This window comes from Mustela lutreola, chromosome 3, assembly GCF_030435805.1.
Source record: "Mustela lutreola isolate mMusLut2 chromosome 3, mMusLut2.pri, whole genome shotgun sequence".
In the NCBI taxonomy this organism is placed as follows: Eukaryota; Metazoa; Chordata; class Mammalia; order Carnivora; family Mustelidae; genus Mustela; species Mustela lutreola.
The window spans coordinates 41,864,829-42,153,186 of NC_081292.1; the positions used below are offsets into that span (position 1 = coordinate 41,864,829).

A 288,358-nucleotide genomic window follows, 5' to 3' on the forward strand; every position below is an offset into this window, starting at 1 on the left:
TTTTTTTTTTATTTTAATTTTTTAAAGATTTTATTTATTTCTTTGTCAGAGAGAGAGAGTGTGCACAAGCAGGCAGAGTGGCAGTCAGAGGCAGAGAGAGAAGCAGGCTCCCCACTGAGCAAGGAGCTTGATGCAGGACTTGATCCCAGGACCCTAGGATCAGGACCTGAGCTGAAAGCCGTAGCTTAACCCACTGAACCACTCAGGCATCCCTGATGGAGCTTCTTTTTTTTTTTTTTTTTTTAAAGATTTGTTTATTTATTTGACAGAGAGAGATCATAAGTAGGCAGAGAGGCAGACAGAGAGAGAGGAGGAAGCAGGCTCCCTGCTGAGCAGAGAGCCCGATGTGGGGCTCGATCCCAGGACCCTGGAATCATGACCCGAGCCGAAAGCAGAGGCTTTAACCCACTGAGCCACCCAGGCGCCCCCCTGATGGAGCTTCTTAAAAAAATACAGATTCCATTGTCAATTATACTTCAATAAAAAAACAGTTTTTATAAAATACATAGATTCCATTAGTAAAAACTAAATTCAAAACTAACGACAATCAAAAATAATTTACATACATGTATTCCAATTCCCATGCCTACAAGTTCAGTAAATCTGGGAGGGGACCAGAAACTTGTTCTATTTTTTAAGTTCCTAGGTGATTCTGACATTCAGCCAGGTTGCGAACCTCTTCTATTTCTAGTGCCCCTGATGGACTTTATCTGACATTTCTGGGTATTCCTCTCTTTCCTGGAAGATCTGTCCTCACAAGTTTTCCTTTTTGTCAAAAGCTCGTTTCTGGTGGGTTTTCAACCTCACTTCCCGGAACTACATTTATCAAGGTCATTATCACTTCTCTCTTACTCAACAACTCAGCAGCTTTAGACTTGGCGGCACACCCTCTTGGCTTGAAATACTTTCGCCTCTTGATTTAGGCAACGTTGGGCTGTCCGACCTCTCAGATTCTTCTAACTCAGCTCCTTTGCAGGCTCCACCTCCCATGCCTCACTCCTCAAGTTCCCTTTGCTGGAGCCCCCACTGGGCTTCCTTCTCTGTCTGGGCTACATTCTGTCTCTCCATGATCCTATTGAGGCAGATGGCTTTCAATACCATTCATATGGTGTGTTCCCCTTACAGCACAAATACTAATAGCTAATGGCATCTGCAGCTTCACATCTGACCTTCTTCCAGAACTGCCTGCTCCACACCTCCACTGGATATCTACTAGGCATCTGAACCCTAACATGTCCAAAATAGAACTCTAGACCACCCCCATGCCATCAGCTCGTTCTGCAGCCTTCCTTGTTTCATGTTCCAGCCCCTCCACCCATGCGGTTGCTCAAGCGAATCATCTGGCAGTCATCTGTGCTTCTGCTCACCTCATCCACCTATAAAACACCTTTGGAACAAGATGGAATCGTGAGGGAGACAAACCATTAGAGACTCTTAATCTCACAAAACAAACTGAGGGTTGCTGGGGGAGGCGGGTAGGGAGAGGGTGGTGGGGTTATGGACATTGGGGAGGGTATGTGCTATGGTGAGTGCTGTGAAGTGTGTAAATCTGGCGATTCACAGACTTGTACCCCTGGGGCTAATAATACATTATATGTTAATAAAATATTTTTTTAAAAAAACCACCTTTGGAGCCTCTCCACTTCTTACTGTCTGTCAGCTGCTTCTCTGACCATGTCGCCATAATCTCTCTCATCAGAAATTATTGCAGTGACTCCCCAATTGGTCTCTCTGCTTCCATTCTTGCCTCCTTAGAGCTGACATTCCACTGAATACTATTACAAATGTAAATGAGGGGACACCTGGGTGGCTCAGTCAGTTAAGTGTGTCTGCCTTTCAGGTCATGATCCCAGGGACCTGGGATGGAGTCTTTGGGGCTCTTTGCTCAGTGGGGATCCTGCTTCTCCCTCTGCCTGCTGCTCCCGCTGCTTGTGCTCTCTTTCTCTCTCATTCTTTCTCTCTGACAAATAAAATCTTTTAAAAAAGATAAATGAGCTCAGACCACTCTCTTGTTTATTTTTTATTTTTTAAAGATTTTATGTTTATTTATCAGAGAGGGAGCACAAGCAAGGGGAGTGGCAGGCAGAGGGAGAAGCAGACTCCCTGTTGAGCAAGGAGCCCAATGTGGGACTTGATCCCAGGGCCCCGGGATCATGACCTGGATTGAAGGCAGATGACTGAGCCACCCAGGCACCCGCCCCTCCCAGACTCTCCTGTTTAAAACTCTCTAAAGACTTTTCACTGCAAATAGAATAAAATCCAGTTCCTTATTTTGGAACTTACAAAGTCTAAATGACACAATCCTGAACCCTCCTTATACTGCTGTCCTCTCTGCTTGGAAGGTTCTTCCCACAGATCTTTGCGTTGGGGACTCCTCAGCATTTAGGTCTTGGTTTGAATATCGCCTTTAGAGACAGTTTTCTGAGGATTTTCAACCTGCCTGGTCTTTCTCTTTGTTGTTACCTGACATCTTTTCTCCCATTGCCTTTTCACTATCTGAAATTTTATCTATGTGTTTACTTGTTTACTGCTGGTCCAGCTCCATTGGGATGCAAGCTCTAGCACCACAAAGTAGATGTTCAACTAACATTTGCCTAATAAATCACTTATTCATACCACAATATAAATGATTGACAGGTATTCCAAGTATTTCATTTTTCTTGGGCATTACATTTTAATTGGGATCAAAGCTTTAGGATCAGGAAAAAGCAAACTGGAAAGATTTTAATCATCAATTTACTGACCGAGGAGAATTTCTTCACCACTCCCCTGAAAAATCATCCCTCTCTTTTTATAGGCCACCCCCATTTTCTGTCTGTACTTGCTTCTGGATCCCCTCCAACCTTCCTGGGAGGTTCCCTCAGAAATCTGTTCTTCCCTAGTTGAATCCACCCCCTTCCCCCAACCTTAATAAATGTTTGAACACTTGGGCTGACAGATTCTTGTTTGCAGAAACTACACCTTGGCAACTCTTGTCAGAGGCAACGTCAGGTTCTGGGGGTCGAGGAAGCCCTACTCAGCCTGCCTCTCAGCGGTTTTCAGAAGCCTACTGCCACCTCAGCGTTACGCTCCTGGCCTGTCCACACCCTCATTCTTGCCTACCAGCTCTGCTGAGCCCATATTTCCTGTGCCTTTCCTGGCCTGTACCTTTGCTTGTCTTTCTGCTGGCTGGATGCCTAATTTTGGCTCCTGCTTCTCCGTTTCTGGAAACACTCCACCGTTACCGCTGCTGCAATTCTGCCCCCTAGTAGCTGAAACTGGAAACACATCTCTGATTGGACCCACAGCACTCGGATTTCTACTGCCGCTAGCTTCCATCATTCCCAGAAGGACACAGGTGCTGGAGAATCTCTCCACTCATACGGGCTTCAGGAGAACTGGCTGTCTCTGTGGCATGGTGACAAAGTGACAGTCAAGATATTTCTGTGAAAAATCAAAGATATTTCTGTATTCAAGTCACACTATCCCCATCATCCCATCAATGGTATGTTCTCCCTTTTTTCCTCCCTGTCCCTTGTTCACGACAAGGATGGCAGTTTCTCTCAGGGCTGGCATGAGAATTTGGTAACTCTTCAAATTAATGGATATTCTGTAAGTGTCCAACGTTTACTAAGTGAGGGTGGAAAGAAACTAGTTTTCTCTTAATAAAAATTACTCAAACTAAGGGATTTATAACATGTAATTTCCTAAACCAGAAAACGTCCTGGGAAGGATAATTTTCTTAATGCTCCAGCAATAACCACATATTTATTTTATATAAATTATATAAATATATATTATATAAATAAATTTATATTTACTTTTATATTATTTAATTTATACAATATGTATGGGGGTGGGGTCTGGCTTCTTTCATCAGCATTTTTCTTCTTCTTCTTCTTTTTTTTTTTTTTTTGTAACCTCTACACCCAATGTGGGGCTTGAACCTACAACCCAGAGATCAGGCATCACACACTCTACCAACTGAGCCGGTTAAGTGCCCCTCATTCTGCATATTTTTTGCTGTTGTTTAAGAGAGGTAAGTGGGGGAGGGGAAGAGGGAGAAAGAGAGAGAGAGAATCTTTTTTTTTTTTTTTTAAAGGTTTTATTTATTTATTTGACAGAGAGACATCACAAGTAGGCAGAGAGGCAGGCAGAGAGAGAGAGAGGAGGAAGCAGGCTCCCTGCTGAGCAGAGAGCCCGATGCGGGACTTGATCCCAGGACCCTGAGATCATGACCTGAGCCGAAGGCAGTGGCTTAACCCACTGAGCCACCCAGGCGCCCGAGAGAGAGAATCTTAAGCAGGCTCCACACCCAGCATGGAGTCCCATGTGGGGTTCAATCTCACATCCCTGAGATCATGACCTGAGCCAAAATCAAGAGTCAGACACTTTACAGACTGAGCCACCCAGGATCCCTCATTCAGCATGTTTTCGACATTTATCCATGTTATTGCATATAATTGTTCTTTTTCGTGCTGAATAGAATTCCATCGTATAGATGTAGCATAATTTGTTTATCCATTCTCCTATTGTTCATACTGTTCCCAGATCTTTCCAGGCTGTTGTGAATGAAGCCACTCTTTGTGTACAACTTTTCATGGATGTATGTTTTAATTTTTCTAGGGAAATTACTTAGAATTCGCTGAGTCACAGGTATATATTTGAGTTTACTAAAAACTGCCCGTTTTCCAAGGTGGTTGTGTCACTTTACTTTTTTTTTTTTTTAGATTTTTATTTATTTATTTGAGAGAGAGATGGTGAGTGAGGAGGTCAGAGGGAGAAGCGGACTCCCCATGGAGCTGGGAGCCCAATGTGGGACTCGATCCTGGGACTCCGGGATCATGACCTGGGCTAAAGGCAGTCGTCCAACCAATTGAGCCGCCCAGGCATCCCGTCACTTTACATTTTAGGAGATGTATAGACCTATAAAATGCAGGTAACAAAATAACTTACCCTCACTATCTTTTTCTCAGTAGGAGAAGTTCATCAGCTGGGGCATCGAACTCCAGGAAACTGTCAGCTGGAAGGTCTTGGAGCTGGAGGCTCATCTTTTAGTTGTTAAGCACAAGTTGCACAATCAGGTCACAAAATTAGTCACTCCAGATTGGTCAGTTCTAGCAAGGCATGACTTTATTTTTCAAAAAAACAAAAACAAAAACAAAAACAAAAACAAAAAAAAACCTGTGCTTTTCATCAGTTCAATAAAGGTGAGATCCCAAGTTAAGTGGTAACAATATTTCAGATTTATTCCAGTGATGTTTTCAGTGTCCTCTCTAGATCACTGCTGGGAACATTCAGATCACATGGGTGTGTTTCTCATGTTGTTCTTCTTGTTCTAGGAGATGGGGATGCAGACACCTTTACTGCATCACCTGAAATATATAATACTTTTTAGTTATAACAATTTTTAAAAAGCATAAAACTAATACACAGTTTAATACATGATTGTAAGGCAAACACTGCAGTAATCACCCTCCATGAAAAAAGTCGGTACCTCACCGTCACTCCAGAAGCCATTCTTCGGCCCTTCTTTTTTTTTTTTTTCTTTTTTTTTTAAAATATTTTATTTATTTGACAGAGAGCACGTGTTCACACAAGCGGGGGGAATGGAACGCAGAGGAAGAGGGAGAAGCAGGCTCCCCTAAGAGCAGGGAGCCCGATGCGGGACTCAAACCCAAGACCTCAGAATCATGAGCTGACCCAAAGGCAGATGCCCAACCAACTGAGCCACCCAGGCGCCCCTCTTCGGCCCTTCTTAAACACAAATCGTCTCCCTCACTACAAAGTGTAACCACTCCTGACTTTTACATTCATTGTTACCTTTTTTTTTTTTTTTTTAAGATTTTATTTATTTATTTGACAGTGAGAGAGGGAACACAACCAGGGGGAACGGCAGAGGGAGAAGCAGGGCCCTATGCTAAGTAGGGAGCCTGACAAGGGGCTCAATCCCAGAATCCTGGGATCATGACCTGAGGAGCCAAAGGCAGAAGCTTAACCAACTGAGTCAACCAGGTGCCCAATTATTACCTTTCTTTTATTTGCAGTTTTATTGTCCAACTATGCATCCTTAAACACAATAGGGTTTATTGTTTTGTAAAATATGTCTTCAGTTCTTTAAATATTAAAGTTTCCCTTCACCTCTTTTCTCCCCTTGCAATTTATGTATTAAAAAAACTGGATTGGGGTGCCCGGGTGGTGCAGTCAGTTAAACACCTAACTCTCGGTTTCGGCTCAGGTTGTGATCTCAGGGTTGTGAGATCGAGCCTGGAGTAGGGCTCCATGCTGACTGTGGAGCCTGCTTGCCCTCTCCCTTGCTCTTTCTCTCTCAAATAAATAAATAAATAAATCTTAAAACCAAAACAGAACTAGATCACTTATCTGTAGAATTTCCTGGAATCAGGCTCTTGTTGACTATAACTTCAAAATGTATCTATTTATCATTAACCTCTGCCCTCTATACTTCCTGCAAACTGATAGTTGGGTCTAGATATTAAAGTTTGATTTCTTGGGGAGGAAGAGTCCTTCGTCGTTGGTGATGTCTTCTTCATAAGGAAACCCATACTGTCCAGGTAGCTCTCTCTTTGTGTTGCCAACAGCCACTGCAGCCTGATTCATCAAGGGTTGTGAAATGATGATATTCCAATTCTATCATCTCTTCTTAATTTTATTGTTGAGATGCATCTAGATGTGTTTATACTTTCTATCATTATTTATTTGCTATCTAGTGACATAGCTATGGGAAAGGCAAGATCCACTTTTTTCTTTTTTTTAAGTGAGCTTAATGTGGGGCTTAGAACTCACAACCCTGAGATCAAGACCTGAGCTAAGATCAAGAGTCAAGCACTTGGGTACCTGGTTGCCTGGGTGGATCAGTCATTAAGCATCTGCCTTTGGCTCAGTTCATGATCCCAGGGTAATGGGATAGAGTCCCCCATCAGACTCCCCACTCAGCAGGAAGCCTGCTTCTCCTTCTCCCACTCTGCCTGCTTGTGTTCCCTTTCTTGCTATATCTCTCTCTGTCAAAGAAATAAAAATCTTAAAAAAAAAAAAAAAAAAAGAGTCAGGCACTTAACCTACTGAGCCACCCAGGCACCTCAGGCAAGATCAATTCTTGAGTCTTTTTATTTACCAGTTTTCAAGGTAAAGAGTTGGTGCTCAAGCATCCTTCCAAGATGACCAAATGTTTCTTTAACACTATTATGAAACACATGGATTTAAATATATTTTTATCTGTATTGATACTTAAAATGACCCATCTTTGGTCAACAGGAATGTCTTCAAATTAGATTCCAAATCCTTTTAACATGACTTTATCAATCTTTTTTTATTCTATCAATTTTTGATAGATTTTTTCCCATATCCTCACCAACATTTTTTATTTATTGACTTTCAAAAATTTTTTTTAAGATTTTATTTACTTATTTGACAGAAAGAGATCATAAGTAGGCAGAGAGGCAGGCAGAGAGAGAGAGGAGGAAACAGGCTCCCTGCTGAGCAGAGAGCCCAATGCGGGGCTCAATCCCAGGATACTGAGATCATGACCTGAGCCAAGGCAGAGGCTTTAACCCACTGAGCCACCAAGGCACCCCCACTGACTTCTAATTTTTTTGATAGTTTTTTTTCTTTCTTTGGTATAATGTGATTTTCCAGACTCATCATATACATTTTTTTAGTCCTAGATCAGCCTTTTCCCCCAAAAGCTTTACTATTATTATTATTATTATAGTAATCTCTACACCAAACATGCAGCTTAAGCTCTTCGGACTGAGCCAGTCAGGAGCCCCTGTTCTTTTGGGGTTTTTTAGTGGGAAATGATATTTCAAGACCACATTTGGTTCTAGAGTTGTTCATTGCTATTGGATTGCTCATTGTTTCTTTTCTTCTGCTTTCTTTCTCTTTCTCTTCCCTTTCCTTTTTCCCTTTTATTCTTCCTTCCTCCTTCCTTCCTTTCTCCCTCCCTCCTCTCCTTCCTTCTTTCTTTCTTTTCTTCCTTTTCCTTCTTTCCCTCCAACCTTTAAAAAAATATTTTATTTGTTTGTTTATTTATTTGTCAGAGAGAGAGAGAGAGAGGGAGAGCGCACAAGGAGGCAGAGTGGCAGGCAGAAGTGGAGAGAGAAGCAGGCTCTCTGCTGAGCAAGGAGCCTGATGGGGGACTCGATCCCAGGACCCTGGGATCATGACCTGAGCCGAAGGCAGCAGCTTAACTGACTGAGCCACCCAGGCTTCCCATCCTCCTTCCTTTTTTGATAAAATATTTCCTGAGTCATACTGATACTTTCAATTCAAATTCAGAGCTATAAGATTTTTACATGACTTCTAATATATCTCTTCTACGTGATATATTCCTTTTGTACGACCTTCTAACTACATCTGTACCTTATTTTCCCCTCACTAAAATTCTGCTTCACAAGGACACTGGAGATAATAGAACTAGAATATCACATAGTTTCTCATTTGTTTTATTCCTCTTTTTAACTTTTTAAGTCAGGTTTATTGAAGTGTATTTAACATATAGTAAAATTTACCCTTTTTAGGTGTACTGTCTGATGAGTTTTGGCAAATGTATGGAGTTGTGTAGTTATCCTCACAATCAAGCGATAGAACACTACCCGCTCAGAGTCAGTGTGAGAAGGACTAGACAAGGGCTTGAAGAGTGGAAGGCGTGGTTCCTTGGGGTCATCTTTGAAGGCTTGCTACATATCACATCAAGCTTCCATCGAGGCCCTTTCCTCATTACACATACTCTCCCAGGCAATTTCATCTAATTCTTTTCCTTTAATTACTGGCTCATGAGAACTCCTACATCCATATCTCTTGAGCTCTAGGCCTAACATACAGTGATTACCTCCTGGAGGAGCCACATTATCTTTTCCCAAACCTGCCTCTTCCCTCCATGCCCTAGCTTGGTTATTACCAGTTACCACTGATTGGTTTTTCATCTCAGACCATCACCCTCACCCCTCTCTCAATTCCTACCGACAACAGATTTCAAGTCTATCAATTACCTTTTGAAATATGTCTGCCCTCTGTCCTTCCTGCTGCACTTTGCTGAATTTGTGCTTTTTGTTTCTCTAGCCTCTGCTTCCAGTCCAATGCTTCCCTCCTCCCCTTCGCTGCCCTCCGCCTCACACACTTTCACCTTCTCATCTCTTACCTTCTTCCACTCTATCCTCAATAGTCTGCAGAGTTATATTTCTTTTTTAAAAAAGATTTTATTTATTTGACAGAGATCACAAGTAGGCAGAGAGGCAGGCAGAGAGAGAGAGGGGTGGAAGCAGGCTCCCTGCTGAGCAGAGAGCCCGATGTGGGGCTCGATCCCAGGACCCTGGCATCATGACCTGAGCTGAAGGCAGAGGCTTTAACCCACTGAGCCACCCAAGCACCCCTGCAGAGTTATCTTTCTTTCTTTTTTTTTTTTTAAGATTTTATTTATTTATTTGCCAGAGAGAGAGAGAGTGAACACAGGCAGGCCGAGTGACAGCAGAGGCAGAAGGAGAAGCAGGCTCCCCGCTGAGCAAGGAGCCCCATGTGGGACTCCATCTGAGGACGCTGGGATCATGACCTGAGCCGAAGGCAACGGCTTAACCAACTGAGCCACCCAGGCGTCCCCAGAGTTATATTTCTAAATATAAATCAGGCCATATTATTCTGCTAGCTAAAATTCATGAATTACCTGTCACCATTTATAGGATAAATTCCAAACATATCTGAATCCTCTCTGGTCTTTTCCACATTCCAAAATATACTTGCCCTTCCCCCAAAGAAGCCATGATTTTTCCTTCTTGCATATGGTTCTTTTCTTGGTACGTCCTTCCACACTTCTCTATCCATAAATTTCTACTTCTTCAGGAGAAAGAGCAAGAGTTTCTCTTCTCTGAAGCCTGCCTTGATCTTCTCAGACTGACTTAGGATTGTTCTCCATCTGCTCTCATTTTATCTTTTATGTAACTCAGTTATATTGATTGATATAATCCTCACTACTCCCTGTACCTATTCTGGAAAAAATGCTTCCTTAGGAATAAGAACCACATTTTATTGATTGCTTGACTGATTTTAAGAACCACATCTTTTTGGGGCACCTGGGTGGCTCAGTGGGTTAAAGCCTCTGCCTTCGGCTCAGGTCATTTGATAGAGAGAGATCACAAGTAGATGGAGAGGCAGGCAGAGAGAGAGAGAGATGGAAGCAGGCTCCCTGCTGAGCAGAGAGCACAATGCGGGACTCGATCCCAGGACCCTGAGATCATGACCTGAGCGGAAGGCAGCGGCTTAACCCACTGAGCCACTCAGGTGCCCTAGTTGTGCATTTCATTGCTAAGAAGGAGACTGGCTATATTGGTTAGAGTCTTCTATCGATAGTGGAAGACTGACATCGATCAACTTAAACCAAAGGGGATTTAGAGAAGGGATATCAGTTCATAGAGCCAATGGGAAGAATGGTGAGACTAGAAGTAGGAAGGGCACAGGGCTATCCTTGAGAGACAGGAAACAGAAGTGGAGAGAAAATCTCAAAGCTGGAACAAATGGAATGAAGTTCAACTATTTTCTGTCTCTTTGGGCAGAGTTCAAGAAGGAATATCCAATTATAGCTATGCCCCTGCCTAGCCATGACAGCAAGGCCCCTGATAAGTCCCATATAACCAGCCAATGGAAGTGAGGTAATTTCTCTCTTTTTTTTTTTTTTTTAAAAGAATTACTTATTTTAGACAGAGATGGGGGGCATGAACAGAGAACAGGGTGGAGGGACAGAGGGAGAGAGACAGAATCTCAAGCAGACTCCCCTACTAAGCACAGAGCCTGACAGGGCTTGAGCCAAAACCGAGAGTTAGGTTCTTTTTTTTTTTTTTTTTTTTTAAAGATTTTATTTCTTTATCTAACAGACAGAGATCACAAGTAGGCAGAGAGGCAAGCAGAAAAAGAGGAGGAAGCAGGCTCGGAGCATAGAGCCCGATGCGGGGCTTGATTCCAGGACCCTGGGATCATGACCCCAGCTGAAGACAGAGGCTTTTTTTTTTTTTTTTTTAAAGATTTTATTTATTTGACAGACAGAGATCACAAGTAGGCAGAGAGGCAGGCAGAGAGAGAGAGAGGAGGAAGCGGACTCCCTGCTGAGCAGAGAGCCCGATGCGGGACTCGATCCCAGGACCCCGAGATCATGACCTGAGCCGAAGGCAGCGGCTTAACCCACTGAGCCACCCAGGCGCCCTGAAGACAGAGGCTTTAAACCCACTGAGCCACCCAGGCACCCTGGGTGAGGGTTAGGTTCTTAACCTACTGAGCCAGCCAGGTGCTCCTTAACCATGTTTTAAAATTAGTTTTTAAAATGTTGATTGTTTTTATTAACATATAATGTATTATTTGCTCTAGGGGTACAGGTCTACCAATCTTCGGACTTGTATACCTCACAGCACTCACCATATCACATACCTTCCCCAATGTTCATAACCCAACCACCCTCTCCATATCTCCTTCCCCTCAGCAACCCTGTTTGTTTTGTGAGAATACGAATCTCTTATGGTTTGTCTCCCTCCCGATCCCATCTTGTTTCATTTTTTTTCCTTCCCTACCCCCAACCCCCGACATTGCATCTCGACATCCTCATATCAGGGAGATCATATGATAATTGTCTTTCTCTGATTTACTTATTTCACTCAGCATAATATCCTCTAGCTCCATCCACGTTGTTGCAAATGGCAAGATTTCATTTCTTTTGATGGTTGTATAGTATTCCATTATATATATGTGTGTGTGTGTGTGTGTGTGTGTGTGTGTATATATATCACAGCTTCTTTATCCTATATATATATATATATATATCACAGCTTCTTTATCCATTTGTCTGTTGATAGATATCTAGGTTCTTTCCATAGTTTGACTTATTGTGGACATTGCTGCTATAAACATTTTGGTGCATGTGCCCCTTCGGAACACTACATTTGTATCTTTAGGGTAAATACCCAATAGTGCAATTGCTGGGTTGTAGGGTAGCTCTATTTTCACTTGCTGAGGAACCTCCATGCTGTTTTTCAGAGTGGCTGTACCAGCTTGCATTCCCACCAACAGTGTAGGAGGGTTCCCCTTTCTCTGCATCCTCTCCAACATCTGTCGTTTCCTGACTTGTTAATTTTAGCCATTCTGACTGTTGTGAGGTGGTATCTCATTGTGGTTTTGTTTTGTATTTCCCTGATGGAAGTGAGGTAATTTCTTGAAAGGAATACAATGATGTTAGGAAGGGAAAATGGATACCTGGTAGCTAAAAAGATATTCATTACACTAGCACATAGGAAATGTTCAATAAATATATTAATTTAAATTAATAACTTAATTTAAAACATTATTTAAAATATTAATTCAAATATTTATTAATGTAAGCTCTTGGTCTTAATATTAATCTAATATTAATTTAGAATATTAATAAATATTAATAAATAAAAATTAAAATATTCATTTAAACTTTTAAAAATATTAAACTATTAATTTAAACTATTAATTTAAAATATTTTAGGGGCACCTGGGTGGCTCAGTTGTTAGGTGTCTGCCTTCAGCTCAGGTCATGATCCTAGGGTCCTGGGATCCCTGCTCAGGGGGACGCCTGCTTCTCCCTCTCCCACTCCCACTGCTTGTGTTTCTACTCTCACTGTCTCTCTCTCTCTGTCAAATAAATAAATAAAAATTTTTTAAAAATAAAAAATAAAATATTTTAAATTAAAAATTAAAAAATAAAACAATTAATTAAAAAGAAATATAATTAATCAATAAATATTTTAAATCAATGAACGAATACTTGAACCTTTACTTCCTGCCATACTAAACTGCAGCCATTCACCAAATGTCTCAAGACAACCTCTTATTTCCCCACATTTACAAGGGCTGCCACCTCTTTTTGGATGGCTTCTCTCCTCTTGTCTGCCTACGAATGGGTTTGTTCTCTACGAGTCACCTTAAGTGAAACAGCCTCTTAGGAATGTTCCATGTCCTTTCTCCAACTTGTGCTCTTCTAGTATATTTTGTGTTCCTCTGTTTCACTGCTTCACTGATTGTATTCTGTTATATATCAGGCTCCCCCAGAGTTGGTTCCTGTTGTTTGTACCAAAAGTATCCTTATGGATACTTTTCCCCTCTCCTACACTTTACATTTTTTTTATTTAAGAATCCGATTATTTTAATTTAAGATTATACTTTTTTTTTTTTCCAATAAACACTATCCCCAATGTGGGCCTCAAACTCATGACCCCAAGATCAAGAGTCACACGCTGATCTGTACTCTCAGTACAAACTGAGCCAGCATTTGTATCTGGTGCATGTGCCCCTTTGGTTTTTTTCCTTAAGATTTATTTATTTATTTAAGAGAGACAGAGAACACGGGGAGGGGAAGAAGTAGAGGGAGAGAGAATCTGAAGCAGACTCCCCGCTGAGCACTGAGTGGGGAGCCCCACATGGGGTTTAATCCCAGACCCAGAGATCATGACCTGAGCAAAAATCAAGAGTCAATGCTTAACCACTGAGCCACCCAGGCATCATGGAAGAGTTCTATAGTCTTAAAATTCAATTTCCAGGGGCGCCTGGGTGGCTCAGAAGGTTGGGCCACTGCATTCGGCTTAGGGTCCTGGGATCAAGGCCCACATTGGGCTCTCTCCTTGGCGGGGAGCTTGCTTCCGCCTCTCCATCTGCTTGCCTGTCTGCCTACTTGTGATCTCTCTCTGTCAAATAAATAAATAAAATATTTAAAAAAAATTCAAATTCCAGTGCTGTGGGTTTGGCTACTCTACTACACTCCCATTTTTACCAGTTTGGTCATTGAACAACCAATTTTATTTATTTTATGTATTTTTTAAAGGATTTTATTTTTGAGTAATCTCTACACCCAACTTGGGGCTTGGACTCACAGTCCCAAAATCAAGAGTTGCATGCTCTCCTGACTGAGCCAGCCATGTGCCCATGAACTACCGATTGGAAATCTTGTGCTGAGTCCCTAAAACTAACTATTAAACGATAGAACCTCATGATATTGTAAGTTGTGGCTCATCTTTTTATACATATCCACAAGTATTTCTTGCACTAAGAGGGCTCCATGGAAGAATAAAACCAGCTTTCTGGATAATTTTTATTCCTATCTTCAGGAATTTACATGTAGATTCTATTTGGAGAGACAAGCATTTAAATAATTTAACAGAAGCCAAAACATGCATACACAAACAGGCTACATAGCTCTTGTGAAACATTGTTAAAAAGTCACTTCTCTAAGCACCAAAAATACGCTTTCTCTCATTTCCAATTCTCACGATGTCTGTCAGTGTGATGTTCATGAAAGGGGCTTGATTAACAGTGTTTAGTTGAGGGGCGCCTGGGTGGCTCAGTGGGTTAAGCCGCTGCCTTCGGCTCAGGTCATGATCTCAGGGTCCTGGGATCGAGTCCAGCATTGGGCTCTCTGCTCAGCAGGGAGCCTGCTTCCTCCTCTCTCTCTCCCTCTGCCTGCCTCTCTGCCTACTTGTGATCTCTCTCTGTCAAATAAATAAATACAAAATCTTAAAAAAAAAAAAAAAGACAGTGTTTAGTTGATACTCTGGTATAGAGAAATTGGTTGATGATATCAAAAAGGACCCTAGGAGAGATTAAGAAAGAGAAAATGAGTTGTAAATAAATATGTTGGAAAATGTCACATACTAATCGATGAGATAATGCTTACTTGACACCTTAAAATTTCAGCTTGAGATTATGCCTTATCTATGTTTTTAAGTATAAACAATATTGTCCCAGTGCTGACTCAGAGGGATTTTTGTCTTCCTAAATCACCTATATTATGTCCTTGAGCACACTAGGTTTTCCTGAATGTCTCCAAGGATGTCCAGTTTGTTATGCCTAGAAATTAAATTAGTTTGGGAATGTAGCATAAAGGATTAGGGTTCCATTTAGAATTTTTCTATTTCTTTATTTAGTTTTTTAAGATTTTGTTTATTTATTTAAGAGAGAGAGAGAGATCGAGTGGACCAGTGCGGGGAGGGTCAGAGGGCAAAGCAGACTCCCTGCTTAGCAGGGAGCCTGACCCAGGACCCTGGGATCATGATCTGAGCTGAAGGCAGATGCTAAACCAACTTAGCTACCCAGGCACGCCTTTATTTATTTATTTATTTATTTATTTATTTATTATTATTTTTTAATGACAAACATTTCGAGAGAATTAAACATATTTTTTCAGGAAGAATGTTTTTCATTAAGTGTTTTAAGATTTAAAAAATCTCTTTTGGGGCGCCTGGACGGCTTAGTTGTTAAGTGTCTGTCTTCAACTCAGGTCATGATTCCAGGGTCCTGGGATTGAGCCCTGCATCTGGCTCCCTGCTTGGCGGAAGACTGCTTCTCCCTCTCCCACTGCCGCTGCTTGTGTTCCCTCTCTTGCTGTCTCTCTTGCTCTGTCAAATAAATAAATAAAATCTTGAAAAAAAAAAAAAACTCTTTTAAACCCACCAAAGTCAGGTGTGAAATAGAGGAAATGAGTCATTAGGAAAAGGACGTAATTTTTGCAACAAAAAGTGTTACATATACTTCTAATTTATTTGAGGTTTAGAAATTAACTTTTTCTTCTTTTAAGTAACTCACTACACCCAACTTGGGGCTCAAACTCTTGACCCCAAGACCAAGAGTCTCATGCTATACAGACTGAGCCAGTCAGGTGCCCCAGAAGTTCCTTCTTTGTAGTTAAAATAGAAGGCTTCTATTAAAAATCTAACAATCTAGAAAAAAATAGGAAATGAAAAAAATGTTTAAATCTTTTAAAATGTAAGGTGTGTCATTGATGGACAAAATGCTTTTGTGGGATAGAATGGCATAGGAGACCTACAAGTCTGATAATTACCTGGCTGCACACACCCAGACATCTATTTTTGAAAACTGGTGGAAGCAGTTTCACTGCAGACGCCTGAATAATTTTGTGATTATGTAATGCCCTGGTTAATTTCAGAAATCACTCAAAGCAGTGTAAGGGATTAACAAAGTAACCAAAAAAGATCAAATTGTAAAAGGGTCATGCCCAGATATGTTTTTTAATGCTCCAATCTGAATCTTTGACTTTTATCCTCTCCTCTTTCTAAGCTGCCAAACTGGCTTTTCTGGAGGCAGGCCTGATCTGGGTGAGTGACAGTTAGTGATATTTCTGTTTGGGTAAAATCTCCTTTGAGTTTTGGTCTTCTTGCTCCCCCCCCTCCTTAATTCTTTATCTTTTCTTCCTTTTTTATCTTTTATCTTCATACTGTGTCCTTTTGGCTTTCTTGGTTCCTCTGGGCTCCATGTTTGCTCTCTTCCATGTTTCCCTCCAACTCTTTCTGTCCCCACTTGTCACTTTTCCCATGGCCGGCTAGTTCCACTCCTGTTTTCCTACATGAAGTGTTTAGGAGGTGTCCTGGTGTGGGAAAGTAAACAGCAAACTTGACTTTTCAACTTCCCTGGGCCAAATATTACTTAGTGTGACAAATCTTAAAAAATAAGCATAATTATTTATTGGTAGTGTGTCTTCTAAGGATACATAGGACATATAAAATGTGGGTGGCTCTCACACCCAGTGGGGTCACTATAATGAAAGGAAAAAGGCAGAGCAAAAATGGAAAACAACAAGTGTTGGCAAAGATGTGGAGAAATTGGAACCCTCGTGCCTTGCTGGTGGGAATATAAAATGGCACAGCTGCTATGGAAAACAGTTTGGCAGTTCCTTGAAAAGTTAAACAGAATTACCCCATTACTCAGCAATTTCACTCCTAGGTAAATACCCCAGAAAAATTAAAAGTAGAGACTTGTACAGATTCTTGTACACCAATGTTTGTAATAGTATTAGTCACAATGACCTAGCGGTGGAAACAACCCAAATTCATCAATTGATGAATGGATAAACAAAATGTGGTACATACATACAATGGGATATTACTTAGCCACAAAAAAGAAGGAAATTCTGTCACATGCTACCACATGGATGAGCCTTGAAAACATTATGCTAAGAGAAATAAGCCATACACAAAAGGACAAATATTGTATAATTCCATTTACACGAGTAATCAACTCTTGGAGAGAGAAAGTAGAAAAGTGGTTGCCAGGGGTGGGGGCAGCAGTATGCAGGTCCAGAAGGGGAATCAAGAGGTTAGTGTTTAATGGGAATAGAGTTTCTGTTGGGGATAATGGAAAAGTTCCAGAAACAGATAGTGGAGATGGTCGCACAACATTGTTAAGGTACTTAATGCCATTGAATTGCATACTTAAAAATTATTACAATGGTAGGGGCACGTAGGTGGCTCAGTCAGTTAGGCAACTGACTCTTGATTTTGGCTTAGGTCATGATGTCAGGGTTGTGAAGTCAGGCTCCACATGGGGCATGGACCCTGCTTAAGATTTTTTTCTCCATCTGCCCCTCCTCTCCTCTTAAAAAATGATTACAATGGCAAATTTCATGTTATGTCTATTTTACCACACATACACAAATGTAGGTGGTTTGTGGCCAGCCCAGAATGGGCTCCACTAAAGTACCTTTTCCTAATAAGGGCCAACTTAGGGCCCAGAACTGGCTATGTGTCTGCTTCAATTTCAAAGACCTGGAGGAGGTTGAATCTCTCTTCCCAAACCTCTGCCTGAAGCGGGAATTACTATCATCACTTAGTTATTTTCATAGAGCAGTCCCAAGAAAGTACTATTTAATAAGACTTAGGACTTTGGGAAAAACACAGAGTTGTGCATTGTAACTGGTTGTTATATGGGATTTCCATAGAGTTAATATATTGGAGAATTAAATTTTTATTTTTTTATTTTTTTTTAAAAGATTTTATTTATTCATTTGACACAGAGAGATCACAAGTAGGCAGAGAGGCAGGCAGAGAGAGAGAGAGGAGGAAGCAGGCTCCCCGAGGAGCAGAGAACCCGATGCAGGACTTGATCCCAGGACCCTGAGATCATGACCTGAGCCGAAGGCAGCAGTTTAACCCACTAAGCCACCCAGGCACCTGGAGAATTAAATTTTTAAAAACCCAAACTTTCACTTTTATTACCAAAACACCACCTGGTTGTTATAGAAAATTTAGAAAATAAAGGTAACGAGGAAATAAAAGTCACTTATAACCCCATCATCCAAAGAGAGATAACTGTAACATTTTGGTATATATCCTTTCAATAATTTACATTTCATCTATATTATATATATGTATGTATCTGTGTATAGTGTATAGATATGTATATGCACTTATGTTTGTGTACAAACTGTTTTGTGTGTGTATATATGTATACGTATATGTATATATATGAAATATATATATATAATGAAATTTTATAACCTCCTCTTTGAATTTAACAATGTCTTCATACAAGTAGTGGTTAAAATTTGGATCTGCAGGACGTTACTTTTGTTTAGAAGCTCACTTTGTCACACTCGTCCCTTAGCTGCTTTGGTGGAGCAGTAAATAAATAGAAAAGTCTCCCAGGCATTATATTATGTGAGGAAAACAGGACTGTGTTTGGCAATTTGGTTCCCTCATTCAGATACATGTTTAGGTTGGAGCAAGTCAAAGACATAGATGACTCCTTGAGAAAAAATGGTAGATGGAGCCTCAGTGGTTTGCCTCGGTCTGGTGGCCGTGTGTAGCTGGTAGAGTCATTTGCAGAATTACTAGTCAGCCTTCAGAGCCTTTTGTTCAAGTTCCTTAAAATAGACATCCCTATTGGGGGATTCTTCACACTAAGAAAATAGAGATTGTTTCAGGCTTTTGCTTTTCTTTTGGTAATTTTGTCTTACACGCGGGAATAATGTCTACAGCTCAATTTGAATTTTCCTCCATAGGAAAGCGGACTGTTGGAAGGCCCTGACCAAACTCAAGTGTGGAAGCATAGCAGCAGGGGCAGGGGAGGAATCAGAGCAAAGGTGATTTTCATGGCAGCTTTCTTTGTTTGATGTACCTAATCAGTGAGTGTGGCTGGACCTGTGCACACATTGGGACAGGAGCTGGTTCAAGGTGACTGACGTCTCACCACGGAAGTCCTCTGTGGGGAAATGAGTTGGCTTTCTTTGGAGACTGTGTACCTCCAGGAAGCAATCCGTGGCTGCCACAGATTGACCTCATGCTGTATGCATTCAGTTCAACCCTCCTACAGATTTGCCCCCTCTGTAACATTTTTTCCTCACCCTTCACAGCACTGGTTCCCTATCTTTCAAGGCTCAGCTTAAGGGCTACCTTCTTACTCAGGGTTTCCCTGACCATCATATCTGTTCTCCATCGTGGACCCTATTTGTTTCCTTCCTTGAACTCACAACCGCAAGTTTAAGAGTCATATGCTTCTCTAACTCAGCCAGCCAGGCGCCCCAGGGGAATTTTTTTTTCTAAATCTAGAAACTTTTTATTTTTTAATATGTAAATAAATAAATGAATTTATTTATGATAGGGAGAGAAAAGGAGAGAGGAAGGGGGGGGGAGAGAGAGAGAGAATCTCAAGCAGGCTCCACACCCAAAGCAGAGCCTGACATGGGGCTTGATCTCACATCCCTGAGATCATGACCTGAGCTGAAATAAAAAGTTGGACCCTTAACCGACTGAGCCACTCAGGCACTCCTATTTTATTTTATTTTATTATTTGTTATACGTAGGCTCCACACCCAGCATGGAGCCCAAGTTGGGGCTTGAACTCACGACCCTAAGATCAAGATCTGAGGAGACCAAGGGTCAGATGCTTAGCTGACTGAGCCACCAGGTGTCCCTAATCTAGAACTTTTTTTTTTTTTTTTAAATAAATGAATAATATAGGAGGTCAGGGGCCCCTCATTGCAACTTTCTTACTCTCAGTTGACTTTTTCTTGACCCAGCGTACTCTTCAGTCGCCCTCATGTTGCCGGTTGTTGTGCACGCAGGGAAGGCATGCTATTTAATTTGTGTTTCCTCCACCACTTCTTTTCATCTCCTTTACTCCTCTTCTTTTCTGGTCTATTACCTCCTCTGCTTGCTTCTATGGTTATTCTCTTTAATGCCTCCCCCTTCATTTTTCTTGGACTCACTGTATGATATATTTAAAATGTCTTGATTCCAAAGATATTAGAAAGCATAACAAAATATACACGAGTGCACATATGTGCAGCTGTACCTATAGACACAAATTGACTCATAAACTGGGGTGGAAGGAAAGCTGGCATGGAGGCACCCACTTCCTCATGGAGCCCATCTCACCAAGTCTATAGCCATCTCCAGTCGGGCATTCTAAGGCCCCAGATGTTCTTGCTTTACTTGTTATGGACTGAATATGCCCCATGATTAAAGCTAACTCTTCTATCAACTCCCGTTAAGGACAAAGGCAGAGTTCACTACAAGGGACAGTGTCCTAGTCTGCTAAGGCTGCCATACAAAATACCACAGGCTACGTGGTTTAAACAGCAGAAAATTATTCCCAGTAGTTCTGGAGGCTGGGGAGTCCAAGACCAAGTTGCCCACAAATTCAGTCCTGGTGAGAGTACTTTTCCTGCCTTGCAGACAGCTGCCTTCTTCCTATGTCCTTACACGGGCTTTCCTTGGTTTATGTGTGTGGAGAGACATCATCTCTCTCTTCTCCTCATCCAATCCTATGGATGAGGACTCCATCCTTATGACCTTATTTGACATTAATTACATCCTTATAGGCCTTGTCTCCAAATACAATTACCTTGGAGGTTAGGGCTTTGACATATGAATTTGCAGGGTTGGGGGAATACACAATTCAGCCCACAGTGGGCATGAACTGGATATGACTGTGTGCTGTGCACTTTAGGGATTTTGTAGATCATGTTCTCTGGTTGTGCATATTCTACTTGATTTCTCAATTGTCGCTTTTAAGTCTTTTTTAAAGATTATTTATTTATTTATTTATTTATATGACAGACAGAGATCCCAAGTAGGCAGAGAAGCAGGCAAAGAGAGAGGAGGAAGCAGGCTCCCTGCTGTGCAGAGAGCCCGATGCAGGGCTCGATCCCAGACCCCTGGGATCATGACCTGAGCCAAAGGCAGAGGCTTTAACCCACTGAGCTACCCAGGCGCCCTGCTTTTAAGTCTTTAGTGAAGACTTTATAGTGAATAGCAAATTTAACTGTACAACAAAGCAAACAAGTTGAAATTATATTATTAATATTTCTATTTGTAATAAAGGAGTGTGTAGTCTGCATTTTTAAATAAGTAAACCCTATGCCTAACATGGGGCTTGAGCTCATGATCCCAAGATCAAAGGTCACATACTCTACCGACTGGGCCAGCCACAGGTAGCCCTGTAGTCTTGTATTTTTTAAAGATTTTATTTATTTATTTGAAAAAAAGAGAGCACAAGCGGAGGGGAGGGGCAGAGGGAGAGGGAGAAGCAGACTCCCCACTGCGCAGGAAGCTCCATGTGAGTCTGTATCCCAGGACCCTGGAATCATGACCTAAGCTGAAGGCAGACACTTAACTGAGCCACTCAGGTGCCCCTGTAGTCTGCATTTTTAAAACGAAAATAAAATTGATTAAATGTGGCTTGATTTTCACTATCATTATGTGCCAGTAATTCTGAACAATGCAAGCAATAACCTACTCATCTAAAAAGTCTTTAGTTGCTCTTGGTTCTAAAGATTTGCTGTGGTTACTGGTGAAAGATTTTAATAGCCTCAAACTGACACATTTTTATTAGTTATCCTTTAATAAACCTGGTATTCTACATCGAGGTAAAGTGGTAGAATTCAGTGATGCCGCGGACTCCTAGAACACATGGTCTCAGCTATATGCATTTGTTTCAGGAGTAAGTTCATAGAGGCTCAGAATGATCTTAGCTCCCTTCTCGCTCAGTTCTTGTCTCCAACCTTTGTGTTATTACATATTCTGTGTTCAAACAGTAGATTTTAAATAAATAATGATAATACTTTATAGATAGTAATAATTATATAGACAAACAGAATTTGAATTACTTCATTTCTGCATTTGAATCACACTTCATTCTCTCTTTTGCAGGTAGTTCAATTATATTAAAATTTACTCAGTTACTGGACAATTATTTACACAAAATATTATTATGTTAAGGTATAATCAAGGGATCAAAGTTCAGGTTGGTAGGTATGTATAAAATCTTTCAAATAAACGGTTGTGCTTTTTCCTTTCCTTTCCTGTACTGTAATATTTATCTTATTTAATTTTTAATTTTTTATTTATAGGAATGCATATATAAAGTTCAGTAGAGAAAATTTGTTATTGTCTCTTTCTTTTCTGGTCATTATTGTCATTCAATTTCTTGATTGTAAAAAAATGATCCATTTGTGGTTTCAAAAATGCCCACCCCAACTCTTGTCTCCTAATCTTCTTCCCACTTCTCCCTGATCTTTTATCCCTAATTCACTCACTCCTGCCATTTTTTGGTTTACTTTTTCTTTTCTTTCTTTTTTTTTTTTTTTTTTTAGTAATCTCTACCCCTCTGTGTGAGGCTCAAACTCATGACCCTGAGATGAAGAGTCACATGTTTTGCCACCTAAGCCAGGCAGGTGTCCCAAATTCTTGAGCACAGAAATTTAGCTACCTTTGTGAATAAAAGAAAGGCATCTGTGAGTGTCACAGAGTTAAAAGGAAGGGAGGAGTACACCTGTGAAGGGGTCAGAATTTTCAAGGAGTGAATCCAAAGGCCAGCACTGAAGATATTCAAGGGACAATGACGTGGGGTAAACAAGACGAGGCTAGGAGACCCACCTGCCCTTTTCCTGTTGGTAGTTTCCATCCTTTGTCAAACGGAGGTTAGATTCTGTGAGGGAGATAGAAGCTTCCTTCTAATCCAGTTACCGCAAACCCCTTGGAGAGCTGTATGTGTATGTTTCGCTTTCTAGTGTCCTCAGGAACTCATCTCCTAGGGCATAGTTTTAGGCTGAAACTGGTTTTTTCAGGTCAAAAAAAGTCAAACAGTTGCAATTTCACGGTTTCAAGTGTTCCTAGTTACTGGTCATGATGATTATGATGAAGACCATCTTTCGATTCTCTAATATCAAGATATTCTTTTGGTAGGTCCAGCAGGTTTCTGGCCCTGGATACAGACTCAACAGAGGGCCTCACCCTTTGCAATGGGAAAGATCTCTATAGAGATACATGGTTACAAGGAAAAAGGAAGTTCATTGTGTAACTTTAAATTCCGTTCCTATTACCAGACCACGTAGTTACGGAATATTACAAATACTTCTTTTTTTTTTAAGATTTTATTTATTTATTTGACAGACAGAGATTACAAGTAGGCAGAGAGGCAGGCAGAGAGAGAGAGAGAGAGAGAGAGAGAAGCAGGCTTCCTGCGGAGCAGAGAGCCCGATGCGGGGCTCGATTCCAGGACCCTGAGATCATGACCCGAGCCGAAGGCAGCGGCTTAACCCACTGAGCCACCCAGGCGCCCCAAGATTTAATATTTTGTGATCCTTTCTGGCCCAAATAGCCTCTTTATCCTTTTTTAAAAAATGATTTTATTGGGGCGCCTGGGTGGCTCAGTGGGTTAAGCCGCTGCCTTCGGCTCGGGTCATGATCTCAGGGTCCTCGGATCGAGTCCCGCATCGGGCTCTCTGCTCAGCGGGGGGGGGGGGGGTGTCTGCTTCCCTTTCTCTCTCTCTGCCTGCCTCTCTGCCTACTTGTGATCTCTCTCTGTCAAATAAATAAATAAAATCTTTAAAAAAATGATTTTATTTTATTTTTTTTAAAGATTTTATTTATTTATTTGACAGAGAGAAATCACAAGTAGATGGAAAGGCAGGCAGAGAGAGAGAGAGGGAAGCAGGCTCCCTGCTGAGCAGAGAGCCCGACGCGGGACTCGATCCCAGGACCCTGAGATCACGACCGAGCCGAAAGCAGCGGCTTAACCCACTGAGCCACCCAGGCGCCCAAAAATGATTTTATTTTTTAAGTAATCTCTACACCCAGTGTGGGGCTCAAACTCACAACCCTGAGATGGAGAGTCACATGCTCTACCAACTAAGCCAGCCAGGCATTCCACAGAACAGCTTATTTATCCTAGTGGTGACACAGCCCATATAAACTTTTTAAAGATTTATGTATTTATTTGAAGAGAGAGAGAGGTAGGTGGTGCAGAAGGAGAGGGAGAGAGAGAGAATCTCAAACAGACTCCCACTGAGTACAGAGCCCAATGCAGTGCTCCATCCCATGACCCTGAGATCATGACATGAGCTGAAATCAAGACCCGGATGCTCAACTGACTGAGCCACCCAGGTTCCCCACAGCACCTTTAACCTTTTTTTTTTTTTTTTTTTTAAAGATTTTATTTATTTATTTGACAGACAGAGATCACAAGTAGGCAGAGAGGCAGGCAGAGAGAGAGAGAGAGAGAGAGAGAGGGAAGCAGGCCTCCTGCGGAGCAGAGAGCCCAATGCGGGGCTCGATCCCAGGACCCTGAGATCATGACCCGAGCCGAAGGCAGCAGCCCAAACCACTAAGCCACCCAGGCGCCCCAACCTTTAACCTTTTTTAAAAAGGTAAAAATTTAACTAAAAGGAAGTCTTTTCTGGTTTTACTTACAGCTCAAAGGAAAAAAGATTAAATCATATCATGCTTAATATGTATTTTGAAAGATCGAGTTTTGTAGTTTGATCAGTCACTTAAAAAATTCTTTAGATTTGTAGTTTTTTTTTTTTTTAAAGATTTTATTTATTTATTTGCCAGAGGCAGAGGAAGAGAGCTCAAGCGAGCACAGGCAGACAGAGAGGCAGGCAGAGGCAGAGGGAGAAGCAGGCTCCCCGTTAAGCAAGGAGCCGGATGTGGGACTTGATCCCAGGACCCTGGGATCATGACCCAAGCCAAAGGCAGCCGCTTAACCAACTGAGCCTACCCAGGCATCCCTAGATTTGTAATTTAATCTTTCTTTGAATTTCCTGGGGTTTTGGAACTAATGGTGGGTTGTTTTTTTTTTTTTTTTTAAGTAGATTTTATTTATTTACTTGTCAGAGAGAGAGAGAGAGTACCAGCAGTGGGAACAGCAGGCAGAGGGAGAAGCAATCTCCCTGCTGAGCAAGGAGCCCAATGCAGGCTCAATCCCAAAACCCTAGGATCATGACCTGAACCAAAGGCAGATGCTTAACAGACTGAGCCACCAGGCATCCCTCATGTGATTTTTTTTTTAAATTCCACAGTGCATTAGAGTTATTACATAAATTTATGCTTGTAACATAAAGGATAATGATTGATAAGTATGCTAAAAATACTAAATGCATTAAATAATTAGAATTTTAGTATCTAGGCAGAGGAGACACCGCCGCAGTTGCCGCCACCTCGGGGATTTCTGGCTCTTTCCTCTTCGCCTTAAATTCGGGTGTCTTTTATGAATAATCAAAAGCAGCAAAAGCCAACGCTATCAGGCCAGCGTTTTAAAACCAGAAAAAGAGATGAAAAAGAGAGGTTTGACCCTACTCAGTTTCAAGACTGTATTATTCAAGGCTTAACTGAAACTGGTACTGATTTGGAAGCAGTAGCAAAGTTTCTTGATGCTTCTGGAGCAAAGTTTGATTACTGCCGTTATGCAGAAACACTTTGACATTCTGGTGGCCGGCGGAATGCTGGCCCCAGGTGGTACGCTGGCAGATGACATGATGCGGACAGATGTCTGTGTGTTCGCGGCACAAGAAGAGCTAGAGACCATGCAAGCATTTGCTCAGGTTTTTAACAAGTTAATCAGGCGCTACAAATACCTGGAGAAAAGTTTTGAAGATGAAGTAAAAAAGCTGCTGCTGTTCTTAAAGGGTTTTTCAGAGTTGGAGAGAAACAAGCTGGCTATGTTGACTGGTGTTCTTCTGGCTAATGGAACACTTAATGCATCCATTCTTAATAGCCTTTATAATGAGAATTTGGTTAAAGAAGGGGTTTCAGCAGCTTTTGCTGTAAAGCTCTTTAAATCATGGATAAATGAAAAAGATATCAATGCCGTGGCTGCAAGTCTTCAGAAAGTGAGCATGGATAACAGACTGATGGAACTTCTTCCTGCCAATAAACAGAGCGTTGAACACTTCACGAAGTACTTTACAGAGGCAGGCTTGAAAGAACTTTCGGAATATGTTCGGAATCAGCAAACCATAGGAGCTCGAAAGGAACTCCAGAAAGACCTTCAAGAACAGATGTCCCGTGGTGACCCATTTAAGGATATAATTTTGTATGTCAAGGAGGAGATGAAAAAAAACAACATCCCAGAACTCGTTGTCACTGGGATAGTCTGGTCCAACGTCATGAGCACCGTGGAGTGGAACAAAAAGGAAGAGCTTGTAGCAGAGCAAGCCATCAAGCACTTGAAGCAATACAGCCCTCTACTTGCTGCCTTTACTACTCACGGTCAGTCTGAACTTCTGTTACTGAAGATTCAGGAGTATTGCTATGACAACATTCATTTCATGAAAGCCTTCCAGAAAATAGTGGTGCTTTTTTATAAAGCTGAAGTCCTGAGTGAGGAGCCCATTCTGAAGTGGTATAAGGATGCACATGTTGCAAAGGGGAAGAGCGTCTTCCTTGAGCAAATGAAAAAGTTTGTAGAGTGGCTCAAAAATGCTGAAGAAGAATCTGAGTCTGAAGCTGAAGAAGGTGACTGAATTGTGAAACTATACCCTCAGTAAAGTAAACAGGAGTTGTAGATAAAATGTCATTTCTCATGTGTCCTGGTTCTTACATCTTCCTACCTCCCTATATCAAGCATGATATAAGGGCTTTCATGGCAAATTTTATTTTAACTGTTTCTATGGAAACAGTTGGGTTTAGTTTCTAAAACCATGTTTTAAGTAGCTACAGGAGCTATAGATTTGAATCTAATGTTGCATTAGTCTTTTCAGTTATCTTCTACCTCCTGTATTTTCTACTGTAATAATGTAATTTAAGGCCTTCCACAATGAACAGTTCACTTTATTCCCTAGGTTTTCTATATAAACAGTTTTCAAGATATGATTTGGTTAAAAATAATTTGTTATAAATATTCTGTTTGCAAATTAAACTGTAAAAGTAAAAAAAAAAAAAAATTTAGTATCTAAAACTGTTCATCAGGGGACGCCTGGGTGGCTCAGTTGGTTAAAACTGTTCATCATGCATGTTGGGGTTCTAGACAATATTTTCAAAAATATGCAAAATACAGCAAGAATATGTATACTGCTAAATAAAAGAAACTGGAAAATCTGCCTAACATGATCATCTTTGCTCTTCCTTGATCACAGGGATGTGAATAAGAATACAGATTTTAAAGGATTGTTTCAATCAATAAAAAAACTAAAGCCAGATGGCCTATCAACTCAGCAATGTTTAGTGCAGGAAATAAGCAAATCAGCAGCTGTCATGTAAAAGGCTGTATACCTAGCTGGGGACTTGAGGATGGGCCTAATGTGATACGTTTTGAAGTCTCTGAAACCAGAGTTTAGTGTGAAATAGGGCATTTTATATGAATATACAACTGAAGATATGATGTTGGGGATCAAATGCAGAACGAATATAAATAACCCTATAATGCCGTAGAGCTGTTTAGGTTATGAACCACCATCACACTTGGGAAACTGACACCATTCAACTCTTCACTGGATATTCAAGGGGAATTTTGTCTGAGTCTACATTTCTTCTGCTTTTTGATGGAGAATCATAATTTTCACATTTCTTTTATACCTTACTTACTTTCGGATTTTTTTCTTTAATGCCCTCTAAATCAGTAAGATATTTTGGGAAGAAGTTTCCAAATAGTAATGGCATATGTTTAAAAAAAAAAAAATAGACAACAGGCTCAAAATGGAGTCACTTGTGTTAAGACCATGTCACCAAACTGAAACTCAATACCTAACCTAATTGCAGTTTCAATCTCCCCCAGGAATATAATCTTTAACTGGTCAGTCTGGAATTTACTGGTCAGCAGTAGTGAGGTAATTCACTTGAGAGACCCCTCCAACACCCCCCTCCCCGGAGAAAGATGAGGTAATCCATTTTTTCCTTGTCCCTGCCCCCTTCTGTCTGTAGAAGTCTCCTATTTTGTGTAATAATTTGGAGCTTCTTTCTATTTGCTGTATGGGATGCTGCCTGATTCATGCATAAAGCCAGTGTGATCCTTAAGTTTATTCAGCTGAATTTTGCTTCTTAACACACATTAAGCTTAATTTTACAGAGATATTCCCACAAGATCTCTTACAGAGACATGCATGAGACCTTTTCGTTTTGTGAAATAGGGATAGGGTAAAGTGAAGAGTTTTTAATAGGGAACACTTTTGGGGAATCTCAGGAAGTCTGGGTGTCATTTTCCTGTGATTTTGGAACTCTTTTACTTTTAGAGTCTAAAATTTACACTGACAGTGCCCTCAACAGTCTGCCATTCCCAGAGATAGCTATATATTTATTTATTTTTAAATTTAAATTCAATCACTTAACATATAGTGTATTATTAGTTTCAGAGGTAGAGTTCAGTGATTGATCAGTCTTATATAACACCCAGTCCTCAATACATCACGTGCCCTCCTAAATGTCCATCACCCAGTGACCCCATCCTCCCATCCCCCAGAGATAATGATTTAATGTTCATTCATTTCTTTCTAACCACAGTATCAAAACAAAACACAAAAAGATTTGGCACAGCAATCTCTGGCAGACAAAAGGCTAGTGAAATTATGAAACAATCATCTCATGTTGCTAAAATATTGTAAAACAGCATTTAATCTTATGGTTGTTAAATTCACTCCTGGCTCTATACTTGCTTTTTTTGTTTCTTGGTCTTTCCACATTTTTTTCTTAGAGTATATTTAACACACAATGACATGACATCATATGGCTCTGTAATTAACTTGGTAACTAAGTATACACCAATTGCAGCCACTGAAGACAGCCAAGTCTGAAGACATCAGCTGTTTGCCTTGACACAATCTTTTCCAAAATATGTTCCATGGCTGTTAAAGGTGTTCCTTGGAAGAAGGTTTCTTCAGTCAAAGAAGGTTGTGGAACACTTGATTAAACAAAATTCAACAGCCTTTTCGCTGAAGCATTTCTCAAAGCCTTCATTATATTTATGTGCAATGAGAACCTCTAAGAGTAGGTTACAATATATACTATTTGTCAAATATATTTGCTCATAGGACTTTTTAAAAAAAAGATTTATTTATGTATTTGACAGAGAAAGAGAGAGAGAGAGAGAGTGATTACAAGTAGGCAGAGAGGCAGGCAGAGAGAGAGGGAAGCAGGCCCCCGCTGAACAGGGAGCCCAACTCGGGGCTCGATCCCAGGACCCAGAGACCATGACCTGAGCAGAAAGCAGAGGCTTAACCCACTGAGCCAGCCAGGCGCCCCAGACTTTTTTTTTTTTTTTTTTTTTTTTTTTTTTGAGGAGCATCCCATAAGACTAATATTTAAACCACACACTCAAAAATGTAATTTTGAGGCAGTTTATGTGGACACTTTTGTCAGTTGCTTTCCCAGCAACATTTTCCTCTTCTCCTTTCTTCTAATCCTCAGTTTCCATTTTCAGAATTTATAAGGTTCTAGGGAGGCTGATTCTGACCCTCAACCCAGGGTTAAAACATATGACCTGGGCTAAGCCATTCGGTGTGTTCTATCCAACAGACTTTGGTGATTGGTTGGAGGGGGCAGATATCAGAGCCCAATCCAATCAGAGTTCTTCCTGGAAATGCATGTGGGAGAACTGTGCTGGCATCTTCCTGTTGGATATTGGAGAGCAAGCAAGCTATCCTAGGAACTTTAGGCTACCCTTCTGGAAATGCAAAGAGTGCCAGTTTTATCAGGAAGGCAGTAACAAAGAAGGCAGAAGATATGGTGAGAAACCGGTCCTCAGGGAGCTTGGAGCAAGCTCTCCCTATGGACATTTTATGTAATACCCCCCCCCCCCCAATTTTTTTTATTGTTAAGCCAGTTAAGTTGAGTTGAGTTTTCTTCTTAAAGGCTTTTATTTATTTATTTATTTGTTTGTTTATTTGAGAGACAGCGCATGCAGGTGTGTGGGAACTGGAGGAGGGTTAGAGGGAGAGACAGAACCTTGAGCAGAGGCCACTGACTGAAGGCCGAAGAGGGGCTCAATCCCACAACACTGAGATCATGACTTGAGCTGAAATCAAGATTCAGATGCCCAACTACGTGAGGCACCCAGGTGCCCCTTAAGTTTTTTTTTTCCCTTTTTTTTTTTTAAAGACTTTATTTATTTATTTGACAGAAAGAGAGATCACAAGAAGTAGGCAGAGAAGCAGGAGGAGAGAGAGGGGGACGCAGTCTCCCCGCCGAGCAGGAAGCCCAATGTGGGATCCCAGGGATCATGACCCAAGCTGAAGATAAAGGCTTAACCCACTGAGGGATCCCAGTGCCCCTTACGTTTGGTTTTCTATTATTAGATAGCTTGCTTCCACAGTGAGACACACACTGTAAAGGATTACCACCCCTTTTAAGAAAATAAATATCTATTTAATCCTAAAAGGAAGATTTATTCCTCTTTTTTCCTCTCTGCAGTCGATTTTCAGTTTTACTTTCCATTGGGATCTGTAATTGTTTATTGTTGCTATGACAACAATGTTCCAAAAGTGTGCTGTTCTCATTTTTACACTCCTGTACAAGTGTCATCAAAACACTCTGCTCCAGGGGCACCTGGGTGGCTCAGTGGGTTAAGCCTCTGCCTTCGGCTGAGGTCATGATCTCGGGCTCTCTGTGCAGTGGGGGAGCCTGCTTCCTTATCTCTCTCTCTCTTTCTCTCTCTCTCTCTGCCTGCTTGTGATCCCTCTCTGTCAAATAAATTAATAAAAAATCTTAAAACAACAACAACAAAAAAAAACCCCACCCTGCTCCAACTTCATCAAATCAGCAACAAATCTACCTACTCTGTACCAGGCAAGAAGGTTCCGAGTTAGGACAGTTCTTGATTCTGAAGAAGCTCATAGTCTAAGTTCCAAATTTTCCAAATAATTTTACTCAAAATTGTGGGAAATAGATATAGAAGTTGGAAACATTATAGATGCCTGTTTTACAAAGACATTTCCACAGTTAGCATGGCTAATCTGTCCTTATTCTCCCTGTCCTGTGGTATTCTCACTCTGGCTCCAAAGAGATGGCCCAAAGCAGCCTGTCTAGGTGCCTCACCTCCTGTCTGCTTCCTTTTCTCTCCATGGAAGAAGCTACCTTCATTCAATACCCAGAAGCAATTTCCTAGGCATTTTGGCTTTATTTATTTATTTAGACAAAATTCACATAATATAAAATTAATTACTTTAAAGTGAACAATTCAGTGGTTTTTAGTACATTTACAATGTTACACAACCACATTTTACTACCCTCAAAACATTTTCATCATCCCTCAAAAAACTTTGTCCGCGTGAAGCAGTCATTCGCCTTCTCCTGGCAATTACCTCAATCCCTGGCAGCTACCAGTCTGTTTTCTGATTTTTATGGATTTACCTATTCTGGATATTTCATACCAATGGCATCATTTAGTATATGGTTTTTCTGTCTGGCTTCTTTCACTTAGCATAATGTTTTCTTTTTTTTTTAATATAGCAATGAGTCAAGAGCATTCACATTTTCATAGTGCTTCCAAATTTCTAATAGATATCTTCATGATTCAGGAAAAAAAAAAATTCTCAAATCATAAGTAATTAGTATTTTTTCAAAAAGATTATTTATTTATTTGAAAGGAGAGAAAACATGAGTGGGTGTGTGGGGAGGGGCAGAAGGCGAGGGAGAACTGGACTCTCTGCTGAGCAAAGACCTTCCCAGGGGGCTCTGTCACAGGACTCTGAGATCATGATCTGAACAGAAGGCAGATGTTTAAACAACTGAGCCACCCAAGCACCCCCTTATAGCTAGTATTCTGACACAGATTCAGAAGGACATGGTCTTATTTGGAAATATCAAAGAGAAAAGATGAAAATATTCTGTAAATTAGTAAGAACAAAAACATAAAGCAATACACATACTCTCTCTCCACCTTCAGGAGTGCTTAGGTAGAAAAAAAAGGAATGAATGTTTATTGAATACGTGGTATTTGTTAGGGACTTTGTGGCATTTTATGAGACTGACAAACTGCCTAATACACTAAGGAGGCCAGTTAACACCATATGGGTTTTTAACACCATAAAGAAAGGTTGGTTAGAATATAGGAAAAAAACAAAATAAAATTATATTCATAGTCAAACAACCCTCACATTTGGTATATTTCTAAGTTTTCTTTAATATGTATGGATTGTTAACATTTTGTTTAGTTTTATATAGTTTTATATAGTTTATTATAGTTTTATATAGTTTTATATAGTTTATTATTCATTTACATGACTTTTTCCAAAATAAACACACTTTCCCATGTGATTCTAAGTTATTCATGATATCATTTTGATGGCTGTAAAATACTTCATTTTATGATCACAGCATCATTTATAATTACTATTTTATTGGACATTTAGATTATTTCCAATTTCTTGTTTTACCAATGATGTGATACATGTTTTGTAAATAGAGCTGTTTCACCATTTTTTGATTATTTCACTAAGAAAAACCTCCAAAATGAAAAGTATTGGGTCAAAGGGCATGAATAGATTAAGGATATGCCTCTAGATCCAATATTACCAATATTAACATATCAATGTTCACTTAAACGTAGGATCACTTCAGTATATTTTAAAACATATTACTACAACACAGCAAAAGTAAACACTTTATGGTACTGAATAAAAATTTTTTTAAAGATTTTACTTATTTATTTGACAGAGAGAGAAAGAGAGATAGAGCATGAGCAGGGGGGTGGGACAGAAGGAGAGGGAGAAGCAGGCTCTCCTCTGAGCAGGGAGACCGACATGGGCTTAATCCTAGGACCCAGGACCATGACCCTAGTTGAAAGCAGGCGCTTAACCAACTGACCCACCCAGGCTCCCTGAATCAAAATTTTTTAAAAATCAAATTGTTAGGGCGCCTGGGTGGTATGCACTTGGTTAAGCATCTGACTCTTCGTTTTGGCTCAGGTCATGATCTCAGGGTGGTGAGATCCAGCCCCGGGTTGGACTCTGGGCTCAACTCCATGTCTGCCTGAGTTTCTCTCTCCCTGTCCTTCTGCCCCCTCCCCACCCCCCACCCCTGGCACACACACACACACTCTGTCTCTCTCAAATAAATAAATAAATAAATCTTAAAAAAAAAATCAACTTGTAGAACAAAACGGATGTCTGGTACAAACAAAAGAAAAACATCCTTACTTTTCAACAAGTTTTTGTTCTCCATTATTTTTTACAATATTGTGAAAGTAAGTAGCAAACTTCCACTCTTTCAATCTTAGAAGTGAGGAAATCTAAGGAAATCCTGAAACTATTCACACAAATAGAATGAAAATGGGATAAGGCATCATGTCTGATCAACCAGTCACAAATCCATAGGGCTCCTTGAGCTGGGAGTGATATGATTGGGGTATATAATAAAGAATCTATTGCCATTCAGATGCTTGATACTTAGATGACTACATAATGTTAACGATAACATTTTTAGGTTTCACAATTATGAGACGATAGTCTTTCTTCTGTCAGCAGGTGGCAGTAGATACTACAACTAGGTCTTGGAGTCCAAAATGTAAAACCATCTGAGATTTTAATTTTCGGCATGACTTTTTATATTTAAATAATAACAGTAATACCCTGTAGGAAAACAGATGAATTCGTTATGTCACCATCTTGCTTCATCTTTATTTCTGTCATTGGTACCAATCAGAATTTCTGAATGTGAAGTAATCAGTAAACGTTAAGTAGCATGCACTTACATGCTAATCATTAGAGACCATCATTTTAACAAATTTTTATAACAACTTTCTTTTTTCTTTAAGATTTTTATTTATTTATTTGACAGACAGAAATCACAAGTAGGCAGACAGGCAGGCAGAGAGAGAAGGGGAAGCAGACTCTTTATTATTATTAATTTTATTATTAATATATAATTAATTCTATATATTAATTACATATAATTAATATATAATTTTATATTAAAAATTTAAAAAGTAATTTTATATAGATAAATATGAATATAATATATTTTTATATTTATTTTAAAATTTATTTATATATTTATTTGTATTTATTTTATTTATTTATATTATATATTATATATAATAGTTATTTATATTATTTATATATTTGTTATATAAATCTAATATATTTAATATAAATAAAAATATAAAGAAAGTAATTTTATATTAATAATAATATATAATTAATAATTATTATTATTAATATAGAATTACTTTCTTTTAATGTCTCTTTTCATTCTTTTCCGTTCCTTATCTCCTGCCAACAATCCAAGTCTTTAACCCCCTCAGATGATTTATTTTGGTAACTTTCTTAATGACTTTTTTGCCTTTACTCTCCTCTTATTTCAATTAACTAAACACCACAAGAAGACTAATCTTCCTAATACATCTTTTGTATAATTTAATTCTCTTTCAAAGAGGAGTAGTGTAAGAGCAGTCAGAGGGCTATTGTAGCTCAGTGGACAAATGTGGAGGAACTCAGAGCAGATAGGATATGGGTTGGAGAGGAGGAGCTCCATGTAAATGTCATTATGGCTGTGAGCCCATCAGGACTGACTGAATGGGATAGGAATAGAGAATAAAATATGATTGCCAAGGCTCTGCCTTAAGGAAGCAAATGGAGAGTGGTAGGAGAAGTGAATGGTGGCCTGGTGGTCCCCATTTCTTGTGGGGGTAAGCTGAACTAAGGTTTACTGAGCCTAAGTCACTCTCCAAAGACAGAGAGATCAGTGTGGAAGGAAAGAGACTGAGGAAAGCATGTTCCCCAGCATTTTCCATGCAGAGCTCAAGTTTTATCAGAGATTGAATTCCTTTAGACTGGTGTTTTTCAAACTATCAGTGGTGAATGATTTTTTTTTTAATTTTAAAAATTTTATTTATTTATTTGATGGGACAGAGATCACAAGTAGGTAGAGAGGCAGGCAGAGAGAGAGGGGCAAGCAGGCTCCCTGCTGAGCAGAGAGCCCAATGCAGGACTCGATTCCAGGCCCTGAGACCATGACCTGAACCGAAAGCAGAGGCTTTAACCCACTGAGCCACCCAGGCGCCTCTGAATGATCTTTAAATTACCATCCCACCACTGACCAATACTTTAAAAAAAAAATAACAAAATGAATTACTAGAAAAGTGAAATTAAAAAACCCAAAGACCGGGTGCCTGGGTGGCTCAGTGGGTTAAGCCGCTGCCTTCGGCTCAGGTCATGATCTCAGGGTCCTGGGATCGAGTCCCGCATCGGGCTCTCTGCTCAGCAGGGAGCCTGCTTCTCTCTCTCTCTGCCTGCCTCTCCATCTACTTGTGATTTCTCTCTGTCAAATAAATAAATAAAATCTTTAAAAAAAAAAAAAACAAAACCCAAAGACCTATAAAATGTACTCCCCAGGTTTTACATTGTTTGATTCAACAAACATTAGTCTTAAATAGGTATAGGAGTTTCTAAACACCCACTCTCAAATTCTGTTCTTATTTCTTCCTAGATGGTAATGAATAGTTTGTAGACTCCTGGCCCCAAATTTACGGCTATAGCTCAGATGATTTCCTATGAAATCTCCTCTCTGTACTCATTCAGCCCTAGGGTGATAATGGTGATTGCATGTCCATAGATGTTTTACTCTTGACTTTGCTCACACTTCAATAAACAGTTCCTTCATTAAATATCCTTTAAAAAAGATTTATTAATTTGTTTTGGGGGGCAGAGGGAGAGGAGGAGAGAAACTTAAGCAAACTCTGTACTTGTGACCCTGAGGTTATAACCTGAGCCAAGACCAAGAGTCAGATGCTTAACAGACTGTGCTACCCAGATGACCCAAGCATCCTTTTTTTTTTTTTTAAAAGTTTTATTGAAGCATAACTGGCATTCAATAAATTGCACCTATTTAAAGTGTATAGCTTGCTGAGTTCTGACAATTTACACTGTAAACCATCACGGTGATCAATAACCATCCTTACTACCTCAAAAGTCCCATTAAACATTCTTTGTTTCTTTTTAAAAATATCATTAAACATTCATTTTTTTTTTCTTTTTAGTAAGCTTATGCCCAACATGGTACGTGAAATCAGGACGCCCAGATCAAGGGTCATATGCTCTATCAATTGAGCCAGCCAGGTGCCCCATATCATTAAACATTTTTGAATTAAACATTTGAATGTGCCATCTCTTCCCTATCAAAACTCTGACAGAGTCCTGGGTCTCAAAAATTCAGTTTTTTTTTACTCTAAGTCCAGTGATCTCTTTATATTATAGTTTATAATTTTATGAATAGTGTTAGATGATCAGTTATCTTTCTAACATTTATTTCTGTAACTCTATTGTTAGTTCAACTAAGGTCATTGCCATATTTCTTTTTGTTGCATATGTTCCACTGATTGCAGAAGAACACTTGCTAAGTAGTTGTTTCAATGTAGAATTGTTTGCAAGAGCGATGCCTGGGCGGTTCATTCAGTTGAGTATCCAACTCTTGGTTTCCTCTCAGGTCATGATCTCAGGGTCATGAGATGTAGCCCAGTGTGAGTCTCCATGCTCAGTGGGGAGTCTGCTGGAGGATTCTCTCTCTCTTTTTGCCCCTCAAACTGCTCATGCTTGCTCTCTCTCAAATAAATAAATAAATCTTAAAAAAAAAAAAAAGAATAGTTTGCAAGAAATAGAGACCCACTCAAACTATTTAAATGGAATGGGATTACAGTAAGAAGCATTAATTTCAAACAAGAGCAGTGATATGGCTGAGCCTAGCTCCGCCCTGGGACCTCAGCACAGGTGACCATCAATGTTTGTTCCAGTTTAATCCTTTGTCAGTAAATTGGCTTAGCTCTGCTCCATGAATGTGCATCCTTCTGTCTCACTGCCAGCTGGTAATTTCACTCCAATCTCTTATCTTTTTGAGTCAGGCCACATAAATCAGAGAGATTGCTGTCAATCGATGACTCTCTACAACCTACCTTGTGCCAAGTGACCATCCTTGGTCAAATTAACTGGGAGATCAGATTATGGTTACTGCACAAACTGAGGAAGATTTAGATGGGGCGGAATCTCTGATGTGGGGGTGTAAGTGGTTCTAGAGAGAGAGAAAAGCAATATTTATTCATCAACTAATATAAAATTCTTATATAAAAGTAAGGTTTTTTTAAAAGATTTTTTTATTTATTAATTTGACAGAGAGAAATCACAAGTAGACGGAGAGGCAGCCAGAGAGAGAGAGAGATAGGGAAACAGGCTTCCTGCTGAGCAGAGAGCCCGATGCCAGACTCGATTCCAGGACCCTGAGATCATGACCTGAGCCGAAGGCAGCGGCTTAACCCACTGAGCCACCCAGGTGCCCCTAAAAGTAAGTTTTTAACCAATTCCTTTCATTCTACCAGCCATCTTCAAATCCTCCTAGCCTTCGTACTTAGGCTTTTATTAGAAAGTGCTGAAAGAAAGAATAATCCATAAGGCTGATGTCACTAGCTCTTAAGGGTATAGAATCCATTGATATTGTTAAGAGCAAGTTTAGACTAAGCTGCAAGTGCTAGTTGTTAAGTCCTAAAAGGTTAGAAAAGTTTCTTCTTTATGTACTTCTTAGAGCTTAAAATATGCATGATGAAATACTAAGAGGGAGACAGGGTATACAGAATTTCTCAAATTATTTTTGATCAAAGAAACCTTTTTTCCATAGGCTTCTTAAGGGAACACGCTTTGAGAGACTGTGGATCTGCTAAACATAGGAGAGCAATTAAAAAAAAAAAAAAAAGGAGAAGTACCTCATATATGGCTTATATTCTACATAGTGTAGACTCTATACCCAAGGGTAGAACTGAACCACAAACTTTTGGCTGCTTGCCAATCTTTAAAACAGGCAGGACCCAGAGTGTTATGCCTTTATAAAGCTGCAAAAAAAAGTTGGGAAAAAAAAATAAAAGCTGGGGTCATTAAATCATTCAGAACAATTGGCACTAATCGGTGTGCTTATTTCGGGATAGTCTGTGTACATAATAGTTTACAATCCATGTTTCTCAAATTCTTAGGTAGTCTCTGGACTACATTTTGAAGAATGATATGGAAGTTTCACAGCAAGCCCTTGGCTGTGGGGAATTATCATAATCAAGTCTCATGGAGAAAGGGTGGCAGCTGTTACTTTTAATCACTGTGCTCAGAGAGGGAGGACAATGAAGACTCTTTGTGTTCTTGCTGGTGGATGGCTGGCTGGCAGTTGGCAGTTTGCCAGATTACCCAATCACTTTTTCTTGATACACTTGGTCTCTGGAGAGGTTGAAATGCTTGGCAGCTCACAGCAGATCCTCAGCCTGCTCTGTATACTTGTGTGTATGTTAGTAAGCTCAGAAAGGAGCTCATCTGTTACTAAATAAATGCAACATTGAGTTGTCCTGGGCTGGTTAGCTTTCTCCCACCTCTTTGCCTTTTTGTCAAGTTCCTCCTGGAAAGCATTCAGACTCACATAAATTGCTTTTCACACTAAAGGCAATTTTTGCTTTTCTTCAAGTTGCTCTGTTTGCTGCAGGGTGGTGGAAATCAAAGAAGGAAAGACACTATGGATGGTCAAATAGCAGTAGCTACTACGATGGACTGTTTACAGAGCCATGCTGGGGGTGGGGGGAATTGATAATCTGATGAGCAAGACAGATAAAAATGAGAGTATGGAACGCCTGGGTGGCTCCGTAAGCTAAGCATCTGCCTTCAGCTCAGGTTATGATCCCAGGGTCCTGGGGTCAAGTCTCACACGGGGCTCCTTGTTCTGATGGCAGCCTGCTTCTCCCTCTGCCTGCTGTTCCCTCTGCTTGTGCTCTCTCTCACTCTGTGTTTGACAAATAAAATAAAATAAATCTTAAAAAAAAAGATTGAGAAAATACCTTTAAAAATGAAAGAGGAAGAATTGTACAACCTGAACACATGATATATTATGTGTTCAATATATAATTGTATAAGTGATTCAAAATAGCAAATAAGAAATCAATTCACTCAATAACTATTTTTGAGTGTTTAGATACTAAGATGTATTGGTGAACAATATCAGGTAATGAAGATTTACCCATGACTTCTTCTAAGAGTTTAATGGTTTTCGCTCTTGTATTTAAGTCCTCAACCCATTTTGAGGTGGGTTTGTTTGTTTATTTTTGTTTTGGTATATGGGATAAAGTAAGGGTCTAACTTCATTTTTTTGCATGTAGATACCCAATTATCTCAGCATCATTTATTGAAGAGATTATTCTTTTCCTGTAGAATGGCCTTGGCACCCTTGAAATATATATTAACTATATACATAAGGTTTATTTATGGTCCCTAATTCTATTCCATTGGTGTGTATGTTTGTCCTTATGCCATTACTACAGTTCTGATTGCTCTAATTTCATAGTAAGTTTTGAATTAGTAATTTGGAGGATTCATGTGTCCTCTAAATGTGTTCTTTTTCAAGATTGTTTTTGTTATGTGGGGTCCCTTGAAATTCAGTATGAATTTGAGGATCAGATTTTCCATTTCTGAAAAAAAGACCATCAAAATTTTGGTAGGGGTTGCATTGAACTTGTAGATCACTTTAGGTAACATTGTCATCTTAACATCTTCTGTCATCTTCTGATCCATGAACATGGAATGTCTTTCCATTTATTTGCCTTCTTTAATTTTCTTTAAAGCGATATTTTATAGTTTTCAGTGTGTAAGACTTTCATCATCTTGGTTAAATTTATTCTTTAAGTATTTTGTTCTTTTGGATGCTATGGTAACTGTATGTAGGGTTTTGTTTTTGTTTTGAGAGAGAATGTGAATGAGCAGGGCAGACTAGGGGCGGGGAAAGAGAGAGAGAGAGAGAGAAAGAGAGAGAATCTTAAGCAGGCTCCATGCCCAGTGCAAAGCCCAGATACAGCGCTGGATCTCACAACCTGATCATGACCTGAGCTGAACTCAAGAGTCAGATGCTTAACTGACTGAGACACCCAGGCGCCTCATGTAACTGTATGTAGGTTTTTGGAAGCCATATCAAGGGAGTCATATTCAAAGTAGACAAAACCATGTAAGCCGTAGGGCACAGTGTTGTGAAATACCTCTGTATTAAGGGAACCATATCTAGCGGGGAATGGCTGGGAATGGCTGGGAATGCCACATCAAATTGTATGGCAGGAACAAGATGAAAAAGTGAGGAAGGAGAAGTGAATCTGGGGCCCTACACACTATGTGAGGTTATAGACAACCAATTAGGAATTCTAGGCTCTCCTAGAAGTCTGGTTAATACTTTATCTCTTCTATACATCTGACTGTTCTCTCAATCATAGTGGATGATCTCACCGAGATAATAGAAAACCATCAAAAAGGAACTTCCTTGTTTCTACATACTAAATCTTTACTCCTATTTGCATGTATACCCATGGACTCCATCTTGCCCCTGGTCAACAGAGAGCAAGCATTTTTTTGAACAAAGGTCATTTTTTTCTTGGCTACAAGGTAACCTGCCCCCTATACCTACTCAATATTTTGCTGCCTCAGATATCCCCTTTCTCTTTATCATCACTGTTTCTCTCTCCATTGCTTCATTCCACCAGTCTACATGCTCTGTTATTTCCCATTTTAAAACACTTTTTCCTTACCCCAGCACCCCCTCTCACAAACACCTCATTTCTCTGTTCTATGTAACAAAATTTATTGAAAGAATTGTTTGTTCAAATTTTCTTTACTTCTCATCTTTCAAAATTTGCTAATAGGTAATACATGTACATGGAGATAGATTACCTCTATTTCTATACTTTAGCCATCAAGTTCCCCCTCCCTGGAGGCAACTATTACCAGTTTCTTATATTTCTTCCAGAGATAATCTTAAAATTAAAATACACATGTAGTATATATGTACAACACACAAAAAAAGGGCCCCTAATGTAAACTATGGACTTCAGCTAATAATAATGTACCAATACTCGTTCAACTGTAATAAATGTACTACAGTAAAGCAAGTTATTAATAATTAGGGAATCTTTGAACAGTGGGAAAGGGGAATATATGGCAACTCTGGTATTAGCTGCTCAATTTCCTGTAAAATTAAAACAACCCTAAGTCTGTAAAACAACCTATAGTCTATTAATGGGGTGACTGGGTGTCTCAGTCTGTTAAGCTTCCAAGTTTTTTGATTTTGGCTCAGGTCATAATCTTGGGGTTGTGAGATTGAGTCCCACCTTGAGCTCCAGCTTCGCTGGGTGTGGAGTCTTCCTCAGAGTCTTTCTCTCCTTCTGCCCCCCCCCCCAAAATAAATCTTAAAAAATGAAAATAGAAGAATGCTGAGAATAATAAATATGAAAGCAAGAACTAGTTCTTTGAGAAAGCGAATAGTAAAAGATATGAACCATTAGCTAATGAAGGAAACGTGCTGAGGAAGGGACGGATGAAGATTTGTTTTTAAAAATTTTTAAAAAATAATTTATTATTAAATATTTCAGGCTTACCAAAAGGCTCAAACAATAACATCAGGCATGCCTGTGAAACCATCACCAACCTAAAGAATGAAACATAATCAAACAGCATTTGAAGGCCCTGTACACGTCTTGATTTCATCTCACTCGTTTCCCACTATCTTTAAATTTTAGTGTTTATCATTCCAACGCATTTTGTAATTTTATATACACCCCCCCCCAAAGTCGTATTATTTTGCATGTTTTGAACTATATAAATGGTATTTTACACTACATATTCTTCAACCTGTTTGCTTAGCCCTGTTTTTCCCATGTTTATCCATATTATCCATGTTGGTAGGCATAGAGTACATTCTTTTCTACCTGCTATATTCTATTACATCGCATACATATACCACAATTTATTTATTCTTGTTAACGTCAATGAACAGATTTTTTGCAACTATTAAGTTTTATCATTAGCATTATTGTATGCGCAGGCACTTCTTGCGGTCCATATGGGAGACTTATCCTAAAAGCGGGGTAGGCACATGTAATTTTACTAAATAATTCTTAATCGCTCTCCCAAGCACTTGTGTCGGTTTAGACTACAAAATAGTTCCTGTTGCTCCAGTGCTCATCAACTCCGAGGCAGTGAGACTTTTCACTCTATATTTCTGTGTTCATGGCATTTCACGTTATACGAATTCTCCAATTTTATTTCAATTAGTTCTCACAATAAGTCAGTGGGTTAGGCATTATTATTCCCATTTGCAGATGAGAAAACAAAAAGAAAATCTCTCCGTTTTGAGACAACAGTTTCTTTTCTTTCTTTAAAAAAAAAAAATCTAACTTCAGCCTCGCGTATTGAACCTTCTTCCTGTCCGCTCTGGAAAGGCTGCTGGCTTGGAAAGTAGATTGCACTCGGCCGGCTGTCCAGAGTTGGCGGCGTTCCCCACCTCTCTTCCACCCTCCCCAAGACTGCTCGGTACCTCCCCGCCCCAAGGCCGTCGTGGCTCTGAAACGCGGTAGAACAGGGTTTGGGCCACTGGCGACGCCGTAGTCCCCTCCTTTTTTCTCCCCCGCCCCGCTCAGTGCTCCGAGGGCGCCCTCCGCCGCGCTGGAGAAGGCGGGGACGGAGACCCCCCAGCAGCACCGCTCTTCCGGATAGGCCCAGGCTTGCGGCGCCAGAGCTCCGGTCACCGGAAGTGCTGCGATCTCTCCCTCTCCTGAGCCGCTGTTGCCGAGGTTGGAGCGCTGCCCCGGAAGTCCTCCCCCTGTCCCCCGCCCGCGGCAAACATGGCGGTAGACTCGGCGATGGAGCTGCTATTTTTAGATACTTTTAAACACCCTAGCGCTGAGGTAAGGCTTCGCGACTTGATTCCGATCCTGCTTCTCGACTTGAGGACCCTCACAAAAGGTCATTAGGCGTGCCTCGATTTTTCCTCCTGCCGATTGCCGCTTTAACTCCTCACATGCCAGCCCCCTCCCCCCAGCTTGGGTGTGGGCAACCACGTCGGAGGGAGGGCGGCGGTAGCCCCCTGGTTTCCCTGCTCTCCGTTAGTTCCCCTTGTCTGTGGTCGAGTCGGCCGCTCAGTTTGCCTTGCTCCTTTGTTGTGCTGTTGTTCCTGTCAGCTTTGGGCGTTGAGAAGGGTCATGGTTCTTAGGTTTACCTCAGGTGCTGTTTGGGAGGGGTCTCGGACAGCCCGAGTTTGACAGTACAGGTGACAGAACAGGTCACGCAGGCTTTGTGGTTCCTAAATCCCTTCTCCTAGGTCTCCTTCCTTGCAGGAGTTGTGTTGCCCAGATGTGACACTCACTCGGTTTAGGATTGCGGCGTTCTCCAGTGGGCCCTGAAACTTTACGACTTAGCGCTGGGAAAGATTTCACACAGTAAGGCACGGATTACTTACATGGAACGTCCTTTGCGTGGAGAGAACTTGCGAAGAGAGAACTGAGAGAATTGTAGTCAAACTGTACAGCATAGTTGCGTTGTCGTTTGTGACGGCGAGGGTGGGTGGGGGTCTTGTGGAGTAATCGTTCCGTAATAACTTGAGCTCCCTTGAACGTATGACTGTTCCTGTGATTATGGAATTGAATATAGCTGGCTAACTAAACGTTCTCGAAAGCTGACAACAATGAACATTAACGAAGTCCACAGAGAGACTAAAACCACCCAGAACTCACTTTTCTCTTTCAGTGTAAACTGAGAGAACTCTTCTTTCCTCGGAGAGAATGATGATAGCGAGTAGTGGCTGTGTCTTCATGCTTTGTTTGGCAAAATAAAAAGTTGACAACTTTGGTCTTCTAATTGTTTCAGCGAATGGTTTATAGGTGTGTAAAAATCGAGACTTCGGAAACTTATAGCGAATGCATTTGTGGTCTCGTTTCTTGTGGTTCAGTTAGTTGTGCTTGTTCAATGACCATATATGTCTGACTGTGCTTCGAGCTAGGCTGTAGAAAACTCTTGGAGTTAGTAGTTGGATCAGAACAGACCTGTCATGTGTACAGTAAAAGAGAAGTATTAAAATGAAAGAAGCATATGATAAGTTAGTGGCATTCTTGTTTGGGAAAATCAGCATTTATTCACTTATAAAATTAAGAATCTAGTGTTTCATTCATTCTTAGACAAACATTGAGAATCAGGAGAAGATAGGACCAGTGTGGGCAGTGTTTGAGGGAGGCTTAGTAGAGATCCCATTTGAACTGAGTCTTGAAGGAAGGTTAAAGGTATGTGGGGGATATGGAACATTGAATTGTTTGTTCCCAGGGAGTTTATAACTAAGTATTGCAGGTTAGGTCCACAAAATTATGATGCAAGTTAGAATCCGTTAAGTACATAAAGAAACAGTGGAAATTCCTTGGGTTTTATCATCTTTCTCTCCCTCTCTCTTTCGTTTTAAAAGTAAGCTAGCTGTACACCCAATGTGAGGCTGAGATCAAGAGTTGTATTCTCTACTGGCTGAGCCAGCCAGGTGCCCTATTCCAAAAATGCCGATTTGTGTCTGACATATTAGGACCTGAGTCAATATTTCTTTAGCTTCCTTAGGTGCTACCAATAAAGGCTATGTGATTTCAGGGGCGGAAGAAATCACTCTTGATTTGAGATTATCAGGTAAGACTTCATCAAGGCTGTGAACTTGGTCCTTGATGGAAGAGGAAATGTTTCACAATTGTAGATAAGAAAGCAGGGCATTTATTCTCCTGGAGTAGTTGGCCCTCTTTAGAGAATGCCAAAAGTCCTAGTATGAAGTGATAGCTGAAGGGCAGTTTGAAGCCAGATCATGGCATTCCTTGAATGCTCAGCAAAGGAGTATGGACTTTATTTTGTAGGAAATAGGTAGTTTTTGAGCAGGCAAATTAATTGACTAGTAAATACATTAAATTGATTAATTGATCATTAATACCTAAAATGTTTCAGAAAAATTAGAGTAGCAGGTAGGCAGTAATCCTTGCCAGCATTTATTGAATGTTTATTTTGTTCAAGACGCAGTGCTTTGGTAATTTAGTTATATTTTCTCTAATTACCTTTCAACAATTTTGAGAGATTCTTATCCTCTATTTATAGATAAGAAGACTTCATGTGAGAGGTTAGGTGACTGTCCTAAAGTGGTGTAGCTGGATTAAGGCATTTCAGTGCATATTTCTTGGCTCTAAAGCAGTGCCATACTGTGTCTCAGTGGGACTAAGTAGGAGGGGATAGACCCAAGATAAATTTTGAATATAGAATTGACAGCATGGCAACTGATTGTGTGAGGGATAAAGAGTAGCTAAAAATGATAAGAGTCCTAGTTATAGAGACTGGAGAACTGGTGGGATCATTGCTAGAAATAGAAATGTCTGGAATTGGGTGTGGTGGGAACAAGATAATTTTAGTTTTTGGTGTGTTTAGTAGTATACCAGAGAGCTTTGCTCAATAGGAAGCTGGGAATCTGTTTTAACAATTTACTTACGAAAAATACTTTTGAAGGTGGAGTGGCAATACAAAGAAGAAAACAAAAAACTCCCAAAATCCATTGCCCTTGCTTCCAAAGGAGTTTGTAATCTGGCGAAAAAGATACTTATTTACTTTCCCAAGAGGAACACTAAAACAGGTTTTGGTAGTCCTAAATGAATTACAAATTGTGTTTGTGGTTTTTATGTCATTTAAAAAAAATTAAATAGCCTATTTTAGTAAATTTTAAATTCATTCTAGAAAAATGAGGAAGTACAGAAAAGCAAAGGCTTTCATAATCCCACCTTTCTTAGTCCGAGCTATGATTAACAGCTTTTTAAATTTTTTTCCAGATCCTCTAGTAGATACATATATACTTAAATGTATACACCATCACCCACATTAACATACCCATACTGTATTACTGTTCTTTTCTCACCTAACAATGTGTCATGCATCTTTATAGATCAAGAGTTATGCTTATATAACATTTTAAAAGTATACTTTATTTTAAAACATTATCTTTTTATTATGACAAGGTAACACATGTATGAGACACAGATTCAAAAGGTACAAAAGGTTATACAGTAAAAAGTATGTCTTTTTCTTATTATTGTCCTCTAGCAATCCTGTTTCTTTCCCTAGATATTCTATATAATACCACTTTTTGGCTGCATAATATTTCTTCAAGACTGTTATTTATATATTCTCATACATTTAGGTTTCTAACTTTTTACAGTGATGTCTTTATTTTTTTATTTCTATTTTTATTTTTTTTTTAAGTAGGCTGTATGCCCAGTGTGGAGCCCAGTGTGGGGCTGAACTCATGATCCTGAGATCAAGACCTGAGCTGAGGTCAAGAGTTGTACACTTCACTGATTGAGCCACCCCAGGCACTCCAATGCATCATTAATTATTACTTTCTAGAGTGGAATTGCTGGATTAAAATAATAGTCTTACAGGAGTGATTGATGCTAGAAAATCCCACTTTCTTTTATTTATTTTTTTTAGAGAAGGAATAGGCGGGTGGTGGAGGGCAGAGGGAAAAGGGTAAAGAGAGTGTTTATTTATTTATTTATTTTGAGACAGAGAGGGAGGAGAGACTCTCAAGCAGGCTCCAAAGTCAGTGCAGAGTCTGACATGACTCTGAGTTTATGACCTGAGCTGATACCAAGAGTCAGACACTTAACACACTGAGCCACCGAGTCACCCCAGTCCTACTTTTAGAGTTTCTTTAAGAAACCACTTTGGAACTCATCTGAATAAAAGTGATAATGGAAGTGATAGGATTGGATAAGATAGCCTTAGCTTACCTTTAAGGAGAATGTAAAAAGAAAATGGGAAATATTTTCAGGGATAGAAGAGTGAGGAGGGGAATATAGCTATACTGTGGCACAGGAACTCTCTCTGAGGGTAAATGTGGTTCAGAGTCCTGGAATTTGACTGATTTATTCTTCACAATTTCTGTTACCTCCATAATTGTAAATCTCTCATGATTTCCCATTGCCAACCTGTGTTCTTAGGTTTATGTACTCCTCTAGATATCTTTTTTTAAAGTTTTTATTTTATTTTTTTAAGATTTTATTTGTCAGAGAGAGAAAGAGAGAGCATAAACAGGGGGAGTGGCTGGCAGAGGGGAAGCACGCTCCCCACTGAGCAAGGAGCCTGATGTGGGACTCAATCCCAGGACCCTGGGATCCTGACCAGAGCTGAAGGCAGATGCTTAATTGACTGAGCCACCCAGGTGTCCCGATCTTTTTTCTTTTTTTTTTTTTTTTTCAAAGATTTTATTTATTTGAGACAGTGTGCACAGGAGCAGGGGGAGAGGCAATTAGGGACAAGCAGACTCCCTATGAGTGGGGAGCCTGCTGCGGGGCTTGACATGGCTCTCAGTCCCAGAACCCTGAGATCATGACCTGAGCTGAAGTCAGACACTTAACCGACTAAACCGCACAGGCGTCCTGTATGCCTCAAGATAACCTTAAGCCCTTACTTCATTGTAATATTTTTTGACTTTCTGAAAATACAATCAGCTTTTATTAAGCGCTTATTAAAAGTCATCCATTAGTAGGGGGGTGGGGTTATGGACATTGGGGAGGGTAAGTGCTTTGGTGCGTGCTGTGAACTGTGTAAACCTGGCGATTCACAGACCTGTACCCCCGGGGATAAAAATATATGTTTATAAAAAATAAAAAATTAAAAAAAAAAAGTCATGCATTAGGGGTGCCTGGGTGGCTAATGGGTTAAACCTCTGCGTTTGGCTCAGGTCATCATAACAGAGTCCTGGGATCAAGCCCCACATCAGGTTCTCTGCTCAGCTCTCTGCCCACTTGTGATCTCTGTCTGTCAAATAAAAAAAATTTTTTTTAAAGTTATGCATTAAATGAATATGCTAGGCACTATGAGTGCAACAGTAAACTGAGACTTCATTCTTGTCTTCTTGAAATACCACTCTATTGGGGGAGAGAAAAGAAGCAATTACAGTTTAGTTTGATAGGAGGCTTTGAGTCACAAGGAGAGGCACCTTTTTAGACTTGCTCAGGCACAGCTTTCAAGAGAAAGTTGATCTCTAAAAGGAGATGTGACAGAGGAGTGTGGGAGCAGAGATAATAGCAAGAGTGAGGCATGAAGGTGAGAAAGAGCATGGTATGTTGGAGCTATAAATTTGGAGTGATAAGAAGGAACTGTACTTTTTTTGTGCATGTGTGTGTATACATACATACATATGTGTATATATATATTTTAAAGATTTTTAAAAATTTATTTGAGAGCGAGAGAAAGAGAGCATGAGAGGGGAAGTCAGAGGGAGAAGCAGACTCCCCATGGAACTGGGAGCCCGTTGTGGGACTCAATCTGTGCGTCTGGGATCATGACGTGATCCGAAAGCAGTTGCCCAACCAACTGAGCCACCCAGGCGCCCCTGTACTTGTATATTAGACAAGGAATTTGGCTTGGGGACATTAAAGAACAGGGGAGTTATAAATTCACCTTCTAGAAGGACCATACTGCAAGAGGAGAATGGGTTGGAAAGGGGCAAGAAAGAAGCACAAAACTGGTTAGGATCCTATTGCTGTAATCAAGATTAATGTAAATAGTGTCTAGAACTTGAGAAGTGAGAACAGTAATGGAGAGAAATACACAGATTTTTTTAAAAAGATTTCATTTATTTGAGAGAGGATGAGTGGAGGAGGGTGCCTGCTGCTCCCCCCCCACCCCCACCTTGGCTTGTGCTCTCTCTCTTTGTCAGATAAATAAATAAAATCTTTTTTAAAAAAATTTATTTATTTGATAGACAGAGATCACAAGTAGGCAGACAGGCAGGCAGAGAGAGAGGAGGCAGGCTCCCCGCTGAACAGAGAGCCTGATGTGGGGCTCAATCCCAGGATCCTGGGATCACGACCTGAGCTGAAGGCAGAGGCTTTAACCCACTGAGCCACCCAGGTGCCCCTAAAATATATATATATTTTTAAAGATTTTATTTATTTATTTGACAGAGAGAGAGAGAGAGAGAGATCACAAGGAGGCAGAGAGTTAGGCAGGGAGTTGGGGGGGAAGCAGGCTCCCTGCTAAGCAGAGAGCCTGATGTGGGGCTCGATCCCTGGACCCTGAGACCACGACCTGAGCCGAAGGCAGAGACTTAACCCACTGAGCCACCCAGGTGCCCCTAAATAAATAACTTAAAAAAAATATTTCTTGTAATTTTATTGATTGTTTTAGCTACTCTGCCCCCCTTCTCTTTCCCCTCCATTTTGCCCTTTTAACATGGTGAACTTTACTTACAGTTTCTTAAACCTTCCAAGTTCTTTTTTGCATTCCTTACCTGCATGCATCTCCCCTTGCTTGGAAAGTTGTTCCCTCCTCCTTTTCCACTCATTCTTGTTCTCCTTTAAGACTTACTTAGCTCAGGTGCTACTTCTTTTGAGAAATCTTTCCTGATACTTTAGTTTTCCTCCTCACACATTTTTGCCCACAACTTGAGTTAGGTAAGTATCCCTTTGACTTTGCACAGTATCCTGTGTGAGTCTGTATCATAGCAATAATATGTCTGCCACAATAGATGATCTCTTCCTTAATGGCTCAAATTATGTCTTTATCTTGGTGTCCTTGAGACCTGGTATTCCTTGGAACATTGTAGATATACATTTATTTATGTATTTATGTATTTATTTATTTATTTGACAGAGAGAGATCACAAGTAGGCAAAGAGGCAGGCAGAGAGAGAGAGAGGAGGAAGCAGGCTCCCTGCTGAGCAGAGAGCCAGATGCAGGACTGGATCCTAGGACCCTGAGATCATGACCGGAGCTGACTGCAGAGGTCTAACCCACTGAGCCACCCAGGCACCCCAATAATAGACATTTAATAAATGTTTAGAAATAAATACTGAATAAAAGGAGTAGCAACTTATGCAGAAACTCTTCTACTTAAAAAGAAAATAGATTTTGAAAAGCTATTCATAAAACCTGAAGTTTGGGGGTGCCTGGGTGGCTCAGTGGGTTAAGCCGCTGCCTTCGGCTCAGGTCATGATCTCAGGGTCCTGGGATCGAGTACCGCATCGGGCTCTGTGCTCAGCAGGGAGCCTGCTTCCTCCTCTCTCTCTCTCTGCCTGCCTCTCTGCCTACTTGTGATCTCTCTCTGTCGAATAAATAAATAAAATCTTAAAAAAAAAAAAAAATCCTGAAGTGTTTTTTTTTTTTTTTTTTTTTAGGTCCACAGCAATTACACCTTAACTACTGATACCTTTAATTAATCAGTATAGGGCAGGGTAGAGGAGGATACAATTAATGAAATTTGTTCTAAGTTTCCTTTGTATGTATATATTTTTTTAAAGATTTTATTTATTTGTCAGAGAGAATGTGAGCAAGAGAGTGCTCAAGCAGGGGGAGCAGCAGGCTGAGGGAGAAGCAGGCTTTCTGCTGAGCAGAGTCTGATGTGGCACTCGATCCCAGGACCCTGAGATCATTACTGGAGTGTGGAAGGCAACGGTTTAACCAACTGAGCCATTCAGGCGCCCCTTCTTTGTACATATTAATGAGAATTTATAACATGTAAGCAAAGGAGCTTCTATATTGTACCATTTATAAGTAGAGAAGTTTCTTTCAGGGGTGCCTGGGTGTCTCAGTTGGTTAAGCATCCAACTCTTGGTTTCAGCTCAGGTCATGATCGCAGTGTCGTGAGATCGATCCCTTGCATAGCTCTGTGCTCAGCATGGAGTTTGAGATTCTCCCTCTCCTCTGCTCCTTCCCTCACTTGTGGACACGCCTCTCTCTCTCAAGCAAATAAAATCTTAAAAAAAAAATAGATGAAGCTGCTTATAGGAAGGAATCATAGCACCAAAGGTTGAGACAAAATGCCCATTTCTTTTTTTTTTAATGCCCATTTCTTTTATGTAAATCTATTGTAGTATCTGTGGAATATCTACAGTATACTTGTAATAATTAGGATACAAGTTCAGCTGCTGTCACAAATGTCAAAATAATAGTGGATTTGATAAAATGGGATTTTCTCTCAAGCTAGTTGTAAGTATTCTAGGGCTAATGTGACAGCTCCACAGGTTCCTCCTATACTGTTCCTCTGCCATCCTTAGAGTATTGCCTGTATTGTTTAAGGTAGCTTTTCCGTACCATCAGTGTTCTAGAAAGGCAGCAGAATTTTAGAACAAGAGGTAGGAGTTTTTGAAGTCTGAACCTTCCCTTTAAGGACATGATTCAGAATTGCCTGTATCATTTCCATTTCTGTCCCATCAGTCAGAATTTGTTTATTTGTTTCTCCATTTTCCATTTATCAGAATTTAGTGATCACAAATTCACAATGGCTTCTGGAATCTGTGAAATCCGGTCTTTAGTTAACTTGTGCCTAGTTTGGGCTTCAGTAGAAGAGGGAAGTGGGTATTGGAAGACAGCAGTCAGCTTCATTTTGCATTCATCCTGTTTGTTTTATATCTTTGAGAGTGTTTAAATACATTGAAGATTTCTATGCTTATGTATTTAATTATGATCCTGAGTTTAAAAATGCAAGATTGGGAAGTCATCTTCTTTCACATTTTAGGGAAAACTAACTTGGATAGTCTTTTGGTCTGTTGATATGCATGATATTCTGTGCAGCTTTAAGAGAGACTTAGGATTCAGTCTTGCTGGTTACAAATAACATGAACCATTCTTCTCATGAATTTTGATCTCTAAGTAATCATAGTCAGCTGAACTGCTAGGAAAAGTTAATGTAAGTCCAAAATCAGCATGACAAATTCCTTTTTAAATTATTGGTCACAGGGCACTTGGGTGGCTCAGTGGGTTAAGCCTCTGCCTTTGGCTCAGGTCATGATCTCAGCGTCCTGGGATCAAGCCCCACTTGGGCTCTCTGCTCGGCGGGAAGCCTGCTTCCCCCTCTCTCTATCGTCCGCCTCTCTGCCTACTTGTGATCTCTCTCTCTGTAAAATAAATAAATAAATAAAAATCTTTTAAAAAAATTAAAAAAAATATTGTTCACAAAAGCTATCTTTGTCTGATACTGTGTCAAATAATACATAGAAATAAATGTATGCTAAATACAATTTATGCTGTCCATTTCTTTATTGTGATAAACAGTTTGTGGATTCTTTTTCAAATTTCAGGAAGGGTTTAGCTCAGCTATTAAGAGCCTAAATTACTCCCTTTGATCTCTTGATATTAGGGGTATGTAAGTTTAAATTAAGCTAATTTAAGCATATATTCACAGTCTTTTCTCTATAATTCAGAAATTGAAAAGTGGCAGAAAAATCTACCCTGAATTCATTTGGCCATGGAATCAGATTTGAACTGACATAATAGTTATAGTCTGTAGTGTGAATGTTTATACATGCAGTTAAAGAAATATTAATGCTTTGATTATAAGGTGCTACCCCAGAAGCAGCAGGTGTTAAGTACTGTGCCATATTTGTATTATATTACATTTCTAAAAACCCAGTAAGTCAGGATTGTGAAAGGCATCTTTCACAGTGAGGGATTGTGGATCTGTATTGGCCCAAGCAGAACATCAGCTGAGGGGCAGATATGCTGCAGAAAATGTTAATACACACATGGAGGGATTTAACTATGTAAATTTTATCATCAGCTATTTTCAAAACAGTGATTTCTACAATATCATAAGTAATGTAATAGCACTGTTTTAATGATATGAAGTTTAAGAATATTTGTGACATTCTGAAAGAAACAAATTGAAGACGAATAAATTTTGAATAGACAAAAGTGTTTTGCTTACAGTATGTCCTTCTCCTTCCCTTTTTTTTTTTTTAAAGCAAAGTTCTCATATAGATGTAGTTCGTTTTCCATGTGTGGTTTATATCAATGAAGTCCGAGTCATACCCCCAGGAGTAAGAGCCCATAGCAGCCTGCCAGATAATAGAGCATACGGGTAAGTCAACTTTCTTTTTAAAAGTGTTTGTGACTAAAGATTGTCTTAGACATACTCTTAAATATAAAAATTTAAGGTAATCTTATGGAAGTAAGAAAAAACCCAAAAAACTCTAAAACCTTATTCAGTTATAGTTATGTTGCATTGTAATTGACTATAAGCTTTCTGTATAATCCATGTATCATAAATTTGAAAAGCAATTTTTTTGGTCTAAGTACTAGTGAAATTTTTTTCTTCATTTATTTTTTATCTTCATTTATTTTTTAATTGGTAAAATAAGTTTATATTTTCTAAAATATTCTAGGGTGACACAATCTGGTAGATGAAGGTTTTTTTTTTTTAAGATGAATTTTTTTTAACCTGCTTTTTTTTCCCTTGAAGATAAATAAGAATTAGTTTGAATATTTAGAAATATATCTTTTATATCATTTTATAATATCAGTTTTCAGGACTTAATGGTGATCTTCTTAGCCTGATACATGTGCCTTTCTATAAATTTTAGATTCACATTATCCTTTAGTTGTAATTAGCAAGTAGTCGTTTGATGCTTTCTCTTTCTTAGGCTCTGTGGGAATAAGCAAAATGTAAGGCATGGTCCCTGATGTGTTGTTGATAACTAACAGATGACCTAAAACAGGAATTTGATCTTTGTTGTAACATGAATAATCATTATCATATTTTAATTACATGAATTGGAAGTATAAGCCAAAATTTTGGTTGTGGAAGCATGAATATATATAATACATTTATTTATGTGAGTTTTTAGCTTATAGTCTCAATACCACATTTCATTATGTGCATGCTGTGATAGCTTTGTTTTTGCTAACTTGAAAGAGTTAAACCAGCTACTTAGTAGTCAGTGTTATGGTACAGATTCAAAGATAAGGGCTCATTTCTTCATAGTTATGAAATGTAGTTGGCCTTTTATAGAAATAGATACAGAATCTGCAGAGGTTTTCAGGTCATTCAAAAGTAAACAAACACAAAACAGTAAGAATATTTAATGTTTATAATGAGAAATCATCATTTACTTTAATATCTTTTTTCCATGGTTAAGGAAATTAAAACTTACGTTTTCCTATAATTCCTGTGTTTCCCTTTAAAGGAGATGTGTATAGAATGAGAAAGCTGGGAGAATGACAGTGTATCTAACAGTCTTCTCTGTACTGCCTCTGGTCAAGGAAATTCTGTTAGTTATCTATTGCTACATAACAGATTACAGCAAAATTAGCAGCATAAATAATAATAAACATTTATTATTTCACACTATTTCTGAGGGTCAGGAAACCAGAAGTGGATTAGTTGGCTCAGGTTCTGTGATGATGTTTTATAGTCAAGATAAAGCCCGGGCTGCAGTCTCAGAAGATTTGACTGGGGCTGGAGAATTTGCTCACTCGTGGCTATTGTCAAGAGACATCATTTCCTTGTCAGGAGATTTTCTCCTTGGGGCTGCTCATATCACAACGTGGATTCTTCCAGAGCCAGTGATCCTAGAGAGAGTGAGCATGTTTCTAACTTAGTATCAGAAATGGCATACTGTCATTTTTACCATATTCTGTTGATTATATATTCTGCTGGTACAGTGTGGGAGGGAACTACACAAAGGTGTGAATACCAGAAATGAGGGGTCTTTGGGGGCTATCTTGGACACTGACTAGCGCAGCAGGCAAAATGGATCTCTGTCACTGGCTGCAGTTGGTAAGAGTATTGTTACATATTCCATCCTCTTACCTCTCTTCTGTTTCTTAGCTGGGGGTGAATGGCAGTTCATGTTTTAATAATTCCAGATGTGAAATTATCAGGAACAACTTTATACATGATTAATGTGTTATAGAACAATATAATAAAGTACTAATAGAGTTATGCAAATGTAAGATATTAGGAAGTAATGTTAGAGATCAGGTGATATTTGGGCAGTATATTTTACAGTAGTCTTTTTTCTTACTATAAAACTCAGAGGGGCGCCTGGGTAGCTCAGTGGTTAAAGCCTCTGCCTTCGGCTCAGGTCACGATCCCAGCGTCCTGGGATTGAGCCTCACGTCGGGCTCTCTGCTCAGCAGGGAGCCTGCCTCCTCCTCTCTCTCTTTCTGCCTGCCTCTCTGCCTACTTGTGATCTGTCAGTCAAATAAATAAATAAATAAATAAACAACTCAGAAATGTGTGGGTAAAATTAAAATCCCTTTAATTCTTCCATCCTGAGAAAATCATTACATTTGATGCATTGTGTTAGTTAATGTATATGTGTGTGTTTGTTTATTTTGTTGTTATTTTTTGTAAATGTGGTATCTTACATGAGGTTAGGTTTTGGAGTCAATAAATTTTAAGATGAAAGTCTAGTGCAGTCAAATTACCATTGACTGTTTTCTTTTCTTTTATTTTTGTTTTTAAAAACGATTTTTATTTATTTATTTGTTAGAGGGAGAGAGAGTGCAAGCACATGCACAGAAGCAGGGAGAGAGGCAGGCAGAGGGAGAAGCAAGCTCCTTGATGTGGAGCTCAATCCCAAGATCCTAGATCATGTCCTGAGCCAAAGGCAGACAGTTAACTGACTGAGCCACTCAGGTGTCCCACCATTGATTCTTTAAATCACCTTTTAGTCACTAGCACCTGAGTCTTTGGGGATTCAGAAGTAAAGAATTTGCATTCGAGCCTGTTTTCCTGTCCTTGAGGTATTGAAGGCCAGGGTCTAGTTTGAAGAAGGATATGATGGAAAGGCTAGAGATGTTGAACACATATATGGTTGAATTTGGGTAAGGTAAAATTATGCTACTCTGACCCAACTGTACATTATTTTGTGTATTTCTTTATTTTACTTAACAATTACATCAGGACTACTTCACATCATTAAATATTATTTGAAAATATGGTTTCTAATGATTGCATAATCTAATGAATGACTGTACAGTAGTCCCCCCTTATCCACCATTTCACTTTCCGGGTTTCAGTTACCTGCGGTCAACCGCAGTCCAGAAGCAGATGATCCTCCTTCTGACACATGTCGGAAGGTCAGTAGTAGACTAATGCTAAGTCACAATGCCAATGTCACTCATCTCACTTCATCTTATCACATAGACATTTTGTCATCTCATATCATTAGAAGAGTGAGTTCAGTACGATAAGATACTTCAAGAGAGACCACAGTCATGTAACTTATTACAGTATATTATTGTAATTGTTCTATTTTATTATTAGTTGTTAATCTGTTACTGTGCCTAATTATAAATTGTGTATATATATAGTATATATATAATATATATATATTTTAAAAACATAGTATATATAGGGTTCAGTACTATCCATGGTTTCAGGCATCCAGTGGGTCTTGGAACATATTCCCTGTGGATAATGGGGTACTACTGTAATGTATTTGGCTAGTTTCCTTTGTGGGGATCATTAGGTGTTTTTTACTTTTCAGATTACAAGTAAGAGTGTTATGAGCCTCCTCTTGAAAAAAATCTTTGTATATCAGTTTCCATAGAAACACTTCCTAGAAAAAAGTATTTCTGGATCAGATGGTGTGAACATTTTCTCATTCTCCTGAATTTTATTGCCATATTGCCTTTCAGAACGATTGTACCTGTTTTTACTTCTATCAATGCATGAGGGAACCTGTTTGATATACTCTGGGCACTATGCTTTTTACCATTTGGATTTCTTGTAAATAAACAACAAAGTATGTGGGATTTAAAAATTAAGGTTTTCAGTTAAGTCTAAGGAATTTCAGCCAAGGGTGGAATATATCTTAAGTAAGATTTCATTCTAACACAAATTAAATAGGGTTTACTCTTAACTATATAAATCTACAAAAGAATAAAAAAATTATGTAAATTGTTGCTATACGAATAGGAATTTATGCTTTATTTATTTTTTTTTTTAAGATTTTATTTATTAATTTGACAGAGAGAAATCACAAGTAGACAGAGAGGCAGCCAGAGAGAGAGAGAGGGAAGCAGGCTCTCTGCCGAGCAGAGAGCCCGATGCGGGACTCGATCCCAGGACTCTGAGATCATGACCTGAGCCGAAGGCAGCGGCTTAACCCACTGAGCCACCCAGGCGCCCCGGAATTTATGCTTTAAATCACAATTTAGGGCTCTGATGCTAAAATTATTATAATCTTGTATTAATGTTGGTTAAGTTGAAATCAAATTGTAATTATATAACTTGAAGTTAGTTAACTCCTGATTCTTTTTGCTAATGGAAGGGAGTCATGCTATAAAGAATTATAAAATAATTAGATGTGACAATTAATTAGCATTTACCTTTATAATACATTAAAATTAAAAATATTTACATGTATTAGAATGGTCCAAGTAGCAGGCTAAAGATACTTAATTATTAAAATTTCACTTTCAGTAATACGCAAAGTGAAGTTGTCTACTTGAGAATTGGATATGAATAAAATTATGGAAAATATTATAATTAACTATTTTTATATAAATCGTAAGATACAATTTTAGAATTGCTTTCAAATTTGTACTTACTTTGTCTTTTGTTTTAATGTAGGAACTGATTATTGGCAAAGACTGATGTTTCAACTTTGTTTCATTCACAGGGAGACCTCTCCGCACACATTTCAATTAGACTTATTCTTTAACAATGTAAGCAAACCAAGTGCCCCAGTTTTCGATAGGTTGGGAAGGTATGTACCTACCAGGTAATCTCACCAGAAACGCAGGAGTTAGTAGGCAAACCTTTGTATTCTTTAGATAAAAGAGAAGGATTTATTTGACATTCTTAAAGAAATGTCAACCTCCTAGGAAGGTGCTGAGTTTCTTTACAAAATAAAAATTTAAATGTGAAACATTAGCCATCTTTTGTTTGCTTTTTGTTGGTATATACATTTCTTATACATACCAAATGATTTGATAATAACCTTCTAACTTGGAAAAGAATTGCTTTTAAATTTCTTTAGAAGAATTGTGTAAACACATTGAGAGCTAATAATTTGTGTCTTTCACATCACACGGCTACATAATTTAAAATTCTAGTCATATTTTGTAAAGTGGGAGAATTTTGTTAACAGAAACCCCCATGTTGGATTATCTGATACATGCTTGGTATTATTAAAACCAGTTGTCTTAATATCTGCAAAATAATTGATCATTAAATGAGTTTACTTAGAACTCATTTATAAAATAAAAAATTTAAAAGTGGCTTAAAAATGGAAAAATTTCTATCCCTTTCCAGGAATTAACAGTTTTTTTAGATATTACTTGTTATTTAATTGATCTTTCACTCAGTTATTATTAACTTATATTGGTAATTTAACTTTTTAAAGGAAAAAAAAAGGGAACCTAGATAATCTGAAGCAGCTAATTTTTAATATTATAGAATGTTTTTCTTATGTCAGTACCTACTTGGTAAAAATAAGTACTTTTCTTTATTTGGTCCCATTATACAATTTTGGAAGGCTATAAGGCTACTTTGGCTAAATACTGGAATTACCTGGGATACATTTTTTTTTTTTCTTTTAAACCTGGGATGCTTTTTTTTTTTTTTTTTTTTTTTTTGAGTTTTTAATTTTTTATTTTTTATAAACCCTGGGATGCTTTTTTAAAAAAAGTATTCACACCTATGCCTGTCCCAAACCAGTTAAATTGGAATCTCTGGGGAGTTTGTTTTATACTTGATTAAGTTTTGGGGGGGCATAATTTAAACCTAAAACAATAATCTAGCATTTGGTTTTATTAAAATATAAAGGTTTAGAAAGACTTCTTCATGAACTGTGGTATTCAGTGTTTGAGCCTATATATTTATTCCTACTCTTTTGGCAGCCTGGAATATGATGAGAATACTTCTATCATCTTTAGACCCAACTCAAAGGTAATTGCAGAAGTCAATTTTCATCTTGTTCCTACTGTTTGTTTTCACTTTGATTGAAAGTTTTGATCTAAATGAACCAGTGATGCAGAATATTGGCCTATTTGGTTCTAGTGCTATAGGATAACATCACTTCTTGTCTGATTCCTCTTGTGTCTAGAAGCTATTTTAAAATGGAGCAAAGACAATGTAATGTTATTGTCTACCCATAAAGCTCTTTCTTCCTCTAATTCTAACGTGAGTCAGGAAGAGGCCAGCATTTGCGCTTTCCCTTCTTTCCTTTAGGTGAGCAAGTTAGGAAGATAACAGGAAGGTAAATTGTTATTAGACACCATTGTGCCTTAGGTTTCTTAACAAATACATATTTTATATCTCTTCCTTTCATATCAGAAGTATGCCTTGTTTCTTGATATACAAAATGCCATTCTGGAAGCATCTAGAAGAGCTAGATCATGGGCAATCAGATATGTAAAAATAATTGTGATCTTATATGGGGACTACTCAGCCTTTTTTTTTTTTTTTTTGGTGGGGAGGTGTTATTTAATCCTGTGCAGTCTGTTTAGACTAAAAATTATCTTCCTTATCTCTTTATTTGTCTTCCAGTGGGGCTTCTGTTTAGAATCTGTTGATCCCTGGGCATTGTCTTTGAGCCTTTCTTCTGGCCCCGAGCTTTCCTTTACCTGGAGTTTGCTAGAGTTAGCAAGGAAAATAATCATTTCTTTCTTCCTTATTATGCCTTTAGAAGGGGCCCCAGTACTACTTATTACTTCATCTTTACTTTACATGGTTGAATGGAAAGAACTCAGAACAGGGACTCTGGTTTCTAGTTCAGTTTCTTCTACTGACATTCTGATTCGCTTACCTGTGGATAATACTCACTATGGCTACCTGTCATAGTCATTGTGAGAATATGGCAATTACTGTAGATAAGTATTGAAAAACAAAAGAAAATACTGAGGATTGATGGCATTGATAAAGTCTTTGATCTTTTTAGGAGAAAGTTTCTTTGCAAAAACACTTTGTTTAATACTTCTGGTTACCCAGAAGTAGTTTTTAAGTAGTTTAAGTTGGGCATGTGAAAAGAATGCTATAGAATTTTATGGATTTTATAATTCTTCAGACTGGGCACAATTTGTGCTTCTGTGCACTTCCATGACTTCTTTAACTATTGGGGCTTAATTTATTAATTGGCAGTAACTCCCACTTAATTTTGTTCTCATTTCTATTCTCATGATTGAGAATCTGGTTATACTTTGTAAACAGAGTTGACATATGGTATCAGGGGAGATTGTAGTCTTGAGACAGGTTTATGTATAGCAAGTCTGGAGGGCCATATCAAAGCTATGCCTCTGGGTAAATTTCCACCAGTATTGATCTTTGCATTTCAGCATACTTTTATTTTATAATTCTTCAGACTGGGCACAATTTGTGCTTCTGTGCACTTCCATGACTTCTTTAACTATTGGGGTTTAATTTATTAATTGGCAGTAACTCCCACTTAATTTTGTTCTCATTTCTATTCTCATGATTGAGAATCTGGTTATGCTTTGTAAACAGAGTTGACATATGGTATCAGGGGAGATTGTAGTCTTGAGACAGGTTTATGTATAGCAAGTCTGGAGGGCCATATCAAAGCTATGCCTCTGGGTAAATTTCCACCAGTATTGATCTTTGCAGTTTCAGCATACTTTTAAAGACTTCAGTTTAACCACAAAGTAGTTTGAGATCAGTTTACTTTTGGCATATTAAAACATTAACTTGAAAGATACTTTCCTCCCAACAAATTAGGTGAATACCGATGGTTTGGTGTTAAGAGGCTGGTATAATTGTCTTACACTGGCAATATATGGATCAGTGGATAGAGTGATAAGTCATGACAGAGATTCTCCACCTCCACCACCACCACCTCCGCCTCCTCCCCAGCCACAGCCAAGTTTGAAAAGGAATCCAAAACATGGTGAGAATTTTAAATTTGTCTTTGTCAGTGACACTTAGGTTTTTTATAGTAGGAAAAGGTAATTCAACTAGCTCTTTTACCCTTTGAACCTTCCTTAAAACTTGAGAAAATAGAAAATAGGAAAAAAGCTTGAGAAAAACTTGTCAGTCTCCCAGTTCTTTCCTATAGGAGTTTCTTTTTATGTTGAAGTGGTTACATTTTATTTTCTTCCTCTAGCTTCCTAGAATGCTTTTTTTTTTTTTTTTTTTAAGATTTTATTTATTTATTTGACAGAGAGAAATCACAAGTAGATGGAGAGGCAGGCAGAGAGAGAGAGGGAGGGAAGCAGGCTCCCCGCCGAGCAGAGAGCCCGATGCGGGACTCGATCCCAGGACCCTGAGATCATGACCTGAGCCGAAGGCAGCGGCTTAACCCACTGAGCCACCCAGGCGCCCCCCTAGAATGCTTTTTGAATTAACCTGAGGTTTTTAAAATTTAAGACACGTAAATGTAACCCAGTGGTTACTTGTGGTTTAATATTGAAATTATCACCAAAGGAATTAAGGAATAGGGAGTAAGTTTGGTATATATTCTTAGAATACTCGTCTTGATTTTTTTTTTCTAGGTGTGCATTTTAGGTTTGGTTAGATGTCTAAATACAGATTTTTCCCCATTTTTGAGAACTTTTGCTCATTAACTGGAGACAAGAAAAATATCTCTATTAAATTTCAGTGGCTTTCCTTCTATAAAGCAGGCAGCTGGACTCCTGCATCTTTTCTCCTTATTCCAGTATTATTCACCGTACACTGTTGAAATAAGGAGATTCAGGAATACATTTTGAAATTATAACTGAGGTCACTAGGGGGGAGTCTTTTGCTTTACAATGAACATTTTATGAGCCAATAAAATGACCTCCTCTTAAGCATGTTTTAATAGTGTGATATGCGCTCTTTGTCTCTGATAGTCACACGCTGTATTTTCTTCTCCTTGCTTTTCTTTCTTAAAGATATATTTATTTCAGAGAGGGGAGAGGGCAGAGAGGGAGAAAGAATTTTTTTTAATTTAAATTTAGTTAATTAACATATATTATTGGTATCTGAGGTAGAGGTCAGTGATTCATTAGTACTTAGATAATACCCAGTGTTCATTACATTACGTGCCCTCCTTAATGCCTGTCACTTAGTTACCCCATCCTCCCACCTTCCTGCCCTCTAGCAACCCTCATTTTGTTTCCTATGATTAAGAGTCTCTTATGGTTTGTCTCAGAGGGAGAAAGAATCTTAAGCAGCCTGTCTCAAGCACAGAATCCCATGAGGCCTCCATTCTATGACTCTGAGATCAGGACCTGAGCCAAAACTAAGAGTTGGTTGCTCAGCTGACTTCACCACCCAGGTGTCCCTTTCATCTCTTCTTAAATCTTACCTATTCAGTGAAGTTAATCTTTATCTTTTCTTTTTTAAAGACTTAGCATTTTAGAGAGAAAGAGAGTAAGAGCATGGGGCAGAGGGTGGGGTAGAGAGAAGGGCAGAGGGAGAGGGAGAGAGAGAATACCAAGCAAACTCCTGCTGAGAGCATGGAGCCTTCCTTACGACATGGGGCTTGTTCTCATGACCCATAAGATCATGACATGAGTGGAAACCAAGAGTCAGATGCTCAATTGACTGAGCCACCCAGACGCCCCATCACTTTTTCTTTTAAGACTTCAGTTTTCTGTGTTCCTTTGTCTTTTTTTTTTTTTTTTTTTTAAACCAGACTTTGAGCTCCTTGTGGACTGAGAGTATGTTTTACTTGCGGTCGTGTTTCTAGTCTTATCACATCCTTCTTAATCATAGTGCCTAACATATATAGTGGCTACTTAGAATTTTTGTTTAATTTACTGACTTGTTTTAAAATTGACACTTGTGGGGCACCTGGGTGGCTCATTGGGTTAATTTAAGCCTCTGCCTTCGGCTCAGGTCATGATCCCAGGGTCTTGGGATTGAGCCCCACATTGGGCTCTCTGCTCAGGAGGGAGCCTGCTTCTCTTCCTCTCTCTCTGCCTACTTCTCTGCCTGCTTGTGATTTCTGCCTGTCAAATAAATAAATAAAATCTTTAAAAAAAATAAAATTGATACTTGTTCTCATATATTTTCTGTATATGAATGTAAGTATGTTTTTAGGTTTTTATTTTGAAATAATTATAGATTCATAGGAGGTTGCAAAGAACTGCATGAGGAGGTCCTATGCAGTCTTTTCCCAGGTTCCCCCACAGATAACATCTTTTACAAGTGTAGAACAATATCAAAACAAATTTCTCTATAGAGCTCATTCAGATTTCACCAATTGTGTGTGTGTGTGTGTGTGTGTGTGTGTGTGTGTAGCTATATACAGCTTTATGTTTTGTATAGCTTTTCATAACCACCATTACAATCAAGATACTTGATTGTACTATCAAATTATTCTGGTGTTATTCTTTAATAGCTATCTGCATGCCACCCATCCCTAACTTTTGGCACTAATCTATTCTCCAACTCTGTAATTTTATTATTTCATGAATATTACATTAATGGAGTCATGCAGTAGGTATCTTTTTGAGATTGGCTTTTTCCAATCTGCATAATTTCTTTGAAGTTTATCCACTTTTTTATGTGTGTCAATAGTTCATTCTTTTTTGTTGCTGAATAGTATTACATTAGTATGGATATATCAAAGTTTAACCACTGAAGGACACTTAAGTAGTGACTTTTGACTTTTGCAAATAAAGCTGTTATGAACAGCTTTTTGTGTACATCTTCCTGAGGAAAATAAGTCTTCATTTCTCTGGGATAATGCCCAAGAGTATATTTTAGTATGTGGGCAGTCAGAAATTCTAACTTTTGTAATATAAATTAATTAGTAAAATTTGTTAGATGTTGGGAAGGAAAAGTTTATCAATAAATTCTGAAGATGAAAAATTCAAATAATTTTAAAGTTGTTTTTCTGTCTCTACTAAAAACTAGCTGATGGGGAGAAAGAAGATCAATTTAATGGAAGCCCCCCAAGACCACAGCCAAGGGGACCAAGAACTCCTCCAGGACCACCTCCACCTGATGATGATGAAGATGATCCCATACCTTTGCCAGGTATGAATAAAATCAGCGCCCCCCCCAGCCTTGATTAGTGTTATAGTGCTTTTTGATTAAAGGAAAAAAGTAGATATAGGTAATCAAATTGTAATGAATGCCCCCAACCCTTTTCCTACGCAGTATTTCCTTATGTTTCTCTGTTGGCAGGTGAACTTATTTTAAAAATTGGTTCATTTATTTGAACCTGTACCAACATTGCTTTGAAAATAAAGTGCTGTAGTAATATGTACAGAAGAGTACCAGTTAAAAATAAGCAGTGTGTATTGGAAGAGTTAATAACCTGTATAATTAATGGCTGAAAAGAAAAAGATTAGTTTCTAGTGTTAGAACATAAAATAGTGTACTTTATTAATTCTCACTGTATAAAATTAAGCAATACATACTCCTAATATTTTTAGAAGGAGGTAATTCTGTCACTTTTTAATAAAGGGTATTTTTTTTTAAATCATCCAAAAGGTCATTAAGTGGCTGCAGTATCCAGTCTGCTACCTCATGTTATTTAAACCATTAAAATAATCTGTCTCTTAAATCTCATTTTTTCAGTGTCTGGTGATAAGGAAGAGGATGCTTCTCATAGAGAAGATTACTTTGAACCCATTTCTCCAGATCGGAATTCTGTTCCCCAGGAAGGGCAGTATTCTGATGAAGGAGAGGTAGAAGAAGAACAGCAAGAAGAAGGAGAAGATGATGAAGATGATGTGGATGTAGAGGAAGAAGAGGATGACGATGAGGATGATCGCCATACGGTAGACAGTATCCCTGAGGAAGAAGAAGATGATGAAGAGGAAGATGGTGAAGAGGATGAAGAAGGTGAAGGTGGGTTATATTTATTAGGACTTTTTGGTTTTAGGTACAAGGAATTAACTTGATGTAGCTTTGAGCAATGCAAGAGAATTTAGAGCAAAGGTAAATGGCTTTCAAGAAACTCAAAGGATAGACTGTAGCTGGGCCTCAAGACTTGACTATTTATGTTTTATGTTTCACTTTTTTCTGTCAGCTGTCATTTCCCTGTTCACCCCACAGGTTTAATCTCCTCTTTTTAACCAACTAGCCTGAACTTTCTGGTTGTAGCTCAGTCTTATTTGCATTTTCCTGGAAGAAAGATTGTTTGACTTGCTAAAATATCGGTTGCCCCTTGGTACCATAAGTTTTGGCCAGGGAAGCAAGATCACATTGCAAATACCTGATAATTAGAGATTTGGTGGGCTATTTTCAGAGTAAGGCGTGGTGTTGTAAGCTGGATGGAATTCCTAAAGATATCTGCCACCTAGATATTTTAGCAAAATGCTACATTTTTAGAAGTTCAGGGGGAAAGAATGTGAACTATACAGGTTGTATGACAGCATGATGTAGTCCTTTGACTAGGCTTAATTTTTCCTTTTAAAACAAGAAGTGAGAGATATTCAAGCCAATTGACTCTTACTTTGTCTAAGAAATAGCATGTAATATTAAAGCATTTATGTAAAATGACATACCCCATATAGCAATAGGGTGCTGGCCCATTGAAAAGCTTAATAGAAATTGCCTTGTTTTTTTCTAAAATAGTGAAGGTGAGGGTGATTCTGCATGAAATTGAAATTAGATTTTGGTATCACAGGGGCCCTTTATAGAATAGGAATAGTTAGGTTAGTGATAATTTTTTAGCTTCTCCTATTCCCAGATTAGCAAATAATATTTTTTATATTTATTGTATTTGACTGGCAAATAGTAGCTAGATTTCAGGCAGGCTGTTTTCTTTAACCCACTGAACCACCCAGGTGCTCCGGGCAGGCTGTTTTCTTAATCATTTTGTAGAAAGGTGAGACAAAGAGACTAGTTAATTTAGTTTTTAGTAGAAGATATTTGGCCTATACCAGAGTTAGGCCTCTGTAAGCCCATATCTTTTCAGATATGATGAGTATATGGCTAAGGCTAACTTGTTTTGAGCAAAAGAAGTCAAAAGATGGCTGATGCTGGAGGAATACTCTAGAAACATTTCCTTTTTTTACATAGACTGTTATTACTCATGCCAGCTTCCCCACAGCCAGGCAATAGCAATGTTAAAAAGTAAAACCAGGTTTTCTCTCTAATCTAATTTTTGTTTTTAATTAGAGAAAAAGGTTGCACCTGTATAATGATAAGAAAGCTTTGTTTTGGCCCAGCCAAGCATTTTTTTTTTTTTTTTTTTTTTAGATTTTTATTTATTTATTTGACAGAGAGAAATCACAAGTAGGCAGAGAGGCAGGCAGAGAGAGAGAGAGAGAGAGAGAGAGAGGAGGAAGCAGGCTCCCTGCTGAGCAGAGAGCCCGATGCGGGACTCGATCCCAGGACCCTGAGATCATGACCTGAGCCGAAGGCAGTGGCTTAACCACTGAGCCACCCAGGCGCCCAACCAGCCAAGCATCTTAAGTGAACAACTTTTCCATAAAAATAAAATACAGACCTAGGAAACTGTGTGATAGGTAAATGAAGAGAATTAAAAATTCAGGAATATGAAATTAATGTTAAAAAAAACTTAAAATGTTTTCATTGAAAATATTTGGTTTGGTTTTGGCATTATTAGTTAAATTTAATAGTCTTTCCCATCAATTTTTTTTCCATGTTAAAAATGCTTAAAAATACTCTCATGAGGGCAAGGTTAATTTCTTCCCTTTTGAAGATGTATTTTTGTTACTTTATGACATTTCTAATTTTATTTCTGTGAGGAAAAGGTATCTGCAGTAGAGTTAGTTGTAAAGTTGAACAGATAGAAGACTTTGCTTATGAAGTTTCTCATTAATTATTTTATTAGAAATTACAGGATGTTGATAATTGTTGATAAGGTATTGGGGCAGAAATTAATTTTGTTAAAAAATCATTAATTTTTATATTTTTGCCATATTACTAAATAAAATATTTTTTTATTAGATTTTTGGTATTATACAACAGTGATGTAATATTTAAATATCATTTGAACTGATTTTCAGGGGATGATGGTTATGAACAAATTTCCAGTGATGAAGATGGAATTGCTGACTTGGAACGTGAAACCTTTAAGTATCCGAATTTTGATGTTGAATACACTCCTGAAGACTTAGCTTCAGTTCCTCCTATGACATATGATCCATATGACAGGGAGCTTGTACCACTCTTATACTTCAGCTGTCCCTACAAGACTTCTTTTGAAATTGAAATCAGTAGAATGAAAGATCAAGGTCCAGATAAAGAAAATTCAGGGGCAGTGGAAGCTTCAGTGAAGTTAACTGAACTATTAGATTTGTATCAGGAAGATAGAGGTGCAAAATGGGTAACAGCTTTAGAAGAAATTCCAAGTTTAATAATAAAAGGATTAAGTTATTTGCAGTTGAAAAACACAAAACAGGACTCTCTTGGTCAGTTGGTCGACTGGACCATGCAAGCTTTAAATTTACAGGTAGCTCTTCGCCAGCCCATTGCCTTAAATGTCCGACAACTCAAAGCTGGGACCAAATTAGTGTCCTCACTAGCAGAATGTGGGTCTCAAGGAGTCGTGGGATTGCTACAAGCAGGAGTAATCAATGGATTATTTGAGCTTCTGTTTGCTGATCATGTCTCATCTTCCCTTAAGTTAAATGCTTTTAAAGCTTTGGACAGTGTCATTAGTATGACGGAAGGAATGGAAGCTTTTTTAAGAGGTAGGCAGAATGAAAAAAGTGGCTATCAAAAACTCCTGGAGCTCATACTTTTAGATCAGACTGTGAGAGTTGTCACTGCTGGTTCGGCTATTCTTCAGAAGTGCCATTTCTATGAAATCTTGTCAGAGATTAAAAGACTTGGTGACCATTTAGCAGAGAAGACTTCATCTGTTCCGAACCACAGTGAACCTGATCATGATACAGATACTGGACTTGAGAGAACAAACCCAGAATATGAAAATGAGGTAGAGGCTTCAATGGATTTGGATCTTTTGGAATCCTCAAATATAAGTGAAGGGGAAATAGAAAAGCTTATTAATCTCCTAGAAGAAATTTTCCATTTAATGGAAACTGCACCTCACACAATGATCCAGCCACCTGTTAAGTCTTTCCCAACAATGGCACGTATTACTGGACCTCCAGAAAGGGATGATCCATACCCTGTTCTCTTCAGGTAAGACATTTTTGGTTTGGGAAAACACACTTCACAGATCACTGCAGGCAGTTTTATGTGGTTGATTTTTTTTTTTTTTTTTTTTTAATTTGTAAGCAGTGCATATCTGTGTAAGGATATTCTGTATTTCAAAGTAGGTTGTAGTGCAATGAGAAGTATACTACTGTGGGAGAGCTATATTTTATTAGCACTTAAAGTAGTAAAAGCATTTTAAGCTAAAGATAGTGATCATCAAAGTCAAGAACACTGCTTGGATAAGCTTGTCTATGAGCAAGAATAAATGAGGAACTGTAGAGTTGTTTCTGGGAAGGTGGTGTGGTACAAGAGGATGGCCCAGGAAAGAGAGAGCTTTTCTGTGTGAACCTGTTTGTATTTTATCTCTCTTAACATTGCAAGTTAAACTTATATTTTACTAATTTAATTTTACAGACCTGGTTAAATATCTTTAAGTTTCAGTTACCACTTATTTATGATCTCTAACTCTGTTGTTGTTGTTTTAAGTGGGCCTTGTGCTCATTGTGGGGCTTGAACTCACATCTGTGAGATCAAGAGTTGTATGCTCTACCAACTGAGCCAGCCAAATGCCCCTATTTAACTCTATTTGTTGATAGAGTTTTGCCATTATTAAGATCAGTGCCCACAGTAGATTTTTAAATTTTGTTTTAATTTTTGATACTTTTTTTTGCGTTTTGCCTGTTAATAATTTTCTAGCTAATGGGAAAAATGACATTTTTAATATGTTATTCCTTATTTCTGTGATTGATTATTGCCTTGATTTGGAGCATACTGCATTAACAGAAAATAGAGTGCTTGTTCATAAAATCTGTATCTATTCATTCCTGTTTTTAACTGAACTGTTAGATCTTGCCTTAGTTTGAGTTCTTTTAAGAACAAAAGATGATAATGCTAGAGCATGGACTGGTTGGAGATGACATCAAGAGTATAAGTGTGGGGGTTTGGTTTTGAACAGAAGAAAAGAAATCTTTTGTGTGTACAAATATAGATACATTTGTAATATGGAGACCGTAAAGGAGCCAAGGCACTTTGCACTGATCACTTCATTTAAGTAAGAGGTGAGGTTAGACACTGAGGATAAATTAGGGTAGTGACTCTAAGGAGTGGAGTAATGCTTTCAGCCTCTGAAGGGTAACTGGTAATTAAAGGCTTATTAAATATTATTTTCTCCTCTGTAACTGGAGAAGGTACATTCAGTTATCAGACTTGAGGAAGTAAAGGGCCTTGAATGCTATGCTAAGGAATTTGGATTTTGTTTTTATTTATTTATTTTTATTTTATTTTTTATCTTTTTAAAAAACATTTTATTTATTTATTTGCCAGAAAAAGAGAAGGAGAGAACACAAGCAGGATGAGTGGCAGGCAGAGGAAGAGGGAGACACGAGCTTCCTGCTGAGCAGGGAGCCCGATGTGGGGCTCGATCCCAGGACACTGGGATCATAACCTGAGACGAAGGCACTCAACCAACTGAGTCACTCAGGCACCCCTATTTTATTTTTTTTAAAGATTTTACTTATTTTCGTAGAGAGAGAGAGAGAGTGAGCACAAGCAGGAGGAATGGCAGGCAGAGGGAGAAAAGCAGACTCCCTGCTAGGCAAGGAACCTGATTGGGGACTTGATCCCAGGACCTTGAGATCATGACCTGAGCTGAAGGCAGACACTTAACTGATTGAGCCATCCAGGCATCCCTGGATTTTGTTTTTAGAATATGGGAAGATCTTGACTATTTCAGCGTAGTAGATCTGATAGTATCAAAGTAGTATTCTAAGGTTACATGTTGTAAGATGTATTGCAGTGGAAAAGAAGTTGAGTTATTAAGTCGATGAGCCAGCCTAGATTGTACTGTGTTAAGTACTTACCTAATATAGTAGCATTTATAGGCAATGGTGCTAATAGTGAGAGTTTGTGAAAGAGCAGTTACTAGGACTTGGCAACTGGACCTAATAGCTAAGAGAAAGTGAGAAGGAACTAAAAATGTTTTGAGGTTTCTAGCTAGGGTAACTATTAGAACTGGGGTTTTATTGACAGAAACTGGTAAATTAGAAGGGGCAGTGAATTTTGAAAGGAGAAATAATTTTGGATTTTGGAAGGATTAGTTTGAAGTGATGATAAGGCTCTAATGCCCTCTGTGTAAGTCTCCAAGATTACTCTTAGGATTTGCCAGTGGGACTCAAAGGACTCAATACTGTACTCATAACTGTGGTTTTTTACAGCAAAAGGATACAAGGCACAATCAGCAAAGGAAAAGGGTCCATGGGGAGAAACCTGAGGAAACCAGTCAGAGACTCCAGAGTCCTTTTCCAATGGAGTCACATAGGACCTGCTTAATTCCCCCAGCAAAGAATATGTGTGAAATGTTGCCTATAGAATCTCAAACCTGAGTTTATTATTGGAAGATAGCCACATAGGCCCCCAATATCTACTGTGTAACAGAATCCCAGCCTCCCAGAAGGAAAGCAGGTGTTCGTATAAACCATATTGTTTGCATAAATAGTTGAGGCATAGTCAGTATTTTTATCTGTTGGGTGATGGGAACCCTCCCTCAAATCCAAGTTCTCAGACATTAACCACGGGCCTGTCTTGTAAGAAGGCGTTCTTAAGAATATAAGTAGTCTGAGGTCTGCAGTGTTAATTATTTTCTGAACACTCCACAAGGTGGTTAAAGATACTCTTTGAGCATAGTAGTCATGGGTTTTTGTCTTCTAGAGGGTTCTGTTTGCCTTAATAGGCAAGAAGTTACTGGGGGATGTTTATTATTCTTAAATAGAAGCCTTGAGTTTAAGGAGTAATATAAGAGGCAGTTATGTACTCTGTGATCCCCAATATAGGACATTCTGAAAAAGGCAAAATAGGAAGACAGTAAAAAGATCAGTGATTGCCATGGTTAGGGGGAGGGAGAGGAACAAATGGGTGGAGCATGATATTTTTAGGACAGTGAAAATACTCTATATCATTAGCATTTGTGTCTGTTTTGGGGTCTTGAGTAAGCTCACACTTTTTCTGCTAAGACTATATATGCTAAAAAATGGTTCTTGGGTCTGATAAAAGTGCTGTGTATGGGAGTGTTAACTCTTCAAATTCTAAAAATTGATAATTTGAATTTGTTTTCTCTAGAGGTACCAATTCAGATATACTGCCTATAGTAAATATGAATAAACTTTTTATAGTGTATGTACTATATTTTTCCTAGGTGCACTAATTCAGATATACTGGTGTAACATGTGTAGAGTAGGACCATAGTGAAAAAGGAACATTTGGTAAGTCGTCTGGAAAGAAGACCCAGAATTTGAAGTCATGGTTGCTTCTAGAAAGAGAAGACTTGTTAACGGTTATATGTCAAATATCTGTTGAATGTTAGCTAGAAAAAAGCCTCACATAACTTTTACTTTTACTTGACCCAGTGGAAAGAAGACTTGCTGCCACATTATGTTTTTAGTTAAAGTAGTATATTGCTAAGGGTAAGGATTATGGTCAATAAAATTTTTACACCTCTGCTGTCTAATGAATACTGAGTAAATGAAGAATGTTTTGCACTGATGTCTCACATATTAATTAATTTTTCTACAGGTATCTTCATAGTCATCACTTCTTGGAGTTGGTTACCTTGCTTCTGTCAATTCCAGTAACAAGTGCCCACCCTGGTGTGCTGCAGGCCACAAAAGATGTTTTAAAGTTTCTTGCACAGTCACAGAAGGGTCTTCTTTTTTTTATGTCAGAATATGAAGCCACAAATTTGTTGATCCGAGCTTTGTGTCACCTTTATGATCAAGATGAAGAGGAGGGTCTTCAATCTGATGGTGTTATTGACGATGCATTTGCCTTGTGGCTACAGGACTCAACACAGACATTACAGTGTATTACAGAACTCTTCAGCCATTTTCAGCGTTGCACAGCCAGTGAAGAAACTGACCATTCAGATCTCCTGGGAACCCTTCACAATCTTTATTTGATTACTTTTAATCCTGTGGGAAGATCAGCTGTTGGCCATGTTTTCAGTCTTGAGAAAAATCTCCAAAGTCTTATTACTCTGATGGAGTACTATTCCAAAGAAGCCTTAGGGTAATTTTCTTTTTACTCCTTATTTCTTTCATACTGGAAAACTACATCAGTAAAGGGCTAGTTTCTTAAAAGATGTTGCTTTGAAAGTAAAAATTATTACATTTATTTTTTGACATAATACATAATTTGTTAATTAAGGATTAGAATGATAGAAATTTCTAAAATACAAGATATGTCTGTAAAGCAACAAAATGGATCTTTTAGCAGCTTCTTCCAGTTTCCCCTGGATGTTGACTAGATTACAGCTGTAGAACCCTTGCTAATTTGTGTGTAGGGGAATCCTAAGACACCATAATGTATATTTGCAGAGTAATGAGGACTATCTAGCTATCTTGAATTTTCCCTCATGTTTAAACTATGTTGCTGTTGGTTTCAGAAGTACTGTGACTAAATGGGGGCAGGGGATTTAGAATGCCTAGTTTTTAATAGCTGCCCGGTAGGGCAGAGGATTGATGTTTAGTGTCTTAGGAGATAAACATGCTCTTCCTAGCTCATGTCATACAAAACAGTGACATCCAGGTAACTGGCCTTACAATAGGGTCTTGATATGACTCCTTGGGGGAACAAAGGAGGTCTTTTGGGGGAACCATGAAAGGCAGTGGCTTCCATACATAGCTCTACCTCAGCAGTTTTAAGGTAGAAGACAGTGATGATGGCAGTAGTTTGATTCATGACACTTACTCCTACTTATCAAGAGTTAACAAACATTTTAAAGGAGACCATTGAAGTATACTTCCGAATTTTTCATTGCTAATGAAGTATACTTGTTAATATTTCATTTTTCTTCTGAGCTTAAAAGAATTTCACTTTGCATTGTGATGCCTATGCTTCATTTATATACTATTAAGTAGTGTTTCCAACTGAATTGGAGGTGTTTCTTGTCTTCAAGGAGTTAGTCACGTTTCATTGTAAAATTCCTTGGTTTTTTTCTTTAAAGCCAAATAGAAAAAAATGTTTAAACTGTTCCTGGAAAAATTGTTTTCATACCAAAAACTTTAAAACCTTATTTTGTTTCAGTGATTCCAAGTCTAAGAAGTCAGTAGCTTATAATTATGCATGCATACTTATTTTGGTGGTGGTTCAGTCTTCCAGTGATGTCCAAATGCTAGAACAGCATGCAGCATCTCTCTTGAAGCTTTGTAAAGCAGATGAAAATAATGCTAAATTACAAGGTATGGTACTTGAAGTTATTTACGCATTTATGATATATGAAGGGAAAAAAGCCTTTGAACATAAAAATTCTGAATACAATTTAGAAATCCATTTGCCATTGGTTAACATATATATGCTATCGTCAAAAGTGAAGGATAATGAATATGAACACTATTTTCTAAAGTATATAAATATAAATATGTTGAATGAAGTTTATGGCAAACCTTATATTAGTAGTCATGAAGAATTGAAGGTATCTAATCACAGTTTTTAAAATTTTGTTTTGGTTTTTTTCTAACCTTACTAAGTAAAAAATTTGATAACATTGAGTGAATATTGTAAATATTCTTTTCTTTTTCTTTTTTTCTTTTTTTTATTTTTCTGGGAGAGCCTGTAAGTGGGGAGGGGTGGTGGGGGAGAGACAGAAGAAGAGGGAGAGAATCTTTTTATTTTTTTATTATTTATTTATCTGACAGAGATCACAAGTAGGCAGAGAGGCAGGCAGAGAGAGAAGAAGGGTAGCAGGCTTCCTGCTGAGCAGAGAGCCTGATGTGAGGCTCAATCCCAGGACCCTGAGATCATGACCTGAGCCAAAGGCAGAGGCTTTAACCTACTGAGCCACCCAGGCGCCCCGAGGGAAAGAATCTTGAGCAGAGTCCCACTAAGTGCAGAGCTGGAGGGAGAGGCTCGATTTCATAACGCTGATATCCTGACTGAGCCAAAATCAAGAATTGAATGCTTGACTGACTGAGCCACTCAGGTGCCCCTGACTTTTTTCTTTTTAATCTTAAAATTTTATGTGCGATACCATCAGTAAAAGTATGAGTTAAACTCAACCTCTCATGAAGGAAATAGTGTGCTTTTATAAAAGGAGGACACACAGCATCTTCAAAGATATCAATTCTTTACTACTTATTCTGGGTGATGGGTACACATAATTGTTTTATTATTTTTCTTGTATCTTTCAGTGGGGCAATATATGCTGTATATATGAAAGAGTTAACTTAAAAACACACTTGAAAAATACTCAGACATACATAGTTGTAATAATCCTCATGGAGAACTGTAGAACCGAGGAGAGACATGACTATATTTCAGTTTCCTTTAGTTATTCCTGAAAAGTGTCAGGAACTGGCATATCACTTTTTTTTTTTAAGATTTTATTTATTTGACAGAGACACAGCGAGAGAGGGAACACAAGCAGGGGGAGTGGGAGAGGGAGAAGCAGGCTTCCCGACCAGCAGGAACCCTGATGCAGGCCTCTATCCCAGGACCCTGGGATCATGACCTGAGCTGAAGGCACCCAGGCACCCGAGGCATATCACTTTTTCTTTTTTTAATTTTAAGACTTTATTTATTTATTTATTTGAGAGAGAGAGCATGAGAGAGGAGAAGGTCAGAGGGAGAAGCAGATTCCCCGCAGAGCTGGGAGCCTGATGTGGGATTCGATCCTGGGACTCCAAGATCATGACCTGAGCCGAAGGCAGTGGCTTAACCAACTGAGCCACCCAGGCGCCCAGCATATCACTTTTTTACATTAGAATGCTTTTCTTAAAATAGTTTTGGTAATAAAGTATGGGTGTTATAGCATAGCTTCTAGTTGATTTTTTTTTCCACTCCGTTTTCTTTTTTTAAAATATCGTTGACACACAATGTACATTAGTTTCAGTCGTACAGCATAGGGATTCCACAATTATATACAGTAGAGCTAAGTAGAGCTACCATGTCACCATACAGTACTGTTATACCATTGACTATATTCCCTATGCTGTACCTTTCATCCCCATGACTTACTCATTCTGTAAGTGGAAACCTTTACCTCCTACTCCCCTTCACCCATTTTGCTCATTTTTCCATACCCCTCCCCTCTGGCAACCACCAGTTCTCTATATATTTATGAGTCTGTTTCTACTTTTTTTGATTGTTCGTTTTTTTCTAGTAGAGTTTTGAATTCAGTTGTGGTAAATGGTATATTTCATTTGTGATTGTTTTCTAAGCAAAGTTTGTTATTTTGGGATGATAGTGATTACTTTTAATTTTATAAAGGTAAATTAGGAAATTGGCAAAATTTAAAATTCCTGCTAAGAGAAATATCACTCAGCCAACCTCCCTCTCATGGGACTGATCCTGTTAGAAGTTAATAAATTTTGTGCATGGTTTTTTGGGGGTGTGGGAAGTGGCGGCAGCATTAGGTAAATAAACACTTTTATTATGTTAGTTTATAAGTAGTCAGTTTTATACACTTTTTTTAATGTTGTAAGTTGATGGTCCTGTTTAAGCGTGAAAACACTTAAGTGTTTAGAAACCAAGTGACTAAGAATGGTCACTTCTTATTTCTAAGCCTGTAATGAAAGGTAGCCCATTTACATTTCACTTTAAGGCTTGTTTAGAGAATTAGACATAAGTTTATCCCTGTATGAAGTTTAGGTTATTGAGATCAATATGAATCTGATAATATTCTTTGGAAAAGAATACCTTTACTTCCTTTGTTATAAAGACTTTTTATTTTAAAATATTATATTATGAATGACGTTTTTGTTTTTAAGAACTTGGCAAGTGGCTTGAACCTCTGAAAAACCTTAGATTTGAAATTAACTGCATCCCAAACCTAATTGAATATGTTAAACAGGTAAGTAAAACCTAAAAGTGCCTTGATTTTTTTTTTTTAAAGACTGTTTTATTTTAGAGAGCCTACACACATGAGCAAGAGGAGAGGAGAGAGAGAGAAGCATACTCCCCACTGCATGGGGAGCGTGGTGTAGGGCTCCATATCATGACCTAAGCTGAAACGAAGTCAGATACTTCAACAGATGAGCCACCCAGGCACCCCTAAAAGTGCCTTCATTTTATGGAACTGTGTGGCTCCAAATATAGTAATATTGCATTAAATCATTTATGTAGATAATGCAGTAATTTTTAAGTGTACTTGATTGATTTGCTAGACATTGTGGTACAGATTGGTATGTGTGGTGGAGTGTATGTGTGAATACACTTGCGTACAACCCTGTGTGCTCTACTGCTTCCACTACCAGATCTGTCCTATTTTTTTTTCTCAAATTGGAGTAATAACACCTACCATTTTGATGATCTTTACAACAGCCTTATTTTTTTTTTTTTAAAGATTTTATTTATTCATTTGTCAGAAAGAGAGAGAGAGAAAGCACACAAACAGGCAGAGAGGCAGGCAGAGGCGGAGAGAGAGGCAGGCTCCCTGCTGAGCAAGGAGCCCGATGCGGGACTCGATCCCAGAACTCTGGGATCATGACCTGAGCCGAAGGCAGTGGCTTAACCCACTGAGCCACCCAGGCATCCCTACAATATCCTTTTAAAGTTAAATGCTTTGATAATTTGACGTATAATTGTATCAGTTAAACCCTAGTGAAAAAGAACTTCCTTCAGAATTTAGGTGAAAATCTACAAGAATCAATTTTAGATAATTACAGTGGGAGCTAGTTCTAATTTTTTTTGTTGTTTTTTTAAAAGATTTTATTTATTTAACAGAGAGCATAAGCCGGGGGAGTGGCAGGCAGAGGGAGAAGGAGAAGCAGGCTCCCCTGCAGAACAGGGAGCCCGATGTGGGGCTCGATCCCAGGACCTGGGATCATGACCTGAACTGAAGGCAGTCTCTTAACCAGCTGAGCCACCCAGATGCCCCCTAGTTCTAAATTTGTTAATTTGGGATAGTCACATCTACAAATAGTCATAAAAGTTGAAAATCCTGTATCATAATAGTACATTTGAAAAATTCATGTACAATTCAAGTAATTAGTAATTTAAAAATTCATCAAAACTGTTGCATTGTTAATTAGTTTTAAAAGTTAGTGTAGCATAGGAAGAAGGACTAAAGGTGGTCATAGGTGCATACAAAATTTTAAGCTAGAGAGAATTGGACCTTGAATTATTTCCTCTTTCATTTAACAGATGAGCTGTGTGTATTTGTTTGTGTGTGTGTGTAACACATCTTGGTTTTGGAGTTGAAATGTATATTATTAAAATAGCGACCAAGTACTCTTTGGGTTTATGTGCTTTAGATTTTTCTTTACTGACTTGTTGGCCCTTATCTTCTCTTTTTACTCCATCTTTCCTAAGAGTACTTTTACCTCCTGTGGTGCCATTATATTCTTATGTGTTGCTTACTCTGTGCCTCAGATGTCATCTAGAGCTTCTCATATATTCATCTTTTATTTGGCAGAAGTACACTAGATCCTATAAATTTAGATGGTCATATGTTCAGGGTACTTGTGCATGGTCAGAAGAATGTATAAGGTGTCCAATAAAGATTATGTGCTTGGGTAAAAGTTTTTAACCAATAAAAAGTTTAGCTCCCCAAATTTAAATTACATGCTGTAATTTAAGAGTTTTGATTTTTATATAAATGATTATCTATTAATTATAGTTAATAATAAGTGATTCTCATTCTAAGATATACCAAAAATAGTTGATCTGAGATTGAAACTTCTCACTGTGCTCCATGCTGCTTTATGTAACTTGTGGAATTGTGGAAAGACAGCAAGGAAGAAATTAGAAAAAATGTATAGGGGAAAGGAATTTTCTTATTTTTCTTTTTAAGTTTCTCCTCTGGGGGTTAGGAGCTGTAATAGTAACATTTAAAAATATTCTTTCTTTCTTTTTTTTTTTTTCCTAAATATTTTATTTATTTGAGAGAGAGAGAGAGTGGGGGAGAGCATAGAGGAAGAGTGAGAAGGAGAAGCAGACTCCCCACTGAGCAGAGAGCCTGATGTGGGACTTGATCTCAGGACCCTGACCTGAGCCCAAGGCAGATGCTTAACCAACTGGCCACCCAGGCACCCCTAAAATGTTACTCCTTCAGAATTTTTTCAAAACCGTCTGTGCCGCTCTGTGGAAACTACAAAAACAAAGAAACTTAAACAACTATTTGTTGTCGGGAAACATAGCATAGGCAGGTGCTAAGGACTTAGACAACTCTATTTCTTTTTCCTTTAACCATGCCTTAACTGGTCATCACAACTAGATTCCTGTTGTGGCGGTACTTGTGTATCTGCATTCGAGTGCATGTTATGTAGTGCTAAAACATTCCCTTTTGCCTCCTCAGTTTTTTTTTTTTTTGTTGTTGTTGTTTTAAAGATTTTATTTACTTATTTGACAGACAGAGATCACAAGTAGACAGGCAGGGAGATAGAGAGGAAGGGAAGCAGGCTCCCTGCCGAGCAGAGAGCCCGATGTGGGACTCGATCCCAGGACCCTGAGATCATGACCTGAGCCGAAGGCAGCGGCTTAACCCGCTGAGCCACCCAGGCGCCCCATGCCTCCTCAGTTATCCACAGGGCTTTGTAAAATCAGTCATTGCTTCATTTTTTGGGGGGAGGGTATATAGAAAGTATATGAAAAAGAACGATTTTAAATTCTTTTATTTTTATTTTTATTTTTAAATTTTTAGACATCTATTTTAAATTCTTAATACAGGGTGTCTCATTCATTTTTGTATTCATTCATTTTGTACTCATTCATTTGCTACTTTCATTTTAATCTGTACTTTTTAATACACTTGAACTTTGCAGTTAATTGATTTTATAAAATAACTTTTATAAAAACTTCATTAGCTTTATTCATGTTTTAAATTTATTTGGGAAACTTAAAATGGTGTAAGTGCTTAACATGAAGCTCATATTTTTAGTTAATGCCTTCTTGGGAATTTTTTTCTTGATTCATATCCAAACATCAAGAAATTAAACTTTTCTGTTCATTTTTATTTTTCAAGAATATTGATAATTTGATGACCCCGGAAGGAGTTGGCCTTACCACTGCCTTGCGTGTTCTCTGTAATGTGGCATGTCCACCACCTCCTGTTGAAGGTAATATGCCTATTATACTTTAAAAACTATTTTTAAAGTTTAGTATAACTGCTGTTTGTTAAATAAAATATTCAAAAATCTTAACTGATTATTAACATGTAAGTAATTAGTTTTTTCTCCCCTTATCCTATATAAAGGTCAACAGAAAGACCTGAAATGGAACCTTGCCGTTATTCAGCTTTTTTCTGCTGAAGGAATGGACACCTTTATTCGGGTTCTACAAAAATTGAACAGTATTCTGACTCAGCCTTGGAGGCTCCATGTCAACATGGGGACTACCCTTCACAGAGTTACTACTATTTCAATGGCTCGCTGCACGCTCACTCTTCTTAAAACTATGTTAACGGAGCTCCTGAGAGGTGGATCCTTTGAGTTTAAGGACATGCGTGTTCCTTCAGCACTTGTGACTTTACACATGCTCCTGTGCTCTATCCCTCTCTCAGGTCGTTTGGATAGTGATGAACAGAAAATTCAAAATGATATCATTGATATCTTACTGACTTTTACACAAGGAGTTAATGAAAAACTCACAATCTCAGAAGAGACTCTGGCCAATAATACTTGGTCTTTAATGTTAAAAGAAGTTCTTTCTTCAATCTTGAAGGTTCCTGAAGGATTTTTTTCTGGACTCATACTACTTTCAGAGCTGCTGCCTCTACCATTGCCCATGCAAACAACTCAGGTATCACTTCCATATAACATGCATCTTATAAATGACTGCAGTAACACTTTTAAAAAAGCCGATGATTTTGTTATTAAAAAAAAAAAACAAAAACCCACAACCCTCATCCCCTTCCCCCAAAAAAGACATAAAATAACTGGATGAGGGTGAGATAAAACTGAAGCAAGTTGGTCATTAAAGAAATATGGGGGCAACATTTTGAATAAATTTTTGTTAATGTGAATTTTATTATGCTGTTCTGTATACCTGTACTTTTGTTATTTTTAAATCCTTTTTTTCCCTTTATCATGTGTTAGAATTTGCCATTAACTAAGTTGGTTCACCAATGGACTCTGCACTACTGACTGCTAACCTGAGAACAATAAGATTTTCTAGATGCATTGAATTCAAGCAAATGTTTAATTGTATAATAGAAGAATGTTTTAAGCATGTAGTAAAGATGTTCTTTTCATAACAGTTCTTCCTGAACAGTTTTTGTGACTATAAATAAATATTAAAAAAATCTACGTACACACACAATATACTTTTTTAACAGGTTATTGAGCCACATGATATATCAGTGGCACTCAACACCCGAAAATTGTGGAGCATGCACCTTCATGTTCAAGCAAAGTTGCTCCAAGAAATAGTTCGCTCTTTCTCTGGCACAACCTGCCAGCCCATTCAACATATGTTACGGCGTATTTGTGTTCAATTGTGTGACCTTGCCTCACCAACTGCACTTCTGATTATGAGAACTGTGTTGGATTTGATTGTAGAAGACTTGCAAAGGTATTTTCATTTTGCATTAAAAATTTTTTCCTCAAGTTATTCTTGACACAGATACATCTTTTTCACTTAGAATTTGGAAACCAGGGTTTAGAATGCTCAGATAATATATATTACATATAAATATATACATATACATGTATATTTATGTGTGTATGTATATTAATATATGTAGATTAATTAGAAAACTATTTCATGTGCAAGATACCTTGAAAGTCTTGATTTTGGGTGTTTGAAAGGTGATCTATAAAATACTCTGATTTAAAAAAAGATACTGAAATCTGAATATATAAAACTTTACAGTAATTGTGAAATTCCAGAGAAGTCATTATATCCAAGGAATGAAATGTTTTATACAAGACTTTATACAAGATTTGTATCATGATATGTGTTGAAAAATAAATATTAGTTAAATAATGTGCTAAAAGTAAGAATTTTGTTTACTAAATGTATTGATTTTATTTCAGCACTTCAGAAGATAAAGAAAAACAGTATACTAGCCAAACCACCAGGTTGCTTGCTCTTCTTGATGCTCTGGCTTCACACAAAGCTTGTAAATTAGCTATTTTGCATCTAATTAATGGAACTATTAAAGGTGACGAAAGATATGCAGAGATATTCCAGGATCTGTTAGCTTTGGTGCGGTCTCCTGGAGACAGTGTTATTCGCCAACAGTGTGTTGAATATATCACATCCATTTTGCAGTCTCTCTGTGATCAGGTATTTATGGTTATCTTATAAATTCTGTGTGTTTGTGTGTGGTTTAAAAGCTTCTCTTGATAATAAGTCTTGGCTGTGAATACAGAGATCTCATCTATTTTACTAACCCTGTTGTTTAGGGAGATCAGTTTGACTAGTGAACCAACCATAAAATAGTTTGGTGCTTCATAGCTTTCTTTGGGTTTGTACTTCTCAGGTTTCTCTGAGGTCTCTTTTTCTTCATGAGATTGCATCCTTATTGGCTACTGAATTCTTTGGGGTTGGTTATGTCTGGTATTTGCATTTTCCTTTCACTTACACAGTTTCATTCTTGAATTCTATAGCTTTGTGATTGGTTGAATTAATAATACCATGTTCTCTTGTTTGGACAACTTTTGAAGGTATCAGAGATGACTACAATTTTGGTATGTTTTAGACTACTCTGCATAGAGATGTTCCCTAAAAGGAGTAGTATCTCTGCCTGTCTATGTTACTGATTTCCAGTTTATAATTCCATGAGTTAATGATAATTGTTTTAACTTTTAAAAAGTCCATTGTGATTGAGATCTTTGAAGATTTCTTTCTTTCTTTTTTTTTTTTTTTAAGATTTTATTTATTTTAGAAAGCTTACCCACAAGTAGGGAGGGGGCAAAGGGAAGGGAGAGGGAAAGGGAGAGAATCTCAAGCCGACTCTGGGCCCCAAGCGTGGAGCCCAATATGGGGCTCAGCGTGAGGCTTGATCCGAAAACTCCAGGATCACCACCTGAACCGAAACCCAAGAGTCAGTTGCTTAACTGACTGAGACACCCAGGTGCCCAAGATCAAGATTTCTGTACATGTTGGTACTTTCGCTTATCATAATGCTCCTGCTGTCTAATCATCAGATGTCATTTTTTTCAGACAGAATATTTTTAAAAAAATATTTTATTTATTTGACAAAGAGATCACAAGTGGGCAGAGAGGTAGACAGAGTGGGGGGGAAGCAAGCTCCCTGCTGAGCAGAGAGCCCAATGCGGGACTCGATCCCATGACCCTGAGGTCATGACCTGAGCCGAAGGCAGAGGCTTAACGCCCTGAGCCACCCGAGACAGAATATTTTTAATAGGATCCCATGCTGGAAGATTACCTTTTTTCAGCTGACAAAAATCCAGTTTGGTTACATTTAACACTTACGTCAAGAAGGATCTTTTTTGGTGTGACTTGTTTTCACAAAAAGAAAATCTGGTTAAAAATAGTTTGGGACCTGGTAGACAGGATATTTGAAGTCCTTATACATTAAAATGTCCATTTGACTGGTGTTTGTTATATAATCCATCTCAGATTTTGTGACTAATCTTAATGACACTGTAGCTCCCTAGCTACCCTGTTCACATAAACCTCATTCTTGGCCTCATCTTATATATTTTCCTTCTGATTCAAACTTTGTTTTATAGTTTTAGCCCATGTTGAATCTTAGGGGGTAGTATGTTGAAGTGATTAAAGGTAATGAGACATACCCTAAAATATTTCTGTAAAATCTACTGCCTTTGGCTCTTCTATAAAAGAGTGGTGGGAATTTTTATTGTTGGTTAAACTTTCTTGAGCATTAAAAAAATTGAATTTTGGGGGCACTTGGGTAGTTCAGGGGGTTAAGCCTCTGCCTTCGGCTCAGGTCATGATCTCAGGGTCCTGGGGTTGAGCCCCGCATCAGGTTCTCTGCTCAGCGGGGAACCTCTTTCCCCCTTTCTCTCTGCCTGCCTTTCTGCCTACTTGTGATGTCTCTCTCAAATAAATAAATAAATAAAGTATTTTTTAAAAATTGAATTTTGAGGGGCGCCTGGGTGGCTCAGTGGGTTAAAGCCTCTACCTTTGGCTCAGGTCATGATCCCAGGGTCCTGGGATCAAGTCCCGCATCGGGCTCTCTGCTCAGCGGGGAGCCTGCTCCCTCTCTCTCCCTCTGCCTGCCTCTCTGCCTACTTGCAATCTCTGTCTTTCAAATAAATAAATAAAATCTTAAAAAAAAATTTAAAAAATTGAATTTTGAAAGTATATAAAAACTAGAGGGAAATACTTAGTTGGAAAACTGTGTCTAAATGTTTATTTGCTCCATTTCTTTCTGGGATGTTTTAAATTGCAGTATGGGTATGTTTACTTATTTATTTATTTTTAAGGTTTTATTTATTTATTTGAGAGAGAGAGAGAGAGCACAAGTAAGGGAAGCAGCAGGCAGAGGGAGAAGGAGAAGTAGGCTCCTTTCTGAGCTTGGAACCGACGTGGTGCTTGATTCCAGGACTCCGTGATTGTGACCTGAACCAAAAGCAGACACTGAAGTGACTGACCGACCCAGGCACCCCAATATGGATATGCTTATTAAAATTTATTTCACTGTGGGGTACCTGCGTGGCTCAGTGGGTTAAGCATCCAACTCTTGGTTTCGGGTCAGGTCATGAGATCAACTCCCCCCACCCATCCAGCTCTGTGCTCAGCAGGGAGATTGTTTGGGATTCTTTTCCTCTTCATCTCCTTCTGCACACCCCCTCATGTGCATTTGCTCACTCTCTCTTTCAAATAATAAAATTTTATTTCACTGAATAATTTCTTTATAAATTAAAAAATACTCAAATGAATCAATAATACAATGATTTAAAATATTTTAGTACCAAAAGTAGTTCACTTAATCATTTGAAGATAGGAACTACATTCAGTATGATGCAAAAAGAAAAACTTTCAGGAGCACCTGGCTGACTCAGTTGGTAGAAGATGCAGCTCTTGATCTTGTCATGAGTTCAGGCCCCACATTTGAGCCATGAATGAATGAGATGTTCTTTTAAAGTAAAAATATTGTAAAGTAAAATATTTGCTTTTATTTCTTTAGGTGTATATCTTTGTATTACCTTTTATAGAAGAGCAAAATGAGTCCTTTGTGTTTGAGTTTCTATTTAGGATAGTAAGGTAACAGTATTTTGATGAGGCAGTTCCTAATGTTTAATTGGTATGTTTTTCTAATATAAAAATGTTAATTGATAACAAAGTAAATTTTTTCCTCTACTCCTCTCCTCCCTCACAGGACATTGCTCTTATTTTGCCAAACTCTTCTGAAGGTTCTATTTCTGAACTGGAGCAGCTCTCCAATTCTCTACCAAACAAAGAACTGATGGCCTCAATTTGTGACTGTTTACTAGCTGTGCTAGCTAACTCTGAGAGCAGTTACAACTGTTTACTGACATGTGTCAGAACAATGATGTTTCTTGCAGAGCATGATTATGGATTGTTTCATTTAAAAAGGTATGCTTAATTTAATACATTCTTGGGTTTAATTTTTTACTCTGTCACCCCTCCCCAAATTGATTAACTCATAGATAATTATAGAAAGTTGAAGATGTGATTTCTTTCATATGGAAAAATTTATATCTATGGAATAGATTTGTTATCAGTGAAGTGTGCTAGTAATAAAATCTTTAAGATTAAAATTATAAACTGAGTAGATGGACAAATTAATGTGGGCAACTTAACAGTATTTAAGAAGGGAATCTTACTGTTCCAGGGATGTTAATTCATACTCTATTTGCTTTGTTGATACATTTACCTTTCGTCCTTCAGAAGTGATGGTGGTATGATATTATGGACCCTAAGGCTAAATACTTTTTTATGTTTTTTATTCTGTAGAGGAATGGCTGAGATAAAATTAATTTGAGATAATGTAAACTTCAAGTATAATTTCTGCTCCAGTCTCTCAGTCCATGCCCTCATCTTTTTCTTCTCTAGGATGGTAGCTGGGTATTATGGAGATTTCCTTGGGAATTTGTAGAATTATGTAGGATTATGAGATAGAAGGGAGGAAGAGACATATGTTTGTGCCTCTCATTCATTCTTATAACATTGGCTGAAAACTTATGTTCCAAATACTATGTGGTGCTGGGTCCTACCTCTCTCCTCATTTATATTCTCTCTCAGTGGGTAGCACCTGCTGAAAATCCAAATTTTCCTTCTCCTCCTGCCCTGTCCCCAGTCTCTCATTATAGTCTTTACATTTTACTTCTGGAATGACCTTTTTCCTTTTGCCTGGATATTTACTGTATATCCTTTAAAACTCATATTCTTCACCTCCAAGAAAGCAAAAAAAAAAAAAAAAAAAGTTTTCCTTGATTCCTCTATTCCTGGCTCTTACAAGTACCCTTTGCATACATTTGCCATAGCATTTTATGTGATGTTTTTGGCTTTGTTGGATTCATGTTTCTGGTCTTTTTCCTGTTGGTAATCTTTTCCTAAATTGTCTTAATCTATTCCCTTTTCTCCCTCTGGCTCTAATTTTTCTGCTAAGCTCCAAATAACCCATCCATCTTTTGCCATCTCTGCTTGGTTGTTTAATGGACAGTTCAGACTAAATAGACCTAAAGCAGAGCCCTTGATATTCTTGCTTCAAGCATGTTTCTGTCTTGCTCATCCCAGTAAATGTTATCACCATCCACTCAAGTATTTCTTGGTGATATTCACCTTGATCTCTTGACTGAGGTGCTGTCAGGATTCTGCTCTGTAAACCTAATAATTATCTACTTTTAATTACTAAATATTTTAGAGAATGTATTTTGAGACTATGCAAATATCTTATTTCTGCTTAAACCTTTTGTCCACTAAGTTTAGTACTCATCAGTGAATCTTGGCATGTGGCAGTTTTTACTGTGGTATCCTAATGCAAATTTCCTATTTCTCTTATTCCTTTTTAATTTATTACCTTTTTGTAAGGAAGAATTATCACTTTTCCCTCATTTGTTTACTTATTTAGGGATTTATATCAATATAGACTTATGGACATTAATTTTTTCTTCATATGATCTAATGCTATTGTTATTCATTTTGTTGTTCAACTTGTATCACTGATTTAGGTTCTTTTCATTGGATAGAGTGAAGAAATATATGCATGTGTCCTAACTTATTCATATACACATCAACATTTATTTTTGTATGTATTTATTTATGTGTATGTTATTTTTTAAAATTAGTGTATACTGACATTTTGACTTCAATATCAGATGTTGTTTCTAGTTTTCTCCCTTTCCTTGTAACCTCATTCATGTTTCATGTTGTACAGGTCTATGGATTTTGACAAATGCATAGAGTCATGTGTTTATCACCACAACTGCATACAGAGCACTTCCCTCACCTTAAAATTTCAGTGCATTACTTTTTTATAGACAACTTCTTTACAAGTTGAGCAACAAAAATAGTAGATTTTGGTATTATTAGTTCTTTAAATTTTAGACATTCTAATAGGTAATGTAGTGAGCTCCAGTTTTTGATAGATCCTATAAGTAAGGCTCATTTGCTTAAAGTTGTATGTAGAAGCTAGTAATTGTTGTAGTCTAATTTTAAACCCATGCTTTATTCATTAATCATATTAGCTGTCTTTGTATTTAATATCATTCCTATTTGTTGTGCCTTATCCATTTCATTATTTTATAAAGTTTTCAAGAACAGGAGTCTTTATCTTTCTCTCTCTTTTTTCTTTTAATTAATTAATTAATTAGTTTTCAGCATAACAGTATTCATTGTTTTTGCATATCTTTCTCTCTTTTATATTACTTTACCAAAGTCTTCTATGATGGCATCTCAGAATCCAACCGCATTTTTCAAATACAAACACTGTATGTTTAGTGTTAATATAGTCTTATTTTCATTTTGACTAATTATGAAGTATTACAACTTAAAGGACACAATTGAATATTAGAATACTTTGCCATTGAAATTCTCTGTTGATCAACAAAGAGCTGTGTAAGTATGTAGAATAATTTTATTAGGACTGTATGTTGTCATGATTGATTGCTATGCTTAAATCTCGCAGTATCAGGAGTTAGGCCACAGGCCAGATCCAGCCTACCACCAGTGTTTGTAAATACAGTTTTATTAGAACATAGTCAGCATTTATGTATTGTTTATGATTGCTTTCCACTACACAAGCAGTTGAATAGTTGTAACTGAGACTGCTTTTGTGTATAGAGAGAAACAGACTGCGTTGTTTCATAGCCTGCAAAGCATAAAATATGTACCATTGGGTTCTTTACATAAAAACTTTGTAGATCCCTAGTCTATACCCTTGATTTCCTTCTGTCAGATTATAGTGCCATAAAGATACTTATTTTTTTGTAGTTATTATGTAAATCAGTCTTTCTGGTCAGGTTTCTGAGACCACTATAACCTTATATTAGAGAAATCCTCAGGCTATAAAAAGTGTAAAAATAAGGAACCTTGAATTTTCTTGTGCTAAGTGTTATATCTCTATATTTGGGCTAAATATTTTCTTTTGGTGGGGGGGAGTGTTTTCTTTAAGAACTTGGAGCTTAATTTTAAAAGGCTGCATCTCTAGGTACTGCCTTGTTAAATGGTTTATGTACATAGCCACACCAAAACATTTTTTGAACAGTGGACCAAATGGAGATAATTTATTTCTTATGCGAGATTTATACATTAAAATTTCAAGCATATCCTCTCTATTTATTTACAGTTCTTTAAGGAAAAACAGTAATGCTTTGCATAGTTTACTGAAACGAGTGGTCAGCACATTTAGTAAGGACACAGGTGAACTTGCATCTTCATTTTTGGAATTTATGAGACAAATTCTTAACTCTGAGACAATGGTAAGTGTACCTATGTGTATATGTGTATTTTTTAAATTTATAAAGTTCATTGTAAATTAAAAAAATCACTTGTGTTCAAAAGTATCTTAGGATGTGTTTTGAAAGTTTGAACTTAGTGTTTTTCTGTGCCCTTATCTCACTATAAATGCAAGTTTCTGATATATAAAAAAGGTGTTTAAGAGCAGAAATTACTAAACTCTTTTTAAATGTATTAAGCATCATTAATTTTTGTATATTCTGATGTGGCAGCTTAAATAGAGAGCTACTACCCATAGTGTCTTCATTTTTTTTTTTTAAAGATTTCTTTATTTGGGGGCGCCTGGGTGGCTCAGTGGGTTAAAGCCTCTGCCTTCGGGTCAGGTCATGATCTCAGGGTCCTGAGATCGAGGCCCGTATCTGCCTCTCTGCTCAGCAGGGAGCCTGCTTCCTCCTATCTCTCTCTGCCTGCTTCTCTTCCTACTTGTGATCTCTGTCAAATAAATAAATAAAAATCTTAAAAAAAAAAGATTTCTTTTTTTTTTTTTTAAAGATTTTATTTATTTATTTGTCAGAGAGAGAGAGCACAGGCAGAGTGGCAGGCAGAGTCAGAGGGAGAGGCAGGCTCCCCGCGGGGCAAGGAGCCTCCCCAGGACGCCAGGATCATGACCTGAGCCAAAGGCAGCTGTTTAACCAACTGAGCCACCCAGGCGTCCCGAGATTTCTTTATTTTTTAGAGAGTGTGAATGCATGAGTAGGGGGAGGTGCAGAGTGAGAGAGAGAATCCTAAAACACAGTTCCCTCTGAGCTTGGAGCCTGATTCGGGGCTTGATCCCAGGATGCTAAGATCATGACCTGAGCTGAAATTAAGAGTTGGATGCTTAACTGACTAAGCCACCCAGGTGCCCCTTCTTTGATTTTTTTCTATTATTTTTCTGTTCTCTATTTGGTTATTTCTGCTTTTATCCTTACTGGTTTTTTTCCCTTCTACTTGATTGAGGTCAGTTTACTCTTCAGTTTCTAATTTCTTCAGGTGGAAGTTTAGGTTATACTAATTTGAGATTTTCTTTTTATTTATGTGTTTTTCTTCTTTTTAAATGTAGGCATTTATAGCTACAAATTTTCCTCTGTACATTGTGGCATGTCATGTTTTTGGTTTTGTTTATCTCTAAGGATTTTCTAATCCCTCTTGTAATTTTTTCTTTGGTTCATTGATTATTTAGATGTGTGTCTAATTTGCATATAGGTGTGACTTTTCCACATTTCCTTCTGTAATTGATTTCTAACTTCATTCCTTTGTGGTCATAGATCATACTTTGTTGAGGCTTGTTTTACAGTATAGGGTATGTGCTTTCCTGGAACATATGTTCCATGTGCCCTTAAGAAGAAATGTGTCTTCTGCCACTCTTTGGTGGCACCTACTGTACATGCCTGTTAGTTTATTGTTGTTCAAGCCTTCTGTTTCGTTGTTGATTTTCTGCCTAGTTGTTCTACCCACTACTGAAAGTAGGGGAGTGAAGTCTCCAACTGTTACTGTTGAAGTGTCTATTTCTCCTTTTACTTCTGTCAGGTTTTTGCTTCCAGCATCTTGAGCTCTATTTGTCAGGTGCATATATGTCCATGTTTGTCTTCCTGATGGATTGATGCTTTTGCTATTATAAAGTGTCTTTCTTCATCTCTAGTAATAACTTATGTTATTACACTTATGTGTAGTAATAACTTATGTCTAAAGTATGTCTTCTTTCTAAATTTTGGCTTCCACTGATTTCTTTCTTTCTTTCTTTCTTATTTTGAATTACTGGTACAGCCACTTTAGCTATGTTTTATTTATTGTTTGTGTGGTATATATTTTTTCTACTTTCAGTCTGTTTGTATCTTTCAATCTTAAGTGTGTCTCTTGGGCACCTGGCTTTTTTAGTTGGTGGTGCATGCAACTATTTATCTCAGGATTGTGAGTTCTGCCCCATGTTAGGTGTGGAGCCTACACACATACATACATAAAAATGTGTCCCTTGTAGATACCATATAGTTGGGTTGTGTTTGTTTTACATTCTGCTAATTTCTTTTGATTGTTATAATCAATTTATTTATGTCTAATTACTGATAGGATTTATGTCTGTGTTTTGTTATTTACTTCCTATATAACCTTTTTTCCTCTTTATTGTATCTTATGTTAAATAGATATTTACAACTTTGCCATTTTAACTTTTTTTTTTTAAGATTGATTTATTTGTCAGAGAGAGTGTGTGCACACACAAGTGGGGGGAAGTGGCAGGCAAAGGTAGAAGCGGGCTTGAGCCCAATGTGGGACTTAATTTCAGGACCCTGGGATCATGTCCTGAGCCGAAAGCAGACATTTATTCAACTGTGCCACCTGGGCATCCCCATTTTAATTTTTTTTGTTATTTCTTTTGCTTTTTTTTTTTTTTTTTTTAGTTATTAGTGGTTTCCTGAATATTACATTTAACACCTTAATTGAATACGGTCTACTTCACATTAATATAACATAATTTTAGTAGTATATAAAAAATGCTACAGTATACCTTTATTCCCTTCCTTTATGCTATAATCATGCAAATTACATTTTTATACATTATGAACCCCTCAACACAGTTTTAGCATCATTGCTTTACTTTGTTGTCTTTTAGTTCAATAGGAAAAGAGAAGAGTTACAAATAAAAATGCTTTAGTATCAGGTGCCTGGATGGCTCAGTGGGTTAAGCCTCTGACTTCAGCTCAGGTCATGAACTTGGGGTACTGGGATCGAGTCCCGAATCAGGCTCTCTGCTCAGTAGGGAGCCTGCTTCCCCCCGCCCGCCTACGTGTGCATGCTCTCTCTGTCAAATAAGTAAATAAATATTTAAAAAGAATATATGATAGTATTGCCTTTTACCTATATATACTTTACTGACATTCTTTATTTTTTCATATGGATTTAAGTTGCTGTTTAATATTCCTTCATGTCATTTGTTTGAAGGACTCCCTTAAGTATTTTTTGTGGAATAAGTTTGCTAGTGGTGAATTCTCTCTTTAAAAAAAAAAAAAATCGGGCGCCTGGGTGGCTCAGTGGGTTAAGCTGCTGCCTTTGGCTCGGGTTATGATCTCAGGATCCTGGGATCGAGTCCCATATCGGGCTCTCTGCTCGGCGGGGAGCCTGCTTCCCTCTCTCTCTCTCTGCCTGCCTCTCTGCCTACTGTGATCTCGCTCTGTCAAATAAATAAAATAAAAAAAATCTAGGAATGTCTTATTTCTCCTTCTTTTTGAAGGATAGTTTTGTCAATTATAGAACTCTTGGTTGATAACGTTTCTCTTTCTGCATTTCAAGTATGTCTTCTTTCTAAATTTTGGCTTCCACTGATTTCTTTCTTTCTTTCTTTCTTTTTCTTTTCTTTTTTTTTTTTTTTTTTTAAAGATTTTATTTACTTATTTGGCAGAGAGAGAGATCACAAGTAGGCAGAGAGGCAGGCAGAGAGAGATGGAGAAGCAGGCTCCCTGCTGAGCAGAGAGCCCTGTGCGGGGCTTGATTCCAGGACCCTGAGATCATGACCTGAGCTGAAGGCAGAGGCTTAACCCACTGAGCCACCCAGGTGCCCCTCCATTGGTTTCTGATGACAAATAGTTAATCTTATTGAGGATCCCTTTGATTAGCTGAGTCACTTCTCTTTTGTTGCTTTCAAGATTCTCTGTCTTTGGGGCACCTGGGTGGCTCAGTGGGTTAAAGCCTCTGCCTTCGGCTCAGGTTGTGGTCCTGGGATTGAGCCCCGAGTCAGACTCTATGCTCGGTGGGGAGCCTGCTTCCTCCTCTTTCTCTCTGCCTGCCTCTCTGCCTACTTGTGATCTCTGTCTGTCAAATAAATAAAATCTTTAAGAAAAAAAAAAGATTCTCTGTCTGGTTCTTAATAGTTTAATCATGATGTGTCTGAGTATGAATTTCTTTGGGTTTATTCTCAGAGTTTGTTGATCCTTTTGGAAGTATAGATTAGTGTTTTTCATTAAATTTGGGGTGTTTTCAGCTATTAATTCTTCATATATTCTTTGTGACTCTTTCTCTGGATTCTTATTATATGTATGATGATGCTCTTGATGGTACCTGGAAGGTTTCTGAGGTTTTGTTTGTGGTTCTTCATTTTTTTCTGTCTGTTCCTTAAAGTGGATCATCTCAGCTGACCCATCTTTAATGTTGAGCCCCTCTACTCAGTTTTTTATTTCAGTTACTGTACTTTTCCACTCTAGAATTTATATATAGGTTTTTAAAAATTAATTCTTATACCTTTACTGATATTTTCTTGCAGAGTATTGCATCAGCCTTCTTTCCAGTTTCCTTCCAAACATTTACTTCTCTCATATTTTCTGAAGAGCTCTGTGTGAGTTCATATCTTTGTAAATCAGACCTCAGATCATGTCCCTTCATCTTAAAATAACTTTTGGTATCTGTTAAATAAATTCCAAACTTTTTAGCATGGCATTCAAGACTATTTACTCTATGGCCAAAAAGCTACCTTTGCTACAACTTCTTACTTAGAAAACATTTTATACTATGCCATCATCCTTAAATTTCATACATATACACATCTTTCCTTGTGATGCTTTTCTTTTTTCTTTTTCTTTTTTTTTTTTAAGATTATTTATTTATTTATTTGACAGAGAGAGATCACAAAGTAGGCAGAGAGGCAGGCAGAGAGAGAGGAGGAAGCAGGCTCTCTGCTGAGCAGAGAGCCTGATGCGGGACTCGATCCCAGGACCCCGTTGTGATGCTTTTCTTAACTTTTGGTCTCTCTCTCTCTTTCTCTCTCTCTCGATAAAAGTAATCTGTTCGGGCGCCTGGGTGGCTCAGTGGGTTAAGCCGCTGCCTTCGGCTCAGGTCATGATCCCAGAGTCCTGGGATCGAGTCCCACATCGGGCTCTCTGCTCAGCGGGGAGCCTGCTTCCCTCTCTCTCTGCCTGCCTCTCCATCTACTTGTGATTTCTCTCTGTCAAATAAATAAATAAAATCTTAAAAAAAAAAAAAAAAAAAAAAAAAAAAAAAAAAAAAGTAATCTGTTCATAATTCCTGTTTAATTCATCCCTCTTTGTGAAGCCTTTGAGATCACTTTCTTTCTCTACACTTTAAAACATGTTATTATATTTCTTTTTCATAGATCATTTACAGGCCTTTTTACCATTTCCCACCCCTCTTTCTGAATAGGTCAGAAAGCATGTCTTTCCATCTTTTTCCCAGAGTATTGATACAATGTCCTGTATGATTTAATACAAGCCTTATATTTAATATTTATTTATAATTATACTATATAAAATATTTATAATTAACATTATACTTAATATACAAGCAGTATATTTAATATGAAGCATGTGTTTAATACAAATAGCTGTGCTTGACAAATGAATAGAATTTGATTTGAAACTATGTCACAAATTTGATAGAATTTTCATTTTCATTTTCCTGAAATAATTTTATACAGGGGGCGCCTGGGTGGCTCAGTGGGTTAAGCCGCTGCCTTCGGCTCAGGTCATGATCTCAGCGTCCTGGGATCGAGTCCCGCATCGGGCTCTCTGCTCAGCGGGGAGCCTGCTTCCTCCTCTCTCTCTCTGCCTGCCTCTCTGCCTACTTGTGATCTCTGTCTGTCAAATAAATAAATAAAATCTTAAAAAATAATAATAATAATAATTTTATAGGGGCGCCTGGGTGGCTCAGTGGGTTAAGCCGCTGCCTTCGGCTCAGGTCATGATCTCAGGGTCCTGGGATCGAGTCCCGCATCGGGCTCTCTGCTCAGCGGAGAGCCTGCTTCCTCCTCTCTCTCTCTGCCCGCCTCTCTGCCTACTTGTGATCTCTGTCTGTCAAATAAATAAATAAAATCTTTTAAAAAAAAAATAATAATAATAATTTTATATAGTATTTTTTTTTAATCTTCTTAAAAATTCTTTATTACTATTTCTGTTAGTATTGTATATACAGAATACTTCAAATTGTGCTAAATTTGACCCTAGATTTTGTGAGACGGCTTTCTTTGTATGGTGACAGATGGTAACTAGACTTATTGTAGTAATTAGTTCTCAATGTATACAAATATTGATTCACTGTTGTATACTGAAACTAATATAATACTGTGTGTTAATTAGACCTAAATAAAAATAATAAAATAAGATTGTGTTGTAAAGATTTGGAACTACTTAAGTGTTCTAGCATATGTGACAATGTGGATAGATTTATTTTCATGAATCAGGACTTGGTTAGCTGGATGAATTTTCTAATATTAAATTATTGTCATGCCAAAACTCATTATATTATATTGTTTACTTTTTAAAGCAAGAAATAATAACTTTTTTCATGACAGCATATAGCCATAAATATGGTAGTTACTGTTTTCTCTAGTTGTTTGCCTTAACTCCAGAAAGATAAATTTAGGTTCCATCAGTTCTTTATTATAGTAGGCATTTTATTGAGTATCAGTCAGTATATTACATGTCCTGCAAGTGCCATTGTATTTGCATTGGATGTTTTTGTTGAGAAATCTGCTGCTAGTCAATTGAGTATGTGTGTTTACCTGTTTATTTTTTGAGTCTTACTCAAAGAGACGTATTTCAGTCTTGAGCTGACTTTCTTAAAACTAGCCATTTATATTAATGTAAAAACCAAAATATTGAGGGGAAGATTGCAGCAAATGGCTTAAATATCTGAATAAGTTTGGAAGCATCTTTGCAAATTTCTCTGCTCTCAAATTTAACTTGTATGTGACATTTACAGGGATGTTGTGGAGATGATAGTGGTCTCATGGAAGTAGAGGGAGCTCATCCATCACGGACAATGAGTATTAATGCTGCAGAGTTAAAACAGCTTCTACAAAGCAAAGAAGAAAGTCCAGAAAATTTGTTCCTTGAACTAGAGAAGCTTGTTTTGGTAAAAAAAAAAAAAAAAAAAAAGGAAAAAAATAGAAACAAGATAAAAACAGTTCAATCCCAAGATAAATTTATCTTCTCTTTTTGACTATACAAGTTTTTCATAGTGGCCTTTTTAGATAGTGAACCCTCAGTTGGTACTTAAAAAGTTTGAAATACTCTTTAAATTAATAATTGGGGTGAAATTCTCCATACTAATATGAACTAATATGAATCTTAAGGAAGAGGGCAATAGTTTTTGAATTATCTATTGTTTGAATGCAGGGTACCCCCTGCTACCCTTCTTCAGAAATAAAAGGACAAATGTTTTTCATGTTTGTTTTATTTGAACATGTTTAATATTAAGTTGATAAGTTTTTGATGGTATTCCAAATTTCTTAGTAATCAAAAAATACAACATTTTCTACTAAAGAATCAGTAGATTATGGGCATAAATGTTCCAAGTTTTACCTGCATCATCTTACTCTGGTTTTGTCTGTTTCTAGGAACATTCAAAAGATGATGACAATCTGGATTCTTTGTTGGACAATGTAGTTGGACTTAAGCAGATGCTGGAATCATCTGGCGATCCTTTACCCCTTGGTGACCAGGATGTAGAACCAGTACTTTCAGCTCCAGAGTCTCTCCAGAATCTGTTTAACAATAGGTAAAATAAACAGTTTTCTGGTTAAGTAGATAATGTCTATTTAATGACTGGGGTCTAAAGAGGGCCAGCGAACTGTTTTTCTGTAAAGGACCAGATAGTAAAAATTCTAGGCTTTGTAGGTGATGTTTGGCCTCTGTTGCATATTCTTCTGTAGCATCTTGTTTGTTTCTTATGGCTTTTTTAAAAACTTAAAAACTTTAAAAAATAGAGCATTTCTAGCTTATTGGCTATATACAAGCAGGTTTGCAGAATGGGGGCCATAGTTTACTGATCCCTGTTCTAGAGGTTATATGCCTCTTGATCTTTGAAGCACTGTACTTTTGAAGCATAATGACTATTCAGTTTGTTGGAATTATTTGGAAAAATTAAATACAGTTTTGTATGTGTTGGTACAATATAATAAACTTGGTTTTTAAGTACTTATTTTGCTAATGGTTTTGAGGGTAGCATTTTTAATTGTACCTTCCACAGATTTTGCTTAGAAGGTATTTGATTTTGGAATATTTGATTTTGGAATTAAGTGTTTTACCAAATACCTCTCTTGTTCTAGGACTGCATATGTGCTAGCTGATGTCATGGATGATCAGTTGAAATCCATGTGGTTCACTCCATTTCAGGCTGAAGAGATTGATACAGATCTGGATTTGGTATAAATAATTTTATTATTAAATATTAGAAAAAAGTTATTGTTGACTTTTTTCATTTTTTATGTGTATTGTTAGCACTAAAACAAATTAGATAGTGTATGGCTGTTAAAAGCCCATGTGAGGACAAGCACTGCATTATTTTTGTATCAATTACCCACTAATGGTATCCAGAACACTCAGTTCTTTCTAGTTAGATTGTATATTTAAGAATGAGATTTTTTTAACGCACAAAGTATGTTTTTGCTAAAGTACTCTGAAGCATTTTTCTTGTATTTTTAGGGTATAAAATAGAGAAAAGTATCCCCCAAAATTACAGTTCATTTGGGGTTTAAGGAGAGGAATAGTATTTTGGCAGTTGGCTCTTAATTTGGGGGAAATGTAAAGAACTTGCTTGTTAGTATAGGTACAAATGCTCTTGAACATAATGCTGCGAACAGGTAAGAGTATAAATAAACATTTAAAATTTAAAGCACTCTGATTTATGCTTCTCAGACTGTATTAGGGAGGATGATTTATTACATATTACTGTACCATGTATTTTTTTTTCTTGATCAAAAAAATAAATATATTTGGATATTCTGTGGTCCAAAGAGTATTAGTATTTATCATATCTCATTGCATATGAGACTAAAAGAATTATTTACTTTACGTTTAAGGTATATTTAATATATTGAAGGCTCCTTTCCCTTTTTAAAAAATATTGCACAAGATTTTATTTAAATTGCGTTAAAGGGGCGCCTGGGTGGCTCAGTGGGTTAAGCCGCTGCCTTCGGCTCAGGTCATGATCTCAGGGTCCTGGGATCGAGTCCCGCATCGGGCTCTCTACTCAGCAGGGAGCCTGCTTCCTCCTCTCTCTCTCTGCCTGCCTCTCTGCCTACTTGTAATCTCTCTGTCAAATAAGTAAATAAAATCTTTAAAAAAATAAATAAAAAATAAATTGCGTTAAAGAATTAATTCCTCTTGGGGTGCCTGTATGGCTTAGTCAGTAGAACCTAATGACTCTTTTTTTTCTTTTTTAAAAAATTTTATTTATTTTTTTGAGAGAGGGTGAACAAGAGAAACAAGCAGGGGGAGTGGCAGAGGGAAAAGCAGAGTCCCCACTGAGCAGGGAAGCCTGACACAGGGCTCAATCCCAGGACTCTGAGACCATAATCTGAGCTAAAATCAAGAGTCAGACTTAACCAACTGAGCCACCCAGGCAGCTCCAGCATGTGGCTCTTGATCTTGGGGTCATGAGTTCATACCCCATGTTGGGAGTAGAGCTTACTTAAAAATTTAAAAACAAGACTTAATTTCTCTTTTAGTGTAAATTGTTCAATGATTTTTTTAGAACTGCTCTGTCCAATAGAACTTTATGCAGTAACAGAAATATTCAATAACCTGCGCTGTCCAGTATAGTAGCCATTAATCTTAAGTGACTGTTGAGTAATGAAATGTTGCTGATATAACTAAGAAACTGAATATTATTTTTTATTTAATTTTAATTAATTTAAATAGGCATGTGTGGTTAGTGGCTACCATATTTAGTATCACAGATCGAAAATATTTGTGTTAGAAGTTGTTGTTTCATAACTTTTATGTCGAAACACAACTATCTTGCGATGAAGATTAGAACTTTACATGGTTTGGAAAATTTGGGGTCTTGGGTTTGCTAAATTTAAATAAGACTTAAGTAAACATAATTTTTTATTTCTTTGGAAGTAAACTTAGATTAGACCATCACTTAATGCAGGGAACTTTGAGAACTGTGGCACAGAATCCTTTTATTACAGATATTGTGACTATACAAGGCTTACAAAGTATGTTATTTTCAGATTGTTTTGGAAGAGTTTTGGAGATGCTACTTTGTTAATTTATATAGATAAATCCTGAGTTCCTGTCAGACAGCAGACAGCCCTTCTTTGGGGAGAAATGCCACTCTACCCCACCCCAAAATTCATCTGAATTCCTAAGATTTTTTTCTTTAACTACCAATGATGTTGCTTTTTGAAAAGACGAAGGAAAGGGATGCCTGACTGGCTTAGCTGGCAGAGCATGCATGTTGGGTGTAACGATTACTTAAAATCTTAAAAAAAAAAAAAGAAAGGATGAGGGAAAGGAGCAGACCTATAATTTATTTATTATGAGAGTTAAATATGATCTATAGGAAATACAAATTCCTGTAATAGAATGTTACATTAGTAATTAATGTAAGATGTATTTCTCATTTTGTTTAATTTTTATGACTACAGGTGAAGGTTGACTTAATTGAGCTCTCTGAAAAATGCTGTAGTGACTTTGACTTGCATTCAGAATTAGAGCGCTCATTCTTGTCAGAGCCATCATCTCCAGGGAGAACTAAGACCACTAAAGGATTCAAACTTGGGAAGCACAAGCATGAGACCTTTATAACTTCAAGGTAAAATTTATTATACGGAAGATCTTGATTGTGGTCATGGAAGCTTACTTATTGTTATGTACTTTAAGATAGCCACATAACTATAGAGAAAAAAGGAAGGTGATGTAATACATGAGTCATGAATATTGTTTGGATTTTTTTTTTAAAGATAATATTTTGACCAGGATATACCCAGTACATTTGTCACCTTGTTCTACTTTATGAGACTTTGGAAGGTTTGAACAAGTGGTGAGCTGTATTATTTTAAATAATGGTTAATCATAGCTATAGAATGTGAGTACCATTCTTAGCTAGTTTTGTTGTGTATCCCTGGAGAGTAACAGATATTTGCACCATTAACACAACTGAATGAAGAAGTAATTGAAATGGATTTTTCAGTATTGCAAACTTTAACTTACATATTCACTGGAAATTTGAAAAAAAAAAAAAGTTTTCATGGAGTGTTTTTGTTTTAATAGTGGGAAATCTGAATACATTGAACCTGCCAAACGAGCCCATGTTGTGCCGCCACCAAGAGGAAGGGGCAGGGGAGGATTTGGACAGGGTATACGACCCCATGATATTTTTCGTCAGAGAAAACAGAACACAAGCAGACCACCATCTATGCACGTGGATGACTTTGTTGCGGCTGAGAGTAAAGAAGTGGTCCCTCAAGATGGAATACCCCCACCCAAACGGCCACTCAAAGTATCACAGAAGATTTCTTCTCGTGGTGGATTTTCAGGCAATCGAGGAGGACGGGGTGCTTTTCACAGTCAGAATAGGTTTTTCACACCACCTGCTTCAAAAGGTGACTTTTTAGCATTTCTTTTTAGAGTATTGGCATATTAGAGTATTGAATAGAAGTGATTTAGATGTAAATGATTCCAATGAAGTATTTTTCAGTTATTACAATTAAGCTACTACCTCATACCAGTGGTTAACTATTTGCAGAGTACTTTATTGGATAGAAAAAATCTTTAAGTTAATGTTTAATTAATTGCCTGTTTAGTGATAAGTTTAAAAGAAGTCACTTGGCTAATTATGTTCTCTTTCACATTGGGAATTGTATTTATCCTTTTTGAGAAGTATCTATACATTCTGAATAGTATCTGTAAGTTCCACTTACCAACAATTTTTTTAGGATTTTTTAAGAGTTTCTTTATTCACTTGAGAGAGAGAGAGAGAGAGAGAGCAGGAGCAGAAGCATGAGCAGTGGGGAAAGGGAGAAGCAGGCTCCCTGCTGAACAGGGGGCCCAACATGGGCTCAATCCCAGGATCCTGGGATTATGACCTGAGCTGAAGGCTGCTGCTTAACCAACTGAGCCACTCAGGCAACCCCTCTTAGGATTCTTTTGTGTAGTTCACCATTGGGTCCCTTATCTACTTGCTTCTTGATGTTGTATTTAATCCTTTTTTCCCCATAATTTTATTTTTTATTTATTTTTAAAAGATTTTATTTATTTATTTGAAAGAGATCACAAGTAGGCAGAGAGGCAGGGCACCTGAGCTGAAGGCAGCGGTTTAACCCACTGGGCCACCCAGGCACCCCCTTAATTTTATTTTTAAGTACTCTCTATAGCCAACATGGGGTTCAAACCTATTACTTCAAGATCAAGAGTTACACGCTTTACTAACTGAGCCAGCCAGGCACCCCCATTTAATCTCCTTTAAATTGCGTCAAGATTTTATCTGTTACTGAATTCCATTTCCAACGTTGTACACCTGTGTCATACTTATTTCAAAATGCCATCCTCCATATGGGACCTAGGGCGACCACTGCACAGCAGAGCTTTAAACACAAATCTTACCTCTTTTTAAAGCTACAGTTATGGAATTAACAAAAAACCCCACAAAACTTGTTTTATGGATTGTTAAAGGTGGCTGCTTTTAGTTATTGCATGATGTTTTTTGCTTCTGTGATTTATTAAACATTTTTTTTTAAGATTGTATTTATTTATTTGACAGAGAGAGACACAGTGAGAAAGGGAACACAAGCAGGGGTGGTGGGAGAGGGAGAGGCAGGCTTCCCACTGAGCAGGGAGCCCGACACATGGCTAGATTCCAGGACCCTGGGATCATGACCTGAGCCGAAGGCAGACGATTAACAACTGAGTCACTCAGGTGCCCCTGTTAAACATTATTCTTGTTTAAAAATGCTTCAAACTTTTAGAAACTATCTGAGTATACTTGTAGAAGTTATACTTTAGGTTATACGTGGAACTCCATCCCAGGACCCCAGGATCATGACCTGAACCAAAACACATGCTTAACCAGCTAAGTCACCCAGGTGCCCCAAGTGTTGAGTTTTTTGTAATACAACTGAAGTAGTAGATCTTGATTGTGTTATCTGTGTTTAGGAAACTACAGTCGTCGGGAGGGAACAAGAGGCTCCAGTTGGAGTGCTCAGAATACTCCTCGAGGAACTTACAATGAAAGTCGAGGTGGCCAGAGCAACTTTAACAGGGGCCCTCTTCCACCATTACGGCCACTTAGTTCTACAGGTATACATCCTTCCTAGTTGATACTGCTGAGAGAGAGAAGTGAATCCTTCTTTTCAAATTGTTGGATGTCATATACTCTCATTCTGGGAGAAAATATTTTCGAATATAGATTTAGTATTCTAAAGGGAGTTTAATTTTGTATCTGCAAATGAATGCTCAATGTGTATTTCCTTTAGGAATAATCAACATTGGATTCTGAATATATATATATAATCTGGGCAGTTTCATAGTTATGTGCTCTATTCTTTGTAATCTAAAAGATTTTATTTATTTATTTATTTATTTGAGAGAGAGCATGAGCAGGAGGGGCGGAGGGAAAGGGAGAGAGAATCTCAAGCTGACTCTGTACTGAACCCGGAGCCCAACACAGGGGTTCAATCTCACAACTGCGAGATCATGACCTGAGCTGAATTAAGAGTTGGACACTTAACTGACTGAACCATCCAGGCATCCCATGCTTTATTTTATATTTCAATAGTGAAAGCCAATCCTTAAGGTACTTTTTTGACCGACGTATTTTAATAATAGAGATACCTTCATATAGTATATTCTGTTTTTATTTACAATATTGTCTTGTGTGTGTAAGCATGTAACCTGTTTTTCCTAAAACACTACTATATCAAGTTCGGAACTCTTCTGATCAGAAGTAGCTTTTGGCTCCAAAGCACTTTCTTTTTTATAACAGCTTTATTTGAGATACAGTTCTCACATATCATACAATTTAATTTAATTTAAAGTGGACAGTTCAGCAATCTTCACCATATTCACAGAACCAGCACACGGATTTTCAAGGGGCAATGAGTAATTTCTGTCTTAATTTGAGTTCAGTTTTATAGATTACATTTCTATAGTGGGAAAGGAAAGGATGTTATGACTAAAAATTATATTTTTTCTTTTATAGGCTACCGTCCAAGTCCTCGTGACCGTGCTTCCAGAGGTCGTGGGGGTCTTGGACCTTCCTGGGCAAGTGCAAATAGCGGCAGTGGAGGCTCAAGAGGAAAGTTTGTTAGTGGAGGCAGTGGTAGAGGTCGTCATGTACGATCCTTTACACGATAAAATTTCTTTTGGGAACATCCTGAGTGTATATGAACATTTCATGAGGACAATAAAAGTAAAATAAGACATTAAAGGACCAACTTAGACTAAGCAGTTATCTGGAGACATCTGAGAGAATATTTTTATCTGAAGAAAGCAGATTTTGTTTGATACCTAACACAAGATTTCAATAAAAATGCAAACTTTGTATGTATGTTTGTATATATTTTTTTCCCTTTCATATATAACTGTTTACAGAATTTTTTAGGTAGAAAATGAACAATGAAGTGACTTTGGTTTTAGTGTATTTTTGCCTATGCCACATATGCCCCCAATAACTTTCTCAGCTCATGGTGCCCTTTAGTGTTTCAGTAACTTTTTCACAGCACACCTAAGCCAAGTTTATTAACAGTTGGGGTCAGACAACTTAATAACAATTTCTGTCATAACCATGAGTAACTGTGAACACTGCCATCTTCTCAAACCTTGGAATAAGCTTGGACACCATCAGTATCATTTTCTCTTCCACTATGCTGTTCGCATAGTACTTTTTATCACAACTATTAAAAACCTGGTCTTGCAAAGATATACTGTCATGGAAAAATATTGAAAATATAAAGTATCTTGAGATAGTAGTTTGTGTTATGTCTAACAGATACGTTTCTCTTAAAAACTTAAAATATCGTGTGGCATCTATATTAATTTACAGGGGTGCCCTGGTATACAGTTTTAGAAATCTTTTGGCTGTACGGAAAGAAGCATGACACTCGTCTTGACATTTGAAAGAATTATGTATGGGGGGGAGAAGAAAGATGTATGTTCTTTGTGTTTCAGCTTTATACCTACTTATGCTATTTTATTATGCTATTTTATAAAGCCTAAGTGAAACATAGTCTAATAATGGTCTTTTGAGAATCAGAAACATCTAATAAAATCTGGACTTAATGTACATAAATGAAGTTTATAACTTTGAGAAAATAGCCATATTTTCCCCAAGAGCTATCTTAACACACTTAGCCTATATAAGTGGCAAAAAATGGAGTTCTGAAACAATAAAGGAGTGTATGAATCTCATTCCATCCCTTTATCACTGTTTGCCAACTATTTGTGAGAGTACAAAGTATGTTTGGAAAATAAAAGCTCAGGAAAAAAAGGAAAGCTCAGCTCTAAAGATTTAAGCGAAAGGTAATGGAAATCTTTTCATAACTAATGGCCTCAAAAAATCTAAGATAACCTAAAACTCTTTCAGTCCTGAAATGTAACGAGTTCATTCTCTCTGAAGATGCATTTTCCACATTAGATAAAATTCAAAGTTTGTTCCTAATGTCTGACATAAATACATGGAAAAATAATTGTTTTTAAAAGCAATTGCACTTTTTAAATAAAGTAACTGCATTAAATAATAACATGGATATATAAATATAGATGCATAATTAACTTGGTTTTTTTAGCTTTAAGTTGAATATAATCTTAGAGTTGTTTCTACTGTTTTTTTGTTGTTGTTTTAAAATTTTATTTATTTTTTTGAGATTGAGAGAAAGTACAAGGTGGGGGAAGCAGTAGAGGGAGAGGGAGAAGCAGGCTCCTTGCTCAGCAGGAAGCCTGATGCGGGACTTGATCCCAGAACCCTGAGATCATGACCTGAGCCCAAGGCAAATGTTTAATGACTGAGCCAACCAGGTGACCCTCTACTGTTTTTTGTTTTTTGGTTTTTTAAGATTTTATTTATTTATTTGAGAAAGAGCACACAAACAGGGGGAGGGGCAGAGGGAGAAGCAGATTTCCCACAGAGCAGGTAGTGCTATGCCGGGCTTGATCCCAGGATCCCAGGATCATGACCTGAATTGAAGGCAGACACCTTTTTTTTTAGACACTTAACGACTGAGCCACCCAAGTGCCCTGTTTCCACTCTTTGCCTTAGTTAATGCCCAATAATTCAGGCTAGCCAAAGTAATAATTTATTAACAAATGCAAATTAATACAGGAAGTTTAAAATGTTCTGAGTAATTAAGTATTTTTTTTTCCCAAAGATTTTATTTATCTGAGAGAGAGAGTATAAGTGGGAGCCAGAGATGAAATGGGGGAACAGAAGGAGAGAGAGAAGCAGATTTTCCGCTGAGCAGGGAGCGCTATGCCGGCTCCATACCAGGACCCTGAGATCATAACCCAAGCTGAGAATAGACGCTCAAACGACTGAGCTACCAAGGTGCCCCATAATTAAGAGTCTTAGATAAACATGTTGACTATCCCTTTCATGCATATATAACATAGTCTTTATAACAATCTAACAAAGGAGGTATACTATAATTTTATAGATGGGAGAAAGCTGAGAGCTTGACTCAAAAGTGATAGAAACAGAATTTAAAACCAGGATGACTAGCTCCCAATTCTTGACCTCTTTTTTATGTCTTGGAGAGGAATGAAGCTACTTTTTAAGTTGAATGAAATTAAAGATCGAAATTAATTTACCATATAGAAATGGAATTCCAAAGGCTTAACACTCTTTCTTCATTTCAGAAGTGAGCCAGATGGGTAACTTGGGGATGGTTGCTGTCATACATATTTAGATCTATATGAATACCACTTACCTTCAAAAATAAATATTAGAAAATCAATTTAGATGTACTTTGATAGAATGGATATATGTGTTATTTGCAAAACTACTTTGTTTTACATAAGATACTCAGGAACTAAGTTTTGAGTGGTATTTAGAAATTAATGAAAATGGAGAATACCTTTGGGAATAAAAACTTACTCTATTTAATATATAATACAAGAAGTTATTGAGTTAATGAGTTAAATCATTGATAGAATGATTCATATTTCTTAAAAATAAGTGTCTGCTTTTGGCTCAGGTCATGATCTCAGGGTCCTGGGATCAAGGCTTGCTTTGGTCTTCCTGTTCAGCAGAGACTCTACTTCTCCCTCTCCCTCTGCCCCTCACCCCACTTGTGCGCTCGCTTGCTCTCTCTCTCAAATAAATAAATAAAAATCTTTTAAAAAGAATAAGAAAAAAGAGGGGTGCCTGGCCAGTTCAGTCAGTAGAGCATATGGCTTTTGATCATGGGTTTGTGAGTTTGAGTCCCATGTTGCGTGTAGAGATTGCTTAAAATATATTTAAAAAATAAGAAAAAAGGGAAGGCATGTGGCTGGCTTAGAAGAGCATATGATTATTGATCTTGGGGTCATGTGTTTGAGCCCCATGTGGGTATAGAGATTACTAACAAAAAGAAAAGAAAAAAAAAAGAAATGCTCTTTAATGTGGCCGTACTTCTTAAAAATACTATTTGTGGTAGTAATCCATATGTAAAAGGTAAGTAGCAAGTCCCATTAGTTTAGTCTTACTGCTTTATATAAAAATAACAAAAACCCAGGATATCTGGGTGGCTTAGTCAGTTAAGCATCTGCCTTCGGCTTAGGTCATGATCCCAGGGTCCTGGGATCGAGTCCCACATCAGGGGACTGGTGTATTTTTGGTTCCAGTTGTTTGGGGTTCAAACCTACTACTTCAAGAGTGCATGCTTTACTAACTGAGCCAGCCAGGCACCCCCATTTAATTGCTCAGCTGGAAGCCTGCTTCTTCCTCTACCTCTGCCTGCCTGTGCTCTTTCTTTCTCTCTCTCTGACAAATAAATAAAATCTTAAAAACAAAAACAAAAACTTGCAGATTGAGAATGTAGGAATGAGGGTGTCTCCTGAGTATCTGTTGTGTTCCATACACCCTAGGACAGCCTAGGGAATATAAGGATGAATAAAATCTATTTTCTGCCTTCCAGAAGATCACAATATAATGGAGGAAGCACACATATAAACAAAATTTTTTTAAAGTAAAGTTAATAGGTGAGTTTATAAACATAGAACAACTCAAGAGTTTTTGAATAATCCAATCAGTGCATTTAAACCTGGAGGTTTTTAAAGTAACTATTTTTATTTATTTATTTATTTATCTATTTATTTATTTATTTAAAGATTTTATTTATTTGACAAATCACAAGTAGACGGAGAGGCAGGCAGAGAGAGAGAGGGAAGCAGGCTCCCTGCTGAGCAGAGTGCCCGATTCGGGACTTGATCCCAGGACCCTGAGATCATGACCTGAGCCGAAGGCAGCGGCTGAGCCACCCAGGCGCCCCTAAAGTAACTATTTTTAAAATAGCTAAATAAAAAAAGAAAGACTTGACATTAGAATTGTATGTTAGACTATAAATAACATCTTTGGAATTGTTTTTGTATAAAGACTAGTTAAGGTGAAAAAATGTGATTATTTTTAAATTCATAGGATAGATTAGGAATTAACAAGATTTTATAAGGGTCCTGTAGATTCATAAGCTAGAGAAAAGGATGCAAACTCAACTACTAGCAGTGGCTGGGCTGTAACAGAAATGTGAGAACCAGCTGAAGAACTGACAGTGAAAACTGGAGGAGTTGTCAGTTGGCATTTTGGCCTCAGTACCATGGAGAAAATTGGGAGAGTTGAACCAGGTGGCCCTGGAGGCTGCTTGCAGTGTTAAAGTAGGTCCAATGTTGATGCATTTTCTGACTTCTTTTTTAAAAATGTTTTAAATTTTATGTTATAATTTAAAAATATTATTTGTGGTCAAACACAATTTACCATCTTAACTGGGTTTTAGTATACAGTTCAGTAGTGTTAAGTATATTTATGTTGTATAACCAATATCCAGGACTTTTGCAGCTTGCAAATCTGAAACTATATATACCATTTAACTCAGTCCACTCTTCCTCCAGCCCCTGGAAACCACCATTCTACTTTCTGTCTCTATGAATTTGACTAGATAATCTCAGTGGTATTTGTCTTTTGTCACTGGCTTATTTCACTTAATATAATACCCTCAAGTTTTATCCATCTTGTAGTATGTCAAAATTTTCTTCCTTTTAGAGGCTGAATGATATTCTGTTGTATGTATATACTTTTTTTGTTCATCTGTCAATGGATACTTGAGTTGCTTCTACTTTTTGACTTATAAATAATGCTGCTAAGAGCATGGATATACAAATATCTGCTTACGACCCTACTTTCAATTTGTTTGGGTATATCCATGGAAGTAGGATTGCTGGATGATATGATAATTCCCTTTTAAGTTTTCTTAGGAACTGCGATACTGTTTTTCATGGTACCTGCACAGTTTTCCATTTCTATCAATAAGCATTCCAGTTCCTCCACAATCCCCATCAACTCTTGTTATTTTCTGTGTTTTTTAAAAATTATTTTTGATAGTAGCTATGCTAATGGATGTACTTCTGATTATTTTAAAGAGAAGCTAGAAATCTGGATTATTGTGTAAACAGTTTTCACATGTGGCAATTAATAACATTATCTGAGCCAAATGCAAGATCAGGGCAAAATATGGCCAGAGGGTTCTATCCTGAAGAGTTTGATAATGCTATTTTAGAAATTGGAACTGGTTTACTATAAAAACTTACTTTGATTTGAGATGGTAAATTTACCAAGTAAATCTATAATAGGACATGATGCTAAATGCTAGATTTCTTAGGCACCAGAAAGCCTGGATTTGAGAACCAGCTTTATTAGCTGTGCAACTTTAATAAACTTTAACCTCTAGTCCTAAATCTATCTGCCTTTATCTACCTCACTAGGTTTTGAAGATTAAATAAATTATGTATTTGATTTTTTTTTTCTTTTTCAATGTGTAAGCAATATCATTTTAAATGAGAACCTCTACTGCCTGGAAAAAAATATGCTAAATATGACATACTTGTTATTTCTGAAGTCCTAGAAATTAATGCCTGCTTGAGAAATAATGAGGAAGTTATGGGAATAGAGTTATACCAATTTGTAGCTCTACTAAAGCATTTTTACTATTTTTTTAAATTAAAAAAAAATTTATAAACATATAATGTATTATTAGCCCCAGGGGTACAGGTCTTGAATCACCAGGTTTACACACTTCACAGCACTCACCATAGCACATATCCACCTCAACGTCCATAACCCTACCACCTCTCCCTATCCTCTTCCCCCAGACCCCCCTCAGTTTGTTTTGTGACATTAAGAGTCTCTTATGGTTTGTCTCCCTCCCGATCCCATCTTGCTTCATTTATTCTTTTTCTACCCCCAAAACGCCCCATGTTGCATCTCCACTTCCTCATATCAGGGAGATCATATGATAGTTGTCTTTCTCCAATTGACTTATTTCGCTAAGTATAATACCCTCTAATTCTATCCACGTTGTCACAAATGGCAAGATTTCATTTCTTTTGGTGGCTGCATAGTATTCCATTGTATACATATACCACATCTTCTTTATCCATTCATCTGTTGATGGACATCTAGGTTCTTTCCATAGTTTGGCTATTGTGGACCTTGCTGCTATAACATTCAGGTGCACATGCCCCTTCAGATCACTACATTTGTTATCTTTAGGGTAAATTCCCAGTTCTACTAAAGGATTTTGATATAGATTTTAAATAGATTTTATGTTTGGGGACACTTTTATAATGGTCTTATAACATAGATTAAGTGAAGATGGTTCAGTTTCTAATAATTCCTGGGATACTTATGGGGATGTTGTAATAATTTTTACATATAAGGAGGTGGTAGATGATATGAATATGAGGGAATGGTGTGAGTAGTTTACTTTGGCCAATGTAGGATGCAGGGATGGGGGTAGAGGAAGTGGAGGGAAGGTATATTTGGAGATTGGGGCTAAATTACAGAAGGACTTATTATTTGCTATGCTCAGCCATAAGAATAAAATATTTTTGTTGTTAATATGAACGGCATTTTCAAATTTGGCACACCTTTAATAAGCATCTACAATTGACCAGTGACTGTGAGAGGTGTTTTCCATAAATTAATCATAATCAAGGACAGCTCCTCTGGTGCAGCAAGGATGGATTAGAGAGGGAAGAGCCTGAGCAGAAAGAGCAAAGAGCAAATAAGCAATTACAGCAAAGATCTAAATCAGTGGTTTTCAGAGTGGTCCTCAGACCAGCAGCTCAGCATCGCCTGGGAATTTGTTAGAAATGTGTATTCTCGGGCACCATCCCAGACCTAAGACATTGAAACCAGGGCCCAGAAATGTGTGCTTTAGCAAGCCCTGTATATGATTCTGCTAAAATTTGATGCACCTTACAGTTTGAGACCCACTGATGTGTATCAGTGCTTTCCTAAAAAGCACTGATACACATCAGTGGGTCTCAAACTGTAAGGTGCATCAAATTTTAGCAGAATCATATACAGGGCTTGCTAAAGCACACATTTCTGGGCCCTGGTTAGTGCTTTTTAAATTTAGAAGTCATTTGGGAAGGTCATTAAAAGTGCAAATTCGAGGGACCTACTAATTTTGTTAAATAAGATTTTATTTATTTATTAGAAGGAGCGCAGGGATCTACTAATCTGTTTTATTTATTTATTTATGTAAAAGATTTTATTTATTTGACACAGAGAGAGAGATCACAAGTAAGCAGAGAGGCAATCAGAGAGAGAGGGAAGCAGGCTCCCTGCTAAGCAGAGCGCCTGATGTGGGGCTCGATCCCAGGATCCTGAGATCATGACCTGAGCTGAAGGCAGAGGCTTTAACCCACTGAGCCACCCAGACACCCTAATCTGTTCTTTTTTTAAAAGATTGTATTACTTTTAAAAGATTTTTAAGATTTTATTTATTTACAAGAAGGAGGAGGGGAGGGGCAGATGGAGAGGGAGAGGCAGGTTCCCTGCTGAGCATGTAGCTGGACCGAGGGCTCCACCCCAGGACCCTGAGATCATGATGTGAGCTGAAAGCAGAGGCTTAACCAACTGAGCCACCCAGGTGCCCCCAATCTGTTTTTAAAAAGCTTTTCAGGAGATTCTGATAACCAGGTTTGGATCCAGTGACCCAAATGAAAAGTAATGTCCTCAGCTAAGATACTGGTAATGGAAATGGAAGGATCAAATACAAGAGATATTTCTCAGATACTGTAATAACTCTAGAATTCTATTAAGCCATTAGGTGGCATAAGTTGGTACAAAGCAGTTACTGCTCTGAAAGAATTTTCTGGTGGGAGAAGGGAGAGACAGCTGTTTGGGAGCAGAATGAGAAAAAAGCATTTCGGAAAAGATTGAAGCACCCGAAGACACCTGAAGTTTGGTGGTGGTAAGTAGTGCCAAATGTTTCAAAAGGATCTCAAAAGGTGAAGATGAAAAGATTTGACAATTGGAAAGATTCTCTAACTTCTGCGATGGCAGTTTTTTTGGGGAGTGTGAATTTGGAGGAAGGTAAACAAAATCCGTAATTCTGTTCTTTGCATGATTGAGAAGTGAGAAATAGGCAATGAGTATTTTTTCAGTTTGGTGGGGAACAGAAGAGAAATTGCTTAAAAGCTATGTATAACAGAGACATCCCCTCCCCAATATATTATAAATAAAATTTGCCTTTACTTTTGTGGTACTAGATGAGATGTGTAGAATCTAGTTACATTTTTTGTGCTTCCATACTTGACTACAGATTGCTTTGAAAATTGCATTTCTGAATAATATATTCTAAGTTCTTCTGTCTACTTCTTTAGTATTTAAGATGTATGTTCTTGGGGTGCCTGATGGTTCAGTTGCTTAAGCAACTGAAACCCTTGGTTTCAGCTCAGCTTATGATCTCAGGGGTTGTGGAATTGAGTCCTGAGCCCCAGGTTTGGTTCTGCGCTCATGGGAGTCCTGCTGAGGGTTTCTCTCACTTGTGCTCACTTGTGCACGCTCTCTCTCCAATTAATTAATTTAAAACATAAAGATGTTCTTAACTATGCTGCATTGCTTCATGCTGCCCAAGTATCCTTGAAGTGTAATTTTTAAAAAGATTTTATTTATTTATCTGTCAGAGAGAGAGAGAGAGCAAGAGTGAGTGCAGGCACAAGCAGGCAGAATGGCCGTAGAGGCAGAGAGAGAAGCAGGCTCCCTGCCAAGCAAGGAGCCCAATGCAGGACTTGATCCTAGGACCCTGGGATCATGACCTGAGCCGAAGGCAGCAGCTTAGCTGATTGAGCCACCCAGGCATCCCGAGGTGTAATTTTTTAATGAGCCTCCTCTGGCTAGTATATTTATCATATATTCATAGGTTTTAAATGGAATAAAGTTTTGAGGTATTAATTTCGAAAAAAATAATGCTGAGTTGCTTGGCTTTCATTTTTTTAAAAAAAGATTTTATTTATTTATTTGACAGAGATCACAAGTAGGCAGAGAGAGGGAGAAGCAGGCTCCCTGCTGAACAGAGAGCCCAATGCAGGGCTCAATCCCAGGACCCTGAGATCATGACCTGAACTGAAGGCAGAAGCTTAACAGTCTGAACCACCCAGATGCCTGCTGGCTTTTTTTTTTTTTTTTTTTTTTAATTTATTTGGTAGCTGCCTTTGGCTCAGGTCATGTTCCCAGTGTCCTGGGATTGAGTCCCACATCAGATTCCTTGCTCTTGCTTATGCTGACAAACAAAATCTTTTTTATTTTTTTTAATTTATTTTTTAGGGGAGCCTGGGTGGCTCAGTGGGTTAAGCCTCTGCCTTTGGCTCAGGTCATGATCTCAGGGTCCTGGGATCAAGCCCTGCATCGGGCTCTCTGCACAGCAGGGAGCCTGCTTCCCCCTCTCTCTCTGTCTGCCTCTGCCTACTTGTGATCTCTCTATCTCTCTGTCAAATAGATTTTTAAAATTCTTAAAAAAATATTTTTTAAATCCTTAAAAAATTATTTTTAAAATATTTTATTTATTTATTTGATAGAGAAAAAGCGCAAAAGCAGGGGGCAGGAATGGAGAGAAAGAGAAGCAGACTCTCTTTTGAGCACTCTCTCAGCCTCTCCAGGACGGTGGGATCATGACCCCAGCAGAAGGCAGTAAGTAAACTTTTAAGTTCAGCATTACTGCCTGCATTTTTAAGCATCCGCAGTAAAAATTCAACTCTCTTTTTGGGCCACTGATCCTGTGTGCAGTCCCAGTGTTTGGCCTGGGCACACCTACCAACTCCACCATTGTAATTAGGGAATGGCACACATTGCTTCTGCAGAGTGAATCTTTCAGATTACTTTGATAGCTTTTCAGATGTGCAAACCATTGGTTGCCTGGTCAGTTTCACATGTGTTCTAAAAGTGAACACAAAGATTTGAATATCTTAATTTGCATGATTTTTAGGGTTTCCTGGGTCAAGTGAATAGTGAACCATTTTCAGAGATCACTTCAGGCCACTTAGGGGAAGATCCTGGCTTTCCCATTTATTAACTTGCTATGTGATTCAAATTAAATCATTGGTGGATCTCTGTTCTCTCATATATTCTGAAATTTAAATAGAAGTCAGAATGTGTGCAATGTGGAGGAGAGTATGAGTCAGAAGAGAAATGTTATCACAGATATTTATTGTAGAGTTAAAGTAAAAAGTAGCAGTCCAGAATTGATGAAATGTAGTGGCTACAAAAATGAAATAAAGACTGATGAAATAAACACAACTAAAAAAAGGAGGGCAACCACACTAAAAGGAGGTTTCCAAATTCTCTTTCTCCTCTCCATTCTTACCCCAGGAGAAATGTTCAGCTCTTATGTTGGTGTTGGCTAATCAATTAATCAATACTACCAATAACCAATAATGTTAATTCAAAATTTATTAAAAATTAAGAGTTACAAAAGCTTAGAACAATTTTTATTGGAGCATAATTAACATACAGTTATATTAGTTTCAGGGGTACGATATAATTATTCAACATTCTATACCTTACTCAGTACTCAAGGGTTACAGAAGTTTTTACCACTAATAGATTCAATGTTAACTGACCCTGCAAACACAGTATAATGTCCTTACAAAAAGTATTTAGTGGTAGAAACGTTTTAGTACTTACTCAATGATTAAAGAAGGGAAGGAAATGAACTAAAATTTATCAGAATATTTGTTTCCAAAGATATCTGTATCCTGGATGAAGAATCTTCATTCAGTGTATAACTTTAAATAGCATCTCTACATATGGATTCCTCTAAATTTCCAACCGAGGAATAGCTTCCTAATTTAGCTCAAATCCCTTCAGTGGCCTCAGAATAAAAGCTGGAGTTCTTACAATCACCCACAGGTTTTTCACCTGTCCTTGTTATTTCTTTGACCTCATCTACTACTCTCCGAGCTCACTTTGCTTCAACTGCTACCACGTTCTGACCGTTCCTACTGGTCTTTAGTGCGTTATTGCTACAGGACCTTTGTTCAAGTAAGCCTTCCCTGGCTGCCCTACCTAGAATTTCAATACCTTTCATCTGTGCTTTCCTCTTCTGCTTACCACTTTTTATTATCTAACACTATATAGTTTACTCATTTATCTTCTTTATCATTGGATGCAAGTGGTAGACTTTGCGATTGAAATGTGGAAAATTACAAATCACTTATTTATGTAATAAGATATGTTAGTATTGAGAAATAGTTGTATTCTGACTAAAATGACTGATATCTTTCTGGCCTATCCTTTTTTCCTAGTCCTTCTTTATCTACTACCATAAAATAATTTAGTGAAGTAAAATAAACATGATGATTATTTTTGTTAGAATAAAAAGTGTGATTGATTTCTCCTGTCATAAATAATTCCTATAAAATACAAATAAACCTTTTGAAATTTGCCATTTCAAAGAAAAGTATTTTATTTGCTGTGTTATAAATAAGACTATACTTCATTTATATTATACCCATAAGTTATAATTTTACTGTTTGTCCTTATCTTTTTTTTTTTAAAGATTTTATTTATTTATCTGATAGAGAGTGAGCACAAGCAGGGGGAGCAGCAGACAGAGGGAGGAGAAACAGGCTCCCCGTGGAGCAGGGATCATGATGCACAGCTCCATCCAAGGACCCCAGGATCATGACCTATGCCGAAGGCAGATGCCTAACTGAGACACCCAGGTGCCCCTGCTCTTCTCTTCATTGTAGAAAATTAACCCCAAAGTTTGCTGTTATACAATTCATAACATCTTTATTTAAAACACTAGTTTTGCTAAAATACCAAAATTATCACATTTTTGTATACAAAAAAATGATAAAGGGGCCCTTGGCTGGCTCAGTTGTAGAGCATGTGATTCTGGGTATCAAGGTCTGAGTTAAAGCTCCACATTGGGCATAGAGTTTACTTAAAAAATAAAATAAAATAAATATTTAAAAAATGATACCCAGTCTACCACAGTTTGGTAAAATTTAATATTCCTTAAATCTTCACATATATTTTAGAATAAATGGCTTTTTTTGTTTGTTTGTTTTTGAGAGAGAGCATAAGCAAGGAGGGGCAAAGTGAGGAGAGAGTCTTAAACCGGCTCCAGGCTGAGCTTCTACTGTGGGATTTGATTTCAGGACCCTGAGACCATGACCTGAGCTGAAATCATTAGTGGGATGCTTAACCAACTGAAACACCTAGGCAAACCTAGAATTAATGGCTTTTAAAAATCAGGCTAAATTATGAAAATTATTCTATTCACACATTTTTTTTTTTTTTTCAAGTGGCTCCACACCCAGCATCCCTGAGGTGGGGCTTGAACTCAGGATGCTGAGATCAAGTCCTGAGCTGAGATCAAGAGTCCAAAGCTCAACCCACTGAGTCATGATGCCCCTACTCATGCATTTCTAAGTGTTTTGTTTAAACTGGAGTATTTTTATATATAATGCAGACAGTGATCTGGTTTGGAGATACTTTTTTAAAAATATAGATTTTATTTATTATTTATTTGAGAGAGAGCATGAACTCTGAGATCTCAGAGAGGACTCTGAGATCCTGAGATTTCGCTAAAACCAAGAGTCAGAGGCTTAAGCCACTGAGCCACCCAGGTGCCCCTGGAGAGAACTTTACATTAAAAGGCCTATGACCCATATATTTCTCTGCCTTGTCACTGTATTAAAAGGTGTCAGAACACTTCTAAAACCTTAGTTTGCCTATTTGTGCCAGGTACTTTAAAAGCTTATATTATTTTAGCAATGTTTCTAAAATCACTTCATTCCTAAAATGCTGCATAATTTAAGAGCTTTTTGGTAAATTACATTTGCATACTATTTTTCCAAGCACATACTATTATGCAGACCATCTACTTGCTTAAACACATCCACGTAGATGTTCTTAGATTTAAGTATACATCATATGTTCTAAAATGAGGTCTGTATCAGCACCTACAGAATGTGACAATAGGCAACAAACCAACAAACAAAAGCAAATATTTTTCCAAGTAAATACTTTTTTTTAATTCAAAAAAAAGTATTATTTTTTTAAATTAACATACAATGTATTATTTGCCACAGGGGTCAATGGTCACGCTTACACACCTCACAGCACTCACCATAGCACATACCCTCCCTAATGTCCATAACCCAACCATCCTCCCCATGCCCCCCTCCTCCCCAACCCTCAGTTTGTTTTGTGAGATTAAGAGTAATTGAATCATAAATCTGAATGTAACTACAGGCTTAAAGGGAAACGCAGAGACATGCGCAGTTAAGGTCGTCCAATCAGAGTCGGGCTAGCCCGAGCGAGGCGCAACCACTGAAAGATAGTGCGCATGCGCGGTTTGCTCTTCTGCTATAGGCTGCGCCAAGGCGGGAGCCTTAACCTCCTCCGGTGGTGAAGGGTTGCCTGTCTACCCGAGTTTTCTCTAAGGGCGCTCGGCCTTTGTCGGATCTTTGCGGGTAAGTCCTTGGAGGGGAAGCCTTGTGAGGCTGGGCAGCCTGTGGGGTCGTGCGGGACAATGTAGGGAGAGGCGCCGGAGCAGGCCTCTGGGAGAGGAGGGAAGGGAGGCGGTGGAAAGGCGCGGGCAGCGGGGGATGGCTACTTGAAGTGTGAGGGACGTCTTCGCGGTTCGCCCCGGGGTGGCTGGTGCGGAGGCTGGCGGTAGGGGTGCGTTTGTGGTGGGAAGGTCCCAGGGAGAGGAGACTATGGGCAGTGGTCTCTCAGCGGTCCGCCGGCTTTTCTTCTGTGGTGCTTGGGCTTGCACCAGGACTAATCTACATTATCCTGCACGGTATTAGCCGGTTAATTAATAGGTGATGTCTGTAGGCACATTTAGCGGGATCACAAAGTCGAAGGAGCGACTTAAGTCACGGAGTGTGACCGCTACTTACGGTAGTTGGAAGCGGAAAAAGCAGGTCTGTTGCTGGTTCTTGGCTGTTTTATTTATGTTCTTGCTCCCTCCCAGTTTAATGGTTGCACCCTTCAGAGACTACATTATCATTAATCTATTGTATTATCAGAATCTATATGTTCCAGTTTACCCGTTCAACTTAAGCCTTAGATTCTTTTCAGTAACCCATTGTGATGAAAATAAAATCTCACTGGCTTCGAAACTTGTTTTCTAAGGTTTCTTACAGGTTTATTTTCTTATATTTTTTAAAGATATGGTTGTAGTGATGAGTTGTTTTCAAGTTTGGAGTTAATTCTATCAGATTCATGGGTGATTTCTGTTTTGGGTATTTTTTAGGTCAGTCCTGCTGAATATGAGACGATCTGCCGCACCAAGTCAGTTGCAGGGGAATCCCTTCAAAAAACTAAAATTTATACCACCAGGGAGAAGTAATCCAAGTCTAGATGAAGAGAATACAAAGAGTCCAGATGTAAAATTACTTGAGGTAAAAAAAAAAAAAAAAAAGACGTAATATAGAGAAGCATGCATTTTTAAAAAAAAACATGTCATTTAAGAGATTAATAGCGCTTACTGCCTGAAGGAATTTTTAGTATCTTTAACAAAGTTTTCCAAAAACCTTAGTGTAATCATTACACACACACACATACACACGTACGTGTGTATGTGTGTGTGTGTGTATATATATATTTTTTTATATATATATTTTATATATATATATATACACACACACATACATGTATATATATATATATATATATATTTTAAGGGAATGACTTGCTGTTGGATCTATGGGATAAATGTCTGTTAACAGTAAAAAATACCTCTGTGAGGGACAAGGTGGATATTCTTGTAAAAATAAATTGTTTTAATCAGTGTTCTTTTTTTTTTTTTTTTTTAAAGATTTTATTTATTTATTTGACAGAGAGAGAGATCACAAGTAGGCAGAGAGAGAGAGGAGGAAGCAGGCTCCCTGCCGAGCAGAGAGCCCGATGTGGGACTCGATCCCAGGATCCCGAGATCATGACCTGAGCCGAAGGCAGCGGCCCAAACCACTGAGCCACCCAGGCGCCCTAATCAGTGTTCTTTTTAAAGTTACCACATAAGTGAAAACTTTAGATAAGGGGCACCTGGTTGGCTCAGTTGGAAGAGCATGTGACTCGATCTGGGGTTATGAGTTCAAAGCCCCACATTGGGTGTAGAGATTACTTAAAAATAAAATCTTGTGGCTTGGACTAGAGGGCATTATGCTAAGCGAAATAAGTCAGGGAAAGACAAATACCACATGATTTCACTCATATGTGGAATTTAAGAAACAAAACAGATTAACATAGGGGAAGGGAAGGAAAAATAAGATAAAAACAGGGAGTCTCTCATAAGAGACTTTTTTTTTTTTTTAAGATTTTATTTATTTATCAGAGAGGGGGTGGAGAGAGCGAGTACAGGCAGACAGAATGGCAGTCAGAGGGAGAAGCAGGCTCCCTGCTGAGCAAGGAGCCCAATGTGGGACTCGATCCCAGGATGCTGGGATCATGACCTGAGCCGAAGGCAGCTGCTTAACCAACTGAGCCACCCAGGCCTCTCTCATAAGAGACTTTTAACTATAGGGAACAAACTGAGGGTTGCTGGAGGGGAGATGGGTGGACGGATGTGGTAATTTTGTGATGAGCATTAAGGGGGGGTGCTTGATGTCATGAGTACTGGGTATTATATGCATCTGATAAATCACTAAATCTACCCTTGAAACCAATAGTATATGTTAACTAAATTAAATTTAAATAAAACATTAAAAATAAAATCTTAAAAGAAACTTTAGATAAGGTGATTTAAGGAGTAAATGTATTTGAGTAATTTGTATCACAATTCTGGACATTTCCTTTTTTAAAAAGATATTATTTAATTAAATTAATTTATTTCGAAAGATTTTATTTATTTATTAATTTATTAAAGATTTTATTTATTTGACAGAGAGAGAGACAGATCACAAGTAGGCAGAGAGGGAGGCAGGGGGTGGGGGTGGGGAAGCAGGAGGCCCCCTGTTGAGCAGAGAGCCCGACATGGGGCTCGAACCCAGGACCCTGAGATCATGACCTGAGCCGAAGGCAGAGTCTTAACCCCCTGAGGCACCCAGGCACCCTGAAAGATTTTATTTATTTATTCGAGAGAGATCACAAGTAGGTAGAGAAGCAGGCATAGAGAGAGGGGGAAGCTGACTCCCTGCTGAGCAGAGAGCCTGATGTGGGGCTCCATCCCAGGACCCTGGGATCATGACCTGAATAGAGGCTTTAACCCACTGAGCCACCCAGGTACCCCTAAAGATTTTTTTTTTTTTAAAGATTTTATTTATTTGACAGAGAGATATCACAAGCAGATGGAGAGACAGGCAGAGAGAGAGAGAGAGAGAGAGAGAAGCAGGCTCCCTGCTGAGCAGAGAGCCCGATATGGGACTCGATCCCAGGACCCTGAGATCATGACCCGAGCCGAAGGCAGAGGCTTAACCCACTAAGCCACCCAGGTGCCCACCCCTAAAGATTTTATTTTATTTTTTAAGTAATCTCTACACCCACTGTGGGGCTTGAACTCACAAATCTAAGATCAAGAGTTGCATGCTCCACTGACTGAACCAGCCAGTTTGCCCCTGTTTCCTTAAATTTTTATCTATAAAAAGTAAATGCTTAAAGTAGTTGCCCACCCCCATTTTTTTTTTAAAGATTTTATTTATTTGTTTGAAAGAGAGAGGGAACACAAGCAGGGGAAATGGGAGAGGGAGAAACAGGCTTCCCACTGAGCTGGGAGCACAGTTTGGGGCTGGATACCAGGACCCTGGGATCATGACCCACGCCAAAGGCAGATGCTCAATAACTGAACCACCCAGGCGCCCCACCCCCGCTGCACCCTTTTTCTTTTTCTTTTTAAAGATTTTATTTATTTATTTAACAGAGAGAGACACAGCGAGAAAGTGAACGCAAGCAGGGGGAGTGGGAGAGGGAGAAGCAGCGTCCCCCTCCCTTGCCCCCCGCCAAGCAGGGAGCCAGGAGCCTGTTGCGGGGCTCCATCCCAGTACCCTGGGACCACAACCTGACCGGAAGGCAGATGACCAAGGACTGAACCACCCAGGTGCCCCCCGCACCTTTTTTTTTTTTTTTTTTTAAATTAAGCTCTATGTCCAATGTGAGGCTTGAATTCATGAACTCAAGATGAAGAGTCGTGTTCTCCACTGACTGAGCTAGCCAGGTACTCCTAAAACAGTCTTTTTTTTTTTTTTTTTTTAAGATTTATGTATTTATTTATTTGACAGGCAGAGATCACAAGTAGGCAGAGAGGGAGGCAGAGAGAGAGAGGAGGAAGCAGGCTTCTGGCTGAGCAGAAAGCCCAATGCAGGCCTTGATCCCAGGACCCTGGGATCATGACCCGAGCCTAAGGCAGAGGCTTAACCCACTGAGCCACCCAGGCTCCCCCGCAGTCTTGTTTTTTACTACGAAAAAAAAGGATTGTTTTGGTTTTCTAAGACCAAAGGTCTTATTTATATAGATGATATACAAAGGTATTAGAAGGTATATAAAATTGGCAATCCACGTTTCCTCTGCTCTACAGTTTTCTGAACCATTCATGGTATGGGGATTAAAGTCTTACAAATTCTTTTTCCCTCTCCGTTTTGGTTGTTGCAGTTGACATACAATATTATATTTCTGATGTACAACATAGTGATCTGACAGTTACATATGGTATGTCATGCTTATATGTAGTCACCATCTGTCAGCAGATTTTTTTCCTTTTTTTATTGTGGTAAAATATAACAAAATTTGCTATTTTACCATTTTTAAGTTTGCAAAATAAGTGGCAGTAATTATATTCACACTGTTGTACAGGGATCACTACTATTTTCATTTGGAAACTTTTTCATTACCCCAGACAAACCCTGTAACCACCATTGAACAGAAATTCCCTATTTCCTCCTTCACCCACGCCCTTGTAAACATATATTACTTTCTCTCTTCATAAATTTGACTTCTAGTTACCTTATATAAGTGGAATCATATAATATTTGCCCTTCTGTTTCTGGCTTATTTCACTTAGGATAGTATTTTCAAGGTTCATCTGTGTTGTAGTATGTGTCAGAACTTCATAACTTTGTATGGTTGAATCACATTTCTATGTATACACTATAGTTTAGTTATCCATTCTTTGTTTTTGTTTTTTTTTTAATCCATTCATTTTTTGATGGATGCTTGGATTTTCACTTTTTGGCTATTATGAATAGTGCTGTTATGAGTGTGGGCATGCAAGTTTCTGTTTAAGTCCCTATGTTCATTTTTCTAGGACTGGAATTGCTGGGTCATATAGTAATTCTACATTTAACTTTTTGAAGAACTACCAAAATGTTTTTGACAACTGCTGTTGCACTCTTTTACATTCCCACCAGCAATGCGTGAGGGTTCCAGTTTTTCTATATTCTCAACAACACTTGTTACGTTCTTTCTTTTTTTTTTTTTTTTTTTTAAAGATTTTATGTATTTATTTGACAGAGAGGGATCACAAGTAAGCAGAGAGGCAGGCAGAGAGAGAGGAAGGGAAGCAGGCTCCCCGCCGAGCAGAGAGCCCGATGCGGGACTCGATCCCAGGACCCTGAGATCATGACCCGAGCCAAAGGCAGTGGCGTAACCCACTGAGCCACCCAGGCGCCCCACTTGTTATTTTCTATTTTGTTTAGTTTTTATTGTAGATATCCTAGAAGATATGAGTGGTTTTTCATTGTGGTTTTGATTTGCAACTCTTATGAATAGTGATGCTAAGAATCCTTTCATGTGCTATTGCCTATCTGTATATCTTCTTTGGAGAAATATCTATTCAAGTTCTTTTTTTTTTTTTTTTTAATTTTTTATTTTTTATAAACATATATTTTTTATATACATATATTTTTATCCCCAGGTCTGTGAATCACCAGGTTTACACACTTCACAGCACTCACCAAATCACATACCCTCCCCAATGTCCATAATCCCACCCCCTTCTCCCCAACCCCCTCCCCCCGGCAACCCTCAGTTTGTTTTGTGAGATTAAGAGTCACTTATGGTTTGTCTCCCTCCCAATCCCATCTTGTTTCATTTATTCTTCTACCCACTTAAGCCTCCATGTTGCATCACCACTTCCTCATATCAGGGAGATCATATGATAGTTGTCTTTCTCTGCTTGACTTATTTCGCTAAGCATGATACGCTCTAGTTCCATCCACGTTGTTGCAAATGGCAAGATTTCATTTCTTTTGATGGCTGCATAGTATTCCATTGTGTATATATACCACATCTTCTTGATCCATTCATCTGTTGATGGACATCTAGGTTCTTTCCATAGTTTGGCTATTGTGGACATTGCTGCTATAAACATTCGGGTGCATGTGTCCCTTTGGATCACTACATTTGTATCTTTAGGGTAAATACCCAATAGTGCAATTGCTGGGTCATAGGGCAGTTCTATTTTCAACATTTTGAGGAACCTCCATGCTGTTTTCCAGAGTGGCTGCACCAGCTTGCATTCCCACCAACAGTGTAGGAGGGTTCCCCTTTCTCCGCATCCTCGCCAGCATCTGTCATTTCCTGACTTGTTGATTTTAGCCATTCTGACTGGTGTGAGGTGATATCTCATTGTGGTTTTGATTTGTATTTCCCTGATGCCGAGTGATATGGAGCACTTTTTCATGTGTCTGTTGGCCATCTGGATGTCTTCTTTGCAGAAATGTCTGTTCATGTCTTCTGCCCATTTCTTGATTGGATTATTTGTTCTTTGGGTGTTGAGTTTGCTAAGTTCTTTATAGATTCTGGACACTAGTCCTTTATCTGATATGTCGTTTGTAAATATCTTCTCCCATTGTGTCAGTTGTCTTTTGATTTTGTGAACTGTTTCCTTTGCTGTGCAAAAGCTTTTGATCTTGATGAAATCCCAGTAGTTCATTTTTTCCCTTGCTTCCCTTGCCTTTTGCGTTGTTCCTAGGAAGATGTTGCTGCGGCTGAGGTCGAAGAGGTTGCTGCCTGTGTTCTCCTCAAGGATTTTGATGGATTCCTTTCGTACATTGAGGTCCTTCATCCATTTTGAGTCTATTTTTGTGTGTGGTGTAAGGAAATGGTCCAATTTCATTTTTCTGCATGTGGCTGTCCAATTTTCCCAGCACCATTTATTGAAAAGGCTGTCTTTTTTCCATTGGACATTCTTTCCTGCTTTGTCGAAGATTAGTTGACCATAGAGTTGAGGGTCTATTTCTGGGCTCTCTATTCTGTTCCATTGATCTATGTGTCTGTTTTTGTGCCAGTACCATGCTGTCTTGATGATGACAGCTTTGTAATAGAGCTTGAAGTCCGGAATTGTGATGCCACCAACGTTGGCTTTCTTTTTCAATATCCCTTTGGCTATTCGAGGTCTTTTCTGGTTCCATATAAATTTTAGAATTATTTGTTCCATTTCTTTGAAAAAGATGGATGGTACTTTGATAGGAATTGCATTAAATGTGTAGATTGCTTTAGGTAGCATAGACATTTTCACAATATTTATTCTTCCAATCCAGGAGCATGGCACATTTTTCCATTTCTTTGTGTCTTCCTCAATTTCTTTCATGAGTACTTTATAGTTTTCTGAGTATAGATTCTGTGTCTCTTTGGTTAGGTTTATTCCTAGGTATCTTATGGTTTTGGATGCAATTGTAAATGGGATTGACTCCTTAATATCTCTTTCTTCTGTCTTGCTGTTGGTGTAGAGAAATGCAACTGATTTCTGTGCATTGATTTTATATCCTGACACTTTACTGAATTCCTGTATAAGTTCTAGCAGTTTTGGAGTGGAGTCTTTTGGGTTTTCCACATATAGTATCATATCATCTGCGAAGAGTGATAATTTGACTTCTTCTTTGCTGATTTGGATGCCTTTAATTTCCTTTTGTTGTCTGATTGCTGAGGCTAGGACCTCTAGTACGATGTTGAATAGCAGTGGTGATAATGGACATCCCTGCCGTGTTCCTGACCTTAGCGGAAAAGCTTTCAGTTTTTCTCCATTGAGAATGATATTTGCGGTGGGTTTTTCATAGATGGCTTTGATGATATTGAGGTATGTGCCCTCTATCCCTACACTTTGAAGAGTTTTGATCAGGAAGGGATGTTGTACTTTGTCAAATGCTTTTTCAGCATCTATTGAGAGTATCATATGGTTCTTGTTCTTACTTTTATTGATGTGTTGTATCACATTGACTGATTTGCGGATGTTGAACCAACCTTGCAGCCCTGGAATAAATCCCACTTGGTCGTGGTGAATAATCTTTTTAATGTACTGTTGAATCCGATTGGCTAGTATTTTGTTGAGTATTTTCGCATCTGTGTTCATCAAGGATATCGGTCTGTAGCTCTCTTTTTTGGTGGGATCCTTGTCTGGTTTTGGGATCAAGGTGATGCTGGCCTCATAAAATGAGTTTGGAAGTTTTCCTTCCATTTCTATTTTTTGGAACAGTTTCAGGAGAATAGGAATTAGTTCTTCTTTAAATGTTTGGTAGAATTCCCCCGGGAAGCCGTCTGGCCCTGGGCTTTTGTTTGTTTGGAGATTTTTAATGACTGTTTCAATCTCCTTACTGGTTATGGGTCTGTTCAGGCTTTCTATTTCTTCATGGTTCAGTTGTGGTAGTTTATATGTTTCTAGGAATGCATCCATTTCTTCCAGATTGTCAAATTTATTGCCGTAGAGTTGCTCATAGTATGTTCTTATAATAGTTTGCATTTCCTTGGTGTTAGTTGTGATCTCTCCTCTTTCATTCATGATTTTATTTATTTGGGTCCTTTCTCTTTTCTTTTTGATAAGTCGGGCCAGGGGTTTATCAATTTTATTAATTCTTTCAAAGAACCAGCTCCTCGTTTCGTTGATTTGTTCTATTGTTTTTTTGGTTTCTATTTCATTGATTTCTGCTCTGATCTTTATGATTTCTCTTCTGCTGGGCTTAGGGTTACTTTCTTGTTCTTTCTCCAGCTCCTTTAGGTGTAGGGTTAGGTTGTGTACCTGAGACCTTTCTTGTTTCTTGAGAAAGGCTTGTACCGCTATATATTTTCCTCTCAGGACTGCCTTTGTTGTGTCCCACAGATTTTGAACCGTTGTATTTTCATTATCATTTGTTTCCATGATTTTTTTCAATTCTTCTTTAATTTCCCGGTTGACCCATTCATTCTTTAGAAGGATACTGTTTAGTCTCCATGTATTTGGGTTCTTTCCAAACTTCCTTTTGTGGTTGAGTTCTAGCTTTAGAGCATTGTGGTCTGAAAATATGCAGGGAATGATCCCAATCTTTTGATACCGGTTGAGTCCTGATTTAGGACCGAGGATGTGATCTATTCTGGAGAATGTTCCATGTGCACTAGAGAAGAATGTGTATTCTGTTGCTTTGGGATGAAATATTCTGAATATATCTGTGATGTCCATCTGGTCCAGTGTGTCATTTAAGGCCTTTATTTCCTTGCTGATCTTTTGCTTGGATGACCTGTCCATTTCAGTGAGGGGAGTGTTAAAGTCCCCTACTATTATTGTATTGTTGTTGATGTGTTTCTTTGATTTTGTTATTAATTGGTTTATATAGTTGGCTGCTCCCACGTTGGGGGCATAGATATTTAAAATTGTTAAATCTTCTTGTTGGACAGACCCTTTGAGTATGATATAGTGTCCTTCCTCATCTCTTATTACAGTCTTTGGCTTAAAATCTAATTGATCTGATATAAGGATTGCCACTCCTGCTTTCTTCTGATGTCCATTAGCATGGTAAATTCTTTTCCACCCCCTCACTTTAAATCTGGAGGTGTCTTCGGGCTTAAAATGTGTTTCTTGGAGGCAACATATAGATGGGTTTTGTTTTTTTATCCATTCTGATACCCTGTGTCTTTTGACAGGGGCATTTAGCCCATTCACATTCAGGGTAACTATTGAGAGATATGAATTTAGTGCCATTGTATTGCCTGTAAGGTGACTGTTACTGTATATGGTCTCTGTTCCTTTCTGATCTACCACTTGTAGGCTCTCTCTTTGCTTAGAGGACCCCTTTCAATATTTCCTGTAGAGCTGGTTTGGTATTTGCAAATTCTTTCAGTTGTTGTTTGTCCTGGAAGCTTTTAATCTCTCCTTCTATTTTCAATGATAGCCTAGCTGGATATAGTATTCTTGGCTGCATGTTTTTCTCGTTTAGTGCTCTGAAAATATCATGCCAGCTCTTTCTGGCCTGCCAGGTCTCTGTGGATAAGTCAGCTGCCAATCTAATATTTTTACCATTGTATGTTACAGACTTCTTTTCCCGGGCTGCTTTCAGGATTTTCTCTTTGTCATTGAGACTTGTAAATTTTACTGTTAGGTGACGGGGTGTGGGCCTATTCTTATTGATTTTGAGGGGCATTCTCTGAACCTCCTGAATTTTGATGCTCGTTCCCTTTGCCATATTGGGGAAATTCTCCCCAATAATTCTCTCCAGTATACCTTCTGCTCCCCTCTCACTTTCTTCTTCTTCTGGAATCCCAATTATTCTAATGTTGTTTCGTCTTATGGTGTCACTTATCTCTCGAATTCTCCCCTCGTGGTCCAGTAGCTGTTTGTCCCTCTTTTGATCAGCTTCTTTATTCTCTGTCATTTGGTCTTCTATATCACTAATTCTTTCTTCTGCCTCATTTATCCTAGCAGTGAGAGCCTCCATTTTTGATTGCACCTCATTAATAGCTTTTTTATTTCAACTTGGTTAGATTTTAGTTCTTTTATTTCTCCAGAAAGGGCTTTTATATCTCTCGAGAGGGTTTCTCTAATATCTTCCATGCCTTTTTCGAGCCCGGCTAGAACCTTGAGAATTGTCATTCTGAACTCTAGATCTGACATATTACCGATGTCTGTATTGATTAGGTCCCTAGCCTTCGGTACTGCCTCTTGTTCTTTTTTTTGTGGTGAATTTTTACGTCTTGTCATTTTGTCCAGATAAGAGTAAATGAAGGGGCAAGTAAAATACTAAAAGGGTGGCAACAACCCCAGGAAAATATGCTTTAGCCAAATTAGAAGAGATCCAAAATCGTGAGTGGGGAGAAAGGGGATAAAAAGAGGTTCAAAAAGGAAGAAAGAAAAAAGAAAAAAAAAAAAAAAAGAAAAGAAAAGAATTTTTTTTAAAAAAGAAAACACCTAAGAAAAATGTAAAAAAATATATACATATATTAGATAAACTAGTAAAAAATCGTTAAAAAAGAAAAAGGTAACAGTTAAAAAAAAAAAATTTTACCCGAAGGCGAGAAAAAAAAAAAAATGAAAAAGAAAAAATTAAATTAACTGCAAGACTAAAAAAAATCACAGGAAAAAAGCCATGAGTTCCGTGCTTGGCTTTCTCCTCTGGAATTCTGCTGCTCTCCTTGGTATTGAAACCGCACTCCTTGGTAGGTGAACTTGGTCTCGGCTGGATTTCTTGTTGATCTTCTGGGGGAGGGGCCTGTTGTAGTGATTCTCAAGTGTTTTTGCCCCAGGCGGAATTACACCGCCCTTACCCGGGGCCGGGGTGAGTAATCCGCTCGGGTTTGCTTTCAGGAGCTTTTGTTCCCTGAGCGCTTTCCGTAGAGTTCCAGAGGACGGGAATACAAATGGCGGCCTCCTGGTCTCCGGCCCGGAGGAGCCGAGAGCCCAGGGCCCCACTCCTCAGTGCGCCCTCAGAGAACAGCGCCCAGTTACTCCCGTCTGCCTGACCTCCGGCCGCGCTCCGAGCTCACCGAGCCTGCGACCGGTTCAAGGTAACACGGAGCTGCGAGCTTACTGTCGGCTCTGTCTCTGTAGCCGGCTTTCCCGTTCCAATACCCGCAAGCTCTGCGACACTCAGACACCCCCGATCCTTCTGTGACCCTGCGGGACCTGAGGCCACGCTGACCCCGCGTGGGCTTCGCCCCGGTTTAGTCTCTGGAGCGATGTCCCTCAGCGGAACAGACTTTTAAAAGTCCTGATTTTGTGCGCGGTTGCTCCGCCGCTTGCCGGGAGCCGGCCCCTCCCCCCGGGGTCTATCTTCCCGTCGCTTTGGATTCACTTCTCCGCCGGTCCTACCTTTCAGAAAGTGGTTGTTTTTCTGTTTCCAGAATTGCTGTTCTTCTTCTCTTCGATCTGCCGATGGATTTTCAGGTGTTTGCAATCTTTAGATAAGCTATCTAGCTGATCTCCGGCTAGCTGAAGCAGTCTCAGCTTGCTACTTCTCCGCCATCTTGACTCCTCCCCTCTATTCAAGTTCTTTGCCCGTTTTTTTTTTTTTTTTTAACAATTTTATTTGTTTGAGAGAGAGACAGAGAGAGCATGAAAGGGGAGAAGGTCGAAGGTCAGAGGGAGAAGCAGACTCCCTGCAGAGCTAGGAGCCTGATGCGGGAGTTGATTCCTGGTCTCTGGGATCACAACCTGAGCCAAAGGCAATTACTTAACCAGCTTAGCCAACCAAGTGCTCTTTGCCCATTTTTTTTTTTTTTTAAGATTATTTATTTATTTGACAGATAGAGAGCACAAGTAGGCAGAGCAGCAGGGAGAGGGAGAAGCAGGCTCTCTGTTGAGCTCAGAGCCTGATGTGGGGGGGCTCTATCCCAGGACCGTGGTGGGATCATGACCTGAGCCAAAAGCAGCTGCTCCACTTAACTGAGCTACCTAGGTGCCCCCCACTCTTTGCCTGGTTTTTAATGGATTGTTTTAATTGATTGTCTTTTTGTTGTTAAAAGGATCTGCTGGTTTTTAACTCTGCTTTTTTGGTCTGTGTGTGTTTTTTTTAGCCTACATTTCTTTCTTTCCTTTTTTTTTTTCTTAAGATTTTATTTATTTATTTGACAAAGACACAGAGAGAGAGGGAACACAGCAGGGGGAGTGGGAGAGGGAAAAGCAGGCTTCCTGCTCAGCAGGGAGCCTCATATGGGGCTCAATCTCAGGACCCTGGAATCATGACCCAAGCTTAAGGCAGATGGGTAATGACTGAGCCACCCAGGCACCCCACCCCAGTTTTAGCCTACATTTCTTTAGAATTTTGGCCATGATGTAAGATGAAAGTACAAGTTTCTGTTTTTTAGTAAGATTTATTTTTTTGTTTTATTTTTAATTATTTTCTTTTTCCTTTTTAAAATTATTTTAAAAAAAGATTTTATTTATTTATTTTGAGAAAGAGAGAGTGTGCATAAGTGGGGGAACAGAAGGGTGGAGGAGAGGGTGAAGGAGAGGGAGAAGCAGAACCCCGCTGAGCAAGTAGCCTGATGTGGGGCTCGATCCTAGTACCCCAGGATTACGACCTGAGCTGAAGGCAGATGCTCAATGACTGAGCCACCCAGGTGCCCCTATTTTTTATTTTTTCATTTTTTAAAAGATTTTATTTATTTAAGAGAGAGAAAAAGCAAGAACAAGTCTGGGGGAGGGGAAGAAGGACAGAGGGAGAAGCAGGGTCCCTGCTGAGCAGGGAGCCCACTGTGGGACTTGATCCCAGGATGCTGGGATCATGACCTGAGCTGAAAGCAGGTACTTAACTGAGCCACCCAGGCATCCCAAGGTATCTTTTCTTGTTTTTTATTTTTAGTTTAGTTTTTTTTAATGATTTTATTTATTTATTTGACAGAGATCACAAGTATGCGGATAGGCAGGCAGAGAGGGGGGTAAGCAGGCTCCCTTCTGAGCAGAGAGCCCTATGCTGGGTTCCATCCCAGGACCCTGGGATCATGACCTGAGCCGAAGGCAGAGGCTTAACCCACTGAGCCACCCAGGTGCCCCTCAAGGTTTCTTTTTTTAAAGATTTTATTCAAGGTTTCTTTTTTTAAAAACAGCTTTAATTAGATACAATTCACATACCATAAAATTAATTGGTCTTTATTATATTCACAGTTTTACAGTGATCACCAAGGTCCATTTTAGAACATTTTCATCATTCCAGAAAGAAACCTCATATATATTACCAGTTATTCTCCATTTTTCTCCAAGTCTTTCAGCCCTTTGCAACCACTAATCTTTTTTTTGGTCTCTGTAGATTTGTCTCTTGGGGAAGTTCATATAAATAGAATCATACATTTATACTTGTAGCTTTTTGTGACTGACTTTTTCCAGTAAGCATAATGTATTCAAGGCTCACCCTTGGTTTAGTATGTATCAATAATTTTATTTCTTTTTATTGCCAAATTTATTAATTTTCTGTTGCTTCTTTTAACAAGTCACCACAAATTTAGTGGCTTAAAAAAACACAAATCTGTTATAATTCTGTAGGTCAGAAGTCCAAAATAGGTCTCACCGGGCTAAGATCTATGTGTTGGTATATAAAACCCAAAAGACTCCATGAAAAATGGCTAGAACTGATACATAAATTCGGCCAAGTTGCAGGATATAAAATCAATGTACAGAAATCTGATGCATTTCTATACACCAATAATGAAGTAGCAGAAAGAGAAATCAAGGAATCCATCCCATTTACAATTGTACCAAAAACCATAGCCTACCTAGGAATAAACCTAAGCAAAAAGATAAAAGATCTCTACATTGAGATCCATAGAAGACTTTTGAAAGAAATTGAAGACACAAAGAAATGGAGAATTATTCCATGCTTATGGATTGAAAGAACAAATATTGTTAAAATGTCTATTCTGTCTACACATTTAGGGCAATCTTTATCAAAATAACACCAGCATTTTTCACAAAGTTAGAACAAATAGTTCTAAAATTTGTATGGAACTAGAAAAGACCCTGAGTAGCCAAGGTATTGTTTAAAAAGATAAACCAAAGCTGGAGGTATCACAATTCCGGACTTCAAGCTGTATTACAAAGCTGTAATCATCAAGACAGTTTGTTATTGGCACAAAAACAAACACTTTGATCATTGCAACAGAATAGAGAACCTAGAAATGAGAGAGAACCACAACTCTATGGTCAACTAATCTTCAACAAAGTGGGAAAGAATATCCATTGGAAAAAAGACAGTTTCTTTAACCTGGTGTTCAGAAAACTGGACAACACCAACAATATGCAAAAGAGTGAAATGGGACCACTTTTTTACACCATACACAAAAATAAATTCAAGATGGTGAAAAACCTAAATGTGAGACACGAATCCATCAAAATCCTAGAAAAGAACCCAAGCAACAACCTCTTTGACTTCTGCAATATCAATTTCTCTAGAGGCAAGGGAAATAAAAGCAAAAATGAACTATTGGGACTTTGTCAACATGAAAAGCTTCTGCACAGCAAAGGATACAATCAATGAAACTAAAAACAACCTATGGAATGGGAGAAGATACTTGCAAAAGGTGGTGTGGTGGCAGAACTGCATGCATTCATTTAGGGGAGAAGCTGTTTCCTTTGCCTTTTTTAGGTTCAGTAGTCCACCTGCATTTTATTTTTTCCCTTTTATTTTCAAAGCCAGTAATGACAGTTTCAGTTCCCATGTTATTATGTCTCTGGTTCCCTCAGACTGGGAATCATTTGATTAGACTGGGCCAACCTGGGTAAACCAGGACAGTCTCCATTTCAGGAGAGATTACTTTAAGCACATCTTAATCACATCTACAAAATTCTTTTGCCTTTCTTTTAACATATTCACAGGTTCTGGGGATTAGTATAGACATCTTTGGGAAGCATTGTTCTGCCTACCTTACTGTATAATGTTGTATTAGTATACTACATTTTATTTATCAGTCAGTTAACAGGCATTTGGATTGTTTCCACTTTTCAAATTATGAGTTAATAATGCTTGTGAACATTTGTGTACAAGTTTTTGTGTAGACATGTGTTTTCATTTTTCTTGGGTACATTCCTAGGTATGGAATTGCTGGATCATGTAACTCTGTGTTTAACCTTTCATTGATTAACTGCTGTACTCTTTGCCAAGGTGGCTGCCATATTTTTGTTCCTGCCATCAATGTATGAGGGTTTCAATTTCTCCACATCTTTGTCAACACTTACTCTTATCTTTTTGATTGTAGTCTACTAGTGGGTGAAGTAGTATCTCATTTGTGGTATTGATTTGTGCATCACTGGTGGCTAATGTTGTTGAGCATCTTTACATGTGCTTATTGGCCATTTGGATATCTTCTTTGGACTATTCAGATCCTTTGAACTTTGAGTGTTTTTTAAAAGATTTATTCATTTATTTTAGAGAGCAGGGAAGGGCGGGGTGGGAGGGGAGAGAGAGAGAGAGATTTTCCAGCAGACTCCATTCTGAACGTAGATCTCAGTGTGGGGCTTGATCCCAGGATCCTGAGATCATGACCTGAGTCAAAAGCAAGAGTTGGATGTTTAACTGAGCCACCCAGGTGCCCCTAGATCCTTTGACCTTTGTAACATTGTATTATTTACTTTTTGTTAGAGTTGTAAGAGTTTTTCTTTTTTAAGATATTTTAAAAATTTAACTTAAATTTAGTTTTAAATTTTTTTATTAATCCCTACATCTAACATGGGGCTTGAATTCACAACCCTGAGATCATAAGTCCCATGCTTCATTAACTGAGCCAACCAGGCACCCCAAGAGTGCTATTTAAAAAATATATTTTAGGGGTCCTGGGTGGTTCAGTCATTGGGCATCTGCCTTCGGCTCAAGTCACGATCCCAGGGTCCTGGGATCGAGCCCCACATCTGGCTTCCTGCTCAGTGGGAAGCCTGCTTCTCTTCTTCCACTCTCCCTGCTTGTGTTCCCTCTTTTGCTGTCTCTATCTGTCAAATAAATAAATAAAAATCTTAAAAAAAATAATACATATATATATTTAGCTACAGGTCCCTTAGATATACTATTTGCAAATATTTTCTCCCATTCTGTTGATTATTTACTTTCTTGATAGTATCATTTGTAGCACAGAAGTTTTAAATTTGATTAAGTCCAATTTATCTAATTTTTTTGGTGTTGGTACTTATGATTTTGGTATTTTATTTAAGAAGGTCATGAAGAGTTACGCCTGTATCTGATTTTATTAATTGATTTATTTTTTAGAGAGGGAGAGGTGGTAGAGGGAGAGAGAGAGAGAAAGAGAATCTTAAGCAGGCTCCACTCCCAGACATGGGACTCAATCTTGTGACCCTGAGATTAAGACCTGAGCTGAAACCAAGAGTCGGATGCTTAACAAACTGAGCCACCCAAGCAGCCCTGTATTTTATTTACTTTTAAAATTAATTTGTTTTTTTGGTGTGCCTAGTTGGCTCAGTCAGTAAAGCATGTGATTGTTGATGAGTCGTGAGTTTGAACCCCATGTTGGATGTAGAGAATTACTTAAAAATCTTAAAACTAATTTGTTTTTTTATTGAGGTGTGATTGACATACAGCATTATATTCAGGTATACAACATAATGGTTTGATATTTGTAGATATTATGAAATGATTACTGTAATAAGTGTAATTATCATCTGTCACTGTACATACAGAATTTTTCCCCCTTGTCTCATGTATTCTAAGAATTTTGTAGTTCTTACATTTTAGTCTGTCCCATTTTTGAGTTCATTTTTGTATGTGGTGTGAGGTAGGGGTCCAACTTCATTCTTTTGTACGTGGATACTGTGTTGTTCCAGGATGTTAAAAAGATTCTTCTTTAACCATTAATCATTTTGACACCATTGTCTTAAGGTTTATTTTTTGATGTAGTTTCTAAGGACTAATTTGAGAGCAAAACCATTGATTTACTCTTTTCTTCTTTTAATTCTATCAGGAAACTAAATCGTTATTTTTAAAAACTAGGCATTTTTGAAATAGGCATTTTTGAAATTGTACAGCTGTTTTAAGCAAGGCAACTTGAGAAGCCTTAGCAGTTCACTCTAGTAAACTTCTCCTTAGTCTAGCCCATTCCTAAATTTTTGTTCTTAAATTATTTCTCATCTTAGATGAAAATAATATTGTTTTGATAACTTCGGGGGTTTTTATTTCTTTGGTCTGATACAAAATCTGGAACAAAAATGAGTGTCAAAATAAATATGCTAATTGAATTATACAGGAGTCTCAATCTATATTAGTATAAGTAAAATATATGGGGAGAAGAGTAAGCTAAGATCTTAAAGTGGAATGCTAAATCATAATAATGGAAGTGATGGTGTTAGAAGATATCAGTGGATGCCCTAAGTTACAAAGAAATAGATCTTAAAAGTTCTCATCACAAGAAGAAAAATTTTGTAACTGTGTATGGTGATGGATTTAACTAAACTTATTATGATGATCAGGTTGCCATGTATACAAATACTGAATCATTACTGTTGTACATCTGAAACTAATGTTTTATGTCAATTAAACTCAATTAAAAAAATATAGGGATATCTTTAAGCCAGGGCTGAAGAGAAAACTGCTTTTGATATTCCAATTAAAGGAGCTTGTTAGCACACAACAATATTTGCTTATGAATTATTTCTGGGGATAAAAGAGGGCTTTTATTTTTTATTTATTTTTATTTTTTTATAAACATATAATGTATTATTAGCCCCAGGGGTACAGGTCTGTGAATCGCCAGATTTACACACTTCACAGCACTCACCATATCACATACCCTCCTAAAAGAGGGCTTTTATTTTTTTTTATTTTTATTTTTTTTAAAGATTTTATTTATTTGAGAGAGAGTTATTGAGAGAGATCACAAGCAGGCAGAGAGGCAGACAGAGAGAGAGGAAGAAGCAGGCTCCCTGCTGAGCAGAGAGCCCGATGCGGGGCTCGATCCCAGGACTCCGAGTTCATGACCTGAGCCGAAGGCAGCGGCTTAACCTGCTGAGCCACCCAGGCGCCCCTAAAAGAGGGCTTTTAAGTTGCATATTTGTTATATGGGAACACTTACCCACCTACAATATACTAGGATTTTAAAATGGAATGAAGACATTTAATATTAGTGCACTCTATAACAAAGAGTTTACATATTAGTTCTCAATCCATGGAACAGAATCTGTAATTCTTAAAAGAATTTAAGGGACTGGTCAGTATGAACTCTAGAAGGAAGTTTGAGAACCATAAATGTCACTACTTCCTAGATGCATGGACATTGGCTGGAACCACTTATGTTCCTACTCACCTGTCTTGCTTTCTGCAGCAGTTGTTGGCATTAGACAGTCATTTGTGTTGTCAAAAAAAAAAAATTCAGTAGATACCAAAACTAGTGGGTGAATGTTTAAGTAAATAGTATATATATATATACACACACACATATATATGTGTACACACACACACACGCACACACACACACCTTAATCTAGTTAATTACTTTTTTAAAAAAGATTTTTATTTATTTATTTATTTATTTGATAGAGAGATCACAAGTAGATGGAGAGGCAGGCAGAGAGAGAAAGGGAAGCAGGCTCCCTGCCGAGCAGAGAGCCCGATGCGGAACTCGATCCCAGGACCCTGAGATCATGACCTGAGCCGAAGGCAGCGGCTTAACCCACTGAGCCACCCAAGCGCCCCTAGTTAATTACTTTTTTAAAAGTAGGCCCCACACCCAGTATGGAGCCCAGCATGGTGCTTGAACTCACGACCTAGAGATCAGGACCTGAACTGAGATCCAGACTCGGGCACTTAATTGAGTTACCCAAGCTCCCCAGGTTATTTGAATAGACTCCACCATCTCCTCACTATATATTTTTTAAAAATTACAAAGGGAAAAATACTGACTTTCCAGGGAAACTAAGCAGATACTACTTTTATCTAGTATATACTTACAGTAATGGGACAAATGGATATTATATGCGTCTTGATATGACGAACTATGGTATTTCTGTCCAAATGGCATAACCTGAAGCTAATTATAAGGAAACACGAGACAGTCCATATTGGGACATTCTAGGAAATAATTGGCCTATACTCTTTAAAAGTGTCAAAGTCCCGGGGCGCCTGGGTGGCTCAGTGGGTTAATGCCTCTGCCTTCAGCTCAGGTCATAATCTCAGGGTCCTGAGATCGAGCCCAGCATCGGGCTCTCTGCTCAGCAGGGAGCCTGCTTCCCCCCCCCCCCCCCCCTCTCTCTGCCTGCCTCTCTGCTTCCTTGTGATTTGTCTGTCAAATAAATAAATAAAATCTTTAAAAAAAAAAAAAGTGTCAAAGTCCCAAAAGACAAGTAAAGGTTAAGGAATTATTCTAGATTAGAGACTACAGAAATATGCTTACTAGATGTAATATGTCATCTGGGATTGGATCCTGGCTTAGGGAAAACACTATAAATGATAATATTGGAAAAAATGACTGAATTTGAATATGGACTGTGGGTTAAATAATATACCAATAAGAAATCCTGATCTTGATAATTTTACTGTGATTGTGGAAGAGTGACTTTGCTCTTTGTAAACACATCTTGAAATATTTAGAGGTAAAGGAGCACAGTTGTCTCCAGTTTAATCTCAGATATTGACATATACAGACAAGCAGAGTCATGCAGTGGAAGTGTGCTGGGCCCAAAACACATATAGACAGACACACAAAGAATGAAAGGGAGGAAAGGAAAACAAATGAAGCAAAATGTAAACAAATGGTAAATCTTGGCAAATGTCATCTAGGATTTCCTTGTATTTATTTCTATAATGTTTCTTTAAGTTTGAAATTATGTAAAAGTAAAATTATGGTGTTCATTAGTATATTACTATGACTTACTGTAAAATCTTACAAGATAGGTTTTTTGAATGCCTCTGAAATTTATTTTAATAAGTATTTATAGGGATATGACAACTGTGTCTGTTATTGTGAGTTATATTTAAAAGATTCAGGGGTGTCAGGGTGGCTCAGTGGTTGAATGACTGACTATTGATTTTGGCTCAGGTCATGATCTCAGGGTCAAGCCTGCATTGGGCTCCCTGCTCAGTGGGTGTCTTCTTGGGATGCTCTCTCTCCCTCTACCCCCATTTGCATGCACGTGCTCTCTCTCAAATCTTAAAAGAAAACAATTAAACATAGTCTGGTAGGCAGAAAAATGGACTTCCAAAAACATCCATATTTTAATCCTGTGAATATGTTACCTTATATGGCAAAAGGAAGTTAGACTAAGTAATTTTAATGTTAAAGATTGGGAGGTTATCCTGGATTATCTGGAAGTGCTTAATAAGAGGGAGACAGAACAGAGTGTTAGATGTGGTTAGGGAAGCAGGGTCAGAGAGATGCAGAGTAGCTGGCTTTGAGGATAGGGGAAGGGGACCACAAGCCAAAAAATGACTTAGAAGTCTGCAAAGACAAGGAAATGTATTCTCTCCAGAGCTTCCAGAAAGGGGTGCATCCCTACTGATCACCTTGATTTTAGCCCAGTAAGACCCAAGTTAGAGTTCTTACATACAGAATTACAAAATGATAATTTTGCATTGCCTTAAGCCACTAAATTTGTGGTAGCTTTTTACAACAGCAATAGAAAACAAATACATATACAAAAATAGAGAAAATAGTTTATATAAAAAAACCCTATGTACCTTCAACAGATGTCAATTCATGACCAATCTTATTTCATTTTTACTTCTTCAACTTCCTGCCCAATTCCTCCCTACTCATTTTTTTTAAGTTTTTATTTTATTTTTAAAGATTTTAAAAAAGATTTTATTTATTTATTTGACAGACAGAGATCATAAGTAAGCTGAGAGGGAAGTAGAGGGAGGGGGGAAGCAGTCTCCCCACTGAGCAGAGAGACTGATGCGGGGCTTGATCCCAGGACCCTGAGATCATGACCTGAACTGAAAGCAGAGGCTTTAACCCACTGAGCCACCCAGATGCCCCAAAGATTTTGTTTTTAAGTAATCTCTACATCCAACATGGGGCTTGAATTTACAACCCTGAGATTGAGAGTTGCGTGCTTTGCTGAATGAGCCAGCCAGGTGCCCCTTGTGTTTTATTTTATTTTTTAAAGATTTTATTTATTTATTTATTTGTGAGAGAGAGAGAGAGAGAGCATGCACAAGCAGGCAGAGGTGGAGAGAGAAGCAGACTCCCTGCCAAGCAAGGAACCTGATGCAGGACCCTGAGATCATGACCTGAGCTGAAGGCAGTGGCTTAAGCAACTGAGCCGCCCAGGCGTCCCTGTGTTTTTATTTTAATCACTCAGTGCTCATCATGACATATACTCCTTAATCTCCATCTCCTATTTTAAACCCATCCCTCTATATCTCCCCTCTGGTAACAGTTTGTTCTCTATGGTTCAGGGTCTGTTTCTTGGTTTTTCTCTTGCTCTTTTTATTCCCCTTTGCTCATTTTTTTCTTAAATTCCACATAGGAGTGAAATCATATGATATTTGTCTTTCTCTAACTTATTTCACTTAGCTTTATACTCTCTGTCTCCATCCATGTCATTGCAAATGGCAAGATTTTATTCTTTTTCATGGCTGAATAATATTCCATGGATATACACAGATACTACATCATCTTTATCCATTCGTTAGTTGATAGACACTTGGGCTGCTTCCATATCCTGGCTATCATAAATAAGACTACTACAAACATGGGGGAGTACATGTATCCCTTTAAATTAATGTTTTTGTATTCTTTGGGTAAATACCTGGTAGTGCCATTGCTGGATCACAGGGTAGTTCTATTTTTAACTTTTTTCTTTTTTAAGATTTTATTTATTTGAGAGAGAGCGAGAGTATATGTGCGTGTGTGAGCATGGGGGGTGGGCAGAAGGAGAGGGAGAAGCAGAATCCCCACTGAGTGTGGACCCTAATGTTGGGCTTAATCCCAGGACCCTAAGATCATGACCTGAGCTGAAGGCCAGCCGCTTATCCAAATTTGCCACCTAGGCACCCCTGTTTTTAACTTTTTGAGGAACCTCCATACTGTTTTCCGTGGCTACACCAGTTTGCATTCCCACCAATAATGCAAGAGGGTTCCTTTTTCTCCATATCCTTGCCAACATCTTTTGTTTCTATGTTGTTGATTTTAGCTGTTCTGACAATTGTGAGGTGATAACTCATTGTAATTTTGATTTGCATTTCCCTGATGGTGAGTGATGATGAGTATCTTTTTCATGTGTCTGTTGGCCACCTGTATGTCTTTGTTGGGGAAATGTTAGTTCATGCCTTTGTCCATTCTTTAATCGGAATACTTGTTTTTGGGGTATTGCATAAGTTTTTTATATATTTTGGATACTAAGCCTTTAATACATATGTCATTTGCAAATATCTTCTCCCATTCCATAGGTTGCCTTTTAGTTCTGTGGCTGTTTCCTTTGCTGTGGAGAAGCTTTTTATTTTGATTTAGTCCCAGTTTATTTTTGCTTCTGTTTCCCTTGCCTCAGGGGACTTATCTAGGAAAGAGTTCCTATGACTAATATCAGAGAAATTATTGCCTGTGCTATCTTCTAGGATTTTTATGGTTTCAGGTCTCACATTTAAGTCTTTAATCCATTTTTGAGGTGGGGAGGGATAGAAGAAGAGGGAGAGAGAATCTTAAGCAGGCTCCATGCGCCGCATGGATCCCAGTGGGGGACTCAGTCTCACAACCCTGAGATGATGATGACGTGAGCTGAAATCAAGAGTCAGACACTTAACTGACTGAGCCATCCATGTGCCCCTCCGTGTTGAATTTCTTTTTGTGTATGGTGTAAGAAAGTGGTCCAATTTCATTTTTCTGCATGTTGCTGTCCAGTTTTCCCAATTCCATTTGTTGAAGAGACTGTCTTTTTCCCATTGAATATTCCTTCCTGCTTTGTTGAACATTAATTGACCATATAGTTAGGGGTTTTATGTCTGGATTTTCTATTCTGTTCCATTGATTTATGTGTCTTTTTTGGTGCCAGCACCATTACTGTTTTGATTACTACAGCTTTGTAATATAACCTGAAGTCTGGAATTGTGATGCCAACTTTGCTTTTCTTTTTCAAGATTAATTTGACTATTTGGGATCTTTTGTAGTTCCATACGAATTTTAGTGTTGTTTGTTCTAGTTCTGTGAAGAATGGTGTCAGTATTTGATAGGGATTGCATTAAACATGTAGATTACTTTGGGTAATATAGACATTTTAACAGTATTTGTTCTTCCAATCCATGGGTATGGAATGTTTTTCCATTTCTTTGTGTCCCCTTCAATTTCTTTCATAGTTTTTAGAGTACAGGTCTTTCACCTCTTTGGTTAGGTTTATCCTTAGGTATCTCATTATTTTTGGTGCAACATACTCATTATTTTGATGCCAATCCCAGGAATATCTTTTTATTTGTAAACAGTTTAATATTTGTCTCTGTAAAAAAACGCAGTGACAGTACCACTATCCCACATAAAAAATGGAGAATATTTAAGTATTGATTTTAATATTGAGAAACTTTGCAAAAGAGAGTGATTGTCTCTGAGAAATGGCATATTATGACATGTTTAAAAACTCTCCTGATATGTTGTGTAACATACACTATAATTATAAGCATAATTTTCATTCTGTTGTGTGTTTCAGCTTTTATAACATAATTAAAACTATTTATTTATTTTTTTAAAAAATATTTTATTTATTTATTTGACAGAGAGAGATCACAAGTAGACAGAGAGGCAGGCAGAGAGAGAGAGAGGGAAGCAGGTTCCCTGCTGAGCAGAGAGCTTGATGTGGGACTTGATCCCAGGACCCTGAGATCATGACCTGAGCCGAAGGCAGCGGCTTAACCCACTGAGCCACCCAGGTGTCCCTTAAAACTAGTTTAATAGTAAAAATTGGATTTTTTAATTTTTATTTTTTTAAAAAATAATTTATTTTTTAAAAGGTTTTATTTATTTATTTGAGAGAGAGTGAGAGAGCACAAGCAAAGGGAGGATCGGGGGGAGGGAGAAGCAGGTTCCCCATCGAGCAGGGAGCCTGATGAGGGGCTCGATCCCAGCCACCCAGGATCATGACCTGAGCCGAAGGCAGAGGCTTTAACCCACTGAGCCACTCAGGTGCCCCTAAAAATTGGGTTTTAAATTTATTTTATTTTATTTATTTTTTTAAAAGATTTTATTTATTCATTTGACAGAGAGAGAAATCACAGGTAGGCAGAGAGGCAGAGAGAGAGAAGGGGGGGAAGCAGGCTCCCTGCTGAGCAGAGAGCCTGATATGGGACTTGATACCAGGACCCTGAGATCATGACCTGAGCCAAAGGGAGAGGCTTAACCCACTGAGCCAACCAGGTGCCCCTAAATTTATTTTAAAATATCTATTCCCTATTAAGATATGGAGAAACTGGTAGTTTATATTTTATTTTATTTTTATTTTTTTTTATTTTTTTAAAGATTTTATTTATTTATTTGACAGAGAGAAATCACAAGTAGATGGAGAGGCAGGCAGAGAGAGAGAGAGGGAAGCAGGCTCCCTGCTGAGCAGAGAGCCCGATGCGGGACTCGATCCCAGGACCCTGAGATCATGACCCGAGCCGAAGGCAGCGGCTTAACCCACTGAGCCACCCAGGCGCCCATGGTAGTTTATATTTTAAATTAGGAATCTGCTGTGTAAAAATATGGGAAATTAGATTTAATTTTTGCATAAAATATATTTTCTCTTCTTTTAGGCTGTTGCAAGTAAGAATACCTTTCTCCAGTTACAAAATAATCCCAGAATATGCAGTTCAAATCTGCCTACCGACGGAAGCGCTAGAGAAATTAATCATGGGCATAATAACAGTGGAAAACACTATTCTGAAGCATCTATAATGGCAACGTTAGATCCACCTCATACAGGTAAGACTTCTTTTTATTGATTAGGTTTACACTTGACCAGTTGTAGTGTAGTATTATTTAAATTGACTGTTTCAAGAATGAATGTTATATTGAAGTGTTGTAAAACCTCTAGATTGTTGGCAATTCAGATTTTTTTGGTCATAATTTCTTTAGTGATTGGGTTAATAGCCATGTAGTTCAAATCTTCTACTTTATAATAGATATTTAAGACTGTTCATTGTGAACTTGTTGGTCAAGTATGGTATGTTCCTCAAGTACCAAAATAAAATCTGTTTAAAGATTTGTTAAAAAAGGGGCGCCTGGGTGGCTCAGTGGGTTAAGTCGCTGCCTTCGGCTCAGGTCATGATCTCAGGGTCCTGGGATCGAGTCCCGCATCGGGCTCTCTGCTCAGCAGGGAGCCTGCTTCCCCCTCTCTCTCTCTACCTGACTCTCCATCTACTTGTGATCTCTCTCTGTCAAATAAATAAATAAAATCTTTAAAAAAAAAAAAAAGATTTGTTAAAAAAAATTATAAAAACCATGTTGGGGTAGACCATATGACTCTTAATCTCAGGGTCATGGGTTCAAGCCCTACATTGGGCATGGAGCCTATTTAAAAAAAAAAATTAAAAACTGTGTTAACAGTACTAAGTTGTAGAGGTGAACTTGAAATGAGTAAAATTGTTAATTAATAATAGTTCTTGGAATACCTTCAGATCAGTTAGATTTGCATTATAAGGGTACATAATTGAAGGAGAACCAAGGATTTAACAGAGCTTCCTCCTTGCTTTGTTGAATTGAGTTAAAATAATGATTGTTTCTTTTTTTATCTCTTAGAAATTAATATTTTAGAAGTAATTAAAACAATAAATAGGGTTGTTTACTGATGTTTATTTGGCCTTCGAAAGACAACATAAGACTACATTTTTCCAAAAAACATTCATTTTTTTGGTTGATTAAACAGATTCAGGGAGAGAGCCCCATCTGCTGGTCTACAGAAGAGTAATTGTCATGCTTAATATACCAGTACAAATCAGTAAGATTTCTTAACATTTTGAAGGAAGTTCTTGAGATTTTTGAGGATTAATAAATTTTACCTATGAATGGGTTTATTTCTTGTTGGGGGAGAAAAGAATTCTCTATTTTCCCAACTGACTAGGATTCCTGGTTTCGTTTATGTGTTCCTTATAATTTTTCAAAAGCTGTGACTGGTGTCAGGACAAAGTTGAGAAGCACTTTTTATAGGGATCTGAGATCCCTAAAGACAGCTCTGGGTATGGCAGTTTAGCAGCTGCACTGTCTCATTGATTTGCTCTCTCCTTATTTCTTTTTTCCTTGTCCTTCCTTTTATTTTTCTTCCATCTTTGTTAAATGAATATCCTGTTCTCCCAGGTTTCCTTCTCTACTGCCAAGCCTGTGACAGATAATGATCCATCTATTTCTCTTTCTTTTTCTATTATGGTGGCTAATCTCTTCACTAGGGAATGATATTTAGGCTGTAATACATTCCTTGTTACTGATTTGCTGCTGTATTTTTGTTCTATAGTTTCTCACTCTTTAACCTGCTAAATATGAGAAGGGAGTTAAGATAAATTGAAGAGGGAGTTAATTTACTCAACCCTTAATCCCTTAATCCCTTCTCTGATTTAATACATTTACTGGACTGGGGGACCTTTGCCAACCTCCTGACACCCTCCTGCCTCGCATTCAGAGAGAGGTTAATTGGGGAAAAGAACATTGTGAGAAACATCTTGCTTTCTATGGTGGATTACTGGAGAGGAATGTTTTTTGTAGAAAAAGTATGGAGATGAGAGATTTGTGTAGTATAATTCACCTTTTTACATCTTTTTTTTTTTTTTTAAAGATTTTATTTATTTATTTGACAGACAGAGATCACAAGTAGGCAGAGAGTCAGGCAGAGAGAGAGAGGGAAGCAGGCTCCCTGCTGAGCAGAGAGTCTGATGTGGGACTCGATCCCAGGACCCTGAGATCATGACCTGAGCTGAAGGCAGCGGCCCAACCCACTGAGCCACCCAGGCGCCCCCACCTTTTTACATCTTTTTAATCCTAGATCCACCCTCCTCCCCGAAGTGGGGTCCAAGCCTGTTTGTCCCAGTTAAAATATGTCCTCATTTTCCCTCATCATCTGTTTATTTTGAAAAATTTCCTACATGTAGAGAATTTGAAAGAATAATTATCATCCTAAATACTATAGTTGTTAACATTTTGCTTTCCTCCTTCCCCCCATATGTCCATTTTTTTCCTGGATCATTTGAAAATAAGTTGCAGATGTTATGCCATATTATCCCTTAATACTTCAGCATGTATTTCTTTCTTTCTTTCTTTTTTTTTTTTTTTAAGATTTTATTTGACAGAGACACAGTGAGAGAGGAAACACAAGGAGGAATGGGAGAGGGAGAAGCAGGCTTCCTGCCAAGCAGGGAGCCTGATGCAAGGCTTGATCCCAGGTCCCTGGGATCATGACCTGAGCTGAAGGCAGATGCTTAACGACTGAATTACCTAGGCACCCCTCAGCCTGTTTTTTTTTTTTTTCCAGCCTGTATTTCTTAAGGTTTATTAATAATACATAATACTTAATATCCACTTCAAATAAATAAAAAGATTATTTATTTATTTATTTGACAGAGATTACAAGTAGGCAGAGAGGCAGGCAGAGAGAGAGGAGGAAGCAGGCTTCTCGCGGAGCAGAGAGAGCCTGATATGGGACTCCATCCCAGGACCCTGACCTGAGCCGAAGGCAGAGGCGTTAACCCACTGAGCCACCCAGGCGCCCCAGTAATATCATTTTTGCCTAAGCTTGCTTAAGTTTGGTTTCTTTCTCAACAGAAAGTGCCCTAATGAGTATATTTTCATTCCACTGAACTTCACTGGGCATTTCAGGTCTCTTCATAACCCAGCACCTTTGCAGGTAATAGTCCTTGTGTGAGAATGAAGGTGTAGGTCTGATGTGGAGAACAAAGGCAGGAGAAAAAAAAAGATTAAATTCCCTTACAGCTTACAGCCCACTGACAAGTATTTGGGATAGGTAGAGTGACGTTCCTCAAGGAACTCAAATGCCTCAATGTTAATACTTTACTAAGGGCAAAAGGCAACCTTAGCTTGGCATAAGCCCTACCTCCAGGATCTTGTAAGTCTTTAATACATAAAAATCTGTTTGGAAACTTCCTTTTTCTTAACCCCCACCTGCCAAGATATATGTTAGCAATCATCCTCCATGCATGTGGCCCGCCAATGTACATCTGAAGGGTCTCATGACTAAGGTTATACTAGACAGTAGTAAATGACTTTTTCTTAATAATAGCTAGCCCTTCAAGGTCCTGGAAAGCTTGCTTCCAAATTCCTTAGAGATTACACTCTCTCTAAACTCCTTCCATCTTGAAAGTATACAATCAGCCAATTCTCACAACCCCATTGCAGCTCCTTCTGTCCACGATCTTGTCTCTGTGCTCTAATAAAACCACCTTTTTGCACCAAAGACATCTCAAGAATTGTTTCTTGACTGCTCCTGGATCCCACCATTTCACATCAGGCCTACCACTAATGACTTCATCCATGGCTCAGGGTAAATGCCTTTTTGGAGGTTGTGCTAGAAGGGCTCTCTTCTGTCTTTTAAAAAAACTTAAAAATTTTTTTTTTTTAATTTTTTGGGTCTTGTCTGTAGCCTCTACTCTTTGCCTTGGCTTGAGAAAATTAAAGGAGAAATACAATTGGTTCAATTAATTGTGTCCTAAAATGATGGGTTTTAAGTCCTAACCTCTGGTACTTGCGAATGCAACCTTATTCAGCAATGGGGGCTTTGCAGTTGTAATCAACTTAAGATAAGGCCATATTGTATTAGGGTGGATCCTAAATCTAATGGATGGTGTCCTTATGAGGTGAGAAGGCCACATGATGATCAAGTCAGAGATTGGAGTAATACAGCTGCAAGCCCAGGGTCACCAAGGACCATTAGCAACCACCAGAAGCTAGAAAGAGGCAAGGAAAGATTCTTTTCTGAAATCTGCAGAGAGAGAAAGCCTTTGTCGACACTTTGATTTTGAACTTCTGGTCTTCAGATTTTGAGAGAATGAATTCTGTGGTTTTAAGCCACCTAGTATTTGGTACTTTGTTATGGCAGAAACTGATACAGGAAGCCTTGGTCCTCCTAATATTCAGAACAATACTTACTTTCTTTAGAAACAGAAATTGTTGGGGCGCCTGGGTGGCTCAGTGGATTAAGCCGCTGCCTTCGGCTCAGGTCATGATCTCAGGGTCCTGGGATCGAGTCCCACATCGGGCTCTCTGCTCGGCGGGGAGCCTGCTTCCCTTCCTCTCTCTCTCTGCCTGCCTCTCTGTCTACTTGTGATCTCTCTCTGTCAAATAAATAAATAAAAATCTTTAAAAAAAATTAAAAAAAAAAAAAAAAGAAACAGAAATTGTTTCATTCTTTCTAATTCCTTCTCATTCTCTCTCAAACTGTTCATCCACACTCTTGTTTTGTAATTTATTTATTTACCTGACTAAAGTGTGAATACGAAGGCAGGGACTTTCCCTTTTTCAGGTTTTAAATCAGATAGTATGAATTAGAAAAAAACATTATGATTGAATGAAAGGATCTTGGAAAATTTGTGGTTAAGTCCCTTGGGTAAGTCCTTTGGCTCTGAAATGCTTCAGAGAAGTCAAGTAGTCAAGAATAAGCTACTGGAATATTATAGTTTTCAGGGTTTGGTAATATTTGAGGAAACAGTTTCAAAAAATGGAACAAAAGTCATATTGTAATAGATAATTAATGAATGGAAACAGGTAAATGGAGTCACTGAATATAAATAAATGAAGTATGTAAAAATAAATTTGGTTGTGAAGGGAAAGAATAGTATCCTGAGAGAGAGCATGGGACCAGAGAGGTTTTTGTTGTTTAAGATTTTATTTTTTTACATAATCTCTGCACCCAACATGGGGCTTGAATCCACAACCCTGAGATCAAGAGTTGAACACCAAACTGACTGAGCCAGCCAGGCTCCCCTGTTACTGTTCTTCTTCTTCTTCTTCTTTTTTTTTTTTTAAATTTAGTTATTTGACAGAGAGCGCACAAATAGGCAGAGCAATAGGTAGAGGAAGAGGGAGAAGCAGACTCTCTGGCAAGCAGGGTGCCTGATGCGAGGCTCGATCCCAGGTTCCTAGGAACATGACCTGAGCCTAAGGCAGCTGCTTAACTGACTGAGCCACCCAGGTGCCCCTCCAGTTACTGTTTTTTAAAAGTAGTATGTTATAGGCTGTAAGGAATGATGTAGTGAAGAGGCGAAGATGAAGGATAAAAAAAGGGAGTGATAAAATCTCTTTGTGGATATTAGATAAGTATTTTTCATTTGGAATTGAAGTCCTTGGGAATGTTTGGATGCCTTCTCCGGTTTATAAATTCTTGGAGAAGCTTAGGATTTTTTGTTTTCTTTTAGCTGATACGAATAAATGCATATAAGCATATGCTGGTATTTTTGCATGGCCACCTTATAATTATTATAAATTTTCGTGTCTTCAAATGAGAACAGAGGTGGACAGAATGTGTTAGTGTTATACTCCTATCAAATGCAGGTTTACTTAAGATAGTTAAACAGTTGGGGCACCTGGGTGGCTCAGTTGGTTAAGCTCAGGTCATGATCTCAGGGTCCTGGGATTGAGCCCTGCATCGTGCTCTCTGCTTAGTGGGGAGTCTGTTTCTCCCACTCCTCCCTGCTCATGCTCTCTCTTGTTACCTCTCTCTGTCTCAAAGAAAAAAAAAAAAAAATCTTAAAAGAAAAAAAAAAAGATGATCAAACAATTGATCCATTGTATGCCCTGTTGAAGAAAAAGCTTGTAGCGATGCCTGGGTGGCTCAGTTGGTTAAGTGTCTGCCTTTAGCCCAGGTCATGATCTCAGGGTCCTCAAGCATACCCTCTGCTGAGCACAGAGCCATACATGGTGCTCCATCCCGGGACCCTGAGATCATGACCTAACCTGAAATCAAGGGTTCTTTGCTCAATCGACTGAGCCACTCAGGTGCCCCATAGAACTCCCTTATGGTTTTGAAAAGCTACTAATATTTCATCATTATGGATATGCCATATATACTTAACCAGTGTTTTATTAAAGAATATTTATATTATTTGGTATCTTTTGTTTTTACAAGCAAAGCTACAGTTAATGTCTGTATATTAGATACATATGTGAGAATATATTCGTAGGATAAATACCTTGAAGTAGGGTACTGGTTTCAAGGTATGTGTATTTATCATTTTGATGGATAGTGATGAAGTGCCTTCTAAAGAGGTTAGAAGTTTATCCTTTCACCAGCAATGTATGAGCAATGCATGTATTATTTATTGTGATGCTCAATCTGTATATGAATATATACTTCTACTTTTTGGTATTTGATAATCTAATTGTCAAAAAATGTCAGTTTGTTGTGCCTTTATTTATTTAGTGTGCACATGCAGGAACGGGGAAGGGGCAGTGGGAGAGGGAGACAGAATCTCAAGCAGACTCCTGCTAAGCTCGGGTCTCGATCTCAAGACCCTGAGATCACGACCTAAGCCAAAATCAAGAGTTGGACACTTAACTAGCTGAGCTTGCTGTACCTTTTAAGTTAAACTTTTTAATGTTATATTTTGAGACTGTTTCAAACTTACAGAAAAGTTTAAGAATAGTATAAAGAACTTCCACAAATTTTACTGCATTCATGTGTGTAATTTTTCTGAGCCAGTTGGGAATAAGTTGCCGACATGATGCTCATCACTCTATAAATTCTTCAGTCTGTATTTCCTAAACAAGAGCAGTCTTATACATAATAAAGTACAAGAGTGCAACCATCAGAATCAGGAATTTAACTTTGATACAGTATTACCCTCTGATCCACAGATCCTATTCAACTCTTTCCTCTTGTCCCAGTGATGTCCTTCATATAAAAAATGAATTTAAAAAAGGAATAAGTAAACATTTTTTCCTACTAGCCAAGGCTTATGTGTTGTATTTAGTTGTCATGTCCTTTTAGTCTTTTTAAATCCAGAGCAATTTTTTTCATTTATTTACTTTTAAAGATTTTATTTATTCATTTGACAGAGAGAGAGCACAAACAAGGGAATGGCGGGCAGGGGAGAGGGAGAAGCGGGCTCCCCGCTGAGTAGGGAAGCTGGATAGAGGGCTTGACTCCAGGACCCTGGGATCATGACTTGAGCTGAAGGCAGATACTTAACTGACTGAGCCACCCATGTGCCCTGAGGCCAATCATTTATAGAATAGCTAATTCCTTATAATGTTTTCTTATGAATAGATTCAGGTATATATTTTCAGCAGGAATATCAAAAAATAATTCTTGGTATAACATTAGGGGGCATATGATGTCAATTTATTCCATTATTAGTGATATTAAGTTCAGTTATTTAAATAAATTAGTATCTGCCAAGTTTCTTCAGTATAAAGGTATTATTTTTGCTTTTGTATTTAATAAGTATCTGTGGGGAGATCCTTTGAAACGGTGCCAGTATTTTTTATTTGTTCACCTAGTAGTTTTATCTTTCTCTTAAATCATGACTGTTGAGATTTTCTAATTCCGTCTGTATTTTTTAGTTGGCATTCTGCTGTAAGCAAGAGCTTTTCCTTCTCCCCATTTATTTGTCCATTAATTTTTGCAGATTCATCTTGAAGCACATTTGAAACTACTAGGTATTATCCAGGACCATATCTGTAGGAGGTTGAGTTACCAAATTCTCTTCTGGGTATCCAGCATTGCCTACTCTTTTGTAAGACACAGGGTGCATGGGGAAAGGCAACGATTAGATATACATATTGAACAGTGGTTTTTAATATGGATATGGATTCGAGAGGGGTGTGCTTTTATGTGTGTGTGTGTCTGTCTGTCTATAGAGGAGGGTGTATTGTAATGCCAAAAATTAAATCAGTATTATATGCTCCTTGATGCCTGATGAAATCAGGAGGGTCTTGAAATGCCTAACTAAAAGTTCTCTTCCCTACTCTGTTCCTGAGGATAAGATCCCCTAGCTAAACAACGCTTCTTACTAACTAGATCAGGTACAGTTTCTGCTTATCTGTGGATAACAGCTTTCATTTCCCTGCCAGCTGCAGAATTATTTAAACAAGTCAGTCACATCTTCTAGGAGCCAAGGGACACCTCACCCTCTTGGTACTGCAAAGCCTGCTTCCGCACCCCTACTGGTTCACTTTGTTTTGGAAGGTAATCTCTCTGTGGCCTTCCATGAGAGTGGCAGTCTTCCTCCCCCACTCCGTGAGTGTATGTAACTGCTATTGATCTGTACCTGTCCAGTATCAGGTGTTGTGTGTTTGGCCATCCTTGTAACTCTAGAACAGGAATCCTTTCTCACCAGCTAGGTAAACAGGGAGACAGTTAAAACAGAGGGAGACATGTGCATTTTTCTAAGGAGCTTTACTGAATTTCTCAAATAGTCTTATAACTCTTGCCATCCTTCCTCCCAAGGCTATAAACTATCGATGTATAAACTTTGTGGGATGTATTTACTAAGGTCTATTGGAAAGCCTCTTCATTGCCTAGCATATTAAGCATGTTAATGCTAGCATATTAGCATATTAAGCATGTTAAGTTTGGTCTACACTTCCTTGGTTGCTTGAATTGGGAGTATTCCTGTTTGAGCAGAACTTTATTTTTTTATTTTTTGTTAAGATTATTTATTTATTTGACACAGAGAGAGAGATCACAAGTAGGCAGAGGCAGGCAGAGAGAGAGGGGGAAGCAGACTCTCTCCTGAGCAGAGAGCCCGATGAGGGACTCAATTGCAGGACCCTGAGATCATGATCTGAGCCGAAGTCAGAGGCTTAACCCACTGAGCCACCCAGGCGCCCCTGGAGCAGAACTTTAATCTGGAAATCTGCTTTATGCTTTTGGGAGGGCTCATGTAGAATAATTGAAATAATAACGGTGTTCAGCTTCTACTTTTGGGGGACTGAATTGTGTTCGTATTTTGCCTCTTCTCTGAGTCCTAATTTAAAAACAGAATATGGGGTGACTGGGTGACTCCATTGGTTAAGTGTCTGCCTCTTGATTTTGGCTCAGATCATGATCTCAGGGTCTGAGCCCTGCGCCATGCTCCGTGCTTGTGCAGAGTCTGTGTGGGATTCTCTTTCTCCCTCTCCCTCTGTTCCTCCTCTTGCTCATGTTGTCTCTCTTTCCTCCCACAATCAATCAATCAATCAATCAATGTATGTATGTCAGTCTTAAACACAAAATGTGAAATGGTGATTTAAGCAAGACAAAATAAGCAAATGGGATAAGCACAACGGAAAGAAAGCACAATTTTAAATATCAGTTAATATGCTTTTAGTGTAAGTATTAATAAAAATACTGGCTTATATAATTGAATTTTATTGGCATGTATAGCTATTGAAATTTCGGGCTTCAGGGTTGACTGGTATAGCAGTCTAAAGGATATCCTCATGAGCTCAGTGTCTTTCTCTTTTTCTCATCTGTCATTCTCCATAGGATTGGCTTCATTGTTAAACTGGCTCCCCTCATGTTAAGTGATAGATTTCAACAACCATTGGGGCTGTATACTTCCTTTTCCTCATCTATCTGATGGAAGGCAGATGCTCCATACTCATAATCATTAAATAAGATCTCTTTTTTTTTTTTTTTTGCAAACAGGGGCAGAAAGTGCTAATGTCGTCGTTCTGGTTCCTAAATAAGATCTCTTAATTTCATTCTGAAATTATGAAATTATGCCACTTTCCTAACATTAGAAAGGGTTTCCTAACATTAGACCTATATTACTATTGTAAAGAAGAATTACGGGTTTCTGAGAATCATCAGTGTACCAATCAGACACACATTCTTCAGCCCTGTCCTTGGAAGTGAGAGCTATTTCATCCTAATTTCCTGGCTGCTGCACAATAGAGTGGAATGGATGTTAGTAGGACACCACTGACATCCATAATGTTAACTGTGCTGAAAAATGATTAATTGAAAAGATGGCTGAAATAAACATGAGTGCTGTAGCCATATTTTTAGTATACAAAATTTAAAGGCTAGGTTCCTGCCAACCAGCTTCTGGGGCAGAGGTTCCTTTAGTTCAAAGTAAGTTTTTTTTTAAAGATTCTATTATTTTTTTAATTAAAAATTTTTTAAAAATTTATTTGACAGAGATCACAAGTAGGCAGAGAGGGAGGGAGAGAGAGAGAAGAAGAAGCAGGCTCCCCACTGAGCAGAGAGCCCGATGCGGGGCTCGATCCCAGGGCCCTGGGATCATGACCTGAGCCGAAGGCAGAGGCTTTAACCCACTGAGCCACCCAGGCACCCCTAAAGATTCTGTTTTTAAGTAATCTCTACACTCATCATGGGGCTCAAACTCACAACCCTGAGATCAAGAGTTGCCTGCTCTACCTACTGAGCCATCCAGGTGCCCCTCATTCAAAATATGTTACCCCCATAACAAAACTTGGCCAAATAGGGAGCTGGTTGATGTATGAAGATGTATGTAAATCTAGACCGTATAGAGTAGGTCTGATTCATGTAGCATGATTGCAGTAAGTTTTATAATATGACTCTGTGAGATAATATAAGTATATTTATTGGTCTCTCTCTAGTTGCTGACATAGAGCTCCTACAACCCTTCTAATCTCCTCAGTGATAACTGAACATGTTTTTGTTCTAGTATTTGGTCTTTAACTCTGTTTCTTGACATAAGGTTCCTACTAAATCCTTTTGAATTTCTTGGGCTATAGTAGTTTCTTTTATTCTAAGGAGGTGATTCTTGGTAGGTTCTTAGATGGGGGATGGTTGCCGGGAAGATCAAATCATGATTACAAGCTTGGAATTTTCAGCCTTACTCTCATCTTTCAGAGAGGGAAGGGAGGTTGGAAATGGAATTAAATGATAGATCATACATGACATGAGGAGGGCTCTATAAATAGTATGGGTTTGGAGAGCTTCTGGGTTGGTGAACATGTGGAGATGCTGGGAGACTGGCTATCTGGAGAGGGCATGGAAGCTGTGTGTCCCTTCCCATGTAAGCTGATCTACATATCTCTTCCATTTGGATATTCATCTGTATCACCTGTCATTTCTTTTTATAAGTTGGCAAATAGTAAGTAAACTGTTGTCCTGAGTTCCATGAGATGCTCTAGCGAATTATTTGAATTTCTGGGGCTGTGGGAGCCTCAGATTTATAGCTTCTTGGTCAGAAGCACAGGTAACAACTCACGATTGGCATTTGAAGGGAGGGGCACTGTCTTATGGGACTGAACCCTTAACCTGTGGGATCTGATGCTATCTCCAGGTAGATAGTGTTAGAATTGAGTTAAATTGTGGGACACCTAGAATTGTTTGGTGTGTGGAAAACCTCCCCACATCTTGTGTCAGAGTATTGTGAGTATGGTAGTTGTGCAAGAGAAAGGAGTAACACAAGAGGAGGACTGAGGTTTGTTTGTTTGTTTAACTCAGACTCCTTCAATTCTGTAAGGATGACTATGATCTCTGAAATCTATTTTTTAAAAGATTTTATTTATTTATTAGAGAAAATGAGAGAGAGCATGAGAGGGGAGAAGGTCGGAGTGAGAATCAGACTCCCAGTGGAGCTGGGAGCCTGATGCGGGACTTGATCCCGGAACTCCGGGATCATGACCTGAGCTGAAGGCAGTAGCTTAACCAACTGAGCCACCCAGGCACCTGAAATCCCTTTTTTGATTGTCTCAAGTGCTTAATATCACAGAATATCCTTACCAAAGCACAGCAATGAAGTATGAGGTATAAATGCTGCAGCAGAATGATGCTTCAGGTTTGGATTCACCGTGGTTTTTACCCTATTTTGTTTGGCATATTTTTTTGTTTGATTCATCTAACTCACATGTTGCACTGTGAAATATTAAACATAATCTTATGTGCCTCCTCAGATTCTCTTGATACCCCCTGCCTCCTAGACTGCTCTGCTCTCTGTAGGCTGATCTGTTGCTTAATTAGAGCAGCAGGGCCCTACTTCTTGGTGACTATGGTCCAGCCAGGCTAATGAGGCATAGTCTGAGAGAGTCTGTTCCTCCTGTATGAAATGGTGTTGGATGAAACATCACATCACGGGACTTAGGGGTAGCACCCTGCATGTTTGTGGAGGCTGGATGACAGTCTGGAAGTGAAGTGAAGTTTATTGTTAGTGGGATGAACATTGACTAGTGGGAAATAGGAGACAAGAGAGAATCTTCCGGATCTATTCCTCTTTTTTTCCTATGTGGACTATTGTAAAGTTTTTTTTATTTCTGTTTTGTTTAGTTTTTATAGGCCATTAGGTGATATTCCAAGGAGAGTTCCAAGTAGATGCATTTGCCAAGGGAACTACTATATATCTTTTCATAGCTTGTTATAAAGTGGTAGCCAGCACTTTGCTTTACATAGATCCTTGCTTAAGTTTCCCTTTAAAAAAAACCCTTGATATCCTGTGTAAGCAACTCCAAAATAAATCCATCAGCATTCTAATCATTGTTTCAGATTCTGTTTGCCAGAGAATTTGGGCTAAGACAGATTAATAAGGCATAAATTCTTACCTTTTTTTTTTTTTTTTGGACTGTCCTAAGATCTAGAAATAATTTCAGTAGTCACAGCAGTACTCTTCTTGCCTGAAAAAATTCATGCAAAAAAATCCCCCCTACTTCATGTTACTTCTTATGGTTAAATTTAATAGATGTAATTATCTTAATTCTATTTTAGAAATTTATTCTTACTACATTTTTAGTGGCTAAAGAGTTAAAATATATTAACCGCTATTTTTATTTTTAAGGATAATTTTGGACATTAAACAAATTTTAAACATGAAGAAACGTGAAAGAATTGTACTTTGAGCACCCATATGCCCATCACCAAGATTCTACAATTAGAATTTTACTATATTTGCTTTGTTGTATATCCATCTATTTATTTATCAGTTTATCTGATTTCTTTTAAATATTATATATATATATATATATATATATATTTTTTTTTTTTTTTTCTTAATAGGCTTTGTGCCTAACCTGGGGCTTGAACTCACAACCCCTAGATCAGGAGACACATGATCTACTGACTGAGCCAGCCAGGCACCCCACTCTATCTTACTTTTTAGAAATGAAATAAAGAAATTTTTATTATTAGAGTGTAGTCGACATGTTAGATTAGTTTCAGGGGTACTGCTTAGTGGTTTGACAGTTTATACATTACTTAGTACTCACCATGATAAAATATATTCACCATAAAACATTATTATAATATTATTGACTATATTCCACATGCTGTACGTTTTATCACTTGTGACTGATTTGTTTTATAACTGGATGTTTATGCTTCTTAATCCCCTTCATCTATTTTGCCCATTTCCTTACTCCTCTCCCCTCTGGCAACCACCAGTTCTCTGTATTTATGAGTCTGTTTCTGTTCTCTTGTTTTTTAGATTCCACATAGGAGTGAAATCATATGGTATTTGTCTTTCTCTGACTTGTTTCACTTAAGATAGTACCCTCTGTGTCCATTTATGTTATTGCAAATTACAGGATCTCATTCTTTTTCATGGGTGGGTAATAGTCTGTTGTGCATGCACACACATGTATGTGTGCGGGTACACCACATCTTTATCCATTTGTCTATTGATGGACACTAAGGTTGCTTCCGTATCCTGGCTATTGTAAATAATCCTGCAATAAACATAGGGTTGCTTGTGTTTTTTTTTGAATTAGTGTTTTTGTTTTCACTGGGTAAATTTCTTGTGGAATTACTGTATCATACGGTATTTCTATTTTTAATTTTTTGAGGAACCTCTATACTGTTCTCTACAGTGGTTGTACAATTTACATTCCTACCAACAGTGCATGAGGGTTTTTTCCTCTACATCCTTGCCAACACTTGTTATTTCTTGTCTTTTTGATACTAGCCATTCTGACTGGTGTGAGATGATACCTCATTATGGTTTTGATTTGCATTTCCCTGATGATTAGGGATGTTGAGCATCTTTTCATGTGTCTGTTTGCCATCTCTATGTCTACTTTGGAGAAATGTCTATTCAGGTCCTCTGCCCTTTTTTAAATTGTATTATTTGTTTTTTTGTGTGTTAAGTTATGGAAGTTCTTTTATGTATTTTGGATATTAATCCCTTATCAGCTGTATCATTTGCAAATCTCTACTCCCATTGAGTAGGTTGCCTTTTTGTTTTGTTCTGTGCTGAGGAGTCTTTGCAGTTTTCACTAGTATGCTTTGGAGATTTTTGTTTTAATTTTAGAATGTGTAGATGTACGCAGTCTTTTTTTTTTTTTGTACTCATTCTTTTAATTGGTGCAGAGTATACAATGGTATGACTATATCATAGTTTATTTAGGATTTTTATTGAAAACAATCTTGTAGTGTGTATCATTGTACATATAGTCTTATGAACATAGGCAAATAGTTGTCAGATCATAATGTGTTTGCATTACTTTTTAATATGGTCTGCCAAAATGCCTTCCAAAATCATTAGTGTATGAGGAAATGTATTTCCCCACATTCTTTAACACATGCTATTAAAACTTTTTAACTTTTTTCTTAAACTTTTTAAACTTCTGCAATTTGAATCAGTAAAAACTATTGTGATCTTTTAATTTCTGTCTTCCTAATTACTTGTGAGGCTGAGCTCTTTATATACTGGATGTTCTTTTATTCATAAAAAAATTTTTTTTCTATATCCTTCTATAGCATTGTTTTTCTTAGTTTGTAAGAATTATTTACAACTTGATTTTGGTTACGTAAGTAATACATGAGTATATTTTTAAGCCTTTTCTAGTAATAGGGGTGCCTGGTGGCTCAGTTAAGCATCTGCCTTCAGTTCAGGTCATGGTCCCAGGGTCCTGGGATAAAGCCCTGCATTGGGCTCCCTTGCAGGGCTTTATCCCAGACCCTGCTTCTGCCTCTCCCTCTGCCTGCTTCTCCCTCTGCTTGTGCTCTCTCTCTCTGTCAAATAAAGAAATAAAATATTAAAAAAAATCTTTTATACTAATACAACTAAATTAATAGTTTTTTACTGTTTTTCTTCAAGTCAGTTTCCTTCCAGTACTAGTTACTGTCAATAATTTGGTATATATCCTTCTAGACCACTGTTGTCTATATATAATCTATATCATGTAGATAGATTGTAAAATTTTCTAGTAGTCACATTAAGAAAAAGTAAAATGAAGCTGATGGAATTAATTTTTATAAATGCATTGTATTTAACTCAATATATATATCATCTCAATGTATAATTAATACAAAAGTTACTATTAGTACAAGTCTTAGAAGGCTGGTATATATTTATATATACATCTCGGTTTGGATGTTGAGTTTTAATTGTGAATTATTGATCAGTCTTTAGGTTTGATAATACAATTGGAAAAATAGATTTGTATACCCAAGTTCTAAACATAGCTAAAAGTTTTTCATTATCTTGAGTTTTAAAATTGTTGTTTATATTCAAATCTACATCTATAAAACTAGTTCATCTATTTTAGAAGAATCAATTTGACTTGGAAGCAAATCATGTGTTTCAAAAGTATGTCTTTCCAAGTTAAGTAAATGTACTATGTCAAATCTGTATTATTAACATTGAATTCAAATGATCATTGTATAAGTTAATTTATAAATATCAACATCATATCATAAGTTAATTTATGAATATCAACAAAGTATTTTTCAAAAATTTCTTGTAGCTTTTGCATGCATTTTGAATATCACTCTTAATTGAAATTTTCTTTTGATTCATATTAGAAAAATCTATATGCTCACAGATTTGCATCATGAAAATCTTCACTTTAAACATATGTTTTCTTATTTATCTAACCAGCTCACAAATATACTTTTCTTTTCTTCAGAACTACAAATTTAGCTCATTCAGATAACAGTGTGATATTGATTAGAAAATGCAAATTGTATTACCATTTTTTTGTCTTTGATTATTGAATGTTTGGCAAGCATTCCTTTTCTTTCAAAAAAATATTGAATTGGAGTTAATAATACAATAATTCTTTATAAAACCTTCCATGACTCAACCAGTGAGTACTGGTGAAGAACAAAAACAATTATTAAATGAATTGTGTTCTATTTCTTTTATCAGTTCAGTAAATTGGCAGTGATCATAGCATTTACATACATATTCCAAATGACTTTAACAATAATATTCAAGATAGTTTTCATAGAGTTTACTTCCAAAAATTGAGTACAATATTTTTGTAATGTTTGTGGAACAAAGTAATAAGTGAAGCATTAGTTTTTTAAGTATTTATTTATTAGAAAGAGACAGAGATAGTGCGAAAGAGCATGAGTGGAGAGGAGAAGGAAAAGCTGGCTCCCTGCTTGGCAGGGGTGTGGGGCTCGATCCCAGGACTCCAGAATCATGACCTGAGCCAAAGTCAGATGCTTAACCTACTGAGCCACCCAGGTGCCCCTAGTTTCTTTCTTTTAAAAATTAAATTCTGGGGCACCTGGGTGGCTCAATAGATTGAGCCTCTGCCTTCAGCTCAGGTCATGATTCTGGGGTCCTGGGATTGAGCCCCTCATCAGGCTCTCTGCTCAGCAGGGAGCCTGTTTCCCCCTCTCTTCCTGCCTCTCTGCCTACTTGTGATCTCTCTTTCTCTGTCTAATAAATAAATAAAATCTTTAAAAGAAATTAAGTTCTATAAATCCACATTTTAGTTAATTAATTAATTATTTTTAAAAGTAGGTTCCACACCTTGTGTGGAGCCCAGCATGGAGCTTGAATGAACTCATGAGCCTGAGATCAGTACCTGAGCTGAGATCAAGAGTCCATTGTTTAACCAACTGAGCTACCCAGGCAACCCTATTTATCTTTTAAAGTAAGTACTACCCAACATGGGGCTCGAACTCACAACCCCAAGATCAAGAGTCGCATGCTCTACTAACTGAGCAGGCAGGTGCCCCAAAACTTTAGTTTTTTGTTTTAAAATTTCAATAAATTTCAGGCTTTTTAACCTCACGAGCACCATCTATTGTAGAATTTTTTTTCCACATCTCACTAAATTCTTCAACAGACATAGAAGATACAAAAATATCTATGCCATGGATTTTGGGCCATAAATTGATAGCATTTCTTTGTAAATTTGGAAATCCTTTGAGATAAAATATGACCCAATTCAAATATTCATGAGAAAGTTTCTCTCTTTTATTGTACAATTCATTTACATCTAAAGAAAAGTACTTGTAATTTTAAAAATATTGAATCATTGAATCAGTTAATATTTGGTGTGTTATGTCTTATATTCTGTAGGTGTTATGTCTTATATTCTGTAGGCCGTTATTATTTTTTTTTTTTAGTAAATCTTCAGGCAACATGGGGTTGAACTCACAAGCCCAAGATCAAGAGTTATATACTCTTTTGACTGAGCCAGGTGCCCCCAAAATATTTTTATTTTTAATTTAATTTAATTTAAATTATTTTTATTTTTTTCCTAACAAAAAAATTTTTTTCTAATGACATTTCCATGACTAAAATAAAATTTTTTTCATCTAAAAATTATTTTCTTTTTTTGTGCAAGAAACCAAGCCATTTAATGGCAGGCCATAGTTGTATGCTCAGACCTTATTACATATTATTTAAAAATATTTCTGGATATTTAATTCTGATTTGAGGTGACTAAACCTCATCCATTCTTGTTGAGAGGAAACTTCTTATTAGATTCACTATGTATTTGTTGACAATGTCTCCTATTATTGTCTAGTGTATAACCTTTAAAATTCTTTTACACAGTGAACAGTTTATTATTCTCCTGTATCAAATTGTTTTGTAATGCTTATGTAAAGTTTGTGATAATGACTTAGTTCAGTCTTTTTTTCTTCATTGTTCCATTGAGTACTAGTTTATGCATCTCCACTTGATTCTGCATCAGTAGTATATTTTCTTATATTAAAGAATTTATCCATTCTCATTTTTTTGGCTAGAAAAATAATTTAACTGTAATGCAATTAAAATTGTAGTATTTCAGATTAATAATGTTATAGTTTACACAGCATATCATTGTAATTTGTACTGTCTGCATAAAGTATTCAAACAAGTTCATTAAATGTTATGTCAGTGCATAGGAAAAAAATCATTCAGATGGAATCGGTTTAAGATTGACTACACTGCTAGAGGGGTGACTGGCTGGCTCAGTTGGTAGATTCTTGATCTTTGGGGTTGTGAGTTCAAGCCCCACAATGGATGTAGACATTACTTGAAAAAAGAAAGAAAAAGAAAAAGGTGGGCTACACTCGTGATGTGATTATTTGTAATGTCAAAGAAAAATTGCATTAGACAAGTAAAATAGGCAAGAAGACTTTATTCAAAATATTGCAATAGAGGGTAGAGATTGAATTTAACTCCCAATACAACAGGGTTTTATAGCCAGTGGGCAGGATAAGAGAGTGAGTGGATCAGTGTGGAGGTAGTGAGGGATTTGGTTAGGTATCCAGAGGAGTTTCTTGCCACATCTGAGCCTGGCATGTTGCCTAGGCCAAGGCCAGGACCTAGTTGAGAAGAGGGCTGAACAGCCTGACTAAAGTTTCGTCAAAGGGGATGATCTTGATAATATTAGGAAGAGTTGTATCGTATATGATCAGTAATCCTACCAAAATAGTAAAGTTTGCTGCTTCAGTTTAAAAATTTCAAGTTTACCTTAATTAAAATTCAATAAAAGTTAAAATTTACCTCCCAAGTTCCATTAACCACATATAAAATGCTCAGTAGCCATACATGGCTCATGGTTACTGCTAAAGAACAAAATTTGACCAAGGAAGTTTGAAGATTTAATTGGTTTTATTAAAGAATTCATGGATTGGGCACTACCTCCTAGCAAGTTGAGAGAAGCACTCCAAGTCATTATATAAAATGGAAGGTTTTTTTTAGGAGAGTGGGGCAAGAAAGTTACTAGCAAAAGAAAAGGATTGAGAAGGCGGTTTTCTATGGGAGCGGGTCTTATGGAGAGTACCTCATATTTCTTTAGGGGAGAGAGGACCCAGATGACAGACTCACTGGCACTGGTGGAAAGAAAAATTTCCTGACTGAAATGTTTGGGGGAGTTTGAAACTGCAGTTACTTTGGGTATTAAGCCCCAATTTGGGAACTTGGTCTTTGTGACACTGTTTAGGACCTGTGGTTTTCTTTTCTTAGCACTACTGTATTAGGATAATGGAGTTCCAGATGTTTTGGGAGTGCGTTTTCATACATATGTATGTCCCTACCTACATTTTGTAACTTTTTATGTTTTTTCTTGTTTTTGGTAAACATAATGGCATATTTGTGTGTATTTTTCTTTTACTTGCTCATTTCATCTGCCATGTGTTTTGGAGCTTGTTCTATCAATACAACGAAATCTGCCTCTATTATTTTAGTGCTGCCTAGAGTAGACCATAGTATGGGTGTATGCTAGTGATTTTAATTGTCCCCACCTGATGTGTTCTTAGATCGCTGTCAATACTATGCAGCTTCATAGAATGCTTTGTTCTTCCTTCTATTTAAATATTTTTCTAAGTTAGATTCTGAGAAGTAAAATTACTGCTATTTTAGAAGGTTTTACACATGCAAAATATTAATACTCTTTAGACCGCAATCCAAAATGCCATTTTACACTCCCATGAATAGTACCAAAGAGAACTCTGCCCTGCACCATAATCCACTTGACATATTCAGTCCTTAAGAATTTTGCCAATCTTTGTGGATGAAAATCACTTTTAGTATACATTTTTTTTTTTAAAGATTTTTATTTTATTTATTTGACAGAGAGAAATCACAAGTAGATGGAGAGGCAGGCAGAGAGAGAGAGAGAGGGAAGCAGGCTCCCTGCTGAGCAGAGAGCCCGATGCGGGACTTGATCCCAGGACCCTGAGATCATGACCTGAGCCGAAGGCAGCGGCTTAACCCACTGAGCCACCCAAGCGCCCCTTTAGTATACATTTTTGATAATTAGTGAGATTTAATGGTTTTTCATATTTTTACTAGTATCTCATTTTTAATATAATACCAGTTATTTATTCCAAAAATAACAAAGACAGTATATATCCTGTGTTCTTGCTTTCCTTTGAGTAACTTTGGTCAGGTTGTTGGGGTGGGTCAGTTTTCAGTTTGCATTTCTATGGACAAACATCATTTGCATTTTTATTTTCTGTAATTTACTGAGCACTAAAACTGTTTAAAGACTATGTTAGAGAGGAAGAAATATCCTCTGCCCTTCAAGGTCTTTTTAACTGGACTAAGAATTAAATTGGCATGAGACAGATTAACAGGAGAGAATCAAATTTAGTTGTTTTTTTTTTTTTTTTAAAGATTTTATTTATTTATTTGTCAGAGAGAGAGCGAGCGAGAGCGAGCACAGGCAGACAGAGTGGAAGGCAGAGTCAGAGGGAGAAGCAGGCTCCCTGCCGAGCAAGGAGCCCGATGTGGGACTCGATCCCAGGACGCTGGGATCATGACCTGAGCCGAAGGCAGCTGCTTAACCAACTGAGCCACCCAGGCGTCCCTCAAATTTAGTTTTGTACATACAGGGAATCCACACAAACATGAGATTCCAAAGACTGGGAACTTGAGGCTTATATGACGTCCTGAGCCAAGGAGGGGGTTTAGGAGTATTAGGCTACAAGGGGGAGCAAGACCTTTAGCAGGAAGGTGAGGGATTATCTATGGAAAACAAAGGTTGCCCTGTTAACAGAGATACAGTAGGTATGTTTCTTAAGTAAGGAGCAGTCGCTATTAGCATTCTTCCTGGTATAGGCTCCTTTCTAATGTAAAATTTAGGCAGCTGTGGGGGAAGGTTAAAAGCTTTTCCTGAATCTGCTGGATTTTGATTGCTTTGAACCCAAAGTAATCTTCTTGCCAAAGTGGCCCATTTTTGTGGGCCTGCCTTACTCTTGTGTATGAGAAGAAAATAGGCTTTTTTTTTTAAAACCTTGTTTATGTTACATTGTTACATATTGTTATGCATACATTTATTTTTTCAGACAGGAATTAGAAAATACATTCTAAGTTTGCAAACTGGTGGCCTTGTTAATGGCTAGACTAGCTGTTTACTTTTGTTAAAAAACAAAATTTAATGGAGTAAATTGTGATCTTACTGGATTTATTCAGTGATTTGTGAATTGGGCAGCATCCCATTTAACAGGTAGAAAGGAGCTCTACAAAATGAATGACTTCCATAGGCAGAAGTGAGTGGGCACAAGGAAATTATCCTGGCAAAGAGTGGGTTGGTTGTGTTCACTTTCCTTTAGGAGATGGAGGGAGTTTGTTGGGCAGATTACCTCACTAGGGCTGATCACCTCGTTCTTGATAAACTGGTTTAAGATTCCATTTTTGGGAGAGCCAAAACTAATTAAGTCTCAGGTGAGGTGGGACTTAGCATGAGTAACTCCATTTTGAACCTGGTGTCTCATTTTTAAATAGTCCAAATTTTATGAATATAGCTAAATAAAAATCCTGCTCTTTAATAGCAAATGCCATTTGTGTGTGTGTGTGTGTGTGTGTGTGTGTACAGTCTTAAGGCATGATTATTCTGTTCTCACTGTGAATGGTGTTTTTTATACATGATAAAGGAGACTAGCATATTCACATACATTATAGCTAGAATAATCCCTTGCTAAAAACACAATTTTTATCTGCTTTTCAGAACAAAATTTTTTTCCTAAGCAACTGAAAAAAATGTGGCTACCATAGACTGTAAAATGAAGGAGAAGCTTAGCTTTACTGTGAAGTCTGAGTCTGGGTGTAACCTAACTAGCTAGAGGATATGCAATTCCTGATTGACAGCAGGACCAGCATTATGCAGATTTGGTAAGAGAGAACAGCAGCTCAGAAAACAGTGATTAGGGGCTCTGTTAGGAATCATTACATTCATCACTCATATCTTTAGTTTTTCATTTTCCTGTCTACTGGATTTGTAAACAAATAGCACAAAACAGTTCCTCTTTTGTTTTTATTAAAGTGATACTGCAATGCAGTTTCAGTCTATCAGCTAGGCATACATGTGTGAAAATTGGATATTCTCACTAAATTAGCTAAATTTTAGCTGTGTTCCATGTTTATCTTTAGACCTTTGTTTATTAAATCCTGTCTCGAGCTGTTCTCTTTATACACAAGTGTGTTTTGCTTGTGCCTTCCTGTCTTCTTCAGTGAGAAGCTTTATGTAGGTCAGGCTTGGCTTAAGCAGATTTCCTGAACCTGCGTCAGCTTAAGCTGGAGGAATTTTAATAAACCCTCCCCTGTAGGCGTGGGCCTAAATGAGGCTAGCCTAGTTAAGCCTGATCTTTTTCTGTTTGTGAAAAGAGCTGAGCAGAGCTGAAGGCTGCTGCATGGTGGTTTCAGAAACTGCCTACTTAATTTGAAAAGAACAATGGTAGGAAAGGCTAGATCTTCCAATTTTACCTTATCTGAAAAGCTTGATTTGCTAAAGCTTGTGAAGCCATATGTTAAAATTCTCGAAGAACACACTAATAAACATTCAGTAATAGTGGAAAAGAATAGATGTTGGGATATCATAGCTGTAAACTATAATGCAATTGGAGTAGATCGCCCTCCTCGAACAGCCCAGGGCCTACGCACTCTTTACAAAAGGCTCAAAGAATATGCCAAACAGGAGCTATTGCAGCAAAAAGAGACCCAATCAGATTTTAAAGGCAATATTTCTGAGCCAACCAAGAAAGTTATGGAGATGATTCCCCAGATTTCCAGTTTTTGCCTGGTAAGAGACAGGAACCACATACAAAGGTAAGCTTTATTTTATTTTCTTGTGGAAAATTATGGCGCCTCCTATCTATTGGGCTCTGGCTTAGTTGTGATAGAGATATGCATAGTAAGCATCCCCACTACGGGAGCAATGAATAGTGTCTTTGTTTTGCTTTTTTAAAAAAGAAATGTGAGGCTATAAGGAATTTTTCTGCTGCATTTGATTTAAGCCACTTTTTATTGTCTTCCCCTCCCCCTTCTCTCTCTCTGTAGTTTTAAAAGTAAAGGTTAGGGAGGAATAAATGGGATGAAATTTGTAACATAATCTCATAATAAACTTTTTAAGCTTTAAATTTAAATTGCTAATTAGCTTCTGAGAGATATCTTTTTCTTATTTCATTTAAGATTATATTTCACTGGAATTTTCAATTTTATGTAAAGTTAGCAGTTTCAGGAGAAATGGCACCCTTGTTTTTTTAATGAATTGTTACTGTCTACACTTAGTGAGTATTAACTGAGCTAAAAACCTAAAATCAATAATTTAGTACATTTATTAATGGCATCATTGTATATATTTAGACAGTTTAAATTATTTTCCAGCATATTCAAAGTGAAAAAGATAAATAGAAGGAAAGGAACTTAATGCATCATTAGGGATTCAGATTACTTAATAAAAAGTTTTTGTTGTTTTTATTCATTAATGGTCTAGTTTCACTTTGATCTTAGTCATACAGGAAAGGGATAAGCTCTCCCATACTATTTTGCAAAGATATGAAACTATGAATTTTAATATATGAATAAGCAACTAAGTTCTTATAGGGTTAGAGAGTATTTTTTTGTTTGTTTGTTTGTTTTCTTAAATTTATGCCCTACTTAACTACTTGCCTGGGAATCTTCCAAACTTATTACTAATTCAGGTTTTAACCCCTGGCAAAAGATAAAAATGGCAGCTGCATTCTTTTTCTGAACCATTTAGGGTTATTTTAAACACGTTGTAAACTTATTAGTCAAGGGATATTTCAAACAAACGTTTACAATGTTTTCTTCTTCATGGAAGAGTCAATATATAAGAAAAATTATTGATTACCTGTGAAATCCTTTTGAAGTTAGGAGCAAAAGAGAAGAGAAAAACTTTTTAGCCAAACTTATTTGTTATTTTTATAATTTACTAGGATAATTTTTTTGTGACCAGTTTCTTACAATATACTGCTTACTTCTAGTAGATAACAGAGTAAAAAAAAAAAAAAAAAAATCACCAGTGGGAATCTGGAACTTGGATATAGTATATTAATTCATCAGTGCCAAAAATGTTCTTTGTGATGAGAAACAATTAAATCCTTATTTGCTGGGTTTCCAGAAAACTCCACAGTACAACTTTTATACAGTACTACTCATTAAAAATGTGTCCCCTTCAAATCATAGAGAAAAGTGACTTTTACATTACAGGTATAAAACTCCCGGCATTAAGTATAGGCTTTTATAATTTGAAAACTATACAGAGAAATTGTAATTTTAATTAGTTGTATGTTTTAAAAATACAGTGAGTATAGAAGAGAAATAATATAAAAGTATCTGTTTACATTTTGACTATTTGTAACCATATTTACAATCAGCCTTTTGGGATAACAACATTGCCCTGATAAAATGAGTTAGTTAATTTATACATCACAAAACCTGCTCTTTAAGCAAGAGCAACTTTTCATACTTTAAAGGAAAGAATACTAGAAATAGGCTGCTTAAATGCTTATTTGTGTTAGGGTCCAAATTGCCATTTTCTCTATATTAGCATTTTCATATTTAATGTACTTATTACTTCTTTGATTGACATCATCTTGAATCTTAATTCTCAGAAGTTTATAATTGATAATCTTAATTATGCTTCTGTATAAATACGCCTGTTAATCTCACCAAACTGTTCATTCTTACTAAGGAAGTATTACTGTATTTAACGTATTTAAAGATATATACCTATATTGTAAGGCTGCCTCTATAGTGCATTGATCTATGTCTTCATGTTTACCTCTCTCTAGTATCAGATTATATTATGTGTTTTTGGAGTCTGTTTGATCTTCAAAATTCATAAATTTTAGAAGTCCTTCTGTTTATCCCTTTTTGTGACCGTCTCTAAAACTTTTTTTTTTTTACTTTGTTATGCCTACTTGTAATGTTTCATTGAAAATGGATTGGGATATTTCAGATAAAAGGCATTTTAAAATTTACATGGGCGTATAATGTCTATGTCTAATAGTGAGTCTTATGCTTCATTGTACATACTAATTTGGATTAATTATGTAGATTTTTAAAACTTTAATTTTCATTTGTAGTTTTAACTTTTTCCTTTCCAGGTTTTAGGGATGTTAATAAAGGGAAACCTTTCTACTTTGAATTACATTGATACTCTATTATTTTTCTTTTGAAAAGCGTAAGATGACAAAAAGAATAGAAATTAAGGAATTTATGTAATCTACAAATAGATTTTTCATAATATATCGTTATTTTTTGTTATCTCATAAATATCTGATATTTTTGGCAATTTAATGCCAGTAGTAAGTGATATATAGGGAGTTTTGATTTTTTTTCCTTATGTTCTGCTTGAACTTGTTCCAGCATTTTAATCATTTATGTAGAATGAATGTATTTATTTTATCTGTTATTTATTTATCATTTGTAAAATGTTCTTTAATGTTAAGTATAGCATTTTTTCATTAATGTTCCAATAGTCTCTTTCCCTTTATAACTTACTTTTGAGTTAGGCAGAAGCATAAATTTATAAAGAAAACCCTCAAGAAACAAGATTATATATTCTTAATTAGTAGCTTCATGTTATTTATGAAATTCTTTTTTTAAAAAGTAGAATTTTAAGATACATTGTGTTTATGTCATAACCCATAATGGTACGTCAAAGTTTAAATTACGCTGAAACTAGTTTTCTCTAATAGAAGTGTATATTTTATGGAAATCACTTGTAAATTTAACAGACTTTCAATATATAGTCTATAAGCCAGTTAAAAATACTTCATTAAAAAAAATTTTTTTTTCAGTCATTCAACATGTGATGAGCACCTATGAGGTTCCAAGTACAGTATATTATGCTAGGTGCTGGAGCTAGACTGGTGGATTTGAACCCTTTCCCTGTGAACTTTACCTGACTATGGTTGAAAGACTGAAAGGGCAGTAGAATCAAGTGGTTTAGAATAGGTAAAGGACAACTGCCATGGTATCTGAATTGCGTATTAGGATGATACCCTCATAGCTGGGAATATGTATCCAAAGCCATACAAAAACTTGATTTTTATTTTTCTTTTTTTGGACAGATGTTGAAATCAGTACCTCCCATAGATAACTATCCACTCTCCTAGAAATCATAGAGTGGTGATTTTTAGATTTTTAATCAGTCTAGGCGAGCAGAAGCAGGGGTTCTAGGGCTAAGGTGTGAGGATAACAAACCCAAAGTGTAGTAAATGGCCCTTTATACCATTTAAGAATATCAGGCTAGTAAGAATATGTGCTGTCTTCTTTGAAAGCATTAACAAAGGGTTTTCTTTTTATTTACCTCATTGGCCTTGGGTAATATTTGTTATTTTTTGTCCTTTTAAGAACTCATTTTTAAAGTTAAGGATGGTTAAGAGCTGTATGTATACATTTTTGAAGTTTTAAGTGTAGTTACTTTAATTTGTTATTCCAAGGATTAAATTTTTTTATTTCACAATTTTCTTTATAGCTCTAAAGCTTGACACTTTGATGTATACAAAATATATAATTATGCTATAAATATACTCTTGTCTTCATTTGATTTACATTTTACAATGCTTTTTTGTGTGCTGTAGTGCAAACTTGGATGAGGAAGCACAGGCTGGTACGAGTTCACTACAGGTAATGTTGGATCACCATCCAGTTGCTATTACAGTGGAGGTGAAGCAAGAAGAAGACATTAAGCCCCCTCCTCCACTGGTTTTAAGTTCTCAACAGAGTGATATTTTAGAACAAAGAGAAGACCATGAATTAGTACATGTTATGGAAAGATCTTTGTCGCCGTCACTTTCCTCTGTTGATATGAGAATGACATCGTCTCCATCTTCTATCCCAAGGAGAGATGATTTTTTTCGGCATGAGCGTGGAGAACACTTTAGGTCACAATTAGGGTATGATCCTCAGATTCTGCAAATGCTTAAAGAGGAGCATCAGATAATTTTAGAAAATCAAAAAAATTTTGGATTGTATGTTCAGGAGAAGAGGGATGGATTGAAAAGAAGGCAGCAGCTAGAGGAAGAGCTGCTAAGAGCAAAAATTGAAGTGGAGAAGCTGAAAGCAGTTCGCTTACGGCATGATCTGCCTGAATATAATAGTCTCTAATATTTTTTTTCAGTCTTGCAATTTGATGATTTTAATTTTGACCAAATTATTTTCATTTGGGAGCAGAATACATACTCTTAAAAGTGCATTAATCTCAATTGTGAAAAAAACATTTTTGACATGATTTTCTAATTATTTAATTTTCTTTTGAGATATATTAAAACTTATTGATTGGTTGGCATGATTATATATTTTGTCTTCGGTTTTTTTCTAAGAAGTTCGATTGTTGGCCTTACAAAAGATTTCTTATTTTGATCATTAAATTAGAGCACACATAAATAGATATACAAACATATGTATTCTTTCAAAGTTCTGAGTCTTTGACATTTTAAATTAGAGCTTTGAAAGCTATAGTTCAAGGTTTTTAAGTCAGTCTAATTTAGAGCAATACTAGCCTGATTAACAGAACCTTGCCTATAAAACATTGATTTTTATGCTTTTCTGTTTTTGAAGAAGTGACAGGATTTTAGAGATGAAAGGTACTTGGAAATCACTTTTTTTCTACCTCTTCGATTCAGAGGTAATGAAACTGAGGTCCAGGGAGAGCTTAGTGACTTGATATAACAGAGCCGTTTATGGCAGAGCAAGGACCAGTACTCAGATTTTGTTTCTTTGTAGTTTCCCCTCCTGCTCTTCCATAGAAGTAAAATGTCTTCCTTATGAAAAAATTATGGAAGTGTTTATTTCATTACAATTGCTTTTAAAGATTCTTAGGTTACAGAACCAGGGAACTTGTATCAGTTACCCCCAACCTTCTTTCCTTTCTTGTCCAGCAAAATAAATGTTCTGTTAGAATAGTTATATATTTTGGCTATAAGATTAAATGTCCTAATTTATTTTTAATGTCTTATTCTGAAAGACATTTATTTTACAGTAAAAGTCACAGTAAAAATGTTTTAATGAATAAAATTAAAATTTTACATAGAAATAGCAAAAAATAGTTATGATTTAATCTAATACCATTATAAATACTGCTATTTTAGTATTTACAGAAATAAATAAAATCTCAATTCTTAAGCACACATTAAATTTAAGTTAAATCTTCAATATGTATAATCCATTTTTGCTGGTGCTTTGTTGAGGAAGGAGTTTTTTAAGCCAAGCTTTAGAATGGAGTAGATAGAATTTCAGAATTTTAGTATAGTGGAAAAGGATGTTTAAGTCAGAGGGAGCAATGTGGAAAAAGGCATAGAGAATGGGGAACAGTGAATCAGGGTGTACAAGCACAAATACAGTGGTAGGCCAGGTGATTTTAAGTGGGTGTGGAGAGGGCCAATTAAGCCTTTGTTACCTGTATACTAGGGTTAAATTAGTAGCTACTATTTAGCTCCAGCAGATTTTTTACATGCAGGAGTAAGCCAGAAGTTTGCATTTTTATGCGAAATTTTTCAACTTAAAAATGTTTGCAAATAATTCAAAATGTTTTAAAAACACTACATGCATGTGAATGGGCCTCATTCAGCCAGTGGGCTTCCAGTTTGTGGCCTTTGGGGTAGAGGAATAGTTGACCAAGAGTAGAGCTGACCAGTAACATCAAGATCACTTGAGAACTTTTGACGAATGTAAATCCATTCCTTTTGAATCAGAAACCCTGGAGGTGTAGTCCAGCAATCTGTCTTAATAAACCCTTTAGAGATTCTGATGCAAGCTAATATTTGAAAACTATTAGAACAGAGTATTTGGAATGTAGGTACGTGCCTAACTCATACTTCAGTCTCAGAAAAAATGTACTGAAAAGAGACATGGGTGAAGATGAATTGAGGGACATCAGTTTAGAAGTTGGTTGGTGCCACATTATGGATTACACTGAATGCTGTTTTTAAATAATTACAGTTGAATGTACGATGGGAAGTCATTGGAGGCTTTTGATTATTAGAGGAATATAAATTAGAGTTCTGAATTAGTGTTATAATAGCATTTATGGGATGGGCATTTAGTGAGAGGAAATTAAATCCAGAATTTAGGTTATGGATATTGAAATAGAATAAAAATAAAATGGACTTTCTAATTGCTTAATTTTATTGGCATTTTATATCTGCTATTAGAGTTAAATATTTTATTATAAAAATGCCTTGACTATATAATATTATATCTGTATTTGGTACTTTTCATCTTTTTGTTATAACTTTTCTTTGAGCCTAAACACTGGACTCAAGAGATTAGAATCTTATAGTTCTAATTTAATGTTTTTACAATATAATTCTAGTAAATACATCTTTGAAGTAGTCAGTTTTAACTTTATGAAATTACTGAAAGCAAATTACTAATATGTAATGAAATTCATATTATAACCTCAGCATGCTACTCCTCAGAATTGTTGTGAATGTTCAATTTGAATGTTGACTTTGTGTGGCTACATCAGTTTTCCAAACTCTGTTCTGTGGAACAAGAATTCCATGGGATGTTTCTAGGAGATTTCTGTGTTCAAAAAAAGTACAACACACATTTGTGTGGATAGGTTCTAAAATCAGTGTGGAAGGTAAAAATGTACATAAAAGATTGCCCTTGAAAGTTTTTTTGCTTTCCGTGAGATAGAGTAAACATAGTCTTCTACTGTCATTTTTCCCTCCAGTTTTGTTCACGATTATTTTTTCTTTGGTTGCATCAGGTGACAGATTTCTTAGCAATTAGGGACTGAATAGAATAAAAAACTTTATTTTTGCATATGTTTAATTACCAGAATTGTACTTATTTCAGGGAGTTTACGGCCCCCATTTTTTCCAAGTCAATCTTATTTAATTTTAATTTGCAGAAATTTAAATGCCATGAACTTTACCTATGAAATGTAATGTCAGAACACATAGGGAAGAGTGATTTTATCTTTAAAATGTAGACTTGATTCTGTAAAAGAATATTAACTTTGAAAAATAAGCTAAGGCAAAAATATTTCATCTAAGATAGGTTATTTTTGCCACCTTCTTATCTTTTCTTATCCATGTGAACTTCTACAACACATTGTTATTTCTACAACTTGATTTTCTTTTAAACTAGGTATGATTTATAATGGCATCCCCCCAAAATTAACAAAGATCTTTCATTGCTAAAAATGCTGTTGGAGGGGCACGTGAGTGGCTCTGTCAGTTAAGCGTCTGCTTTTGGCTCGGGTCATGATCCCCAGGTGCTGGGATCGAACCCCATGTTGGGCTCTCTGCTGAGCAGGGAGTGTCTTTCTCTCTCTGCTTCTCCCTGCCTCTCTTTATTTGTGCTCTGTCTCTCTCTGTCAAATAAATAAGTAAAATCTTTTTTTAAAAAATTGAAAAAATAAAAATTCCATTAGATTTCTTAAATATTCATATTAAGTACTTTTTTTTTTGGTATGAGACATAAACTTGGTTTTACTTCATTTTTGAAAGATTTTACTCTACCCTATTGTATCTTTACTTATGTGAAAATGTTTAGACAATGAATTATTTTCCATGTGCCTTCTTTTAGAGTAATGTTAAATTTTAAATAGACATGTTTAAATAATTTATAGTGTGATAAATTGTATTTAATATGTACTGTAGATGATGGTGGTTAAATGCTTTGTTAATACATACTCTTTTAAATACAGGGTAATACATTGTACTGCTGTGTGTATTCTTTATGTGCCACAAGACTAAGAATTTGGTACCACTGAGGTAAAATTTTTTGAGGAGGCACAATTGAAGTATATTTTGTTTAAATAATTGTTTATAAAAGATACTAAATGTACCATGTCTAACTATCATAATACATTTTTTCAAATGTTAAAAATCACAAATTCTCAAAATCAATTAAGTATTTGATGATGAATTTGATAGTAAATAGTTAAAAATAATGAGTGGAAATATGGGTGTCATACTTAACAAATACAAAAAAGTAAATTCTTAAGATATACAGCCTAATTAAATGTTAATGGTCATGCTAAATCTTTGCATATGATTTTAAGAAATTCATTTAGTATATTTTTATATACCTTAAATTGATTAAACTAGTAACTATACTTTGAATTTATATTATTTTTAGTTTTCAGTTGCTTTGTAAGTAGTGGAAAACTAAATAAATCAATAAAAAATACCACCCAAGTTACCCCCCCCAAATTTCAACTAAAATAGACATATCATTAGACTTACACTTTGTTAGTACATCTTTCATGTTTTAAAATTATATGTAAATTTACCTTACAAAGATTAAGAAACTCTTCAGATAGAAAAAACATTCATATGCCTACCACCTAAATTCTGCAGTTACTGTTTTGCTATACTTGCTTTATCATATATCCATCCATCCATCTATCCATCAATTCATTTTAAAAAATAAAACGGTTACTTAAAACAAGTTGAAGACTTCACTAAACACTTCAGCAGAAGTATCATCAACTGGAATTCAATATGTGTGTGTGTGAGTGTGTGTGAGATAAGATTTGCAGACATGAAATATACAAGTCAATGAATTTTGACAGGTGACTCTACCTGTGTACCTTAGATCCTTGTAAAGATTTAGACTGTTATCATTACCCTAGAAAGTTCTCTCTGGCCCCTTCCTGATCAATCCTTTAGCACCTCAGACAACCATTGTTCTAATTTTTAAAAAATGATAGATAAGTTTTGTTTGTTCTAGAACTTTATATTATTGGAATCATACAGTGTATACCCTTTCTCTTTTCTTTTACCTATCTTAATGTTTTTAATACCTGTGTTTGTTCATCCTTTTATAGTAGTTTATTGCTTTCTGTTGTTGAATGGTATTCCCTTGTATAAATATACCTCAGTTTATGTATCCATTATTTTTTGATGGACTTCTGAGCTATTTCCAGATTATGGCTATTATGTATAAAGATTCTGAGTATTCTTGTATAAATTTGTTGTGGTCATAATGCTGGATTAGGGAAAATCTACATGTTTAAATTTTTAAGAAACTGCCAGGCGTTTATCCAAAGTGATTGTACCATTTTACGCTTGCATCAACTGTATTTTTTTTTTAAATAAACCTGTGCATGCTCAACGATTGGAATGTCAGAATTGAAATTAATAACTTTTCTAATTTTTTAGATGAGTTTAAAATGCTAAGTAGAAAATAAAATAAAAAAATGCTAAGCAGATAGTTTTGATATCTGGAAATGTTGTGGTTTTATTGATGTTTTTCCCCTATTTTAGACTTCACTGCATATATGCTTTGACAAGAGGTACTGAGAAATGTGATGAAATGTATAGTCCCTGCCATGTTCATAAAGTATCATTCTGAAAATATTTAATGCCAAGAAAGATCTTTTAGGTTTATTTTATTCATAATGATACTTAGATGACATTAAATCTCTCTAATTATTAGATAAGAAAACTATGGGGGTGCCCGGATGGCTTAGTTGGTAAAGTGTTGGTCTTGGTTTCGGCTCAGGTCATGGTCTCGGGGTGCTGAGATCAAGCCAGGTTGCGGTCTGTGCTCAGTGTAGAGTCTGCTTGAAATTCTCTGTCCCTCTTCCTCTCCCCTTTACCTGCTCGTGTGTGCATGTGAGCCTGCGCTCTCTTTCTCTCTCAAATAAATAAAATCTTTAAAAAAAAAAAAGATAAAACTGGTTCAGAAGAATTTGTGTATTAATGATTGCAAATTTTTTAGTGTAATAAAAGCTATGTTTCAAACTTTATATTACATCTATATGATAATATATATTAAAATTCTGGTATGTTTTAGTAATTTTCAAATACAGTTTGGGAGAGTATTTACATTATTTGTTGAATTTGATTAGATGAGACTTTTTTTTAAAGATTTTATTTATTTATTTGACAGACAGAAATCACAAGTAGGCAGAGAGGCAGGCAGAGAGAGAGAGGGAAGAAGTCTTCCGTCTGAGCAGAGAGCCCGATGCGGGGCTCGAGTCCAGGACCCTGGGATCATGACCTGAGCTGAAGGCAGAGACCTTAACCCACTGAGCCACCCAGGCGCCCCTAGATGAGACATTTTCAATTCTATTTGTTCTATTGAAAACAATGTATTTGGAATTTTTGAAAGAAAAACATTTAAAGATTTTTATTGAGTCAGAGAGAGTGTACAAGTAGGCAGAGCAGCAGGCAGATGGAGAGGGTGAAGCAGACTCCCTGCTGAGGAGGAAGCCTGATTTGGGTTTGATCCTTGGACTCTGGGACCAGGACCTGAGCTGAAGGCAGATGATTAACCCACTGAGCCACCCACGCACCCTAAGAAAAAATACTAAAGGCTTGGATATATGGAATGTATAATTAAGCCATCCAGCTGTAGAGTAACTATGCTTAGGAATTTTTAAGATGATCATATCTGCTATCAGTATTAAAATGGCAGTATCTCCCTCTTCCTCTTTTATTAAAGCATGATTTTGAACATTCTTACTTATGAATCTTGCTAATAGACATTTAAGTCTCTTATTTATACAGACTGTCTTTTTGGTATTGATTTGTAAAGTACCTTACAGGGCCAAGGGTAAAATAGATCAGAACCAAGTTTAGAACTAAAAATTACAGCTGGAGTGGAATTGTTAGGGGTAATTAGAATGTAGCCAATTAATATTTTATGTATTACAAGTAGTCTAGATGAGGGAGGGTTTTGTTCCTTATGTGTTCAGTTTCCAATATCTTTATTCTACTTTTTAAATTTTCTCTCAAACCTGCCTTAATGGCATACATTTAAAATGGGACTAAATAGGAAAGGAACCAAGACCAGATGATGATGATGGCAGTTAACATTTAGGGAATATTTATGTCAAGTACTGTCCTAAGGGTTTTACGTATAATAGCTAATCTAACGCCTACAACAAACCTGTGAGGTAGGTATTAGTATTACATTCATTTACAGATTCATAAACTGGCATAGAGTGGTAAGTAACTTGTCCATGGTCACTTAGCTTATAAGTGGGAAAACTCAAGATTCAAACACAGGCAGATTAGTTCATGCTCTTCTCCTCCTCCTACTGTTCTTCAGAAGAAAGAGTATATCTGAGAATCTGTGGTATTTCAAAGTTGATTATAAGTAATTTCTGAATTCTCAGTTTATTGTTTTTTGTTCTGTTTATTTTTTCTTGGCACAAGGAGGGTCCTGGACATAACAAGTCAACTCTTTTGGCTCTGTGAATATAACAGGGTATTTGACTGGATGTTTTTCCAGCCATTTTGTTGAAGACATACTTTTTACTCTTGTTTTACAGCAATCCTCAGCAATCACATTGTTTTCTTGGATAATGTAATAAAAGAAAGGAATAAATTTTTAAAAATGCAAAATGGTATTATCAGTCATTCAATGCACATTGACTACTACTGGTAGAAATACTGCAAAGACAAAACTAAAGTTGGCTAAAATTGCACACTACAAAATTTTTTAGAGTTCAAAAACTGATCGAGCATCCCATCTATTTTGTTCATCCTAAGAACCTGTAAGACTTTATCTGGGAAACTCAAAGCTGGTAAAGAAAAGTGATAAACAAATGACAACTACCAGTTATCTAAAAATGGATGTTTTCTTGACTAGAAACTGATGGAGTAATACACTTTTGTTAATATTTATGTATTCAAAATTTGACTTAGCAAAACTGCATTTGGTATAAATTATGGTTTTAAAAACTCATGTTTGCAAAAGCTATAGTCAGTAAAATATTCATAAAAAAGTGACTGAGGAATCAAATCTTTGTTAAAAAGTTTACATGGAAGATAATCCTGAAAGTAACAGTTCATAAAAATGAAACTAAAAATGGACAGCAATGGAGATGAGTTCAAAGTCAATTTCTAAAGCTAGTTTCTCATGAAAATTAATTTTAAGATTCTGTTTTAATATTTTAAGCATAAAGTCAAATGTTCTTTGAATCAAAATGGCAGTTTTGAAAAGTACCATATTGTTCTGGGCATATGGTGATGAGCAAGATCAAACCTTGACTAGTTTAGTTGGGATGGCTAATATTAAATAATTTGTCACATAGTTAACTGCTGAGGTAATGCTGAAATAATAAAGCAGGATCTAGCTGGGCAGTAAGGGAAATTTAAATTGTATGGCAGTGTGAACAGAAGGTAATTTAGAATAGTATTTTGGAGGAAGAGGTAGTTGGCCTTTTGGCTAGAAGTAGTATGTTTTCTTGAAGACCATTAAGACTTATGGATTTTAAGAAGGATACACTATCAGATTTACATTAAAAATGGAAAAATATAGTGAATGTGGAAAATGGTTTTAGGGAGTAGAGGTGGCAAGAGAAGATTTCAGTAGGTCTCTTGGGAAGATCCTACAGTAGTAGTACGATCAGAGACGGTGATTTGAGGAAGAGGGGAGGGAGAAGGCAAACAGTACAGAGCTCTGGGAGCCATGTGGGGCTAGAATCACCTGAATCTGTGATTGATTGCCTGTGGAACTGAGAGTAAAGGATGTCAAGCATAATTTCCAAATTTTTGGCATGAATGAGGATGATGGTACTCTGAGAAATGAGAAAACTGAAGGAGGAGCAATTTTTGGAGAGAAGATAAGTGGGCATGATGAATTGAGATGTTTATGAGACATTCATGTAGACAGGTCTGAGAGGCAATTATGTACAGATACACAGATCTGGAGTCATGATCTGGGCTAGAGAAAAAAATATACGGCTTTATGCAAGGATGGTATTAAATCCATGCGAGTAGATGAACTAATGTAAGGAGAAGGGCACTGTGAGAAGAGGGTCTAAAACTCAGGTTTGATGAGCTGGCAAAGATGTTTTAGAAGAAGCAACCAAAGAAGTAAAAGGAAAAATTGAAATGTGTTAGGAAAGCTTTAAAAATGGGTCCAGTATTTCAAGGAGGAAGTGGTCAACATTGTCCAACACTTTTGAGAACTCTGACAAGACAAAAATACCAATAAATATTGGCAAGGAACTCCTTAATGACCTTTAATGAGGGTGGTTTTGGGGGGGACTGGACTGTAAGCTAGATTGGAGTACAGATCTTCCTTGACATATGGGGTTATGTCCCAATAAACCCACCATAAGTTGAAAATATCGTAGGTCAAAATTGCATTTATAGGGACGCCTGGGTGGCTCGGTCCGTTAAGCTGCTGCTTTTGGCTCAGGTCATGATCCCAGGGTCATGGGATCGAGTCCCGTATTGGGCTCCTTGTCCAGCAGGGAATCTGCTTCTCTCTCTGCCTCTGCCTGCCACTCTGCCTGCTTGTGCTGTCTCTATGACAAATAAATAAATAAAATCTTTAAAAAAATGCATTTATACATCTAGCTTACTGAACATTATAGCTTAGCTCAACCAGTGTTCAGTATCCTCTGAACATTTACATTAGCCTACAATTGGGCAAAATCATTTAACAACCCTATTTTGCAATAGAGTATTAACCATCTCATGTAGTTTATTGAATAGTGACAGTGAGAAACAGAATAGTTGTGAGTGTTTCAGTTGTTCAGCCTCATGATTTCATGGTAGACAGGGAGTTGTGGCTAGCTGCTGCTTTCCAGCTTCACAAGAAAGGATTAGCCTGCTAGCCTGGGAAAAGACCAAAATTCAGAATTTGAAATAGATATTTTTTCCATGGATGTTGAATATCTCTGGTTTCTAGAGTTTTAAAATGTTTATGGTAATTATGTTATTCTTCTTGAACTGATTTATATGACTTTGAGATGATAAGTTTATATTCATTGTTCTCCTGGTAATGCTAGTCCTGACATTTGAATTTCTTAATTTATATAATACTAACAAGAGTATGATCAAATATTCTTTCATAATTTTAATACCATCTAATTTTTTTGTGCTTTTATTTTTGTTCCAATGACCTTACTACTTAAAGTTGACCATTTCTAACAATGTGGTTTTTATTTTATTTTATTTTTTAATTCTAGTTCACGCAGCCCCTAAAGAAATAACAGTGTTTAAGAGACAAGAAGAGGAAGAACCTCATAGCCTAGTTAAATATTTCAGTGTTCTTTGGTGTAAGGCTTCAAAGAAAAAACACAAAAAGTGGGAAGGTGATGCTGTTCTCATTGTAAAAGGAAAGTCATTTACATTAAAGGATTTGGAAGGCAAAGACATTGGAAGAGGTATTGTGATATTACCTGATGTTTATGATTTGGCCTACAACTAGTATATATCTGAGGTTACATAATTAAAATGATTGGATTTTATAAGGGGTTAGTTAGATTAAGATGCTCTTTAATTGACTTGCATGTCTAAATTATCTCCATAATAGTTAGTCTAAGAGTCTTATGAACACTAACTCTGAAGCAAATCTCATCCCATGGATTCATTTTCTCTAAAATGAAATAATTATATATGGTTATTTTGGTATTTTTCAGAGATTAAGTTGTTTGTCTTAGTGTACTCACTCCCCAAAGGCTAAATAATTAAAGTTAGAAAGATGTTGATATCACGAGTGGAATATTATGTAATTTCAATGATACCCCAAAAAATTTTGAAAAAAATAACAAGGGAAAAAAAATGGCAAGACATGATCTAAATTAATACATCTAAATTGGAGGTTGTCGTTATTTGTATTATAAAATGTTGTCAGGATGATTTGTACTGATACAAGTTAGCTCACAAATTCAGAACACTTAACACCGACCATGTTTTTTATCATTATCTTATTGTTCAGTTTGGAATATGGCCCATTACTGTAAAATTCATCCTATATGTTCATTCATTCATTCATTCATTTAATAATATCATACTTTATAGTATATAACTGTTAAATGCCAGGCACTATGCTAGGAGTAACTCCTAGCATATAAATGGATATAATTTATAGTTTAGTGGGGATAGGGCAATGTAATTATAATGATAATTAGGAGGCAGTATAATAATTGTTTCAATGAGAATTTGTACTCCATGCAGTAGGAGGTAGAAGGACCATTTAGGTCTGCCTAGGAGGCTGGGGAAAGCTTCATAAGAATTATTTAGGGAAGTATTTGAAGGATAAATAGTTTTGTAGGATATGAGAAAGGGGCATATAAAAGAGGGAATAATATATACAAAGGCGCAAAAGCAGGGGAGAATTAAAACTACTAGTTCAGTGTTTCAGGAATTTTTATATTATGTGAAGGTCAGTGAGTGACAAGAGTGTCAAGGTGAGGCTGAACTGAATTATCTGCAGCAGAATTTTTTCATTATAAAAATATTGATGGGTGCTTAGGTGGCTCATTCAGTTAAGTCTCTGATCCTTGGATTTGGCTGATACCATGATTTCAGGGTCATGGGACTGAGTGCAGCATTGGGCTCCTTGCCAGGCAAGCTTGCTTAAGATTCTCTCCTTCTCCCCCGCCCCAACTCTCTCTCAAAAAGGGGAAAAAAAAAAAAGTCATTTCTCTACAGACTGAGCCAACAAGCACCCCAAGCTATGTTCTCAATAATTAAAGAAGGCCTTGCTTTCTCTAAAGCTTGGCTGATTTTTATAGCTTTATTATTTATTCCTTCTGATTTTTAGTGTTTTTTTTTAAAGACAATATGATAAATTATGTTTTCATTCTGGCTAATGGGTTATACAAGGCTATTTGCATTCAACACGCAGTTTTCATTCTGTAGAGTTATGGGAAGGTGACTATGGTATCAGTAAATGAAATTCACATTCTCCCTTCTCAATTTAAAGGCGTTGCATATAAATTCAAAGAGCTTGAAAAGATTGAAGAGGGCCACAGACTGATGATTGGTGGAAAAGAAGTAGAAGTCATGGGTATAATCTCTCCAGATGATTTCAATAGTGGCAGATGTTTTCAGTGTGGAGGAGGAAGCTCTGCTATTTCAAGTTCTACTCAAGCTGCCAAGAAGTGTTTCTCTAACCCCTTTAAAAGTGTTTGTAAGTCAAGTTCAAAGGAAAATAGACTGAATGGCTTCCAAGATTGCAGACCACGCCATGACCCATATGCTCCAAGTAAGATGTAAAAAATAATTTAAATATTCTGTTTTTACTGTCAAAAAGTATTTGGCATGTGAATTTACAGCTTAAGTTTTGTTTAAAGTTTTCAGATGAAAGTATGTATTATTCTTCAGGTATATAACTCAAATAAGGAATAATGTTGAAGTTGTATAATATAGTTTGGGAATCATTTAAAAATAAATGTATAATTCTAAGAATATAGTAATGAAAATGTCATATTTGTGTTGAAGAAAAATATACAAATTGGAGATGTATACACACATACATATGGAAAAGTATACAAATTGGAGAGGTATACATACATATATACATATATATATGATTTTGAGTAATATCTGACATCTTCAGCAAAAAGAAATATTAGTCAATTCATGAGTCAGGATTAAGCTTATACTTTCTTTTGAGGACTGTATGCCTTGATCGCATGCATTAGTGTTGAATGGTGGTCAAGAATTTAAATTTTATCATGAGAATTCAATTTAATAAATTAATTTTCACATTAATGAATCTAATTTAAAAATCACATTTAAAAATAAAACATCTCCTCTCTTGTTTGTTTTTTAATTGCTTACTCAACAGGAATTTCTTCAGTGCCTTTTTTTGCATTGAGCCCAGAGGTAAATTGTTATCAAAGATCTTCCCATTTAGTTAGGAGACAGACAAGTAAATTTGAATTATAGGGTAGTGTGGTTATTGCAGTCGGGGTACAGAGTAGGCTGCATTCATATTAGTAGTAAAATTAAAAGTACATAAAGAATATAATTAAGTATTTTTTGTAAGTATTATGGAGATAGAATTTTTGAAATAAAGGAGTCTTTGAGATCATTTAGTTCAGTCTCTTTGTGTTTGAAGAAAAGTGAGGTCAGAAAGATGAACTGAAATTGTTGAAATTCAAATAATTAGTGATAAATTCGGGATTAAAAACCCCAAATTAAAAGTTCCTAGCTCTATGTGAGCTTATCAGAGGCTTAATTGAAAGAGAAAGATAGAAAGCAGAGAACAGAAAGCTTTTGCTTCTGATTTTTCTTTTTATCCACATTTTTTTTCTGTCCTGCCATCTCTTTTAACAGGCTTCCTTCTTTATTCTCCTTTCTCTTTGCCTTCCTATTACATAATACAGGGATGTGGGGAACCAAAAGAATGATGTGCTTATTCAAAGATCTGACTTGGAGTCCTGATTTTGCCACTGACCTAACTGGTTCTTTAATTCTTGGGGTAGTCACCTCTCTCTTGGCTTTGTCTTCTCCAGTCTAAAATGTGGGTTCTAATTACTACCATAGAGGCACAGAGTGCTGCTATATGCTATGTATAATAAATACTAGTTGACTGAATGAAGTTTTATAGTGATTATATATACATGGATGTGTGTGTTTGTGTAATATAATTAAGAATCCTTTGTGTAAATGCTAATAAGTAGTTGATGATTCTCATTTATTTATCTTGCCAAGGGTAGAATTAGGTTTTAGGCTTAAAATGAAAACATGAAAGATTTTGTAATCACCAAGTGATGCTTCCTTATTGCGAAGGTAGAGAGAGAGGCATCTTAAAATTTGGACTGGTGTCCCATTACTGTAGTGGTTTAAGTTTTATCTTTCTTAAAGATGGATGTTTTGTTAGTTGGTTTAGATTCTATAGTCTTTCTTATTTCAGTAGTGAATTATCCTCACCTCTGTCTTCCCTTTTTTCCCTTTGTGTTTTTCAAAAGAGAAAAAAAAATGGGCCTTTCTTGGTTAGGAACCAACAAGGAATATACTCTTGCTTTGCTACTAGAATACAGGGAATGCCAAGGGCTGAATTTTCCATTTTCACTCTCCCTAATCCTCTACTGCCAGGAAGTGACCTCAAAAATAGGAGTTCCTTTTAGTTGCTCAGAAACCCTAGATCCACAGAAAACTTTCCTCTAGGTGATTGGTAATGGTTAAATGTGACCAAACTCTCATTCCTGTGACTGTGTGTTTCTGCATTGGTGGATATTTATTTAATTTCCTGGAACCTATTTTCTTTATCTTCCCTTCTCATTTCTGTCCTTTTCTTTTTTCTTTTTGTTTTATTTTGAAAGTCTATTACATTTTTTAACTATGATGTAGACATATAAGTATATTCCCCAAATAATTTTGATGAGTTTATTATCTAACTTTAGATTTATTGAGAACTGCTTTCCAGTTATTTGAATTTGAATTTGTATTTTTTGGTGATATTTTAATAAATCCTTTAAATTGTATTAGTATATTTCTACTGAATTACCTTTTTATTCTACAGTTACTTTTTTTTGCTGCTTTGTAAAGATTCATGAGTTTGACATTCATGAACATAGTAATTAAAGCAAATAATTATGGCAAAGTCAATGGAAAATTTGTCATCCTTTCTTAATTCTTCTGATTAATAGAAGTAATAGTCATTGTTTGTGTGAACAGAAATGAAGATAATGGAAGCCTTATGTTAAATTTGGGGTACCTTTCTAAAATAAGAAGCTGTGAGCATTAGCAGCTGCAACTTGGCAAAATTCCAACCTGTAGTTTCAGTTGGAGATAGTTCTCTTTGCTCTGAATACTGAACTATTAAATGTTATGGCTTACTGAATTCTTTACTAAACAATAGTAAATTTCATTGGTTTTGAAGTACTTTGAGGCATATGAAGTTTGGAAAGCTCTTTGAAATTCTCTGCCTGAAATCTTACATCAATAAGACATGAGATTATTTTTAAATTTTCTTTTCTTGCCTACTATCAGTATTACTAAATGTCCAGCTTCCCCCCCCCACAAATGATAGCAAATAATTATAGGCTATGAGTAATTAAAGCAAGTTAATATAGTTACTGACAAAGTGAAATTGCCATACGTTAATAGTTAAACTTTCATCTTTTTCTTAAGATTCTCTTGTAATGTCACGACCCAACAATAATTGCCAGTGGACATTCAATAAGAATTGTTTTCCTATTGTGGATGTGGTGATAGATCCTCACCTTGTATATCATCTTCGACCACATCAGAGAGAAGGAATCATATTCCTTTATGAATGTGTAATGGGAATGAGGTAGGAAAATAAATTATTTGTTTAGTCTAATCTGAGTTTTTTGCTTTTTTTTGTTTAAAGATTTTATTATTTTTTTTTTAAGTAATCTATCCACCCAACATGGGGCTTGAACTCATAACCCTGAGATCAAGGGTCACATGCTCTACTGATTGAACCAACCAGGCAGGTACCCTTAGTCTGATCTGAGGTTGTTTTTTTTTTTTTTAAAGATTTTATTTATTTATTTGACAGACAGAGATCACAGATAGGCAGAGAAGCAGGCAGAGAGAGAGGAAGGGAAGCAGGCTCCCTGCTGAGCAGAGAGCCCATGCGGGCTCGATCCTGACCCTGGGATCATGACCTGAGCTGAAGGCAGAGGCTTTAACTCACTGAGCCATCCAGGTGCCCCTGATGTGAGTTTTGATTTAGCCTGTAACATAATGGTTTTCTACGGATACCTGGATGGCTCAGTCTGTCAAGCATCTGCCTTTGGCTCAGGTCATGATCCCAAGATCCAGTCCTGCATTGGGCTCCTTGCTCAGCAGGGAGTGTGCTTCTCCCTTTGACCACCCCCCATGTCCCCCCCCCCATTCTCTCTGTCAAGTAAATAAATAAAAAACTTAAAAAAATGGTTTTCTAGAAAAAACCCGATATAATGAGTCTTAGTACATCATGAATAATACTTAATGTATACATTTATTCTTTTTTTTAAAAATTAACATATAGTGTATTATTTGCCCCAGGGGTACATATCTGTGAATCATCAGGCTTACGCATATCACAGCACTCACCATAGCACAGACCCTCCCAATGTCCATAACCCAGCCAGTGTGCATTTATTCTAAAAGTGATTCTTGAGGAGGCCTTGTGCCAGACATCCTGCTAGGAGCTGAGCATATAGGAGTCAGGGCCATGGTCCCTACCCTTAAGTAGCTTTTAAAATATTTGAGGGAATAGGTAAATATAATCAACCTGAATATGGTACGATAAGAGCTTACTAGTATGAGAAAGGGTTATAGGGGCAAAATGGAAGTAGCCTTTAATTCTGCTTATGGAAAAAACATTTTCTTCTAGTCTCACTTCTACTTTAAAAAAAAAAAAAAAAAGAGCTCCCCAACTCCCTTTTTTGAATTTTTTTTTTTCAGATTTTATTTATTTATTTGACACAGAGAGAGCAAGCACATAAGCGACAGAGAAGCAGTCTCGGGGAGCCTGACCTGGGGCTCAATTCCAGGACTCTGGGATCATGACCTGAGCCAAAGGCAGACACTTAACTAACTGAGCCACCCAGGTGCCCCTCCCCCACTTCCATTTATTTAATTATTCATTCATTCATTCATTTATTTTTTAAAAAAGATTTTATTTATTTATTTGACAGAGAGATACAGCGAGAAAGGGAACACAAGCAGGGGGAGTGGGAGAGGGAGAAGCAAGCTTTCTGCTGGGCAGGGAGCCCGATGTGGGGCTCAGTCCCAGGACCCTGGGATCTTGACTTGAACAGAAGCCAGACGCCTAACAACTGAGCCACCCTGAGCCACTATATGTAACGCACCCTCCCCAACTCCCTTTTAAATAGAGTTTTCTGATAAAGAATTGTGGTGTCCTCTCTTAAAGATACTTTAGAGGATATACATAGACACGAAAAAGCCAGACAAAGGAAGTAAAAAAGAATCAAAGGAATCTGCTAACATCTTGTTATATTTCCTTCTAGTTCTTTTTCTTTTGTTTTAATGCATAGACCTTGATTTTTAAATTGACCATTTAATAGGGAATTGAGATAATAAATTCCCCCAAACTCTTATTTTTAAAGATTTTATTTATTTGACAGAGAGAGATACGACGAGAGAGGGAACACAAGCAGAGGGAATGGGAGAGGGAGAAGCAGGCTCCTGCTGGGCAGGGAGCCTGATGTGCAGCTTGATCCCAGGACCCTGGGATCCTGACCTGAGCCAAAGGCAGATGCTTAACGACTGAGCCATCCAGGCGTCCCCTCCCCAAACTCTTTGATCAAGAACCCTTTGATGATAGGTTAAGGGAATACTAAATCCCAGAAACTTCGTAGACTCATGTTCTTTCTCAAAATATGCTTTTCTTTTTGGAGATTTTGTCTCATTTGGCTGGGAGGGGATCTTTAATTTCTTCTCTTTTACTTTTCAATGTAATCAAACCTGAACTTTTAATTATTTTGAACTCTTAAAGATCTTTGATTCCAGATCTTTTCTGGCACCCCACTGCAGCAGTGCTGGTACCTGATGTCCTACAATTTTATTTTGTCTGGATTTTTGCAGTAGTACTTATATGTCTGGTTCTGATGCTCCTCAAATTCATTCTACTTATTGCTACTAGCTTGATTTTTCTGAAAAGCAGTTCTGAACATGGCATCCCTTTGCTTAAAATGTTTCAGACTCTCAGAACTGAGAGCAGTGTTTCCTGATGTATTATATGCACTTCACTGGTGGGATGTGGGATCATTTTAGGTGGACATGGACAAGACTTGTTTTTTATTTTATTTTGTTTTATTTAAAAAAATTGAAGGATTTTATTTTTAAGCAATTTTTAAAAAAGATTTATTTATCAGTCGAGAGAAAAAGAGAGAGAGAGTGCAAGTGTGTGTGGGGAGAGGGGCAGAGAGAGACGGCTCTGCTGAGCGTGGAGCCAGATGTGGGGCTCCATCTCATGACCCGGAGATCATGACTTGAACCGAAACCAAGAGTCGGATGCTTAACCTGACTGAGCCACCCAGGTGGCTCTGTCTGTCATCTCTATACCTAATGTGGAACTCGAACTCAACCCCGAGATAAAGAGTTGCACACTCCACCCACCAAACCAGTCAGGAGCCCCATACTTTGTTTTTAAATTCCGATAGTATTTAATTAGTGAATTATTAGAAAAAAGTAGCATATTAAGTCCTTAGTTTCCTGGATTTATTATCCTTGGAATTTTAAAATAAATCTAAATAAAAAGAAGTTGACTTAAAAATAGATGATAACACATATGATATCACATATCGCAAAATTAGTGGTGTTTGGGAGACACCTGCAAGATGCAGTCGGAACTTTCAAGAGTAAGTATGCCTGCCGTCTTTAGTCTCTTCCTGTCTTGCCAGGTTCATAGCCTTTGTGTTTCCTTGCTTGGAATTCAGTTCAAGCTCCAACTATGTTGAACCTTCACCTTTGAAAAGGGCCATCTTTTTAACGAAACCTTCCTGCTTTCTTCCTTCCACTGTCGAAGGATGGATTACTATTTTTTCTCTGCCACTCACTACATCTCAGTTGGCATTTGGTCTTGCACTGTCACATTGTTGATATAAAATGATAATAATGGGGTGCCTGACTGGCTGGTTTAGTTGGTAGAGCATGCATCTCTTGATCTCACAGTTGTGAGTTTGAGCCCCAATGTTGGGTGTAGAGATTACTTAAAAAAAATAAAATCTTAAAAAAATGATAATAGAGGCATCTGACTGGCTCACTCAGTTAAGTGTCTATCTTAGGCTCAGGTCTGATCCTAGCGTCCTGGGATTGAGCCCTGTGTCAGGCTCCTTGCTCAGTGGGGAGCCTGCTTCTCCCTTTGCCTGTTGCTCCCCCTATTTGAGCTCTCTCTCTCACTGGCAAATATATAAAATCATTTTAAAAAATGATAATAATGGCTATAGTTCATGTTTGTGATTTTTTTTCTGTACTTTGAAATGGAAAGCATAGTTGATTTTTGGATATTATTTTTACTAATAAGAAAATGGGTTAAACTATAATAAAACTGTACTTATTTTAAATTCCAGTTAATATATAGTGTAGTATTAAGTTTCAAGTGTACAATTGAGTCATTCAACATTATTTTTTGTTTTTTTAAAGATTTTATTTTTTTTGACAGAGAGAAACAGTGAGAGAAGGAATATAAGCAGGGGGAGTGGGAGAGGGAGAAGCAGGCTTCCTGCTGAGCAGGGAGCTCAATGAGGGGGTCAATCCCAGGACCCTGGGATCCTGACCTGAGCTGAAGGCAGATGCCTAACGACAGCCACCCAAGCACCCTTAGTCATTCAACACTACTTTTTTTTTAATTTATTTTTTATTTTTTAAAATATTTTATTTATTTATTTGACAGAGAGAGAGAGAGATCAGAAGTAGGCAGAGAGAGAGAGGGAAGCAGGCTCCCTGCTGAGCAGAGAGCCGGAAGCAGGGCTCAATCCCCGGACCCTTGAGATCATGACCTGAGTCGGAGGCAGAGGCTTAACCCACTGAGCCACCCACGTGCCCCTGTCATTCAACACATCTGTATAATGCCTGGTGCTCATCACAAGTACCTCCTTAATGCCCATCACCTATTTCACCCATTCCCCCACCCTCCTCAGGCCTGGTCACCATCAGTTTGTTCTCTATAGTTGAGTCTGTTTTTTGGTTTGCCTCTCTTTTCTTCCCCCATGCTTGTTTGTTTTGTTTCTTAAATTCCACATATGAATCAATATAACTCATCACTAGGGAAATACAAATCAAAACTATAATGAGGTAACCACCTCACACCTATCAGAATGGCTAAAATCAGCAACACAAGAAACAACAGGTGTTGGAGAGGATATGAAGAAATAGGAACACTCTTACATTGTTGGGGAATGCAAAGTGGTGCAACCACTCTGGGAAACGGTATGGAGGTTCCTCAAAAAGTTAAAAATAGAACTACCTTATGATGAAGCAAATATTTGTGAAAGAATACAAAAATACTAATTCAAAGGGATACACACACCTCAATGTTTATAGCAGCATTATCTACAATAGCCAAATTATGGAAACAGCGCAAGTGTCTATTGAATGATGAATGGATAAAGAAGATGTAATGTATATACACAATGGAATACATTACTCTGCCATAAAAAAGAATGAAATCTTGTCATTTGCTATGACATGGAAGGATTTAGAATATTATGCTAAGTGAAATAAGTCAGAGAAAGAACACATACTTATTTTTGGTACTATGCTTAGTTCCTTTGGACTGTATAACTTAAAGTATATATAAATAGATGACGGTGGCTCGGTTGGTTAAGTGTCTGCCTCTGGCTTGGGTCATTGTCCCAGGGTTGGGGGATTGAGGCCTGTGTCGGGTTCTCTGCTCGGTGGGGAGTCTGCTTTTCCTTCTCCTTCTGCCCATGCATGCTCTCTTTCTCTCTTTCAAATAAATAAATAAATAAAATCTTAAAAAAATAAAAAATATATAAATATATATCAAAACTTCAAAAGCTATGAAGTGATATAAACATGCCACTTATAAATAACATTCCTTATAATATTTAATTTTAAATTGCATTAACTGAGTAGATTTGTAACATAAGATTTGTAACCAAGTTACATGTATTAGACCAATATATAGTTTTTTCTTTTTTCCTTACAGTGCAAGGAGCTCTAAGATTGAGGACTTCATTTACTGCCAGATAATCATAAATATAGCTCAACAGATCTTTCTGGTTAAGACTGCAATGTAGTTTAGTGTTTTGATGTCTAGTGCTGAACCTGATAAAAATTGCTCAACTATTAGTGATGAGAAGCACAGTTATAGTTAAATTATTCTAATGTAGGTATAAAATTGGGATATATTTCTAGTCTCTAAATATATGCATATGAAAGTAACATGATTTGGATTCAACTGTCTAAGTTCAGATTTATTTTAGTAATTTAGTTGACAGTAAATATATAATGAATATAATTATCAAAGATTCAAAAGAGAGATGTGTTGTAAATCAGCTGAATCAAACTAGAAAAAGGGTTTGGCACGGGGTAGAGTTTGTCCTAATTACAAAATACCAGCTTTTGGTTCTTGACTAATAACCAATGATATTAGGGGCATAAAATATTTTCCTATTGTGACTAAAAGAAGTATAATTATTTCTAACAGAGTGAATGGCAGATGTGGAGCTATTCTTGCTGATGAAATGGGTTTAGGGAAAACATTGCAATGTATTTCGCTCATCTGGACTCTGCAGTGTCAGGGACCCTATGGAGGCAAGCCAGTAATAAAGAAGACGCTTATTGTCACACCTGGAAGCTTGGTGAATAATTGGAAGAAGGAATTTCAAAAATGGCTAGGAAGTGAAAGAATCAAAATATTTCCTGTTGATCAGGTAAGAGACTTATCGCAGTTCAGCCTTGGTCATTTTCTAAATCTCTATGCTTTTCTTTTCTTTTTTTTTTAAGATTTTATTTATTTATTTGAGAGTGAGAGAGAGCATGAGAGAGGAGAAGGTCAGAGGGAGAAGCAGACTTCCCATGGAGCTGGGAGCCCGATGTGAGACTCGATCCTGGGACTCTGGGATCATGACCTGAGCCGAAGGCCGTTGCTTAACCTACTGAGCCACCCACGCGCCCCTCTCTATGCTTTTGAAATCAACACTGCAGTTTTCACTGTCTGTAGGGTAGTTTTTTAAATGCATGTAACTCCCCAACCTTTGCAGAAAAACATCTTGGCTTACAATTTGGCTCTTTGAGTTAACATATTCTAATTAATGTCTGTCAGGAATATGCTGCTTAAATTTGATTTTATAGTTTTAGCCCATAATTTGTTAAATATTGTCTTTTTTTTTTTTTTAGGACCACAAAGTAGAAGAATTCACTAAATCTTCATTTTATTCTGTTCTTATCATCAGTTATGAAATGTTACTTCGTTCTTTGGATCAAATTAAGAGTATAAAATTTGATCTTCTAATCTGTGATGAGGGCCATCGTTTGAAGAACAGTGCCATTAAGACAACTACAGCCCTCATGAGCCTCTCCTGTGAGAAAAGAATAATTCTAACTGGTCAGTATTTACTCTGGGGATGATATGATAGAATTTTTGCCTACTTATACAAGATTTGTAATATGCTTGGCATACAAAGAATTGGTGGTGCTGGAAGAGGTGCGTATTAATAAACCTATGGTCATTGAGTCTTGGTAGGATTCTGAATTTTCAAATCCCTGTGTAATTTTCTGCATCCTAGATTTTGGAGATTTTGAAAAATAAATACAATGGTATCATGGTAAAGAATGTAGGAGATGGGTCTGTACTACCTCTGCTTGGTTCCTAAGGATGATATTTATAGCTGTACAACTTTGGGCAAGTTATTTAACTTCTCTATGCCTCAGTTTCCTTATCTGTGAAATAAGGATTATAATACTTTATTATAGGGTTATTAACAGTTACTGTGAAGGTCAAAGGAGTTAATTCACATAAAGTTCTTAGAAGATTACCTGACCCATGGTAAATGCTTAATATAAGTATCTCTTGTTTTTATATGTGTATGCTGCATGCACATAATTTATTGATGACCAAACTTGCTGGCCCAAGCTGTCTGGAAAGGTGGGATGGCCCATATGTAAATACAAGAATCTTTTTCTACTCACTTCTTTTTAGCCTGTATTAGAATCAGGCCTGATTAGCTTTCCTCCCATACCTCACTTTGGTCTTGTGTGGCCCTTCCAATTTCTGGAGAATTATCCTTGTTTGAAGGAGAGCTTCCACTCTCCCCTGCAACTTGGTCAATGGTTGACTCATATGGAGGTAAGTGGAAAATGCCAGAGCCCTTGCTTTAGGGTAATTTCAGGACCAACTTTATGGTACAATCTATATTCTGAGCCATCCTCCCTTAGTTTCTTTTCCTGCTATTCTCTGATTCCATTATTCTTTTTCTCCTGAGAGCTCTCCCTCCATAAATGTATAGCCAAATCCCTGTCTCAGACTGTGCTCCTGGAGAACCCAATCTAAGACACAAATCCTTTCCTGCATCGATTATTGGCAGATGGGATCAGACTATCATGAGTGGCTTGCATGAGTTAGCTGGGGTTGGATGAATATCTGGAAGCCAGCCATAGGATCCTTATACCTTTGTTTCCCCTCTTTCTTTCTTGCCTTTGTCATTCTGCCTATCTTTTTTTTTTTCATTTTTTAAAGAAGATTTTATTTATTTATTTGACAGAGAGAGATCACAAGTAGGCATAGAGGCAGGCAGAGAAAGAGGGGGAAACAGGCTCCCTGCTGAGCAGAGAGCCCGATGTGGGGCTTGATTCCAGGACCCTGGAATCATGACCAGAGCCGAAGGCAGAGGCTTAATTCACTAAACCATCCAGGTGCCCCTCATTCTGCCTATCTTTCTTAGTCATCATCATGGATGTTCATTTAAAGGCTTACTAACAAAATATATACCAACATAAATATATTTCCTCTAATTCTTTCTACTTTGGGTCCAAAAATTTAGAACTAACTAGATGTATTAAAAAAATTAATAAGCATTTGTCCTGGGGTTGACTCACTTAATTTTGAAGCAAGTAATCATTAAATTCTCCGGCATTGTGAAATTTATGTTGTCTGTGTTAATGAAGAAGTGCATTTTTATTCACTTCTTATATTATCTCATTTATATTTTTGGGCAACTTTTTTTTTTTTTTTTAAAGATTTTATTTATTTATTTGTCAGAGAGAGGGAGATCGAGAAAGCAAGCACAGGCAGGCAGAGGCAGAGGGAGAAGCAGGCTCCCTGCTGAGCAAGGGGGCCATTGTGGGACTCGATCCCAGGACCCTAGGATTATGACCTGAGCCAAAGGCAGCTGCTTAACCAACTGAGCCACCCAGGCGTCCCATGGGCAACTTTTCTAGTCCATTATTTGAATGGCCATCTGAAATTACAATGTTGGATTATGCTAATTTACATGTTCTTTGGATGTAATTATTGAAACATGCTAATGTTTCTTTAAAAATTAGTTAGCAAAAGTTATTGAGTATGCAGTATATGCAGTGTATGTTAATCCATTTGTGTCAATCTTTAGGATTAGTGAAGATCTCAATCTGATCTGAAACCTTTGAAAGGTAATAGGTGCCATTCACTGAGGGCTTACTAAATGTTAAATACTATGCGATAGTGTGCATATGCTGTCTTTGCCTTTCACTGTAATACTACTGGGAAATTGATATCTTCCCACTTTTATAAGTGAAAAAGTTCTGAATTTAACTTAAAGAAGCACTTAAGAAGCTTGTCCAGAATCACACAGTTGTAATAATATTAAGAATCACTAAAAGTTATAGAACATTTATTGTGCTTTAGGTATTATTCTTAGTATGTGGATCAATAATTTGATCCTCACAACCCTAGGAACTGCATTTTATAGAAATAAACTGAGGTATGTGACTCACTCAGGGTCACTCAGAGAGTAAATGATACAGGTGGGATCTGATCCCAGGCTAGTCAGACTCCAGAGCCTGTATGCAGCCGCTATGCTGAATTTAGTACACAGTTAAAACCAGAGTTACAAATTTATTTGGTTCTTAATAGTTTTTGTTCCACTGGATTTGGCTGCTCTTTCTCAGTGCTAAAGCCTTTATTTTCGTTCTTTTAGGGAGGAGAGTACAAATTTCAATAAATATCTGTGACTGTAAAACACAAATTTGACCTTTCATCACTTTTTTCTTTCTTTAGGTACTCCAGTTCAGAATGATCTTCAAGAATTTTTTGCACTAATTGATTTTGTAAATCCAGGAATATTAGGTTCTTTGTCGTCTTACAGAAAAATATACGAAGAACCCATTATTATATCGAGACAGCCTTCTGCTTCTGAGGTATAATTTACTGTTATAAAAAAGGTTAAAAAAAAGCAGTATGCCCAGGAAGGTCATCCACAAACTTGGGCATTATTTAATTCAGAAAAAATTAAATTAGTGAATTCTTTACTTTTCCCACAATCCTTCAGCTGAGTCTTCCTGCATTCTTTACTTTAGAAAATACCACACTAAAAAAAATCATAAGTAGGTACTTTATTAGGTACTTCACAAAGAATTATAAATGGTAGTAAACATATACAAAAATATTCATTTTTACCAGTTTTGAAAAAAATACACCAAAATAATAATAAAATAACTTTTATATTCTTCTACTGGTGTTTTAGTTGGCTCAGTTTACATAGGAATAGCAAGTAAAGATGAAAATACTGTCCTCTACTGTTGGAAATGTCAATTTGTACAACTGGAGAATAGTTGAGCAGCATGTATCAAAAGCCTTACAATTGTATATATTTTGTGGTGTGGCAATACCACTTTTAGGAATTTATTATAGAGAAATTATTGTAGATGTGCTTAAAGATTTTAGCTGTGTTGTGTAAGGGTAAAAAAGTATAAGGAGGAGCTCAGTGGGTTAAAGCCTCTGCCTTCGGCTCAGGTCATGATCTCAGGGTCCTGGGATTGAGACCCGCACCAGGCTCTCTGCTCAGTGGGGAGCCTGCTTCACCCCTCTCTCTCTTTCCACCTGCCTCTCTGCCTACTTGTGATCTCTGTCTGTCAAATAAATAAATAAAGTCTTAAAAAGAAAAAAAAAGTATAAGGAAACAAATTGGAAACAGACATTTTTAAAGGTAGGAAAATGGTTAAAGCAGAGTCTTCATGTTGTATACACAATACTTCATTGAATCAAAATAATACCAATTCTAAGATGCATTTTTATTTTATGAACCACTAAGGAAAACATGCTATCAATCGTAGTTATAAGAAGTCATTGCTTATAAAAAGCAATCTATATCAGAGAAGTTAAAGTGTAAAAAAAAATATGTCTCTGAATTAATAAAATATGATACTCAGCAAATATTTATTGAGCATTTCCCATGAACTGTACAAAATAATAACTTATGAAGATATTTAATAGCATGGAAAATATCCATCATACATTATTGAAAGTAAAATCACATTTATTTATTTACTTAACACTTATATGTTAAACACCTGTAGCGGGCCAAATGCAAAGTGTTAGATGCTAGGGGATACAGTGAAGAGCCAAACTGACTGGTGCCTTGTTCCCATGAAGTTAAACTATAGAGAGCCTGTTTTGTTACAAACAGGAAAATAAAAATAAAAATGAAGTGTGAAATACATTTATATATTGACAAAGAAAAAAGACTTGGGAGATAGATATAAAAGTCATGACAGCAGTGGTTGTTTCTATTTGATTAAAGTTGGTTTTAATTTTCTTAATTTACATAACTATATTTTCTGACTTTTCTCCACTGATTCTATTTTGTAATAAAAGTTAAAAATAGTTTTAACAGGGGAATTTTTTATGACTTTTTACACATGGGATTTATTTTAAGCTTCACTGTGAAGTTATGTATGCTCAAAAGAGAATTTAAACATATATTTCACTTATATTGTATTTTGACTTGAGGTACTGTGGTAAGAACTTAGAAACTAAAGGAAATAGACAAATTGGAAACAAACATTTTTTTAAAAAGAATTTATTTCTTTATTTATTTGTCGAGAGTGAGAGAGAGAACACAAGTAGGCAGAGTGGCAGGCAGAGGCAGAGAGAGGAGCAGATTCCCCACTGAGGAAGGAGCCCAACGTGGGAGTCAATCCCAGGACCCTGGGATTATGACCTGAGCTGATGGCAGTGGCTTCACTGACTGAGCCACCCAGGTGTCCCTCTTTTTTTTTTTTTTTTTAAATTATTAGATTATGTTAGTCACATCGTTAGTTTTTGATGTAGTGTTCCAAAATTCATTGTTTATATATAACCCCCACTGCTCCATGCAGTATGTGCTATACCCATTATCGGGTGAACACATTTCCCACTCCCCTACCCTCTAAAACCCTCAGTTTGTTTCTCAGAGTCCACAGTCTCTCATGGTTAATCTCCCCCTCCAATTACCCTCCTTCATTTTTCCTTTCCTTCTCCTAATGTCCTTCATACTATTCCTTATGTTCACAAGTAAGTGAAATCATATGATAATTGACTTTATCTGCTTCACTTATTTCACTCAGCATAATCTTTTCCAGTTCCATCCATGTTGATGCAAAAGTTGGGTATTCATAATTTCTGATGACTGAGTAATATTCCATTGTATGTATGGGCCATATCTTCTTTATCCATTCGTCTGTTGAAGGTATCTCGGCTTTTTCCACAGTTCGGCTATTGTGGACATTGTTGCTATGAACATTGGGGTGCATATGGCCCTTCTTTTCACTACATCTGATCTTGGGGGCAAATACCTAGTAGTACAATTGCCAGGTCATAGGATAGCTCTATTTTTAATTTTTTGAGGAACCTCCACACTGTTTTCCAAAGTGGCTGCACCAACTTGAATTCCCACCAAGAGAGTAAGAGGGTTTCCCTTTCTCCATATCCTCTCCAAAATTTGCTGTTTCTTGCCTTGTTAACTTTTGCCATTCTAGCTGTGTAAGGTGATATCTCAATGTGGTTTTGATTTGAATTTCCCTGAGAGCTAATGATGAACTTTTTTTCATGTGTCTGTTAGCCATTTGTATATCTTCATTGAAGAAGTGTCTCTTCATGTCTTCATGCTCATTTTTTGACTTGATTATCTTTTTTTGTGTGTTGAGTTTGAGAAGTTCTTTATAGATCTTGGGTATCAACCCTTTGTCTGTAGTGTCATTTGCGAATATCTTCTCCCATTCCATGGGTTGCCGCTTTGTTTTGTTGACTGTTTCCTTTGCTATGCAGGAGGTTTTGATCTTGATGAAGTCCCAAAAGTTCATTTTTGCTTTGGTTTCCCTTGCCTTTGGAGATGTGTCTTAAAAGAAGTTACTATAGCTGATATTGAAGAGGTTACTGCCTATGTTCTCCTCGAGGATTTTGATGGATTCCTGTCTCACAATGAGGTCTTTCATCAGAAACTAACATTTCTAATGAACAATGTGTAATGATTTTAAAAGAATTAGCTGTGCCTTTTGTCAGTGATTTATCATAGTTTTAATTTTAGGATCAATAACGTGTCAAAATACTTGCTTCCAAGAATTTGCTATTTGCTGAACTAGTTCTTTGTTGATGATTTTAAGATTATGTACCATGACAATCTTCATATAAAAGCTTACTTTTAGAATAATATTTGTGTGTGGATTGTTGATTTCTGATGGTTCTCAATGGTGCCAATAGCCAAACAAGGATTTAGGAGACTGGTTTCATTTAATTAAATGATTATGCTGAACATTTAAAGAGATGATGGTTGGTTTTTCTATCTCATATTTAAAAAAAAAAAATCTGAAGGGACATAATTAGTAAATGTTTTATTAATATAAGATGTTTAATATCCCTTTTAACTGCAAGTACTGTTTGTTTATAACACTTTTAAGTCTGCGAATTTTTCCGTAGGAAGAAAAAGACTTAGGAGAGAAAAGAGCAGCTGAACTTACTTGCCTTACTGGACTCTTTATCCTTAGAAGAACCCAAGAAGTCATTAATAAATATCTTCCACCTAAAATAGAGAATGTAGTCTTTTGTCGACCAGGAGCGCTACAGATTGAACTTTATCGAAAGCTGTTGAATTCTCAAGCTGTTAAATTCTGCCTTCGAGGATTGTTGGGAAATAGTCCTCATCTAATATGTATAGGAGCTCTTAAAAAACTGTGCAATCACCCCTGCCTGTTGTTCAGCTCTATAAAGGTAAGTAGCATGTGAGACTGTGTCAAGAATATAAGCTCAGGGTTTTGTATCACATGAATCTGATTGGTAGATTGGGCCAATCCCAGGGGATTGCATTTTTGGGTTTTCCAAAAACGTTACGGCCTCTCCTGTATTTTTCATCTGTACAGCTTATCCAGTCTGATATTTGTTGAGAGACTGTCCATACTGGACAGAACTAGGAGTGAAATGGATGTGAGGCACTGCCTTTTAGAGTTTGCCCCATGCCCTTTGGTATCTTGTCTAATAATTTGCTGTGATTTCTCTCCCTATTTTTTTTTTTTTTAAGATTTTATTTACTTATTTGACAGAGATCACAAGAAGGCATAGAGGCAGGCAGAGAGTGAAGGGGAAGCAGAGTCCCTGCTGAGCAGAGAGCCCGATGCGGGACTTGATCCCAGGACTCTGGGATCATGACCTGAGCTGAAGGCAGAGGCTTTAACCCACTGAGCCATCCAGGTGCCCCTCTCTCCCTATTTTATATAGCCAATCAGTTTTGTTTGGTGCAGACACATACAAAATTTACCATTGAAAATAACTTAATTTTTTACCCTTATAAAAGTAACACATGATACATACAATTTGTATGAAATTTACAAAATTCAGAAAATCAGAAGAAAATTAAAGTCATCTGCTGGTTAGAACGTAAATTGGTACAGCTGAGAGATAGTTGGCAATATAAAGATTTTATTTATTTATTTGACAGAGAGATCCAAGTAGGCAGAGAGGCAGGCAGAGAGAGAGGGAAGCAGGCTCCCCACTGAGCAGAGAGCCTGATGCGGGGCTCAATCCCAGGATGCTGAGATCACAACCTGAGCCAAAGGCAGAGGCTTAACCCACTGAGCCACGCAGGCGCCCCAAATAGTTGGCAATATATATCAAAGGCTTAACATTGTATATGTTTTGTGGTCTTGGCAGTATGTTTAAGAATTTATTATAAAGAAATAAAGCTCTCTAGCCAGAAAAAAAACCCATATTTTGATATTAATAATCTTAGCCAGTACTTAATAAGCACTTGTCATGTAACAAATTAAATGCTTTTCTCATATTATTTTGCATATTTTTTATAAAACTTTGCGGAATAAGTATTGTTATTACTCCCCGTTTTATGGTGAGAGAACAGGGACTAAAAAGTATGCATATATATAATCTGGCTCTAGAGAAATTTAATTTTTTAAATTTTAATTTAATTTTATTTTATTATTTTTTAATTTATTTTTTATAAACATATATTTTTATCCCCAGGAGTACAGGTCTGTGAATCACCAGGTTTACACACTTCACAGCACTCACCAAAGCACATACCCTCCCCAATGTCCATAATCTCACCCCCTTCTCCCAAACTCCCTCCCCCCAGCAACCCTCAGTTTGTTTTGTGAGATTAAGAGTCACTTATGGTTTGTCTCCCTCCCAATCCCATCTTGTTTCATTGATTCTTCTCCTACCCACTTAAGCCCCCATGTTGCATCACCACTTCCTCATATCAGGGAGATCATATGATAGTTGTCTTTCTCTGCTTGACTTATTTCGCTAAGCATGATACACTCTAGTTCCATCCATGTTGTCGCAGATGGCAAGATTTCATTTCTTTTGATGGCTGCATAGTATTCCATTGTGTATATATACCACATCTTCTTGATCCATTCATCTGTTGATGGACATCTAGGTTCTTTCCATAGTTTGGCTATTGTGGACATTGCTGCTATAAACATTCGGGTGCACGTGCCCCTTTGGATCACTACGTTTATATCTTTAGGGTAAATACCCAATAGTGCAATTGCTGGGTCATAGGGCAGTTCTATTTTCAACATTTTGAGGAACCTCCATGCTGTTTTCCAGAGTGGCTGCACCAGCTTGCATTCCCAACAACAGTGTAGGAGGGTTCCCCTTTCTCCGCATCCTCGCCAGCATCTGTCATTTCCTGACTTGTTGATTTTAGCCATTCTGACTGGTGTGAGGTGATATCTCATTGTGGTTTTTTTTTTTTTTTTTTTTTAAATTTTTTTATTTTTTATAAACATATATTTTTATCCCCAGGGGTACAGGTCTGTGAATCACCAGGTTTACACACTTCACAGCACTCACCAAATCACATGCCCTCCCCAATGTCCATAATCCCAACCCCTTCTCCCAAACCCCCTCCCCCCGGCAACCCTCAGTTTGTTTTATGAGATTAAGAGTCACTTATGGTTTGTCTCCCTCCCAATCCCATCTTTTTTCATTTATTCTTCTTCTACCCACTTAAGCCTCCATGTTGCATCACCACTTCCTCATATCAGGGAGATCATATGATAGTTGTCTTTCTCTGCTTGACTTATTTCGCTAAGCATGATACGCTCTAGTTCCATCCATGTTGTTGCAAATGGCAAGATTTCATTTCTTTTGATGGCTGCATAGTATTCCATTGTGTATATATACCACATCTTCTTGATCCATTCATCTGTTGATGGACATCTAGGTTCTTTCCATAGTTTGGCTATTGTGGACATTGCTGCTATAAACATTCGGGTGCATGTGCCCCTTTGGATCACTACATTTGTATCTTTAGGGTAAATACCCAATAGTGCAATTGCTGGGTCATAGGGCAGTTCTATTTTCAACATTTTGAGGAACCTCCATGCTGTTTTCCAGAGTGGCTGCACTAGCTTGCATTCCCACCAACAGTGTAGGAGGGTTCCCCTTTCTCCGCATCCTCGCCAGCATCTGTCATTTCCTGACTTGTTGATTTTAGCCATTCTGACTGGTGTGAGGTGATATCTCATTGTGGTTTTGATTTGTATTTCCCTGATGCCGAGTGATATGGAGCACTTTTTCATGTGTCTGTTGGCCATCTGGATGTCTTCTTTGCAGAAATGTCTGTTCATGTCCTCTGCCCATTTCTTGATTGGATTATTTGTTCTTTGGGTGTTGAATTTGCTAAGTTCTTTATAGATTCTGGACACTAGTCCTTTATCTGATATGTCGTTTGCAAATATCTTCTCCCATTGTGTCAGTTGTCTTTTGATTTTGTGAACTGTTTCCTTTGCTGTGCAAAAGCTTTTGATCTTGATGAAATCCCAATAGTTCATTTTTGCCCTTGCTTCCCTTGCCTTTGGCGTTGTTCCTAGGAAGATGTTGCTGCGGCTGAGGTCGAAGAGGTTGCTGCCTGTGTTCTCCTCAAGGATTTTGATGGATTCCTTTCGCACATTGAGGTCCTTCATCCATTTTGAGTCTATTTTTGTGTGTGGTGTAAGGAAATGGTCCAATTTCATTTTTCTGCATGTGGCTGTCCAATTTTCCCAGCACCATTTATTGAAGAGGCTGTCTTTTTTCCATTGGACATTCTTTCCTGCTTTGTCGAAGATTAGTTGACTGTAGAGTTGAGGGTCTATTTCTGGGCTCTCTATTCTGTTCCATTGATCTATGTGTCTGTTTTTGTGCCAGTACCATGCTGTCTTGATGATGACAGCTTTGTAATAGAGCTTGAAGTCCGGAATTGTGATGCCACCAACGTTGGCTTTCTTTTTCAATATCCCTTTGGCTATTCGAGGTCTTTTCTGGTTCCATATAAATTTTAGAATTATTTGTTCCATTTGGGAACAAATAATTTTTATTTTTTAAGATTTTATTTATTTATGTGACAGACAGAGATCACAAGCAGGCAGAGAGGCAGGCAGAGAGAGAGAGAGGAGGAGGCAGAGAGAGAGAGAGGAGGAAGCAGGCTCCCTGACAAGCAGAGAGCCCGACGTAGGGCTCTATCCCACGACCCCGGGATCATGACCCGAGCAGAGGCGAGGTTTAACTCCAAGTATGATTTTTAATGGTTGTATAATTGAACTTAGTATTTGAATAGTTAACAAACATAAGGCAGTTTCAGTATAGTGAGAGTTTTCTGTTTTGGAGTTGGAACTGGGTATCAGTCTCTGCTCTGCTGTTTACCAGTTCTTTAAGGGCAAATTTTAATCACGGTCAAATTATATCTGTGAGCCTTTATTTTTCTTATTTCTAAAGCAGAGACAATAATAACTTCTTGACATTATTGTGGCAACTTGATGAAATAGTATGGAAAGAACCTAGCAGAATGCCTGGCCATCGAAGTTACACAGTAACTATTAATATTCTCTTATCCCCAGCTCATTCTTAACACTTTATTAAAACAACTTTTATAAAAACAAACAAAAAACAACTTTTATTCTTTTCTTTAAATAGTAAAATCGTAATTTGCAAGCAAAACGAAAGAAAACCTCTGGGTGCTGCATTATGCTTGAGGTCATTAGTTTCATATTTTGAAAATGGAGTGTTCTACCAGAATTCTTCAAGTTTATCCTTAATGAGTTATATTTACATAGTTTATCATAGGAGAAGTCTATAACTCTTAAGTAGGTAGGATTATTAATCACCTTTTTAAGAAACATTTTATATACAGTGATAAAAATTAAACCCTTTGGGCATGGCGCCCAGCAGAAATAGAAGCCCCAAATTCTTCCTTAAAAGGTAGACTTTATCGTGGCCCAGAATGCATCAGTTAACTAGTAACAGACATAGGATACTACAAGCTTTAAAGAGGGTACATAATTTACAACCTGGCAAATAAAGCCTTTCCTCTAACATCAAAGCAAATGAGAATTGATGGAAAATGGCTGAAATGAGCCTTCCACATGTATAAGTACCCTTTAAGCAGTGCTTTTATAAATGTATTCCAGTTGAAACTAGTTTCTTCCCCCACACAAGTTCAATCAAGGTGATGGGTTTCTTTTCAGGAAATGTGAGTGGACTATAACCAAAAAAAGTCTAACTGATAATGGAAGGGTATTGACTATAGAGAGTCAGAAGAGCAAGTGCTGTGACTAGCTGATGTGAGAGGACTGACTGGTAAATCCCTGTGATGGAGTTCATACATCAGACTGTCCCAGTATAAAGATATTATCTATTAGTTGATTCTTAATTAGGGGTCTTATGCGTTATAATCTGGAAAGCTTTTAAAACTACTTTTGTCCAGGCCTCAATACATATAGACTGATTCAGAATCTGAGAGTAGGACCCAAGTATGAAGATATGGAAAAAGTGATTCCCCAAGGGATTCTGGTTATGTGTTTCTTTCTTTTTTTTTTTTTTTTTTTTAAAGATTTTATTTATTTATTTGTAAGAGAGAGAGAGAGAGTGAGAGCAAGCACAGGCAGATAGAGTGGAAGGCAGAGTCAGAGGGAGAAGCAGGCTCCCTGCGGAGCAAGGAGCCCGATGTGGGACTCGATCCCAGGACGCTGGGATCATGACCTGAGCCGAAGGCAGCTGCTTAACCAACTGAGCCACCCAGGCGTCCCAGGTTATGTGTTTCTGGTTAACAACTTGTGCCATAAGATCACCATCTTCCTTGTCTTTTAATTTAATATTCACAAGACAACTTTCTGTTAATGATTTGGGTTGCCTTGTGGTTTCATATGACAGAATGCATAGACCAATTGGTTTAAATAAGCAGGTCTCCTTTGAAGGTCAATAAATTTATATTCTTAGTCTCTTAATTTGATGAGTATGGCTCATTTGCCTAGAGCTTAAGCATGTTGAGTTTCTGAACATGAAAATTTGTGCACTAGATCCTGGGTCTGTCTGTGGTCCTTTGATGATCTCTCCAAGATATCGACATTTTAGCAGACCTAATCCGAAGCAGCCAGCAACTGTCTCTTTCCCCTTCTATATCCCAGTAATATTAATATTTTAGGGCTTCAGGTATTTTTAATCAAGTGACTTTACCCAACTATTACTATATTTTGGGAATAAGCCAAATTAAAATTAGTACTTTGTGCCCAGCATCTTACACTAGAGGATTCACTGCCCTTAAGGTGTTCCTGGAATTATTATTATTATTATTTTTTTAAAGATTTTATTTATTTATTTGACAGAGAGAGATCACAAGTAGAGATCACAAGTAGGCATAGAGGCAGGCAGAGAGAGAGAGAGGAGGAAGCAGGCTCCCTGCTGAGCAGAGCACCCGATGCGGGACTCAATCCCAGGACCCTGAGATCATGACCTGAGCCGAAGGCAGCGGCTTAACCCATTGAGCCACCCAGGTGCCCCTATTATTATTTTTTTAAAAGATTGATTTACTTATTTGAAAGAAAGAGCCTGCATGTGAGCCGGGTGGTGGTGGATGGTGGGTGGTTGGTGGGGGAAGGGGTAAAGGGAGAGAGAGAATCTAAGAAGATTCCCTGCTGAATGTGGAGCCTGAGGTGGGGCTCGGTCCCAGGACCCTGAGATCATGACCTGAGCCAAAATCTGGAGTTCGATGCTTAATTGACTGAGCCTCCCAGGCACCCCGTTCCTGGAATTATTAAAGAGGGAATACAGTACACATGAAAACATAGGGAAATATAATAAAGTATATAGTTAACTTCCCAAATAAGGTCAAAGCCGAAGTGTACTTTGTAACTATAAAGTTTAAGAGTAAGTGTCTGCCACTTCCCCCAAAAAAGGGCTGTAAATAATAAGGTAGAACTTGCAATGGATCCTTAAGTATTTACAGGATTGAGATAATTGGACAGGAAAATGAGGAAGCATTCCTGACAGGTGGAGTAGGTTGAACAAAGTTTTAAAAACAGTGATAAATCCAGTAAGTGTGGAAGAAATTGAGGAGACCAGCCAGTCTCAGAAATTTAATCTAAAAAGTGCTGTAGGGGCACCTGGGTGGCTAAGTCAATAAGCGTTGGCCTTTGGCTCAGGTCATGATCCAGGTGTCCTGGGCTCCCTGCTCAGCAGGAAGACTGGTTTTCCTCTCCTAGTCCCCCTGCTTGTGTTCCCTCTCTTGTTAGGTCTCTCTCTGTCCAATAAATAAATAAATAAAATCTTTTAAAAAAATAAATGAAAAAAAAAATAAATGAAAAGTGATGTAGTTATTAATAAGTGTATTTCTGGTTAAGTATTCACATGTTAGCTAGGTACTTTTGGAGGAGGAACTTCAGAGATACTGATAACCATAAGCACTTTGGAATAAAATTATTCTAAAAACTGCTGGTAATATAAACAAAAATAGTATAGGTAAGATTACATGATTACATATCTCTGTTAACTTAGGCAGAATTATTCCTTCGTGCAGAAGAAATTAAGATTGAGTAAACTCTTATGCTGGTTTCTGAATATAACCCAGGAGGTGCTGTGAGAAGCTCATAAATGTCGGAAAGAAAAATAACAGAGGGAAGGAGAGGAGAGAGAAAAAAGCAGCACCGGTGATGAGAAATCTCAGGGTTTTGGAGAAAACCAATGTTATACAATGTTTGGACCCCATTTTCCTCTCTTTTTTATTTCTCTGCTGTCCCTTCTCCTCTTCCCAAGGAACACATGGGCAGTAACGCTGCCCTTGTAGGGTGAAGATCATCTGCACTATCGGACTGCATCAGGGTTGCTCTGTAATTAACTCAGTGGGAGGCAAGTTATCTTTTTCAAAAATGACCAAATCAGTAAGCTCTAAAGATGTACATAATAGCTAGGTTGGTCTTCTCAGGTAGCTATTCATCTTTACTTTCAACCCCATAATTTTAGCATTTTCCCCCCTCCTAATTAACAAACGTGAACCAGTGTTAACAGTTATCCTTTTGAATAGGAGAAAGAATATAGCTCAACTTGGGATGGAAATGAAGAAAGGACTCTCTATGAAGGCTTGGTAGATGTGTTCCCTGCTGATTACAACCCCCTCATGTTTACCGAGGAAGAGTCTGGAAAACTACAGGTGCTGTTGAAGCTCTTAGAGGTTATCCATGAACTTCGTCCTACTGAAAAGTAAGAGGTCAATTTAATAAACTTGCTTATAAATGCTCATGGAATTTTGGCTCAGGCTATGACCTTCCTTCCTCTCTTCCCTCCTTCTTTGGGGTCATGGTCTTTATTTAAGAAAAACTAAATCTAAAGCAAATACATAATATTCACAAAAACCCAGAGATATCTTTTGATATTTAAACACCTAATTTTTTCCTTAGTCTCTTTCAGAATCCTTTCTTTTTTTCTGGCCTTCAAATGTTCACCCTTCTTTGGGGTTTCTCTGTAGCCTTGTTCTTGCTGCAAACACCCTTTCTTGGTTACTTCTGTTCCCCATCATTTCACCTCTCAGACATACAGTATTTGACCCCAAGTCTGTATCTCTTGTCCAGCCCTGCCTTCTTCTTCCCGAGTCCTCATTTCTTACTGTTCAGTGGACATCCAAATCTCTCTTGATGTCATATCAGACTTTAAGCTACAGTTATCTCCAACATCATTATTTGCCATTGGAAACCTGATCCTTTCCCATCATTCCTTGGCTTGATGAATGGCAGCAAAATCCATGCAGAAATCTAGTTTTTCTAGATTCACTTTTCTTCTTCACTTACCCAACATTGTCAGTCACTAGAGTCTATTGATTGTTATTTCTTTTTTTTTTTTCTTAAAGATTTTATTTATTGATTTGACAGAGATCACAAGAAGGCAGAGAGGCAGACAGAGAGAGAGGAGGAAGTAGGCTCCCCAGTGAGCAGAGAGCCCTATGTGTGGCTTGATCCCAGGACCCCGGGATCATGACCTGAGCCGAAGGCAGAGGGTTAACCCACTGATCCACCCAGGTGCCCCTGGTTGTCATTTCTTAATTGTGGACTCCACCTCCTTTCTGGTACCAAGGCTTTTGTTCTGACTCTTGTAAATAATGATTTGGGTTACGATGGTATTTTCTAAATTACTTTCCTCTTTCAACCTTATTACATATCAACATGGCCCTAAATTACATTTCTAAAATACAAATGTGAACGTATCACTCTCCTCAAAATCCTTCAAAGACTCCGAATTGTCTTCCAGGAATTTCTAAAATCTTCAGCACATTTGGCAAGACTTTTCACAATCTGGCGAATGCCTTATTTTCTGGTCTCATTTCCTACCACTCCTTCACACTTACCATGTGGTCCAGTCATACCACACTGACCATTACTGGTTCTGGTTTTCACTGTCTGCTTTCACTTGTTGCAGATGCCTGTGCCTCCATGACCTTTACTTCTCATTCATCTGGCCAGCTTTTTCTCTTCATTAAGACTTAGCTCAGATACATTCTCCTTTTGGAAGACCCTGGCCTCAGACTGAGTTAGCTGTCCCTCTTCTTTTTTTTTTTTTTCAAGATTTTTATTTATTTGTCAGAGAGAGAGAGAGAGCACACAAGCAGGCAGGAATGGAGAGAGAAGCAGGCTCCCTGCCAAGTAAGGAGCCTGATGTGGGTCTTGATCCCAGGACCCTGGGATCATGACCTGAGCTGAAGGCAGCGGCTTAACCCACTGAGCCATCCAGGTGTCCCAGATGTCCCTCTTCTGTACCCCCTTTGTATCCTGTAACTGCCTCTTACAGAGCTCTTCTCACATCGTATTATGATCATTAGTTTTCTTATCTATCAGTACTTATAGTACAGGGACTGTGTCTTATCTGTCTTTGTATCCAAACTATGTTTGTGGATTAAGGCAAAAATACATAGAAAAGATTGCAAAATAGTAATTACATTTAATTGTTAATGGATCTTGCTTAACCTCTTCAGAGCATTTATAATACCGTTTGACTTGTGGATATGGATGGTTTATTTTTCATAACAATGAAGGAATTAAGGAAACTTTCTGTGAAGTGTTTAATACATTTAATTAAAATGTTTTATTAGATAATATTTCACATGTGAATATGTGCAGATTGTGGGGACATGTGGGTTGCTCATTTGATTAAGCAAAAAGCTCTTGATTTTGGCTTGGGTCATGATCTCAGGGTCCTAGGATTGAGTCCTGAGTCGGGCTCCACACTCAGCATGGAGTCTGTTTGAGGCTCTTTCTTTCTCTCCCTCAGTCCCTCTCCCTACTTACTCTCTCTCTCTTTCTCAAATAAATAAATCTTAAAGAAATATGTGCAGATTTTGATCTAGTTTGAATTTATGAGTGTAAACTTTTACTCTGACCTAACTATTTGCATTTTTAAAAATTGGATCTTTTTTTCCTCTTCTGAGGAGGAGGGGACAGGTGATGGTCATTGGACAAGGAATAATGAGTGAATAGTTTTAGAGGGAACAAGAAGAGATAAGACAATATGTGTGAAAATTTATCCTTGACATGTTGGAAGGTTTCCTTCTTGGCGGGGGGAAGAAAGGAATGATGAGGAAAAGCATAATTTAGAGGTAGAGTTGGGATAGGGTCATTTTTTTTTTTTTTTTAAGATTTTTAAAAAATTTATTTGACAGGGCACCTGGGTGGCTCAGTGGGTTAAAGCCTCTGCCTTCGGCTCAGGTCATGATCCCAGGGTCCTGGGATCGAGCCCCGCATCGGGCTCTCTGCTCAGCAGGAAGCCTGCCCACCCACTCTGCCTGCCTCTCTGCCTACTTGTGATTTCTGTCAAATAAATAAATAAAATTAAAAAAAAATTATTTGACAGACAGAGATCACAAGTAGGCAGAGAGGCAGGCAAAGATTGAGAGAGAAGGAAGCAGGCTCTTTGCTGAGCAGAGAGCCTGATGTGGGGCTCAATCCCAGGACCCTGGGATCATGACCTGAGCCAAAGGCAGAAGCTTTAACCCACTGAGCCACCCAGGTTTCCCAAGGGACAGGGTCATTTTGATTGCTTGTGGGTCCCTACGGAAACCATATCCTGCTTTGTCCCATGGGAGAAGCTGAGGCACTTCCATCAGTGGCAGAGGTTGGGTGTTCTGTTGCTTTATATTATCTGAAGAGATCCACAGCCCCTCTCCCCAATGCCCTTTTTACAATTGTGGTAAGATACACACAACATAAATTTACCATATTAACTGTTGCTAAGTGTATTGTTCAGTAGTGGTAGGTTCATTCACGTTGTTGTGCAACCAATCCCCAGAACTCTTTCATCTTGCAAAACAAATATCTAGTATCTAACAACCCCCCAGTCTTGCCTCCCCCTCAGCTCCTGGCAGTCACCCTTCTACTTTCTGTCTCTGTGAAATTGACTATTCCAGGTACCTCATAAAAGTGGAGTCCTACAGTATATTGTCTTTCGTGACTGGATTATTTCACTTAGTTTAACATCATCGAGCTTCATCCAGATTGTAGCATGCATCAGATTTTCTTTCCTTTTAAAGGCTGTATAATAGCCCATTGTATGTCTTTTCCACATTTCGTTTATCCATTCATCTGTTAATGGGCGCTTGGGTTGCTTCCACCTTTCAGCTATTGTGAATAATGCTGTTGTGAACATGGGTGTACAAATATCTCTCAAGACCTGGCTTTTGGGGGCATGTGGATGGCTCAGTTGGTTAAGCATCCATCTCTTGATCTCAGCTCAGGTCTTGATCTCAGGGTCATGAGTTTGAGCCCTGTGCTGGGGTCAATGCTGGGTATAGAGCTTAAGAAAAAAGCTCTAAGAAAAAAAGAAAAAGGACCCTGCTTTCAGTTCTTTTGAGTATATACCCAAAGTGGAATTGTTGGGTTATTTGGCAATTCTTTTAAAAATTTCTTGAGGAGACGCCTGAATAGCTCAGTTGGTTAAGTGACTTGCCTTCGGCTCAGGTCATGGTCCTGGAGTCCTGGGATCGAGTCCTGCATCTGGCTCGGTGCTCTGCAGTGAGTCTGCTTCTCCCTCTCATCCTCTCCCTTCTCATGCTCACTCTCTTTCTCTCAAATAAATAAATAAAATTTAAAAAAAAATTAAATTTCTTTAGGAACCACCATACCGCTTTTCATTGCAGCTACACCATTTTACATTCCCTCCATCGGTGCATAAGGTCTCTAATTTCTCCACATTTTCACAAACATGATGATCTTCTGTTTTTTTGATAACAGCCATCCTAATGGATGTGAGATGGTATCTCACTGTGGTTTGAATTTCCATTTTTCTGATGATGAGTGATGTTGGGCAACTTTTCAACTATTTGCTGGCCGTTTGTATATTTGCACTGGAGAAATGTTTAGTCAAGTCCTTTGCCATTTTCTAATTGAGTTGCTTTTCAGGTGGTGAGTTATGGCTAACTGGGTGTAGAGAGACCAGGCTTTCCAGGGCTGGGCTGCCTATGCACAAACATTCTAAGCCTTTAAAGATATGTAGCTAAAAGCAACAGTGTTTGGTTTCAGGGGTAGTATTAAGTCTTTGCTGTAACTGCTGTGTTACCATTAACTTGAACCAGACAGTTACATTTTAGGTCTTCAGGAAGAACTCTTCTAGCACATACAGTGTTTTTGTGCAGGTTAAGATGTATTAGAACTGGGTGGAGGCATATCTGAGAACTCTTGACCAAGTTTTATGGAATTTTAATTTTTTAAAGATTTTATTTATTTATTTGACAGAGAGAGAGATCACAAGTAGACAGAGAGGCAGGCAGAGGGAGAGGGAGAAGCAGGCTCCTTGCTGAGCAGAGAGCCCGATGTGGGGCTCGATCCCAGGACCCTGAGACCATGACCTGAGCAGAAAGCAGAGGCTTAACCCACTGAGCCACCCAGGTGCCCCTATAGAATTTTTGAAGAGGAAATTTCAACTATAAAAACACTTATTTTCCCTTCTGGTTGTTGCCTTCAATGCACCTGGCTTCAAGGCTTGGCTAGCCAGAGTTAATGCTGCATCGTAGCCTCCAGGCATCACTTGGAGGGAGACTTGTGCTGGGGGCCCCTTGCACTCTACCTGACTGCCTTGGCTACAGGTTTCAGCTGCTTTAGGGGACAGTCTCATGAACATAAAAATAATAGCCTTGTTTCAAAGTGGTATGTACTTGTGTGTGTGTGTATGTGTGTGTCCGTCTGAAATTCTTTACCAAGACAGTCACCTCTCCTGTCCATCTACATCTAGCCTTATAAGAACTTGTTGGGGGGAAAATATTAAGCCACAATTTTTTTTCTGTTTAGTGAAGTTATATAGAAAAAACTATGTTTAGATAGTGTTATTCATCCCTGTACTATTGCCAGGTGAACTGGGGAAACCTTCAGGCCCTAAAGCCTCCATTTTGCCCACCCTGGGACGTTACCGGAGGCTCTCAGTCTTGTCACAGTAAAAGAATTTGGGACGGTTTAGACACAGTGGTTGAATGTAAATAAAGTTGAATGTAAATAAAAAAAAAGTGTAAATAATGAAAAGTGGTTGAATGTAAATAAAATTAAAAAATGTAAGTAAAGAGTTTTTAAAGTGAGAGTTCACCTCTGGAGATGTGAAAGTGGGTGAGCTCAAGGGAGAAATTCGGATTTCTATCTTTTATTGACTATTGTTATCTGAGGGGTGGAGCATTTATTATTTGGAGAGGGGGTTTCTTTGGGAGCAGGATTTCATACCTTTTCTCCCTTACCTGGTCAGGTTCTCAGACCTTCTTTGTTTTGGCCTGTCTGGTTTGATCTGGCTTCTTGTGGCTTTGTTTGTGGAATGTTGCTAGGTTACTGGCTTTCCTGGTAACACATCTTGACCACCACCCGCCCTCCTCATTCCCTCCAACCTTTGCTGGCCTCCAGGCACCTAAAAAGCCTGTTAAAGCCTAACTGCTTTCTGTAACAGTAATAGAAGAGGAAGAAGAAAAAGAAGAAAAAATGATTGAAATAATAGTATAGGAATTGTGGTAGATTGCAAAAATGGTCTAAGTTCTCCTCCATGTATCCATGTTCCTTTGCTAGATAGTTTTGAGTGATTTCCCACTGTGACTCTGAGCTCAGCCGTATGACTTGCATTGGACCATGCAGTGTTGGCAAATGTAGCACAAAAAGGAACTCGCAGAGATTTTGTGCACTGGGGCTCGTCCTCCCTTGGGTTCCTGGAGCGTTTCTGTCACCATGTGACTAAGCTTTGGCTAGCCTGGTGAGGAGGTCAGTTGGTCCCCAGTTGACCAGGCAGCTCACTGCAGATACTTGAGTCAGCCTAGCCACAACTAGCAGAGGAACCTGTTAGTTGTGTCCAGCCTAAATTGCCAACCTCCTGTTATTATTTATTTATATATAAAAAATAGGCTCCATGCACAGGGTGGAACCTAGTATGGGGCTTGAACTCATGACCCTGAGATTAAGACCTGAGCTGAGATCAAGAGTCAGACACTCAACTGACTGAGCCACCCAAAAAAACAAAATTCAAACAAGTAAGTTTGAAGATCTAATTGGTTTTTATTCATGAGTCAGGCAGCATCCCATCTAGCAAGAAAGTAGAGGAGAGCTCTGCTGAGCTTAACTAATGAAAGGTTTTGAAGGCAGAAAGGGGGGTGGGAAGGAATTTATTAGCAAGGAATCATTATTTAAGCAGGGTTGCCATCCCAAGGGGAGGGGAAGGGATCTATCAGTAAATTTCCTAGTATAGACCAGGAAATTCCGTGTAGACTGGTTGAAGGTTACATTCCTGAGGGACTTAAAACTCTAATTAGGTTAGTTATTAAGTCTTGGTTTCTGACTTGGGGTCTTGACCTAAGTGATGCTGTTTTGGGTCTGGGTGTTCTTTTTAATACTACAGTTTGTGAGCTAAATATAAAAGAAATTGTTTTTATTTGAAGACACTGAATTTTGGGATGGTTTGTTATGTAGCAAAAAGTAACTGGTACAGAAATACAAATTGAAAATGTTGGATTATCCATTCCTTCTTAGCATAGATCATTTTAAAAATTTTAACTTTAAAATTTGCTTTATTTTTTTAGATTTTTACTGCTAATAATGTATATATGTAGAAGAAATATTCTTGACTTTATTTATTTATTTTTGCTTAATTATTGAACTTCAGTTATTGTAATAAATACTAGTTTTACTTTTTATATTATTTTATGGTTTATGGTTTAAAATTTTATTTTTTGAGATGTTAAAAGGCTCCTAATAAAGCAGAAGTCCCCAGTTCCTTTCTCCCTCTGCCTCCAGTTTCTCAGTACAACGGCCGGCTCGCCCAGTGTGTTGACAGCTCAGTGCTGTTTCCTGGGTTTCACTGTAGTAGCTTCCTAAGAAAGAAGAGATGGGCGGTAAATCGTTTTTACTTTCTGTGTGTCTGAAACTTAGTACTTGACTGACAACTTCGTGTAGTTGTAAATTCTCAAGTGAAATCGTGTTCTCTTAGAATTTTGAAGGGGGTACTTTACATATCTTCTAGCTTTCCAGGTTGAGAAGTATGATGCCTTTCTGATTTTCATTCTTTGCATGTGACTTGCGTTTTCAAAGTCCAGAGTGCTGATCACTACACCATGGCACCACCACAACCACCAATTTTCTTCATGAGAGCTCTAGCAGCTTTTCATTTCTCATGCTTTGAGTTACAATCTTGATGTGCCTTAATATGGATCATTTTTTCACTTATTGAGCTGGGTGCTTTAGTAGGTCCTTTCAATCTGAAGACTTCATATCTGGGAAATATTTTCTTTTTCTCAAAACAATTTCTTTTGTTTTCTTTGGAATTTTTGTCAGATATTGAACCTCATTAACTGATTCTCTAATTCTTTTATCTTTTCTCTCCTAATGGAGATCACTTTTTTTTTTTTTTAAGATTTTACTTATTTGTTAAAGAGAGAGCACGAGCAGGGCAGAGGCCCAGAGGAAGAGGGAGAAGCAGACTCCTTGCTGAGCAGGCAGCGCAGTGGGGGCTCAGTGTCAGGACTCCGAGATCACAACTTGAGCCAAAGACAGACACGTTACTGACTGAGCCACCCATGTGCTCCATCACTTTTTCATTTTTTCATCTGTTGCCTGGCATCATCTCTTTTTACTGTGCTCCAACTCTCCTGTTAAATTTTTATTTTGGTTGTCATTTAAAAAATTTCTAAGATACTTTCTGATTCCTGATGGATGTGAATGCTGTTTCTTACTTGAGGATATTAATTATTTTCTTAAAGTTGTCTCCTCTTTCCTCCATTGCTCTGTTTTATACAGGTTTCTTCTTTTCTGTTTATTTCTTTTGGTTTTATTTTTCATCTTGGAGCCGCACCTCAAATAGTTGTTGATTCTTGGTGTTCATATTTAAGTGTGATGCAGTAAAACATTAATTGAACAGTCTGTGTATCGGGGCAGGGTGGTTGACTGGTGGCCCTCCCTGGGTAATTAGGCGGTGAGCTGGCTGGACCTTTTCTCTGTGGTCATTTAAATCATCCCAGAGATGAATCTTCCAGTACCATCTTTTTAGGGGTGGGATGTGAGAGGGATGCCAAGGCTATAAGTATTCTGGTAGTTGGCAATAAAAGAGAACTGCAATCTTACCATTCCGTATGTAGATGTTCATTTTGATCTGTTACTATATCCTTTCCTTCTAGAGTCCCCTGGTCTCAGTTTTTTTTTGTTTTTGTTTTTGTTTTTTTTTCTTCAGAGAATAAACACACTAGATGAGAAAGAATAGTTTGTTGGATACATGGGAGTAGTGGATGGGTTCCAGTGCTCTAATATTAGCGTAGTCTAAACTCCTTCCTCCTGAGGTGTCTTAAGATTCTCCGATGTGAATAAACTTGCGCTTTTTTTTTTTTTAAATTAGAATCTCCCTCTTTGGATTTTACATTCTCTATACTTCCTAAGCAGGTCACCATTCCATTTCTCTCTGTTTTCACATAAAAGTATCTCTTTGTTTTATCAAAGGCTATGTTATTTCTCTTTCTCATTTTGTTGTTTTTAGGGTGGCTTCAGAGAGGTGAAGAAAGCAGAAAGGTCTTTATTCCATATTTTAAAGCTGGAAGTCTCTTAGATGTTGATATAAAAATTGAATTTGAAGGAGAACCTGTGTTTTAATTATATAAGGTCATTGCTGCATGTTTTATAAATATCACTGATAGTATCACTGTAGTATTTTCCTTCAGTTAAAAAATCCAATATTGCTTTAAAATTGTATATAAAGACTCTTTCTTTTTGATTTCCAGGGTGGTGTTGGTATCCAACTATACACAAACCTTGAATATTCTACAAGAAGTATGCAAGCGTCATGGATATACTTATACGAGGCTTGATGGACAAACACCAGTCTTTGAAAGACAGAAAATTGTTGATGGCTTCAATAGTAAATACTCTTCTGATTTTATTTTTTTGTTAAGTTCCAAAGCTGGTGGTGTGGGACTTAACCTTATTGGAGGATCTCACTTAATTCTCTATGACATTGATTGGAATCCAGCCACTGATATCCAGGTATGACTATTTGTGCATTAGAGAAACAGTATAGAATGCAAACTGGGGATCCTGTTCCTGCTGGGGATTAGGAGGTATGATGCGGATGGTGATAACTGCTGTGTGTTAGGGCCTTACTTTCTTTTAGGCACTCTGCTAAATGCTTTACATCTATTTAATCTTCACCATAGTCCTGCAAGTGTGGATATTATTAGACCTAGTTTACAGATGAAGAGATGGAAGCTTGTTCTGAGCCACATAGCTTATGAGAGGCAGGGCCAGGATTCAGACCCAAACCTGTGTATCTCTTGTCTGTACTTCACTGCACAGTTGGGCCTTTGGGATGCCCATGACTACTAGGGAAAGGCAATAATGTGTTGTAGATGCAATTATCAGTGTTTGTGCAGGGTATAGTAAAGATACTAAGCTAGCTTATGTAGGAAAATATTTTAGAAGGAGCTTTTGGTTTTCTTTAGAATACAGTCCATCCGCATGTACCTTCAGATTTCTACCTATGGATTTGCATCTCATTTGGTGTCTGTGTTGGGGAACCCGAAGACAACCTTCAGGTTCAGTGATTACTAGAAAGACTCATAGAACAAAGAAAAACAGCTATCCTTATAGTTATTGTTTATTACAGTGAAAGGATACAGTCTAAAATCAGTAAAGGTAAAAGGCCCATGGGGATTTCAGGACACAAGACGCGCAAGCTTCCAGCTGTCGTCATCCACTGATGTTGTATGGATGATACTTAATTCTGCCAGCATCCGTGAGTGACGATACCTGTCGAAGTACTGCCGTCTGGAGAAGTTCGCTCAAGTCTTGGTGTCCAGAGATTTTGTTGGAGGTTGGAGTACCAGTGTGACTAACTAAGTTGCTCTTATCACAGGGGCTTAGAGTGTATCCCCAGGAGCTGGTGGAAGGTGAGACTTGTCTTTAGAGTGTGTGGGGTTTGAACACTAGCTCTCTACACTATCACTAATAAATTGTGAAACCACAGGAATCTACCGATAGCCTGAATTGATTAGGTATCCTAGGGATTCCTTAGGATTAAGTCAGTAACTACTTGGACTGGGAAGAAACCCTCCACATCCACGCTATACTTGGTTCTTTGCATTCTTGCTGTCCACACTTGCTGTCCTAGTCTTTGATGCAGAGAGATGCTCTCACTGTTGTGTGAGACACCCTGCAACTATTTTACAATATGACAGTGTGTGTTTACCCATCCCTTTCTTTATCTCAGGAGAAAAATGTGAGGTGGGGAATGCTTGGGTATGCTGGGCTTTGCTTTCTGAAGCTTTAAGTAAGATCTAGAATTCCTAATCTTAGGTGTCTTAATACATATTGTTTATGTGGACAGGGTTATTGGTTCCTACTGTACTCTCTGAATTCTCTCTTTATTTTCTACAGGCGATGTCTAGAGTATGGAGAGATGGTCAGAAACATCCTGTACATATTTACAGACTCCTAACCACAGGTAATAACCCTTCAGTGTGGAAAAAAATGTAGTCTCCTTGAATAATCAGACAAAAAATTTTGGGGGGGTTAATCTGTGCTTTGAGATCAGGAATATTATTTATTAACTAGTATGCTAACATGTTTTACCTTACAAAACTAACAGACTTAAAGATCTGAAGGAGAATCAATGCTTTCTATTTAGGTACAATAGAAGAAAAGATTTATCAAAGACAGATCAGTAAGCAGGATCTTTCTGGGGCAGTCGTAGACCTAACCAAGACATCTGAACATATCCAGTTTTCAGTAGAGGAGCTAAAAAATTTGTTCACCTTACATGAAAGTTCACATTGTGTTACTCATGACCTGCTTGGCTGTGAATGTACAGGAGACAAAGAAGGTACAGGTTAGTTGTATTTTAATTGTGTTATGATGGTGAAGTTAATTTCTTTCTCTTTGGCATTTGAAAACATTTAAATACAGAGTAATTAAAATATTTACCATTGGCATTTGTTAGTTTTCTTTTTTTCCTCATGTCACAGGGTACTTGTCAGATGGGTATTTTTTTTTTTTAAGATTTTATGTATTTGAAAAAAAATTATTTATTTATTTGAGAGAGACAGAGAGCATGGGCCGTGGGGAGAGTCCGAGGGAGGAGCAGACTCCCTGCTGAGCTGGGAGCCTGATGTGGGACTCAGTCCTCTGACTCCAAGATCATAACCTGAACTGAAGGCTGTTGCTTAACCAACTGAAACACCCAGGCACCCTACTGCCAGATGGGTATTTGAGAAAATATTAAGTAGAACCTTATTATTTATCTCAATTTAGCTGCTTCTCAGTTAGTTGTAAACAATTTAACTTGTTTAGGAGAATCTTTCAAAACCTGGTATAATGACTTTGGAATTAACAAAAATGTTCTTAATCCTTATTTCTCTTTCACCTGACAAAATCCTACTGTGTGTTAATTTTGTCTAGAACTCATTCGTAATGGGGTCATCCTTTCTGAGGCAGTTAACATGGAACTTCTCATTACTTGAGAAACTCCTAGTGCTGCTCAAGTGAGGCTGAGTTCACCAACCCTCCAGAGTTGACACTGTTCAGATAGGAACTGGATTGGGAATAGGACTTGAGCAAGTAGTCACTAGTACCTAGTACCTGAAAGTCACTTGGTAAATTGCATTGAAAAGGTTAAAGAAGGGGGCGCCTGGGTAGCTCAGTGGGTTAAGCATCTGCCTTCGGCTCAGATCATGATCCTATGGTTCTGGGATCGAGCTCTGTGGTGGACTTCCTACTCAGCAGGGAGTCTGCTTCTCCTTCTCTGCTCATGCTTCCTCTCTCTGTCTCTCTCAAATAAATAAATAAAATCTTAAAAATGGTTTAAGAAGGTAGACTGAGGTGGAAGAATTCATATTTTATACAAGTCAACATTTGATTCATATGCTTTTTCTATTTTAATAATTTCTGCTCTTATTTTCTTTTCATTTTCCTTGTATTTACTCTAATGTTCTTTTTCTTATTGTTCAACTTGAGTGCTTAGTTTGATGATTTTCAGTCTTCTTTTCTACAATAGGTATTTAAGGCTGTACATTTTCCTCTAAGTTGAATCTCATTACTTTGATATGCAGTTCTAAGTGTTTTCTATTTTTCATCATGATCTCTTCTTTGACTCATGCATTACTTAAAAGTATGTTTTAAATGTGTTTTAGTTTTTGTTATTGTGTTCTAGCTACTACAGAGTAGTCAGAAATATGGTAACTATAGAGACATGGTATGTGGTCAGTTTGTAAATGTTTCTTTCTTTTTTTTTTTTAAAGATTTTATTTATTTTAGAGAGGGACAGAGAGAGAATGTGTGAGGGGGCGAGAAGGAGCAGGGGTAGAAAGAGAGAGAGAATCTCAAGCAGACTCCACACTGAGTGAGGAGCCCTCTCACGACTCTGAGATCGTGACCTAACCTGAAATCGAGAGTGAAATGTTTAACCAACTGGCTGAGCCACCCAGGCACCCCATAAATGTTTCTTTTGTGCATGAAAACCATGTGTGTTCTCTCAATTACTTAGTTTGGAGTTATGCCATATTAGTCACATTTTCTGATGCCAAATAAATTTTTTCTTATTTTACAGATTTAAAAATTTACAATTTTAGCTTATAAATTGCTAATATATTTAGTGGTTCAACTGTTTATAAAATGTGTATGGTAAAAAAAACCTTCTACATTACTCTCATCTGCCTAATTTCTAGCCCTTTTATCTAATAACCATTATTAGTATTTTGTGTATCCTTCTAGATGTGTTTTTATGCTCATGCAAGGAACTCTGAATATGTATTCTTACCTACTTTTCCCACCAATAAAGGGTAGCATAGGGAATAGGTATAGTTTTGTAGCTTTTTCACTTAATAGTATACTTGAGATCTTTCCATATCATTATAGAAAATTTCTCATTCTTTTTTTTCCCTTTATAATCCTTCATTGTATTTATATACCATAATTTATTTACCTGTCCCCCACAGGTATAATTAGGTATAATTATAGGTATAATTAGGTATACTAATTAAGTTATTTCCAGTCAGCATATATCTTTATTCATACATCTTTTTCCATATGTTTAAGTATATCTGTAAGGTAAATTAACAGTGTTGTTGGGTCACAGAATGTGTATATTTGTAATTTTAACAGATAGTGCCAAAATGCTCTCCACTGGGGGTTGTATCCTTTATTATTATTATTATTATTTTTTGGTATCAATTTTTAATTTACATTCTAGTTAGTTAACATATAGGGTAATACTGATTTCAGGAGTAGAATTTAGTGATTCACTACTTACATACAATACCCAGGGCTCATCATGGGTGCCCTCCCTTGGGGGTTGTATCCTTTATACCCCACCAATAGACTAAAATGGTTATTTCTCCACAGTTTTGTCAGTTGAGTACGTTATCAAATGTTTGAATTTTTCTATCTGATAGTAAAAAAATAATGCATTGGTCTAGTTTTAATTTGCTTTCCTCTTATGAGTGAAGTTGAGCATTTTTTCTTATATTTAAGAACCTTCCTAAAAAAAAAAAAAAAAAAAAAAAAGAACCTTCCTTTATATGAACCATCTGTTAATATCATTTGCCCAGTTTTCTATTAATAACCTAATTTGTTATTAGATATATCTGTAATTGAAAGATATATGTTAAAATCTTACAGTATGACAGTGGATCTATCAAAGTTTCTTGCTAATCTATCAATATTTGTTCTGCATACTTTGTATCTTCTTTGTGAATTTTTTTTATTATGGTTTATTTTATTAATAGGTAGTGATTTCTTTATCCTTAATACCTTTTGCTTTCATTTATCTTAAGTTTGTATATTATACTGGCTTTCTTTATGGTATTTGTCTGGTGTATCTTTCCCCTTCTTTTGTCTTAAGTATGTCTGTGTCCTTATGTTTTAATTATTTCTCTTGTTAATAGCATAAAGATGGACTTTCTTTTTTCCAGTCTCATGTTTCAACTAGAGCATTTAGTCTGTTTACATTTATTATAATTAATGACATACTTTGATTCACTTCTGTCTTTTCATGTTCTGTTTTTTTCCAGCAAAGGCCTACTAGTGGTTCACTCTCAATCTTTGATTTTTCAAAGTGTATTTGCTTTTTCCTCTCTCTCAAATGCTGTCTTTTCTAGGTGTACAATTCTAGTCAATAGGATTTTTTGTTTTTGCTTTTGTTTTGTTTGTACTTTGAAGGTATTATCCTACTATCTTCTTGATTCTTAAAGTAGCGTTGTCATCTCTTATGATCTCAATGATTTTGTACATTGACAGGATTTAGATATTAAGGAAAAACAGTTTTTTAAAGCGTGATAAAATTTAAAATGAAGTCTTTATCTTTTAGAAATGCAAAGTAACATATTTACAGCTGATATATACTACATATTTATTTCATAATAATAATATGGAAGTAGAGGTAGCAGAGTTTAAATAAAACAAAATTGGCTATTAGTTGATAGTTCCTGAGGTGGGGTACATACATTTCTATCTTGTTAACTTTTATATTTGACATTTCCCATGAGTAAAATGTTTCAAAACAAACCTTTCAAGAGCTTCCATTGCTCTTAAGACTAGAGACTAAAATCTTTAAAGTGGTTAGTTAGGGTGGGGTTAAGTGCTATAAACTCAAAAAGCACAGTGGCCTACCACAGTAGAAGTATATTTCTCATGTAGAAGGGCACATAATAGTAACGTAGGGCACAACTTTCTCTAAGGTGATTTGGTGATCCAGGCTTAGGCCTTAGAGTTCCTTGCTGGGATCCCTGTCTCTTGGAGCCAGCAGGTAAGAGAAGAGAAAAGGTAGAAAACCACATGGTGTGGGGGATTTTTCTAGGCCAGACCTAGAAGTGACACAGAGCATGTCTAGCCACATTCCATAGGCCAGACTCAGTGGTTGCATCTAACTGTAGGGGAGACTGGGAAATGTGGCTAAGTGCCCTAGAGGAAAAAGATATGGATTATGGAGTAACTACTCGCTTCTGCCATTCTTGATTTGCTCACAGTGTTTTGCATTCTCCAGCCCTTGAACACACACCTCACGCTTTACTATTGAGCTTCGTCTTTGCTCTCTGGGCTCTAGTTGCACTGGGCTCCTGTCCGTTCCTTGACTGTAACCTTTGCAGGTCCTTCTCCTGAAATGCTTTACCTCCTTTCCCCATCTGGTTCTTGCCTTCTAATCCTTCATATATTAATAAAACAAGTCAGTTTTTCTGATATGTGCTGAGTTCCCTGTATTTTAATTCCATAACCTTACCACTATTTGTAACACAATTCCACAGTCCCTTGTCTTCAATTTTGAAATCTAGAAAAACCAAAAGTTGTTCTTTTCTTCATAAATTTGCAACAGATTTGTTTGGTGGCAAAAACCTTACCTAAATCGATGGGAATTTATCAGTAGTCATTAACCCATTTCATGACTATTCATGTGACTTGCTGCAAAACATTAATGAGTTTGATTATGGAGTGCTGTCCCAGATTATTCTAATTATATTCTGAATTGAGAAACATATCTGGCCCCAAAGGTTTTAGATAAGGGATTGTGGACCTGCAGTACATCTGTTTGGATGATTATTTGGATGTTTAATGCATCTCTCACTAGATCACAAGTTCCTTGAAGTCAGAGACCAAAATGTAATAAATCATATAAACTCATTATGTAATAAAATAAAAAAGTATTGTTTATAGTAAAGTATTGATTGACCTAAGGATTTTCTCATTGTTTTACTTACTACAGGTGATTCACTGGAAAAATTCCCTATCTCTAGAAATTGTCAGCTTGGTCCACATCAGAAGCCCAACTCTCTGAAACCTCTCTCCATGTCGCAGCTGAAACAATGGAAACATTTTTCTGGAGATCATTTAAATCTTGCAGATCCTTTTCTTGAAAGAATAAGAGAAAATGTCTCCTTCTTTTTTCAGAATATAACCAATCAAAGTACTGCTATATCAGGAAAGATTACTTCATGACCTTCCCTTGCTCCCTTCTTTAAAAAAGTTAACATAGTAATTAAATATAACTTTTGAAAACTAGAATTATTTAAATTATAATATGTTTTGTTGCAAAATGTATCATAGTTTTGATACAGCCTAAACTTGAGTTGTTTAATTTTTTTGTATGTGTTCTTCAATGTTGAAACATTAAACACATAATTCTGTCATCATATAGTTATTCATGAGTATTTCATAATTAATGCACTTTTATTAAATATCCATTAAGGAATTTTCATAAGGAATATAAAAAGGTAAAATACCTAGTCCCTGTCTTTGGGAAATCCAATCTACTTAGGAATATTAGACATAGATGTGTGAGATCAGTTTCAACTGTAGCTCAAGGGAGAAAGAGATCAGACTAGCAGAGGCTGAGTGGAAGAGTTGCTGCAGGGCAGTTTGAGTGACAATGGTCAGCAGGCTGGGGCAGGAGACGAAGGAGATGCTTCAGAACACTAGTTCGTAATCTGAAACCTCAGACTCATGGGGACTGACAGGCAGTCCATAAAGCTGTGTCCACCAGACATCGTTTGCACTCTGAATAGGGAATGTTTGGGCTACCATCATGTCAACAGTTGTCTGTAGTGATTTTTGACCTAAAAAGGAAGTTTTAATGTACAAAACGAGCTTTAGAAAGCTGAAGTCTACAAAGACAAGTTACTTAGTCTCCAATTGGAGCTTCTGTAATCACTTCTGCTTCCATTTGGGAAATTTCTTTTAGACTGAATATGAATGAATGAATGAAGACTCAATTATATATCAGCAAATCTGAATTCTTCAGTTTTCTAGCACCATACTGGGCAGTTCCACATCTAGGATTCATGAACAGGCAGTCTGGGACCAAATTGTCAGTGAGGAAGAACTCAACTAATAATAAGCAAAAATGGTGTTCCTTGGCCCTATGTATAGGCCTTATCTATGAGGCTTTACATATAAAACTTCTTTCAATATCTATGATATTATTCTCAGGTGTGAAATCCTTAAAAAATATGCTAGGGACTAGTAGCTTTATTGTTTACCTTAAATTGTAGTGGATGATAGAGGGTGCTGTTTGGATTTCCAGATTATCCATTTCCCTAGCTATCTGCCACTTCTCCTAGCCAAATCCCTGCCTAAGTATAGCCCTGAGCTGAAAAGAGCTGCCCCACTTGAGGTGATGCTCCCTCCCTGGATTCAGCTGAATCCAGTGCTTTATCGATGCAGGATGGAAAGGCCCAGCTCCAGAGCTCTTCAGCTGAGGCCTTTGCTCTCGTTTCATTGTGGTGCAGCTGCCCTCCCTGTTTAGTCGTGCTTCCCTCACTCCCTCAAAGGCGTTGTCCTGAAGAGCACTTACTAATAAATTCCTTGCAAGAAGGTCTGCCTCCACATGTGTTCCAGGGAAGTTGACCCAAGACACTATTTCTGGAGTATCACTGGAGAAAAGCATTTTAATAATTATAATTGACAGCATTCAATTGTAAATACTTATGAGACAAAAAATCATTTAATTAGATGAACTAATAACATGAAAGTTTAAAAAATCGTGTAAGTTTTTCTTCATACCCCATGAAGGCAGAAAGAATTACCATTCGTATATTTACAGAGTTGTGCAATCATCCCCACTATCCGTTTCTAGAAGAGAGTTCTCTTCTTGATGTCTTCATTTCCTTCTTCCTGGTCATTGTCAACCCAAAGCCACTGGCCTCCCTCCCCCAGCACTCAAGGCCTCCATCCCAATGATTTCCAAAATGATAAATGCAGTGAACTCTTCAGTCTTTATCTTGGCTTTTTATCATATTAGATATTGGTGAACACTTCCTTATTGAATCTCTTGCCTTCTTTAATTTTGATTAAATGGGTTATATCCATTTGTCATTCCACAAGTATTTACTGAGTAGCTAGCACATCTCAGGCATTGTCTTACAGGTTGTATGTACGACGATGAATAAAACAGGCAGTCTCTGCCCTGGCGCTTTAATTCTAGCACACACAGAGCAATACATATGCAATATAGCACGTGATGAGAAGTGCTGTGAAGAATAAGTAGAACAAGGGAGAGATATTAAAGTGGGTCTGTGATTGCTATTTGTATGGGTTCTGTTTATGCAGAGACCTGAAAAAAGTGAGGGGTTCTCTTGGAAAAGTGACATTCTCTTGGAAAAATGTTCCAGACAGAAGGAGCTTCAGGTGCAAAGGCCTTGAGATAGATGGAGTGTGTGACATGTTAGAGAAGCCACCGGAGAGGCTGTTGTGGAGACATTAAGAAGAATAGTAATAAATGAGGTCAAAGAGGTGGTGGGGCAATTCAAATGTTAGAGGGCGCTGAAGATGGCCTTGGGAGCTCTAGCTTTGACTCTGAGGGAGATGGAAAAACCACCACTGGGATTTCAGCTGGGGAAAGACATATCTGAATTGCTGTGGTGGAACAAACTGGTAGAGCACGGGTGGGAGAAAGGATATGAGTTATTGTATGAGTTATTATATGAGATTATTGGGATAATCTTGTTAAGAGGTGGTGGTGATTTAGACCAGGTGGTAGCAGTGAAGTGTGAAGGAATTGTTGTGTTCTCCATAGTTTTGAAGGCAGAGCCAACAAGATTTCTGAGTGGACTGAATCCAAGGTATAAGAAAAAACAGAAATCAAGAGTGACTCCTAAGATTTTTGGCCTGAGCCAAAGGAGGAATGGTATTGCCAGTTAGTGTGATGGGAAGACTGAGAAAAAAGGTTTATAGGGGAAGATCTGAGGTTCACTGTTGGTTATGTCACATTTGATGGGGAGAGATGCCAGATAAGCAGCTCCATAAAAGAAATGGGTTCAGAAGCATTGGTCAGAGCTAGTGATAAATTTGGGATTTTGTCAATATACAGATGATATTTAATGAAGTCATGAGACTGGATGATACTACTTAGGTAGTAAGTGTAGATAGAAAATAGATAAAGCAACTAAATATTGTAGGGGTGCATGATGGCTAACATTTATTTATTCAGTGCTTGTTGCTGTGTTCTAAATGCGAAGAGCTTTGTATATGTTAGCAACCTATGAGACACTGTTAGTATTCTTAGATGAGCTGAGTTTTCTCATCTGTTCAGTGATATGTCCGAGGGTAGTTGTGAGACCTAAGTGAAATAAAGTATGGTTGGTGAGATAGAGAAATACTACCCGGACTGCTTATATCAGAATTCCTCTTAGACTTTATTTGGAAAAACACCTTATTAAAACCTGGATGGGAGAGCGTGAGCCTTGGGTATTGGTTGCAGTCAAACAAGTGTAATGAGGGAGAAAAATTTGGAATTTTAAAGGCAATCTGAGGGAGGTGAAGAGGAAAAAAAAATTACAGAGGGAAGCTGGGACTGGGTTAGATAAGAAAAGCTCCCAGTGGCAGAATTGGAGGGTATTTGAATAACAGTTGTTCTCCGTGCAGTTGTTTGCTACAGATGCTGGACGTAGCCCTCCCTTCATCTCTTTCCCACCATGAAATCTTGCTGAAATGTTGGGAAGAGGCAGAGTTCTGTGAGCAAATCCTTGTGCTGTGGGACAAAGGCAGCAAGTGTGACACAGGAGCTCTGACACTGAGAAGTAGAGGATGGTATATTTAGGAGGGCAATTGAGGAGGGCTTCGGACTTTGACAGGCCAGAGTTTGTGGGGGGTTCAAACTTATTTAATTTAGGTGTTAAAGGGGCACCCCATTAACACCTGGGTTGCGTATATAAAGCACCTTTTGTGTGGCAGATGCTTGATTTATAAGAATTTCACTCTTGGCCTGGGTGGCTCAGTGGGTTGAAGCCTCTGCCTTCAGCTCAGGTCAGGATCCCAGGGTCCTCGGATTGAGCCTCGCATCAGGTTCTCTGCTTGGTAGGGAACCTGCTTCTCCCCCTCTCTCTCTGCCTGCCTCTCTGCCTACTTGTGATCTGTCTGTCAAATAAGTAAATAAAACCTTTAAAAAAAAAAAAGAATTTCATTCTTTTCCCCTCCTCTGTGCTCCCTGTCCATAGCGCTGTGATAGAGCACTTACACATATGGTCTGTAACTATTTACCTGGCTCCTTCTTCCACTAGGCTGAATTCTTTGAAGACCAAGGTTTATTTTACCCATCCTCGAATCACATTACCTTCTATGGTCTTTGGCACAAAACAGCTACTTTTATTTATTATTATTATTTTTTAAGATTTTACTTATTTGAGAGAGAGAAAGAGAGCACACAAGCAGGGGGAACAGCAGAGGGAGAAGGAGAAGCAGACTCCCTACTGAGCAAGGAACCCGATGCAGGGACTGTATCCCAGGACCCTGGGATCATGACCTGAGCTGAGGACAGATGCTTAACCGATAGAGCTGCCCAGTTGCCCCTAAAACTGCTACCTTTAAATAGAATGAATGAATGAATGAATGAATGAATGAGATATTTCACTTCTTTTTCTTCCTTAACTACCACGATCAGGTTTCTTGCTCTTAGATCTCAATTCCAAGGTGTTCATTAAGCTGAACCCGGGGCCATGCTGGACCCTCATGAAAGCCACAGCCAGCAGGTTTTCTTGCCTGCTGGCTGCTCTAGACTTCTTTTTTTGCTTCCGTGATTTTTTTCCCCCTTCCATGATTTCTAACTGCTGCAGGAGCTGACAAAATCTCTCCGTGCGATGGGTATGGCTTGAGTCACATATTTAATCACTTCTAATGACACAAATAACCGTTTGACACATCTTCATGTGAAAATGTTATGGTTTTAAACGATAATATGAATACATTTTAACCATACTCTCGTTAGGGCCAAATCACCACCGATGAATTAAAATGCAAGCAGCTCTGATCAGCAGAATTCAACTTGCCAACAGCCTGTTTGTCCATTTAGCAGGGCGCACGATAATGGCACAAGTCAAAAAACCCTGCTGTTGTTCTCTGAGTGGTGCAGTCCTGGGTACGTCACAATGCCTGGGCAATTTAATATTGTAGTATATTGGCAAGACTGAAATTCTGTGATTTGTAGCAAATAGTATATATAATCAGCAGATGGCACTGTTTCTCCGAGTTCGTCCCAAATTAAGCTATTGGGTCCTAGAGGGGTTTGTAGACGAGGCTATTCTTGTTGAAGGAAGGACTCAAAGGGATGTTATTTTCCTCTTGCCTTGTACACTACAGGATTTTTTTGGTTTAGACTAGTTTCCTGTGGCATTCTTCTATAGCTAGCCTGTTGCTTCACACCATTACAAACTTTCATCCCTGAGATTCTTCATTGTCCACAAAATCAATACCGATTCAGAATATAACTTCACAGTTAAAAACAAAAACAAACCAACAAACAAAAACTGGGGAAGAATAATCCTTACTGACATAGAACAATTTGTTGGGGTTTGTTATACTTACTTGAAAACCTGAAGTGTTAAGTATAATTTAATCTTTATAAAGAAATTTTTTAGATTATTAATAATACCCATAAATCCCTTTTTGAGTACGAAGATAGAGAAAATTCAACAAAGCAGGCCAAAACAAACAACTCCTTTATTTTTATTTTTTGAGGAAATGCCAACAAAATACTGAAGACATTTTCTGAGTATTTTTTTTTAAGATATATATATATATCTTAAGATATATATATATATTTCCTAGGCCGGGGAAAGGGGCAGAGGTAGAGGGAGAATCTCAGACAGACTCTGTGCTGAGTGTAGAGCCCAATGTGGGGCTTGATCTCACAAACCTGAGATCATGAGCTGAAATTAAGAGTATGTTGCTTAACCAACTGAACCACCCAAGGGCCCTGGCATAGCCCTGGCATAGCTTGCTTTCTTTTTTTAATATTGCCCCCTCTTTTTAAAAATTAATTAAAAAAATTTTTATGAACATATAATGTATTTTTATCTTGCCCTTTGCAACGACGTGGATGAAACTAGAGGGTATTATACTTAGCTTTATTTCTTAAGCAAAAGTCTGGGTTGGCCATGTAGGCTGGTGTGCTAATTTTAGTCACCAACAACCCAGGCTCCCAGCTTCTCTGCTGTTCCTCTGTTCTTACTAGGCAGCTTCCACCTTGCAGGATAGGTGCCTAGCCTAGGAAACTTGCAGACTTATTCTAGCAATCCTTTCTGCACTTCAGCAGACCAGAAGGAGATAAGCCTGCCTTTGCCTAAGGGCCTAGCCTTGAAATTGCACACCCACTTTTACTTCCATCCCATTAGCTAGAACTAGTCATATGCCAAGGTGGAGCTCTTCCTGACAAAGGTACTGAAGAGGTAAGTCAGTCCTTCCCCCAAGGGCTCTGGTGAGTAAAGGGGCAGAGGGAGGCCAGGGGTTACATCAGTTGGGGCTCTCTTCACTGGAATGATGGGGAAGAAGCACAGCCCCCTAATCATGGGTAGTCTGCACAATCTTAATGAACATCAACAGATGTAGAGCCATTCGGTAAGTAACTAGGGAGGGTGGGAAATGTGGTATCCAATAAACTGTGGAAAAGTAACTTATAAGAGGACTTTGCAAAAAAAAAAAAAAAAAAAAAAAAGGGCCGACGTACATATAAGCTGCGTTTTTTTTCTTTTTAGGCATTGTTAAATTTTCAAGTTTTGGACGGAGTGTGATTATTTATATGATGGCTATTTAATCTGTCATAACGAGAACAGCAGTAATACTAACAGCCTGTGGCTTGTACCAGCACTTGGAAATGTTAAGGACTATTTTCTACTGTTAGCAATAACCGTTGCAGCAGGGTGTCACATTAACCCTTCTCTTCTGAATCTGTTCATATTTTAAAATTCAATCACTGATTGAGCAGACACTGCTAGCTTTATTATATGAAACCAGTTTCTTTTGTCTTTCTCACTTTACCCACTCAGATCCTCTACTGTAGGGGAAAACCATTAAGGAACAGCTTTGTGTTTTCTTCATAAAGACTCATTAAACAGGGTCAGGAGGGAGATGTAGCCATCTTTTCCTCCTGGATTGGCTTTGGAAAACAGTCTCTAATTCAGGGACTAGCAAGAAAGGTCGCATGAAGTCGGCTGTGGGTGCCATGTTTTTCTTTCTTCCTGACCTTTATGCTCTCTATACTCAGAGACAAAGTTAGGTTAAGATAGCTCACAGGGACACCAGGGTTCATAGGCTGTGAGGAGGGGCCCAGGGCACTGGCATTTCAGCTAGACTAAGGGACTTTGCTCATCCCACAGAGCAGCCCCTCTTGTGCTTCCTCTCATCGTTGATGAGAAGCCTATGGAGCTGAGAGTAGGGAAAGAAGGATGAGTAGGCAAGACTAAGAAAGCAAGAAAGAGGTGATGTGTGGGGCCAAAGCTCCTGTTTAGATTCCAGTCTGTGGGCTAATTTATAAGAGCAGACTCTGGGCCTCTCTAAACTTTTGACTCAAGGCTATAGTGCCAGGTGGTGTCTGTGGAAGCCCCTGTGACAATACCCAGGGTGAGGGAGACATTGTAGTTAACACTGGGGCATCCATTTTTAATCATTTGGTAATTTAGCTCTTATCAAAGGAAAAAAAATTACTATCTTTTCCTTCTAAACCTTATCATTGTTCCTGAGAATAGAAGTCAAAGTCCTGGGCGCCTCGGGTGTCTCAGTCGTTTAAGCGTCCGCCTTCAGTTCAGGTCATGATCCTGGGTCCCGAGATTGAGTCCCGCCTCGGGCTCCCTGCTCAACGGAGAGCCTGCTTCTCCCTCTCCCTCTGCCTGGCGTTCTGCCTACTTGTGTTCTCCTAGTTCTCTGTCAAATAAATAAATAAAATCTTTAAAAAAGAAAAAGTCAAAGTCCTAACAATGGCCTACAGTTTGACATATTCTGGCACCATTATCTTTATGACCTCATCTCTCCCTCACCAACTATACTTCATTCCTACAGTGCCCCTTGCTGTTCCTTGAATGCTAAGCCTGCTTCTGTCCTGGTGCCATGGGGTCTAGCCTATAGACTGCCAGCAACTGGTTAGGAACTTGAAGGAAGGAGTGGCCAATGGTATCTAACATTTTCTATGGAAACAAGGGGAAATGTGGGACAGGAAGAAGCCATTTGATGAGTTCCAGGACTTTGTAATGAAGGTGCTGGAAGAATTGCTTCTAGATTGCCATATTGTTACTGGAGACAAAATTCATAGGTGTGGTATACTCTTCAAAGATAATTAAGAAAGCACTATATGACTGAGAAGTTTGGCCAGATGCCAAAGAACACTGATGTTCATCTGTTTCCATACACTAGGACCTACTACTAACTGTGGAGAACTAGAACCTTAAAAAACATACTGAGCAATCAAGAAGACTCTGTTGCCTGTGTGCTGGGATGGGACTGAGATAAATAGCCCGAGTTTTGGTTATAAACTTCTCTAGTCTAATGAGATTAGTTTGGGAGGCAAACCCTGTTAATTACCTTCCTAGTCCTAGAACTCAATCACCTCCATATTTAGTTTCCATGCAGTAAGCTCATCTCCAAAGTGTGGAAAAGCCTTTGGAGATCCCTGGTTAGAAAGTATTTGCAGGGGTACCAGGGTGGCTCATTTGGTTAAGTGTTGACTCTTGATTTCAGCTCAGGTCATGGTCTCATGGGTAGTGAGATGGGAGTCCTGAGTTGGGTTCTGTGCTCAGCCGGAAGTCTACTTGAGAGATTCTCTCCTTCTTCCTTTGCCCCTCCCACACCTGCTCACTAGCTCTCTCTTAAATAAATAAATAAAATTTTAGAAAAAAAAGTGTTTGCAGATGTAAGAATAATTTGACATTTGATGAGACAGTGACTCTAGAATGTTACTATTCAAATAGAAAGGGAGAAATAATGAGAATCTAATCATAGGAGACCATTTTAAAGATACCCACGTGTGACTTAATGAGACTTATTGATTCTCTCTGTAGCAGAGTAAACCTTCTTTGGCATTTCTTGTCTTCCCTCGCTCCTGAATCCACAAACTGTTAGCAGCATGGCTAGATGAGAATTCAAATCATCCTGCCTTGTGCTGCACAAAAGCTCCTCAGTGAGATCTCCAATGATTCAGTTCCAGTCAGCGTTAAGCAAAGGGACTCAATGGCTTTGGTTACTGTCTTGGCCTAGACTAGAGACCATTTCCACTAATTGCACTGGGGAACAACTCTCATGGTTACACTCCTCCATGTATATATTTAATAGTATCATCTGAGAGAAACAAATAGTAGACAGCTTCTTTTTTTTTCTTTGAAGCTCCACAAAGGAAGGGAATTTCAGAGCTTAGAGAGAAATCACATGTAATTGCTTCTTATGAGAACTATTGCCATGGAAACACCACTTCTGTCATCCATCGGAAAGAAAGTTGGTGTCATGTGTTAGGGGGACATCCAGAGGGCTAGTATAATTCTGGGCTTAGGAAGGAATTTGCTTTTAAAAAATAATGCTTGCAATACATTTGTGCCTATCCCAAGGGATCCAGAGCCTTAATATTAATTGGGCAAATATGAAGTCAGTATTATTGTAGTGTGACTGTCAGAGCTCTGGCTTGAGAATCAGCCATCTAGAAATTCTAGTCAGATGCTCCTATTGATTTGGCTTCTGGTGGTATGGAAGTCACTTAATTTTTGCACTTTCTGGTAATAATAATAATGAATAATTTATTGATTACTATGGGTTAGACATTTTACTAAATGCTCTATATGATTATTTCACTTATTCCTCTTGACAATCCTAAGACAAATATATTATCCCCACTGGGGGTGGGGGACATAGTCCTATAAAAGTTAAATACTTCCCAAGAGCACAGTGCTGGTTAGTGGTGGAAACTGGATCTAATCCCAGGTCAGTGTGGCCTTAGAACTCACTTGTATGCACCAGCCTTAAATGTGTAAGCTAAATGAAAATTTAAGGAATATTGTGTAGTAGTAATGAGTGTGATGGACTATGGGCCTCTACATTTCATGCCAGGATCACTAAGTCTCAGATTAAGATACATTTATCAGAAAAATCTCAAAAAGCAAGAATTTGGGGTTTTATGAGAGGAAAAAAATGAAACAAGATGAAACCAGAGGGGGAGACAAACCATAAGAGACTCTTAGTGTCAGGAAATAGACTGGAGGTTGCTGGAGTGGTGGGGGGAGAGGGGGACTGCAAGAATGGAGGGAGGGTGGCTGGGTGATGGACATTGGGGAGGGTATGTGCTGTGGTGAGCATCGTGAATTGTGTAAGACTGATGACTCACAGACCTGTACCTCTGAAACAAATAGTACATTATATGTTAATAAAAGAAAACTAAAAATAATAATTAAAAAGAAAAAATGCAAACAGGAATTGAAGACAAAAAGATAACGTCTATTTCTAAGAGTAACGGCTACCTGTCATAGATTTTTAAAAAGTATTGTTATGGAGGATATCCATGATGAGATTTGTTATTTGATCTAATCATTTGTCCTTAAAGCATTTGGTGGTCAAGAAATACCTATAGATGAGCTGGGAATCAAACAAAGGGGAAAATGTCATTCTGTGAGCGTGACCTGCTGGTGGCAGCAACAGATCACAGCAGTTGTCCCTTATTGGGCTTGGAATTCCAGGCACGTCTTAGAGCACAGAGCTTCTTGTTTTTATAAGATTTCAAATCACAGGCTGCTGTTATGATAGCTATAAAAATTGGCAAATCATTCCAGCTATCACTATGACTGACAGGATTATTTTCCAGAACATTTTGAATTACCAGAGTTCCTCCCCCACCCACCCCAAGGGTTAGAAGGATGTGGGTAGAAGAGGTAAAAAAGGGGTGGGTATTCAATTTTCAATTAAATGAGAAGTGAGCAGGCCTTTTAAAAACTGATGGACTAGACCACTGAAATCAGTAACACCACCTTAGTTATTAACTTACCATTTTTTGGTAAGATGAAGATAGGTTTCATAAACTGACTTTTGCACAGGATGATAGGTTTGTTGTTTTATGGAGAATGTGTTGAGAGACCTCCAAGAATGACTTTTCAGTTTTTCTCCATAAAACATTATTTAGGAATTTTTTGACTTTCGGAAGGCTTTGAAAACATGGAAACATTAATGTTTGTTCCATAAGTACTAGAAGACAAATGAATGTTTTGGTTTTTCTATTGATGCCTGAAGAAGTGTTCATAAAGAGAAATAAATAAATTTACAGTTTCTAAGCCTTAATGAAGGCAAGCCTCAGGTCAGCAATAGGAGCTGTCTCCCTTCAATGTTTTCGGATGCCCAGGTGTAGAAGATTCGCGTGGTCAGAATGTGAAACTTTGACCTGGGTGTTGCTTCCTTGCTGGGAGACTTCGTCCTGTAAGTTTCCGTATCTCTGAGGCTGCTTTCTTTCTTTCTTTCTTTTTTTTTTTTTTTTTTAAGATTTTAGTTATTTATTTGACAGACAGAGATCACAAGCAGGCAGAGAGGCAGGCAGAGAGAGAGAGGAAGAAGCAGGGACTCCTCCCAGGGAGCTCTATCCCAAGACCCTGAGATCATGACCTGAGCCACCCAGGCACCCCTGAACCTGGTTTCTCTCTCTCTCTCTCTCTCTTTTTTTTTTTTTTTTTTAAGATTTTATTTATTTTATTTGACAGAGAGAGAGATCACAAGTAGGCAGAGAGGCAGGCAGAGACAGAGGGGGGAGCAGGCTCCCTGCTGAGCAGAGAGCCCGATGCGGGGGGCTCGATCCCAGGACACTGAGATCATGACCTGAGCCAAAGGCAGTGGCTTAATCCACTGAGCCAACCAGGCGCCCCTGAACCTGGTTTCTGATTGTGGTGCTGCTGGGGAAGAAGGCTAGAATAGAGCCACTTTTTTATTTGTACTGAGTCAGCAGACCACACCTAGGCTCCTCTGATGAGAGAAACAAACACTGAGGCTTAGAGGACCTTGAGTACCTTGCAGGCAAAAAGGATCTGCTTGAATTGGATCTGGATGGAGCCATTTAACAGGAAAAATGTGATCGACTTGGCATTTCATGTTAAGCCTTCAATCCTTCCTATATCCTGACGTGTTGATGGCACCAGACAAGTGCTCAACACATGTGAAAGAAATGAAGAGATGACCGAGTAAGGCAAATAATAGAATATAAGAGAACTCCTTTCATTTCTTCTGTAAGGTGCTCTATGTCTTATTCATTCATTCATTCATTTTTCCTTACATGCTTTGAAAACTTATGATAGTCTAGGTTTTTTGTTGAACACCTAGATTCAGAGATGCTTATTTTCATTTCTGCAGTTTCTGCCATATATAATTTTGGTGTGAGGAATGAGTGTAGAATCTAAGTTTTAGAAAATAGATGGCCAGTTGGGACAACACTTAATCCATTTTTTTTCTCCATTGATGTGCGATGTCACCCATATCCTGTAGGTTTATTTCTGGACTTTTATGTTTTCTTTTTAATTACTATGTAGTTACAAAGTTTATTGGTAGTTAGAAGATCAAATTTCCCTATAGTACTCTTCTTTCTCAATATTTCACTGGTTATTCTATATCCATTATTTTTTGGGTGAACTAAAATTATCTTGCTAATTGATTTTGGGGAAAAAATGATATCTTTACAGTATTCATTCAGGAATCTGGGCTTTCTCTCTAGATAGTCGTGTCTTCTATGTTCCTAGGAAGTATGTTGTTTTGTTTATATGGGAGAAAACACTGAACATTGGTGATTCCCTTACCAGTTCATATCTCCCCTTAGTCTTCACTCCTCACTCCTTAGAGATGCCTTCCTAACCTTGCTCTTGAAGTAGCTTCTCCTCCTCCCTCCCCATAACTCTTTATTTTGTTTTGATTTTCTTTATAGCACTTACTCTTACTCTCTGACGTAAATATTTATTTTACATTGTATATGATCTTTCTCTACTGGTAGAATGTACCAGAATTGTGTGGGAGGAGACTGGATATCCTATTCACTGTTGTACCTTCAGCTCGCAACACTGCCTGGCACATTCTAGTGTGAATGTTGGCCAAATTGTGTCTACCACCCATCCCTTTCCAATTTTAGCATCTTGCCATATCTGTTACAGATTTGTTTTTAAAGAAATAAAACAACATAGATAGAGTTGAAGGCTGCTTTGTATTTATCCCCAATCCTCTCCTTCCTTTTCTCTTTGAGTCAGCATTCAAAGTTTTTTTTTTTTAAATAAATGTTCATGTCCTTTTGCTTCATATTTATATAATATCAACACTATATAGAAATGTTTGCTCTTATTTTATTATTTTCTATTGAAAACACTGTGTTGACACAAGGTTACATTAGTTTCAGGTGTGTTTGCTCTTGTTTATTTCATAGAGAACGTATCTAAGAATATCAGTAAATGTATATATGTGTGTGACTATGTATACATATATATGTTTACAAATTATCTTTTTTCACTCAGCATTAGATTCTAGGGATTTACTCATGCTGACATCTGTATTGCTAGTTCTTTCATTTTAATACTGGCTAAATAAGCACAATTTGTTTTTCTCCTACTGGTGAACTTTTAGGTTGTTGCCAGTTCTTCTGCAATTACATACATTGCTGCACTGAAAATACTAGTACATGTTGGAAGTGGATTGGCTATACCTCTTTATCTTTATTAGGTGTTGCCAAATTTCTCTGTGGAGTAGGTGTACCCCAACAAGGTCTGAGAATTTTTCTTGCTACACATCCTTGACAACACTTAGTGCTGAGAGACTCTCTTAGTCTGTTCAGGCTGCCATGGCAAGGTGCCATAGATTGGGTGGCCCCTAAACAACAAATTTATTTCTCACTGTTCTGGAGTCTGAGATCAAGGTGCAAGCATGGTCAGTTTCTGGTGAAGATCCTCTTTGGGGCTGTGGGCTACTGACTTCTCATTATATCCTCACAGGAAGGAGAGCAGAGAACTCTGGGGTCTTTTTGATAAGAGCACTGATCCCATTTACGAGGGCTCTACCCTCACGACCTAATCATCTCTCAAAGGCTCCATCTCCTAACAGGAGGGTTAGAATTTCAACTTATGAATTTTGGGGGTACAAACATTCAGTTAATAGCATTGACTTTGAAGTTTCCAATGTAATGGGTTTTAACTGAAACCTTTTTTTTTTTTTAAAGATTCCATTTATTTATTTGACAGAGAGAAATCACAAGTAGATGGAGAGGCAGGCAGAGAGAGAGAGGGAAGCAGGCTCTCTGCTGAGCAGGGAGCCCGATGTGGGACTCAGCCTGCTAGCTGAACACACCTATAAAATGCCAGAGAAAAGCTTAGAACGTCTACTTTGCTTAAAGTGCTGACAGGGTAGTTTTGTGTTCTAGGAGTTTCTGTCCAGGTCAGTGTCAGTATCTTCTCTCTCCAGTAAATTAAAAAAAAAAAGAAAGAAAAAAGAAAAAAGAAAAAAAAGCAAATTTAATGATGTTTGGAGTATACTTTATAATGTGGATAAAATTCATGGGAACCTGGAGACAAACAAGTTCTGGCAAAATGTTTCTAGGAAAATACCGAATTCAAATTTTGGGGGGCGGGGTGTTGTGCTCTTCTGCTGGGACCCAGCTTTACTTGTCTCTACTGGGAACTCTCAGTGCTCCGATAATCAGATTGGCTCAGCTTCATTCCCTCTCAGAGAGGATTTTGGTGTCTCCCTTGGAATGAATTCCATTGGAGCCAGAACAGAATCCAATTTTCTCCTTCATGTAGCATTGCCACATTGTGTTCCTTCACCACTGACTCAGTCGGAAATTTTAGAGTTCTGTGCCATCAACCCCATTTTGAGAAGCACTGCCATGCCCCATGGCCATGAGCAAAAATCTCAGTCAACAGAGACTTTTTATTCGGGTTCCAAGCTTGCAGAGCTGATGAATGATACCTGTGTAAAGACCTTTCATGATTCCAGGACTGGAGAGAACTCTCCCATAAATACAAAGAATGGGATTTAAATGTAACACTCATTCTGTCCCTGGACTAGTATTCAGCATTTGTGGGTACAATTTTTCCTTTTTAAAATCATGAAATACTTTAAAACATAACCAAGTATATAGTACAACATTGTAATAGGTCTGTATATCTCATACAACTTTACACAGTCATAACATCTTGCTGTGTTTGCTTAAATCTTTTTTCCTTAAGAAATAAATCTAACAAATATGGTAAACCCTCTTTTGACCTCGTTCTTCTTCCCAGAAAGGATTAATATCCTAAATTTGGTGCTGACCATGTCTGTACATATTTTTATATTTTGACCATACATGTATTTGTCCATAAAGTTTTTATAGTGTTGTTTTATAGGCTGTAAAACTTTATATAACTTTATATCAACCTAATCTTTCTACTTTACATATTAAAAAAAGTTATGCATGCTGACACAAGTAGCACTAGTTTTTCATTTTAGTTGCCGAGTAGTATTCAATTGTGTGACTACACCACAATTTGTTATTTCTCCTATTGATGAACATTTAGGTTGTTCCCTTTTTTTTTTTGCTCTTATAAACAATGTTCCCAAATTTATTTTTGTCCATGTCTCTTTGTACACATTAACAAGACTTTCTCTCAAAGTGGAATCACTCAGCTATAATATATGTCCATCTTTATGGGAAAATTGCTCTGCAGAGTGGTTTTTGTCAATCTAAATGGGAGTGAAATGGTTCTTATTGTTACTTAACTTTGCATTCCTTTAACTACAAGTGGAACTGAGTATGTTATCCTATTTTTATTGACTATTCAGACTTTTTCCTCAGAGAATTATCTACTTTAAACTTTGAATCCACTTAACATTTTAAATGCAAAATTGTACTTTCTCCTTTTAACAATTTTTTTGATCCGAATTCTTATTACATAAGAATTACATATTCTGAATACTAATTACATTAGATATATGTAATTATACTTATTAATTATAAATTATATAGAGATAATATATAATATATAAATAATATATACATAATAATAACACAAACACAAAAATAATATATAATACATATAAGTATCTGTTGGTGTACAGAGGTTTTTAAATTTAGACCTTACTTATGGTTTTAATTTGGTTAAAAAATTATTTCCTATCCTAAAGTCATAAATACATTTTTTTGTATTTTAGTGTTTTCGTTTTTATATTAAAGGATTTAATCTGCCTGAAATTTATTTTCATACATGTTGTTTACTAGGGATCTGATTTTTCTTTTCTCCTTTGTGGGTCACCATTTATTCCAGCACCATTCACTGACTAGTTAATTCTCTTCCCATGATTTTTTAGTGTTATCTTTGACAAATATCAAGTTTTTAATATTTATGTTCATGTTCCTAGGCTCTCTGCTACCTCTCATTGATATACTTGGCTATCTGTGCACCAGTCCCATGCTGTTGTTAATCACTATAGCTTAATGTCCAAATGTGTTCTTCTTCCAAATACATTGGCTATTTTTTGGTTTTTGCATTTACATATCAATTTGAGAATTAGCTTGTGAAGTTCCAACAAAGGATATTCTTGGTATTTTGCCTTTGCACTAGCTTTTCTGGATTCATTTTGGGAAACTTGCTCTCTTCGTGATAGGGGGCTCCCCATCTATAAGCATCACATACTTCTCCATTTATGTACTCCTTCAATAATGTTTTGTGACTTTTCTCCCATAAAAATATTGCACATAAATTGTAGATTTAGCCCTTGGCACCAGGTAGCATTTATTGTTTGTGAAAGACATGATGTTAGAGATTACTGTTTGCTACTTGTTTTTTGCTGTTGCATAGAAAAGTAGTTGATCTGTGCCAGTTGATCTTGTATCCTAATAACTTGTTGAATTCTAATTGTTTATAATTCTCTGGGATTATCTATGTTGTTATATCATCCATGAGTAATGACAGTTTGGTTACTCATTTGTAACTCTTGTATCATTTTTTTCTTGTTTTCGCTGTTAGCAGGGGCTTCCAGTACAACTTTGGATAGAATCAGGGATATTGGGAATCCTTTCCTTTTTCTACTTTAAAGAGAATGGAGCTAATATTTATCAATGAATAAGATACTTGCTGTAGGTATTTGGTTGATTCCCATTCTCAGGTTAGGGATATTCTTTTCTATTATTATTAATATGATTTCTTTTTCAAAAAAATGTATTTTCAGTTATAGGAAATGCATTTTCTGCAACTACTGAAAGAGCCGCATTACTTTCTTTGCTTTGTTTTTCTTTTTTTTTAGATTTTTATTTTTATTTATTTATTTGACAGACAGAGATCACAAGTAGGCAGAGAGGCAGGCAGAGAGAGAGGAGGAAGCAGCCTCCCTGTTGAGCAGAGAGCCCAATGCGGGCCTTGATCCCAGCACCCTGGGATCATGACTGGAGCCAAAGCAGAGGCTTTAACCCACTGAGCCACCCAGGTGACCCTCTTTGCTTTGTTAATGAGGTACATTACATTAATAGATTTTCTAATATTATACCATGTTTATTTCTCTAGAATAAATACAGTTTAGTCAAGAGGAATTTTTTACATATTCAGATTCTAAAGATTTTATTTATTTTAGTGGGGCGGGGTAGAGGGGGAGGGAGAGAATCTCAAGCAGACTTTGTGCTAAGCATGGAGCCCCATGCAGGGCTTGATCTCACCATCCCGAGATCATGACTGAAGCCAAAAACAAGAGTGGATGTTTAACTGACTGAGCCACCTAGGCATGCGCCTATACATATTCAGATTTCAAGAAACTTTTTTAAAAATTTAAATTCAATTAGCCAACATATAGTAGTACATCATTAGTTTTTGATATAGTGTTCAATGATTCATTAGTTGCATATAACACCTTGTGCTCATCACATCACATGCCCATCACCTGGTTGTCCTACCCCTCATCCCCCTTCCCTTTCCACAGCCCTCAGTTTGTAAGAAACATTTTTTTAAGACTTTTGTATTTATGTTCATAAATGGGATTAGTCTATAATTTTCCTTTGTCATATTCTTTCATTAGTTCTGGTATAATGGTTACATTAGCTTCATTAAATGAACTGTAGAATTTGTCTTATTTTTTTCTGCTCTGGACATAAGAATGAGATTGCCTTCTTTGAGTATTTGCTAGAATTTGCCTGTGAAACTCTTAGGTTTGGTGTTGATGGCACACACGTATGTGTGTGTGTATGTGTGTGTGTGTTTAAGAGGGGTAGATTTTTTTAAAACATTGAAACACTTTCTTTAATGGTTATTGGTTTATTTAGGTTTAGAAAATTTCTCCTTCAGTCAGTTTGGTAAGTAATATTTCTCTATAATTCATTTTCAAATATAGATCATTTTCAAGTAATTGGCAAAAAGTTGTATATTTTTATGCTTTTTAATATCTACTTCTTCTGTAGTTTTATCCCCTTTTTTATTCCTAGTATGTTTGCTTTTTTATTTTTTTCCTTATAAATCTTGCCACAGTCTATTTTTTTTGAAAGCTTTGTTTATTTTAGAGACAGAGAGCATGTGAGCTGGGGGAGGGGGAGAGGGAGAGTGAGAATCCTTAAGCAGACTCCCTACTGAGCAGAGAGCCCAAAGTGAGGCTCCATCCCACGACCCTGAGATCATGACGTGAGCTGAAGCCAAAGAGTTGGACACCCAACTGACTGAGCCACTCAGGGGTCCCCTGTCTATTTTATTAGTCTAAAAAAAGAAAACCACTCAATATTTGGTTTTGTTGGTTATGCTATTAACTTCTTGTTTTCGGATTCATTAATTTTGCTTCTTATTTTACTTCCTAATCTTTGTTTCTTTGGGCTTACTCTGTTCTTTTTCTAACCTTTTAAGTTGAATACTTTGTCCATTCATTTTCAGTATTTTTTTTAAGGCAAACATTTATAGGGCTTCCTAAAGAAAGAAATTGCCCCCAAATACCAGGCTCAGCCTCTGGAGTTCTTTTCCTGAGTCTTGGCTGTGTCAGTCTTCACAGCCTCCTTACAATCTCCAAATAGTTCAAGTAGACTAACTTCGTTGAGGTATATTGTTGAAGTCGTAAATATCGCTGAGGTAATTATTGAGGTATAATCCATACACAGTAAACCGCATATATGTAAATATATGATGAGTTTGATGAGTTTTGACATATGTATATAACCTTGAAACCATTACCAAAATTAAAATAATAAACATATTTATCACTCCCAAAAGTTTCCTTCTGTCTCTTGGTAATCCTCCTTCCCTACCCTCTGCTTCATCCCGACTCCCCATCTACAGGCAACTACTGATCTACCTTCACTGTAAGCTAGTTTGCATTTCTAAGAACTCTCTATAAATGAAAGCATGGGCATATTTGCTTTTTTTCCCCCTGGATTCTTTCAGCATAATTATCTTAAGTTTTATTTCTCTTTGGCAAATATCTAGGCATGGATTAGTTGGATCCTGGGGTAGGGGTGTGTTTAAAAATATTTTGCCTTGTTTTTCTCAGTAGGATAGTCACTTGTATTACTTAACTTATTATTATAAGAAGTAGAAGTTCCCTATATTTTTTCCCTTGTATGTTTGCGGTTTCTTTTTTTGTTTTGTTTTGTTTTTCTTTCTCTTTCTTTCTGTTTAAGTTTCTGATTCCAGTGGAATTTCTTTTGGAGTAAGGGGTGAGGTATCTAACTTATTTTTCTCTAGGTGGTTAGTCACTTGTCCCAATACCATTAATCCCTTACATTTGGCAGTAATGTAAATAAATTGATACGGAAAGCATACTTTTAAACTCATTAGAATAGTGGAAGAAGATTTGGAAATCTTATTAACCAAAGTAAACAGAAACAGAGGTTTGTGGGATGTTTGGAAAGGCAACAGGGAAGTGAACCATTCCCAAGTGAAACATTAATTATGGTTATTTTGAGGATTTTTTTTTGCCATACTTAATAGAAGAACAGAAAACAAAAGACATTTTAATCTCAGATATTTATCTCAGACAATAACTTTATGTAGTCTGTACTTTTTCCTCAATAACAATTATGAAATTTAACAAAACAAAGTTGTTATTTTGAATTTTAATAATGTTAGACAAGAAATGAGGATTAAAAAATGAAATAGTCTTTCAAGTAGACTAGTGTGAAAATGTAAAAAACACAGACTTGGTGCAATTCTCTTATATGATTCATAGTTAAGAAACAAACATTTCTCTTTCTTTTTAATTTCCTGATAATTTCCCAACTTAAGATAAATCATCCATGAAGTGACAAAATTTGCATTTCTTCACTGGAAAAAGAAGCTGCTGCTGTTAGTTCTTTTAGATTTGATTCCCAGTATATGCAGTGTGAACTTCTTGATTACCACATTAATAAAGATAGTTCTTGAGTATTGTTATTTTCTATTGCAATCTTACTATAATTACTATAGAGGAAGGATAACTCTTGCTCAAGAACTGTGGATTGTACCTGGGATTTAAATATTTAACATTTTCAGAAGAAAATGAGCTTAATATAATGCCTGATGTGTGCAAAATATAAATTTGGTTTTAAGAAGATTGCATGAACTCGTTTCAAATACTGCAAACTCCGTTATAAATTTTTTTTCTGTATGACTTCTCTAAGCTTTGAGCTATCTTAATGTGAAAGTATTTTAATTTCTTCATTCAGCTAGAATTTGTTTACTAATTTATTCCATAGATGTTCATTGATACTATGAATGAGGCCAAGGCATTGTTGTAGATAATGAGGATAAAATGTGGAACAAATATAGACAAGGTTTCTCATCTTATGGGCTGTATGTTCAAGTGGGATAGACAATAAGCACACAAACACACAATTAAGATAATTGCAGGTAGTGATAGATACTGTGAAGAAAATTAATGGTATAAGATGAGGGAGAATGACTGAGGTGGGCTGTATACAAGATCATGGCTCCCTAATACATACTGAGGGCTAGTGCCAGGCCCTTTGGACTGTGTGAATACAAAATGGTGCCTAAGATGGGCTTTGGAGAAGGCAAATGTTAAGGCAAACATTTATGTTTGTCTAGGTTAAATCCTAGGTCTGCCTGGAAGCAGATTTATCGTGAGTTAATGTTGCTTCAGCCTCAGAGCCCCTCCCTTGCATAGGCCCTGTGAGTGAAGGAAGCAGCAGAGTGTTCGAGATGGAAAGCCAGTAGCAGCTAGGACACATTTTCTATGTAAGCATTCCAAAGGAACTGTCTAAATCTATCTCAGAAGAAAGGGAATTGCATATCTAAGAGTCAAGTAACCAGTAGTGGTTTCTATTTCATTTGGAATAGTCACTTTCATACCTACTTTTATATTTGTATATTTGAATTCTATTTCTTTGAGAGCCTCCCTAATCCATCCTGGATAAATTTTAAGCCCTGCAAAACTAGGATCTCTTCCTATCTTGACCATTGTCTATCTGTGTAACTCTGGGTAGGCTATTGAAATTCACTGTGCTTCAGTTTCCTTGTTTATAAAATGGGAATCATCAGGTTGTATGAGGATTAAATGAATAAAATTAAATAATATTTTAAAGGTTATGTACAACATCTGGCCCATAGTGGTTATATAACAAGTGGTTATTAAGCTATTAAGTTATAACACTAAGCTATTATTATGAATTATAGTTGTAAACCCTCAAAGAATTTAGAATTCTGGTGGGGAAACAAAATCAGCAGACATAGCTCTGTAGGACATTTGTATACAGAACAGTATAGAGGTTGAAGAAGTGGGCTTTAGAGTCAAATAAACCTATTTAATCCTAGTTCTGTGACTTATTTGCTGTCTGCCCTTAAACCAGTCACTTAAATTCTCTGAGCCTCAGGTTCCTCACTGGTAAAGTGGGGATAATATTGGTGCATGGAAAATCTTTAATAACATTAAGATATTTAAATTAAAGAAATTCTCTCACATAAGCACAGGAGACCTTTGTGAGAATGTCTATTGCTCCTTGGCTTGCAATGGAGAAAAACTGGAAACAACCCAATTTTTAAAACAAGCTGTATTAGTCATACAATGGAATATACAGGAATTAAAATGAATGAACTAGATCTATGGTTTTAATAATAATAGACCTAAGAGCATAATATTGACTAAGAAAAAACAAATGATACAATGTTATGCACACTGATGACACTCATGTTGAATTTTAAAAACTCACATGGAATATTACTATATAATGTTTGTGAATATATATGTTTTGATTATCTATTGCTTCATAACAGACCAGCTTAAAACTTAGGGCTTAAATTAACAAAAATTATTTTTGGCCTAAAATTCTGCAATCTGGGCTCAACTCAGCTGGCCAATTCTGCTGGTTTTGCTAGTCGCTTGGTGGCTGGCCAATACATCATCTGGAGCTGGCATCAGCGGCACTTGGGACAGCTGGATTTTTCTCCTTCTACATGTTGTTTTGGGACTTCTCATTCCCATGTAGCCTTTACATGTGGACTCTACATATGGTCTCTCACATAGACTGTGTTTCTTACATAGCAGTTCAGGACTCCCAAGAGTACACAAGGAGAAGCAGACAAAGCCTAGGCATGGGACTGGCCCAGTGTCATTGCCATCACAGACCAGCTCAAGCTCTAGGGAGGGTGTCTACTCAGTGATATGAATTCTGGGAGGTATGGCTCATTATAGGCCACTAATGTAACAGAGAACCACCGTGTGTGTATGTGTATGTATGTGTGTGTGTGAGAGAGAGAGAGAGAGAGAGAGAGAGAGTGAATTTATGTGTAATGAACATAACATAGGATACACAAATTTATAATATTAGTTGCCAATGGCCCGGAAGGGAGAGTAATGGGACTGGGAAAAAAAATAATTTCCAGTACCCTTCTAACATTGTATTTCTCTAAAATTCAATCTGAAATAAACATGGCAGGTATTATAATATTACCCATCATACTTAAACTAAGAAGTTCAATAAACTAGTTATTTATTTTTTTTTAAAGATTTTATTTATTTGACAGAGAGAGATCACAAGTAGGCAGAGAGAGAGGAGGAGGAAGGAGGCTCCCTGCTGAGTAGAGAGCCCGATGAGGGACTCGATCCCAGGATCCTGAGATTATGACCTGAGCTGAAGGGAGAAGCTTAACTCACTCAGCCACCCAGGCGCCCCATAAACTAGTTATTTTTTAATATATAGGGAGGTTTAGTGAATTCAGTAAAGTTTCAGGATAAAAAAATCAGCATACAGAAATACGTTGCATTTCTATACACAAATAATGAAGTGACAGAAAGAGAAGTTAAGAAAACAGCTCCATTGACAATTGCACCCAAAATAATAAGATATCTAGGAATTCATTTAACCAAAGGGATGAAAGACCTGTACTCTGAAAATTATAAAACACTGATGAAAGAAATTGAAGACAACACAAAGAAATGGAAAGACATTCTATGTTCATGGATTGGAAGACAAATATCATTAAAATGTCTATACTACCCGAGGCAATCTACACATTTAGTTCAATCCCTATCAAAATACAGCATTTTTCACAGAACTAGAACAAACAATCCTAAAATTTGTATGGAGCCACAAAAGATCCTGAATAGTCAAAGCAATCTTGAAAAAGAAAAGCAAAGCTAGAGGCATCACAATTCCAAACTTCAAGTTTTTTTTTTTTTACAAAGCTACAGTAATCAAAACAGTATGGTACAGGCACAAAAATAGACAGATCAATGCAACAGAATAAAAAAATCCATAAATAAGCCCACAACTATGTGGTCAATTAATCTTTGATGAAGTAGAAAGGAATATCCAATGGGAAAAAGACACATCTCTTCAACAAATGGTGTTGAGAAAACTGGACAGCAACATGCAGAAGAATGAAACCGGGCCATTTTTTTACACAATACACAAAAATAAATTCAAAATGGATTAAAGACCTAAATGTGGGACCTGAAGCCATAAAAATCTTAGAACACAGGCAATAATTTCTCTGACATTGGTCATAGCATTTTTTCTAGATAGGTCCCCTGAGGTGAGGGGAAAAAAACAAGATTATAGGGACTATATAAAAATAAAAAGCTTCTGTACAGCAAAATAAAAAGCTTCTGCACAACAAAGGAAGCAATAAAACTAAAAGGCACCACGGAATGGGATAATATATTTGCAAATGACGTTTCCAATAAAGGGTTACTATCCAGAATATATAAAGAACTACTACAGCTCAACATCCAAATACCAAATAATCAAATGAAAAAATGGGCAGAAGACATGAACAGACATTTCTCCAAAGGAGATGCCCAGATGGCCAACAGACACATGAAAAGATGCTCATGATCACTTATTATCAGAGAAATGCAAATGAAAGCTACAATGAGATATCACCTCACACCTGTCAGAATGACTAGAAATACAATAAAAGAGACAACAGGTGTTGGCGAGGATGTGGAGAAAAGGGAACCCTCGTGTATGTTGGTGGGGATGCAAACTAGTGCAGCCACTGTGGAAAGCAGTAGGGAGGGTCCTCAAAAAGTTAAAAATAGGGCTACTCACACTACAGGGTATTTACCCAAAGAATCACAAGAATACTAATTCAAAGGAATACTTGCACCCTATGTTTGTAGCAGCATTATTTATAACAGCCAAGATATGGAATCAGCCTGTGTCCATCCACTGATGAGCGGATATGTTGTGAATATGTGATACACACACACACACACACACACACACACATACATACACGTGTATGTGTGTGTGTGTGTAGATATGTAATCTAGGTCTATATAATAGACTATTACTCAGCATCATAAAAAATGAAATCTTGCATTTGCAATGACATGGATGGAACTAGAGATAAAGCTAAGTGAAATAAAGAAATATATGTTTCACTCATGTGGAATTTAAGAGATTAAAAAAAAACAAGCAAAAGGAAAAAAAATAATAGAGAGATAGAGAGAGAAACAAAGCAAGAAACAGACAGCTATAGAGAACAAACTGATGGTTACCAGAGGGGAGGTGGGTAGGGGATAGGTAAAATATGTGATGGGGATTACCGAGGACACTGGTAATGGGCACAGGGTAATGTATGGAAGTGTTGAATCACTATATTGTACACCTGAGAGTAATATAACACTGTATATTAACTAACCTGAATTAAAATAAAAACTTAAAAATACTATATATATATATATATATATATATATATATATATATATATATAGGGAGGTTTAGGTTAATAACCCAATAATCTGACATGCTTTGTTTCTAGGAACAATGACTTTCCTTCACACCAAGTCTCTTTGCATGGGAGTAATCTCCGCTGATTAACACAGAAACAGGCAACCTCAAGGTCAAAGTTTTAAATTTGCTGATTGAATATAGCTTCAATATTCAATATATTGAATATAGCTTCATAAACACTATGATATTGAATGTTAAGTTTTATAGTGTGATGAAAGCAAATGTGCTTATAATTATTCAGTTCATCCAGGATCTCCCTGTATCACTGGAGAACAACACAGAGTGACATAAATGACAGGTTGTACATGAGGCTGTTACAGTTAAGAAGATCAACGTGGGCTACAAACCTCAGCAAAAGCTTCAGGAGGATGTTTGATGTGAATTAGACCTCAGCAACTGTAGGTTTGGACAAGTGGATCAGATGTCTCAGGATTCAAGGTGTCAGAGGAAAGGGGAAGCGTTCTAGAAAAGTGTGAATCCAAGTGTAAGAGGTTGGTTAGGAGAACATATGGAGGTCGTTAAGAAGAGCCTCAATGAACTGTTGAAGAGTCATAAGAGCATTTGAACAATAATGTAAAATTTGAAATTTCATTTAGATGAAAAACCTTATTTGTATTGAAAAATGATGTTATATTTCATCTCTTTTACTAGTTAATTTTATATTCCAGCTGGCTAAGCCTTTGGCCCTGAAGTGATAAAATAGAGAAAGCAATTATTCCACGTTGGCACTGAACCCTTGGGTCACAAGTCTGAGAAGTGATTTAGTCAGTCATGACTTGCCCAAACAATCAAGACTGAGAGTGACTCATTAGTGGCCTGTTTTATTAATAAACGGTTATTCAGCTAACAGAAAGGGAATACTTCCCAGATGATGAGTGTGCCTAGAAACCACTTAATAGGCCTTGGTAGCCCTGAATGTTGGGACAAGAACTGCCCATGGGAGTGGGGGTGTCTACCACACTCTAGGCAGTTGGAGACAGTAGATACTGCACTGAAATTTTGATAGCTGTACGACTAGACAGGGGAATGAGAAGCTTCAATAATGAAATGGAGGAAGTTTTAAAAATATTTAATATTGAACAAAAAACATTCGTTTAAGAAGAGAATGTCCTTTAACTGCTCTGTTTAGGCAATTTGAATTAATGGCCTCCTGCCCAACATAAGCCTGGGGCAGTCTTGGGGCAGCCATGATTTAACACCTCTTTAATGAATAAACATCAAGGGGGCACCTGGGTGGCTCAGTGGGTTGGGCCTCTGCCTTCGGCTCGGGTCATGGTCTCAGGGTCCTGGGATCAAGCCTCGCATCAGGCTCTCTGCTCAGCAGGGAGCCTGTTCCCTCCTCTTTCTCTGCCTGCCTCTCTGCCTGCTTGTGATCTGTCAGATAAAAAACAAACAAACAAACAAACAAACAAACAAAAAACCCCACGAAACTTTAAAGAATGGACATCAGGGACACCTGGGTGGCTCAGTTGGTTGAGTGTCTGCCCTCAGCTCAGGTCATGATTCCAGGGTCCTGGGATTGAGCCCCGAATGAGGCTCCTTGCTCAGTGGGGAGCCTACTTCTCCCTCTCCCTCTGTGGCTCCACTTGCTTGTTCTCTCTCTCTCTTTCTCTTTGGCAAATAAATAAACCAATCTTTAAAAAACAAAACACTGAAAAAAAAAAAAAAAAGAATGGACATCAGAGTGCCATAAGGCAGATCATCACAAACAACTTTAGGAGCCACAGGTCCAGGACCATGAACAGGTTAGAGGCCAGCAGGCAGAGTGGGGCACATCAGACATCTGGCCAGGACCAACTGAGTTTTGTTACTGTGGGAGAAAGCTGGTCTCTGGTGACTCAGTTTGGACCAAGTATTTGTGTATTGTTCTACCCTGGCTGACAAAACTTGGGTTTTGTTTGTGTATTGTTCTACAGTGGCTAACACTTGGGTGTTAGTTGTAGAAATGCTAGCAGGATGCATGAAGTGCTTAAGTTATTCTCTTGAGATAAAAAAAAAATTTCAATTCGCTGGTCCCTTGCCTTGCTTTCCGTTCTGGTCCCTTCCCCTGCCCCGCCCTCCCCCTTCCTCTTCCCCTCATCTTCCCTCCCCTCCCCTCCCCTCCCTTCTCTCCCTTGCTCCCTTAGTAAAATAAAGGTAGAGGAACTTTTAAAGCTGCATATGTAGTTTTCATGTGGGTAACTCTAATTACACATCCAAAGTAATGAAGTTTAAATGTTATGGTAAGTTTCGGATATAAGATTAATGGCAAACTGTGACATTAAGTACACAACTTAAGTCAATGGTCTTTAAACATTTTTGATTATATAAGTTGTAATTCCATCACAGTTTTTGAGTATGCACCCTTACGATGTGGAATTTATTTATGTACTACTATATACATTTACTACTGGACTAATTGAACTGAAGTTCTTATATTTTTTTTTCCCATACTCTAATGGATCAACTTATATATTTTAGGGATCCATGAATTCCCCTCCCCAACCAATCCCACCAGCTTCACATAATGTTTTAAATAGTTGACTAGTTTAAAGCAAGAGGTTTTAAATATTTTCTTAATCCTAATCATGGGAGTAGAAATGATCTATAATTTTCAGAATTTAATGTTTGTTATCAATATTGTGCTTTCTGACACTACCCCTGATCTCCTAAAACCAATAAATAAAATCTCAAGAAACAGTGCTGTGGAATAGGCAAGAAGTCAGGGACAGAGGAAAAATTCTTTTTAAATTTAAATTTAATTTTATTGTGTATCTACTTTGTGTTAGGCGTGAAGGACACCAAGCTATAGAGGAGATGGTCTTTCTCTTTAAGTTGCTTATAAAAGTCTTAGTAACTTAGAGAAATTTATCTTTTTTGGAGGAAAGAGCCAGATAACCCCAACCATGCAAATGTTAGCTAAATCCACATGAAAGGGAACAATAGGTAGAAATAGAAACATTATTACTACAGATTAAGGACTATTGATTGTTCTGTGCTGGCTCTTTTATATATGTCATATTTGATACTCTCAGGAATTCTGTAAGGTAGGCTTTGCTATCACCATTTTACAGAGGAGAAAATGCAAGCTCATGAAGATGAAGTTGTTTATATAAGGTCAACAGACAGTAAGCGGAGTAGCTAGGATTCCAATCCGATATAGTTACCATTTATTGAGCGTTCAGGAGGTGATGAGTGCTTTATTTGTATTATCTTATTTTTAAATATTTTATTTATTTATTTGACACAGAGAGAAATCCCAAGTAGGCAGAGAGGCAGGCAGAGAGAGAGAGAGGGAGAGGGAGAAGCAGACTCCCTGCTGAGCAGAGAGCCCGATGCAGGGCTCAATCCCAGGACCCTGAGATCATGACCTGAGCCGAAGGCAGTGGCTTAACCCACTGAGCCACCCAGGCTTATCTTATTTAGTTGCCAGAACAACCCCATGAATTGCTGTTATTTTGCCCAGTTTGCAGATAAGGAATCTGGGATTTGGAGAGCTGCTATACAGCTGCTTGGTATACAACCACAAGTGGCACAATGGTCATTTGACCCCTATCTCTGACTTTACTTCTTTTGATGATGAAACAAGGTGTCAGGGCAAGGCTGGGATAGACCTAGACCGAGAGGGCCAGGAGCAGCTGTGTGAAGGGAGGGTTCTAAATGGGAATTGCTTGCTTAGAGGCTCATTTATAGCAAAAGTAGTATAGGATGTATATAAATAGTTGTACGTGCTTCAGCTAAATGTTCAGTAAATTCACTTTTAACCTTACACATAGGTCATGGGTATTACATCTTCCCAGGAAACCTCGAGGTATAAAACCTCAGTTTGAGAACAATGGCCAGAGATTGTGTTTGACATAAATCTTACTGACTCTACTGACTGTCTCCACCCTGGGTGCTCCCATCACGGGTGTCCTAGCTGACAGAAATCCCCTCCTGGATTTATTTTGCCTCCTTAGAAGGATGATGTTAATCAAATGTATTTCTAGCCTGTTCTTCACACTTGTCATTCACATTCATTCCCATTATCCTTCTTTCAGTCTTCTGAGTCATCTCACCTGAAGGTCTTAGAGCTGTGTTGTGGGCAACCACGTAGGCAAATAATGTTTTTATTCTTTCCTGATCTCATAAAAGCAGAATTGTGACTCAGTTACATTCCCCAGGGAGCCAAAATGTATTCATATGTGCCCAGGCGAAGAGTTCGTCACACAAACAGTGAGGGGTTGCTAAGCAATGTGATACACACTTCATGGAAGCAGCAATGGTGTTGTTTGCTCTCAGCGCTGTGACGTAGGGGGGATTCCAAGCTAACGTCCTGAGGACACAGGTATAGTGAGGTCTGGAAGGTTCAGACGTGGTATCATTTGGTTTGAGCCCCATATTTTCTATACTCCTTCCGCAGTCCCTTTGTAATCAGGAGTGAAATAGAAGTGAGAAGCGGAGAGGGCGCTGATGTGCTGTTTAGTGCTTAGTAGGTCTGTTAGCTGAGACAGGAACAAATCTGGGTTGTGTGTGTGGCGTGGGGGGAGAGAAATAATTTAACTCTACGAACACACATGACTAACTTCTTCTGATCCTTGAGATTTCTGCTTTATTTTATTTTATTTTATTTTTTTAAAGATTTTATTTATTTATTTGACAGAGAGAGATCACAAGTAGGCAGCGAGGCAGGCAGAGAGAGAGGAGGAAGCAGGCTCCCCGCCGTGCAGAGAGCCTGATGTGGGGCTCGATCCCAGGAGTCTGAGATCATGACCTGAGCTGAAGGCAGAGGCTTTAACCCACTGAGCCACCCAGGCGCCCCAGATTTCTGCTTTAAATACCACTTGTCCCCCGAGCCTCCCAAGGGTCAATTAGATATCTCCTGGTATGAATATATGTTGTTCCTGGTTGTTAATACCCAAGACCCCTACTGAATTTGGGGAAGAGTTCCCCAAATGTATAGTATTTGTGGGATTCCTTCCTCTTCTCATGGAAGAAGCTGAATGGGGGACGATTTCTCTCCCTTCCTTTGGCAGTTCGAGTCTTATCCAATCAGATCCTATTTTCTGGAATTTTGGATTGAGTGACTGACACAGAGACAAAAGAGATGGCTAGAAGTCATTTCCTATTTCCCGTGGCGGGGGTCGTTGCCTTTTGGAAGGACTGTTCCTCCCACATGGTGTTTGAAGCCTTCTGAGGTGCTTCCCATTCACTGAGCTTCTTCCTCCAGCTTTTCTAGATCTTACAAGTCCCCTGTGAAAGCCCCCTGACAGCCTTTCAAGGAAACTTTGCCTAAATCAACCAGATTAGCTCCCAAACTTGACCCAGGAAGCCTGGATGAGCCACTCTCTCATGAGCTCCCAGGGTGTCTATTAGTTTGTTATGGCTCTCCTGACAAATTATCATCAGTTTTGTGGATTAAAACAACAGAAATCTATTCTCTCACAGTTCTAGAGGCCAGACGTCCAAAGTCAGTATCACTGAGCCAAAATCAAAATGTTGGCAGGGCCTTGCTGCCTCAGAAAGGGAGAATCCCTTCCTTGCTACTTCCAGCTTCTGTCTTCTGATGGCTCTCGTCAGCCCATGATTTATGGCTTGTGGCTGTGTCACTCCAGTCTCCGTCCCTCTGGCCACATGGTCTTCTCTTCTGTGTGTGTTAAATTTCCCTCTGCCTGCCTTTTATAAGGATATGTGTGACTATATTTAGGGCCCACTCAGATAATCCATAATAATTTCCCCATCTCAAGATCCTTAATTTAATTATATCTGCAAAGCCCCACTCCACCCCCCTTTTTTTGGGCCCATAAATTGACATTCTCGGGTTCTGGGGATTGGGTTGTGGATATCTTTAGGTGGCCATTTTCAACTTATTGTGCGGTATCCTCAGTTTATTCCTCTGTAGTTCAGACCGGTTTACTTGTCTATCTCCCTTACTAGACTGTGAACTCCTGGATCAGAGAAACATTCATCTTGCCTATAATTTATTCTTGGTGCCAAGCTTCTGATAGGCACACAAGGATACTTACTGAATGAATCAATAAACAAGTTAAATGTAAGGTAATAATCCTTATTGCATCTTTTTTTTTCAAAACAATTTTGAAATTTAAGATTTTAGGGGCAAATTTTCTCTTGTAATAGGCAAGTGGATAGCAACACTGTCTCTTGGTTTAATTGAGTTAGTTTTGCTTTCAAACCTCTCATGGTGCTCCTTCTTGTAGGACTAAGCCAGCAGACAGGAAGCTTGGGCCTCACATCCAACTCCCAGGGCAGACACTACCACCTGATCGTGGCTTCTTTCTCAAAAGTCCAAACACTGCTTTAGAATCCTTCACCTAGTGTTCTAGGCAGACGTTCCCTAGCAAATGAAGTTGGCCTGCCCGATAAAATTTTTCACATCATCATAACCAGGAGATAAAAAGCCAACCTCCTCAGTCTGGTCCCACTTGCGTAGCCGCTTTCTCATTGTTTCCAACATTAATTCTCTTTTTCAGCTGGGATCATTCACTCTCTAAGTTCATAATGTTCTCTCTTTCCTACCCAGGTAGTAGCCCCCCTTCAGGTTCCAGTGCAAATCCCCACATCAAACAGGTTTTTCTTTAACCTTGATACATACAGTCATTTCTCTTCATGCTGCCAAATGCAATTTGTTTTCTCCTCATGTCTCTAGTTATAATCAGTACCTACTTGCCCCAGTAAGGTTCCTTTATTTACTCCATCATACTGACATTCAATTTATTATCTCTCCCCAAATTCCAATAAGTTCATTTCTCTTCTGAGTTGCTCAGAGAAGACTCTCACGACCTTCCAAAGGCTCCCTCTGTTGCCAGCTGCTGCTGCTGCAGCCCCCGGCTATATTATGGGTGGTTACAGCAGGCTTCAGGTGTGTCTGGTTCTGGCCAATTAGAATCTGAACTCTGTTTCTGGGCCAAGTTGGAAGTCAAGCTTCCAATACAAACAGTGTAGTCACTAATCAATACACTCTTTCCCTGTCTTCATCATGGAGAATACGGCAGATGTTCCCCCACAATTTTTCAGCTGCATTATGTGCCACCAAACCCACTTAACCTTGGAGAAATGACAATGTGCAAATAAATTACCAAGCTGTTGTCTTGCTTCAGAGTTATGGGTTTCGGTTGTCAAATATATAATGTTAAACAGGTACAGATGGTAATGTACCATGTTTCTTTTCTTTTTTCTTTTCTTTTCTTCTTCTTTTTTTAGTTTTATTCATTTATTTGACACAGAGACCACAAGGAGGCAGAGAGGCAGGCAGAGAGAGAGGGAGAAGCAGGCTCCCCGCTGAGCAGAGAGCCTGATGCCGGGCTTGATCCCAGGACCCTGAGACAATGACCTGAGCTGAAGGCAGAGGTTTAACCCACTGAGCCACCCAGGCCCCTGTACCATGTTTCTTATAGGAAGATAAAACTAAAGTGGGACCTATCACCTAAACCTGTTTTATGATGGGATGTGGTTTTGATGGTATGTAGATAAACTTTTTTTTTTTTTTAAATTACCCAGGGCATCCCTGGTTTGGGTGTAGTTATTTTTAAATCTTTGGTAATTGTTGTGATCTCTGGGATCGATTTTGATAGGTTTAATACTGTTTTTCATAATAATACATAGGTGGTGGTAGAGTCCGACTCTGCTAGAAATGGTGATGGGTATTGAGGAGAGCACGTATTATATGGAGCACTGGGTGTTATATGTAATAATGAATTGTGGAACACTACATCAAAAATTAATGGTCACTAACATAACATAATTAAAAAAAAGAAGAAGAAATGGCTGTTAGGTGGATAAACCTCCTAATGCAAGGGAAACAAAAGCAAAAAATAAAATAAAATAAAAACAAAAGTAAATTATTGAGACTACATCAAAATAAAAAACTTCTGCACAGCAAAGGAAATGACCAAGAAAACTAAAAGACAACCTACTGAATGGGAGAAGATATTTTCAAATGACATATTCAATACAGGATTAGTATCCAAAATATATAAAGAACTGGGGTGCGTGGGTGGCTCAGTCATTAAGCGTCTGCCTTTGGCTCAGGTCATGATCCCAGGGTCCTGGGATTGAGCCCTGCATTGGGCTCCCTGCTATGCAAAGAGCCTGTTTCTCCATCTCCCACTCCTCCTGCTTGTGTTCCCTCTCTGTCTGTCTATCTTTCTCTGTCAAATAAAAACATGAAATCTTAAAAATTATATATTCATAAAGAACTTACACAACTCCACACCAAAATAATCAAATAATCCAATTAAAAAAAAAAAAAACAGGGCAGAAGACACAGATAATTCTCCAAAGAAGACAGACATACAGGTGGCCAACAGACAAATGAAAAAATGCTCATCATCACTAATCTTCAGGGAAACCCAAATCAAAACCATCATGAGATGTCACCTCACACCTGTCAGAATGGCTGAAATAAAAAAATACAAGAAGCAACAAGTATTGGTGAAGATGTGGGGAAAAGGAACTCTCGTGCACTGTTGGTGGGTATGCAAACTGGTGCAGCCACTGTGGAAGACAGTATGAAGTTTCCTCAAAAAATCAAAAAATAGAATTACATATGATCCAGTAATTCCACTACTGGATATTTACCCAAAGAATAAGAAAACATTAATTCAAAAAGGTACACACAGCCCTATGTTTATTGCAGCATTATTTATAATAGCCAAACTCTTGAAGCAGCCCAAGTGTCCATTGATTGATGAATGGATAAAGAAGATGTGGGATAGATAGATAGATAGATGTGGAGTATTAGTCAGAAAAAAGAATGAGATCTTGACCTTTGCAACAACATGGATGGATCTAGAGGGCATGATACTAAGAGAAATAAATTAGAGAAACACAGCCTATGATTTCACTCATAAATAGAGTTTAAGAAACAAAGAAAAAAGACAAACCAAAAAACAGACTCTTTAGAGAACAAATTAGTAGTTGCCAGAGGGGAGGTGAGTAGGGTAATGGGTAAAATAGGTGAAGGAGATTAAGAGTAAACTTCTTGTGATGAGCACTGAATAATGTACAGAATTGTTGAATCACTATCTTGTACAACTGGAACTAACATAACACTGTATGTTTACTACTACAAGAAATTAAAAAAGAAAAAAGAAATAAAAATGCTAAAAATAAAAAAAAAAGGGAAGGGCTCTTAGGGCTGGGAGTTTGGGTTGCTAGACCTCTCACTCATTCAACATCATCATACAAGTGTGTATCTTATCATATCTTGGGAAATGAAACTAGGGCCATGAGAGGCACACCATGTCCTTTTCATGGTGTGCAGAAGCCATCACAAGGGCCTTAAATCATCAGGCTGCTTTCTGGCTGCTGCATTTGGAGCAGCCTCATCCAATGTCCACAGATGGTCAGACATTGTCAGCCTGCCCCAGCTCTAAACTGTCTCCCCTCTTCCTTCACCTTTGCAGCTATGTCTCTACATCCTTGGCCCAAGAGCCACAGAAGCCATGAATGCATTCTTGTTTCTCTGCCCACATCGATCATAAATAAGGCAGTACATGAAAAAAGCTTTTTGCACTTGGGCAGAGTTTAGAAAATTATTTGCACTTCTCACTATTGGAAAGAGTGCCAATGTACTTTTGTATCAATTTCTAAAATGTTTGATTTTTTAAAAAAAAATTGGCTCAAAATTCTTCTGTCATCTTACCTTGAATTCTCTTGTGATTTTGAATTGTCTGACTCGAGGAACATCATAGGGAAAATGGAAATATTGTCCACTATTGTCCCCAGACCTTCAAAAGAACAGGGACTTAACTAACCCAGCCTTGGTAATCTTTCCCGTCTCTGGATCCTCTTTTGGAGATTGTGTTGATGAGGAAAAAACTGGTCAAAATGAAGACACCCACGGGACCAAAGAAAGGCAGGAGTGAATCTCGGGCTGGATTGCCACCTTGCATAACGGAGTGGGACAGGACTCTTTAAATGATCATGCTTAAAGGACGTGATGGCTTCCAAACGGTTTTGTTGTTTAGTGATTATCAGAACCTCCAACATAACTGATAATGTCTCTCATGTTTTCAAGTAGAAATTGCAAGGAAAAGTCTCTATTATGTAAATAATGCCAATGTCTTTTGGGGGGGATGGGCAGCCTTTAGCTTCTGCAACTAACAGTGCCCCAAAACAGCTTCCAAAACCCAGTTTCTGCTTGTCCTCCAGGCCAGAAACACAGCAATTAGGAAGGAGGCCCCTGCTGTATCATTCACAACATTTCCAAAATATGGAAATGTTGCTCTTGTTCCGGCTGTTTTCCTGTGCGCGATGCCAGCCATCTGAGATCGGTGCTACGTGGGATTACTGAGAGAAACACCAGTGGGGCAGTTTACCAACACGACAGATTGTGGGGAGACTCACCGCTACAACAAATGGGCATTTGGATTCCCTAACGTACATCCAGAAACAGAGATGAGAACCTGCATTCCTCAGATGCCTGGTGTTCCGCCCTTGGTGGCAACCCCAGGTAAACATCTGGGCAAGGCTCTGAGGCAGGCAGGCAACATTGGTTAGTGTTGTTGATAACCAATAATGAATTACCTTCATTTGAAAAGAGTCCCTCCACCACCACTCCCCCAAAACATTACCTGGTTTCTGAAAGGCAAGAATGTTCTCTTTCCTTAAGCGAGAGGACTTTCCTTAAGCAAATGTTGGATTCATAAAGGATAAAGTCATGACAAAAGAAAAGACCTTGCAAGGGCATAACTCTTACTGTTTGCAGGGACAGCAGTTGCTTCTCGAGGTTCATATGCTCACCAGTTTCAAGCCACAATCATACTTCTGCAGTGGGGCCTCTGATTAATTTCCAACCAGCTCCTAGGGGATAGCCAGTGGGGCGGGTGCTATGGACCCCTCTGGGAGGGGCAAAGCCTCGTGTCAATGATTCTTATGTGGAGATAGGGAAGATAGGTAGAAAAAATACCTGGAAGAAATTCTTTCGGAATTTTACCCCCCACAAGGACTATTGCAGTGGGGGTGATGTGTGTGTACTTTTTAAAAGCATGTGTGCTTTTAAAAAGCATTATTGAGGCATAAGTTACATGCCATAAAATGCACCCATTTAAAGTGTATAGTTCAGGGCGCCTGGGTGGCTTAGTGGGTTATGCCACTGCCTTTGACTCAGGTCATGATCTCAGGGTCCTAGGATGGAGTCCCGCATTGGGCTTTCAGCTCAGCAGGGAGCCTGCTTCCCCGCTTCTCTCTGCCTGCCTGTCTACCTACTTGCGATCTCTATCTGTCAAATAAATAAATAAAATCTTAAAAAAAAAATGAAGTGTACAGTTCAGTGGTTATTAGTATTAGTTGTGTGGCCTTCACGACAATCTTAGTTTAAATCCTTTCTATCACCCCAAAAAGAAACCTCATTCCTGTCTCCACACTCACCTCCCAGCTCCAGGCAAATTCTAATCGACTCCCTATCTGTATAGATTTGTCTTTTCTGGACCTTTCCTGTGAACAGAATCGACCTAGTACCTGGTCTTTTGTGTCTGGCTCCTTTCCCTTAGCCTCACGCTTTTCAGGTTCGTCCATATTGCAGCGTGTGTCACTGCTCTGTTCCTTTTTGTGGGCACATGTGTTTGCAAAAAGCTCAGAGCGGATCCATGGCTTCCCAGTTGAGGGCCACCATCTATAAACTGTATCAGTTTAGAAATCATCATCTTTCTATTTTCAAAATGAGGAAGCAGAGACCAAACAATTCCTTTACACAATTAGTAATGGAAACCAGCGCCCTTTGACTTCAAGCCCATGTCTGCAGTGTCTGCAAACCCAGCAGATTACAGATCTGAGGTCACCTCAGGCAGAATGTGCTGTTCCAAAGTGCGCTCACCAGAATGCAACCCGGACGCCTTTGCAATGGTCTTAGCACAGGGCGGCATTCAAAGAAACATTTCCAACTTCAAGAAAATTTTGTGAAGCCTTTCGAGTCTTCATTGAGAGCCCTGGAAGAGATGCATTACACTTCATAATAAACAACGAAGTAATCCTTCTTCAGGTTCTTGCAATATGGAGATGCACCAAGTAGGACAACAGCTGTCCCCTCCTGGGGTATCCCTCTTCCTTTGTGAGCTCTCTCTGTCTCTCCCTTTCTTTCGGGCCTTTCCCTCTAACTCTACCTTACGTTGGCTGGGTTTTCTTCTGCTTTCTCCTCCAGGAAGGAGTTCTTTTCTTGGTACTCAGTGTTTGTCCTTTAATGCAAATCAGCTTTGTCTTTCTGGGCCTTCCTCTCCTTTCTCTTTATACTGTTATTCATTTCTCAGAGTCGCATTTTGAGGACTGGAGAGGTTGGAGAAGGCTATGACCAGTTTGGAATACTTTCTTTTTCTTTTCTTTAAAGATTTATTTCTTTTTTGAGAGAGAGAGGGAGAGCAGGGGTTGGGGGAGGGACAGAGTGAGAGAATCTCACCGAGTGCAGAACCTGACAAGGGGCTCGCTCCCACGACCCACGAGATCACGACCTGAGCAGAAACCAAGAGTCAGATGCTTCACTGACTGAGGCACCGAGGCGCCCCAGTTTGGAGTATTTCCTGTGCTGTTCTATCAGTGTTGGAGGTGGGAAGTGTTCTGGGCTACCAAAGTCTCTCTTTGGAAGATGCCTGCCAAGGGTCCCTGCAGGCATCAGTGCTGCCTGGCTGATGTCCAGCCAAAGAGGGATAAGAAGCCATCCTTCTTGCCTTGCTGCCATCCCAGGGCTCTTAGCCCTAGTTTCAGGCCAAAGTCAACCTTCTTGGCAAAGACCTAATGAAAAACAGCTATCTACAGAACTTCGATCCTTTTATCACTTAATAGTCTTCCTTCCTCCCAGTCTCATAGTTGCCCTCTTGTTCTGGACATGGATGAACTGTGCACAGTGTCTCTTGCAAGTCAGGCTGTTACGTGCTGGACATGGAGTCTCCGAGCAAGTTGGCAACTCCACAATGTTAGCATCTCTGATCTCAACTTTGCCCATGATCTGGGTGCTTCTCCCTGCCTTGAGCTTCCTCTCCTCATTGAAAAATGAAGACCTGCGTATCAAATTTCAAGGTCTCCGAAGGACAGAACGGGAAGGGTTCTTTGAGTGTATGTTCCTCAGCACGCCCAATTTTCCAGTGAGGAAACTGAGGCCCTCAGGAATGAAGTGTCTTGCAATTGTTGTCAGCATTTTAGCTCCTTGTGCGTGTATCTAGCTGTGTGAGAAACAGGAGGGAAGAAGCAAAAGAGAATAGATTCTATAGAAAGTAGAGAACAGAAAAATGTGTCACAGACTGGGAAAAGAACAACACTTGAGATAGAAGTAAATTCCCAAACTGTCTCGGTAGCCCCCGTCGTCTGGGTCAAAGGAGTGTTGAGAATATTATTGTGCAAAGCTGGCGTTAGGTGGGGAACATGTTAGAATTTTAACAGGAAAAAGATTCTGAGGAGCTTCTGGAAACCATGCATCCAATACCATTCTGGCACAGAGGAGATGCTCAATAAATACTTGTTGATTGACTCAAAGTAGACTTATCACAAGTAGGCATGTTCCACCACATGCAGATTACTTTGCTAAGTGCATGCTGCTTTTTAAAATGATTTAATTTAATTTAATTTTCATTTTTTCTTCTCCCTCTCCCCACCCCAGATAAATATATGCTTATTTAACAGGCTGCGATTTCTGCATTTGGTTTGCAGGTCTCTGTGGGTACCAGTCCCGGTCATGAATGTCACCCTTTCTTCTCCTGTCCCTTGTAGTGGTCTTTGAAGCTCCCCATCTTCACCTGCAGCAAATCCAGTTGAAATCAATTTCACAATCAAGACATTCTGAGTGGGCGCCTGGGTGGCTCAGTGGGTTAAGCCTCTGCCATCAGCTCAGGTCATGATCTCAGGGTCCTGGGATCGAGTCCCACATTGGGCTCTCTGCTTGGCAGGGAGCCTGCTTCCTCCTCTCTCTCTCTCTCTCTGCCTACTTGTGATCTCTGTCTGTCAAATAAATAAATAAAATCTTAAAAAAAAAAAAGACATTATGAGTGCTCCCTCCTTATTAGTCTTTCCTGGAGAATGGAACTCAAAGGGAATATAAAGGAGAGACAGAGAACATTATGTCTGCCTTGTAGGTCTGACGTCTGACTTTTGTTTAATCATAGCAACTAGCAGTAACAGTGCATAAAGCTTGCAGAACAGTATCACATACATTTTCTCATTTGGTTACTTCAATAACTCTGTCAAGCCTGGGGCTCCTGAGTATAAACATCAGGCTGCCCATCCCGGGTCAGTGCCTGTTTTCCTGTTCGCTCTAAGTTCTTTCAGCCCTAGCCACCCAGTGAGGTTTCCATGGCACCCTGGACAATTTAACCCAGCATCCCTGACAGGGCCTTTCCAGGGTGCTTTTGGGGGCAGGGCACCCTTGGGAAGAGATCCCCTTGGGGATTGGGGCTCTGCAACCCTTCTTCCCCTGGGAGATGTTCTGTGCTCAGAGACCATGACTCATAAGCTACAGGAAGTTCTTGGCATGCTCTCTGCACCCTGGAAGAATATTAATGGCTCAGAAGTTGTGTCTGGTGAAGAAGAAGGACACAAGCAATTACTGCAAAGTTCCTGGCTGGAGACACCTGCTGCTACCTGGGGAGGTCAGGCCCTGGTTTGGCAGGACTGTTGAGTCTCTATGGCAGCAAGGGCCAAGCAGTCTGCGTGAGGGTCTCGGGGACTCCTCCTTTTCCTTGAACTTGCTTCTCTAGATCTGAGTCAGGGTCTCTGGACCATAACACATCTATTGGGATTCTTGACTCAACGTGCCCTCCTCAAAATGCCATTGTGGATTTGTTTTCTTCCCTCCTCGTCCAACCACCCTCGTTCCTCTGTGAGCCTTGTCTCAGCTTGCACTGAGGAGGAAAGTAGCGGGTGATACCAAGCCCTGTGTCGCCTTATGAAGGCCATTCTCTAAGGAGGTGATTATCATTCATGCATTCACAGATTCATTTTTTTCAAACCGTGAGGATTTATTTAGAGCCCACCATGTGCTACATCCCTGGGATACAATGGCAAGCAAATAACACTGTTCTTCATGCTGATGATGGGTCAGTTTCTAAGGCAGGAGAGAGAGTTGAATAGGCAATAACAAGAGAGCATGAAAAGGGGACGGACAGTGGGCCTCAGAGCATATGGCAGGAGCCTCTGGTTGCTTACAGGTGGTATCAGGGCCTCTGAATTCAGACGGGAGCTGTGATGGTGGAAAATCAGGCCATGCAACAGATGTGAGATGTGAGTGCTGTGAGCTCTGGGGCCCACTCTCAGCCTTGGTCCTAAAGAAACCAAGTGACTTTCGCAAGTCAGTTTACTTCTTGGCCTTGTTTTCCTTCTCAGTACAACCAGGACATTGGTCTTGATGGTAACTAAGTTCCCTTTGAATGCTAAAACATTTGGTGAGGACTGGCTGCATCTGATGTGTCTTTAGGACACTGATTCTTTTAAAATTTATTTTTTAAGTGAGTAATTGACAAATATAATTGCATATATTTAAAGTGTGCGACATGATTATGTATACATATATTTATTTATTTATATTTATATTTATATACATCCTGTGGAATGATTACCAGGTCAACTTAATGATCACATCCATTACCTTGCATAGTTAACCACTCCCCCCCCCCCTTTTTTGTAGTAAGAATGCCTAAGATCTACTCTCAGCACTTATGAAGTCCACAATACTCTATTATGAATTATCATTACCACACATTCATTAGATCCCTCAGAACTTACTCTTCTTATAACTGGAAGTTTGTACCCTTTGACCTAGATTATACTATTTCCTCCTCTCTCCAGTTCCTGGCAACTGCCATTCTAGTCTCTGTTTCAATGAAATTGCTGGTTTGTGTGTTTGCTTAGGATTCCACATGTAAGGGGCTCCTGGGTGGTTCTGTCATTAAGCTTCTGCCATAGGCTCGGGTCATGATCCTGGGGTCCTGGGATCCTGAGGACCTGAGGTCCTGGTCCTCGCTGTGTCTCTGTCAAATAAACAAATAAAATCTTTTTTTAAAAAAGGATTTCACATGTAAGTAATATCCTACGTTATTTACTTCTCTGTCTGACTTATTTCACTTAACATAATGTCCTCCAAGTTCATCCATGTTGTAGCAAATGACAGGACTTCTTTCTTTTATGTGGTTGATTAATACTCCTCTGTGTGTGTGTTGTGTATCACGTTTCCTTTTCTATTCACCCACTGAAGGACATTTAGGTTGTTTCTATATACTGGCTGTTGAATACGGCTGCAATGAGCACAGGTATGAGGAGGCTGATTCTTTTTTTTTTTTGTTCAGGTTTTAAAAATATTTTATTTATTTATTTGAGAGAATAAGAGTGTGCAAGCACAAGCAGGGGGAGAGGCAGAGGGGGAGAGAAAGGGAGAAGCAGACTCTCTGCTGAGCAGGGAGCTCAGTGTAGGTCTCCATCCCAGGTCCCTGGGATCATGACCTGAGCTGAAGGCAGACACCGAACTGACTGAGCCACCCAGGTGCCCTAGAAGGCTGATTCTTTGTCTTTTTTGATAACCAGATCCCTTTAAAAACTGCTGACTTTCTCCTAAGAAAAATGTCCTTAAGCCACCAACATTTTGTAGGGGACTCCCACAACATTTGGCAACACCTAATGAATTTCCAATGGTTTGACATAAGGGCCATGGAAGTCAATGAATTTGACTGTGTTTGTGGAAAAACGACACCTCTCCGAAAGCCAAGAGAGGGCATAGGAGAATTTACCTACACTCAGAAAGTAACCCCTTGGGAAATGTTTAACAGAATCCTTTCTACTTTTGTATTTGGGGAGCTGCTTTGCCTTCCAGGGCTCTTATAATTCTCTGAGTTGAGTGGCAGTGTAGAGGAGCTGTGGAAGCGTAGGCTCTGGTGTTATACCATGGGAGTGCAAAGCCTGCCTCTGCCACAGACTGGCTGAATCATCCTGGACAAATTTCTTAACCTTTCTGTGTTTCAGTTTCCCCATTTGTAAACTATTAGGGTAAGAGCACCACTAGTTGATCTCATGGGGTTGTCAGGAGAAGTAAGAAAGATGGGGTCTGGCAAAGAGTAAGAGCTCAATGTACAAGAGCTCAATAAACAGGGTGAGCATCAACATTAAAGCAACTCTCTGTGTTGCTTTTCTGTCTCCTAGACTGGGGAAAAACTCCTAAACTTTGAGACATGGAGAATGAATCCAAAATTGCTACCTCCACACCAACTCTATCAGCTGCAAACATTGAAAGACCCAACAAAAAACTTCTTACAAGGTAAGGACATTTAGCAACTCACAAGGTGTCTGGAGTTGGTGATCCCAGGGCTGGTTAACTAAAGCCTTGATGGGACTAACCATGAGCTGGCCTCTTTCATCCGTCCGTCCATCTTCTCAAGGGCCCTTGGGCATTGGTTCATTTGTGAGCTCGTCTCTTTTGGGTCAGAAGATGGCTGCTGCCGCCTTAGACATCAGGTGTAGAGAGTCACCTGCATGAAGGAGAGGGTATTTCTTCCCATGGATCTCTTTTTTGGGGGAGGACACACCTTCCCCTGAAGCCCCTTGATCCCTGCTTCCCCCAGCAGCCTTCTCCTCAGGACCCCCTGGCCAGGACTGGGTCACAGTCTGGTGCTTTCTCTCCAAGGGAGGCTGTGTTGGTATCTGGAAACTTCAGCTGGAGCTCTGGAGTAGGACCCTGGCTGTGTGGTCGGCCATCTGTGCCATCTGCCTTACCAGCACTGGGGTGGCCTTGGCCCGGACTTCTCACATCAGCACACCAACCCTATCCCTCCATGTCTCTTCCATGACAAGCCCATGTTTCTCTTTGGAGTAAAATGTATGACATTAATTTCACCCAGGGAAACTGATGCTTTGGGAAGACATCCGGTGTAGTCTATAGATTCTATGACAGTAGGTCCATGTGGACCCCAGTTTGAAGGAGGAAATTTGAAGCTAACTGAGGTAAGCAACCTGAACCAGATCGCTCAGCTTATATGTGGTAGAACTAGAAGGGGCCCATAAGTCTGACTTGAGAGCTTTTTGATCCACAACGAGGAGCCTCCAGCAGCTGTGTGAAGTGAGCCGCATGCCCTTCTTTCTCAGAGCCTTCCGCCTCGTCCTCAGCTTCCCACAGTAGATCTGGGGCTTCCATGTTGGGAAGGTCACCATGTGGTCTCTCCTGATTTGCTTGTATTTTGCTTGTGTGCACCCTCTACCCATCCCCTTATCCCCCCAACACACACACAGACTCACACACAGACACACACAGACACACACACACACACACGGACAGCCTGTGGTATGCTTCTGATTTCACAGGGGAGTAAAGAGGCCTTGTAGATGACTTGGGGGCTGAGGGTGAGGTGTCATGTTCCCCTTCCCTGTCTACCCTCCTTCTGATGCAGCCACCAGAGCTTCCAGGAGAGAAGAGAGGAGGGTGTGACCTCCAACCCTGCAGCACTTCTTCGTCTTCTTTTTTTTTTCTTTTTAAGATTTTATTTATTTATTTGACAGTCAGAGATCACAAATAGGCGGGGGGGGGGCAGGCTCCCTGCTGAGCAGAGAGCCCGATATAGGGCTCAATGCAGGGCTCAATCCCAGGACTCTGGGATCAAGACCCCAGCTGAAGGCAGAGGCTTAACCCACTGAGCCACCCAGGCGCTCCCCTGCAGCACTTCTTGTGTGAAACCGCAGGCCAGGGTTCTCCCTATGGAGACATTTTGCAGCGTCTATTACCGTTAGTTTTCAGTACTTGGACCTAAAAGAAAGGGTGTTCTCCAGGTCAAGGTGACAAGATTTGTCAGAATTTTGCAGTGGGGTCTCTCTTCTCAGAAACGTCCCTGGCCGTGTGTGGTGGTTGCTTCAGGGGACAGGATGAGAGCCTGTGATACGGAGCCCCAGATCCTGCTGTAGCTAGAGTGTGGCAGCTCAGAGGCCTGGCCCGGTGGGGGTGGGCACGGCTGGGAAGGCCTGTTTGTTCTTTGCTGGCCGAGAAGACTGCAGTGCACATCTGGATTTCATCAGCTGTCTGGTGGTTACTAAATACTGAAATGCCCCCAGAAGATGGTTTTGGCCTGCTGGTTTATAGCTAGGTTAGAGTACATGTGTTTTGCCACCCCAGGGTATGGCGTTTAATGGGAGGGGGGTTTGTTTTTCATTCCAGAGATTGGCTGCAAGTTGGATTTTCAGGGGATAACATTGTTTTTGGATTTTGAATCAACAATTCTTTTCAGACGATTCCTTCTTGTAGCCAGGATTTCTTTCCCTTTGCCAAGGGAGCAACTCCCAGGATTCCTGACAGGCCTCTCCTGTAAGTGCTGGAGATGAGTCACGGAGAGGGTCTGGCACCGGGGCTGGGAGTCGGAGAGGGCGCGTGGTGCTAGAACTGGGCTGGCAGAGCTCAGGCAACAGGCCAGGCTTCATCCTCTGTGCTGCAAAGAAGGGCCTCTGTCTTGGTTTTGGGCTCTTTTTGTTTTTGTTTTTGTTTTTTTCAGATACACCACTTTTGTGTAGTGGAGAGGGGCCTAACTGCTCAACAACGGGATAATTCTCTGTTTCCTTGGGCTTGAAAATCTTTCTGTCAATGTTTTCTAGAGTGTGTACTAGGTGTAATAGACAAGCAGTATGCCATGGGAATACTAAGAGGCAGAAAACAGAATCTGTGCCCTCTGGGATAGAATAATCCAGCTGAGGGCGCCTGGGTGGCTCAGTGGGTTAAAGCCTCTGCCTTCGGCTCAGGTCGTGATCTCAGGTCCTGAGATCGAGCCCCACATCGGGCTCTCTGCTCAGTGGGGAGCCTGTTTCCTTCTCTCTCTCCCTCTCTGCCTGCCTCTCTGCCTCCTTGTGATCTATGTCAAATAAATAAATTATAAAATCTTTAAAAAAAAAGAATAATCCAGTTGAGAAGACAAGACACACATGTACAGTGAAATGACAAGATTTAACAACAGAACAAGAATCATCTCCTGTTGGAACACATTGAACTAAAGAGAGGCTGGTGACTTGAGAAGGGGGGCTGGGCTTCCTGTGGTTGATGGGAAATTGGAAGGTAGAATAGGGAGGGGAAGGAGGGCATCCACAAAGGGATCCACCATGCCGAGCTTTAAAGACTTACACAGTTTGGACAGATGGATACTAGTAATAATAATGATGCTGGCCATTTAGTGAGCTCTCAGCACTCTGCTGCTCTGTGTTACACAGATATTACTAACTTAATCTACAACAACTTTGTGGTGAATGCTACTCTATCTAGTTGATAGACAAAATTAGTTGAGAGAAATTAAGTAACGTGTCCAAAGTCACACAACTGGTAAGAGGGGAATTGGGATTTGAACAGAAGTGCGTCTAGCTCCAGAATCTTATTTTTATCTTCTGGTGGCTGTTGGGAGACGATTCTCCATGGGTCTCTGTGTTTCTGCATGTCTTGTGAGTGGATACCGGCTCCTCTTCGGTATCATCTTTTCAAAGCTGTTTGCCTGGCAAACAGCCCTGGAAGATAGCAATGATGTTTCTTTTCAGAACAAAGGAAAGGCATCCTCACGCCTCATTAGAAAAGATTCTGGTTCTCTAAGCCCTGGGTTCCTCTCCTGTAGCAAAACCTCCTCTCTGAGCAGATTTTCATCGGCCCTCTTTGTGTTGCCCTGTGGGGGCTGGCGTTTGGGGAGCGAGCACAGAATATGCTGAGGCTCAGGGTGCTTGCTTCCTGGTGAGTAATAAAGCTTTTTTGATATCTAAGCCAATAGTCTCGTATCTTCTGCTAGTGTCCATGGGTTTGTGGTTGACTCCATTGTTAGCTTGCAAGTGGGGCAAAATCTCAGAGCCTTTATAGTTCTGGATAGTGGTGTGGGTACATTCTTTCCCATGGGAGCCTGACGTGTGGGACTAGGAAAGGTAGAACTTTCCAGGTCAAGCTGCAAGGAGGCAGGACATGGAAGCCTTTGCTGAGGATTCATACATCCGCGGGTTGGCCCTTCATGGAGACTTTGTGTGAGGGAGAAGCGAGGGATAAGGTTGAAGGAATAAATTACAGATAGCTGGTGAGCTTCCTGCAAGCTGAAAACACGAGCGTTATGAGGAAAACCTGCCAGAAACGTGGATGGTGCCTAGAAATGTTTCTGCAGTATCTCATGGAAATGAATTTTAATGTAGCCTCACACTAGTCACTGACAGGAGACGCTGAGCATTTGGCTACCAGGACACCCGCAGCTCACAGCCAGCCCTGCAACACTCAGTGGCCTCATGGTTTGTGGACAAGCTGTGGCCTGATCGTCCCACTTCCTGCCAGTCCACTTCTCTGTTCCCAGGCAAACCTGGGGGTCCATAAAAAGCACCGAAGTGGCCTTAACTTCTCAATGCCCGGTGCAGAGCTGGTATTCTAGACCCTGCTTTGTCCGGATGGCCGGTTTGCCTGAACTGTGGCTGAGGGTGGGGGTCTGCCTGGCACCCTTCCCCTTGTCAGCCCGCCTGCACCTTGCCCACCTGGCTCCTGTCACAGCTTTCTGGAACCGTAGTTCACAGGCCCAGTTAGGAGTCAGGCCCAGCTGTTCTCCTTGCTTGCCAAGTTTGGCCTGTAGCCTACCAAACTGCATCCACCGATGCTGAGATGGACAGTGACAAAGAGGAAGGCGCCCCAGAGGAATGGACATCCTGCAGGAGTGTAAGGTAGCTAGGGTTGTTTGTGCAGGCTTCCCCATGGCATAGCTTACCCCCGGGAATAGGTCTTCTCTTTCCTTTTCTGGTATGTGGATGCATTCCTTCCTGTTCCGGAACCCACTAGGTCCATGATTCTTTACCTGGGTATGGAGATGTACTTGGAATCTCACTGGACTATGAAGCTGGTTCACAAGCCGTGGTGGGGCCTGGAATGATGACGCAAGGGCGGGTGGGAGGGAGAGCAGCTGGTGGTCTGCCTGTGTCTCCCTGGCTCTCACCATTTCTGTTCGCCTGAGGACTTGGTTTGACTGCCACGGCCCACTTTTCCCATGTGCGGGGCAGGCTAGAAATGCCAGGGCATTGCTGCAGGAAGCACAAAGAGAAAAGAATGAAAGAATAAAATGAACTGAGTATCAGTGAGTTATGGCACAACTCCAGGGGTCTATAAAATATGTGTAATTAGAATCCCTGAAAGAGGGCGAGGCCGGAAAATATTTGAGGAAATGGCTGCATCCTATTTCATTGTATTAATGAACTATAACTTACTTAATCATCCCTTATTGTTGGGCATTAAGTTATTCCCAGTTTTATACCCTTAGAAATAATATTCTAATGGACCCTCTTGTACATAAATCTTTTGGTATCTTTTTAGTTCCTTGAGATAAGTGCCTATAAGTGTGTATGTAGGGCTAAAGGTCACAAACCTTTTTAAGGCTTTCAAGGCTTTTTTTCAATGGCTCTGCGGAAACATTGACTCATTTTACACTCCCACAAGCAGCCCACAAAGTGCCTACTACCCTGTATCCACACATATTTGCCCATTTGATAGTCAGAGTGCTGTTTCTATTATTATAGAGTTGCATTTCTTTGATTATTACTGAAGTTGAATATCGCTTTTAGTTCTCATTTTCAGAGCTGTCTGTTCAGGTCCACTGCCCATTTCAGCTTCCCGTTATCTGTGTTTTTTCTCACTGATGCGTGATCTTTCTTTGTATGTTGACTTTCATCTGTCATACACTTGCAAATATTTCTCCCAGTTTCTCAGATTTGTTTTTGGCATTTTGGATCAATTCCCATGGTGGTTCATTGCTAGTCACCTTCTGGACCGGTAGCACCCAAACATATGATGACATTTCCCCGCCCACAGTTCATGTATCTGTGGTTATATGCTGTTATTAGTGTTAAGAGTAATAAGGACTAAGAATAATAAGACCTCTGTTTGCTAATGACTTGGGCATGAAGGACGTGTGCATGGCTGCTGTATATAGTTTTCAAGTCATGTTTGCTCTAGGCTGCCAGGAGGCCCTCTTCCTCCTCCAGCGAGGGCAGAACTTTGGGATACCTTCTTCTCATTCTCAAAAATGTACTGTCGTAGTCAGGGTTCTTCAGAGAAACAGAGCCAATAGGAAATAGATATAGATGGTCCCCAACTTAAAATGATTTGACTTATGATTTTTAGACTTTACAGTGTTGTGAAAGAGGTATGCATTCAATAGAACCCATACTTTACACTTCAAATTTGATCTTCTCCCTGGGCTAGAGATATGCCGTGATGCTGGGCAGTGACAGAGAGCCACGGCTCCCCGGGAGCCAGGCCAGCATACAGGCAAACAACCTATACGCGTATGATCATTCTGTACCCATATGACCGTTGTGTTTTTCCCTCTCAGTATAGTCTTCAATAAAGTATAGGAGATATTTGACACTGTATTGTAAAATAGGCTTTGTGTTAGATGATTTCGCCTGCCTGTAGGCTAACGTAAGTGTTCTGAGCATGTTTAAGATAGGCCAGGCTAAACTCTGATGTTCCGTAAATTGAGTGTTTTTTTTTTTTTTAGGACAGTATTTTTTTTTTTTTTTTTAAGATTTTTATTTATTTATTTGACAGAGAGAGAGAGAGAGAGAGATCACAAGAAGGCAGGGAGACAGGCAGAGAGAGGAGGAAGCAGGCTCTCTGCAGAGCGGAGAGCCTAATGCGGGGCTAGATCCCAGGACTCGGGGCTCGATCCCAGGACTCTGGGATCATGACCTGAGCCGAAGGCAGAAGTTTTAACCCACTGAGCCACCCAGGCACCCCCGTAAATTGAGTGTTTTAAATGCACTTTTGACTTACAATATTTTCAACGTGCAATGGGTTTATTCAGACCGAACCCCATTGTAAGTCGAGGAAGATATATTTAAACTTTTTTTAGGAAGGTAAATTTGTTCATGCAGCTACAGACATACTAACAAATCCAGCCTGTAAGGTGGGCCAAGGAGGCAATTCATCTCTGTATTGCTGCGGCTTGACATGGTCGGGGAGCAACAGATGATGAGGCAAGAGAGAAGGGCAGGTAGGAGGGAAAGAAAGGAAGAAAGGAGGAAGGAAGGGTGGGAGCAAAGTTCCTTGATGATGCTCTGGGTGTCTGAATTAGGATCTCCTGGAATTGAAGCCCTGTGTGCTCTCTTCCGGGTCTGTCAAACCTTTGGGTTTCCGGAGGACGGGTCCTCCTGGGAGTCTCCCCAGCTGTAGGGCTGATTGCTTCCTGAACTGGCTCCCCAGAGCAGCCGGGTTCAGCATCCGCTGTCTAAGGACTGCTTACAGAGCCAAGGAGGGTTCTGCCGTAAACAATTGCTTCTTTAGAAACCTCAGAATAATTAACAATGGAGAGGCTACTTCTGGGTTTCCTCTGGGGAAGGACAAAAATCCTCGAGGGCTGTGCTTCCACTTGCCCATCCTGAAGCCCCACGGAGTAGAGAGTGCCAGAAGAATATTGCCAGGACTTGGGAGCCAAATCAAAGTAATTAAATAAAATCTCAGAAGCTTCCTAGGGAACAAACAAAACTTTTCATAAGGGACCAATTGTTAGGAAATCTGTAGGTACTTTGCTCATCTTCATAGCTGGTTCATATTAGCTGGGGCCGTTTTCCTTAATTGCTTCCCTTGCAACATATTGACTGTTTCTGCTTAGACCCCCCTCTGCCTCCTGCCTTTTTCTTCTCTCCAGAAGCTGCCACTGATTCAGTTCATTAAGATTTCACCGGGAGTGACTACCAGGCCCTTTGCAGGGACATGAAATGTAATGTAAGGGCTTTGCCCTCCATGTAACGAGGATAACCGCAGAGAGAGAGAGGGAGAGAGAGCGAGCACGGGCAGACAGAATGGCAGGCAGAGGCAGAGGGAGAAGCAGGCTCCCTGCTGAGCAAGGAGCCCGATGTGGGACTCGATCCCAGGATGCTGGGATCATGACCTGAGCCGAGACAGCGGCTTAACCAACTGAGCCACCCAGGCGTCCCTCTTTTTTTAAAGATTTTATTTATTTGTCAGAGAGAGTGAGCACAGGCAGACAGAGTGGCAGACAGAGGCAGAGGGAGACTGTGGGACTCGATCCCAGGACGCTGGGATTATGACCTGAGCCGAAGGCAGCTGCTTAACCAACTGAGCCACCCAGGCGTCCCCCCTTATTACTTTCTTTATAACATTTACTTTTCTCTAGCTTACTTTGTTGTAAGATTGTAGTATATAATATATATAACATAGAAAATATGTGTTAATTCACTGTTTATGTTATCAGTAAGGCTTCCTGTCAACAGCAGGCTATTAGCCATTATATTTTTGAGTAGTCAAAAGTTATACTTGGATTTTCTGGGGCACCCGGGTGGCTCAGTTGGTTGGGTGTCCAACTCTTGATTTCGGGGTTGTGGCATTGGGCCCTGTGTTGGGCTCTGTGCTCAGCACAGAGTCTCTTTGTCCCTCTCCCTCTGATCTTCTTTCTCTATCACTTTCTCTCTCACAAATAAATAAAAATTTTTTTAAAGTTATACTTGGATTTTCAACTATGCAAGTTCAGTCCCCACTAACTCCTGAATTGCTCAAGATCAACTGTATAACATTTAAGGATGTATGTTTAGTTATAAAGTGATTGTAGCCAACCAAGCAAATGATTATGTATCATTGCAGGGAGGGTTGAGATTGGGAGGGTAGAAATGGGGGAGTTTCTGGGGTGGGTGGCAAAGTTCTGTTCTTGAGCTGGCGATGGTTCAATGATATTCTCGTCATGGTAATTCACTAAGCTCTACTGTTGTTTTGTGGATTTTCTGTACGTTTATTTTACAATAACAATGGGGCACTAGTAAAAGGTGTTTATAATATTATGATTCATGTAAAATTATTCATGTGGAACATTGACCTACAATTGGAAGGAAATGTAATTATACGTCACAAAACCCGAGCTTCACAAAGTAGACTGTTCCAAATATCAACGTCACATGGATTGTCTTTTCACTTCGAAAATGACTCAAAATCGTGCTGCATTTAAGTTAGCTTCATGTGGGGGTTGTGAATTTCTTACTTTCATGCTCCACCCCCACACCCGAATTCCTCTTTGTCTTTTTTTCCTGTGGACAAAAGAAGCACATACCTTCATGTTATCACCAAGATCATCTGGCTGCTTAATCAGAATGTTCATGTGAATTCATTTCTTCTTGAAGGCTTATTCTCAGAGTTCTCTGATTTCTTATTTTAATTGGGACTGATTACTGTTGCACAACCAACAACTGTTATCCTGGACCTTTTTTTTTCCTTTTTTCTTTTTTTAAAATGAGCTACTGTGTCGGGTCCTCTATTTACTGGGTCCCATGTTTTTCTTTTCTCTTGGATTCCTTTTTGCTGTTGTTGTTGTTGATGTGTGGGTGACTTTGAAGAGAATTTATTTTCCAAAAAGATGGTATGGGGGGGTCTTTTTTTTTTTTTTTTTTTTTGGAGTTCTTATATGGGAAACAATGTCATTATTTTTCCCTCACATTTCATTGGGAGTTTGGCTATATACAGAATATTAGGTTCAAAATCATGTTTCCCTTAGAACGTTGAGAAGTATTTTCTGCCATCTCTTGTTGCTGATGCATGTGACACCGGTCTGGTTCTCATTCTTTTATAGTTAGCCTTCATTTGTTTCTGTCTCAGGACAAAAGGATCTTCTCTTTGTCCTCAGTGTTCAGAAATTTCACCGTGATGTACCCTTTTGTGGGCCTTTTTTTTATTTCTCTCTTCTGTATTTGCTGAGCCGTTGTAAACTGAAGCCATGTATCTTTCTTCAGCTCTGAGAAATCTTCTTCTGTTATTTATTTCCTGTTTTCCTCTCCTGTATTTGGACTATTTTCTCTTTCTGAAACTCTGCACAAGTCCTCTGTATGATGCTTCACATTCTGCTTGTATTTTTCCATTTCTTTGACTTTTGCTCTATATTCCAGGAGATCTCTGTGACTTTTTCTTGTAGCCTTTCAAGTAACTTAAGAATATTTAGTTATTTTCAATTGTTCCTTTATTACAGAAGTCTGCTATCAATTTTGTTTTAAAAGATTTTATTTATTTATTTGACAAACAGATCACAAGTAGGCAGAGAGGCAGGCAGAGAGAGAGGAGGAAGCAGGCTCCCTGCTGAGCAGAGAGCCCTGCCGGGCTGGATCCCAGGACCCTGGGATCATGACCTGAGCTGAAGGCAGAGGCTTTAACCCACTGAGCCACCCAGGCGCCCACCCCCATAGAACCTGAAAGTAATAAACTTGTGTTGTCTTCAGCCACTTAATTTGTGTTAATATATCACAACAGCAGTAGGAAACTAGTCAAGATTTTGGTACCTGAGAGCGGGCTGCTACTGTAACCAATATTTAAAAATGTTGGAATAGCTTTGGAATTGAGGAGAGGGCAGAGGTGGGAAGAATTTTGAGGAGGCTGGATTGCCTTAGACATACTGATGGTAGGAATATGGATGTTAAAGTCTCTGCTGATGAGAATTGTCTTAGAGAATACCGGCATAGTATTGATGAAGTTCTGGAACATAGGTGAGGTTCAGTGGGGTGAGGTCCGGAGCTGATGACCAAGAAAGAATTCTTGAGACATCTTTGGTACAAACTGGTGGTTTATTAAAACACGGGGACAGGACCTGTGGGCAGGAAGAGCTGCTGCCCCGGGTTGTGAGGGATGGCAGGTAGGTACCATGTGGTTGGGCGAAGGTGAGGGAAAGGGAGGTTTCAACGGAGCTTGCATATGCTAAAGGGGGCCTGCAAGGTATGGATACTGGAGGTCTTGCCTGCAGTCAAGGTTGTCTTTCCCTTTTAGCAAGCCATTAACATCAAGATAGTTGGGAGATTCCTAAAGAATGTCACATTTGTCCCACCCAGGAGTTGTGGGGGTGAGGGGGAGATTTCGAGGCGTCAACCTTTTGCTTTGTCCTCAGCCAGCCTTCTGCTCCCTCATCAGCATTAGCAGACTGCTAATGGGAATCTGGACTTTAAGGACACTTCTGGTGGGGACTCAGAGGGAGCTGAAGAACACGTTATTGGAAGCTGGAGGAAAGTGGATCCTTGTTATCTAGTGGCAGGAAGGTTAGCTGGCCTGTGACCTGCGTTTCTGTGGAAAGCAGAACTTGGCAAATGATGCACTTGGATACTGAGCTGAAGAGATTTTTCTGCAGAGCGTTGAAGGTACAGCCTAGTTTCTTCTTGCTACTGATAATAAAATGCAAGAAGAGAGAGAGAAGAGTTAAACAGAAAAGCCCCAAGACTTGATGTTTTCAAAGGGAGCCTTTCGGCCTATCCAGATTGCAAATGAATGCTAAAATAGAGAGATTTAGTGTTTGGAAAGCATGCTTTTAAGATCAAGCAGAGGGTGTGGCTATATGACCTTTTTTTAATATCTCAGAAAGATCAAAAGGTCAGAGTATTGAGTTACACAAAAGACTACAAAAGGGGAATGTTTCTCAGCCATTTCAGTGAAAGCAAAAACAGAGATGGGATTACCTAGCAAAGATTTGTGGACAACCCCTTTTGCCTAACAGCAAATCCCAGCGACATATATGGGAGACTTCAGAATGTTCTTGATAATTTTATACCTGCAGAAGAACTGTCAGCTTGGACTGAAAGGGACAGAATGAAATGAGGAATGGCTGTTGGACCCCCTGAGATTCTAGAGGTGGGAAACGGGCTGATAAAACTACTCAGCTGCAGGGTTGCCTGGGAGGCTCAGTTGGTTACGGATCCAACTCTTGATTTTGACCCAGGTCATGATCTCAGAGTTGTGAATGCAAGCCCTGTATTGGGGGCTCTGTGCTGGGTGTGGAGTCTGCTTGGGATTCTCACTCTTTCTCCCCAACTCACTCTCCTTCTCTAATGCAACAAAATAAAACAAAACAACTCAGTTGTGAACGTGAATTGCATTTCCAGAAAAGGGAAGAGTATGTAGATGGAGAAGAAGTAACCATGAGTTCCTTTCCTAGACAGACCTCGAGTGTGGCCAGCTGCAAGTGTGCCTGCATTCTTTTGGTAATGGATTGCGGCCTTATGTGCTTCCAGATGTTGTGGAACAGAACATCAGTTATATTTACAAGCAGTTTATATAATCATATCTACAAGGATTCATGTTGTTTTGATGGTGCTAGAAACTGGTATGGAGAAGGAGCACACTTTTTCAAGGAGATGTCAGAATTATCCTTATCCAAGCTTAGTTATTTGCAGGAAACAAGTTTTCATGCCAATGGAAGTAGAAAAAAGGGAAATATAACTGCATAAGAAAAGAGTCGATCAAGACGTTAGTACCATAGTTTTAAAAAGTACTAGCCGTTTCCATTTTGAAATTTGTCTTTCACCTAACTGGCAACTGATGGGCTATATTTCCGAAGACTTGTGTATTCACTGGACATCAGACTTGAAATATTTTCTATGTGTGCCAAACTTTATACTAGGTGCTGGGTATCTTATGCGCTAGAGCTCATAAGATATGTACCTTGGGTGCAGACTGTAATAAATAGCTACAAATTCCTCCCATCTCTATGTCCTCTTTCTTTAGCAAGATGACTTTGCCTCTCCTTCCATCAGTAGGTGAAGTCTATTTTCCACCATCCTGAATGTGGCTTGATCTTGTTATTTATTTTCTCCAATGGAATGTGGCAAGAAAGACATTTGTGGGAGTTCTCAGCTATGAGAGTTCCAGGTCTTGCAGCCTCCGGTCTGGCTTTCTTGGAATTCTGCTCCTGCTATGGGAAGAAGCCAAGGCCGGCCTCCTTGGTAGTGAGAGACCACATGGAGACAGGGAGAAGCCCAGCTAAGAGCCAACACTGACTTTCAGTTATGTGAGTGAAGCCATTTTGGATCATCTAGTCCTGCCTGAATTGCCAACTGATAGTTCTGACACGAGTAAGCCCAAATGAGAGTAAGAAAAGAATCACACATCTGAGTCTAGCCCAAACTGAAGACCCATAGTATTATGAGTTAATAAATTAGAGTTGTTTTAAACCACTGAGCCACCCACGTGCGCCATAAATTACAGTTGTTTTAAGCCACTAAAGTTCTGAGGTGGTTCGTAACACCATAATATGTAACTGCCGTGGAAGGGCTCACTGACCAATGAGTGTATCTCCAATGGCTTTTTCATTCTAAAGGATTTACCTAGAAACTTTATATTTAGGTTTGCAGTAATTCCACTCGTTGGGTTTCTTACGTTCACATATTATATTTTGTCTTTTTGTCCTCTAGGCCAGGTTGTCTGGATATCATGTGCTAGTTTTGGATTTTGTTAATAAAGATATATTCAGTTTTGGATCCACTGTCTTAAGGGAAATTACATTGGGAACGTGTTGGACTCCTTGGCTAAAGATGTTTTATACTAAACTGGGAGGGAGGGAACTGTGTCAGGGAGGGAATCTCTGAATTGGATTTGGGTTCATTGCAAGAAACAGGGCTCTAGTTCTTGGTAGGTCACATCTCTTGTCTTCTGAGCCTGAGTATTCTAGAGTCCTTCATCGGAGCTAGAGCACGAGAGTGATTCTGAGCTTCTTACGGAAAGAGTGTATGAAGCTGGGATCTTGCTGTCCCGCTCCATTACCACTTAAAATAGTATTTTACTTTTCAGGGATACAAATGAGCCCTTCCCCACACCCCGCCCCCCTGCACTCCAAAGCAAATCTTAATCTTGCTGCACATGGAGGAAAGATTGCTCTGCTGTTGTTATCAATCAGATAAAACTCACCATACCCTAAGGGAGTTTTCCCTAGCAAGAAGCCCCACCTGGGCTGGCCTGTGAGCTTGTCTCTAGTGGTGGATAAGAGAACTTCCTGTGGGCAGGGAATCATTTCTTTGGTACAGAGATGCGCTCACCAGTGAGTGGATGCTTTAGGTTATAAATGAATTGGAAGCTGGGCTTGTATCTAGGAGATCAAAATATTTAGGATCTTTTATGCAACATGATGTGTCTTTTTCTTAATTTCCCACTGGTTCTCGGTGATGTATTCTTTCCTCTTACTTTATGTTTGCGTGTTACAATTCCCCTAATTTATGACAAGAAACGAGGCATTGTAACATTTAATATTAATTGGCTCATATTTCTGACTACAGGGCAGGAGAGAGAGAATGGTGCTTGTCTGTACTTGTTTAAATAAGCAGTTTACAGAGAATTTTACAAGAAGAATTGCAGTCTTACCACCAAGATCATGAGGCCTTCGTCACAGAGAAGTTATGTAGCAGTCTTAAATGATTTTGTGATGCAAGAAGAGGGTTTTTTTTTTTTTTTTTTTTTTTTTTTTGCTTTAATCTATCAAGTACTTACCCTATTTTACTTTTACTTTCCGATTCTCAGAAGTAGGTATCTGAGGAGAAGGCGGCTTATTAAAATACCAACTGAGGACACAATAGTACGCTGAATAGAAGAGTAGTGATTTTATTAAATACCTAAAAAATGCCAAAGTAGTTCTTGTTTGACAACTTAAAGCGCCCATAGAGATTCCTAAGGAGCTCATTTTCTGTCCAAAGAGTATTCGGAGATAGGATAGGTCTTTTCTGATTTCAGTGCTAGAAGTTCGTGACATTTTTTGAGGAAAGCTGCCAGGCCCTGAGTTCTTTTCTGGGAAAAGCGGAAACAGACGGTTCAGTTCTTTATTTTTGGTTTCTATTCATTCTGTAGCCTGTAACCCTACTACCCTGGCTACTGTGATGGGACCGGGGACTGATGGACTGATGGGTTGACGACTGACCCAAACAGAGCTACATGACCGTGGAGATCCGATCCAATCCAGTATACTTTTCCGGAGAGCAAATCCCCTTCCCTCAGAGAGATGATGGTGGTAAAGTGGGAAAGAAGCCCAGAGACATGGAGACAGGCAGTAAGGAGAAGCTACGGAATAGTAGCTGCTAGAGGTGAGCAGAAGCCACGGGGTAGAAAATAAGAGAATGGAGAAACTTAGTGAATGTAGACATTATCAGCCTGGGCCACTACGAACCAGTGCCCGAGGACAAAGAACAAGCGAAGCCTCTATGGAGAGATGACAGGATAGCCAGAGACTAGTAGACACTTTCTGTGATGTCGCGCAGCTCACAGAAGCCCCTTTTGGCCAAGAATGTCCTTCTTTCCCACCCTTACCAGCGGCCCTGCTCCTTAGCCCCGCCTCCTGTTCCTTAGCCCCGCCTCCCAGGCCTCACTGGATTGGACCAAGGGTGGACGTTTCATCCAAGTGGAACCCAATTCCTGGCACTTCAGAATTGGGACTCAGAGATCATCTGTCTCAGCCTGTGACTAGAACAAAGGGACACAGAGCCATGGGATGAGAAGACAAAGATAGTATGTGGAGAGAAAAGAGAGAAACAGATGTGTAGTGAAAAGCAGAGACCGAGAGGCCATGTGCAGAGAGGGAGAGAGACAGTACAGAAGTCTTGGCTTCGGCTGGCTTTCATTTCCTGGTTCTGATCCCACAAAGAAGTCCCTTAGGGCCTCACGATCCTTGTATTTTTACAATGTATACCACCATTTTTTTTTTTTCTCCCCATTAAGGTGGTTTGAGGTAGTGTCCTGTGTTGTCAGTGAAGGGTTTCCATGAGAACACAGAGCTGGTGTGGCGACCTGAGTGACGTTTGTGTTGTCCCTGAAGCCCAGCAGGGCAGCTGTCAAGATGGTTTCTTGTGTCTCTTCCTACAAGCTCCCAGGAAAATATGTCATCTTCTTGCAGTCTAGACGGGACTTACAAGCATGCCTGGAGAATGTGACATAAGAATGGGGTAGAGAACGATCGGAGTTAGATCTTCAAACACCAAATACCAATTTCCCTTTGAGAATGTTTTTGCTATTTTCTCTTCTCATTACCCTTTACTTTATGTGTGTTTGTTTTGGGAGGGCACAGACTCTCTCAGTGCAGTGGTAATGGGGGAGACCAACACTTAATTTCTCAGGTTCAGGGATTCCCCATGTGAAGTCTTCCACTGATCCTGCCCATCTGTTCTGACCCAGCTTGGGATTGGTGCACAGAGGCTTCAGTATTGAATGTGGGTTCAATCACTGTGACTTTATTGAGGACAAGGATTGCGTTGCTTTCATTTGTGTACCAAGAGCCTGGCACTTGACCCAGTACTTAATAGGCCCTTCATCAAAATTTATTGAGTGAAAAACGAAATAAATCATTTTTATCAATGGCAATTTGAAGATACAAAAAGCAATATAAAATCTGAAACCAAGCCACTCGTTAGATTATATAACCTGAGCATACAAATGAATTGATGCATAATAAAATTCTTTAAGTTGTTAATTAGGAAGATGGGCTCTTTGCTTTGCAATTTCTTAACTAACCCTCCAGGTATGAATTCCCTAGTATGGGAACATCAATAAGAATATTGGGTCTATGTGTCATTTGCAAGGAGCTTGCTTTTTGCAATCCCAGACTGTGCTTTAATTTTGAAAGAATTGCAAGCCCAGTTGCCCCCAAGTCATGTGTCTCTCATCCTGAATTCCCCACAGGGAAGGCTTTACAGTGTCTCAGAGGCTTCTACTCAATTCACTTGTCAGAGGAACGTTTATAATTTTCATATAAATTTTAATGGGTGGAAACATCTGTTGCCCATCCAACCGTGATGTTCACATTGGGTATAGATGAGAATCTGGCTAAGTATGTACTGTATTTGCTGTTTATTGGATGTTCAGAAAAATAACATAGACCACAGACAAAGAAGTGGGGAGGAATGAAGAAGGGAGTGGGGAGGAGAAGGTGGGTGTTTGGGCAGGAAGCCCTTCTCTGTCCCAGTGGGTGGTAATGTATGTTGACCTGTCCCTCCTGGGTGTTGTGGGTGGTCACAGTGGATCCCAGGCTTCCCTCCTCCCTCTGAGAGCATGGTCAGTGAGCCTTGCCAGCCGCTTAGCTCCATTTTATGGAGCTGCTCTCTCATAAACTTGGTGGGTGCCTCTTGCCCCTTGTATGGGAAAGGGTAGGTATGTGCCTACATGCTGCGGCTTTTGTACCCATTGGCCTTTGAAGCTATTTGAGAGAGAGAGAAGGAGAGAGCAAGCACAGGGTGGGAGGGGCAGAGGGAGAAGCAGATTCCCACTGAGCAGGGACCCACAACACAGGGCTCAATCCCAGGACCCCGGGATCATGACCTGAGCCCAAGGCAGCTGCCTAAGCAACTGAGCCACCTCCTGAGGGGCCCCTCCTGAGTTTTTTTTTTTTTTTTTAAACCCCCAGCCATGTACAGGGACTGTCTCTTAAACACCCTGTATTCCTAGAGACCAGCATGTAATGGATATTTCAAATCTGTTTGTTGAGTTGAATTGCCCTGATGGTTCCCAATAACTTATTTTGGCTTAAGTTCATGTTCTCTGGAATCAGAAGTTGGGGTTCAAATCTTAATTTTACCAGTTCCCAGCTGTGGATCCTTGGACAAGTTATTTAAGCTTTCTGTGTTTCAGTCTCTTCATCTGCAAAATGGTCATTAGGATTGTCCCTACCTCGTAGGGAAGTTGGGACAATTAAAAGAGATAAAGTCACCTTCACAGTGCCTGGCATAGGGAAAGGTCTCAGTAAATGTTAGTTGATATTATTCTCATTAATGCATTGAGTGTTATTTCATTTAAAGGCTCATCTTAAGTATCACTACTTAAGACTAATGCAGTCTTTCTCAGGCACTCCAGCTGGAAGTGATCTCATTCTTTATTCAAACATCCAATATGATTATTAAATGCCAGCCACAAGCTAGGCACTGGGCTGGTCACCAGCTGTGTGGTGGCAAATACATCAGAGAGGCTCTCCACCTTGGTGTAAGTTCAGGTTTGAGGGAGTGATAAACCTCCACCTGTTCTCAAAGTTCTAAACCCACTGAGATATTGACTCAGGAGACAGACAGATGGGGATCAAACTATCAGCTTTATACCCGATTTGCTGGATTGGAGAACATGATGTAGTCAGCCAAATTTAGTTTTCTACAACTTTCCTTACAGTCTTGAACTCATTTGTCTGTCCATTAGTTTTGGCTGTAACTAATAGAAAACTTAACTACTGGTGGCTTATTGCCTGATGAAAAAGTCTGGAGTGGGGTGACTCCAGGCTGCTTCTGCAGCTCAGGGGCATCATTTAAGACCCAGGCTCTTGCTTTTCATCACCCATACATTGCCTGATCAGTGGCATCCCTCTGTTACTGTCTTAAGATGGTCACTCCAGCTCCAAGTTAGAGCTGTTCTCCTATCAGCATCCCAGGGGGAAGGAAGAGCAAGATGGCCATGAAGACTTTCTTTTTATTAGTGAGGAAATCCTTGCTCAGGAGCTTTCAGACAGACATCCCTCTCTATCATCTTGGCCAGGACAGGATCCCATGCCCACTCCTCCAAGGAGGATGTGAGCTTCCCTTGCCCAGCTTAGAGGACTTCATTCTCGGATGCAGGGAATCCTTGGCTAGCAGGCAGAGGGGAGAAAGAATGGCTGGAAGACCATCCCAGTGACTGCCACCCCTCTCACGTAGAGAGCAGCTGCAGCCATCCCTGCCACAGCTTGTGTGCCCTTTGCAGGAAGTGGGAGGAAAAACTAGGATGGACCGCAGGCACCCTGGCCCCATTGGGCAAGAAGTAAGGAGACCTGATGTCATATGCTCAGTTTCTTCCCCGATCTTACCACTAGGAAGGCCATTCCATCTCCACTGCAAGGAGACCAGGGCAAAGGTTCTTCCCAGGGCTGTTTTTCCCCAAGGGAGAGGAGACTAAATTAGGCTCTTGTGCTGCATGAGCCCAGGCAGGCAAGCTGGGAGTGTGGAAGGTTCCCTGCAACAGAGGCAGTGTGGTCCCTGTCTTGGTCCTTGTGTGCAGGTCCCTCATAGCCTCTCACCACCATCTGCATCAGATCATGCTTCCTGGCTCCTCTCCATCGGCGCCCTGAGCTCCTTGACTGTGCGGCCTTGTATGCTTGGCTGGGTACCCTACACAGAATCTCACATATGTCCTTGCACATAGTGAGGGCCTGGTACCTGCTTGTTGGATCGCCCAGCTCCGTTGCCTCAGATGGTGACACATTGCATTCAAGCCTGTTGATGGAGGCCTGGTGGGCCGAAGGGTTACTGTGAGATGTCATAATTAGGGAGTCTGAAATAACAGAGCAGATAAGATGGGGATGCTGGTGTTCATCTATTCTGCTATTCAGCAGACACATACTGGGTCCTTATTGTGTGCCAGGTTTACTCTTAGGAGCTGGGGTGCATAGGTGGACATGATAATCTCCCATCTTTGAACAGCTCCCACTCTCGTGAAACTGACACTTCTGTACCTGTAGATGTGACATTATCCAATTTTGTTCACACACTTCTAGCCACGCCAGGAAATAGAGCAATGCCAGTATCTGTACTTAGGAGCTGTGGAGAATCAGAGGCCAGAGTGGTGGATGAGATTCAGACAGATTGTATCTGCCAGTTCCAAGCCATAAAACCTTTTCCCCAATCTCAGTTGCCATATCTTGTAAAATGGGAATAACTCTGTACTTTATAGAGTTGCTGTGAAGATTAAATTAGGTAATGAGTGTCAGGCTCGCCAATGTTACATTGTGTCATTATTGGCTTCACACCTCCAATAAAGGCACGTGCTGGTAAAAAATAACACAACTTGCTTATTTAGAGAACAGAGCATATATTTGTTAGTCAAAGATTTTTGTCAGATTTTAAAATCGGTTTTGAAGGAATCTTTAAAAAAATAACAGTAACTTAGATTTATAAATTTTCATCAATTAAGGGCTTGATTCATTAAAAAAAAAAAATCTAGATGATATTCATTGGAGGGGTAAGTTCAATGCTTTCTACCAAAGCCGAAATGTCTTGCTGCCTTCTAAGTGTTGGAGAAACCATCCAATTGTTAAAGATCATAGGGAATCCGGAAAATGTGCAATTAGGAAAACAAAGCGGGAAAATGGGAATACTTATACCCACATATGAAAGGTGTTAACTGAACATGTCCTCCACCCAACTCTTCCTTCTTCTGGCCTTTTTAAGTCTATCATTAAAGAATTCTTGTGTTACTATAACTGATTAAATCAATGCCTTTGCCTTCGGCTGATTTTGAGTCCTTGGGCTAAGTAATCTTAGTGATTTTTCTGTTGCTGGGAGAAAGGAACTCAAGAGAAAACATTGTGTTGGTTGGGAAACCAGATTACTTTGGGCAACTCTTGGAGGATCCCTTGATGGATTTGGTAGTTGCTGAGGAAAGGAACACCGGACTTTATGCTTTTTGAGGACAGGAATGTGGTCTTATGTAACTCTATGTCCCGGAGACTTGGGATATTGCTTGTAATAATAATTTCTCAGTATATATTTAACTAACACTGTTGAATGACAGTTAAGGTCAACATAAAATTCCAGGGTGACAGTTTTTTTTTCACTAAGCACTTTGATATTGCAAGTAACTGCCTATTGGCTTCTTGGTGGTTTTGAGACGTCTACTGTCCATCTAACTGTCATTCCCCTCTTTCTCAGAGGTAATCTTTATTCTGAAGTTGGTGTGTATTTTTCTCATTCATGCTTGTATACTTTTACTAAGTGTATTTAACTATAAAATATTAGAGTGGAGTTAAATATAAAATTTTCTAAATAAATAAATATATATATAAATAAAAGTTATATAAGTCATTGCCCTGTAGGTACACTGCAGCTTGCTGTTTCAAATTACTGTTATGATCCTGATATTTATCTGTGTTGATACAGTAGCTCTAAGTCATTCATTTGCACTGCTGCATACTACCTCATCGTATAAATATGCCACCATGTGTTTATTCATCAATGATCATTAGGTGATTGCTTTTACAGACAACTATTTGATGGGCATCCTTGTGTCCATCTCCTTGTATAGTATAGAAGATGCACAATTACGAGTAGAATTGCTAGGTTGCAAAGGGTACGTACCAACTTCCACCCTCATCGGTAAGTCAAAAGGACCTCCCTTACGTTTCCATCAACACTGGTATTGTCAGACTTCTGACTGGGTATGTACTTGACCCCTACTTTACACATCTGTTCCAGGATTATCATTCCTTTTTATTGAGAAAACTGAGGCTAACGAGCGGAAAGCTCTGAGAATGAACGAATGAATGATATGGTGATATTTTATTATTTCTCCCACTGGAACTTAAGTTCCCTTATGCTGTAAGTACCTATTCCTAGCCCTTAGAACAGGTCCTGGCATAAGGTAGAAGATCAGTAGTTATTTATTGTTGAATGAATGAAGGAATGGAGGAAGCTGTGCAGAGAACAGGAGCCTCCTCTTGGCTTTCCGAGATGCACTCTACATTTCTTTACTCACCCGGCCGGATTTTAGAAGGAAGGCTTAGCAAGCTTTGCCACTGGAGTGGTAAGGCCAGGCTGAGGCTGAGCGAATGGTGGAGGAAGGGTGAAAGCTAAGAATTTTTCAATGGAAAATTGAATCTGCTCAGCAGGAGTCCGATGAGGCGCTGGGGCCAGCGACAGAGGATGCAGCTGGAAGGAGTGTCCATCTGGATCCCACGGGCCTCTGGGTGTTGAGAGGTTATTCTTAGCCATCTTTTCTTCAGTCTTTATTTTCTCTTAATCAGGGCTCTCTTGATTTTGCAATTGGAGCCTTCCCCCCCCTCTGTAAAGCAATGATTTTCCATATAGTAATTCTTTCCTTCTTTAGACTTCCCGGAGGGGGTGGGTGGTTCTTTTTGTGCTCAGACACTTTGCACATTGCCTCCCACCCAGCTCCTCCCGAGTGCTTTTGTGGCTGGTGGAGACCTATTATGTGAGCTGAGTATTTGACCCCATCTCCTTGTTTGTTTCCAGAGAGCTTAACCATAGCATTCTCCTGGCTAATTATTTTTTCCTAGTAACATCAATGTGAGTACATTTCCCGCCCTTCCTCCTTGTGCCTCATGTGTCCTGAATTCTGCTAGATTAATTTAACTTGAGCCTTAAGAGGCTGCAAAGCCAAGGGCAGGTGGCCCAGCTCCAATTTTTGGTTCCTGCGTCATAATCATAATCACTGGCATTGACATGGTGCTCTGTGGTTGACAAAGCACTTCCACACTCAGTAGCTCTCCAGAAAGACAGAAGTCAAGATCTCTGGGGTCTGGTGATATCCCCAGCATCTGTGTGCCTAGGAAGAAAGGCTTGGGATTGAACTGGCTTTTCTGATGCTGAATCCCCTCCTGTTGTTTGTTACAGCTCTTGCAGGCCTTACAAAGTCAGATTCCCTTGGGGCCAGGTATATAATCAAATGAGGGAAGTTGGCTGGGGTAGAATATGGTAGGGGTTAATGAGGACTATGGAGAATTGGAAAACATGCCTTGCTTAAAGGCAACGAAATGCAGTACATTTAAAAAGCAATTAAAAAACCCATTTATCGGGCACCTGGGTGGCTCAGTGGGTTAACGCCTCTGCCTTTGGCTGGGGTCATGATTCCAGGGTCCTGGGATCCAGCCCCATATCGGGCTCTCTCCTCAGCAGGGAGCCTGTTTCTTCCTCTCTCTCTGCCTGCCTCTCTGCCTACTTGTGATCTTTGTCAAATAAATAAATAAAATCTTAAAAAAAAAAACCCAAAAAACCATTTATCACCTCCTCAATGCCCAGTCTGCAGTCTACCTTCTGCTGGTGGAAAAGGGAGAGCCTACGGAATAGCATTTTGCCACTGAATAGCATGACTTGTTGGTGTGGGTAGGCATCCCTTGGTTGCAGTAGGTGTCCAGTGTCTTTGAGGCAGTATGGTATGGTCAAGGATAAGTGATTCTCTTGCTTTTAGGATCATGTTACCGACTGAGGGATGTATAGATCTTGGGTCCACCCATCATCTCACCTCCCTCATAGTTTTCAAGGGATGAGATTCAAAGTAATATCATATTTAATGGCAGTGTGGGTCCCTGATGCCCCAACCCACAGCCCTTGTCAAAGGTTCTACTCCTTCCCCACCCCTCTCTACCTGCTCTCATCCCTTTTTGAAATCATGGGACTTGGTTGTTCAGGTCTATGTTCTGAGAGAAAGAGTGACAGTGACAGAGAAGTAGTCAAGGCCTTAAAAGAACCCCAAGTTCATGTTCTAATCCAGTGCATGGGGCCCAAAGAATAGAGAGGAAGAAAGCCTGACTATTAGTAAAATGTGGCCCAGTGAAGGTCAAGGGCTTTGACCAATCATATAAAAACTCCTCTCAAAAGGAGTTAGGGGGAAGGCATGGTCTGAGGTGCCCACATGGGACTGGGGCTGAAGTGTATTCCCTCATCTGAGTAGAACAGGTTGAGATTGTGGCTCCAGACTGCACAGCTCTGCTGCCTACTAACTGTGAACTTGGCCAGGTGATTTCACCTCTTTCCTCATCATCTTCATCCATCAAACATGGGGAAGTGTAGTGGTGATGAGGGTTAACAAAGATAAGTCATGGGTATTCAGTAAATGTTAGTTATTTTTGTTTTGAGTTCTGCCTTCTAGTGATACTCATCTTCATGTTAGTTAGAACCCAAGGTTGCCTTCTAATGCTGCCAGAGGGAATATGGAGGGAATAATTCATAGAACAAGAAACTACAACATTATGCCAATATTTTCCTCTTCAGAACTTGCCACTTGTCCAAATGCCCTGATTCTACCTTTTTTCTCTCCAGTTCTATACCCTCAGATAGTCCCAGTGAGCTGGAATTCTGGACAACGTAGCTGGGATTCTGCAGGCTAAGATTTGGCTCTCAAATGTGCTTTTTGTGAGGTGTAACTGTGATTTTTGTGCAAATACTCCAACTTAACTGACATTCAGTTGAAACTTTTGCTAAGTAGTTGTTTTCCCATCTGACTTTTTGTGGAACAGAAAATTTAAGAAGGCAGATTATTTTATTCAAACGCAACATTGCTGTACTTACCCAATCAATAGTATCCTGAAAGCTTCCTCTCCCCAGGCCCCACCAATCTTTAGAATTTGTTTTCTTTGGTGTGCCTCACTTATACCAATAAAAACCAGTTCATAGTAGATAGTGCCTAGGCATAGAATCAGGTTCTTGTTAATGTGAAGAATTAGGTTCTTATCAGTGGCAAAATTTGCACTGAGATGATGTATGACATGCTTATAGACTCTGACTTATTCTTAGTTTTTAGCCACATAATGTTTCTCTTGAGACCAGTTGACAGTAGGAGTTTCAGTATGGTAAAAAACAAAACAAACAAACAAACAAAACAAACAAACAAAAAAAAACCCACAAACAAACAAACATGGTAAATTCTGAAATGCAGGTAACTCATGAATTACAGGTGTTTTAGTACGGAATCAGCTACATATTCTTGGATGATCTCTTTCCCTCTCCCAGACAAGCCCCCCACCTCCTGCCCAATTTTCTCCTTTCTCCACATCTGTGGCCATCCTCTCCTGCTTAAATCCAGACGGAAAACTGGATTTAATGCTAATGAAGGGCACCATCCAGGACATTGTGATTCCCAGGTTCTAGTTCCAGCTCTAGTTACTCCCAACTGAGTGGTAGTCATCCCTCTCGGTCTCAACTTCCTTATGTAGAAAGTAGGGTACTGGGGCCAAGGCAACTAGGGCTTAATGAGCTCTAAATTTTTATTACTCTGTGGATCCCACCTTTGCCAGCTTGGGGCCTGGCAGGTCTCAGCAGCTGGTCACTTGGATAATCCCCAAAGCAGATAACTGCATGCAGGATAACTGAGAATATGGACTATAATCATAGCAGAGGCCAGCCACTCAAATAGATGCTAGGGCCTTTGGCTGCTTCCTGGAGCCACCAGCCAACCCAGAGATGTAGCTGGCTGGAAAAGTGGACGTGCGTGTTGGCAAGTTCAGTGGCATCTCCAAACACAGCGTCTGGGAAATGCCCACGTCCCCAGAAAGAGGTCACTGAAACCCTTCAGTTGGTGGTGCAGTGCAAAGAGCCGGGCAAACCAGGTAATTCTGACTTTGCCACTAAACCAGCTGCATGACCTTGGGCAAGCTCTTTTGGCCAAGTGTCATTTTTCATTTTGCTCCATAGAATGGGGGTAGCAATATATCTACCTTGCAGAATTGTAGGATTGAGTACTGCGGAGGCCTAACAGTACCTACGCAGGATAGGTACTCAGAGGTACTTAATAAGTGGTGGTAGTAGTAGTTACTATTTATCCCGTACCCTTTATTCACAGGAGTCTCGGGGTAGGGTAGGGTGGGGTAGGGGAACGCGGCACCTGTGTCTGGCTCGGGGCTCCTCCCCCCACGGCTGGGAGGCATTGGCTCCGCGCCCCGTGCCAGGGCCAGAGATGCTGCCGACTGGAACGGTGATTAAATCCCCTGACTGAGGAGCCTCGGCATCCTGGCCCACAGCAGGGCCAGCAGCATTTAGCACAGTCTGCTTGGATCCCCTCATTAAGTTGGTTTTCAGAACTGCCCTTTTCAAGGTCTCGTCCCCTTTCGTCACCTCTCTTCAGCCCCTTCTCTGTGGGTCCGTGCCAGAGAAGGGAAATGAAGCGGTACGGGGCTCTCCTCCCTCGTCCTCCAGAGAGGGGGTGACAGGAGGCAGGAAAAGGCAGCTTTCGGGGCAGCAGATGCGGCTAACACAAGCCCCGGCCCCGCAAGGTGGCTGCGGCCCGCATCCGAGAGGCCAAAGACTCCGCGCGCGCCCTGCCGATCCCTGTTTTTCTGGCAAAGCCGGGGTCCCAACTCCAGCCAGCCTCTAGCTCCATGCTGAGTCCCGACAGCTCGCCAGCGCTCTGCGGGGAAGCGCGATTAAGTGGCGCTGCGTGTATTTTTCCAGCTTCTTGGACCCACCTAGTGAGAATAAAAGCAAAATGAAGAAGCCCGGGATGGAACGGTCGTTATTTTTCAAAAAGGGGGGAGAGGGGTCACATGAGTAACCGTTTCGGCGAAGTGGCGGCGCGTCCGAGTTTGCTGCAGAGCCGCCCCCTCCCGGCGGGGGCGCTGACGTCACGGAAAAGCCCCGGCGCGGGCCCGCGGGCGCGCTATAAAGCGCGGGGCCGCGGCGGCTGCGGGCGGCGGCACGGACGGCGGGCACGGCGCGAGCACCCGGCGCTCGGCGGCCCGGCATCGCAGCGCGCACGCACGCAGCCCCCGCGGACTCGCGGGCGCCCACCCGGCAGAGCCAAGTAAGCGGGCGGTCTGGGGAGGGAGGGTCCTCCCGACGCCGGGGGCAGTGGGCGTTCCCCGTCCGCAGAACTTTCTAAGTTGTCGAAAGAGCGCCTGTAACTTGTGGTCTGCGCCGTGGTCTTCTGGCTGGGGGGCGGGGGCCAGAGTTTAAGGTGCCAAAGATGCCAATTGTCATCAGGTTCCTTAGTTCAGGTCAGTAGGAGGGTCACCTCCTCCTGCGGACTGTGCGGTCAGAGGGCAGCCCTCACGGATACGTCATGCTTTTTGTTGGTTGAGTGCCTGCCGGCCAACTGAGGCACGGCTTAATGAGATCCAGAAACCGGCTGGTCATTCCCTTTAGTGGCCGGCATGCTGGGGTGTGGTGTGGGTGTGAGTCTGGGGAGGGGAGTCTGCATTTCTCACTCTCACGAATGATCTCGCTTGTTAGAAATGAGGAGGCTTCTGCTTTATCTCGTAGCCCGAGAGAGTACAAACCTCCGTGCAGGCGGATGGAGGTTTGCAAAAGGGAAAGTTGTGGCAAAGTTGTTAATGCCATTGAGGAGGGTCTTTGGCCTTCTGATTTTCCTCAGGAAGGTGGGAATCTGAGTTGAATTGAAGAACTCTTAGAGTAGACGTGGTTTAATGAGAGTGAAGTTTGATAGGTCGGAACTGTGAGCTGGTCATTTCCCTGCAGGACCAACAGGGCTTGGGGTTGGGATTTTTTGAAACATGATGTCTGTGGGCAAGAGGGCAGAACTGAGGCATAAACCTCAATCAGGAATTCTTTTTTGCCCCCAAATAATAGCTGATTCAGGCAGCTGGAGAGCATCAGGGCGACTTTACTAAACATGGAAGTTCCAATAAGTGCTTGTCCAGGGCAGCCAGAGGGAGTGATGTCATTGCCACGTGTTTCCCATCCAGGCACAAAAGCCCACTGGATGCTGGTGCAATTAAGAGCCATGTTTAGACAAGAGCAGCTAACCTGGCCAGCTGGTCCCCAACTCCATTAACTTGTTGCTTTTCAAGCCATCTCCGGAGGCTGCTGGTTCTTCGGGCTGCCTCTGTGTCAGTGCCTGAGTAGGCTTCCTGAAGGCTTCCTTGAAGATGGAGGAAGCCAGAGGGCAGTGGGTGATGTTTATGGTACTTTTTTCTTTTTGCCAAAGACAGTCTGCCTTGGAACTGGTTACTAGCTGAAAGCCTCTTGGATATGGGGACGG

General features: G+C 38.6%; 5 protein-coding genes and 1 long non-coding RNA gene across 11 annotated transcripts in view; 5 read left to right on the forward strand and 1 right to left on the reverse strand.

Annotated features, from left to right (window-relative positions):
• Window positions 1-2,308: 2,308 nt before the first annotated feature.
• On the reverse strand, window positions 2,309-23,005 carry LOC131826594 (uncharacterized). Its single transcript, XR_009351663.1, has 3 exons — window positions 22,662-23,005; window positions 4,936-5,354; window positions 2,309-3,423 (listed from the first exon to the last, which is right to left on the reverse strand). It is a non-coding gene; the product is annotated as an uncharacterized LOC131826594 (long non-coding RNA).
• Window positions 23,006-24,471: 1,466 nt separating this feature from the next.
• Window positions 24,472-26,950, forward strand: LOC131826595 (eIF5-mimic protein 2-like). Its single transcript, XM_059166012.1, is given in 2 exon segments — window positions 24,472-25,481; window positions 25,483-26,950. Coding segments are annotated over 2 exon segments (1,254 nt in total). The 5' UTR covers window positions 24,472-25,275; the 3' UTR covers window positions 26,531-26,950.
• Window positions 26,951-42,422: 15,472 nt separating this feature from the next.
• VIRMA (vir like m6A methyltransferase associated) lies at window positions 42,423-101,689 on the forward strand. 3 transcript variants are annotated; one of them, XM_059166015.1, is made up of 24 exons: window positions 42,423-42,672; window positions 52,515-52,630; window positions 57,183-57,269; window positions 58,405-58,453; window positions 60,239-60,407; window positions 63,365-63,487; window positions 64,034-64,306; window positions 66,436-67,576; window positions 71,159-71,650; window positions 72,668-72,822; window positions 75,349-75,431; window positions 78,543-78,636; window positions 78,774-79,318; window positions 79,854-80,089; window positions 80,554-80,806; window positions 83,832-84,049; window positions 87,264-87,396; window positions 94,115-94,267; window positions 94,752-94,912; window positions 95,463-95,559; window positions 97,791-97,957; window positions 98,416-98,666; window positions 100,307-100,440; window positions 101,342-101,689. In XM_059166015.1, exons 1-24 carry the CDS (start codon window positions 42,610-42,612, stop codon window positions 101,558-101,560), a joined length of 5,412 nt encoding a protein of 1,803 aa, XP_059021998.1. In that variant the 5' UTR covers window positions 42,423-42,609; the 3' UTR covers window positions 101,561-101,689. The 3 variants fall into 3 exon arrangements, with proteins under 3 accessions (XP_059021998.1, XP_059021997.1, XP_059021996.1); XM_059166013.1 differs by having other exon boundaries at window positions 42,428-42,672; window positions 98,416-98,747; window positions 100,297-100,440; XM_059166014.1 differs by lacking the exon at window positions 94,115-94,267 and having other exon boundaries at window positions 42,427-42,672; window positions 98,416-98,747; window positions 100,297-100,440.
• Window positions 101,690-114,972: 13,283 nt separating this feature from the next.
• Window positions 114,973-219,502, forward strand: RAD54B (RAD54 homolog B). Of its 3 annotated transcripts, none has more exons than XM_059166017.1 (15): window positions 114,973-115,098; window positions 115,887-116,034; window positions 139,951-140,119; window positions 176,918-177,115; window positions 178,660-178,941; window positions 181,818-181,980; window positions 187,837-188,062; window positions 188,529-188,736; window positions 191,386-191,525; window positions 195,061-195,351; window positions 202,940-203,115; window positions 212,120-212,381; window positions 213,771-213,837; window positions 214,021-214,215; window positions 219,085-219,502. In XM_059166017.1, the coding sequence occupies exons 2-15, from the start codon at window positions 115,903-115,905 to the stop codon at window positions 219,315-219,317; spliced, it is 2,742 nt and encodes a 913-aa protein (XP_059022000.1). In that variant the 5' UTR covers window positions 114,973-115,098; window positions 115,887-115,902; the 3' UTR covers window positions 219,318-219,502. The 3 variants fall into 3 exon arrangements, with proteins under 3 accessions (XP_059022000.1, XP_059021999.1, XP_059022001.1); XM_059166016.1 differs by having other exon boundaries at window positions 114,974-115,098; window positions 214,021-214,221; XM_059166018.1 differs by lacking the exons at window positions 114,973-115,098; window positions 115,887-116,034; window positions 139,951-140,119 and adding an exon at window positions 162,682-162,822 and having other exon boundaries at window positions 214,021-214,221.
• Window positions 162,048-172,101, forward strand: FSBP (fibrinogen silencer binding protein). Its single transcript, XM_059166019.1, has 2 exons — window positions 162,048-162,822; window positions 166,608-172,101. Exons 1-2 carry the CDS (start codon window positions 162,449-162,451, stop codon window positions 167,131-167,133), a joined length of 900 nt encoding a protein of 299 aa, XP_059022002.1. The 5' UTR covers window positions 162,048-162,448; the 3' UTR covers window positions 167,134-172,101.
• Window positions 219,503-261,339: 41,837 nt separating the features above from the next.
• GEM (GTP binding protein overexpressed in skeletal muscle) overlaps window positions 261,340-288,358 on the forward strand; it is a 38,178-nt gene continuing 11,159 nt past the window's right edge. Inside the window, exon 1 of one of the 2 annotated variants that reach the window (XM_059166021.1) lies at window positions 261,340-261,454. The gene's annotated coding sequence lies outside the window, so the exon portion shown is untranslated. Of the gene's footprint in view, window positions 261,455-287,040; window positions 287,162-288,358 lie in introns of those variants that run through there. The other variant, XM_059166020.1, reaches the window with a different exon arrangement.

Excerpts from the sequence above, each read along its gene's own strand:
- RAD54B (XM_059166016.1), top strand. The coding sequence starts at position 115,903 with ATGAGACGATCTGCCGCACCAAGTCAGTTGCAGGGGAATCCCTTCAAA. Across the intron at positions 140,120-176,917 it reads GTTAGATCCACCTCATACAG|TTCACGCAGCCCCTAAAGAA; the intron begins GTAAGACTTCTT and ends TTTTAATTCTAG. Across the intron at positions 214,222-219,084 it reads AGGAGACAAAGAAGGTACAG|GTGATTCACTGGAAAAATTC; the intron begins GTTAGTTGTATT and ends TACTTACTACAG.
- FSBP (XM_059166019.1), top strand. The coding sequence starts at position 162,449 with ATGGTAGGAAAGGCTAGATCTTCCAATTTTACCTTATCTGAAAAGCTT. Across the intron at positions 162,823-166,607 it reads GACAGGAACCACATACAAAG|TGCAAACTTGGATGAGGAAG; the intron begins GTAAGCTTTATT and ends TGTGTGCTGTAG.
- VIRMA (XM_059166013.1), top strand. The coding sequence starts at position 42,610 with ATGGCGGTAGACTCGGCGATGGAGCTGCTATTTTTAGATACTTTTAAA. Across the intron at positions 52,631-57,182 it reads CCAGATAATAGAGCATACGG|GGAGACCTCTCCGCACACAT; the intron begins GTAAGTCAACTT and ends TTTCATTCACAG. Across the intron at positions 87,397-94,114 it reads TTCTTAACTCTGAGACAATG|GGATGTTGTGGAGATGATAG; the intron begins GTAAGTGTACCT and ends TGACATTTACAG.